The sequence below is a fragment of the Peromyscus leucopus genome, chromosome 19 (genome assembly GCF_004664715.2).
Source record: "Peromyscus leucopus breed LL Stock chromosome 19, UCI_PerLeu_2.1, whole genome shotgun sequence".
Classification (NCBI taxonomy): domain Eukaryota; kingdom Metazoa; phylum Chordata; class Mammalia; order Rodentia; family Cricetidae; genus Peromyscus; species Peromyscus leucopus.
In genome coordinates, this window is record NC_051079.1 from 40,011,840 (window position 1) to 40,300,197 (window position 288,358).

Here is a 288,358-nt window from a genome sequence, read left to right on the forward strand (position 1 = left end):
CTCTATCATTTTCATAAAATTGGTTCTGAGGTCATTCTCTTGAGTTTCAGCTGTATTACAATATCCAGGGTTTGCTGTAGTAGGATAGCTGGGCTCTGGTGGTGCCATATTGCCCTGGCTGTTGTTGATGGAGTTCTTATGCTGTCCTCCAGGCATCTGGGTTTGGGGCAATTATAGGTTTTAGTGCCAATTTCTGAGTTTATCTTTGTCCAATAGGTTTCCATTTTTCTACTCATCTGGCCTGAGTGGCCCATGATCCTGGTGACTGGTAAAGTTCTTGGGTCCAATATGGTATCTCCACTGGGGCTTTGACAGCCTGTGTGACCTCTGGTGTTTTGGATGCTGGCATGACCTCTGGAGTTCCAGGTACCAGCATGGCTTCCAGTAGAGCAATGGGCTTCTGTTGGAGTTGTGGGGCAGGAGATGGAGATGGCGGGGGGCGGGGGGTGCTGTTGGGAAGCTGGAGGGCTCTGAGGAAGCATTGGATATCTGTGGTGGGATCTTCCCTAGAGTTGTGGGTCCTCTCTTTTCTTAGATATATGTTTTTTCTTCTTTTACTAACATATTAGTTAGGTTCATTTATATTTAATTTTTACTTTATTAAAAAGTAATAAAGTCTGGCTTTTTAATCATCTTCTGTGGTTTTGCATTTTCAAGTGAACTGATTACCTTTTCTTATCTTGCTCTCTTTATCTTTCCATTGGGAGTTTTTCAAATTTTAATTGACTGAATTTTAGCTTGAGGATATGACATGGTTTCTGATTTGTAGAATTTGTTATGAGTTTATTTTTAGTTAAATAGTCTATTATTGCCAGTGAATCATATGTTTGAGAAAATTCTTTTTGTTGTTATTGTTGTTGTTGCAGATTCATGCCTACGTTTTCAAGTATTTTACTAGGTCCACATATCCATGCCAGTTTTCTAATCACTTGCATTTCTGAGAGTGTTGTATGAAAATCTCCTAAACTGCAATCCTTTTCTGTTGTTCTGTCTCCTAAGTACATGTCCCAAAGTCTCACCAGGGTACCTCCCATGATTTTTCATATGTAGCTCAGAGATCTAGAGTGTGAGAGCTGGAAGAAACTGAAGATCCTAATTCTATATCTGTTGCATTACATTTTTGTAGATAGAGCCAGATCATCAGATTTGGCTAGACTCTCTGGGGGTAAGTACCTGTAATTAATAAGCAAAGCAGTGTCTTTATATATGACATAATTTTTAAGATGCACTTAATCTGATGAAAGAAATTGTTAATTCCCTAGGGAAAGTCTTTGAATATATTCTGGGCACTTATTTTCTTCCATAAGATACAATTTTGTAAACAATCAAATGAGCAAAAGACTTTGACAACCATACTTCTCTTTTTAGAAAAAAAAATATTTGATTTGTAAAGCCATTGAACCTGCCTTGTTTTGCTCCCTCAGTGCTCTACAGTCTCATTCATTTTCCTGCAAATGGCATAATTTTGTTATTCTTCATAGCTGAGTAAATCTCTGTTGTGCCTTTCTCCTACATTTCTTTACCTTTTTCTCTGATGGTGTACTTCTAAGTTGATTCTATTACTTAACTATTGTGAATGATGCAGCAATAAACGTGAGTGGCAGGCATCTCAGTGTTATGATGACTTGGAATCCTCTAGGTTTGCCAGAAATAGCACAGCTAGATCATTTCATAATACTATTTTTGCTTTTTTGAGAACCTCAATGAATTCTCACTGCTGTCAAACAAGATAAAGAAATACAGTGGTCTGGAGAATTACAAGCTTTAAACCCTTTGTTCTTGGACAGTCACTGTGGGAGCAAAGAAGTCCTGAATGAATGTGTATGGTTGACATAGGCCTGGACATGACAAGGACCCTAGTCTCAGATCCATGGGAAAATTACAAAGGGTCCTCTCCCTCAAGATCCCCTCCCCCGAGTGAGGTTCAGAAAGATAGCTAAGCCAAGACTTCCTCTTGAGTCTGAGCATTGTCTGTGAGTGCAGAAAATGCCCACCATAGCTAGCATCCTCTCTGAATGTTTATGGCCTGAAGACAGCTTCTCTACAGAGCCTGCTCCTAACAAGATTAGCTAAGCCTGCAACCTTGATCCATTGTAGACCATAAAACTCACTTCCTCATTTATGTGTAGTGTAATAACCCTACTCCTGGATCAGCTACATACAATAACCCCCAACTTCCTATTTATATGTGTATAATAAACATGCTGAGCCTCCAGTGTGCTAAAGCTTCTCTATCAGCAAGTCCAGCTCTCCTGATGCCAGCTCTTCTGTACATCTCCTTGTCTATCTCTTCTTCATTGTATAGATATACTCTCTCCATCCCAGCCATGTCAATGTTTTTGTTTTTGTTTGTTTTGTTTGTTTGTTTGTTTGTTTATTTATTTATTTATTTTGGTTTTTCAAGACAGGGTTTCTCTGTGTAGTTTTGGTGCCTGTCCTGGATCTTGCTCTGTAGACCAGACTGGCCAAGAACTCACAGAGATCCACCTGCTTCTGCCTCCCAAGTGCTGGAAATTAAAGGCGTGTGCCACCACCACCCAGCTCATGTCAATGTTTGAGGCAGTGTAAGGACTCACTAATTTTTTCGTGGGTTGTTAGTCCTGTTGGTTATATTTTGAAGGATTCGATTACTCGTATCACTGACTTAAGGGGTGTAACTATGCTACAAAGAAGATTGTGGATCATTCTTACCTGGTCTAAAGTTAGGGAAATGAAAGGAAGTTTTTAGAAACTAAAATTTTAAGTGTTTTGTGAGAAAATAAGCTCAGCATCTCTTCATTTCTCAAATGTAACAGAAATAACAATATTTTAAAATTAAGTTTCCATTAAGAAGTGCAGGTGGACAAGATAGCCAATTAGAAGCTTCTAACGGAGCAACCCCGCCCCCCCATCCCCCACCCCGCGCACAGTAAATAATAATTTCCTTTCAAGCAAAACAAGGAAAGGAAAGCATTGGAAGAAGTAGCAGCGGTAGCTGCTGAAACCCAGGAAGGCCTTGCCTCTTCCTTCCCTCCCCTGAGAGAAGATCAGCTCTGAAGCAGGAGGTATCTGCCGGTGAAAGGTAACAAAAAGATTCCAGCAACCCCCAAGACCCTTGTGGTCATCAGAGGCTCTGAGCCTGGTGGAGGAAACTCTCCAGAGTCCACATGCTGCGCTCCCATGAGAGAAGGAGCCAACACTCCGCCAAGCCTCTTCATAACCCTATAACCTATGCTATACCATCTTGGAACCGTGACGTACCCTCATCTACCCCAGTGGCCGGTCCATGCCCACTGGCAGAGCTGATAATACACCCTGCCCCTTAATACCAAACTGAGGTGATGACACACCCTTAGGAGCCTAAAACCTTAAACTACTGGAGGTGCTACCCACCTGCTAGGAACTGATGCAACATCCTGCTCCCAGTGGTGGTGGTGGCGGAGGTGGGGGTGGAGGGCACATTTCAGTAGTTGTATGTCCAACTCCGCAGGTGATATGGCTCCACTCCATCAGTGATAGGTTAGGATGACCCACACAGTCCAGCAGATGCAACACTTCAAGTCCCAGAAATCAGCCTTGGCTGAGCTTTGCTTTGCTGAGCAATCAGTCGTTCATTGCCTTGTCTGTCAGGAACTGCACTGGCCATTTGCAGTTCCCAATGCTGAGGTACCCCCTCTTTGGCACTGCTATGCTATTCCTCATTCTCCAAGGTCCAGATCAGCACCTTGCCACTCCACAATCTTTCCGACCGACAAATGTCATCTTAAACACCCCAAGTTACTGCCGTGTTCCTTCCTCCATCTTGAGGTCCACAGGCACCGTCCAGTGATGTCCCATCCTTTCGGGGACTTGCGCTGCTGCTGGGCTCTGTTGGTTCCAGTTCCCAGAGTAGCAATGTGCTCTGCTCTCTGGGGTTCCAGCTTCTGGAGCTTGCACACCTTCTTTCCCAGAGCTGTGGTCAAGCTGTTTCCTGACCACCACTATCGGAACCACAGTCACATCCCAACCTCCTAGGTTTAAGCTACTGGGATGTGTCACAGAACAGCAGGTCCCAGCTTCGTGAAAGAATATGTCTACTAATACTTCAAAAACTGAACCCGTGCCTCAAGCCTCACATGGTACAGTAGTTTTGTAAGACCCTGAGTACAGACATCTACCTTTATAGCCAGGTTAAGAATTTGTGCTCTTAGATTTCAATGCCTCTGTGACTGCCCATGGGCCATAGCAGATCCATCACATAAGACTCCCACCTGAAAGAAGCAAAGTAACAGCAGGATCCCTAAAGCCTTTGATCTAGTCATCTATGCAAATACGGTCTATACCAGGAACTCCAACAACTTAGAACACAGAGGTACCTGGAGCCATCGTCACTAATGCTGATCACAGCTGAAGTGACTGCGTGACGCCCACACCAATGTGACCACACAGAAGTACAGCCATTACCCCGCTCAACAGGAGTGTAGGTGGAAGTGTTCCTCTACAGTGGCCACTTTATGAAGTTTGGAAGAGGTGACTGACCTACTAGATGCACTGACATCAACACAGGGACAAAAGAGATGTGAAAAAGCTAGGGGTTATGAATCCACCAAAGGAGCTCAAAACTCCAGTAATTAACCCCAAGACATGCAGGTTACAACCTGCCTGAAAGAGCTCAAAATAGGATCTTAAAGAAACCAAATGAGACACAACAGAATAAAAATAGATATGACCCTGAAATGAGGAAAATAATGATCTACAACAGAAAACAAACAAAAGCATAGTTATAAGAACCAAACAGAAATAATAGTTGATGAATCAATAAATGAATGAAATAAAAAAAATTACAGAACTCCACCAAAAGTCTAGATAAAGCGGAACACATAATTTGTGAATTTGAAGACACATCTCTTGCTATGATTGAGTCAAATGAAAAGGGAATGGAAAAGACAGCCTTGAAGTAATTTAAGTGTTCCTAAGACTTAGGAGAGATGTGAGCTACTAGATCCATAAAGCCCCAAGTAGATTCTGTTCTAAAAGGTCCCTCTCTGAGACATATTGCAATTAAATTCTCAAAGGTCAGACGGCTGGGCAGAGTGACTCATGCCTGTAAACAGGACACACAGAGGCAGGTAGATTGACATGAGCTGGAGATGACCATCCTGGCCTGCATAGTGAGGTCCAAGCCATCCTAGGCTACACTATAAGATCCTGTCTTAAAAACAAAACAAGCAAGCAAAAATTCAAACAAAAGCTATTAAAAAAAACCTCCAAGTCTAATACCAATAATTTAAAAAGCAGCAATTGAAAATTGTCAAATAATAAGCAAAACTCTACCTGCAGATTTCTTAGCAAAAATCTTGAAGATAGAAAGTGACTGAGACACTATTCCCAAAGTGCTGGGGGAAAAAAGGATACCAATTAAAAAATTCTATATCCTGCATAATGGCCTTTCAAAAATGGAAGAGGAATAAAGACTTTTAAAACTTTTCACAGAAAACTTAAAGGAGTTCATTACATCTAGACATGCCTTGTAATAGAAACCTAAGGGAGATTTTAAGGGTGGTAGCTATTGTCGTTAAAATATATGCAATTATAGATAAATATGATAAGTAGAGTTGAGCACATAGTTAAATCCAGAACACACTAATGCAGTGATTACAGCTTGCATTTATGTGTCCACCCACCACACTTGTCTTGAGAAGGCTTGTGGATTATAAGCAGTGTTCAGAACTGAGGCTCCTGAGAACTGTGTGAATCATGAGAGCCCTGTCTTTAACAATTTACTAATCCATCAATGAATGCAAAGATCTGAACAGATGGCTAGCATATGCTCCCACTGTGGAAGGTGAGGACTAATTGAAGGAAGTAGGTTGCCTCAAAGGATACACACACACACACACACACACACACACACACACATATTACTGGCAAGATTTTTCTTATTTTTGTGAGGTTCAGAGGTGAACAGTCCAACCACTATGATAGTTGGCCTCATCTAAGGGCTATAGCAACAAAATCTAACCCATGAGGCACAAATAAACCTTCTCTGCTTTTGTGTTATTTCTTTTGAGTATTTATCAAAGTGGTGGAAGACTACCAAAACTATAATGCTAAAACATAAATCACATGTATCTCTAATATAGAGGTGATAGCTCAAAGAGTCAAAAACAACTAAAACCATACTGACTTGTTAAGAAACATTCAATAGAAATATGTAAGATTGTGTCATCGTCAACACAAATTATGTTGGGGTAATACAATTCTAGAGTTTTTGTGTGAAACAGAGGCAGACTTGTTATCAGCCTAAAATCACAGATTATAAGATGTAAACAACAAGAAAACCACAACACAAAATGTACAACAGATGTACGAACAGTGGAATGGTGGAGAAAAGGAGGAAAACAGAGCTGTGGACAATTGTCAAGTCACGCGGCACACAACACAGCAGAACACGAAAGAAGACACAAGCTACCGAGCAACTGCAAAACAGCAAAGATAGTGTGAAGTTTGTCTTCCTCCATAATCAAGACAGTAGCTGTGTTAAATTCTGAAATTAAGGTATAAAGAGCGCCTTAATGGATTCAAAGCAAATGGAGATCCAACTATAACCTACAAAACATCCACTTATGGCTCATGGATACATGCCAGGTAAAAGTGAAAAGATGGAAAAAGAGTGTCCATGAAGATGGTAACAGAGACTAGGGTGGATAATGGATATACCTGTGCCCTATGAGATAGGCTTAAAATTCTTTAAAAAATTACAAAAATCAAATAAGATTGTTATTTAGGGCCTAGAGAGGTGTCTCAGTGGTTACGAGCATGTAATGCTCTAGCAGGGGCCCTTAGTTCAGTTCCCAACACCCATGCCAGGTGGCTTAAACTACCTGTAACTCCAGATCTAAGCGAGGAAGTCTGATTCCTTTTTTAGCTTCCATGGGCATCTGCATGTGTGGCAAACACACACACACACACACAAATAATAAGTCAAAATATTATTTTTAATGATAACAAGGAAAATTCAAAATAAATACATTGATAGTCAAGTTAGAGCACTTAAATACATAACAGAAACTAACAGATATAAAGGCAGAGATGCATAGTGATACAATAAGCAAGTGATTAAAATATCTAATACCTACCATTCTAATAGCTAGATAATCCAGAGAGAAAATACTAGAGAAATTTCAGTTTATATCAAATGAACCCAACAGGTCTATACAATACTGTCTCCACTGATAGCAGAACGTACATTTTTCTCTAGCACACGTGGAATACCCTGTTCAAAGTCACAAGGCAAGCCTTAACAAATTCACAAGGATTGAAACCATTCATAGCATTATCTCAGACCACGATGATATGAAACTAGACATCAATAACATTAGGAATTTTAGGAAAGCCACAGGTATATATATATAATGTTTAATCATAATTGAGAGACAATAATCATAACTGAGAGACCTAGGCACTAAGAGAAGCATCCTTCCAGTTGTGTGTGTTTCTTGACAGAATTAAGTAAGGAAGACAGACTTGCCCAGAGTGTGATAGGCTGCAAGTTCCAATGGAATAAGAGGGAGGAAGAACAAAACCAGGACTCAGCCATTCCTTCTCTCTCTGCTCCTGGCCACCATAAAGGGCCATAACCTTCTCCTCACAGTGAACTCAAAACCGTGAGCTAAAATAAATCTTTTCTCCTTTAAAGTTGTTTTGTCAAGATGTGGAGTAATTAATATAATGTAGTAATTATAAAACATGCCCCTATATAACCAATGAGTCAGAAGGAAATGCAAGCATGTCTTGTGACAAATGGCTATGACATTCATGCTAGAACTTCTGCACATAACAGAACCAGTTCTAAAACATGTTTACAGTAATAAATGACCACATTAAAGAGAGATTCCAAATAATTAGTCTGATAGTTTCCCTCGAGGAACTAATAAATGTAACAAAGTAAACCCAAGACTGCCAGAAGAAAGAAAGATTAATAATCAAACGAGCAATCACGTGGAGAACAGAAGAATCATAAAAAGAGTGAGGGACTCTTTAAGTAAATGAAAATAATGAGGCCATGGTTACCCTACAAAAACAAGGACACACACAAAAATAAAAAATAAAAAAATGAAAGTGAGCAAATTATGAAATAAAAGGAACAAGGTGGATTACTATGAATGATCCCATGCTGACATTAGATAACCTAAAAGAAATAGTTGCTTTTTAAAAAATGTTTGATTGAGTCAAGAAGAAACAAAGGCCTGAACAGATCACTAACGAACAAAGAGATTGGAGAGTAATTAAAAACAGCTCATCAAAGAAAAACTCCAGGAGCAGATGACATCACAACTGAACTCTACTAACCATTAGAAGAATAAATATCAATATTTCTTAAGGTCTTTCTAAAAAAAAAAAATAGAAGAACAATTCCAAATGCATTCTATAGCACCTTGATGCCTAGACAAAGACTTAACAAAAAGTAAACGTACAGGCTAATTTGTGTGGCAAGTGTTAACAGGAAAATAAAAACTATCGGGCTGGAGAGATGGCTCAGCCGTTAAAGGCTAGGCTCACAACCAAAAATATAAAATAAAAACAATATCAAGTTAAGTCAAATAATACGTTTATTATCCATGTTTCATGAGCAAGTGGGATTTATCCCTGGCATTTTTAATATGCACAAAGCAATATGAAAGACCACACTGACTGAATGGCAAAACACATAGAATAATATCAGTTGGTGTAAAAAAGCATTTTTACAGTTCACTGTCTTTCTTTATAAAACTCTTTATTAGTTTATTTAGTTTAGGCATGAAAGGAAATTTCCTCCACATAATAAAGACATTTGTGAAAAGCTCACATCACAGTCAATGGGAGGAACGCCAAGCTTTCTGTCACGGAGCTGGCATACGGCTGAGGTGACTTCTGCCTTCTTTCACCAGTATAGTACTGGAAACGCTATGAAAAGCAGTTAAAGAAGAAGATGAAGCAAGAGGTGAAAACCTTTAAAAGAAAGAGATAACATCCCTCTGTACAGAGAGCATCATCTCTGATGAACGGAAGTGCAAAAGCTTTGCCAGAGCCAACAGTAGCAGCAGCTATTAGATCTGAAAACGGAGTTCAAGATCACAGGACATGAATCACTGCACAGCCCTTGATAGCAGGTCAGCTCACAAACAAGGACCAAGCTAAACAACGGCACTTACAACAGCATCAAAGTCAGTAACTTGGGGATAAAGTTAATCATGAATGTGAAACACCAGTAAACACTGAAAAATACAAAATATTGAAGAAGACACAAATAAACAGAAAGTCATTCGATGCTCATGGATCAAAAAATTTAGACTGTTAAAATATTCATGGCACATAACAATATATATAGTTATATATTTAACTACATAATATACATTACATAATATATATTAGTCTCAATCCAACTCCTAAATAGCATGCTTTACCAAAATGGGAAGAAAAAAAAAACGCTGAAATTTTATGGAACCAGAGACAACCCTGACTAGCAAAAGTCATTCTCAAGGGAAGAAAAGTTGGAGGCATCACATTATACATACTGTATTAAAATTACATGGCAAAATCATAATAATCAAAACCATTGGGTAGCTGCATAAAAACTTAGAAGCTATTAGGATAGGACAGAGATCCTCCAAATAAGCACAAGTCTACAGGCACAACTCTTTTTGAAAAGGACACAATGATGAAAGGTTAATTTTTTTCAATAAATATTGCTGAGAAAATTGGATATGAAATTGAAAATAATGAAATTGAATCTTTACATACAAACTCAAAAGTGGATTAAAGACCTAAATATAAGATCAGAAAGAATAAAACTCTTTGAAGATAACACTGGGGAAAGCCTTCTAACCGCTGGCCTTGGCAATGACATGTTTGTATATAACACCAGAAATATACTCATTGTAAAAGGAAAAATAAAATTAATGGAACTGACTCCAACCATAAAACTTCTGCATAGCAAAATAAATGATAAACAAAATGAAACTGTAGCCTCAGGCAGGGAAAAATATTTGTAATCCATATGTTTAATAAGCAGTCAATGTCCAAAAGATTTAAGAACTCACATGACTGTGAAGAATTATCCAGTTAAAAATGAGCAAAAGAGAGATTTCTTCAATGAAAAAAATAACAATTGCCAACAGGCATTGAAATTTACTTATCATTAATCCATAGGTAAATGCAAAATGAAGATTGCTGGGAGCTACCACATGTCACCGACTAGAGTGGCTGTTTCCTAAAATCAAATCATCAGTGTTGGCCAGGGAGTAGAGAAAAGACAGCTCATGTCTGCAGTGAGTAGAAAAGCAGACTGGTACAACCATTATAGAGGAAAGTATGAAGGTTTCTTAGGAAATTAAAACTATATGCTTTCTTTTGGGTATCTAACCCAAGAAAATATAAATACCATTATAACTATCTGCAATTCCCAGGCATCCACAGCTGCCAAGATCTGGAAATAAGTGTCCAACTGGACGAATGCTCTCTCTCTCTCTTTCTCTTTCTCTCTCTCTCTCTCTCTCTCTCTCTCTCTCCTCTCTCTCTCTCTCTCTCTCTCTCTCTCTCTCTCTCTCTCTCTTTCTCTCTCTCTCTCTGTGCCTGTGTGTGTGTCTCTGTGTGTGTGTATCTGTGTCTGTGTGTTATACAATTATTATTAGCAATAAAGAAAAACAGTGTCTTCCCATTTGTTGTAACATGAGTGAGACCAGAGGACATTATACTAAGTAAAATAAAACAGACCCACAAAGACAAAAGTCTTTCTGGAGACTTGGGTTGTATGGGCTCTGCCTCATAAATACAGGGACATCAAAATGGCAATGGACTAGCGACATATTGCATCCCATGTAAGATGGGATTGTGAGCCATATGACAGCTGACATATGGTTTTGTTGTGGATGGTAAGATATGCAACAGAGGCTAAGCTGTCTGCTCAGAAAGAACGTGTGTGTGTGTGTGTGTGTGTGTGTGTGTGTGTGTGTGTGTGTGTGTAAGAGAGGAATTTCAATGGGAAAGGAATGTGTGGATGCTGTCCTCTACATTAACCTAATTTTGGCAGGAAATGCAGAAACAAGAGAGAATGAAATGGAGGTATTGGCTCGCCATTTTTACAGCTGGCAAGATGTAAAGAAAAGAGCACGAGTTACATTTGTGCTAAAGATCCGCTTCTCAGATTTCAGGGGAAGAGTTGGACAATGAAAAGGCAGAGGATAAGGTACAAGTAACATTAGATAGCTCTCTAGCCCAACGCTTAAAGCAGAGAAAGGAAAAATCCATGATTCACCAAGTAAATGATGGTCTAGTAAAGAAAACTATGATAATTGGTGACTGCGTTACCTCAGAAATACTTGAATTGAGGAAGACTTTAAAGTGAATGAAATAGCTTCTCACAACTTGGTTCGGGAGGCAGTGAAACTTGGGGATCGATGGGATCAGTCTACATGACAGAGAAGCAGAAAAGCTGGGAAATGTAAGTACCCATCCTTCCTTGAGACAAAGGCTGCAATCATCTGCAGCAATCCAGTAGAAACAAGTCTCTTATAAAGGCCTGCATGGACTTGATTATCACTGGCTGAAGTCCCCATGAACATCGAGGACTGAAAGTCTAAACAGAGAGAAGATGGGCATTGTTGGAAGCAATGAGCATGAGAGAGGTGGTATTTGATGTTCAGTTCACCGGGTCAGGCAGAATTGTGTGCAAGGAAGTTTAAGATAGGAGTTCATTCACACAGGTTTGGGGCTTCAGTAGCTTTCCTGAGCCCATTGGTAGGACACGGTCTTTAACAGGTAGGCAGATCTGAATGATTTAGACTGGCATGTGAGTCAGGTTTATAAAATGTTAAATCAGTCAAAGGGGAACAGATAGGAGGAAAAGAGAAAAAAAAGGAGGAGCCTGTCCCAGTCCCTCAAGCACAAATGTGCCAATATTTTTTTTGTTTGTTTTTGGTTTTTTTTTTTTTTTTTTTTTTTGTTTTTTTCAGACAGGGTTTCTCTTGTGTAGCTTTGCGCCTTTCCTGGAACTCACTTGGTAGCCCAGGCTGGCCTCGAACTCACAGAGATCCGCCTGCCTCTGCCTCCCGAGTGCTGGGATTAAAGGCGTGTGCCACCACTGGCCAGCAAATGTGCCAATATTTATGTAACATTCCTAGGAAAAAAATTAACAGAAAACCAAATGGCAACTGCCTTTAAATCATCCACACTCCAGTAAATAACCCCTATCTCCACCCCTGTAAGTAACTACAGTGCGATCATTGCTTCTGGTCTGCCATCAGTGCCCTATCTAGGGAGAATGTCCATTTGTTCACATTGCCCCAGACAGTCATGCCGCTGAATCAGGCATTGGAATGAACAGAAGCTCTTGTTTATTTCTGATAGGAGTACAAAACGAAACAGACACCCTGAAAGCTGTCTTCCCAATTTCTTTTTCAACGAAAGCAAACATTTCCTCACCATTAAACCAAGAAATCCTACTCCTTCATGTCACCCAAGGGAGCAGAACCCATTTTCACACAAAATCCCGCACTCATCTTCCAGAGTGGATTCACCCATAGCCGTCAAAACTTGAACAGCATCTTCTAGTATATCCTGGCAGGACAGTGTTTCTGTAATACTGTTGTTGGATTTTATTTGGGGATCTTATTCGATAGACTACCATTTCTTCGTAGATAATTTGATAAAATATCACTACACATCATTTTTATATCTAGATAATCTGTTTTTCTATAAACATACAAGAATTTATTTCTCCTTTCCATGCTACTTTTCTTCTGTTTTTTTTCCCCCTTATCTTCCACATTGTCTTTTCTATGAGCCACTCAGCATTGATTCTTTCTGTTATTTTTCTGTAGCCGTTCTCCAGATTTCCAAAATCATAGGTAAAGAACCTGTACAGGATGAGGACCTCTGCTCTCAGTAGTATCACAGATAAAGAAATGTAGGCAGAAAGGGACACAAGATGGTTCCAGAAGGTTTGCTTTTGAAGTTATGTTCACTGTGCAAACAATCCATGCTGTGAAGGAAAGTTTGTATGTGGTTGGTGGAAAAAAAAGGGTGATTTCCATGTTCTAATTTATGTTGACTTTGGTGACTGTGGCCTAGCACATCTTCATGTGCTTGTGAGTCACTAGGGACCTGTTAAAAATGCAGATTCTGATCTGCTCTGTCTTTGTTAAGTCCCGGAGTTTTATCATTTCTCACAAGTTCCTAGGAGATTTTAATGCTGTAATTTGATGGCCTATTCTTTAAAGAAGCATGGATTCAGATAACATATTCCTATCAATCATGGGTATTTTAAATATTCTCAATAAAATAGGAAATATCAAAATATATTTTCAACCCTTCCTGGCTTATCTATATATGCTTTTGTTTTTTTTTTAGGGCTAAGTAAAATGAAATTAACAAAATTTATTTTCATATTACCATTTTTTCAAAAGGTAAATATGTCAAGTTTCTTCTCCACAATGTAATTCAGAATTCAAAATTTGTTTTTACTACCTCAGAAATAGTTTTGACATTTTGAAACCACAAAGTCATCAATTCAACTTTTAATTACACCATCATTGTGTGGTAAACCCTTACTCTTTGAGATTTGATGAGGTACAATCTTGAGCCATAGGCTTTTGCCGGTGGCTAGTTTTTAGTGTTAGCTTGACATGTGCTAGGGTCTTATGAGACAAGGGAACCTCAACTAAGAAAAATACCTTTAACGATTGGCTGGTAGGCGAGCTTGGGGGCATTTTCTTGATTGGTGATTGATGTGGAAGAGTCCAACCCACTGTGGCTGTGGGCTATTCCATCCTTGTGCAGGGTTTCTGAGCTGAATAAGAATTTAGGCAGAGCCGGGCGGTGGTGGCGCACGCCTTTAATCAGGCCAGGCGGGTCTCTGTGAGTTCGAGGCCAGCCTGGTCTACAGAGTGAGTTCCAGGAAAGGCGCAAAGCTACACAGAGAAACCATGTCTCAAAAAACCAAAATAATAATTAATAATAATAATAATAATAATAATAATAAAGGCTGAGCAAACCATAAGAAGCAAACCAGTAGGCAGTGTTTCTCCAGGATTTCTCTGCAGTTCCGACCTCCAGTTTCTTACCATGAGTTCCTGCCTTGTATTTCTGCCCTGACTTACTTCAATTATGGACTGTGAAATGGAAGCATAAAATGAAATAAAGCTTTTCCTCCCCCAAGTTACTTTAGGTCAAAATGTTTTATCACAGCACCAAAAACCTTAAGACACCCTGTTGTCACCAGTATGGTTTGCAGGCAAAGAGTAGCGTGCCGAAAGGTTCTCTTTCAAAGGACACTGGACAGATGACTGGGTTGGTAAAGCTTGGCTCTCAAGCATGATTCTGGGAGGGGAAAAGAGCCAGGCTTAGTAGCACAGACCTATAATCCTAGCACCTAGAAAGCAAAGACATGAGGATCCCCAGGGAAATTGTTTCTTAAAACTTCGATTCCCGCTTATGCAAAAATGGTGTCTCATTTTCCTCTTGGGTCGACGTGAACTGAAGCAGCCGACAGCCTGACCTTGGTTTTCAACACGGATACTATCTGAAGGCCTCTTTTAGTGGCTGAATACTGGATTCACTTTGTGTTACAGATATTTTAAGTGATTTTTTATGTTGTTAAGCTTCATGTGCCCTCAGTAACTGCAGCCCCATTGCCAGATGTATTTGGTTATACTAATCTAAAGCGGAATTTGGAAACCAAGGTTGTGAGCAGGACTTTGCTTTGTTCAAGAGAGAAGAAGTTGGGGAGTTGAAGTGGGAAGAAAGAGTGGGGGCGGGATTCAAGTGAGGGAAGGAAGGAGACAGAGACGAGAGAGAAACATTTCTCTTTCATATTTCCCCTTGTCTTCCCCATTTTTTTTTCAGCAACCCCTCTCTCTTCTTCTGTTAATATCTTTCCATAGCTGTTATTCATACTTTGAATGCTCTTCTTCCAGCTTGTCCTGAGAGCAAACTTTGCTTTAAGGGAGTCTAGCAGGCAATTCCAAAGTATTAGCTCTGATTTCATTTTTACTTAGTACAACTCTCACACTAACCTTGAGTTTCTGCTTTTCTGTGGATGGGACCTTGTCTGCCACCGATGCTGTCTCTCTTGACCTCTGGTTGTTCTCCTGACTACATGCTCAGGTCACTCTTCTATTTGGACAACGTATGATTGGAGTCTCACACTGTACTCAGCTTCTACTAACCACCTGTCCTGACTTTGGCTCCTAATGGGGGTCACTGGCTAGGTATTTTCGCCACCCTCAGTTGCTAGCCTGTTCTTCTGAACATTACTGGCACTCACAAAGAAGACAGTGATGTATCAATAACAGATACTTATCAAAAACAGAAAAGTGGTCAGTTAGTTACTTGTCTCATTTCTGTGACAAATAGCCCAATAAAAGCAAATCAAGGAAAGAGATTTAAGATTTTCTTGGCTCAAAATTTGAAGAGATAGACTCTATCATGGTTAAGAGGCATGGTAGTAGGGCCATGAAGTGTCTGAACACATTTAATTCACACCCCAGAAGTAAACAGAAATGGATGCCGGTGCTCAGCTTGCTAGCTCCTTTTCCCACTTTTTATTCAGCTAAGGATACCAGGTCCTGGGATGGCATTGGCCACAGGTCCTCAGTTAATCCTCTGTGGGGATGCCATCATAGACATCCCACAGGTGAATCTCACTAATGTCCTAGAGATATTTCCTAATGCAACCAAGTTAGCAATCAAAATCAGCACAATTGGTGAAGAGCATCACAACAACCTACAATAAATTACATTTGGCAGATTCATTGAGTTTCAGAAATCAAAATGTCTCCTTTATAAATAAATGTGTGTACACAGTAAACATTTTACCATGAAATACTGACCTAACATGTGTTTGACATTGAACATTGCCTTGACCATTAGTGCTGGCAGCTGCCTGATATATAGGCCTAGCCATTATCCTTTACCGTTCTAGTTTGCTTCTGATGGAGGCAATTCCTCAACTGAGGTGACTCTTCCCAGGTGACTCCCATGGTGCCAAGTTGGCAAAGACTCAACAGCACCTTACCAGATCCTCCTGCGGTGTGTCAATCTTCTTCCCACTTGCTCCTCTTGGTTTCAAACAGCTTCATGACACATTAGTTTCCTGTGAGACTATTGGGGAATCTGCAGGTACTGTAGAGTTCATGCCTGTAGCGTTTTACACATACATACACACACACACACACACACACACACACACACACACACACATTCACACAAGAGGGGGGGAAATCTTAGGTGTTCATGTGATTATTATTTTTTAATTCGTAAGAAGAAAGCAATGATTTTAGGCTCACTGATTTCTAGACATAAAGCTTTAGCTGTGGAAGAAAAGGCAATCAAGTAGGCTTTGAATAAGCATTTATTCTAGAGCATCTGGCCACCATAAACTTGGAAGTAAGGAAGAAACCCCATGTTAACAATGGCCACTTTCCAAAGAACAGTAAGAGACATATATTTAAAAAACAACAGGAGTGCAAACCACAGTCATCTGCCTCGGGACTGAAGACAGCCGAGTCCCCGAGGACGCCGATAAGAAGCCCGAGGTTATGCATTTGAGTGCTGCCCGTAAAATCCAATTTAATTAAGCAAAGGTTCAATTAAGAAAACAAATATGACTTCCACTCTTATTTTTAATTTTATGGATGAAGAGTAAAGCCTTGGAAATATGAAAGAACCAAATAAAGTCATCAAATAATCATAACCTAAACTCGTTTTCTGGTCCTGGTCTGTGGAGTAATAGAGCAGAGTACCATTTGGCAGGCAAGAGATAAATACAAGCAGGCTTCCAGTCCTTGATTTTGCCTTAAGTGGCAAAATGCAGATGCGAATAAGACTCAAAGAGCTTGAGTTGATAAACAGAGATGCAATTGTTTTTCTTATTTATTGGCTTTGTGAGCACATCTTGCTTAGCACAAGGTGCTGTGTTGAAAAACAGAGAGGCCATTACAACCCTCAAGTGGAGACATTTGAGAGAGGAAGCCATGCAGAGTATGCTAAGGTCCTTCAGAAAAGAAAGGATCTGGTTTAGAAGCATGTGCTTGGAAGAGTTTAACTAAATAAGGGAAACAGATCTACCGTGGCGCTATCCCATCTGCCAGGATGCCAATAACATGCTCAACCTGAGCAGAAAATGTTGGCTGAGGCCCTGAAACACAGTAAGATGCTTCAACCAAACCGATGAGCAGTATTATCATTACATTTTAAACTTTTTTTCTGGGTGAAGGACTGTGGAAGCAAAAAAAGAATTTTAAGAGAAATGCCATGACTAAGGCGGGCAGGGAGTGGGGGTGGGTGGGTAGGGGGATGGTTTAAACTGATCCAGAGAAACTCAGTGTGAGGTCTATATCATACTTTTTACATCTTGAAACAAATCCAAAATTGTGTTGGTCTTTCCCCCTCTAAGCTGGGAGTGTTTTGTGGCTATGTTTGTCTGTACATGCTAAATAGGCACGCACCAAAACGCTGACGACGAAACTCTTGTCTGTCTCCAGGACATCTTTAAACTAATTTCTTTTCCTTTCCATCATCATTAAGAAAGATTATTTAAACAGAGGCATAGTATACTTTGTGAATATCCTACCCTGGGACTAAAATTAGCAACTAAACCCTCAAATTTAAGCCTTTCCAGGTTTGAGATCTGATCGCATTAACCTTTCTACCAGGTTTCCTGCTCTGTTGAATCTGATCGTCCCAGGAGATGGGTTGGGAAGGATCGCCAGTGTGGTGGGGGGAAGGAAGTGGTCAGGAAGGAAGAAGCACACATTTGGCCGAGTGTCTCTGTGCGTCCAGTGGCCCTACTCGGAGCTGGAGCACACAGAGCTCCATTGTGATCGCATCTAAAAGTATAATTTCAGAATGGCAAAAGACTTATCAGCTCGGCAGTGCTCCATAACCTTGCAGAAATTCACTTCACAGGGAAAGTATACCAACTGAGCATTTGGAGGGGCATTTGTTTATGGGGTATCGAGTGAATGGAACCTGGTCCCTGACTTTATTAAGAGATCCATCTCCCTTTTGCCAAGTCCCGTCAAGAGTATGAATGAAAGTCCTTATAGTGTATATTTTTTAGTATTTATAAGCTATAGCTTAACTTTTTATTGTCTGGTTGGTTGATATAGGTGTTCTGAGTCAGCGTCCCCCTCGGTAGTCTAGGTTGAACTGAAACTCACTGTGTGCCTTAGGCCAGACTTGAATTCATGGCAATTGTCCTGCCTCGGCCTCCCAAGTGCCATCACTGTAGGCGCGGGCCACTGTACTTGATGTCAATAAGTCAGTCTGTGTGTATGAGTGTACATGTTGGTGCACATATGTTCATGCACATAGGCACATGTATGTGTGCATGCATGGGGAGTCCAGAAGATAACCTGAAGTGCTGTTCCTCAGGAGACATTCACCATTTTTTTAAACAAGTTGTGTTCCTGAACCTGGGGCTCACTGAAGGTAGGCTGGCTGATGAGGCAGATAGGTTGTCCCTCTATCCGGGTCTCTCCAACGCTGAGATTACAAGCTTGTGCTAACATACTGGGCTTTAAAAACAAAACAAACAACCAGGAAATATGAGTTCTGGAGTTGAGTTCAGGCCCTCCGGCTTGCGCAGCAAACACTTTACATACTGAGAGGTCTCCGTAGCCTTACAAATTAATTTTCCTTTGAGATAGAGTTTCTCTGTGTAGCCCTGGCTGTCTTGGAATTCGCTCTGTAGACCAGGCTGCCCTGTAACTCCAGAGATCCTGCTCGCCTCTGCCTCCCAAATGCTGGAATTAAAGTCATGCACCACCACGCCTAGCTTATAAATTAATTTTTAAGAGCAAATTTTATTTAAGTGAAATTGAAGATGTTTAAAATTTGAAAACAATGAAATGTCTTAAAACATAACTTTTTTACATTTCCACCATTAAGTGTTTTTTATTGTCAATGTAAAGAAAGATTAGTAGCACATTCCACGTGTATTATGTCTAGAATTACACATTTTGGATGAACTGTTTAATATTTTAGTGTATGCTTCAACTATTATAGGAAACAGTTGTGACAATAAGATCATTGGAGACACGCGTAGGAACACAAAAGGGGGGGCAAAGAACCGAAAAGGTTTTGTGTATAATAGGAAATTTTCTATTGATATGCAAGATCTTGTGCAGTCCTGCTATAGAAAAAGAAGATTTTATCAAAATTTAAATTTTATCTTCTCTATCCCCATGCTACTTTTAATTGTAAGCTTGACACAAAGTAGAATCACCTGGAAAAAAATAGTCTCAAGAAGAGCCTTCTAGATCAGGTTGGTTTTGATTGTCTTGATTGCCTTTATTTATGTGGGAAGACCAGGGCTAAAGGTGGCAGCACCGTTCCTTGGTTTGGGGGATCGATTGCACAGAATTAGAGAGGTCTAGCTGAGAACTCAGCAGGCCCAAATTCATTTCTCTGTGCTTCTGACTAGGGATGTGATGTGACCAGAACTTTTGAGTTTCTGCTGCTTGGACTTCCCTTACTATGATGGATTGTACACTGGAATTGTGAGCTACAGTGGACCCTTTTCTTTGGCTTGCTTTTCATTTGGGATGTTTGATCACAGCATCAAAAACGAAAGCTAGGTCAATATATCAGCCCAATAGCGCTTCTTCCTACATCGTCTTCTACATCAGCCCAAAGCCCTTCCTTCATTTCAGAGGGGCATTTCCTTCTAAGACGAACAGGAGCTTAGCCAACAAACATTACCCCCTTCCTGCCCCCCCCCAACTGTAGTCATCTTGTTTTGAGGACAGAGGACAAGAAACATGAATAAGGAATATAACGGCTTAGTCACTGACAGGGTGATAAGATATTGTGCGCATATCTGATTAGACTGTCTGGCACCATGGGTTCCTCAATAAATCTAACATTTGCTATTTTGTGATATGCATGATCCATCACTAAAGCCTGCATCCTGTAGGGATGGACCGCTGTTGACCTTAGTCCAATCCAAGGGTGGTACCCACACAGAGCTCGTAATGCTGCAAGGGAAATAGACACATAATAATGAATTGTAGAGGAAGTTCAATGAAAGGGTGCTATTGTTGAAGAACAACAAAAATACCCAGCCATAGGTCCATTGCCTCCTAGGAACCACTCTTACTGGAACTGTATAAAAGCTATTTCATTTACCCTCAAAACTAAGAACAAGTGGGTTACAAAATACAGACTAAAGGCAGAGAAATGTTAAGTAGCTTGCCATGCGTGAATGTCAGTTAGAGACAACATTTTTGGTGTTTTTTTTTTTAATTAAAATATAATTTCATCAGTTCTCACCCCCGTCCATCCCCCACAGCCCCACTCACTCAAATCCATGGCCACTTTTAGTTTAGTTATTATTGTTACATAATATGTGTGTGCGTAAATACATAATCTGCCGAGTCTGTTTAGTGTTGCTTTTATGTATTTGATTTCAGTCAGGGCTGACCTCTCTCGGTATTTGAATAAACAACTAAGCAGGTGGTCATCCCTGGGAAAGATTAATTCTCCCTCTCTCAGCACCCTTTAATTGACGGTAGTTCTTTGTCTAGGGTTGGAGCCCTGTGAGACTCATCCCTCTCACATTAGCGTGTCTACTGGTATGGTCATTGTTTAGGTCTTACTTAGTAATCTGTATTATTAAGTTATTATAAGTATAGCTTCCCCACCATTTTTAGGAGACACAGTCTCACAGCAGCCTTCCTGATCCTCTGGCTCTTACAGACTTTCTGACCCATTTTGCACATTATTCCCTGCCCCTCATTCCCCTGCACCTCTGGTGTGGGGGGGTTGTGTTGATAGATGCTTCAGTTGGAGCTGGGTACCTCATGTTCACTTGTTCCCGGACTTAGAACAGCTGTGGCTTTCTGTGAGGATGTGTGTAGCCATCTCCTTGGAGATTGAAACATTCCTTCCTGTGAGAAAGCTCTTTAAGAAGGGACATAAACAACTAAAAATAGTTTCCGGAAGTCCCTGAAACGGACCAGATTTGCTTGGACCCTCACTCCCAGGATAAGCAATACATCACTGAGAGTCACTTTCAGACAGGCCAAGCCACAAAGATTCTGAGAGGATCCAAGCTGTACAGAAGAACATCTGAAGCCAAAGCTGCCTAGAAGAAGCAGAGACCAGCTGGGCTGTTTAAAAGTGATTTCAAACCAGAATGACTTGGAAAGGACACTCTCTAACCTGTGGAGCTGGCTGCAGGCTGTGTAGTGTGCTGGAGGCTCCCTGCTTTAGTGACCTGTCGTCCAAGCAGAGTGGGTGGGTGTTGGTGATGCAGCCATTTGAGCCATTTCTGCCCCTGTTAGTAACCCCAATAAAAGTCATTGGTTCGTCAAATTGGACTTTGGTGGTGTCCATACTTTAGTCTGTTGTGGGCTCCCTATCTGTGTTGAGTAGACGTGCAGTGTTTCCCCAGGAAAACTTTTTTCACACAACAGAGGGTCTAGGTCCGCTTCAAAGAGAAGTTTCTTCAATGAGGGGTGAGAACTATACTTACCTATGGGTATAAGGTTAACTATTCAGAATGCAGTTAGGAGTTACAGTTTACCATGAGTTTACTAGTTTAGTGAAGCAGCAGCAGTAGGCTTTCCTCTAAGATCCATGATGTCACTAGTTGTGGGAGACCTGCTCCCACTCCCCCCCCCCAGAGTACTCTAGAGGAGAGAGGGATGAGAGATTTAAATAGAAGGATAGAGGGAAGAGAAAAAGACAGAAACACAGGATAGCCTTGGGAGGGTCTGGATCGTTATCCACCGGCCCCTTCTGACTCGCCTAAAGGGCTTTTTATAGGAATGCCATGGGGGTGGAGCAAAAGACACTCCCTAGCACAGCCAAGGTGCAGACCTTTCCAAACACCTGGTAACCATGCACGTGGTCAAGCCATCCTCTAACGCAGCTCTGCTGGGTAAAGCAAGCTCAGATCTCACTAGGAACCTTTGTGGGCCCCCACAACTAGTCTCAGGTAGTTGGTGAAGTTTACTGCTGGTATTTGGCATGATTTCTCTCCTGCTGAGAGGGTCTTAAATACATTTAGACAGCTGTTGGCTACCTCCAAGGTAGGAGTGCCACTGTTGCACAGGAATCTTTCCATACTCGTTACTGTTGTGGCCCATAGGCATCACAGGTGAGTAAGACCATTGGCTGCTTTCTTCCCTTGGTAGATTGCACAGCACCTTCTGGTACTATGAAATCTGGCCTCCAGGGATGAGGTTTTTAAACATAAATCCCATGAGTATAATGAGGACTCAAATACTATTATACATTCTCGACGTGTTCACAGGTGACATCCCGTTTTTATTATCCTAATACTCTTGCCAGGTTTAGAATTTCAAAATAGTCGTGTGTGTGTGTGTGTGTGTGTGTGTGTGTGTGTGTGTGTGTGTGTTCGAAAACAAAGAAGCCGTCTAAAATGTTCATGGAAACATGAAAAGCCAAGAGGAGCCCTGGCGATACTGCAGAAGATCGTGGTTGGGAAATTTATGAGTGGATATCAAGATACATCATAAATCTACAGTTACTAAAACAATATGGTGTTAGAAGAATGGAGAAAGAAACCAAGGCAACATTGCAGAGGAGTTGAAAACAAGCCCACATCCAAATGGACCTTTGATTTATCACAGAAATGGCATTGCTCAGAACTGGAGAGAAAGCACCCATTTTCAATCATGATAACAACCTAGAGTGAGGAAAATGTTATTTTCATCTCATTTCAAATTCAAAGGTGTGTTGCACATCTAAGTATGAATATTTCTAGATTATAGAATAAGGGCATATCTTGAGGAGTAAATATATACTTTTTAAACAGAACATAGAAGTACCAACCATAAAGAAAATCTTTATAAATTGAATTGTATAAAATCAGATTCTACTTATCAAAATATATAATGAGACATTAGACAGAATGTAGCAGACATTTGCAATATGTGTGTCATCTAAGAATACATATTCAGACTATGTAAAGATGCTTTACAAATCAGGGAGAAAGATAACACAAGGAAAATGGGCAAAATACTTGAGCAAGTTCTTCATCAAAGAGAGAGCATCCAAATAGAAGATCGGTATGAAAATAGACTTGAGATTTATTAGTCATTATGACAACGCAAGTCAAAACCATAGTGAGCTGCAGTAACATACCCACTATAGTGGCTTTAACTTCAAATGTCCACTGCTAGGACATATGGGTGTGGGACTCTCACAGCTGGATGAAAGATTGGAATAATTTGACCAATTCGGAACAGTTGTGTGCTGTGCACATTAAATATGAAAATTCTTATTCTATAAGTTAGCAATTGATTCCTAGATATATACCCCAGAGAAATGCATATATACACATAGAGTGTATTGAAACACAGGAATGAAAGTGTTCATTAGCAGGATTACTTGTGATAGTCTTAAATTGGAAACATTACTCATTAATAGTAAGAATATTATATTATAGTATATTTATATGATGAAAGCTGTTGTTGCTGTTGCTCAGCCAAAAAAAAAATGAATAACCCCCATGGAACACCACTGTAATAAATGAAATAAGAAAGTCAGACCCCCAAGGCACACACCACTCCATAGAATTCAAAAACATGCCAACTAGTGTATGGTAGAGATGCCAGGATTGTGGCTGTATCCTCTCTGGAGCCTTTGTGAGTGTCCCTACTTCTGGACCCACTGCACTGGGGTTAATAATGCCATTTGTCAGATGCCTATTGAGACATACAACTTTGCCTTACATACTTTTGTAAACATTAGCACGGTGATTAGAATTTTTAATCAAACACTGGTGGGATAGGGAATTGAGGAAGGAGAGCTAGGAAAATCTCTGTGTGGAGGTGCCACTTGAAATGGGCACTGGAGAGTAAGAGGCACACAGCCAGCAGGGTGGGAGGGGAGAAGGGGCGGGGACCTTATGCTCTTTGTAAAACTGAATACCCTCCCTCATTTTCATACTGACAGGGAGTGGCTTTTTTAATTAATTTCATACTGAACTTGTCAGATGCCAAGGAACAGAACCCTGTGACACAATATTGATGCACCTTCATGGACTGCAGGACTCCAGAGGATTCAGAAGTATGAGATGCCCTGGAATGCCATAGACCTGCCTCTGGTACCCATTGTTCTGCTCTGTTTCTGTGCATTTGACTTTTTTTTTTTTAAATAGTTCACACACGAGATCCTGTAGTAGTTTTCCTTCTGTGTCTGATTCATTTTACTCAGTGTAATGTTTTCCAGAGTCATCCACACGGCCTCAAATGGCAGAATCTCTTTCTCTTTAAGGACTACTTCTATTTCAGTATACATGTATTTTCTTATCCTTTCATCTGCTGATGGATGTTTACATTGTTTCCATATCTTGGTAATGGTGAATAATAGTGAAAGATCATGAAGGAACTCTGCCGGGTAGTGACTGCATGCTCTTTTGGTGTATAACCTGAAGAAGAACACCCGAGCTCTATACTAGTTTTGTTTTAAACTCTATAGACAGTTGCTTTGGAGATTCTAGAAGGTGAGTGCAGCTAGTCTGTCCTCTCCAACAATAGAAACAGCTTCATGAGGGATGCATGGGCAACCAGATCACCCTCACAATAATGTTTCGAACTTTTTAAAAGAACATTCCATTTGTTTGCCACAATGGCTGTGCCATATTGTTTCCAAAGACATTCTCCAAGGGCTCCCTTTTCCTCCGCTCCTCATCATTGGCCTTGTCCTTTCGACAGTAATAACCATGCTAACTGCTGTGAGGTGGGCACTCATTTGGGTTTGCTTTGTGTTTTTCTGGTGAGGGGGAGGTTGTGTAACTTCTCCTGGGTCTTCTAGCCATTTTTATGCCTTACTTGGCAACATTTCTACTCAGATTCTTTGCTGACTTAGATATTATTTTTAGAGGATCATTTTGCTATTGAGTTCTGAGAGTTCCTTACAGATTTTAGAGATTAACTCCTGAGTACACATTTGCTCTGGGTCTGTAGATTTGTTTTATTGTTTCCTTTGCTGTGCAGAAGACTTTCAGCTGAACATTGCTTTTGTTGTTTGCATTTCAGATGTGAACACCAAGGAATCGTTGCTAAGGCCAATGTTAACTAACTGTTCCTCCATGTTTTCTCTTAGTTTTATGTGTTCAGGTCCCCATCTTGGGCTTTGAATCCTTTGGAGATGAGTTCTGTGCACTGTGTGAGCTCAAGAGTCAGTTTCACTCTTTTCCATTTGGATTCCCTATTTTCCCAACAGCGATGTGCCAAGAAACCATCCTTTCCCTATTATGTCTTTTTGGTACCTCTTGTCAAAAATTAGCTGACTATATAGGTTTTGATTTATTTCTGGACTCTCTATTCTACTCCACTGAGAGTCTCATTATTTTCATATGGAAAATAATAAAATATTACAGAGTCATGGAACCTCCAGGCTCCAAGCAGAATAGCTGAAAAGTTTTAAACTATTAAAATAGGATTCATTATATTTTACCTTACAGCTAAGAAAATGGAGTGAGAATTAAAATAGCATCAGTAATTTTTAAGTTCTTCAAGAAGCAAAATAAAACTATTTGATACTAATAAGTGAAGCTTAATTAAATCATATTTTAATAAAGCCTTTTCTTTATACATGCAAAAATTTAAGTAGAAAAATGTAACATTTTGGGACTTACACCCACAGTTCAATGATAATAAAGTCTTATTTAAAGTATATCATAATTACACCATTTGCAAACATTGAGCTCCCAATATGAACACATGAAATTTTCTCTAAAATTAATACATTACAACTTATAAAACAAAGACAAGAAAAACAAATGAGATGCTAAAACATAGCTGTGGAGAGAGATATCCTGGAGGCCCACACAATTAAAAGAAAAAAATGGAAATTATCTAATCCTCATCACATTACATTGCTTGACCACGGGCATCACTTGGCAAAGGACTGGCCAAAGTACTAAGAAGAAAATAGAAAGTGACCACAAAAAAAAATATCTGATTATAGCTAGTTGCAAAATGCCTGGTGATAGTACATGTGTGCCGTACGCGTGTGTATAAACCTGTTTATAAGGTCACATGATCAGATAGCTGTGAAAGAACAGAGTAGACAAGACAAGCAACAGTATAAGGTTTAGAAATTTCTTTCTTTTTAGACATAAGCGATGAAGATAATATTAGAAGTGTACTAGATCTGAGACCTGACTCTAGAAGTCTCACCAAGCCATGCTCTGCCATCCACTGTCACCAGAGTCCAATCTGACAAGTGAGTGGTGGTGATGAGAAAAGGGAGCCTATTTTTTGTTTAGCCAGGAGACAGGTAGAATGGCTCAACTCTCCCAAAGGTCTTCAGCTAGGAGTTGAGCCGTTAAATAGTGTGCTAACATTAACAACAGATATTTAATCTTAAATACCATATATGTTTTTTTTGTTTGTTTGTTTGTTTTTTTTCGAACTTTTCTATGTACTTTGTCTTTCTGAACTCATTGTAGCCCATGCTCAACTCACAAGATCTGCCTGGCTCTGCCTCCCGAGTGCTGGATTAAAGACGTGTGCCACCACCACCCAGCCATCCATATATGTTTTATTTTCTTTCAGATAGGCTAAGCCAATCAGGAGATTGTCTATAGGACTCTTCTTCAGACAGACGGTGCAGCCTCTCTGCTAGTGAGGAGCTGGGCTATCTTTATGGCAGCCTACCAATTTTGAATGCGTCAGGAACACCTGGAGGAAACCAGATCACAGCTGTAGGGAGCAGAGTAACCTTGACTACCTGGCCACAACCGTTGCAGGAGGGCTGGCTGAGTCTCAGTGTTCCAGACGACCTAAATGAGCCGGCAAAACCAGCCTTGCTGAACTCTAGGTGATCTTGCTCACCTGCAGTTATTTTCACTTAGGTCAGGGGAAGGGTTTGATCACCTGAGACTCAAATGAAAACTTGTGGTTGATGAAATATGAGACTTGTTGTAGCTGGAGTTTTCTCTCCGGGTTCCGCCAAGCCCCGGCAGTCCCTTAGCCCACTTATAAAATAAACATACAGACGCTTATATTATTTAAACTGTTTGGCCATTAGCTCAGGCCTATCATTGTCTAGTTCTTACACTTATATTTAGCCCATTTTATTAATCTATACTTTGCCATGTGGCTCATGGCTTATTGGTACCTTACATCTTCCTTGTCCTGGCGGCAGCTCCAGCCATCTCCTCCTCTGCCTTCCTGTTCCCTCAATTCTCCTCTCTGTTAGTCCCGCCTATACTTCCTGTCTGGCTACTGGCAAATTAGTGTTTATTTATACAGAGTGATATCCACAGCACTTCCCCTTTTCTTCTTTTTCAAAAAGGAAGGTTTTAACTTTAACATAGTAAAATTACATATAAAAAAATTATTGAGCAAGAATTACAATTACAATATTAAAGAAGATATCCTATCTATCTTATATTTGTGAGTTTAAGGTTTTATATCTAACTTATCTTTTATCATAACTAAGGGAAATTGTAAGTATCTAGTCTTCAACCACATCAAAGACCTCAGAAGGATATAATACTACCTGAGAAATGGGAGAAGGATGCAAGCAACTTTTGGGAGTCTTGCAGGGTAGACAGAGACAGCTGACAGCCTGGATAGTCATCCAAAGTTCTCTTGTAAATCTGGGGCATCTGCCTTCAGCCCACAGGCCTAGAGTCTCTCAGTCACTTTTCTCTGTGTCCTGTAGAATGTCTGGTAGTTTCCTCTGCAAAGCAGGAACCTGAAGGACCATTTTGTCAAGCAAAGTTCAGTGGTTACCTTCTATGGGTTCTGTATGTCCAGTTGATCAAGCAGTCCAGGCAAGAACAGTTTCTTGCCCAAATGGCTATTTTTGCCAAGGTGAAGATAAACTCTATATGGAGTGTCTTCGATGCCCATCCTCCTCCCTGAAGTAAATCGGTGCTGCTAGGAGCAGACATGTCTCACTGTCCAAATTTTTAAAACATTTTAAATGCCATATTCTGTAGGTCTTTGAAGTGTTTGAAGATTAGCTATCTATCTGAAATATATCTATGTATACCTAGAAGACTTAACTAACATGGCTATAAATATGGTTATCATAGATGACTAATTATTAATCTATTTCTTAATTATTCATTACAATTTTTAAATGAGTTACATAAACATAATACCTCAAACAAGAATAGAAATATACATAGTATAACAAAATTAAGCTTAAACTTGTATCAATAAACTAAAATACATAGCAATATAAAACATTTTAAACAAATTGTTACTCTTTAAAAGTAGGTTCATTAATCTACACTTTCATCCTATTATATCTATATCATATCCCCTTTTGTTTTTTAGAAAGACTTTGTATTATAATCAACCTGTTTTAAATAAAAATATTGTTGTTGTTGTTTTTGTCTCACACCAGAGGGCTCTTTTGATTTGAGACATAAGAATCTTTTAACCTTTTTTTTTTAAGCAATATGTCTGGATTTATAGAGAGAGTGAGCCAATTCCATCTCCAAAGCCAGCTTGGTATATTTGGGAATTTGGGTATAGTTTCTCTTACTACTTCCTGCTAGAAGGGGGAGCTATATCTTATGGGGACACAAACAAAATTTTAGGATTATGGAGTAGTCTATGAGGATGTATCGTCTGAGCCAGTTGCCTTGAAACGGTTTTGGATGTTGGATCATCTGGGCCATGGTATCATCGGAAACCTTTCAGGTGGTCGTGGCTGGTCAAACCTGATGTATCTTAATCTGGAACAAATCCATAGCCTCTGGCTTTCTGTGGAAACAAAAGCAGAGCCTCCTTTCCAAAGCAACATATCCTTATATCCAAATTTTGAAGTCAAGGTACCTTTAAAGTATACATTTTGGCATAACTCAACAGTTTTTACAATCAAATGTTTTTCTTTAGTTACGAATATCAAAGACAACATAATCCAGATTCTCTGTGTGATAGCCATCTTTACATGACTTATTACCTTTACTGTTTCTTTAAAGACTTTATTTTTAAAAACTATCTATTTGTTTATATAACTGTGTATATTCATTTTTTTCTCTCTTTCAAGCCTACATACATTTTACGTACATTGTAAACTATTCCATCTGAATCAGTCTTATTGTAAACCCATTGCTTATAAACTGCAGCATTCTAAGACTGAAATGGCGCTGTGGCTGCTGGCTCCGCCCATTTCAGCTTCCCAACATGGCAGTGGTACATTTTCTGCCAGCTCTGGGAGCCATCAACTCTCAGAAATAGTGGGTCTATGCTTCTACCAAAGCAGCATGTAGCCCAGAAACCTCTTTTTATTTTGTACTAGCAAAGTTAATGTGCCACTTACAAAGGCCTCATTCCTGCCATACTGCAGGTCGAGCACACATGCCAGGAAACCCCCATAGTAGATAGTAGCTCAAACACGCAGGCTGCTGCTAACTTGAAAGAGACAACTAGGAACTGTTTTTAGCTCCATTTTAGAATCTTTTTACTCAGGTTTTAGGTGGAAACTCTAGCCCCATGTTGGGCACCATTTGGAGCTGGAGTTTTCTCTCCAGGTCCCGCCAAGCCCCGGCAGTCCCTTAGCACACTTGTAAAATAAACATACAGACACTTATATTATTTAAACTGTTTAGCCATTAGCTCAGGCCTATCATTGCCTAGCTCTTACTCTTATATTTAGCCCATTTCTATTAATCTATACTTTGCCACATGGCTCATGGCTTATCGGTACCTTACATCTTCCTTGTCCTGGGCGCAGCTCCAACAGTCTCCCCTCTGCCTTCCTGTTCCCTCAATTCTCCTCTCTGTTAGTCCCGACTATACTTCCTGTCTGGCTACTGGCCAGTCAGTGTTTATTTATACAGAGCGATATCCACAGCAATTTGTAATTGATTCTTAGAGTAAAGTTTGTGACTGGTCTACCTGGAAGGTGTGCTGTGATTGGTGCAAACTGCAACTCCAAATTTGCATGCCACACACACATCTCTTTCCCTCTTCTGACTCTATAAATAAGCTGCTGAGCATCTTTCCAGTCACCCTGGGGGGTGGTTTCCTGTGTTGTAAGGTTCAACCAAATACAAGACTTGCCACAAAGGGTCTTTTCTAGCCTGCTTGTGGCTTTTTATCATTAGAAGAGTGAACTGAACTGGAGACATAAGAAGAGGTGTCAGCAGCCACTGTAACTGGCAGTAGCAGGAGGCGTGTAGTGAGAGCAATGGGGGACAGCAGTGTTAAAAGCAAAAGAAGCAGGAGGTGTGCTAGAGAGCTCCAGAGAGGGGAGTAAAGTTAGCTGAGATATGAAGAATAATGGATATATAGGAAAAACAGAGAGCCAAGGCAGAAGAGTGGAAGATACAAAGGGGAGACGGCAGTCCCTCACTTGCGGCAGGAGCTGTGGGAAGTTGTCACATCTAAAGGTCTCTGAAGAGCTGCCCCTCTCCAGCTGGTGCTCACTGCTGCTAAGAGTGGAGGATTCCACTGATGGCCATATGCCTGGCTGATGTAGTCAAGGCCTACCTAGAATAAAAGACATCTTAGTTTGTCAGCCCTGACCTTGTCACTCAAGAGCTGAGGATGCTGACATCAGAAGAGCTACCCCCTGCCTGCTCAGCATCTCCATCCACCTGGAGCCAAAGGAGCCAAGCTCAAAGATCGGAACAGCCAGACACAGGAACTTTTGCTATAGAAATGGTGTCTTTAGGCAGAGACTTCAGGATTTTGTAGAGATAAGACAAAGACAAGAACCAAGAGCTACAGTCCCATATACTGTAGATCTGATTTTGTGGGTCTTGTAACCCTGGACCTCAAGGGGCAGTTTCTGCTCCCAGCATTAGGTGAAGCTGGAAAGGAAAAATAAGGCAAAGCTAATACATTAGAAGGGGAAAATATCCGGTGACAAAGACTTGGTTGCCCCTTAATGATGTGGAAACTAGATATGCAAATTGGTATGACATCATCTGGAAAATTATCTTTTGTGGGTATTTACCCTTAAGGATGATATCATGGGGCTGGGGAATTGGCTCAGTGGGTAAGAGCACTGGCTACTCTTGCAGAAGACCTGGGTTTGATTCCCAGCATCCACATGGCAGCTCACAACTGTCTATAACTCTGGTTCCAGGGGATCCTATGCCCTCTTCTGGCTGTCATGTGCATGAGGCATACAAGCAGATAAAGTACTCACACCTAAGAAAATCTATTTTTAAAAAGGTAATTAGTGATATTATCTTAGAGTCAGTAAAGGAGTAACACAAGAAAAGGAAGCAGGTATATTTTCATTGATAAAATATTTACTCCTTATCACATTAGGCAGCAGATGCTGTATTATATTTTTAAAACTTTCCCTTGGAAAAATAGGAATGAAACACCTTGGGAAAAAAAATTTGATAATACCACAAGACACTCTAATTGCAAACCTCATTGTTTTCAATAAACTTACATGCAGCCCAAACATCATAAGGAGCCTAATAAGTATATGCCCTTACTTTATGAGCAGGTTAAACAGAAGCCAATTAAATTTTATGACATCATAAGTGAAACTAAGGAAATAGTTGGACACTCCTTTTCCAAATTTTCCCAGTAGGCCTACATCTTAAAAGTAAATATTAGAAAAAGACAGTCCCCATATGTCATCTAGAAAGCACAAGGCTAATCATGTTCCTCGTGCTCCATGTATAAGTAAAAATGCCACCATCTTGTGCACTAGGAATACACACTATTGTTATTTGCCAAGTTAATATGTAAAAAGTTTGCTTTTTAAAAAAAAAAAGGGGGGGGATCAGTCAGTTCAGAAAGAAAAACATGAGGGTGTGAACAGGGTTGAAGGGGATCTTCAGGTCACAATGAGGGGAATCCTGATCAGGGGGAATCCTGATGTGAGTGAGCATCCAGTAACAACTGAAAGTGTGCTGTGGAAAGACCAGTGGGAAAGCCATCCCGGGGAAGCGGGGTGTTTTTCTAGCTTAATTGGAATGTAGCAATACTAGAATGCAATTCTCCTGCTGACTGAGGAGTAGCTTCCAAGTACTACAGCAGAGAAATTCCACCTTGAAATTTGTTCTTCTCTAGGAACAACAGTAAGAACAGGGAGACTAGTCCTGCTTCTCAGCTAACTCCACCCATACTGGTGAGGCATTTACATATAGATGGTGCCCTCCACCCTGGGGTGAGGGGTGGGTTGGCCTTGTCTCAGGCTCAGCTATTATAGCCTCATTAGACAATGCTCTAGAGTCAGTTTGCTGAGGACCCTCTCTAAACACCTCCACCACAGCCCCCCTTTCTCCACTTCCTCTTCTCCACCTTCACTTTTTCCTCTTCCTACCTCCGATTCTATTCCTCCCCTGTGGTTACCTCATGTTGCTCACACACTTCTTTCCTGTTTCTCTATTTCTTCTTCCATCTCTCCATTTCTCCTCCTCGATACCTCTTCTATCCTAAGACTTTGCTCTCTAGTCCTCCTGACTCTCCTGTGCTCCGGGCACTCCTTGGGGATTCTTTGGGGGTGGATACTTTGGGATGGGTGCCTCTCAGCCTCTTGACCACAGTCAGCATCAGCAGCTCTCCTTGTCTTCATCCTGGCTGTACCGCAGTCCTCATCCTTGGCCCAAGCTGACTCTCTAATTTAGATACACACCTTTGATGGGGCAGAATGGCAGAGAGACAAACACCTTACAGATAGTAAAAATCCTGCTGACGTGGCTCCTTTAGACGAGGATTTAAAAGTTTTGCTCTTTGGTTTTTTTTTTTTTTTTTGTTTTTTTTTAAATCTCTGTGATTTATGCTCAAAGCCAATAATGTGTTGTCTGGAAAAATAAGAGCGAGAATGCAGTTTGCCTTGGTGGCAATTGTTCTGGTTTGGCTTCTGTTCTGTGGTAAAACACTGACCAAAACCAAGTTAGGGAATAAAGAGTTTATTTCATCTTATAATGCTCAGGCCACAGCTCCTCAGTGAGGGGAGACGAGGCAGGAACACAAGGCAGGAATCTGGACCCAGCCACTGAAGCAGAGGCCAATGAAGAACCCTGCTCTCCGTGGCTTGCTAAGCAGCTACTTTTCTTACACAGCCCATATGTCCAGGGGCGGCACTACTCACAGTTGGACGGGCACCCCTGAATCAACCAGAAATCAAGAAAATGCTCCACAGACATGCCCATTTTGATCAAGGCAATTCCTCCTCCTGAGTGACTCCAGTGTGTGCCAGGTTGACCAAGCTAGCCAGCACAGCAGTGAACACTGTTCCTTCCCAACTCCAGCCCAGAATGTTCGTGGAATTGTTCTGTTTATAAAATAGAGCCCCAAATGAAGAACTTTTGGAGAAAAACAAAGTGTATGTCTGGGCTGAGGCTCCAACCTCAGGGACTACAGGGAGACCATGGAGAGGCAGCAACTGACAGTACTTAGGGCTATCAGTATTTCTATACAGAGATAAAATAGTTAAAAGTAAATTATAGCAAAGCACGTAAATGCATCATCCCCCCTCTGTTATACTTGGAAAGAATCACAGTCAGATTATGGGGAGAAGCCCCCTGGAGCTGTGCTGTGGCTCTTTCTTCACAGAGGGAATGTAAACATGGCCTCACACAGTCACAATTGTGGAATGTCCTTGTTTTCCCCCAACAACATCAACAGTCTGCTGATACATAGAATATTGGATTCTGTACCTACAGTTTCTCCCTTTCAGCCTTCGAACAGATGGACTCTTATCTTGTGAATTGACTTATGATAAAAGTAGGGCTCAAAACAGTGCCTAACTGTGTTATTCTGGACACATTCTCCAAATGAAAGCAAACTCACCCTGCTTGAGCTACACCGTAGATACCACACCCATGTTTTCATACTGAATCTTGTTCACTGTCTCCCAATCCACAATTCAGTGTGTGTTAATGGCATTTCCATTGGTGATACGGCCAAATTAATGTTGATGTTGCTTCTTACAGGTTTCCTATAGGATCAAAGAACCAGTGTCAGTATTCAGTGGGGACTATGGCAGTGAAAACAACCCTAACTGGACACCTAGCACTTAAATACATGTGGCTTGCTAATTACAAAAGGGAGACAGATATTTTGTCACATGGAACTCTTCATCCCTTCGTGGCAGGCTCAGAGGTGCTTTGTCTACAGTCATTTTCAAGTCGCTTCTGCCCTTTGTGTGCAAGAATTTTACTTTTGATACTTGTAAAAAACCAACAGAAAATCGTGTCATAGAAATATTTATATATTTTGTGTTTTGAAATGTAAAATATTTTAAGTAGGTAAGGGTATGACCTGAGAAGGAAAAAGGATGCCAGTTAGCTATTTAAAGTAAGTTCTTGATTTCAGGAGTGCACACACTTACACATATGCATTTGCAATATTGTGAAGATTGATTTTTTTTCCCAAATGAAAACAGACTCTTCATGTTGAGGGGTCTTTAGAGATTGTCTGATGGTTCTCAAATTTACCTCGCATCACATACATATGCAGAGCCTGTTATAATAAACTGAATAGATAAGCATGATGGTGCATGATTGCAATCTTAGTAACTGGGAGACAGAGACCAGAAGATTACAAGTTCAAGGCCAGCCTGGGCTATACAGTCAGACCCTGTTTCAAAAATAAGAGGGGGATCATAGAAGATGGAAGAGGGAGGGTTGATCATGGAAGAAAAGTAGAGGGAGAAGAGAATAAATTTTAAAATACTGCCAATATCATTTCTACAGTTTATAATAACAAAATTCATGGACTCACTCCCAGGGTTTGTTTCTCAATCAAAAAAGTCTTCATTTCCAATATGTCCTTGTTGATGCTGATGTTGCAAGTCCTAGGGGCTGTACCATCAAGACCTCTGAATGTGTCTACCCTTTTATTATATCAATAAAAACCTACTATTCAATACAGTGCCCAATGCTAAAGACCTTGTGATTAGTCAACTTTTTGTTACTGTGACAAGATGCCTGAGAAAGACAACTAGAGCAGTGTGAATGAGAATGTCACCCATAGGCTCGAATATTTGAATGTTTAATCCCCAGTTGGTTGCACTGTTGGGGAAGGTTTATGAAATGTATGGCCTTGTAAGATGAATTGCTAAATGGTCTTATTAGATTAAAAAAAAAAAAAAAAACTGGAGCCAGATATTGGGGTAAAATCTGAGAGATCAGAAGAGTAGAAAGAAGCCAGTCACGTTCTTACTGCTTGGAAATCCTCCGTCAAAGTGTCCTACTTCCAGTATACCCACGTCTACATGCCTTTCTGTTCTGCATCTCACTTCCTTTCTCCACCCAGATACGTCACTTCCTGTTTGTCTGTACAGCCCCCTCAAACCTCTATGTTTAGTGCTGAGATTAAAGGCATGTGTCACCATGCATGGCTCTGTTCCCCATTGTGGCCTTGAATTTACAAAGATCCAGACAGATCTCTACCTCCCGAATGCGGGGCGTTTACCCACCAATCCTACAGCTCCCCAGAGTTTTCTTGAGTGCAAGCAGCAGGAAATATTAGATAGAAGGATTTAGATTGTGGAGATAAACAGATAGAAAATAAAGGATAGCCTCAAGAGGGCCTGGAAGCTATTCCAACAGCCCTGTCTCTGCCCCAGGGTATTTATAGAGACGCCAAGAGGTGGAGCAAATGACCTCCCCCCAGCACAGCCAAGTGTAGACCATCTCAGACACCTGCACTCAGGCCTGTGATCCTAATCATCCTCTCTATGAGGACCTGCTGGGTAAAGCCACAAGGAACCTGAAAACAGGCTCCCACACCCGAATGCTAGGATTAAAGGCATGTGCTACAATTGCCTGACTTCTATGTTTAATATAATGGCTAGCTTTTTCCTCTGATTCACAGATAAGCTTTATTAGGGTGCACAATATATCACCACATGGCCTTGTTGGGGGAAGTGTGTCATTGGTGGCAGTTTTGAGCGTTTGCATATTCACACCCCAGTTCAAGTTCCTCCTCCCTGTTTCATACTCAGATGAGGATGCCAGTCTCTGCATCCTGTCTCCACAGCCACGCAGGACTCTCATCTCTCTGAAACCATAAGCCCAAATACACCGTTTCTTCTGTAAGTTGCCTTTGTCATGGTTTTCCCACAACCACAGAAGAAATCTAGGGTAATAACTTAAAAGAGGGAAGCTTGGTTTGGGGTCATGGTTTCATGGGTTTCAGTGCAAGGTCAGGTGGGTCTGTGGCTTTGGGCTTCAGACAAGGAAGAGTATCTTGGTGGCAGAAGTGTGAGATAAAGGAGATTGCCTGTGGTAGTCAGGGAGGATAGCAAGGTGACAGAGAGATGAAGAGCGAGAAAGAAAGGGAGGAAGAGAGAGAGGGGAGAAATATAATATATCCTTCTTCCAGGATCAACATTCTTTAATTAAGCTATGTCTTCTCATAGACCATTCAGCTTTGTATGAGTTTGTCAGTTCATTAATTTAGAGCTCTCATTACCTAATAACCTCTTAAGACCATACCTTTGCACACTACTGCGTTGAGGATTGTAGATGTAACAGTCTTACTAAATAAGAAACACAGAGCCAAAGAGGTCAGAGCAATAGCTAAGAGCTGATAGTAAAAAAAACCTTTCTTACCCTTTGCTGCCGCTGTCGTCCTTCCCCTCAGAAAGAGACCTACTTCCTGTGTCTCTGTCTTTTTATTGACTTTCTGTTCTGCCTTCTCATTAGTTGTAAACCCAACCACATGACCTCCTTGTCACTGCCTGTCTATACAGACCTCCAGGTCTTCTATGGTTGGTATTGAGATTTAAGGCATGTGTCTCCATGCTGGCTGCATCCTTGAACACAGAGATCTGTCTGTCATGTGATCACGATTAAAGGTGTGCACCACCACCACCCAGCTTCTGCTATGGCTTGCTATGAGCACTGATCCCCAGGCAACTTTACTTATTAACATACAAATAAAATCACATGTCAGTACAAATGAAATATCACCATAGAGGATCAAGCTTCAGTATATGAATCTTCCAGGGATATGTTATAACCCAATGACGCCAATGTGAATGTCATGGAGGTAAGGAAAGCAGCGGGCTATCCTTGGGCATAGCTACATTCCTGGTTTTCCACACCGGAGACTTAAAAAAAAAACCTCACAAGGATTCTTTAAGTGAAGGAATAGACTGAACTATGTTTTCAGCACCTTTTCCTGAATTATTTTGAAGGTCGTCCGATGACATAGCATCAAGAGCAAGACCCTGTGCTGTGCTGTGCCGTGCTGTGCCGTACTGTTGACTTTTAAGTATTCATACTAAAAAAGTATTGTAGGAGAAGTTTTCTTTCTGGAGTAAACCTTTTTAAGAACAGTTTTATGTTTACAGGAAAGTGAGGGTTTTTTTTTCCATATATAATCTGACTCTCACATTCTATTTCCCGTCCCTCCCCACTGTCCACACTCCTCACTAGCATTGTCCTTCATCATAACTGATGAGCCTACACTGACTCATTCTTATCAACCCAAATGCCATGGTTTGCACTAAGATGTATATTCCAAGTCTTTCTACAAATTCATAATGACACAGACCCTCCACTACAGCAACAGCACAGGAAAGAACTGCACTTTCATTTTCCTTAAAAAAGAAAGTTCTTCATCCTTTTTTGTTCTCCCTAGCCTAGCAGTCATCGATCTATCTATTTACCATGCTCATAATTTCATCTTTTGTAAAATGGCACGTCATTAGAATCAAACAGTATGTACTCTTTTCAAATGTGCCTTTAAGGTTCCTCTATGTATTCCAAATCACTCCACAGCTCGTTTCTCTTTGCTGTTGAGTATTCCATTGTTTGGCTATATCACGGTTTATTCATTCATCTCCTGCAGGATATCTTGCTTTTAAGTTTTGGCAGTCATGAACGAAGCTGCTGTAAATATCTGGACACAGCATTTTGTGAGAACATAAGTTTCTAACCCATTTGGATAAATACCAGAGGACACGACTGGTAGATTGTAAGAGGAGAGTATGTTTACTTTTGTGGAGGGAAAAAAATAAAAGAGGGAAGAAATTCTGCCAAACATATTCTAAAATGAGGGTTCCGTTTTTGCATCCCCACTCACAAGGACTGAAAATTCCGTTTGCTTGCTCTCCTTGCCAGCATTCAATGTTGTCGGCATTCTGCATTTTTGCAATTCTAATAACTGTAAACCTGCACTTTCCTGATGACTTACAAAGTGGTATGTCTTGTCATGTGTTTATTTGGTATTTATATGTTTTCTTTGTGAGGTATCTATTCCTATATATGCCCACTTTAAAAAGCAGATGAATTTTTACCATGTTATTAGGTTTGAATTAATCTTTAAGTATTTTGGATAGCAGTACTTGATAGCCTCTATGTGTTCTTTTAAGCAAAGGCCTTACTTTCTTTTTTTAGGATTTTATTCTTTTGTTAAGAAGTTTTCCTGGTAGCTCTGAGTCTATGTCATGAAACATGAATTACTCTGAGTTTAACCTACTTTTTAAAGACAACTTGAACATGTTGAGTAATTTGATGTTATTTTAACCACTTTAATGAAAAGTCATTAAATAACTTTTGCTATTTCCAGATAACATTCTATTCAACATCACTTATTATCAAGCACTTTCTCTGTGCTAGAGGTTAGAAAAGCTGAAATCATGAAAACCTAACTTCTGCCAACAAGTCTACCTAGGAAGGCAAGAGTATCACAATGTAGTGTGATCATGACTAGAAGACTGTTTACACAGCAGTGAGAAGGTCTGGAAGGGAAAACCACCTCTTCAGAGGATGAGACCTGCAAGTACACGCCAGAATTAGACAGGTTTTCAGGGGGCTGAGGAGAGGGAAGTCCTGACATTCTAGACTGGGATAATGAAATTTAAGATTAAAAAAAAAAAGGAAGAGCCTGAAGACAAAATATCCAAGAAGTCTTACATCTGTGGAAATTAAGGAAGAGGAGAAATCAAAATAGAAGTGGACAGGGCATCTTCAGAAACTTTAGCCACGCTAACATCTGGAATTACCTTGAAAACTGGACTATTTATACAATGGCTCACTGGCTGCTTTTGTAATACATGAGAACATGGACAGTGAACATGCACTTCTGACACAATATTTAATCTTTGACATTGTCTAAATTTTGAGGGTTTATATAATTTCAAAAAATGATATTTTTTAAAGTTGCTATCTCTTTTAAGTAAGTAAAACAAAAGTAATAGACAAATATCCACTTTAAATGTAATGTACTTTAAAGTGAACCAACAAACATCATTAACTGGCTAGATTGCAAGCTGCAAGAAGGTAGAACTGAACTAATAAACTCCTAACAAGTACTTAATGAGTTTTTTATTCTCAATATTGTTCTTTACCTCCTTAAAAACACGTATATTTTCATAGGAAGGTCTTCTTTTCTCTCTGCATTGATTTTTGCCATAGTTCTGCTGCAAAGGCCAGCTCTTTTTGGCAGTGTGGTCCTCTTCAGGGAGCAATCCTTCTTGGACTCAAGCTTTTCTGCTTTTCGTCCTCTCTCGTGTATGACCTCTACCCAAATTCTCCAACTGTATTGCAGCTGAAAGATCCCCTCTTTCCTGTGTGGTAATTCATTTCTCCCCAGTTTGCTTTCTGCTCAGAGGGTCTTTGGGTCTCCTTGGAAGAGAGCCTTCTTATAAAATGTTCCTAGCTCTCAACATATTTAAGCGTAGTGATTTACAGGTATGTTTGATTTGTTGTTGTTGTTCGGGGTTGTAACTTTTTTGGTTGAGAATGAATACTTAAAAAAATATCCAGAATGACTTTATGTGGAATTTTAAGTAGGATTTTAGTTTATTATGTGTCAATGAAGTACTTCTCATTCTGTATCTATTTTTTGGCATGACATACAGCTAAAAACAAAATGTTGTTAACCCACACAAGTACTATTCAGTATTTAAAATAGTTTAGACTATGCTGATGAACCACGGCGCCCATTCATAAACAAACACCTCTTAAAAGGCCAATGTAAATGTTAAAAAAATTTACTTTTAACACACTAGAGACAAAGGAAAGAAATCATAAAGATAAGAGCATCAAACCGCGAACCTGGAAACAGGGAAACAACAGAAGAAAATCAATGGAGCGAAAAGCTGGTTCTCTGGAGAAAAAAATCAATAACATTGATAAATCTCTAGTAAGACAAGAAAAAAAAAATAAAAGCAGCGTTCCCTAATATCAAGTCTAAAATAGAGGCCATAACCATACAACCTGAAGACATCAGAGAAACAGGACAAGAATATTACAAACAATTTTTAATGCTCATAAAGTTGACAATTCAGAAGAAATTGGCTTGAAAATCCACCTTCCCAGACTGAGCCAAGATGAGTTATTAGGCCAATGAAATGGCCCTCTGAATGTGGAATTGAATTAATAATTTGAAAGGTCCTGAAAAAAGGGAAACATCTAGGCACAAATGGTTTCATTAGAGAATTCAACCAAATGTTTAAAGGATTAAAACCATTTTATGCAACCTCTACAAGAACCCAGAGGAAAGTAGGCTTCCCGTCTCTTGGTCTGGAGGCAGGGCTGACATGATAATAGGATCAGACAGAGAAAATAAAGCAACACAGTACTGCAGACTAGCACCACTCATGAACTTAGGTGGGAAAAAAAATTAACACAATATTAACATATTAAATCCAGTAGCAAGCCAAACTACATATATACTCCTACGGCTTGGATCTGAAATAACTCCCAAAGGCCCTTATTAAAGGCTTGGTCTCTGATTGGTGGCACTGTTCAGAAGTCATAGGATCTTTAGAAGAAAGAGCACCATGGGGGAACTTAGGTCATTGATAATGAGATATTGGGGCATCGGTTCATCTTTCTTTCCTTTTGGTTCCCAGATGCAGTGAATATTTCTCCACTGCACACTCCTGGCCATGATATTTACCTTTCCACAAATTCAAAATCAATGGAGCCAAACACACCTGGGCTGGAGCCTCGGCAATCAGACGCCGAAAACTCCTTTCTTCCCTTAAGTTGATCTAACTCAGGTATTTTGGCACAATAATGGTTATGGGACTAACACATATAATATGACCACATGGTATTTATTTTAAGTATGCAGTAACAGTTCCACACAGAAGAACCATCATATACGTCATATCATAAATAGATGTAGTAGAGAAAGCAATTGACAAAAGTGAATATCTAGTCATAGTGGAAACCCTGGGTGTATTACTTCTTTCTCATTGATAAGGTCAAATGCCTGACAAGAAGTGAGGTGAGGGGTTATTTTAGCTCACATTTCAAGGGGATATGGCCCATCAACGATAGGGAAGGCATGGCAACAGGATATGAGGCATTTGGCCACGCTGCATCCACAGTCAGCAAGTAGAGGAAAATGAATACTGATGCCTACCTAGTTTGTCCTTTTCATGCTGTCTACAAATATCCTGAGGTGTGTTTCCATGGTGATTGTAGGTCCAGGCAGGCTGATTATAAAGATTAACCATTATGGTTAGTAATCTAGGAATAAAGGGAACTCTTCTTCAACTTGATAAAAAAAAATCTGCCCACAGACCACCTCTAGTCAATATCATGTTTAATGGTAAAATAACCAGGAGGACATTCTTACCACTTTTGATCAGCACATGATCCGAAGTACAGCCATTTCAGTAAAACAAAGAAGAGAAAGAGGAAAATTAAGTACATGCACATTTAGAATGCAATCAACAAAACAATTACTAACACAGAGGACATCTTTGTCTGTGTAGACAATCCTAAAGAACCCACAGAAAGTATTCCTAAAGCTGATGGGTAAGTTCAGCAGTGCCGTAGAAAGCAAGATCAACACAGAGACACCCATCATATTCTGTGTGCAAAGACGGGTTATACAGACACCAAAATTAAAATCTCATTACCACTATCAGTTTTTCCAAACAAGATTAAATAGCCATAAACTTCATGGAGCTGTGCACAGTAGCTATGTGCTGAGAGCTCCAAGATGCTGGTGAAAGACATTAAAGACCTAAACAAACAGGAAAGACTGCATTCATGGATTGGAAGGCCAACATAAGAAAACCACCCATTCTTCCAAGTTCATCCATAAGCTTAGTACCATCTCATGAAAATTCCAGTAAGGTTTTTCCTTTTTATCTCATTTAATTTTGTTTTATTTTATAAGAAGAGACAAGACAAACATATCCTGGCACTTATGGGAAAGGCATCAGTTCTTTTGTTGTTGTTGTTTTTTGTTTTTGTTTTTTTTGAGACAGGGTTTCTCTGTGTAGCTTTGGAGCCTTTCCTGGAACTCACTGTGTAGCCCAGGCTGGCCTCAAACCCACAGAGATCCACCTGCCTCTGCCTCCTGAGTGCTGGGATTAAAGTCATGTACCACCACTGCCCAGCAAGGCATCAGTTCTTAACATAGCTAAAACAATCTTCAAAAAGCAGTAAGGTGGGAAGAATTACTCTATCCAATATTTAGCCTCCTGTGTAGATAAAGTCCAACCAAGACAGAATGAAATTGAGCAGTAGAACTAAGCGTCAATGGAACAACACAGAAAGCCCATCAATAAACATAAAATACGCACAACTGGTATTTGACAGAGACACAAAGTAATTCAATGGAAGGAATCAGCTTTTTAACTTCTGGGGTGGGAGAACTATGGGATAAAAAAAAAATAAGCTTTAGACCATTACACCAAAGACAGAAATTAACTCAAAATGTCTCCCAGACTTATTGCAAACACATGAAACTTTAGGGAAAAAATGAGAATAAACTTTTGAGATCTTGAATCAGGCAAAAGTTCTTAGACTTGACAACAAAATAAAAGTTTATAAAACAGAAAACTAACAAATTGGACTTCATCAAAGCTTTAAAATTTGTCTTTTGAAGAGGATTTGATACAAGATATAGCTTACTAAAGAAGAAAATGGAAAGAAAGAAAGAAAAGAAAAGAAACACTTTCAAACTACTAAAGGATCAGTATGTAGAATATATTAAGAACATTCCAAATTCAACAGTAAATAAATAATACAATTAGAAGAGGATGTGAACAGAATGGTTTTGTTAATTTTTTTGCAGAGCTGAGATCAAACCCAGGAGCTCACATACCAAGTATTATACCACGAAACCATACCCTAAGCTTGGTAAATAAACATTTTACCAGAAGATATAAAGTCAACAAATAAGCATGTGAAAAAAATATATATAGCCATTAGTTAGGTGGAAATTACAGCTATAGTAAGATATCATTACATGCCTATTCAAATGACTAAAGCTTTTTAAAAAATAGCAATACTGTTGAATGTTGGCAAGAATACAGAAAGAAAACCTGAACCACTCATACAGTGCTGATGGGAATGAAAACATGGAAACACCACACTATAGGAAAGAATTTAGTATTTTCTTATAAAATTAAGCATGCAACCACCATATGACACAGTAATTGCATGCTTGGGCAATCCCAGAGAAATGAAAATTGGGTATACAAAGAAACCAATAACATGTTTTATTCATAATAGCCTGAAATTCAAAACAACTGCATGTCCTTTAACAGGTGGATGATAAAACAAATGGGTTCATCCATATCACTGTATACTTCTTAGAAGCAAAAGTACATTCATAACAACTTGAGTGGATCTCTGGGTACCATGCTCAATGAAAAAGTCAGCGTCAAAGGGATGTATGTCACATTACTTCATTTACATAGCATTCTTAAAACATTGCAATTATAGAAACAGAGACTTGGTTAGGTTGTCAGGATGATGGGTTTGGGATAGATGTGTAAAAAAAAAAAAAAAAAAGTCAGCAGAGGTCTAGGGCCATAGCTCAGCAGTATAGGGCTTGCCTTGCATGAGTGAGACCCTGGATTTGATCCACAGCACACACACACAAAATCAAAAAGTATAGAGGGACGGATCCTTGTGATGAGGGAACTACTATGTATCTTGACTGGAACAGTATCAACGTGCAGTTATTATACTATAGCTTTGAAGCTGTGACCATTTAAAGAAACCAGGTGCTCTGCTTAATCTCATTTCTCAACTAGATGGGGTTGAGAAACGTCTAGATTAGTACAGCATGCCTATGGAGGTGTCTGCAGGACATTCCCAGAGAGGATTGATTAAAAGGAGGAAGCCTACTCTGAGTGTGGGTGGAGACATCCCATAGGCTGAGGGCCTGGACAAAATACCAAAGAACAGAAGATAACCATGGCTCCTGGACATTCTTCCTCTCTGCTTCCTGGCCTCCATCAGGTAAGATGCTTTACTCTCCCATACCCTCCCCACCAGGATGGACAGAAACCTCTAAAACCAAAATCTGTCCTCTCCTTTACTTGTATTGCTCAAGTAGTCATAGCAACAGAAGCTGACTAACACAAAGAAAATATATATACAGTTTTTATATGATTTCTTAAAGGAGCATGCAAATCTCTAACTACCCGAAATTAAAATCTTAATTTAAAAATCATTACTTTATTCTTTTTCTGTTTTCTAGTTGATTAAAATTTTGTGGGGACTAAGAAAAGACAAAGAAGTCAAATTAGAAAAGACAATAGAGAATTCTTCATCTATTTTTTACAAAATATTGGGTAATACTTATATATAAATTATCTATATTATAATTTTATAATTGTTGATAGTCACATATGAAATATTGAAAACCAAACAGAAAATGTCATTGTCTACTCAGACTTTATAGGGAATAGGGCAGTGAATGAGAACTCCAAAACACTGATGTGAACACATCTTGGGCTTTCCATTCAAAATATTAATGAAGTATTATTTCTGTCTTAATCCTCTAAAGCATGGACTGATATCATGCTTCTTCTGTTACCAAGACTCACACTTATTAATGAGTTTTATTCTCTGAAGACAGTACTTTAAACTAGTGTATGTGAATTGTTGTTAATTGGATTAATTCTATGATGCAAAGAGAAAAATCTTGTTCCTGTGCAAAGAAATTAATTGTAAAAGTACAGCTTACAACTGGCATTGACAATCAGAAGCTGGGGTCATAGTTCTGGGTCTTTGAGGAGAACTGGGTACAAGAGAGAGGCAAAAAAAAAAAAAAAAAAACACATCAACCTTCAGACAAAGGGTGAGTTAGAGAGACTGACAGAACAGTGGGATGAAAGTAAACCTTGAGAGTCACTCAGGGAGAGCGGAGTGACGCCTTTCAAGGTCCCTTAGTGGCTTGAATAGGAAGTGCCCCCGCCCTGAACTGATCTTCAGTTCAGGGAGGTTATAGATCCTATAGATCCTTTAAGATGAGCTGGAGGAAGTATATTAGTAGGGACAGGCTTTGAGAATTTATAGCCTTGTCCCACTTCCCATATGTTCTCTTGGCTTCCTGTGTGGAGATATGTAACGGTTCAGCTTCTTGCTCCAGCTGCTGTTGCCATGTCTTCCTTGACACTATAAACTCTGGAGTCACAAGCCAAAATAAACACTTCGTTCTATAAGTTGTTTTTGGTCACAGCAACAGAAAAGTAACAATGCACTTGGAGAGAGTAAGGGAAAGAAAGGCACTGGCCCTAAAGAAACAGACCCAAGGTCAGCTGACACCACCAATTAGACTTGGAGACATTATATTTTCTTGCAGTTCTGCCTGAAGCTGATGTTACAAAAGAAGAAGGAAGGAAGGAAGGAAGGAAGGAAGGAAGGAAGGAAGGAAGGAAGGAAGGAAGGAAGGAAGGAAAAAGAAAAAGAAAAAGAAAAAGAAAAAGAAAAAGAAAAAGAAAAAGAAAAAGAAAGAAAGAGAAAAAGAAAAAAGAAAAAAAAAAGTAAAGTCCCAAGGGCTTTGCTGGATAAGGGGACTCTGGGAAACAGTGAGCCTAGTTATCTGGAAATGAGGCAATCCTGTCTACAGCCCTTCTCCACTTTGGGTCTGTTTCCTGGAAATGCTTTGTCTCAGGAAGGGGTGGGGGATGAGGGGAGCTCTTGACTCTTAGAAAAAAAAACTGTAAATGGATTAAGACAGAAGAAGATGTGGCTGGATCTGTGAGGGGCTGGCTTCACTGCAGTGAGAGAGGATCTGTGCCCTCTACAGGATTCTTTATCCTTCCTGTCACCATGTGTGCATCTTGATTCCACAGCTGCTATGCCATGGGTAGAGTCTAATTTGTTTTCATTTATTTATTCAATGAATATTTATTGAGGACATGGTATGCCCATAAAGCAGAAAGATAAATAAGGTTCTGTTCTCAAACAGACTTCAAAGTAACACACCACAAAACCCCTCATACATAGAAAGCTTTAAAGCCTAAAGAACAGTTGATACAAGAAAGGGCAGTCAGCTTTCAGAACAAGTATCTTCTTGACCCAGGAAAAACAGGAAGTCTTTATGGAGAAAACCGTTGCTGGAGTAGGCTGGTCTTCAACAGACTGAGACAGTGAAGGGCTGTGAAAGAACAGAGGCCCCAGATCTCTGAAATTGCAAGGGATGTTGTGCTGGTTAATTTTTGCCAACTTGACATAAGCTAGAGTCATTTGGAAAGAGAGACGATTGAGAAAATACATCAACTGAGAAAATACTTACATCATATTGGCCTATAGAAAAGTCTGTAGAGCACGGTCTTGATAAGTGACTGATGTGGGAGGGCTCAGTGCATTGTGGGTGGCACCACCCCTGGGCCAGAGATCCTGAGTACAGAGAGTCATGGAGAGCAAGCCAATAAGTAACACTTTCCTGGTCTCTGCTTCAACTCCTGCCTCCAGTTTTCTGCTTGGGTTCCTTCCCTGACTTACCTCAGTGATAAATTGTGGTAGGGAAACGGAAGCCAAATAAACCCTTTCCTCCCCAAACTGGCTTCAGTCAGTGTTTTGTCACAGCCATGAAAACAAACAAACTAGGGCAGATGTCTGAGGTCACTCAGGTTGATAGCATCCTTTATCATATTGCTCAGCGTGGCCCATCACAGTTACTTGAATTCAGTGATAAGTCAGTGACTATTTCCCAAAGAAGGCTCTTTAACCTTCAGTAAAATTATCGGTGCCTCGTTCTTTTTTAGCACATAAAGTGGGCTTTATAGGAATTAAGGAGATACATATAATATCTAAAGGGTCTCAGTCAATATTTGTGTCACTTTCATTAACAATGAAGACGCAGTAAGAGAAAGATGAAAAGAAAAGAACAAATAGTCCCAAGGGCTTTGATGGATAAGGGGACTCTGGGAAACAATGAACCTAGTTATCTGGAAATGAGGCAATCCTGTCTACAGCCTTTCTCCACTTTGGGTCTGTTTCCTGGAAATGCTTTGTCTCAGGAAGGGGTGGCGATGAGGGGAGCTCTTGGCTCTTGGGAAAAACTGCAAGAGGATTAAGGCAGAAGAAGATGTGTAGCAATCAGGAAGTCACCAAAGGATAAGAGTCTATGGAACTTGTGTGTAGAGAGGGCAATACTGGAGTAAGGGTAATCTGGGATTCAGAGGTGGTAGCTGAAGAAAAGTGAAAAAAACAAAGTTCTTCATTACAGCGACGTGTCAGAGGGACTGTCTCTCCCACATCACTGTGATATTAGACACAGGGTGGCATCTAAATGCCAGGGAAAATCTGAACTGTCTATCTCCCTACTCCTCCAGAATCTGGACATGAAAGCGGAGGGGTAATTTTTTTTAAAGGACTTTCAAAATAAACTGATATTCAAATAGAAAAGTTCTAGCCTGTAGCTAGAGTCTACACTAGCCATCACTGAAAGCTCTTCAGAGGAGTCACTATTACCATAAGCACTTAAATTATTTCTCAGCTTGAGTCTTACCAGGCACCGCCAACAGAAAGTTGAAGGGAATTCATATCCAGCAAACCCTCACAGACAGTTGGTCGTGTGTGTGTGTGTGTGTGTGTGTGTGTGTGTGTGTGTGTGTGTGTGTGAGTGTTGGAGACAGGAGGACAGAATGAGTTAATAAAGGAAACTGTACACACAATATATGAACTATTGGAAACCTATTCTTAAATTTTCTTGGGACTCTAAACTCACTTCTACTAACTGGATAATGATTTTTATCTTCATAAAAAGTAGCCAGATTATATTTAATGAGCCCTACAATTGTAGTGTGCATGCAATTAGGTTTGTGAATGTTGCCAAAATCACAATCATAGTAGTCATCAATTAGTTCTTGAAACTGCAGGATGGATTTTGAAATTTCTTAGACATTAAAATCATTACCCATTCTCATGTTCCACCTCCAATAGCATTAATTAATGACATAATTAAGCAACATGTACATAAGAACTTAAAACGTAAAGACAAAGAACTGCCATATCCAACCTTAGTCCTCCTACACTCTGATTCCTAAGAGACAGTATGAATTGATATAACAAAGCCTGCTTTCCTCACACATTTAAAAACAGAAAAAAGAAGCTGGACACATTAAGATACACTTGACCCCAGTATTGGGAAAGGGGTGGCAGGAGAACCAGATGTTCAAGACCATTCTGGACTACATAGTTTTAGGCTAGCCTGGGCTACAATGACACACTGCCTTTAAAAGGTGAAAGAAAAAAATGGGAAGGAGAGAGATTCAGATCAACAGTGTTTTTAACTTAGCCTTATGTGCTGTATTTCAAGCCCCCACACAGACAGGAGGCTTAAAAGTCATTTTACACACACACACACACACACACACACACACACACACACACACCACAAAACTTACCCACTGGATGATCACAAAGCAAATTCTTTTAATCATAAGACTGAAGAATTGAACTTCTTGGGAGACATCCCACATCTTCACAGGGAAATTTAATTGCTATGTTGTTCTATGAAACTTGCCCTCTACTCTGTTGTGAAGGCTTTGAATAAACCATACAAACATAATCTCTAAACTTTCTACTAAACACTCTCCCCTCACACACACACACACACACACACACACACACACCGTGGCTCAGAAGTAGATGTGGTAATGTCCAACACCACATACCATTCACAGCCATCCTTCTTGCAAAGGTCTAGTTCTCTCACCTGAATAAACTAGCCTCTGATATACATCACCCCATGAGATCAGAATTTTCCTCTTTGCATAATGCCTAATGTGAAAACATGGGAACCTTGTGTTTCTCTACATAGCCAGAGTTATAATTATTTCAACATATGAGTTGAAACTATTTCAAAATATGAATATTTCAATGTTTGAGTATTATTGAGTAAAACTTAAAGCACTGATTTCAAATTGTGAATTATTCACGTTGGAGAAATCACTCAGGCCAGGGGTCTTGACAATTGTTCTCTGAGATCAGCATGGCAACTCTTTTCGCTGGTGATTAGGTTTTCTCTTACAATCTATACTTCCCTTGATGTACACATAGGGTTGAAAGAAGTTTTAAAAAAAAAACATCGAAGTTACACAGGAGACTAAAGAATTAAAGGAAGCTGGTTGTTCTGAATGTATCTTTGTCTTTTATAAGTGTTAACAGATTGGAACTGTGGATTTGTAGTTTTTGGCAAGCATGTTTATTTTGTACTGACAGAAATATTTGGCTTGGCAAAATGTGTTTTGGTCAGGTAGACCCATGACCCAGGCCATATATCACTGGGGTAATGTCAAGACTGTTCAGCAAGTCTAAGGAAACATGATCCACCAAAATATGCAGTGAAGAGCAGTCTCTAAATGCGCTGGTGGCCAAGTGCAGATGGTGACCGCAAACTCTGTGCAGATCTGAAGTTACAGAGCAGCTCAGGCCTAGTCCTGCTCGCACAGCAAATTCTAGACACAGTCACCTTGAAAGGTGTCAAGAAGTCACTGTGGGTCTATGCTGAGTCCTCATCTGCCAGGCTTGCTCTGCGGCCTTTCTTTGTTCAAGGAAATAGTGCCGTCTAGTAAAGCTGGCTATGTGGCAGTTGTGAGAGAGAGGAAGTCGGAAGACAGATGTGGATGACAGAGCCCTAGTCCTGTTGGAGATGAACACTGGTTTTCTTCCATGAGATTTCACTCAGTCAGTGTAAATAGCAAAGTCCTCACATTGTTCCTTCAATCTGCCTATCACAACTCCCTGAGACTGTCTACGTACATAAAAACAACACACACACACACACACACACACACACACACACACACACACACACCTCTTCCTATAGCACGGACTGGGAGCCAGGCCAGCCAGATGGAACATTTTAGGAGGCCCACATGATGAACTATAGGTGGACACCAGAGCGTCACTACTATGGCACAACACAGTGGCTTTACATAAATCTATTCCTTGCTGGGACTTGAACATCCAACCTTGAGTCCTGTGTTTCCTCGCAGACTCTGACTTCCACACTCCGTGCAGCATGCACAGACAGCTGACAATCATCTGCACACCTGCACTGCACCAGACATTAGCAGGATTAAATATGACGACAGCATTGAAGACATTTCCCCATTTCCTTGGTCCTGCATGTTTTCCTTGTGTGTGAAACATGCTTGGCCCTTCGATTATATGCTGGTACTATTGGAGATAAAACTCCTGACCTAATTTTCCAGATTTCTTGGCTTGTAAAACCCTCTCACCAGATGCGATGCCTGTTTCAAAGGCACCGGTTTCTTAAGCAGTCTAGTGTGTTAGCCAACATCATGGTAGATTTGAGTTTTCAGTTTATGAATCTCTCTATTCCATGCCGATGGCCCTAGATATTAAAACACAAAAAAATAAGGGTTCGCCACCATCCCCACTGAGTCCTGAGCCCCCTTCATGTGTTCAAGGGTTGTGAGGCAGGATGGCACTCCGATGAACAGATGAATTCCAGAGAAAGGTTGTAAGCTGCATGCAAATCCGGTGATGTTTCAGTCCTTGGTTCTGGCGTGTGGGCATGAGGAGGGATGCTGCAGGCCTGACTGCTTATTGTCTCACCGGGAAAACATTCCCACTCTGAAATGTCTGCTCTTTTCAGAGTCACGTGATTCCTGCCGCTGATATAGCCCTTCTGTAACTTGGCTCTTTTACATGCAAAATATTTTAAATCAGATACCCAACAGTTACCTTAATTCCATTCTCAAAGTTAAAATTAACAAAAGACTTGTTTCCTTTATCAGGACGGGAGGGGCTCCCCATGGAGCTAATCGGATGCAAATGTTTAATCTCAGTTTGATACTTAGCTCATTGCCTTTATTGTTCAACAATTTTTCTTTCTGATTAGTTGGTGTTCCCAGAGTCTAGGCAGTTTTATATGTGAGAGACAAAGATGAAAGTGCTCCTAAAATATCATCCTAGAAAGAAAAGCAATACCTATATAAGCTAAAAACTGATTTAGCCATCTAATTCCTCAGTCATTTAGAATGGAGACATTTAACATGCATACAGATTTGAATTACTTCAGTACTGTGCTCATGTCTTGGACTGTGCTCTTGGGTAGAAGGACCAACTCTAGCTTTTCCTGCAGAAATTAAAGAAAGTGGGGAGGAAATTCCAGGAGCTGAGATGCATTAGTGACCGCCAGGGCTGTAGTTTCTTGATTTCCTCCTGCCCAGGGACTCTGAATCCCCTTCATTCTGGGGAGGTTTGTCTCACAACAGGCGCTGTGAGAACAACAGGTCTGATTCATTCTCATGCACGCCCGGAAGATGCGTTTTGCGGAGAAATATGAAATGCAGGCTTGGAGTTACCTTCAAGGAGCCAGGCTTCTGAAGCTGATCCGTTTACTGCATAAATAAGTCACATCGGGCTGGAGACATGGCTCAGAGGTTAAGAGCACTGACTACTCTTCCAGAGGTCCTGAGTTCAATTCCCGGCAACCACGTGGTGGCTCACAACCATCTGTAACAAGATCTGACGCCCTCTTCTGACCTGCAGTCATACATGCTGTATACATAATAAATAAATAAATCTTTAAAAAATAAATAGATAGATAGATAAATAAATAAATAAGTCACATCATAATCCAGTCTCTATGTCCTTCCCCAGAATTTCTGATTTCTTTTTTGCTTGTTTCTTTCCCAGAATTCCTTTGCCAGTTTGGCCTACTGCTGTACCACCCAACTCACCGGGCAGCACTCGGTTACTTCATTATACAATGCTAGGGGTACCCCCACTTTGTGTGTGTAGAACACCTTCTGAGCACATCCAACAGTAAGCAGTGTCCCTGGAGTGGGGGTGGGGGGTGGGAGGTAGGTGGAGGGGGTGGGGGACAACATGGCAGCTCAAAAGCAAACAAACAAACAAACAAACACCTTCTCTTTTTCACTTGCCAAAATTGCTACTAGCTGAAGTTTGGTGTGGGTGCTAGAATTCCCCAGACAGCACAGTGCTGGGAAGTAGTAAATACATCACAGAGTGGGGAACACTTTTTCGGCCAGGGTGAGGAGAGGGAAGGAGCTTTATTTTCATCACCCAAATAACCCCAAACCATAATCGCATTTAAAAAAAAAAAAATTCTTTGCAAGTAATCCAACCTCTTTCCTAATCCTTAGCTTCAGAATGATGAAATGGTGGGTGTTTTTATTGCCTCTACAAACATGGCTTAAGGAGAAGGGAGGGGAGATAAGCTAAGACCCTATGGATGATTTGGGGCTACGGCAAAGCCCCTCACTGAAAACCTGAGAGCCATGGAGTCACCCTAACCCCACCCCCATCCCCAACTCCACCCTGTGACACTTCACATTGCATACTCACCCTCTCAGACTGAGAGCAATGGAGAAATTTGGCTCTCAGACAGTCGTATAGAAACACATTGCTCTTATCTGTCCAGTGTCAGGCGATTGTTTACTCTATTGATTTGAAAATCTTCTTCCCACCCAAGGTCTTGCTTATATTGCCAATTAGCTTGTTCCTAATGTCCCGCCGCCGACATTAAGATCCCTGATTAGGGAATTTATAAGTGCAATCTCGTCTTTCTTGATATGGGAAGTTTCCCAGTGTGGTGTCACTCCTCTTGAAAGTGATTAGTAAACACATCTTTAGTGCATGAAAAATAAGTGCATTTACGCTTTCTAGCTGATTTATGAGAGGTAAAACAATTAATGTCTTCAATTATTCTTTAATCCTTCAAATCACCACTCTGTTGGGTATAAAATCAACTAATGTTGTATCTATAAATTTTGTTTATGTGGTACTAAAGCTATGTAAATTGGATCTTTATTTATGGAAAAATTAGAAATCAGTGCACTTGGAAACATATCCAGAAGAGTTGAGCAGCCAGGGAATCTTCTCCAGGACACTAGTTAGCTGTTCCTAGTCACCATATGAAAGGCAGGAAACGGAACTGGATGGCCTGGCCAGGGACCTAAATACCCATGAACTTAAGGAACATTTCCATTTCTTTTCTTTCACTCTGAAAAGAATTCTGCTTACATTGAGGAAATAGCAGTATGCCGTGTTCTTTATTGGGACCCTAGGCTCATTTCTTTTGTTTGTTATCTTGACTGAAAATGACACCAAGTGCTATAGTCTCAGAGGCTGCTGCTTCAAATACATGACTGAAGACCCACACAGATAGATGCCGTTTAGAGAAGGAAATGAACACACTTTTGAAATGGAGAATTGGAAAGCATTTAAAAACAGGCACTCAAGACAAGGGAAGTGCCACCAGAAAGTCCTTTTTGACCCAGCATGCGTCTGCTTTCAGCCCTCTGGTGGAACTCCACACGTGTTTCTAGGAAGGCCACTGTCACGCTTTGTCTAATTACAGACAAGAGCAGACTAGCCACGGAGGAAGTGAGATACAAGTGTGGGAAAGCCTAACTACCTAAATCTGTACACTTCAAACAAGGTCTCTCACCCCCTGATTCCTGAGCATCTAGGGGCTGTCTCCGGCTAGAGTGCGTTCCTGGCAGAGCTTTCTGCGCCTGCTGAGGGGAGGAGGCCCCGAGCGTTGCTACACCCTGAGGACTGCTGATGTGGAGTCTCCAGCTCAGTCAGGATAGCGCATGAAGTTTCCTGTCAGAATGGCAGAAAGCCAGGCCTAAGTCAGCAAGGCAGGGAAGGGCCTCTCATGTGCTTTGAGAGGTTTTTAAAAACACCCCTGTCACCAAGTACTTCCCGGAGAAGGTGCTTGAAAATTTCACTTTTATTATTTTTTTTTTCCTGCCATAAAGGAAGTCCCAAGCAGACGCAGTAGCTTCTGGCTGCACAGTCTACTCAAGGAATGCATCACTGGTGACTATCACTTGTAGGGACTGAGCAACTGCGTGCCACATCCTACCAGGAGGAGGAGGATTGGAACAAAAGCTAAGAATGTTTTGGTGGCAGATCCTGGATACAGATGAATATTAGATACCCGAGAAATAGTATTCATCCCAGATCTAAGACTAAATATGAAGATTGGGTCCTGGACAGCTCAGCCCAGGGTAAGAGAAAAAATAAATGGGTTTGTTTTCCTGGAGGAAAGAGAAGAGAGGGAGCGTTTTGAGAAGTGCAGGGGACAAGGTGAGGTGGGTGGTATCTAGCACAAACATTGCTTACCCACAATCCCACAGACAATGCCTGGCCTTCAGTTAGAAAGGGATCTGCTGTAGGTGTAACCATCTCTAACTCACTTCTGATAGTCAAAGAAAAGAGCAGTCACAGAAGTCTGGATAGCATGGCTTGCAGGCTCTCTCATTTGGGAAAAGGGACTCTGCCTTGAGTCTATCTTCCTTGTCAACAGAGTTGTGGCTCACTGTTTTGGGTGACTGGTATGTTTCAGCCGATTATCGGCCACAGCTGGAGATTTCATTACGAAAATCATGCCCTTGCTGTCAATAGGACCTAAGAAGGCAATAACGCTGGGATGGAAGTGGTTCCTGCTGTCTCTCTGTGGTCACAGGCAAGCCACTTTACATCCTGCTGCCCTCAGGTCATCTGCACACACAAGGGGAAGGGACAGGGTCTCCACCATGCAGCACATGTGATCCTACTGCTAGAGGGCATAAAAAACACCAAAGTAAAGAAAAGTCAGCCTGATGATGAGACGCCATGGGAAGGAATGGTTTTCCCAAGTCTTCTTGCCCCAGGAAGGTAGAGGAAAATATTACAGGTAATTGGGTCAGGCTTCAGCAACCTTAAGTGTTATATCCAGCCATTAGTACAGTCTATGGGTTTAATGATGATCCCAAAACAAGCATGAAAGAACTGAATGTGTATTGAGTTCTAGAAGTTCCCCTTGGAAAGGGGTCCGCGAAGAAGGTAAAATAAATGATTCCTGTCCACTGGGCTGATTAAAGAACAGCGATTGTATTGTCAGTCTGCCAGGACTCAAACACACCAACAGAATTCAGAATTAGAGATGTTGGTAAGCCTCTTGATCCAGACAAATGGACACAAGACATATGCCTGAAGGTGAAAAACTGTTTTACTAACTGTCTCACGTGGTAATTGACAGCAGCCGACAACGAAAATGACAGAGATGTAGGGTAAGAGGTCAGTCCTCTGCCGAGACCTGTGAGCCCCGGGCGTGACTTAAATGTTGCACACAAACAAGAGGCAAGGCAGCTGAGCGGGTGTGACTGTGAGTGTAAACTCGCTCACCCGGGGTCAGACTCCTCGTGGTGATGCTTTTGCTTGTGTCTCACTTCAAAACCTGCCTCATGGGACCCAGTGTGTGTCAGGACGCACACAACATCCCGCTTTCATTAATTTATAGTTTGTGACTAGGAAACTGTTGCACCAGGAATATAAGCACCAGAATTCTTTTAAAAGGAAGGGTGTAAAGAATAGAATGTAAGGGCTGAAGTGATATAGTTCTTACCCTCTATGTGTAGAGCTCTGACTCTATGGCAAAAGAAGAAGGCAAATAATAATAATAATAATAATAATAATAAAAACCTAGAGGCAAACTAAGTTCCTCATTACATCAAAATATTAATTAGCTGCCAAATAAAAGGGACTGATCTCTTAGCCGGGCGTTGGTGGCACACGCCTTTAATCCCAGCACTCGGGAGGCAGAGGCAGGTGGATCTCTGTGAGTTCGAGGCCAGCCTGGGCTACCAAGTGAGCTCCAGGAAAGGCGCAAAGCTACACAGAGAAACCCTGTCTCGAAAAACCAAAAAAAAAAAAAAAAAAAAAAAAAAAAAAAGGGACTGATCTCAAAAAAAGGGACTGATCTCTAAGTTTTAATGTGAAAAGATGTGCTTTAAATGCCCTAAGGCGTTTTTTTTTTTTTAATTAAGCTGAGAGCATGTATACTTTGATTCCATTTTCGTTATAAAAACAAAAATATGCTTTGTGTATTCAGTGGGTAAGCGAATTTTAAAAACGTACACAAGAATAAGCACGAGGAATAAGTTTATAAACGCAAGGTTTGGTTATTTCATTGTTTACTTAGTGGACTCCTTCACTGTTTAAAATTTTAATGAATATGTATTTGTTAATTTCAGAAAAATAAATGTTCTGGTGAAAAGACTTGGTGAGTAAGAGCACGTACCGCTCTTTCAGAACCCAAGTTCAGCTCCCAGCACCCACTCGGTTGATTGCTCATGACCACCTATAACTCCAGTTCCCAGAGATCCAACGCCTCCTTGTAGCCGTTGTGGACACCATGCATGCCCAGGGTATACATGCCTACATACTCACACAAGCAGATAAAAGTTTAAAAATTAAATAAATATTAAAGACATAAATAAATATTAAATAAACTATTGTTTTTGCTTTAAAAAAAATCACGAAACACCAACAATAAAGGTTGAAAACCAGGAAAGCAAATGGGGAAAGCTGAGAGGCATGGCCTAAAAGTTTGCGTTTTCAAGGGTAGACCATGACTATGGCGAGGAGTAGGGATTTTATTGCTTCTGCTTAGTTGGGAGTATCTGCTTGGTTGTTCATTTGTCTTATGAGATAGGGTCTCGCTGGCTAGGAAACTGCTACGTAGAACAGGCTGGCCTTGAACTGGCTAGGAAACTGCTACGTAGAACAGGCTGGCCTTGAACTGGCAGCCGCCGTTCCGCCTCTGATTTCTGGATGCGGGAATTACAGGCTTCCACCACCATCCTCAGTCCAGCTTCCTCAATGTTACTGCAGTAACCTACTTCTTACCCAATCCTAGTCGATAAATTAAAACAGTAATGATACGTGCCAGGAAGACTGTGTGTTCAAAGTCAGTTCAAGATGCATGGCAAGTCCAAGACCACTCTGGCTACCTTATCAGGCCCAAGCATCTCAAAAAAGGAAATTCTGTATGGGATCTGAGTATAATTTCTGCATTAATAGAAAGGAAAACAATACATTCTACTTTGCTCATTTTTGTTCTCTGCTTCCTCCTCTTCTTCCTCCTCATCTTCCCTCCCCCCCGTATTTTTGAGAATGGGTTCCACACTAGAGTCCACACGGCTTGGAACTTGCTTTGGCATTTAGGCTGGCCTCAAGTTTGTGGTGACTGTCCTTGCCTCCAGAGCATTGGAACTGCAAGCTTGCAAGCACCGTGCCTGGTTTCTTTCCCTTTTGTTACACAGTTTTTCCTTGCAATCAAAGATCGTGTGTTCGTCATGAGTCTTTTGGTTATAAGAGGCAGAAACCCAACTCACACTGGTGTATGCCAAAAAGGGAAGCCGGGTGGAAACTGTGATCATGGAAGTATGAAAACCAGGACTTGAGATTTTTTTTTTCTTAATCAGAATTCTCTTTCTTTTTCCACTTCTCAGCACTATTTTTCTCTCTATTGATTCTGTTCTAAACAAGTCTGTCCCTCAAAGTAGCAAAGATGGAAACCTCGGCTGCCTCCGTCTTTCATCATCACCTTTAGAGCGCGCAAACCTAAGAGAGCGGGGGAATAATGCCCTTCCTACCCAGCATTCCTCCATCCCCAGGAAATCATGATGGTCCCGAGGATGAGACTCTGACTGACAAGTCTTGCTTCTGTGTCCCTCTTTGCGGTGAAAGAAGCACTTGAAGTGATCAAGAAATATAAGGCGAGAGAAGGGAGAACCCAGATGAAAGCCACAGCTGCCGGGTGAAGGACAGCAGCTGGAGCCAGAGCATGGGATTGCGCCGTCTTGTACTGCACTCAAAGACCGGGCGAGTTCTAATTTTTTTTAAAGGTTTTCCTGTCTTATGTTTTTATAATTTCTTTTCAGATTCCTCCCTGGGTTGCGAGCCTCAGCTGCCTGTGTCATTCTTCCGCTGAGTACCGAGCTGTGAACAAAAGCACGCTCTTTCCTTGGGTTCGTCCAATGGACCTGTCGCTTGTTTCTCAGTGATTTATCACTCGAAGAGGAAATTTGGGGGAAATGGGAATCTCTGGCTTTTTAAAATACCATATTTGATTATGCGGAAAGAAAGTGCACTGTTTCAGATAGAGTTTTTTTAAACTCTCGAGCTGGTGAGTTATTTCATAAAAATAACTTATGTTTCTCTTCCTGAGCCAGCAGTCCTTGGAACAGCAGGTGTTCCGGATACTCGAGATGACAACCAGCTTTATAACTAATTCAAGGAAGAGTGGAGGACACTCGGCTTCTCTGCCAAGAGTTGGAGCCAAACAGAAACTTTCCAAGACCGGCTTTTCTGTGACCATCCCAAAACAAGGGAAGCCAGAGGATCAGTCAAACAGTGAGTGCACGGTCTGGTCACTTAGAAGCATGACGTGTGCGTTTGCTAAGAGCAAGCATTTACTCAGATGTTTTCAAGGGAAAAGATTTCCCTTCAGCCAACTATTGGGGATGTAATGGTTTTTTCTGCGTCCAAGTCTCACCAAATTCCATTAGCATACTTTGTCGTCTACCAGAGTGAGGCTATTGTCATGATGTTTGAGCCGCGGAACAGGGTGCTTAGTCTAAGGACACCAAAGACTTCTTTTCTGGTTGTTTGTTTTGGAGGCAGAAGGAGAAAGAGGAAGACAGATTGGTTATAGCTGTAGAATAATATATAAATCCATGCACACCCTTCAATTTGAGAAAGCACAATACATCCGAAGGTCAGTATCTATTCCGCAGCCCTCAGTCACCAGGCACCAGGAAGGAACAGTTCCACTTTGCTCTGCTTTTAAGACTCCCAGTTCCCCTGCTGAAGCACTCAGAGAACACATCACTAATTTGCTGATGACATTTATTGATGCCTTTTCCTACCAGGCATCATTGTGGTTTTTTTTTCAATGTAGGTAGCAGTCACATTCATCTGTTACTCCCCATGTAATCACTCGTTTTCCCCGTGACAACGCTGCTGTCCATTTTGACAGGGTGGTTCGGGATGGATGTTTGGAGAGAGATGGCTTTACATGTTTCCTAGGAACACAGCTGTCCAGCAGGCAAACAAAATATATGACTTCAGGGGTTTTAGTAGCTGTGTGTAAAAACAAATAATAGCTTGAACGTTTTATTTAAACACACACACATATATATACACAAATGTATATGTATGTAAATACATATATATGTGTGAACTAGTGATGATATTGTCTACATTCTTTTCCACACCAGAACTTTGGACTCCAGCACATGTATTATGTTTGTAGCACAGCTCAGTGTAGACTTTCAAGTGCTCCATAGCTATGTAGGCAGGAGGTATGGTAAAGAACACGAGGCCTTTGGAAGCACCCTGTGGGTATACTAAACATTTCCACTGTGGCCCTGCACTGCTTCTACATAATACTTCTGAGTAGTTCTGGGTGCTGAGAACTTATAATTGATTCCATTTTTTAAAATTCTGTTCCCTCCAATCTGTACCATAACTTCAAACTCTTTCCTCCTAGTCTGTAGAGTTGTCAAAGGCCACTTCCAAGGCATGATAGATTTTTAGAAGGTGGGGCAATCTAACAGAAAAGCACTTTAGATTTCTAGGTCATGATTCTAATTTTAGATAATACAAGTTCAAAGTATCTGATTATTGATGCTTCTCAAAGACTTTGTCTTGCCTTCATAATTTTCTGCTACCCAGCTTGCTCCTAGATCTGCATTCTAGTTTCAGTGCTATCTAGTCTAGTAGCACACACTTACAACATTGCTTGCCCTTTCTACGGACTCTTGATAACATAGATTGTCCATTCAGAAGCCTTGCACATCCTTTACTCTGACACATCTCCACTCATGTTTACCAGCTCTCTGATGAGTAGTGGTGTAGACACTGATTGTGCATTTTAGACATATGTATGCCAGCCCAAGACCCTCCTAAATCACTGGGACATTTGAGAGCAACTCTGAATGCTGTTTTGTCTTGTGAGTGGGTGGTAGGTGAATGCTCAGCAACTCAAGCTGCTTCCTCCAAGTGGACTGAGCCTCTTATTCATCATTCACGCTTTTCATTCACACTGTTCATTCACACTGTTCACTTCTCATTCTGAAAAAGCCCAGAAGCATTGCTGAGCATCCAGGTCCTCTCCTCATTTTCCTCAGTTACCTTCTGGTTGCTTTTACAGTGGTTGGGGCCATGGGATATACTTTTTAGTCACTGTGCCTGAGCAACCTATTATTCTGTTTTATTCACCTTCATATTTTCTGAATGATTAGCATGTACTGTGTACCAGGTGCATTGCAGGAGCCCAGAAATATTTGCTGAATAAACGCATAACAAAGTATTTTATATTTTCCCACGAATCACGTTTTTTTTTCCATTTCTATCACATTAATGGAAAACATATCAAAATCGCATTACATTCTGCCCTAGAGTTAAGAATGCTGATGATGCTTCTCTCATTAAAGACACTTCACTGAAAATTTTTCCTTTTCATCTGTTCTTGAATGGCTCAACATTGGAACTCTGAAGAGAATGCTAAATGCTGTTTACAAACCAAAGCTAAATATCAAATGAGAAGGTCTAAATTTTTTAAAGTCTTGATCTGCTAGAGGGCCAACAGCAACATTTAAACACCAGCCAAAAAGGTTTTTGAAACAATATTGCACATAATCGAAGTGGCTGTACTAAAAGTGTTGTGGATGGCTATAGACACGCCACAGATTAGATTACTCCAAGGTGTAGCTGCACAAGGTGGTAGATGGAATCCTGTTTTGTAATCACTACAACCAGGAAGCTGAGGCAAGAACATCAGAGGTTTGAGGCCCAAGCTGGGAGATCTATCGAGATCCTGACTCAAAATAACCAACCAACCAAGAAAAATCCAAGATGAAGTGTAATAGGGTTTAAGAAATAATTCTGAGGCTAGAGAGATGCCTTGGCAGCACACACTGCCCAGGCAGAGGACCTAGGTCAGTGGCCAGCACCCACCCAGGACGGGGTGGCTCACAAGAGACTGTGACTCCAGTCCCTGCTAGGGAATCTGACACCCACTTCTGGACATGGCAGGACCTGAAACGATACACACACACACACACACACACACACACACACACACACACACACACACGGCAGGGGGGGAGTTAAAAATAATAAAAATAAATCTGAAAAAAAAAAACAGAAAAAAACTCATTCTATTTAATAATGCCACAATGCAAACAAGAGAACAGAGGTCTGCAGCCAGCTTGGCTTCTGGAACTGACATCTGTATTGCCAGTAGATTCACCCAGAAGCCAAAGGCTTGATGGTTATTTCCTAAACAAACATTTTAAATTATCTGAATATGGACATTTTTTCAATTATTACAGAATGTTAAGTTATTTAAATCTCATGATCTTTTGAAGTAAAGTCTATGAACATCCTAGTTTGTAGTCAAGGAGACTAAGGTTTGGTCACATTAAATAATATTGAAGAAAATAAAAACCAAGGCCGAGGTTTGACTTCAGAAAATGTGACACTTAGGTTAGTGAGTTTAACCTCTAAACTGTAAGGCTCTCCTAGACTTTGAATTTTATGGCATACTCCTATTTCTCTGTTCCCACAAGTTACCTTTAAAAAAAAAAATCCCTCTTCATGCCTGGCAGTGGTGGTGCACGCCTTTAATCCCAACACTCGGGAGGCAGAGCCAGATAGATCTCTGTGAATTCAAGGTCAGCCTGATCTACAGAGTGAGATCCAGGACAGGCTCCAAAACTACACAGAGAAACCCTGTCTCAAAAAACCAAAAACCAAACAAACAAAAAAAAATTCCTCATCATTTATAAGAAAACCTTTTTTTTAAAAATCTGCCATCACCTGTTTTAATATGGATTTAGCATTCCCTGGCTTTCTTCTAAAGTGTACTATCTGTCCTCAGGCCAGGGACTTGGGTACTAAAAGCTATAAAAGAAAAACATTAGATAGTGATGCCTAAAAGACTGAACGCCTTACTTTGCTTCAGAACCAGCCTTTCTTTCCCAGAACTGTTTGGAAATTGGATTTCTTCTGGTTTAGAGTGGTGAGGATTAAAATTCCACATTCTCTGCACTGATCTCTATCTGCTGCTGCTTAGGAGTAACCAATTCTGGTGCCTTTGCATGGCTCACTCGGGGGAGATTGCTTCTATTAACCCACAAAAGCTGCTTAAGGATAAGACAGAGACCAAAGTCGGTTATAGTTTTAATCCCCTTAAGATCTAAATCCTGCCTCCCTTCATTTCATCGACACCTGCATCATCTGTAAGCCTCCTGATGATGTTCAAATACACCTTTTATCCTGAAGGTATTACAGGTGGGACAAATAACTCATAAAGAAAGCAAATCTTAGCAGGTGGGTGTATATTACAATACTGTGCAAAGTGAAAATTACAAGCTAACATAAAACATTATTATCCAAATGAGAACAAAAAAAAACCCAAAAGACAGAAAACAACCCTGTGTAGTTGCTGATGGCATAGTGCATATGCAGCTGGATACATAGTTACCAGCAGAATGCTTGTCAGAGATTTCAGTTGGCCACCATGATCCACGCAAAAGCGCCACGAACGAACGACTTGTATTCCTTTTCACATGAATCAACCCAATTCAGATGACCTGCATTCCTTTAAAAAGGAGAAAAAAAATCAAATTAATTTCAAGTTCTAAAACTTCCCCTTAGAGGAATCCCTAGTGTCTAAACAAAGGCTTCCCAATAGTACCCGGTTTTTACCGAATAAGAATTTCCTAAGATGTCCCAGGCCCAAGTTTTCCATCTCAAGTGAACTTCCCCACTTTTATTCCCCAACTCACGAAGATGGAAATCCCCAGTCAGGGTCAGATTGCCCCAGATAAGGTTTGCTTTTATATACATTGGCCTGTAATCAGTGGGGACTCATCATCCCCAAAGAAAAAAACCTAGGTGTTTCCTCTAAAGATACATCTATCCCACTTACCATTTTCCCTCCCTCCCTTCCTCTTAGCCCACCTCCTCTCAGTCATCCCTCTCCTTTCTTTACTTCACCTCATCTTCTCTTCCCTTTCTGTGGCTCTTTTGATCTGTGAGGTCTACAAGGATGAAAACTTTGACCCTGGGCCTGCATCTTGAAAAACATTTATCTATCTTATTGGTCCAAGATGTGAAGTAGTGTGACCCTGCTGGGAAAGTACTAATCTGGAAGCTGGTGGAAAATAGTATCAATCAGTCCCATAGTGTATCAAGCATCTGTTTGGTATTTAATAATAATTATGTTATTATATACAAGTCATGTTAGAACAGGTATAGTGTAAGTGGATAGCAGTTAAATCTAAATATTATGATGTAGGAGGGTTATTTGTTTCACCAATAAAAAAAATTGAGAAAACAATAACTAATAAATTTGTATAATTTGAAGAATTTTTAAAATTCATGTTATATTGTTGTAGAATGTTAGCATCACTTGTAAATTTTGCTTAGAATGAATTCTTTTATAGTAAAATGGTATCAGTTCACATCAGTAACTAAAATAGAAAAGGAATCAGTTGACTCAAAGGGGAAAAAGGGTTGTGTCAGAGGTAAAAATCAGACATGTAGAATTAATTTTATTCAGATCTTTGCAATAAGAAGGTCCCTAATCTTGAATATCAGTGTTTCTGTGCAACTTGAATGTTTACATACAGAAAAGATAAGTTATGGGTGGGACAATTTACATTTGGGATAATTCTGTAACAAGAGGAAGCTTAGACTGGTTTAGCTGAAGAGAAAAAGTTTAGCTCTGTCTTGAAAGACCCAGAGAGACAAATCTTTTTTTAATCTCAGCTAATCATTCATGGGATAAGAATGGGAAGCAGAAAGGTCTATGTCTGAACTTGTCAGGACATTCTGGCAAAAATAAAAGTCTGTGTTTCTCCTTTTTTACAGGTAAGTAAAGAGCTATTCATGGCAATAGCAGGAGTCATGAGAGAAGAATGGACTGAGGTTTCCAGCAAAGTTGTGTGGGCAAAGGTGGCCCCCAAAGGTGGGAAAAACAAGGATTTCCCAGCCACTAATATTTCTAGGACACAGATGCTGTAGTTTTTGCCACTGTCAGGATCAATCTTGGAAGGTATCAAACAGATAAATGTGTCCAAGGAGAATCTTTCATTTAGAGCTAAGGGTGAGTTACCCTGAGAATCTTTTATCTTTGTAAAGGAATAAGCAACCTGTTAAAGACAACCAATGATAGTGGGGCCCTTGAAAAAAGAGAGATGTCAACTGGGCCTCATGTAGCTCCAAAATATGACAAATTAATTTCAATCTCGTGTGCCTATCCTCTTTGCCTCCAACTGTCTTTAATCCATCTAATTTAATTTTGCGCAGTTTAATTGCCTCCATCGAAATACATTACTAAAAAAATACCTTATATGATTGGACAAAACAAAGTAATATGACTCATTGTAGTCCTAGGATAATCCAAGGGAATCAGATTAAGACTATAAAACGTCTACATCAAATCTTTTTATTGATGATTCTCTATTGTAATGCAAGCCAGATTTGGGTTTCATCCATCCTTCCTCAGTGTGTGGTTACTGTTAATAGTCAACTTGATGTGGTGATCTAACTCACATTGAAGATGAGCCTCCAGGCACACCTGTGAGGGGTTATGTTGATTAGGTTAATTGAAGTAGGAGGACACTCACTACAAGCAAGTGACACCATTTTCTGGGCTTAGGTTCCCAAATGTCTAAAAAGGAGCTAGCTAACAGAGCATCTTCAGTCGTCACCGTCAGCTTTCTGATCCGTGACACTGTGGTGAGCAGCTGCTTCAAGAGCCTGCTGTCTTGACTTCTTTTTGAATTGTGTGCCACAATAAATCCTCCTTCCTCAAGCTCATTTTCTCAGGGTGTTTTATCACAGAGGCAGGGAAGAAGTGAAGAAAATTGGTAGCGTGGCCATTGATGTCTTCAACTTGACCGTGCGCTTCTTAAGTGTTTGGAGCTGGTTTGTAGGAGGAATGTGGAAGAGTTTGGAGCCCTGGGCTAGAAGAGCCCTTGAATGGTGCAAGCAGAGCCTGATGGGCCATTCTGACAGGAGTGTGGAAGATAAGGGATATACAGATAATGGAGGCCTATCTCTGTGAGATGTCAGAGGTAAAGAACTATGAGAAGTGGGGAGCAGATGAAGTCCTCAGTGAATGTGTGTAGCTGAGATGAGCACAAAACCCTGTCAAAGACCCTGACTCTTCAGACAGATGGAAATGCCAAAGCCTTCCCTGGGTGAGACTCAAAGGGATGCAAAGTCCTCCTCTGGTCCAAGTAGGAGTATTGGCAAGCAATTGAGTATGTAGAAACTATGGACCACAGCTTCGTCTTCCCAGATCTTTACAGCTTGAAACTGGTCCCCACAGAGACATCTCCCCACTGAGGCTAGCTGGGCCCTCCTCCTTGGCTGGACATAATAAGCATGTTGAGTCTCCAAGATGTGTGGTAAGTTCCCTCCACCAGAGGGATGGATGTATCTGTATGTGTATCATTTCTTCAGCATCAGGTCATTTCTTCATCCCTGAGTCGACCCAGACAATTTCCCAAGAACAAGCTGTGTAGCATACAGGAGGGAGGAGGGCCATCTTTAGGATATTTTGGCCAAGAATCTGGTTCCATTCTGCCATATCCTGATAGGTCGAGTTCGGTTGAATTTACATGTAAGGGACTAGTTTGTCTGGCAGAGGAAATTGCTGAGGAAGCATCTGAAATAGTTAAAGAGATTAGCACCACCGAAGAGAAACATTCTGTGCTGGACTTGAACAATAGGCAAACTGTCCTGAAAACAAAATTCAGCCCATTAGAGGCTCCATCTTATGATGATCCAAATGCACTTGAGAGAAGAAATCCTAAACTGTAGGGGTTCCCTGCTTCAAAAAGCAACTGCCCAGGGAAGTATTTTCCCGGGGTCAGCACAGCTGTGGTCCAGTGAGGCCAAGTGACATCTGGCAGCAGAGTCTGGCAGCATTGTCTATGTGACCCTAGCTTTGCAGGCATGGAAGATGCAAGATTAATGGGGTCATGGAGGCCTGCTCCAGAATTTGAGAGAACAGTTGAAGCTAGACCGTGTGCAACAGGGTTGGAATTCCTTACAAAGATGCCCTGGGAACCTATTGTGTAAAACCAAAGGAGAAGTCTAAATTGCAGTGGGGACCCTAGGATATTAGAGATTCCTGGACCGTGGGGCAGCTCTGAGGTTAGCTGCAAGCCTGGGGTGGAGCTTGTCAGAGAGAGGTTATATGTGCTACAGGCTGCAGAGATTGAGAGGCAGGGTTTACCTAAGTTATTGGACAATTTCATCGTGAGTCCCAAATGCCAGACGTGGAGCAGTAGGATTTGGTATTTTCACTGCTGGATTTTTTTGGTCTAGCTTTGGTCTTATCATTCCTCTCTGTGCTCCCATCCTTCTCCTTTAGAATAATGTCGTTTATTCTTTGACATTGTAAATGGAAAGTATGTAGCTTCTTTTTTATTTTACATGAGCTCACAGTTAAGAGGTTTGTCTTGAGTCTCAGAGGAGATATGGGCCTTCAGCTCTTAAACAGTGTTGGAACTGTTAGGGTAGAGGGATATTTGAAATCAGATTGAATACCTTCTTGCATTATGAGATGGACGAGAGACTTTGGGGACAAGGAGTGAAAGGTGATGGTGTGAAGTGATGGATTTCATTGTCAAATTGTCAAGGCATGGCTTTGTAATGGATAGTATTAACTGTCAACTTGATAGGATTGGGAATTACCAAGGAGGAGTCTCCAGACAGTATGAGGAATTATTTAGCCTCTAGGTATCCCTACAGAGGATTTTGTTGACTAGGTTATTGAGGTGAGAAGACCCAACCACAAGTGGGCATCACCATTTGCTGGGCTTGGGTCTTGGGCTGTAAATGGTGACGGGCATTAAGGAGATAGGAAAGGGTTAACATTTGCTGAGAAAGCAAAAGGACCTGATTTCAAATCCCCCCAGCCCTCATATAAAAAGGTAGGCATCAGCATATGTGCCTGTAGACCCAATATTTGGGGGGACAGAGCCAGATAAATTTTGGAGCTTTCTGGTCACCAGCCTAGACAAAACAGTGAGTTTCAATTTCAGTGAAAAGGCCTTGTCTCACAAAATAATGGGAGAGGAAAAGGAGGAATGCATCCAGTGTACTCCTTTGACCTTGGTCATAGCCATACACACAGTGTAAGAGGAGTGGGGTGGGGAGAGCTAACTGAGTACATTCGTTACCACTTTCTGCTTCCTGGTTGTGGATGTTGTCACCCGCTGTCTCATTTCCTCTTCCTTGAATTCCCTGTCATGGTGGACTGTACCCTTGAACTGTGAGCCATGACAAACCCTTTCTCCATTACATTGCTTGCATCAGGATATTTTATCACAGCAACAGGAAAAGAAACTAAGATACCCAGTTAGAATTTTATTCACGGTGCTAAGATGAAGCAAGCAAACAAGCAGCTGAAACTTTAAAGTAAGAAATAGCAAATTGGAAAAAAAAAATTAAAAAGGAATGGAGAGAGAGAGAGAGAGAGAGAGTTAGTTAATCGGCGATAGAGACAAATAAGGTGATGGAATGGATGTCAAATCTCTTTCAGGCTTTGATCAGACACACAAAGACATGGTGGTATACAAAAGTAAAAATAAGGGAAAAGAAGGTGTAAAGAAAAAATGAGCATGTTCTACAGCTTGGCACAAAACTATGTAACACCATTTCTATCTGTAATCATTCCTTTCTCTGAGAAACTTTTTTTTTTTTTAAATACTCAAGCATTGTATTTCTAATAATTTGGTAAAATCATGTTTTCCCCTACTTTTGGTTCGGCAGCTACTTCAGAAATTAACATAACTATAGAATATATTTTTGAAGTCCTTCCTCACGGTTTACATTGACGGCATGAGCAGTGTGTTCAAAATTCCTTGCAGTGTTATTTACCGCATATTGTGGATGTACTGCAGGATTGTATCCCTTTATCCTCTTGGCATTTGGTAGAGCGGGATGCCTAGTGGCGTTCAGTGAGTTGTGAGCAGAAGTGTCTGAGCTTTGCCATATAACTTTTAGTGTGAGATGCTGGAGATGGCTTTCTCCTGTTTGAGTAACCAAAGTCAAATGTGAAACAAAGATACAGCTGATCTGAAATTGCAGTATAATGAGAACAAGAAATACATTCTAATTAATCTATGGAAATTCAGGGTGGTGATTTGTATGGCTGTTTGTTACCATAGCACTACCTAACCTATCTTGACTGATAGGCATACACATTTGCATAAAATGTATCATCAGATTCCTGATGTAAATAATTTAGGATCAAACATGCTGAGGGCCAAACAAATGAACCAAACTTGGCTCCAGAATAAAACAAGTAGCCCAATGCAACCAAATTACAGTTCCCAAGCAGAAATCAGAGAGGACCTCAAATAGGCCTCTTTTCAATGAGCCAGACTCACTCACTCAAAAAGAGGGCTGGGAGGGTTTACTACAAAGCTAAATGTTTTATTAATAAAATCTGCACTTAAAAATAGAAAACACTTTTCTGTTTGATCACTAGCTGGATTGTGGTAGTTTCATCCAATCTTCATAGACCAATAAAGATATATTATGGAAATTGGGCAAAAGGATAGAGGAGGCAGATGTTTAATTGTAATAATTGAACGAGCAGTTACATGGCAGCTCTTTGGCAGATGATCTACAGTGAAACACACTTCTTCACTAATTATTTTCAGTAGCTAACTCTGAGTATAAAAATGTGCTCAGTGCCGGGGGATCCCGATGTGAGAAGTAGGAGCTTGCTGTCATTGAGACGGGAGCTGACAATTACATGGTAGGGACAAGAGACGCACAAGAAGCAAAAACATCTGAGCCCTGAGTGGAGTAGAACCAACGACCTGGCAGGCATAGGTAGAGGGTAAGTTAAGAGGGGTAAATGGTCTGTTGGCTGTGGCTTGCCAAGGCAATCTTGGTTCTACACACAGCAGTCAGTCAGCTTTATTAGGAAACCGGCTATCAGAGACTAGATGTTAATAATAAGCCGTTAGAAAGACGAAGCATCAGCTGGTTAGTTGTTTTTTTTTTTTGGGGGGGGGGAGGGGTCAACATTGTGCTGAGGAAGCCAGCATTCCTGCCATCCAATCTAAAATCTAGCAGCTGTTTGAACCGAACTACTTCATTACTGCCACACTTTGGTGTATCAATTTGTGGTTTGGATTTGGCCAGGGTTTGTATAGGAGAAGCAAAGCAACAAACCGGTCCCAACAAAAGCAAACACACAGTCTATGTGGGAAAGTGTATACAAGCCTAGATTTAAATCACAGCGTAAAAAAATAATCACATGGAAACAATGGTGAGCATGTAATCAAAAACATGTTGGGAACAGAAAAAAAAAAAAGTAACAAAAGAACTTTAAAAAAAAAAGTAGGGGAAATAACTGAAGAAACATCACAAAGGTTTCTGCCTTACACTGTGGCATGCTGGTTGCTGTGGCCAGGAAAACTGCTTCACCCCAGGCAATCCATTTTCTGTACATATAACAAAATCTACTCTCTTCTACTTATTGACCCATGTAAACATCTGGCTCAGTGCTAGGATTTTAGGATGTTTGGGGCCACTGGAAGAGATACCTACCTATAAGTCTAATAATTGATTTCAATAAATAGATTTTTTTTTTCAAGAAAGGGATTCAATGCATTCAGGAGGGCAAGAATCAGCATTTCTAGTCTGTGTACCACCATGTCAGAAAGCACACACACACACACACACACACTACACACACACACTACACACACACACACACACACACACACACACACACACACACACACACACACACACACACGCCACTCCCATCCATATCTACTGGATAGAAGTGAGAGGTGCTTTCCTCAGACTTGACACCAGGAAAAAGAAGTTTTATTTTAAACAGATGTGAGAAAATTAAACCCGATATTTTAAAGTATTTTTAGCGGCATATGATGTCATCTGATTTCATATTTTCTACCCAGGGATAACTTGTATTTTTAAAGTGGTGAAGCCATTTTCCATGCATGTACTTATACGTAAGCTACGATAAACACATGGCAGAACGGCATGCTATGTGCTTGGTTGTTGAGTCAAAACCCGAGCAAGGAATTTAGGGTTTGAATAGGAAATGGAATTAAAGCACGTGAATTGTCTTCCACTACCATTCAAGGCTGCCATTCTCGGGGTGGCCTTCATCTATAGTAGGATTTCCTGGTAGGATTCCGGCTGGGTGCAAGACAAGGATTGCTCTGGCTATCCTTAGTCCTACATATCGCCATATGGATACCATGGGAATGGCTTATACCAGTCACTCTAATTACTCAAGGCAATGTAGTTTTTAAACAATCAGGCCCTTCCTTCTTACTGGCAGTGTATTTTCAGTGATAATCTGGCACATATTCTGTTGCCAGCACCCAGGTAGTGCTGGGTTTCCCTGGACGGACCTCAGAGCCTCTCCCATCCTTTAGAACTGGCTCATAGGGGGACAAGATGGCCCTAAATTGACCAGAACTTAGTACCTCATGCATTCCTCAGGATAAACTCAAGCAAGCAGCTTATATCCTGGAACATGAGTGTAGTCAATAGCTTTGCTCACAGTCTCCAAATCTTGTCCCTCGCCTGCAACAGAGATCTGTCCAAAAACCATTTAAGGTTTCCAAGAAGCAACGAAAGCCAATGTTGCTATCAATGCTTCCACTCTCCCCGGGTTTTGTTTCGGAAATAGGAAAGAGGCATTCACTCATCGCTACAGGCATCACTGATGCCTCATCCAGCCGCGTCCCTGCTACCCCCACCATAAGGGATGTTAGGAGTAAAGTTACTATTATCACAGGGTCTTGGGTACACTGCTGAATTAACCAACTGTCATTTCAGGCCAAAATCTCTAGCACCACCCGCTCAGGAGCACAGAACATTCTAGGTAAAAATCCCCCAGCCCTGCCCCTTTACTCCTTGGTTAAGTTCTCCAGGGTGGGCGAGTCTTGGAGAGGGGAAGGTTGGGGTTTGAAGACGCCCTGCCAAGGCACCACGCTCTGCCAAAACGCTTCTCAGACACAACAGTTTCCCAGGACCGGGTCCACCTTCCTTTTCTCCCAGAGTATCTTTTCCCGGTTTTATGCTGGAACCTTGGAATGGTTTGGGGACCAATGAGGTGGCAGCGGTTGATTCATGGATCGTGGTGAGGGGAGATTTCATTTCCAAGGAAGAAGGGGGGTGGGAGCGGGCGGGGAAGGACAGCGAAGCCAGAGGGGAGGCGGGGGAGAAAGTGGAAAGAGGGGGCCAAAAGTAGGAGGGGAGGAGAGGAGAGAGCCTGCGGGGAAGAGCCGAGGCGGCGGAGGTGAACGCGCGAGGTAAGCAGAGGCAGCAGGTTCGCCGGCCGGGGACACCCGGGAAGGCGGCTGCTGGCGAGGGGCGTGGGCAGGGCCGGGACACCAGGGGGACGGTCCCTGTCGGTCGGGCGGCCCCGCACGGTGGTCGCGTCCCCGGGCTCGGCGCCCCGCCGCCCCGGGGTGTCCCCGCCCGCGCGCGCCCGTTGGGGGGCCCGGGGAGCGGCGCCGGCCGCCCGGCCGCATTGTGACGTAGCGGGGCCGCGGCAGCGCCTCCGCCGCCCGCCGGGTCTCCTGCGCCCGCCGCTCTCGCCGTCTGTCCGTCCATCCCTCCCTCCGTCCTTCTGTGCTCCGGTGAGTCCAGGTCCCTCCCCGGCTCCCCCGGCCTCCAGCCGCGGGCGCTGCGGGGAAGAGAGGGACGCGGGCGGCCGCGGATGAGCCCGTGCAACTTTGCATCCCCGGGCGACACCCTGAGGGTTCCCCGGTCCCGGGGCCCCCTTTGTGCCTCGGGTCCCTTCTGCCCCGGGCCGCGCGGCGCCGCTGCCGAGAGCCACTAGGGTAGATCCGCTGTGGTTAAGCCAGGCAGCTTCACCCCGAGGGACCCAAGTCGCTCCCGCCTCGCGGTCCTCGGCTCCGATGCAGGGGATTGTTCTTTTCATTGGCCCTTGCGCCGGCGTTACGCTTGCAGCTACCTCCGATGGTCCCGGAGGCGGGGATGGGTTGTGCCGAGGCTCCTGGGAGCACTCAAGGAGGAGCGAAGGCTTAGTGATAGCCACACTAGTAACTAGAACAATAACAAACGTGAAGGGGATTCCGGGTGGTGTCGCTGCCCGAGGGGAGACCCCGGCCCATCAGCCCTGCGGCGCCTAAGCTGCCCCGTCCAGCCTCGGCACCTCCTCCCGGCGCTGTCCGGAGTCCCGGGCTTGTCCAAGTCCTAGGGAAGGTTTCTTTCCCGACCCTTTCTGTGGCGGTGACTTTCGTCTGCAGGTGGTAAGTGGGGATGAAACCAATGTTGGCTATTGTCAAATGCCACGTTTTGTTTATTTCATTTCTTTCTTTCTTTTTCTTTTTCTTTTTCTTTTTTTTTACAAAAAGAAAAGGGGGAATATTCTGAGCCAGTTCTGGCAGCCATACAGTTTCCACAGGAAATACTAGCATTCTTTGAGGAACACGCTACTGCTTGCAGCAAAGAAAGTCTTCAGGAGACAAAAAGGCAAAGGCATTGTTGCTCATTTCCAATGGGCGGCTTGGAGGGTGGAAACGTGTTGTTTTTTCCTGTGGGAACATTGCTTTCCTTGGGAAAGTTAATTAAGGAAACATTGCTATCCGCGTCCCCCCCCCCTTTTTTTTCACTTACTGGAGGTGGAGCCCCACTCCTCTTGGTTGTTACTGACAAGTGTCCATCAAAGGGCCCCTAAAGAAGAAAGAACCGCCGCAGGACAGTCTCGCCACACACCACGTGCTGTGGAGCCCTGCCAGGGTACAGTTTGCTAAATGAAATAAGGGCTATCTGGGGAGGCTTATGAGGATTACATTTGTGCAGATGTCAGTTCTCCGAGGTGTCAACTCTAAACACATTATGGTCAGGCATCATCATTTCGGTGCTGAATCTGCAAGCAGGCAAAAACCTATTTCTCATTATGAAGCAGACATCTCCGCTGGGAATAGAGTCAAATCTGTATTTCATTTGTACATATTGAAAAATTTAAAAGTCAAGAGAGCAAGATGTGGGAAGGCAGTATGCTAATGTGTACACACCTGGGAGGCAATGTCTATTGGCTGATTCTGATGTGCCTTGATATTAAATTACTTTCTGCATAGCAAAGTGGAGGGAGACACCTTTAAACTGTCCTTACAATTAGGAGGAAAATGTGTGACATTTGGGGACTGATCACAGAAGTCTCTTTCCAAGAGAGCCTTAGCTGAGGATTGCCCATAATAGAACACACATTCATTCCCAGGTCTAGAATCAGAAAGAAGACAATGGTGCTTCTCCTAAGGGCCATAGAGCATCGTTAATGTCAGTAATACAGGAAAAATGGAGGTTTGTAAGAGAGCTTTTATCAATCTGAACGTAACCTTTATTGTCCCTAAGCGTTTCGTGAAGGGAGTTTACAAGAGCTGAAGTATCTGAAAACGATACTGCATTCATGAAAGTGATTGCGTTCTGTTTGTCCGTGTCCGAAGGGAAGTGACTAAAGAGAGTGGATTTTTGTGTGCCATGTCACAGCTTTGCTGAGTCCAGACAGCTGTTCGGTGCAGGTGTACAGTGGAAAGAGAGAATAGAAGCCAAAAAAATCTGCGAGCACTGTTGTTTTGGAAGGACTTGGAGGAACTTCACTGGGCCTGGGAGAGGGGAACCCACAGAAACATCTAAAACATACAAATGCTCTTTGATATGATCAGAGAAAGCCTGGAGCCATGTTTCTTGCCAGAGTTAAGTTGTTCCTTGTGAAAAGAAGAAATCTCCCAAGTAGCAGGTGCATCATTAGAAACAACACAGGGGACTTTCTCTTTTAAATGCAAAATCTAATTGAAGAGCCACAAGAGGATCATGACACTCTCCAAGCAAAAGCCTAGGTTTTGGCAATCTTTCAGGTTACAGATGCGAGTCCCATAGGAGACATATGTGTCTTCAGAGACAAATAATATATGGTGGAAATCAAATAGTTGCTTCTGTGCAGCATGAACCCAAATATACTTGTTTACTCTTGCTGTTTAGTATGTAAATCCACTTGCAAAGTAAAATTTCCTGAAGTGAATACATCATTTGGATTTCTTAGCTATGTACTATGTATTATTTTCCAATTAGATAATGGACTTCACAGTTTGTGGTTGGAAACTTAATTCTTTTATTAAGCCTTTAAAATTAATGATCATAGCTGGACATAGTGATGTATACTTGTCATTCCAACACTTGAGAGGTAGGGGGCAGGAGGATCACAACAAGGTCGAGGGTCACCGGGATACATAAGATTTCCACGCCAGCTAGGGCTTCACAAGCAGAGCTAGTCTCAAGAAGGAAAAAAAAAAAATCTGAATCAGAAATAAAATGACCAAAAGAGTGATTGTTCATTGATGCCTGAGCCCAGCAAACGTGCTAGTTGACTCTTAAATTGTTATTGCATATTCATTTTGGGTATATGTAGATTATAGAAGTATAAAATGCAGGGGTCAGAGAGGTGGCTCAGGGGTTAAGAGCACCAGGTGCTGTTCTCAGAACCCTTGCCTGGTAGCTGATAATTTAACTCCAGCTCCTGAGTATTTAGTGCCCTCTTCTGGCTTCTGCCAGTATTTGCACACACATGGCACTTACTCACAGTGATATATACACATAAAAAACAATAAAATAAATCACACACACACACACACACACACACACACACATTCTCCTCATAAGGAAATTAAAAGCAGAGAATAGGATACCTAAAAATTTAAATAATGATGCAGAGCATGAAATCAGACATGTTAGAACTGAGTGCCCAGAAACTAAATAATAACTGTGAAGGAATATGAGGAAAGTAAACATATCTGTTTAGCTATCTTATCAGTTACCCATTGGCTGCATAATTTAGTTGCTTAAAACAACTACTAAAGCTCATGGTTCTGTTGGTCAGCAGTTTGGTCTGCGTTCTGCTAATATAGTTTGGGTTCCTGTAGATAAATAATATCATCAGTCAGCTGGGAGGATGGGCCTTGGATCTTGAATAGCCTTTACTACTCGTCTGCCTATTGTCAGGCTATTATCAGAGTCCCTGGGTGAACTGGGACATGAGCCTCCCTTTCTTTAGCAGACTGGTCTGGGTCTCTGTACACAGCACCCACACCATATTCAGAGAGCAGGGAACGGGGCAAATGGGCAGCCACCAGTGCAGAAACAGGTCTGAGTACCTGTTCATGCCATGTTAGCTCTTCTCCCACCAGCTTACCAAGTTCAAAGTTCACCCCAGATTTGAGGTGTTTGGAAAGACAATACCTGAGCTGGGAAGGAATTAAAAAAAAAATCATAGCATTAAAAAAAAAAAAGTCTATGAGACACATGAGTATAGTTGATTCTAGGAGGAGCATTCTGCTGTGAACTAACCCATGAACCAGAAATGTGGAGCTTGCGTGCTTATGGCGCACTGAGCATGTGAGTTGAGAACCGCCCACTGCATCATCGTCTCATAAGAATGGCGCAATGGTGATGAAGGAATACTCCCATCTTTCTGATGGTGGCAGACTTGGGGGGAGGGTGGCAGAATCAGCAGGACATGGCTGGAAGGAGGAGAAGGATGTGAATGAAAAATGAGAAGCAAGGGACCTATCCAGGGGACTCCAGATTTAGGATTGGGTGACGGATAATAGGGCTAGTGAGAGCACAGGGTCAGATCATCCTCAGATTTAAAACAGCTTAAGGAACCGGAAGAAGGACTGTGCTCTCAGGAGACATGGAGAAATCTGTAAGTGATTCATTGGGGGGGGGGGCGAGAATTCAGTCCTACAAAGGTTTGTTAAAGGAGGCAGCGTGAAGGCAGAAGTACTTCATAAGCTAGAGTCTGCTGAGAAGGTTAGCTGTTGCTTAGGTTTGCATTCCATTGTATTACCACGGATAGACAAGTGTCTTTGGGTAAAGCACCAGAAAACCAACGTTCTAGGTTTCCTTACTTTACAATGAAGTCAGGAGGCCCTTGTTCAGGATGGAGACAGCTCTTCTAGGTATGTGGAGAAAGGAGCCAATCTCTGGCCTTGGGCCTGGCATAGCAGACCCCGTTGGCCTAGCCGGGGTGGCATGCATGTTCCTGAGCCAAAGCATTGCTTTTCAGCCTCCCCAAGGTGACATGCCATAGGGAGTCGATAAGTGCATCCTCGGGAACACCGACACTAGCCTCAGGGCTACTCAAGGGTGGCACAATCAACAGATGCCCACTGCGGAAGAATGCTTGACAATTGATTTGGGCCTGGCTACCGGGAAGTAGTCAGGAAGCAACAAGTGAGGCATATTTACAGTGAGCCATGGGTGCACTAATAAAAAGTTAAACCCATGGAGTAGTTGGGTTTTCTCACGGAGAGCAAAGAGAGAAAAGGCAGGCTTGTACAATGCCTCATCTGGATTCCTTCACAAATGTTAGTGGACATTTTACTAGAAAGGAATGGAATTCTAAACACGTTCTGTTCTGTCTTTCTCCTGAAGACGTATTCAAGTTGCTGCTTCATCCGCCTCATTTGTAGATAGCCTAACTGAAATTCAGGTGGTGTCCTTCCCATCAAATGCAGCTGTTGGGCCAGGCAGAACACCTGGCCTCAGTGACTTCACGCAATTAGTCTGAGCAGCACATACAGCTGTGCTTTGTGGACGAGCCATGGATGGACCAGCTTAAATCCCAGCGTACACTTTTATAGTATTTTTCTGTTTTATTGCCCAAGCCTAAGAACCCTGAAGATACTCAATAAATGTTAATTGAATGAGTGAACGCGCCATTATCTGGTGTAGTAACATTTTCTGAAACAGTCTGGTCTGGCTTTTCATTATTCAGGGTAGAGTTGGCTATAAAATCCCTAAGTGCCTTCTGCGGACTGACATGTTTCCAGGCACTCCTGTCACAGTAACATAAGTTATTCTTTTTTTCTAATCCATCACTCATTAAAAATAACTTTTCCTTTTTTTTAAATAGAAATTGTTAGGGAGCAGGTATTTTTGCAAGTGACAGTCTCCACCTAGTCAAGTGGAAAGGGACAGATAGGGCCATGGAGACACACTAGAGATCCAGTCTGAGACTCTGTCTTGCATGGTTCTAAGACTGGCTTAAAAAGAAAATACCCAAAGAAGAGAGAGTGGGTTCTTTCTGTTGAAGTACACATAACAGATATCTATTCCATCTGTCATTTCTGAAAACCATGCCTGCTCACGACATCCCTAAGCCCAAAACCTTGGCTAGATCTAACTCCTTCATTTCCTTCTCCACCTGGCCACTCCCAGAAGCCTCCTGCCCCAGTTTCGGATCTTTATTTCTCCTCTGAGACCATCTGTGTTTCACTTTAGGGGCACCTGAAGATGATGCCTCAGGTATCCCGTTCTGGTCCGTCCTAGTCCACAGCACGGAGTTCTCTTTCTAGAGAAGCAGATGCAGTCAAGCCGTGTAACTAGAACCATTCATAACCTTGTCACCAGCAGACCATGAGTTCCAAAGTCTTGTGCTGTGGACTCTGTCTTTTTCTGAGGATGCAAGAGAGGGGAAGGAACGGTGTGTTCATGTTGGCTGACCTGTATCACTTTAAGGGACTTATTGGCTTCTGTATGAGCTGTTGCCTCAGTGGGATATTATTGCATCCTTCTTGACCCACTGAACATCATTACCTTTTCATACTCAGCCCCAATATTTTTCTCTCAAGAGAAAATGTCTACCGCCTCCTGTATGTCCCCTGAACCACACTTCACCTTTCGATACAGGCTTCGTATGCATGCTAGTCTCCCCTTCTAGACAGATGGCTGAAAAACAAGACTGTGGTGTCTAGTTCTCATGGTCGCTTCTGCTTAACCTAATGCTGTTCACACCACGTACGTCCTGAATCTTTCATCTTTAGAGATTTTTTTTAAAGGTTATTTTCTCTTAGGGTTTATCTAGTTTCCTTTAACTTGATTCTCCCATGTGCAGCTCATAGTATTAGACAAGAAGTCAGATTCTCTTTGAAGTTGCTGTTCAGATAGTTTATCAAAAGTTTTTTTTTTTTTTTTTTTTTTTTTTTTTTTTTTTTTTATGATTGCCTTTTAATTAGTCCTTAATGACTACATTAAGATAGAGCCTGAAAACGAAGCAATCCAAAGTAAATCGCTGGAATAACATCTGTGGCTTGGAGATCAGAAGAATCATTCCTCCTACCACAAAGGAGGATGGCTAGTGGCTCCATTTGTGAGGTCTGGGGTGCTCTGTGCTGGGTGCTTGCTAGATGCTTTATAATTACTTTGTTATTTAATTCTCATAGCAGACCCACGAGTGAAATCTTTTGTTTCTCGTGAGGAAACAAAGACTGAAAGTTGCAGTGGCATGTTTCCCTGTAAATGTCTTCCTAGTGATGGCCAAGTTGCAGGAGAGCTCGCCTGGGTGCCTGACCAGTAAAAGCAAGCTCGGACTTGAACCTCCCATTTCATGACACATAATGCTTTTAGCGCTATTTTCAGGTGAAATGACTGCCTCTGGAGAGACGACCTGGGGTTATAAGAGTTTAGTGATCTTTCAGGGGACTCCAGTTCAGCTCTCAGCACCCATACTGGGGGGCTCACAACTACTGGCTCTTTGCCCCCTACTGGCCTCCACAGGCAACTGCGGTCACACATGCACATACCACACCCTCCCATTCACATGAATAAAAATAAATCTTTTAAAAAGGGTTAAAGCATCCTAATGCATCTACCCCAGCCATTGACAAGTTGGTTAATGGAAAAGATATCCAGAAGGAATGATCCCAGCACTGTATCTCAGATTACAATGATTGGAAATGCCAGGTTTGTTTTTTTTTTTTGGGGGGGGGAGCAGACACGAAAGGCTTGGTTCTGATCAAGTGCCATTCACATTTACTCTCTACATTTTCAAAAGGAACAAGACACTGCAAGCCACAGAGCTCAATGCTTTTTAACCTTTTTTTTTTTTTTTATCTAAGGTTCTCATAAGAGTTACAGAGTCTTTACTTTGAGGGGGAAAAAGATGTGCAAACATATGTGTATACTACTTCCTGTTGATTTTCCCTGACTCCACAGACCCTATCTGTTATTTAGAAAGTTTAAAGCTGACCCAAAAGAAAGATGAGAGTTGCATGTTTCCCAGACATCACATATAATCATTTATTTAGTGTTTGTCATTTCCCAGTGTTTTTGAAAAGTGTTTTATAGCTACCCAACTCTCTAAGACCTGCACCACAAACCGGTTTACGCCATGATAAATGAGGTGAATGGAAGGACCTTAAGTGGTAAAATGAAATTAAAGGCAGAATCATATGTGTGTTGCCAGCCCTTCAGGATGCCTCTACCTGCATGCATCCTACCATAGAGTCAAAGCTGAGCCATGGAAAGTGGAGCCTCCCTCGACCTTTACCATTCCTGTGGGAAGTTGGCTCAGTGGCTGCTTCTACCGCAGAAGCCTCTTCCAATGACCCCAGTGCAGGCTCAGGCTGCACCCTATGTTTCCAAAGATCTCAGTTCACTCTTCTTCCCTTGTCCCTGACTCACACAGTGGGCGTTTGGCATCATTAGAGACAGCTTTCCCGGTTTGATCATCTCAATTCGAACTCCCGCTGTTGCGTGCAATTCACACACTGAAAATTCTAGCCAAGTAGATACTCAACAACAAGAGTGACCATCAGTTCTCCTGGTGACCCCTCTGAAGATATTGAGGCCTGTTGTCAGCCTTTGTCCTCCAAGCTCCGGTCACAGCAGTGGGTAGACAGATACAGAGCCTGAGCTTGTGGTACCTATATCTATCCCAGAGGGGCTCAGATATTTAAATGAGTATTAGGGTTAATGGAGACAGAAGCACAAAGAATTTTCTACTGAAGTCTCTCTTCTTTGCATCTTCAGAACTGTAGTCACAAACTTCCAGAGACTTTGTTTACAGCAATTGGGGGGGGGGGTGAGCGGGGGGGGGGGTAGGGAGGGCAGCATGCAGGTTGAGCAGTTCATTGCAGTCTCCTCTTTGCAGACCTGAAGCCTAGAGTGAGCCCATGAATTAACCTCAGATGGGGTGAAGATGGGGTTAATGGGTTGGTCTGGTCCCCAGTAGAGAACTGCTCCCTTTAAACCACAAGCTGCTCCTAATTTACTGGAGATGTTATTATCGTGGATTTTCTTCTCTGGCTGGCTTTACTGCAAATGAATGCAGCAGACAAACTAACTCAGAAAGCAGTGACATTGCCAGTCTCTCTATGTCTCTTCTTCGTGCCGTGGTTACTTCATGCCATGGTTACCTCATACTGTGGTTACTTCTCCCGGCCTGTTCCTGAGACAGCCTCCCAGAACCTCCCTAGAATTCCCCTTCACAGACAGAGAGGTAAAATCTCATGAATGCAAAACAAATAGGTGGTTTCACGTTTTCTAGCAGGCATACTATAAGTAAAAGCGAACACGTGACACTGATTTTAATCATATGTTTTCCTTAACCCAGTGCATCTAAAGCCGTAACATTTCCACGTGTTCTAAATCATTAACCGGATACCTTGCATTCTTTTTATTTTTGCACACTAAGTCATTGAAAGTTGATGTGCATTTTATACTTATCCCAGACAAGCCACGTTTCCAAGGCTCACCAGCTACTTGTGGCTACTGGCTAGTGGCTTCACCAAGTTTTCTTCATCTGACCCAGTCAGCACTCATCTCTTGCCTGGACAGGAGATGTCCGTGGCTTTGTATGCTCCCCATAGTGGGTGACAGGGTAAGGAATGACAGTTTGTCATCCCTCTTACTCATTCTGTAGGATGTAATGTAATGTAACTATAGCATTCTTGCTGTAGTCTGTACTGAGCACTCAGTAGGAGGCAAATGAATGAACGAGGGTGTTTGCAACCCTAGGAACTGAAGGGTTTGGTATGTGGAGGCTTGCCTTGCCACACTTGGGGCATATACCACATTCACAACCTCTAGTTTCCACCTCCCAGCTCTGCTCAGAGTCACAGAGCCCTATTTGGGTCACACTGAATGACTGGAAGTTTCCATAGTCAGAAAGTGAGAGGTTGCACTACTGTGTACTGAGCCTACACATTTATTGCTTATGTTCTGATTTCATTTTCTGATGTCAAGTAAGAACTCTACTATGATAAACCATGATACTATTTCCAGGATAAGAAAACAAACAGGAGGACAGGCCAAACCCAAAGAGTCATCCACTAGACAGACCTCTTACTGAGATTACCAAAAGCCCATTGACATACACAACATTAATACACAAGGAAAAAGCAAGCTGCAGCAGAGAGCTGGTAGAGTCATCACGAGCTCTGTTTTCTGGCGATCTCCAGTTAGTTTTCCTCTCCCTGAGAAAATGGGAGATTTACATCCTAAGTACAATTGCCTGTGTATATGCAGTATTTAAATGTCTGCAAGTGCTTCTAAATGGTTAAGAGCATGTTTTTGCATCTCTACTTTATCCTCAATGATAAATGTCACTTAAAACAATCCATTCAATCACATCTAAAAAGATTGCTACTCTCATGAGCCGTACTAATCCCACTCGTGAAAAAAAAATCAAAGTTTGGAAACAGGAGATTTCAGTGTTTCATCTAACACTTGAAAGTAGAGGAAAGAATATGATTACCTCAAACCCATTTAAAGAGTCGTTAAGGGGCTAGAGAGATGGCTCAGCTGTTGGAAGTACATACTTCGCTTGCACAGGACCCCAATTCTGTTCCCAGTACCCACAACCTCCTGTCACCCCATTTCCAGGGGGATCCAACACCCTCTGCTGGCCTGTAGAGACACCAGCATTCACACACACACACACACACACACACACACACACACACACACACACACACACACGAATAAGTAAGTGTGGAGGAAAAAGTGCTGAAATCAAAAGTAGAATTAGGCCTAACCTCAGTGTGACCAACATTGGCAGTCTTCACCTGTAGGTGGATTTTTTTTCTTTGGGCCAACAGCTCACAAAAAAATGACACAGAAACTTATTATTAATTATGAAAGCATGGCCTTTAGCTTAGGCTTGTCTCACCTAGCTCTTCTAATTTAAATTAACTCATTTATATTAATCTACGTTCTGCCACGTAGTGTTACCTCTCTTCCATCTTACACGGCTTGTTTCCTCTTGGTCTGGCTGGCGACTCTGCCCTTCTTCTTTCCAAAGTCCTCTCTGTCCCTGGAAGTCCCACCCAACCTCTTCCTGCCTATTTATTGGCCATTCGGCTCTTTATTAAACCAATAAGAAGGCACCTTGGCAAAGACACATCTTTACAGTGTCAACAAATAGTCTGCAACATTCACCCTAGGAACCCCTTGACCTGCTTGAAATTATGTTCCCAAATCCACACAGGAAAAGTAAATCTTGCTGTTCCATGCTGTGTATCAGGAGGATTAATGAATTCAGACAACACTTTGAGCAATTTAAGTAAAGAAAACTCTTAGGGCCACTGGGGCGTGAAGTAACATGCCAATATTTATTTTTGCAAAGCAAATTCCCAAAAGCTAGAAAAATCGTCACATATACCATATGGTAAATAACTGAACATTAGCCACGTTGAAGTTATCCGATGGAAGACATGGACAGTTCAAGATGGACAACGCTTTCCTCCACTGGTTCCAATTTGGGGACTGCTGCTTTCATCCGAGTCTCTGCAAAAAGAATCCACGTCTCTCTGCAACTCACATACGCTTCTTCAAACACCACGGCTCTGGGGTGCTGTGCTGGTGTAATTGAAAACCTATAAAAAGGCTGAGAGCTACTTTTGAATTGGCTCAGTGAACTTGGACTGGATTTGTCAAAGTGGTGAAAGGTTTAAAGGAATTTTCATAAATGAAGTCTCCAAGCTGTGTGTTAACCATAGAATTCCAATGAACTCCGAGGCCCATGAACTCAGGGAAGAGCGCCTCAGAGGAGAGCAGTCATAGCAAGATGGAAATACATGATTCATTCTCATCCCTGGAGTTGTGCTGATGTAAGCACACTTAGCCACTGATAATCATAATTTAGCAGCCCCGCTGTGTACGCTGTGTACTAAAGCTACAGTTGAGAACTCTAATCTTTAATTGAATCGAGTACTCACAGATTAACATGGTGAAAATCTCGGGTACTGGATGTAATACAATGTTTACTAATGTTGCTAAGAAATAGAGCGGAGAGGAGATATTCACAAGTTCCGGATTGATTTGCTGGGAAAGGGGGGTTCTGCCTCTCCCTGTTGGGAGACTCTTCACTGCTTCTCACTTCCACAGTGTCTCTAAGTGTGTTTCATACTCAGAAGCCCTGAGTTTTCAAAGCTGTCATTTGTCATGAGTACATGGGTATGTGTGCGGAAGTACACCCTCAGTGGCTATTTGAAAAAGAGTCCTCCCCAGCCTCCTCTCACTGCCCCGCCCTCCTCCTCTCCAAAAAAAACCTACATGAGTAAACATCATAAAGGTTTAAGAGTTTTTAGTGAAATAAAGTTTTCTATTTTTTGGACTTATCAAGAAAATATAGAGTTTCTTGAAATGTAATTATCACCAGGCTTTGCATTCTGGCCTTAGTGAGAAACTGTCAAATTATTAAAAAAAAAAAAAAAAAAAATTGAGCCAAGTTGACAGTTTTCCAAACCATTAAAACGTGCATGTACAAAACCAGTCTTACTCTGCTTTTTTTTTTTTCCTTTTCTCCCCTATTTGGCACTCACTGCACGATGCATTGTATAATAGTTTTTCTTTTTTTCTTAATGCAAAGCTGACATTTGCACAGCATGAGAGGGAGAAGCTGTGCCAGCTCGCTTGCCTTGTCTCTGAGAACAAGAGATTGCTATGTGCTATTTCAGTCAGGACCAGGCCTTAAAAGAAGTGTCCTCCCCAAGCTCAAAATAAGAGGGGGAAAAAAAAAACCCGCAGGGCCAAATTCCTATTTGATCTATTTGAGGCAGGCTGTTGTACTCAGGGTCTGGTATTTCAAAGCAGGAGGCCTTCCTGAGAGGGAAAGCCAGTGGAACACTTGACTAGCTGTCTCGTGCTTCTAAGAGGACTTGGGCTCGTTATCAGATTCTATACTACATCCAATCTCAGAAGGAGCTGGATGGAGTTAAGGAAGGAGCTGCCACGGGCTGCCAGGGGACAGGAGCATGACTGCACGTCAGCAAATGTCCTTAGCTATCTCTAGGACTGTTATTAGAACACACTTTTACCTTTAGAATAATTACTGACACATTGCTGTAGAGAGCCAGTTGTTAATTGTGCTAAGAACTGATTTCTCAGCCTACAAAAGCATCTAGCCCAGTGTCTGGTGGGTATTGCATGATCAGTGTGTGTTGGCTGGAGAAGTGAATCTTTCAACATGTCTTGAAAAGTGAATGTGTTTATAATCTAAGACCTGAGGCTAGCTCCAATGCAATTAACTGAAGCTAGGGGCTTTAATTTTACAAAAGAGAGTCACTTGTTTATGCCCAGAGAATCTGAACAAAGGCCTTGTGAAATTCGTAAGCAAAAATGTCATGTAGTGGAAGGTGTCACTCTTTGAGAGGTAATGAAACCAGAAGGTCCTAAAACCTGCTTTTCTAGAACTTTTGATGCTTGGTGAGAATTTGGAGCTTTGACAATGAAGAGACAGAGAATTGAGATAATAAAAACTGACATGTGGATTTAAAAACTCCTTTAAAGAGTTAACTCTGATCATTTCCATTATCTCCCCAGACAGAAGAATATGAACGCTGTTGGATAATAATGGTAGACAGGATGGTAGACGTCACATTGGTTCTAAGCATAATGTTGAACATAGAGCACAGGCTAGATTATCTATGTGCTTATAAGGCGTGTGATTTGGGGTGGTTTATTAAACTTTTCAATATTTTGATGCAGTTTCATCCTTTCTCAAGTTCACAAATGTTTCTTAATTATGCCATTTATTCCAGGTGAGTTTTAGTAGTTGGATTTAAATGAAAATAGTGACATCAGATCCATTCCTTTTTCTTCACTCACTGTGTGTGCGAAGGTATTTGTTGGGTTTGCAGGATGAACTGACAGGTCTCTTGCTTCTGACTGGGTTTCCATCAATCAGAAAGACTAGCTGGAGATTTGCAAACAAGTGGAGAGAAGAACTTTAAATGGATTCCCTGAGCTTCCCTTTGCCAAACCACCTCCCTATTGGCTGCAGCTGCAGCCATCTCTCTAGGGCTACTCTCTGGGCTGTAGCATCTGTGCCCCACTCCAGACACTTCAACCTGGTGAGTGCTCCTTGAAGTCTTTTTGTTTGCTTGCTTGCTTTTTTTGTTTTTTGAGACAGGGTTTCTCTGTGTAATTTTGGTGCCTGTCCAGGATCTCACTTTGTAGACCAGGCTGGCCTCGAACTCACAGAGATCTGCCTGGCTCTGCCTCCTGAGTGCTGGGATTAGAGGCGTGCACCACCGCCACCAGGTATTCCTTGAAGTCTTAAAAGGAGCTCAGTGTTCTACACTGCCTCTTAGTTTGTGTTAAACTATCCTCAAATTATATTTGTATCTATGATCTGTTTCCTGTTGGGGACCTGATAGACAGAAGTGACACCCTGTCTCAGAAGTCATTATAAGAATAACATGATTTTAGTAGCTTCAGTACAATGATTGCTTTCTAGTGTGCACCCAACAAAGCTGAGTCCTCCATTATTTAATGGAAATTCCTTCATTTTGGGCAGTTTCACTCTTGTATGAACCTTGTAGAGGGTGCTCACAAAACTAAAACGGCTAGATGGGTGATATAATCTTACCAAGTCACATTCATATTCCTTTACTGAGCAAAATATAGCATGTATAGCTGCATTGTTGACATTACAGCATTATCACCATTGGGCCACATAATTAAATATGAGAAATACTGAGGCTTGAACTCATGGCCTGATACTGCTGGGCTCTACTACTCATCTACACTGCCAAACCAGCTTTCTATTGTTAAGTAATAAACAAGGTATGCAATATTGTTATTGCATTATTTAAATCTTTCAAAGTTTAAAAGGAAAATAATAATTATTTTGCAAATATTAGAAGTGAAAAAAAATAAAAAGGAAAACCATCAAGGGCCAAGGCCATACATTGCTCCCATGGCAGAACTAGAGAGTGAAGAAAAGATTTTAGACTGCTTCCCAGTACAGGGTACATAGTCATAACACGTTTGGAAGAGAAAGCTATGTTTTCAAAGTATTTTGGTAAATTAAAACAGAATCCACATGGGATAATTGGGAATGTCTAAAGTAATAAACCACAGTTGTAACTACTAAATAGCAATAGGATTGAATCATGAACACTTCACCGTCTTTGGGTTAATTACTGTAAGGTCTGGAATTAAAAGCTCTTCACATTTTTACCCTCTGGGTAGTTTCAAAATAGATGATGTTAGGGTGGGATTTCTTCTCAGCTCCTGCTGAACAGAAAACTAGCATCAATATGCTTGGTACATCTTTGGCTTCTGGCTTAAAGGGCTTGTTCTTAAGCTCTATAAAATGAGTTGCTTTGTGATTTTTAGCATTATTTCACACGAACTCATGCTCATTGAACTGTTTATCAAGAACGAAAACTAGAAAATTCTCTGAAGAAACAGCCAGTTGGAAAAACAAATCATAACCCTCTTTCTTTCCATTTCATAATAAATGTCATAGGTTATTAAAATTTCAGACTGTGCGGGGCGGCGGTGGTGGTGCATGCCTTTAATCCCAGCATTCGGGAGGCAGAGCCAGATAGATCTCTGTGAGTTCGAGGCCAGACTGTTCTACAGATTGAGATCCAGGACAGACACCAAAACTACACAGAGAAACTCTGTCCCCAAAACAAAACAAAATTTCAGACTGTACAAATGTAGTTTACAATGTCTTTGGAAAAAAATGCCCACATATCTTCCCTCTAACAATGTAGCAGGGGAAAGGGGAATTTCAGAAATGCACCTTTGTTACAATTAAGTAGAATCAAATTGAAAGTTCTTTTGATGTCACTCCAGATAAGTATTTATATATCCCTCCTCCTGAGGAAGAAGCTAGGAAGGAAAAAGCAAATAATCCATTGCCAAAGGACCTGATGCTTCCAGGATGAAGTATTATCATTCGAAACACTGGGCTCCTGTTTTTCTTTTTTTTTCCCCATTAGTATTTTCTTTAAGGTCTTTTCCAGATAGGATTCCTTCTTTCTATTTTATTTTTTCTTTAAGAGTGTATTTTCATATATTGAAAACTAAGCAAGCATTAGCTTTCTCAGGTATGTATTATCTCTGAATTGCCCTTAATTTTCAGATCTGGTAATCAAACCAGGGTCCTACCTATGATAGGTAATTGCACTATTGAGCTGAACTTCCAAGCCAAATTTCTCTGCCCTGAGATGGTCTACCATAACGCTCTAAAGCAGTGGTTCTCAACCTTCCTGATGCTGCGACCTTTAATACAGTTCCTCATGCTGTGGTGACCCCAACCATAAAATTATTTCATTGCTACTTCATAACAGGAATTTTTCTACTGTTGTGAATCGTAATGCAAATGTTTTTGGAGATGGAGGTTTGCCAAAGGGGTCACAACCCACAGGTTGAGAACCACTGCTCTAATGTCTCCTTATCCAACCTTGTTCTCTGCTACTACCTTCCACTGTGTTTCAATTTCTCCTTTTTATTTTTGGCCTTCAGTGGAATGGTGACATTTTCACTAAGAGGGTAATATATTCCTAGTCACTGCTATAAATAATTATACTGTTTTTAAATCAGCTGTATTAATACCAGTGTTGTAATCTAGGAACACAGTGCAGTTCTTCATGGATTATACTGAAAATATTACCTCATAGCTAAGAGGCCCTCCCTGTTTTCCAAACAGTAGTCAGGGGTTGTTACAGTGGCGTCACTGGTGTTGGTTGCAGAGGGAGCTTCTCTTCTTCATGCCCTCATTCCATGAACAGATGATTTAGTAACCTTTCTGGTATGGATGTAATTGTTCCCTTCTAGGAATATTCTATCCAGTGAAGGAAAGTGTCTGTCCATAGGAAGGACAGGGACCCAGTGCTGTAACCCCAAAGAGGAGTGAACGATGAATCTTACCTACAGTACAGAGATGGTCAGGTTACCAAAGGCTTCCCAGAAAACATGACATTTCGTTCAGAGCTAAGGCTTGAGTTGAGTGAGTATTCTCTAGACAGGAAATTAGGGGGCAACATTAGAGTCTGACAGAGCCTGGAAATCATATTTTGTTGTCATTTCATGCTAAGATAGATGGTGTGGGAGTGGCAGGCGATAAAGGTTCAAAGGATGACTGGAGCCAAATCTTGATCCATTTCCCACTGAGGAGGAAGGCGTTTTAGTACCACGTTCACTGAATGATGTTGATGTATAATCTCATATAGACTGTGCCATCCATTCTCAAGGTTTAGCCTATCACCTCTCCTGGTGATGTCCACAATTTTTTCTAGCCCTGTACTAGCAATCCTTTGTCTCTTCACTATCTGATTTCTCATGTTCTCTTTTTAAAAAGAAAAAGTATTTGGGGGGATGGGTCTCTCACAAAGTTTATGCCCTGAAAGAAAATTAATCTCCCTTCTTTCAAAAATCTTGGCCTTGTCCCAATTTCCAAGCTAGTGAGTGGTCCCAGCTTTCAAGGAAGTTGTCTGTAATGTTGTCTATATTCCAACCACCTCCCATCTCCTAGCCTGTGGAGACTCAACATTTCTTGTTTTTTATAACTTTTTAAGTTACTCTCAATATTTGTCTCTCTTCTGTCCCCATTTATATTGTTATTATTAAGGCTCCCATCATCTTCTCCTCTGATTATTGTAGCAATTTTCTTTCTCTCTTTTTTTAATTGAAAAAAAATTTCAGACTATAATGTTCTGATCATGATTGTCCCCTCCTCTAACTCTTCCCAGATCCTTTCTACATCTCTACCACCAACTTCATACCCTTTCTTTCTCTTCAGAAAACAAATAGGTAGACAAAAAACAAGCTTAAAAAAAGAAAACACACACAAGAATTTCTCTCTGTGTTTCTCTGTCTTTCTCTCTGTCTCTTTCTCTGTCTCTCTGTCTGTCTGTCTCTCTCTGTCTCTGTGTGTCTGTCTGTCTGTCTGTCTCTGCTCTCTCTCTCTGTCTTTCTCTCTGTCTCTCTGTGTCTGTCTGTCTGTCTGTCTGTCTGTCTGTCTCTCTCTCTCTCTCTCTCTCTCTCACACACACACACACACACACACATACACACACACACACACACCAAAACAGAACAACCATTAAGTTGGGATCCATAATATACAAGCAAAAAAACCACTAGTACAAAAAAATGCCCAAACGAAGACATGTGAGACAAAGTCTACAGAAATACCATCGGGTTTGCTTTGTGTTGCCTTGGCCATCCACTGCTAGGAAAGAGACCTGCCCTACTTGTGCTCAATACTGCAGCAACTTCTTCCTTCTACTGTTCTCTGATCTATTCCTAGACTGTTCTTAAAAGTGATTCCTTCAAGATTTTGCTAGCAAACGTGTATTAAGTCTTCACTAGGCTTGGATTAAAAACCAAAATCCTTAGTATGACATATAAATCCTCATGATTTTGGTCTTGTCTATCCATTCAGCTTCATGGAGCCCATGGGCTACCTCTCACTCTTCACCATGATTGCTGAATGACTTCAGTCTCCCTGACATTCCCAGAGACTGTGAATCCCCTGGGTATTTTCTCCTTGTTCATTCTCAGCCTTCTTGCCCTGTCAACTCATTTCCTCTGCCCTCTGCCCTCACCTCTCTGTCTGTGTGGTAGTAGATTATTTATTTTTGTCCACAGACACATCAATGCTAGACATCATGTTTCAGTCACAGCTGCTGTATTCCTCCTGTTTAGTTTCATGTCTGGCATGTAGCTGTGTCGCAAGCAATAGCGTTTTCTAAGCAATTATTATAGACCAGGTGGTGCGCTAATTTATTTACATACATTATCCCTTTTAAGAAATTAAAACAAGATGGCAGTATTTATAGGTAATATGGCAAAGAAAATTTGAAGATTAGGCGTTGAGATTTGTCTGAGGGTGAACTCTCATAATAGTATGTTAGTAAAACAAGTTAGTGTTTAGACCTATAGTGGGGTAAAGGTAATAGAGAAATCAACCAGAGAGACGTTGTTATAGTGTTTCCTAGTGATGGTGGGTGACAGGCACATGCGTGGCTGATGATGCATAGAGAGCCTGGCATATGTTCCTTAGACCTCACCAAGGAACTTACTTTATTGAAATTATAAAGTCACTGATATTTTGATGTAGCAAGCTTATGAGAATTAGAAGGGCAATCAATTGATAACAAAAACGGAAGTGGATTATATGACCACAGCCTGAAAAAAAAAAAGAGCATAGATATTATGAGACAGAGACACCACATGGCTTTTAAGCATAAATTGATAAAATAATGAAGATCCATGAAAATTATTAAATTAGACTCAAAGTTTTTAAGGAAGTATAGTGCTATGTGTACTTTAGAATTATTATTTCTAATATTATTTGAGATTATAATACATAACATCATTTTCTCCTTCCCTTTCTTCCCTCCAAACCCTGCTATATAACCCTCCTTTCTCCCTTTCAAATTCATGTCCTCTTTTTTTGCTAATTGTTCTCACAAACATATACATATATGTCTACACATATATATTTCCTAAATACATACGTACAACCTGCTCAGTCTATGTATGTTTTCAGGGCTGACCATTTCATATTGGATAGGCAATTGGTGTGCTCTTCCTTGGGAAAGACTATCTCTCCAGCTCTCAGCATCCAGTTTCCAGCGCAATAATCGTAAGTGTGATCTTTACCAGTCCATTGCTAGGAAAGAATAATGGTTGAATGTGTGAACCCTGGAACCAGAGTACTTGTATTAGTGTGTTCAAGCTGCTAGAACAAAGTATGAAAAGCTAGATAGCTTTTAAATAACTGAAACATATTCTTATACTCCCAGAGGCTGGGAAGCCCCAAATCAGAGGCCATCAGATTCAGTATCATTGAAGAGCCACATTCTGATTTGTAGATGCTACATTCCCAGTGGATCCTCACAGGATGGAAAGGCCTAAGGGAGCTCTCTGGGTGAGAGTCATCTCTCCTGACCCAATCACCTCTCAAAGATGCTCACCTGGTAATACCATCCCATGCATGTCTGAACTTTAACATATGAATTTAACAGGACACAAAGTTCAGAATGTAGCATGGCCTTGCAAATCATGGAATTCATAATCAATACTTTAATATTAACCCACTAAAGCTGTTCACTCTAAAAAAAAAAAGCTTCTTCACTTTCTTAGATTCAACAAATATGCTGTCTCCTCTCAACACACACACTCACACTTATTCTCAAAACATTCACCTTGCCGGGCAGTGGTGGCACACGCCTTTAATCCCAGCACTTGGGAGGCAGAAACAGGCAGATCTCAAGTTCAAGGCCAGCCTGGGCTACAGAGTAAGTTCCAGGAAAGGCGCAAAGCTACACAGAGAAACCCTGTCTTGAAAAACCAAAAACCAAACCAAAACAAAACAAAAAACCCATTCACCTTGCATTACTTCTCCATCATAACACTTTTCCCAAGTTAAGATCCTAAGTTCTATTGTTTGTCTATTGCATTTCTTACCCAAGACTATCCATTGTTTGATGCTGTCTTTATGAACCTTTGCACAGGCTTTGGCCCACAGTAGAAATTCAGCAAATGTATGTTGAACAAGTAAGCATGCATATAGGTCTTAGCTTCTCTTCTGTTGCTAGGATAAAATACTCCAACAGAAGCAACTTAAGTGAGAAGGATTTGCTTTAGGTACAGCTCATCATGATGGGGAAGCCATGGCAGCAGGAGCTTGAAGGACCACACTGTATCCCCAACCAGAAGAGAAAAACAAAGACGTGTACGTTGATGCTCAGCTCCCTGTCTCATTTACACAGTCTGGAATCCTCAACCCAGGGAATGGTCCTGAACACAATTACTGTGTGCCTTCCCACACTGATTAATGTAATCACGGCACTCCTCCACAGGCATGGTCACAGGCCCATCTCACAGCTGATTGTAGATTCTGACACTGACCATCACAAGGAAATCATTATGTAGAACAGCATCTTAAAGAGATTATGCTGCCATCTGAGTGTTTTTGTAAACTTTGCTGGCTGTTTGTTATAATTGCCATGCTTGTTCGCCAAAAAATCCAAAATAGAAAATGCAAAGATATATCAGTTGAAAAACTATTCTTCAATTTGGAGACAGATATTTACCATCTTGGTGTGTTTTCTCAGTTTGTTTACTTGATAGCATAACAATGTGTAATCTAGATATATCATTTTGTATTCTGCAACTTTGACTCTGTATTCAGTAACCAGCCTTGTTTCACACTCTAAAAAGGATTTTTATAGTGACTTCTATTTTAAAGTGGTGGGGTAAATGTACATTGATCCCCACCTTTTAAAACAACAGAAATAACAAAACACAGAGAAGAAAATCCACATCTGTAATGAAGCAAGTCATTGGCAGCAACCCCAGAGCACAAACCTTACAGTGCATGCCAAGTCTATAACGTGTGGACACAGGTGAGGAAGGATGTAAGGACCTACACTTATCTCATCTCCTTGGACCTTGAGCAAGACATAGGTTTCCCTCAAATTAAATGCACTGCCATAAAGCCATCTCCAAAATTTCCTGATTTATGTGTCGAGACCTAGATCTGCAGCAGGACTTTGGGAGAGGTTAGGAGTGATGCCACAATCATCCACATATCACCACTTGAAGGCAGGCAAGATGAAACCAGAGAGAAACCATCCTATGCCCTTTTCATGTTCTCTCCCTTGATCTTCTGGCTGAGGGAGCCTGCTGAAAGTGAAATAGGGAAAGGGGGGACCAAGCAGCAATTGCCTTTAAGAACAAGCAGGGGCCAGAAAATCCAAAGCTTTCTGAAAGAGCAAACCAGGCATTTAGGGAAAATGCCTTCCTTATTTCTGCCTCAACACACTGAAACACTAAGTAGTGCTTGGTGAACTGAAGGCTGGCTACTTTCTCCCTAATCTATTCGTTAGATAGACACGGCCACTGTGGAGAAAATAACCCATTAAGATTAGAAATAAGAGTGAAATAGCTGAGCTTGGATAAACTTTGTGTAGTTCACAGAATGAGGTTAGCACCTAGATAGGTGTCATAAATCAAAGATTAGGCAACAGAGCACAAAAGGGCACGTGTTCCTGTAATTGTAAAATGGGGTTTTGCAGCAAACGGTGAAGCTGAGCTTTTCAAATTGCTGAAGTGTCACTGTTTATTTATGAGCCAAGATAAAACTCATTTCTAGATAAATGACTAAATTGAAATACTATAATGCATACCATTCAAGTGCTGTTATGGTTAAAATATGTGACCATAAAAATGTCACATTATTACGGAACCTATTTGTTGGTTGGGTATTTTCTGAGTCCTGTCTCTCCATTTATTGACTCCCACTAGGGTTTTACTGCTTGCCTTGCATAGCCAATACACAGTAGCTGTTTTAGAAGTGGGAGACTGCCCTTTCTATCTGATACAGCTTTGAAAAACACTCAGAAACTTAAACCAGAACCAGTGTTCTTGATGGTGACATTGGATGAGGTAGCCACAAAAGCATGCGTTGGCAGCCATCATACCTCATTTACAGAAAAGCATTAAGCTCTTTACTCAAGTTCTTATTTAATTTGAAACTATATTTTTTCTTCCAATTGGTCTTCCATTTCCTACAAGTGCTCAACTAAATTTGCTCAACTGAAAAGATAAATACTTTCTCCCTAATATACTTAGTAGAGAGATATGACCACTAAGGCTGGTATGCCAAATAGAACAAAGTGTAGCTTATATAATCAGCAGAGAACAGGCACCCCATTTCATAGCAAAGTAGTTCCATTTTATGTGTCTTGAAGGTTATAAGTTGCAGTCTACTACCAAAGTTTATAACGTTTTGGATGTTGGTGTGATTAGGCCACAATGGACAGTGTTTGGAGATATAAGACAATAAGTCATTAAAAATTTTGTAGACATGAAATACACACTGTGGTAGACCTGGAGAAAGTAAAAGCCTTAAGCCAGAATAGATCAGTATGGGGCAGGGGCAAGACGGTTCATTGGGTAAAGGTGCTTGTTGCGCAAGGCTGGAGATCCAAGTTCAACACCCAGAAACCATTTAAAGGTAGAAGGAAGAAAACTGACTACACAAAATTGTCCTCTGACATGCACATGTATGCGGTAGCATGACTCTGCTCCCTGCTCCCCACCCTCATCCTCCATCATATAAACACATACACAATAAAAATACTATTTTTTGTCCTTAAAGAGTGGGTAAGTATGGAAGACTGCACTCGCAGAGAGGAGAGTAGTGAATCCAGTGGGTAGTCAAGCAGCATGCCAGAGATAGATCCGGGCAGGCATGAGCTCTCCACTGGGGTCCTAGGAAGACGCACCAAGCAGAAATGAACCTTTACCCAACTCCAGACCAACTGCACTTTGTACAAGTACTTTGCATAAGTTACCTAATTTTGTCTTTACAATTGCTCAGTGAAGTAAGATGATTAGCTCCTCTACAGAGAAGCGGAGGAAGGCGGAGGGAGAGGGAGAAAAGAGAGAAGAAAGAGCATGGTAGAAGTGATGTGCCTCAGTTCCACCACTCACTGAAGCCCAGCTGAGAACTGAGTTCACGCTCATGTTCCCAGTGGCCGCATTCTTCATTACCTCTGTTGGACACAGTTTATAACAACAGAAGACAGTTTTTAAGAGTTTAGTGCTTTATTATATAAAACGAGGTCCTTCTTCAGAGTTTCTACCTGATTAACTCAAGAGATTTCCAAGAGAGAGGAAGAAAGAGGAGGTGCACAGGTCCTGGAGAGTGAACTCAAGGCACTGACATTGTGGGAGGGAATACATTCCATGACTTAGAAAAAGGATTTCAGTAACAAAGCCTAATTTGGAAAATGCAGACTCACATTTGAATGATTACTTCATTTACTTCTATTCTGAAATTTAAAAAAAAAATCTTAAAAGGAAATGTGAAATCTTGAAACTTTTAAATATAGATTAAATATCACATAAAATAGTTGTCACCTCTATATACATGGAGAAACCACTGGTTTTGATGTGTACCCTGATTTGTGGCTCATTCCTTCAATCTTGTTCCCTGGAGCAAAAGTGTTAGTGATCCTATGGGCGTGGGCTTAGTTCCTTGGGGAAGTCTGAATGGAACAGATACCAATAAACCCAAAGAATAAAGCCTCTTCCTAGGCCTACTTGTAGTGTCAAAATTACTACACTGTTTGAATAACCATTCAGTTCTGCAAATCACAAAAATAAAATGACCATTCGTCTGGTTTAAACTATTTTTTTTTCTCATTTTCACCAATAGTACCCCTGTGTGGCTATAGAGCAAGCAAATACTTCAGCACTGGAGGGTACCTAAGTTGTGATGGTGCAGGAAGCCTGACCACACACATTTGGCAAGTGGTCCCTCTGCACCATCACTGATGCACATCAGGATCTCAGGAAACAGACCTCCAGCAGGAAGTATGTTGGGTGGTGCTCTCAAGTCAACACCTCTGGATTAAAGGAAGGAGCTAGAGTAGGCGAGAGAAGCTGGGCTCTGATAAGGGAGGCCTTAGCCAACTCTTAAGCCAAAGGTTAAGAGTCCTTCAGTACTGAACTGTGTTACAGCAACAGGGCCTCGCCTGTACAACTCATACCATCCCATCACTGGCAGGACAACACTAAAAGGTGACTATGTTATCAAGGGACGATTCCTATGGAAAGCTGACAGCCTTGGATATTGGGCAGAATTCTTCCCCAGAGCCAGGGGAAGCTAAATTTGAATAGCATACATCAGTGTCCTGTGTCATAACTATAATCTCTATAGTTTATATTTGGCATTTAATTCCTAGATAGTGTTGTCACGGAACCCATCTTTTCACAGAGAAAGTGAATTTAAGAAAAAATTGTTTTAATAAGCCATTTGCTGTATAGAAAAGAAATAACACATACTGATTAGCAAGAAAATGTGTGCATGTGTGTATGTGAATGTGTTTGTGTGCGTGTGCATATATGACTGAGTGATAAAGTAAATAGGGTGGGCCACTTTTTCATGTGTTATATCCTCTAAAGTTTGTAGCTTCCTTGCAAGGAAGGTATGCTCCTCCTCATTCCACTGATAAGTAAGCAAAATTGGAGAGTTCAAGAGACTGATGAGATCAATCATTTAATGGTGTAGTCATGCTATCAGGCCAACTCTGCCCAAATCAAAGCCCTTGACTCAGTCACATCGTATATTGTTAGTTCTAGACCTTGAAATTTAGCCTTGAGCTTTGTGCTTTGATAGATAACTTTTGCCTCTGTTGTAACAGTGCTTTCTGATCCAGGCATTTGTCATCACAGATCTCAGACATTTGATATTTAAACTAAACGTGTATCTTTGGACCTTGCCACAAACTTCTACTGGGGGAAAAAAAGGAAGTAGTTTATCTTTACTTTAGCAGGACTGAGTGCTGACAGTGGCCTGGCATCTTATAAAAAGATTGTTCTGAATGCCTGGTGTGGCGGTACATGAAGGATGCTGAGGCAAAAGGATGTTGAGTTCAGTGCCAGGGAGTGCTATTCCAGGGAAATGAGCCCCCCCCCCAAAAAAAGAAGAAAGAAGACAGAAGAGAAGGACTGGGAAAAGAAGAGAAAAGGAAGTGAGCTACTGTGGGCTGTTTTCTGCCCTGTCCTCCTTCAGCGGGTTGAGTAGATGAATAGCAGCTAAAGGAATGGAAGATACGTAGTGTAGAAGTCAGAACTCAGTGTACATCTGCAGAGTGCAGTTCCCATACTTGTTGCCACTTGTTAAACACAGAGAAGGGACAAACATGTCCTAGTTAGTTTTTTTGTCAGCTTAACACAAGCTAGAATCATCAATGAAGAACTTCAGCATGTCTGTTGGGTACTTTCTTGATTAGTAATTATATGTGAGAGGTTCAAGCCCACTGGGGGTGATGCCAACCCTGGGCAGTTGATCTCAGATGGTACATTAAAGCAGGCTGAGCAAGCCATGGAGAACAAGCCAATCAGCAGCACTCCTCCATGGCCTCCACATCAGCTCCTACCATGCTTGAGTCCTTGCTTTGACTTCCCACTGGAGTGCATTATAAGCTTCAAACTGAAATAAACCCTTTCATTCCCAAATTACTGAGACCCAAGGTGTTTTTTTATCAGAGCATTAGAAACAAACTAGAACACCTGAACACGTATGTACATGCACATACAAGTACAGAAACAAACCAATCATTATATGTTCCTAATTACCATTCTTTAATTTATGCTGATGACATTCTGGAACCAGTAGAAAGAAATCCTTTGAAGGTCCATTAAGAAAAAAGAAAGCACATACACTTTAACTATGCGACTAAAATGAATTTTGAAGCGAAATTAAACCCCACTTCAATTTAAACAGCTTCCTGAGGGCTTCTCATTTCATAGAATGCCTGAGTCATGTATTTTTTTTTTCTTCTGAGACTATGGTTGACTGATCTCCACAGTTGAATCCTGTTACAAATGATAACAACACTTTCACTGCTCCGTGAGAGTTGGTTTCCTCTGGTTGGTTTTTGACTCCACAATTAAAATAGACAAGGTTCTGTTGTTCCTTTGTTTATTTTAACAGAGTGCTGCTGGAGTCAGGTAGCCCAAGAGACAGGCATTTGTCAGGTATTCACATACACCGTCTTCCATAGTTAAAAAGGGAGTAAAGAGAATAGTCAGCTTTCAGTCACATGTCTCTTGATGTAAAAAAGAAAGCAACATATACTCTCGACCTAAAGTACTTTTCCCTCTTTTTAAGCAGCTGTTACTTTATTCATGACTTTGGTTCAGTTCAATCATAATTTAATGGAGGATTTGGAGAATGGTTGGAAAAGGCAGCAATTTCTGTGTGATTAATGCAGTGTCCCACATAAATCTTATAACCCTGCATTATAAATCATGTGGGAATTTAGTATGAAAAACAGATGATGCTTTGCTTTCTGAAATACAGGAAAAGGCATTTAGGTATCCATAGATAGAGGGATGTCAAGGCATCGTGAACATGTATTTGCATGTGTGTTCATTAACAACCCTAAGTCAGACAACTTAAAAATATGCACAACTTGTCAGCAACAGCCCAAAGGACTCTAAATTCGTACTGGTACTGCAAAGATCGATAATTTATTTTATTGTTTTGGATATGAAAATGATTGTACTACCACAACAATGTTAGTGCATATTTATGCATTCATATGGTACATTGACCATGACAATTTATAAAGCATTATAAATAATAACAAATTTAAGTTGGCCTTTGGGTTCTGTGTGAAATCAGAAGCTTCACACTCATGTGAAGCCTCAAGAATTCATATGTGCACACTAAGTTATATGGACTTTCAGGTTTACAATCCCCGTAGTTTCTGAAGGACGCTTTGTCAGTCTGTTGGCCAGCGTATTGGAAAGAATGCTCATTTCAAGAAACCGGTGTATGATCTGAACATGAAAGCTTATTGCAGAATTCACACTGACCTCTGCTTATAGGGTAGGTGTTCCAAAGCTGGATGTGTACAGAGTCCAGGGATGGATGTGTACCAGATGGGGGGCTTGAGCATTCCACTTGGACAGATTGGTAAAGCAAAGGATGGAGGATGGAGGCAGCTGAGTTTGTGACAGCTTGGAAATTTAGAGCTGCCTTCTCTGTGTCCTCTGGTTTCGGGGGAAGGGGAGAGAGGGAGGAAGGGAGAGAGAGAGAAAAAAAGAAGTTTTGACAAAATTCCTTGACTTTTAGAACACTGAATAGGCAAGGTCACTTCCTTATGTTAGATGTACATTACCCAAAGACCTCACAGCTGCACATCTCATCTAAGTCAATGGGAGACTGGAGCCTTGGCTGTCTTCTGTTTACATACATGGGATGCCAAGATATTTCGAGTAAAAAACTAATCGGCTTAACAGAATCTTCCAAACAAAATCAACACCACTTCAGATAGGCTGTCTTCTGCAAGTGCAAGAGATACAGTGACTGTTCACGTTTCAAGCAATGTTGTGTATTCTGTTCAGTCAGAGCTAGCAAGCAGTTGGAATCTTGTTTTGTTTGGCATATTGGCTTTTGTTATTGATTGGCTCAAAATTGAACGGTGGATTTCCTCCTTCCCATTTATGTCTCAGTATGAGATTTCCTGCCTTGATTCAACCTCTGTGGTAACCTTTTATCTGATCATTTATCTGTCTGATATCTTCGCTATATTCTTATAACATTTTAAACAGAAATGTAAGTGCTGTTTGTGTGAAACGAGGGCTGTGAAGGGTCTCTGGTGATTTCTCAAGTTGTTTTCACATTTAGTTGATACTGAGCTTCTAGAACAGAAGTCTGGAAATTCACAATGAATGAGACCACTGAACACAGGTTTCCTTCCTGGCCAAGCCTGTCTTCAGGAGCCAAGCAAAACTATGAATGAGAATGGAAAATTGATGAGTTTAGCCAAACAGGTTAATTTTATTAATTTCAGACTCAACTCAGCTCAAAGACAATATAATAATCTATAAAAAATGGAACACTGGCTACCATTTCTTTTCTCTTTTTAAGAGCAAAATGTGTTATACTAATCAGGAGCCCAGAGCTTGGCCTTGCAAGCAGTTCAGAAAAAGACACTGTGTGAACTCTGCTTGGAGTTGGAAACTGTAAAGAGATTTTCTTCTCCCTGTTGCTCATGAGGTATTTTTTTCCATGTGTTGAATTTCATTTGGGTTGTTCAGGAAAGAACATGGGAATTTTACTCTGCTTCTGGAACCTGCAATTGAGGAGGAGGGGTCAAGATGCAATCCAACCACTTTAAATACTAAGGAGCCAAATGTAAAGGACATTCTGCTGTATGGTAGTTCTTTGGCTATGTATGTGAGCGCACAGCATCCTCATGGTTTCCCCTCACTTAGGCTAATGTACCTGGCAAGAACTATTGGGTGGTAGGTGGGAATAGGAAAAAAAATGGAAGTGAGTGACAAAATGATCTCCCTCTCTCACCCGACCAGTTCCTGTTTCATCAACAATACTAGGAATTTCTAGGTCAAAAACCATTGAGAACTCTTGACACCTCAGATCAAACAAATGTTTTGTTTTCCAGTGCAGCCATGAAAGTAACTTAAAAAGGCCATTCTGACATCAGTTTCATCAAACTTTGTCAGTATTGAGAGTGACTTTGTCGTCCCCCCCCCAGATGAACAATTATTTCATTGACCCCTTTTGTTAAAATATGTGAACATTTCTTTTGAATTAGTCAAAGGAAGCACACAGCTTTACAGAGATTTCCATGGGAGATGTAAGGGAAAATTTACTACCTCATCACCTGTGTCTAGACAAATTTATTAGGCACTTGCTGATGGCAAGTAGTACCTGTTTATGAAGCTGAATTCTAGACTGCTTATATGGGGACTTTCATAAATTACCTCAAGTGCTTTAGAATTTAAGCTTAAACAGGGATTAGGCATTCATAAATTGAATCAAGTGGTCACAGACTAAAAGGGAAGAAAAATGTCCTTTAGTGCGCCTCTGGTGTTCCCCGCTTCCTCGCCTTCAGCCTTAGGAACGTGCTTGACTCTAAGGAGGGACACAGTTAAAGTCCGGCCCTCTGGTGCCAGAAACTTCTACTTCACATCTTGGCTAACCAGGGAGGATAATCAGCATCTTGTCTCTCTTTAAAATGTCAGGGTGCATTTCTGAAGTGTTGAAAGAGAAGTATACAGAGCTTACAGATTGAGCAGTCTCAATTCCCTGGCCTCGGCAACAGTTTTACAATATAAGTTGTTTTCAGCTGTCAGAGTAAAGCACCATGGTCAGCTGAAATGACTACCTATTTGAGTCATTAGTATTTTCTAGCCACTAAATGAAACTCAGAACTGCATTCTTCGAAATATAAAACATCAACATTACTCACAGTAATATTCATTTTTAATTTTAGAGTTTAATGTTAACTTTTACCAAATGCAGAAATTTGGCTTCCAGTTTGGGTAAGTCTGTCAGTTTTTTTTGTTGCATTAAGAAGAAAAACTCATTTAAAGACTCAGGTTTAATCCTCTGGAAATTAAATCGAGCCTACATTTCAAAAGCAGTCTGCCTATGTTCACACTAAACTCAAAGTGAGCATCCTTACTCCCTTATTTCTCTTACTTGAAAAAAAACAGCAAGATTCTCCATGCTTCTGATCACGTGGCCCCTCTGCTGTTCCTTCCAAGTAGCAGTCAAAAGCTCTCATCTCCCAGCTTCGGCTGGAAGTGCCCTTCCCTTTGGACATGTTCCAGCCTTCGAGATCTAGCCCTGGGAGACTATTCTTGGGGGTGTAGTGGGTACAGCCAGAAATTAAATAATAATAATAATAATAATAATAATAATAATAATAATAATAAAACATCCTGAATGTATCTTCTTCTGCAATCTCTTATCTCCTACAAATCTGCTTCTCGATTACATCATAGAATCTGAAGGAAAGGAATGGAAAACAGCTTAAATGCAGTCTCTGTAGGAAAGTTAAGCCAAATGGGCTTTTTTTGTCTTCAAGCTCCTCCTCTTTAGGAGAGTGGAACTCAATCCTGAGGATAGTGATGCTGGGATGCTGTGGCTTTAGCTGTTTACCAGCTGTGCATTTCTCATGTTGACCAGGCTACCAACTGCCAGTCATCAGTCTGAACAGACCCAGGGTTACAATGTGTCCTCTCCTCCTAGTCTTCTCTTTGCCTCCATGTCCTATCACTGCTCTCTTGCCCTGGCACTTCGGTTGAAAGATCATTCTGAGCAATGGAAAAATGGAACCAGCAGCTGCTCTGCTGATCTTCAGGTGCTTGGGAAGCGTAACCAAGGGTGACATCTGCAGGTTTCCAGGAGCTTCCTACAAGCAGAGATAAATCATCTTCTCCTCTGTGATTCAGGTCAGTGGTTATGAGTTCTTTCACTGAAATTTCATAGGACCATTTCAACCGGCATGCCGCTACTCACAGCTGATCGTAGCTGTCAATCATGACTGAGTCCTCAAGGACCTAGTAAAGTGCAAACCTTCATAGACAATGTTTCGTTCAATGCTCATGGAAGTCCCAGGATTTGACTTTCATGATAATTATCCCTAACTTACAGATGAAGAAATGGCTCCAGAGTCCAAAGAGAGGTTAAGGACCTTGTCTTTGGTTATCGTGTAGATGAGTTGTGGGGAGGAGACCCAACCCCGGCTCCAGTCCCTATCTGTAACACATCTTGGAGTCCTCTCAGCTGACTGCCACACTTATCCAGCATGGATAAGGCATTCTGCAGCACTAGTGTCCTTTTCTTGTCACTTGTTTTCATAGAGACTGTGATAAGTGGGCATTGCTCTTTTCAATGGCGGAATGTTTAAGCCACACTGTTCCTCTCTTAGTGATGAATTCTAAGGGCTATCTGCGAATGCGTATCAACTGCCGTCTCCACATTTGCTATAAGGAAGAAACAAGCTAGAACGTCTTTTTTCCTTCCCTTCCCCTTGAACATATGACTACACTTGTGTTGGAAGACATGCTAGGACAGATGGTATCTTAAAATAGTTTGAGCAAACATGTTCAATGAGTTAAAATCATAGACGTCCTCATGCCAAGCAGATTTTTCCAGAGACGCAATGAAAACAACATCTTAATATTGAGACTTAGGTGCTTAGCTCTCAAACTAAATCGACTAGCTGTTTCGCTGTTTGCTTTCTCTCCTGCCACTTCCTTTTGGGTAAATGCTTGCTTCCGGAACTGAACTTTTGCTCGTGAAGTCATTTGCTCATGCTCACCCTTAGCCTTGCTGTTTCTCCCTCTAAAGATCCTATCTGAAATCTCTTATCCAAAAGGCAACCCATCATTTCTAATTAGAACAATTTTTAAAATTCAATAATTTGGAGATTGTTCAAATCAACCCAAAACTTATGATACTGAATATTTGAGGCAATGGCAATATGACTTTATATATATATATAATAATATATATATTTATTATTATATATATGTTTTTAAACTGAAGTAATGTACTTTTGTAATTATATCTTGCTTTAATGGATCACTAAGAATGTTTCGTACATAAATCATCAGTACTCTGTCCAGATGCTAAACAGATGATGGTCTTTTGCTCGTGTTCTCTGAGGTATCAAGGCTTTAAGAGTGGCCACGCACTCTCCAATCTCTGTGGCAGCATTCACAGCCTTGGTCTTACTGAGTCTGAATAGGTCGCTTGAGGGGGCTTTCCCTCAGTGTTTTATTTAGCAGTTCTAGTTTCCTGTTAGAAATGAGTAGTAATCTCTTTCCAGGTTTAACACTCAAGTGTCCCAGTGTCCCTTACAGGCAAAATCATCCAGTTTAATAACCCTTGTTCTGTAGTTCTTAACCAGATAGATGAGAAGTCATAAATAGATTTAAAAAAAAAAACCAGCTCTGTTGATAGCCAACTAAAGGGGGGATTCTTTATTATATTCTTTCCAGACACTTGGACCCCCCTTTCATTTTTCCAGATCTTCCTGACCACTCTATGCAAAATTGGAACCAGCCCTGCATCCCCATTCAACTCTATTTATCTACTCAGCCCCTATCTGTACCTGAAATTATAGATTTAATTTTATATGTCCTCCCCCTCCTCTACATATTTCAAGAGTGCGAGATGCTTTTATACTATTCAGTGCTTTAACCCCAGAGCATAGATCAATGCCTGGCACGTAATCTGCGAGCTAGGAGTAATTGTTGACTAAATGAGTCAATTATTTACAGACACTTGCTGTGAAAAAGCAAAGAGTGGGGATATTAAAGATCACAAATGTAGCTGCAAATAAATTGTTGAGAGAATTCTAACTGAGGAAGCCTAGCAGCCAGGATGGTCATCCTACCTAACGCTTTTATAATTAATTATTCTATAATTGAGATTTAGCTTTCTCCTCATTTTATGTGATTAGTTTTCCTAGAGCCTATTTTTCATGTCACGTGTACAATGACTTCAGAGGACAGAGAGCACTGAGCTGTAAAGAAGTAAGGAAAGCCCAGATGTTGGAGGGAGGGAAAAGACAGGAAAATCCCAACGTTTCTTATGCAGTTAGCCATTGCAGGCTTATCAAGGAACAGAAAGAAGCCTATCATTAGGTTCTTTCACTGGTATAGACAGTCAAGTGTAGTATTCTTTTGAATGCTGTTTTGAGTATTAGAACCAACAACTGATAGTTTTTAATTTCAAAAAATCCATTCAGAGCTTAAAGTTGTCTTATTTTGTATTTACATTCCTTCAGCTCACTAACTTGCTCAAAAAAAAAATGTAAGTGCCTTCATATTTAATCTTTTAATTGAAATAATTGTCTTTGATAGAAAATCTACCATTCACCATTAAGGTGGTAAACAGAAATCTTTGGCTTAGTTGTTAGGCCTGGAACTGTTTGGGTGAAAATGCTGTAAACTTAGTAAACAAGAAAGATATGCATTCCATCAAATGTATTTGGGTCTCAAGGAATTATGGACGTGTGTGTTGACAAGGTACTGAATGCAGCCACTTCAGGCCACATAATGAAAACCACTAAAATTTGATATGACAGGAGGACCAACGTGGATATGTGGAGATGCCAGAATTCACAGGTGCTATCAATGAAAGGGCTGTGTAATTTCCCACTTCAAAAAGTCAATTATCAGTTTATAATTACTAGTTGATTAAGATGTACTTATGTTTTTAAATTGTCTGTTTAACCCTTAGAGAAACGAGCACTTACATGATGAAAACTTACCTTTCAAAACAAAGAGGGAGAGAAGAGAGGAAGAAAGAGAGGGAAGAAGGAAGAGGGGAGAAGGAAAAGGAACCTAGTATTTCCGACTTGTAAACATAAGAGCAAAATAATTAGAATACTAAAATTTCCTTTGTTTGTTTGTCTGTTTTTCCTTTCCCCTGACTGCTCCTGGAATCTATGGAAAGCCCCAGAGAGTTGGGGTAGCCGTGTAGTGGTAGGACTGGCACCTGCTTATTATGGACTAGTTAAACAAGTATCTTTGACTTCTTCACTACTGCATGTCTTTCCGAACTTCTTACTGTCTGTGTCTTGGAATAGAGTTGGCTCCTTCAGTCCAAGAGTGCACTGATGATGATAGACCGTTTCCTGAAACTCAGCTCCCGCCATCTCTGCTCCCATCTTCATGTAGTATATAGTACAATGTTATCATATATCCTTTCCTAGATTCTAAAATTACTCAGCACTGACAATAAGGATGCATGTGTGTGTTTTCACAATGATAATAGCATGAGTGCACACAGAAGAGAAAAAAGAAAGAGGGTAAAGAGTAGGGGGGTGCTATCCCGCAAAAGTTCAGTGGGTGCCCTGACAATTTATATCATCAGTAGACATGTTAAGCTTTCATTCAGCACAAAGCCTCATAGCAGGTGCTTTGACTGTGAAGACGGACATGTTCTGCTCCTGCTCTCCTTAGAAAAGCATGTTCTCTGATAGCTTTCTCCCTAAAGATTATCCATTGGAGCCCATAGCCACATCATCTTGGAAGAGTAAGACCTTCAAGGATATCTTGGTTCTGTGATGTTTGCATAAAACAGAATGCCTATTTGGAATGATATGGTTAGTAATGTTTTCATTGTTCTTCAGAATTCAACCTCTGAGGGATTTAACTCAAAGACGAATTTCCTCTGTCCCATGATCTGCTGTATGTGGTTTTAAATTTTCTGAGTATATTACCATCATTAAATGAGGTTAAACGTATGATCCAAATGTTAGAGATGAGGGAATAGAGTTTGTCTCAAATAGCTGAAAATGTTTCCACAGCCATAAATAAAACTCCCCCCTTTTTTGCTAATGGAAGTTTGACTGATAAATTCAATTAGTTCATGTCTATTGCAAAGGATAGATTCATAGACTAAGGCTTTGGAGCTGTAAAATTAGAGATGATCTAGACAGCCAAATCAGTAGACGCTGGGAGCATGTCTTCCCTCTAATCACTGAATGATGGGACTCTCACATTCACTTGTAATGACATATTGGAATTCGGGTAAATGAAAGTATGATTGAAATGCTCTATTTGCATGTCTTTTGACATTTCCCATTCACAGCAGTGTAAAGCCAAGAAGTCAATGTTTAAAGCCTTTTAGTAGCCACATAAAAGTAATAATTTTGACTACTGAGATATTTCAACTGTGAGGTTATGAGGCACTAATAATATGAATGTAATTATGGATATAATAGAAGCAGTTGTCGCTGGATTGTGTAAGGCTCCTTTCCGTCACATTAACTATATTACCAAATAATTAAAACAGAGTTTGAGGCAAGCTTCGCAAGAATGATTCCCAGATGTGAGCTAATTTTGGTCATTACATTAGAGATAAGCCAATGCTTTAGTGAGCTGAAGAAAAGCATGCCATTTGGTGGAAACTTCCAGAAGTCAATGTTATTTGCCTTTCTTCATTTTGCCCACAAACTGTTTGAAAGATAGACTATGAATTCTTTGTCATCCATAATATGTTACAGCTTTTTGGACAGTCTGTGTGAGAAATGCTTTTCAAAGCTTGCTGGGATAAAGTAGCTGTCGTAGCGTCTTTACCACGAAGAACATCTGCCTACCAGCTCTACTTTCTTTGACCGTTTGTGAGAGTGCTTGAGGGAGTGATATTTCTTCCCCTGTCTTGACAGACTTCTGTGCTTGAGGCCAGAGTACAAAGATAACAATGTGTGTGTGTGTGTGTGTGTGTGTGTGTGTGTGTGTGTGTGTGTAATAATACTTCAAGCATAGCCACGCAAGAATGTGATGTTCTGGTTCTCCAGGCAATTAGAAAGTTGTGGTATTTCCACGTAGGTGTCCAGATGATTTCCTTCATTTCTTTTCTAATTAAAAAGTTTGATTTCCAGAAATCCTTAACATTTTAAGGGAAGTAATGCATTCGGCATGGTGCATGCAAACAGTGAACACTCCATTCCAATGGTTCTGTTCATATTATTTATAGAATACTCTAAAACAAAGAAATACCTTCTGTGTTTTCGCCTAAAATAGAACTGGAAGCTCCTTAAGGAAGGGAAAGCTGAATTTGAGAAGCATTCCTCTGGACACATGCTCTGATGCTGTTTTGATTACACCAGAAGTAGACGTGTTTTATATTCCCAGTTTCTCCTTGGCATCTGAATATTAAACATTATCAAGCATGTAGTGGGTATGCCATAGTATAGATATTTTATTATCACCTCTTCAACCAGCAGTGGGGTTTAATATCTAAAAAGAAATCCTAGGAATATGTTGAAATTTCGCTCAAATGACTGGGTGTTTTATCTTTCACTCCAAGTATTTTAACAGTTGGGACACAACTTGAAAGTTAGCTCCCTAACACTTTCTATGTTACTTAAAAAGAGAAGCATAGAAACAAGTATTTATTAAATATATACCTTTATATTTGATATGAGGTCTTCGCTTACCCCAGGAAAAAAACCATCTACATGCCAGTGGCATTTTGTGAAACATTGTGTTCTAGGCCTTAGGGTCTTATCAATTGCTAGTATTTGTCACCTAGATTTTTTTTTTTCTTTTGAAACAGAATTTCACTATGTAGCTCTGCCTGGCCTAGAAGACATGATGTAGGCCTTGAACTCACGAGATCCACCTGCCTTTGCCTCCCCAGTGCTGAAATAAAAGGTGTCTTCTGTTTCACCAGGCTGCTGTGATGATGCTGAATACATGATATGGAAATAGGCATCCTCTTCATATCAGCTGAGTCCTACAGCTCACTTATAAAGTGAGCTACCATAAGATGAACGTGAATGTTTACTAATAATGGAAGTGCCCTATCTCGTTACTGATAACAGTAGTGCCCATCCCTTTACTGATAGTAGTAGTACCCCATCCCTTTACTGATAATAGTAGTGCCCATCCCTTTACTGATAATAGCAGTGCCCTGTTCCTTTACTGATAATAGTAGTGCCCCGTTCCTTTACTGATAATAGTAGTGACTCTTATACTAGTGATCAGTCAGTTCCAGGGCTTCACAAAAACTAAGGAAGCACTATACCAATGAACTATAGCATCAGCCATCTTTTAACTTTTATTTTGAAACAAGGTGTCACTAAGCTATGCATGTGGGCCTTGAGCTTGAGATGATCCTGCCTCCCAGGCAATTGGGATTCATAGGCCTGAACCATCAGGTCCTTCAGAGTAGTGGTATTTAGGACAGCAAGATGGCTCTGCAGGTTAAGGCGCTGGCTGCCAAACCTCTCAACTCGAGGGCAACCCCAAGTCCCACCTGGTGCAAGAGGAGAACTGAATCCTGGCTTCCACATGTATGCCCCGACTCACTTCTTATCTGCGATAAGTAAATAAAAGGAAGAGAAAAAAAAAAGTAGTCATATTCTAAACCTCACCAAGCTAATGTTTTCACTCATCAGTTTGGGGATATTATAGGATAGTTGCAACAATTTAATGCCCTGGGAGGTAACGCATGTACAGAGCCCATGTCAGTCTGGAATAAATTTATTACAAGCATTTTAAATTCAAAGAAGTAGAAAAAGCAGCCTGAATCACATTTGAATCTACCAGTCAATGAGGAGTCAGCAGAGTTGGACTGGTTGAACGACAGAAAGTGAGAGGACAGATACGGGCCAGGTCATAAGTAGATGTTTCCTAGAATATTACAGAACCAAAGGATGAGGAAAGCTCTGGGGGAAACTGATGACATTCTGAGTATGTCTGCAATGTGAGCTCCAGATTAGGCTGACCTAGTGTGTAATTTTATCCTGGAAACAGCAGCACTCAATTCAGTCCTTGACTCTAATTCTACACTTAGAGTATTAGCTTTGCTTCTTGTGCTAAAACGCCTAATGAGTTTACTTAAGATAACATCCCAGTGAGACCTTTCTTGGCGTTGTGGTTCAGAGGTCTACTGACCCATTTCTCTTACCAATTATTCTCTGATAAGAAAGCCCCATAGAGCAATGTCACGACTCTGACTTTATCTCAGCATTAATTATGAATAGAATATGCCTCATGTGGCCACTGTACTTTAAACCTCCAGCTCCTTTATTTATTTCCACAAAATTTATTTAGTATAGTGATTCTGGATCCTGGACAGTAATTAATATATGAGGGGCCTTTAGAGATACTGGTATCACTAAAGACTTAGTCTCTGGATGTCTAATCAGAACCTGTGCAAAAGTATTTAAAAGAAACCATCTTTTGGTACCTTCCCAGACAGCTAATGGGTACCACAGACAAAATGTAGATGAATTTCTAAATGGTCTTATTAAGTAAAAGACTTGGAGCCAAATATAGGGGTGAAAGCCTTAGAGAGATCAGGGAAATAGGGAAAGCCACCAGCCAACTTCACCTCACCAACTCTGCAGCTTCCAAACTCGAGTTACTTCCTGTCTACTCAGATTTATATGCCTTTTCTGCTCTGTTCTCTCATTGGCTCTTAGCCTAACTACATCACTTCCTCTTCCTACACAGTTCTGTCACTGTCTGTCTGTCTGTCTGTACAGACCTCCAGGTCTCTATGGTTGGTACTGGGATTGAAGGCATGTGTCACCAGCTTGTCTCTGTTCCCTAGTGTGGCCTTGAACACACAGCGATCCTGCCTGCTAAAGGATTAAGGGCGTGTGCTGCCTGACTTCTTTGTTTACTTAAAGTGGCTTGCTAGTCCCTCTGATCTCCAGGCAAGCTTTATTTATTAAGACACAAATAAAATATCACCACACCAGTACATCTATAGGATGTTTTTTTGCAACAAAAGAAATATGGGTTACACCTTGCCCCACTGTTTTAATATGTTAAACATTTATTATGTTTTCCCCTACATAAATTAACTTTAAAACATACTATGTCTTCATTGATAAGGAAAAGAACTTTCTCCTTTCTTTCTTTCTTTCTTTCTTTCTTTCTTTCTTTCTTTCTTTCTTTCTTTCTTTCTTTCTCTCCTTCTTCCTTCCTTCCTTCCTTCCTTCCTTCTTTCTTTCTTTCTTTCTTTCTTTCTTTCTTTCTTTCTTTCTTTCTTTCTTTCTTTCTTTCTTTCTTTCTTTCTTTTCTAGACAGGGTTTCTCTGTGTAGTTTTGGTGCCTGTCCTGGATCTCGCTCTGTAGACCAGGCTGGCCTCAAACTCACAAAGATCCGCCTGGCTCTGCCTTCCAAGTGCTGGGATTAAAGGCGTGTGCCACCACCGCCAGCTGGAAGAGAACTTAAATGTGATAATACATTTCTGGTATTTGTTTGGTAGTTGTGTGTGTGTGTGTGTGTGTGTGTGTGTGTGTGTGTGTGTGTGTGTTGCTTGCTTGCTTGTTTTGCCACTTGCGTTTGTTATGGATTACTGGGAAAGTGATAAATCGTTTCTCTGATCTTTAGCTCAGACTCTGACCCACAGCTTGTTGCTGAGCATCCTCACTTGCACGGGAGAATTATTGTAGGATTTTTGTGCTCACATGTACAGCAAAAACAGGAGGTCATAGAATAGACCGTTCATAGAGCGAAAACATGAGAGAAGTAGTACTGAATGCCCTGTAGGCCGCTTCACAGCACAGCCTGACAGAAAGGTACAAGGTAGCACTAAGGGCTATCTTTAGAAGGGTGGCAAGAAGCCTGGGCACCAAAGACCAGATAGTTGCTAGATACCCCAGGTGGTCTAGACAGAGTGCTGTTAATTTTATGTAGTTGTGAAGACCATTGTAAGAAGTGTTAGATGTGTCTAGAACATCAAATTTTACTTTGACTGTGTACCTCCAGCACTTTTCTATTTAGTCTGTATTCGTTTGCACATCCATGTGTTACCTCTTCCTGGCTCTTTTTACACTCTCTAAATTCCATTTTGTAATTTTGTCTCTCCTCCTGTTACATCTTCTCTCTCTGCTTACTTGATTGTGGAGAAAAATTGAGGCTAACAATGGATTAAAAACATGTTTTTTTCTTCTGTAGTGGTTGAATACTTAGCACAGCCAGTGAGCAGCTTTTTTTTGTTTTGCTTTTAATGTCATGAGGACCCAGACAGGCCGCAACAAAGAGCAGTAATCAACAGCATGCAACATCTTCAGTCTGTCTGGTTCCAGCTGTAAACCTGGATGTTTGTGCTGACCTCATGGGGGAAGGCTGGCTGCATAGTGAATCTGGCCAACTCTAACCTAAACCAAATGAGTTTGTATACAGTGTGGCAGCCGCACACCAGCACACCAGATGATAGCCTTGCTCAGAAAGAGACGGTCCTGGGCAGTGGTGACCTCTTGTCTTCCAAAGCAGCAGGGTGCTTTGATCACACACACACACACACACACACACACACACACACACACACACACCCTCTTATAGTTCCGTTAGCTTCTCATCTCCTAGCTGTTAGGAAAGCAGTGAGTCTGGGTTACTTGGTCAGCCAAGTCCAGTTTTCTGATTCTTGGACACACAGTGTTTCTAAATGATATTTTCTCATCTGCTTAAATTGGTCAATGTGGTATTTTCAGTGCAAGTCACTTATCTTTCTGTCTCTGCCCCTTTTAACAAATTTCAGCCAGCCCCTCCCACAAAGTCAGTTCCTAATATATCACCTCTGTATTGTCATGCGAGGAAATCCCGCCACTAGTGCATAATTGTCTCTGCTGTGGTCTTCCCAAAGCTCCCAGTGAATTTCAAAACTGTATGTTCTTTCTCATCAAGCCTCCTTTAAGAAGTGGCCACAGATTTCAACAGCTTCATATATGTTGTTGCAGTTTCTATCAGAATCTCATTAATGGGCTTAAAAGTTCATTTCTTTGGCTACGTTTTCTACTATGGCTGCTGAGTTTTCTGCATCTCATGTTGAAAGATAAATAGCAGATACAAGATTAGGAATCCTTAATAGAAATCATTTTTTAAATAATTGTGTTTAAAAATGGCAAGACAGATCCTTACTGCAAAGGTTTTTTTTTTGGGTGGGTGGGGTGTTGCTGACTGTGTTCAGCTTTTGATTTTTCTTCTCTACTTTGAATCTTTTTAATCCTCATCATTACAAATCAAGGAGAAAAATCATTAAGTTGTGTTGGGAAATGACATGACAGGAGAAGACAGCTCTGGGCTCCTTGTATCCCTTCATTCACTCCACAAATACCTATTTTTGTTGTTTTCATATACATGGTACAGAGAGCTTCAAATCACCTTGCTTTACATAGAAACTTTTGGGTTTTTTTTTTTTAAAGTTGATATGCCATACCTCTAAGCAAATGCTTCACTTGAACCAGACACTCTGGGGAGCTTTAGCTAGAATGTTCTGGAATCACCAGCTTTCACTTACCATCCCATGTAGGTTCATAGGAAATCCCATTGTCCACATAAACAAACGGGCTCTTGCCCAGGTCTTTGTCTGTGTTCTATTTATTAGTATGACTGATTCCATGGCCTTGGATGTTTTCAGAACCGTTTCTCTCCCCCTTATTTAGTGAGCTGGGAATTCACATCAGTAGGATTTTAGAGGTAAAAGTAGTCAACAGTGCACACAAGAGTATCAATGAGCCGGGCAGATCTCTGTGAGTTCGAGGCCAGCCTGGGCTACAGAGTGAGTTCCAGGAAAGGTGCAGGGCTACACAGAGAAACCCTGTTTTGAAAAAAAAAAAAAAAAAAGAGAGAGAGAGAGAGAGAGAGAGAGAGAGAGAGAGTATAAATGAGTCTCCTATGTTGAGGAAAAGGGGAATAAGAGGCTCAGAGGACATCCTTCCTGGTTCCATTCATGCAAAGGTAACAAAAGCAAACCCTCCTTCTATACTGTGATTGCAGATGTGGTCACCTTGTCATGTGGGGGAGGGGAGACAGTGGCTGAAAGAGGACAAGAAGGGGGTGGTTTCAGTTTGTAAAAGTTCATTAAGCTGTCCAATGATGACATATACTTTCCACCAAAATGCTTAACCTAACAGTTAAAATTGAGGAGAAAAATAAATGGCTGCTTTGGTAAAACAGGACTTGTGAGAGGGGCCAATATAAGAAGGGCATGGAGGCAAGCCGTCATGAAAACCATAGGTCTGTCTGTGATGAGCACCACATTTCAGAGCTCAGGGAAACAGTGCTTCTCGGAGGCTGTGATTAGCAGAAATTTTCACAGCTTCTTGTTGACCATGCTTACTATGGTATGATGCATGGGCATTCAACACGCCCATGCTCCCGACAGGGCACAAGGTATAGGGATATATGAGGAGCCAGACTCATCCAGCCAGACCCTGAGTATAGGATGCAGGTTTACAAACTGACCCTTTTACATGACCTGTCTGTTGCCTTTCTTAATTGGCATGATTCTTCTTTCAGAAAACCACGAAAATTTCATTCTCCTTAAGGCACAGACTATTCACATCTCTTGTTTCATGTTTCACTGGATTCAGGGAAGAGTGTTCTGAGAATTGAACATCCTCTAAGGTGCTTTACGAGAGCCCCTGGCCTTGCTGAAGGCTTGGATAAGAACACTGGGAACTCTTGCCAGGGTTCTTCTGGACTCGGGGGCTACAGTGCCATCATTTCTGGGTGGGTAGGCTCATTCACTTCCCTTGGCTGCCAGTCCTGTCATTTGATAGAACTCTCATCTGCATGTCAATGAGGCTTGAAGCCCATGGAAAGAATTAAACCGGCCTGAGATGTTTATGAAACTTTTCAGCAAATGCCATTGGAAGGAAAGTCGCCCTGACTGAGCTGATTGTCTTGGAGCAGCTTGACAGTGAAGTAATCACACTAATATTAAGTGACTCGAGTTATATGATATTTTCAATGATCAGCCTGATAGGAGTTTAAACATGAGGGAAAAAAAAAAAACTAATCAAAAACAGTAAATGAAATAACCCCTTTAGAGCACATCAAGCGGCCTTTTATTTATTTTATACTTTTTATTTGCATTAAAGCACAGTGCAGATTCAGGCTTCCTCCCTATAGGAGCCCTGTTTCTGATTGCATTTTTAAACCAACAATATTAATCTCCAGTTATACTTCTGTCCCTTGAGGAGTAATTAAAGAAAACATGTTTGTTTTTCTAGGCCTCGTTCCTAAACCTGCAAGTGCCAAGATATAAATTCTGGCTTTATGTTCCAAAAGAATGTTTAGGCTTTGAGATCATATAATCTTTAAGTAGAAAGCAGTTCATGTGTGAGAGATCGCGTGTGTTCTTTGTTCAAGAGCTTAGCTTCATTTTACAGGCCTTTCTAGAGAGGTAAGCAGATTCCATGAGAAAACTTCCCTTTGTCGTTCACAGGTTATGTAAACAAAGATTTAAAAACCCAAACTGAAATTTAAAACATTGCTTCAAGGATCTAAACAAAAAGTTAAGGCCCCTCAGAAATGTGTTTCCTTTTCTTTGTGTAAATATCTTTCACGTAAAAGATGACTCTCCCACCCAAGAAAAACCGTCTAAGATAGCTTTATATGCAAATTCTTCTAGACTGAAATGTAGTCATAGACAATCCTTTGTTATTTTCCTCTTGAGTTATGCTGAAGCAACTCTCTTAATATTGGTACGCAATGAGACACCAGCTTATGGTGCTATAACATTATAAACTCAGTGTATGAGACAAAGATTATGTCTAGTCAAAATGACCCTTGAAAGCCTGTTAAATTGCCCATAAAATCCACCTTCACAGAAACTCAAAGCTTCCAGGTTTTCCTATAAAATTGGAAAAATCGCTGCCTTTAGTATCTGATGAGGTAGGACTATACTGTAGTGAGAAATACATTTCTTTAAATGCCAAGAAAGCCCCCAGCATGGGAACAACCCCATACCACGAAATAAATAGGAATCAAACAGGGAGATAAACAGTTATCTTGCTGTTTGTCGTCCAGGTTCATTACTAGACTCTGAGGGGGATGATAAATAGACCATCCTGTGTTCCATCACTGGCCTTTCTTTCCTTCCTCGACAAGGTTATTTCAAGTTAAATGCATACACGTGGTGATACCATTGCACGTGTGAAGCCCTGGGGGACGTTCCTACCAGTGAACATCTCAGGGAATACTTTGTTGAATCCAGGGCTTAAAAACAAGGAAACAATGCTTACAATGGAAAAAGTGGCCTGCACCCCAGCTCTCATGCTGCTGCTGCATGCCTTTGGTTATGGTATAGAAGAGGACTTTGAAGGTCAATACCACTGATGCAGGTTAAGATACATGTAGATGGTGCTTCACACTATCCTGAGGTATCCCTCGGCGGCCATGAGTGTTACAAGAATGGGAGGCATTCCTTTGTGCCTTCCCTGAGATGTCCCCCACAGTCCAGGCGTTTGAATACTTGGTCCCCAGTTGGTGGCTGTTTGAGGAAGCTTAGGAGGCATGGCCTTTCTGGAGGAAGTCTATCAGTCAGCGATAGACTCAGAGACAGCAGGCTTTGAGGTTTAGAAGACTCAGGAGTTCACTCTCTCTGCCTCCTGTTTATGGTTGTGAGAGGTGAGTCCTCCGCCCTCAGCTCTCAGCTCCAGTCACCCTGCCTGCCTGCCTGCTGCCACCCATCTCTGCCATGATGCTGATGGGCCCTCATGCCTCTGGAAATATAGGCCAGAAATAAACCTTTCCTCCTGTAAGTTGACACGTTATTGGGTTTTGTCACAGCAATAGAAATGTAACTATGATGTTTTGTAAAGTTGTATGCTGAATGTTAAAGTGATTCTTTTTTTTTTTTTATCAGACTGAGGGAAGTGGGAACACTTTACTTATATTATTCACATGCACACACACACACATGTAAACAAACATTTGCTCATACACACAGACACATAAGCATACTTTCTTTTCTTTTTGGTTCTTTCGAGACAGGGTTTCTCTGTGCAGTTTTGGTGCCTGTCCTGGGGCTCGCTCTGTAGACTAGGCTGGCCTGGAACTCATAGAGATCCACCAGGCTCTGCCTCCTGAGTGCTGGGATTAAAAGGCGTGCACTACCACCGCCTGACCACAAGCATACTTTCTAAGGGCTTTTCTGCTTTGAATGCTTACAGGACTATGGGCACTTTTTTTTTTCTTGATTCTAAGGCCAGTATCTCCCTAACTATCTGGTTGGGGTGATATGCTGTTCAACTGACCTTGAGGTCACCCTCAGATATTTTTTTTCTTCCTCACAAACAAGTACATGCACACCACATGTCCTCGTGACATCTGGAGCTGGACCGTGGTTCCTGCTCTGCAAATTAAGGGGAGCCTCAGGCCTGAGCCGGTGGCATACCCTTCTAACTGCCCATTCTTTCTACCCTTCCTCTCTAGCAGTCTGGTCCTCCACCCCTCTCCAATGCCTGACCTCCCTCACTGTAAACCATCACAGCACTCTTTCACTGGGTTCTTAGACTTCAGAGTAAACCCCAAATCCTCTGTTACATGGGGACCCTGCAGACTCACATATCAGCTTTCCTCTCTGACATTTCCCCAGACCCTCCCTCTGACTTGGGTCCTTCTGGCTCTGCTGAACTCACTCTCACCTCAGGACATTGGCCCTTACAGTGCCCTCTGCCTGGAAACTTGTTCTTGCCCTGTATTTTCACGTAGACTGTTCTTTAGCGTTACTTGGATCTCTTTTAAGAATGCCTCTTTGGACTGACTTTATTTAAAAGGACACTTCTCCCCTTGTCCTCCGATACTTAAAGTTAAAGGTAACAGAGTAAAATGGAACTAGGCGTGAGTTCATTTCCTTGGCTGCACTAGGCTACACTTCTAGTGCTTAGTCGCTACACGTGGCCAGTTGCCACTAAATTGGACAGAACAGGGTATTCCATAAAGCAGGAGCTATGTTAAGCTTCACAGAAATGAGTTCCTGGGGACAAGGACTCCATTTGGCTTGCTCTCCGCTGGGAGCCCAATGGCCACATCCAGCATGCTCAGCTGATGCTGTGTAGTGTGAAGTAGTGGGTAAAAGATTTCAGGAGCTCTTACCCTCATAGCCGCCTTCAATCGTTCCAGGTCATTAAGTAGGCTATAACTTCAGGATTAGAGAAATTAAAATTTGCCTTTCAGTATGTAAGGGAAAACTTGGAGAGTATTTAACTGTTGCACAGGAAATCTCTTCTAATGGCATTTTCACCTGGCCTCCTTAGAGCCTCATTCTAGGGGACTATATCTTCCAGATAAACTCTTAACATCACATCTAGGAGAAAGGTACATTTTTCTCTAAGTCTCTGTTTAGTCTGATACACCATTTTTCTTCCTTATCTCTATAATATATGTATTTTTTGCTGGCGTCCACCAAGGAATACAGGATGCTTTTTCCTGTGAGTTATTAGTGCCATTTTCCTGCATTTGCCTTGAGAAAAAAAATATCATACTTTAAAAAATGGCTTATTAATTCTTTGAGTATTTCACACACTGCATTTTGATTACATCTTCTGATTCCCTCCAGATCTACCCCCAGCTCTGCAGCTCCTCTCAACTTCTTAATCACACTTTTTAAAAGTGCCTTTTCCAGGCCATGAGCTTGCAGCATCTGCACCATGGTGAACTGGTGGGATCTGCTGCTGCTGCGTGGGGACGGTTGCTGCATGGTGATTGGAAACAGTGCTTGCCCTCTGGCATGCTTCAGAGCTAATACCCTTGAACTTTTGAACTCAGAGAAACTTCTGGGTATGTGTTAGAAGAAATAAGTAATCTAAAGTCAAGAACTGGTGCCTTTCCAGAAACAAAATCAAGTGGATTTCAAACAATAAGTTTGATTTTGGGCTTCTTAATAGTTTCTTATAATTTAATGTTTGAAAAATTATTTGAAGCAATTATAACTTCATGGGAGATTTTAAAAGAACAATTCTTCATGTAAAATTTAGATAAAAAAATTAATGAAGGTAGATTTAAAAATTGTTTTCAAATAATAGTTTCAAGGATAATAATTTGCAACTTGGTTTTAAGGAAGAGAAATTATTTAAGTCCTAAATAATGCATTCAATCATGCTGTGAAGAATAAATGCTAGAAATTTATTAGATCTGAATTATCAAAATAATGTTAAGGCACTTAAATTATTGAGCAGGTTTCTTATCCAATACCATATTTCCATGGGAAACATGAGATTTTTAGACCTTGAATAAAATAACTGTAATTTGAAGGTCCATTATGCCTTTCTCCGGAAACCTTGATGGATTGGTGAACACTTCCATTTAATCAGAAATTATAAGGGAAATATAAGTTATCAGTAACTTGGATTAATTTTCTTTTTAATTGGAAGGGGTAAAGTGTAATTGGCCTATAAAAGCTCATTGATGGGGCTGGGGTGATAGTTCATTCCGTAAAGAGCTTGCCATACAAGCCTGAGGACTTGAGTGCAGTCCTCAGCACCTACATAAAATGATGAGTGTGGCTGTGCGATCTGGAATCAAAGCCTCGGGGAGGTGGAGACAGATAGAACTTTGAAGCTCATTGGCTGGCCAGCCTGGACAAATAGATGCACTCTGAGTTTAGTGAGAGACCCTGTCACAACAAAATAAGGTAGAGAGCAATTGAGAAGAATATCTGAGGCATCTAGATACATGCACATATGCCATACACACACACACACACACACAAACACACACACGCAGGCAGGACAGAAAGCTCAATGATAATCAACCTAAGTATCTGCATGATTTAAAAGGAATATTTTATTCCTGAATATGTATTGCTAGCCACAAAGATCACACCTCCAGCTTCTCCAGAGGAGGGCCTCGTGGTGCGAGGATTCCTTTTGTTCTGAACAAGTGGGAGCCCCAAGAAGCTGTTCGGTTTTCAAAACCTTTCAGCAGTCAGGTGTAATATCTGTGCTCGGTGCAGGGTCTTTCCCATGCACAAGTAGGAAAACACTGTCCCACAGAGTACCTGAAACCACTCTCTCCCACGCTTTCCAGTGTTCTCATGTGAGAATTGCACTTGGCTCATTGAAACCAGAATGTTTAGTGACATTTCTGCCGAACATCCCCAGACCAGCAGATGATCTGTAAGATGGCGTGCATGTGCGTTGGATGCCCACAGCAGTCTGAACTGGACAGAGTGCTTGCAGACAGGTGGGGCCTAAGAGGCTATACTATCTGGTTCCAGAACAGCAAGTGGATAGAGATGTGTAAGCTGAAAATGGCTCGTTCCCACCATCTCTAGCATCCAGGACTACATGTATTATCCCACTAGGCGCTTTCCTTGTGGGTTGTAATTTTTTATCCACCAGTTATTGTACCGATAATTAATGAAAGTTGAACTATATCTCCATTTTTATTTTTAAAAAGGGCATAATTGTCTGAAAAATGCAGAACTATGTGGTTTAGAAGCTTGGCGTGTGATAGTGTTCTAACATCTCTTTAGCCTCTGGACATTTGCTAGCTGAAATCAGTAGTTGGAAATGAAGAGAAGGTTTTGTTTTGTTTTTTTTTTGGTGAGGGGAGGCACTATATTCATTTGGCACTTTAGTTTTATTTTGTAATATCTGTAAATATACTCAAGCTAACATGATTATATGTACCACAGATAATCAAGAGAGTAATACAGAAGACCACAGAAAAAATGAAGCCAATGTAACATGGAGCTGTGCTTTTAGAAATAATAGTAAAAATATATAAACAAACAAATAAATAAGCCAAACACCTAACTGGAATTGTCTTGAAAGACCACCTTGCAATTCTAAATGTAAGTCTAAACATAAGTCTTCATGGCCTGAATTTAATAAAATTTATACCTAATCTTTGAAATAAACTTGATGACATTTCTCTATATAAAGACCCTTACTGAGTTTGCCTTTACAGTACATTAATGGCAGAGTCAACTTTGCTTAAAAGACATTTTAACGGGCTTCATCAACTTGACCTGTCTATTCTTTGACAGTCAGATCATTTTCCCATGAAGCTTTATCCCACTATCTTCATTTACATATTTCTGTGAATCCTTAGATATTTTCAAAATGGCCTGCTGTGTTTTTTCAGTTATCCAGAATCGCGTTCTCTGACCTCATGAATTCTGCATCTTTGGCAAGCCTTGCATTTTCACTTCCAACCTACTCTCATTTTATTTGTTTTGTACTAAAGAATGGTTTGAATTCTCCTGCATCAGTGAGATTCCAAAGATGTTGATTTACTCCAGCTGAGAAGGCCTCATTTCCTCGTCACTGCTGACCTGGATACACTATTTGCTTGTCAAACTGAGGTGGAGATTAAAATCAACGGACGATACAAATAAAAATAATGGATACAGAGAGATGCTACTATAAGCAGGGATGGATATTTTCATGTTATGATGCCTTTCATGTCCTATTGTGACCTTGGAACTGTGGGAAGATGAATAACTAAAATTCTCTGGGTAGAGTAATTGTCACCCCCCTCATGAAGAACAGTATCATGTCCTAAAGGTCCCCAGTGTGATTCTTTTTCAGAATATTTGCTCTTCCTGTCCGCTGGGCTTTTCAGAGTAGCTCCTTCATCAGCATCATTTGATCCCCTACCTCTACCTCATTAGTTTCTAGTGACAGCAGAGAGATGTGGGGAGAGAGATCGTTTATGCATGCATTAGCAAAATCAAACTTAACCATGTAGAAAACTGGCTAAATAAATGTAATTAAAGAAAAAAATGAATTTGGAAACCTCAGCTAGTAATAATGGCCATTAACACAATCTTGTTAATGTTCTTCTTTTGAGGATTGGACTTATCTAAGAATAAAAAGGAGAGGGTTGTATCTGGGTATTCTGAATTCCCACTGAAAGTCATGATTTCCTAATCATCACTGATCTGAATGATGGAGTCATTTTGTGTATCTAATTAAGACAGAGCCTATAATCCAATGAGAATAGTAACAACAGTAACTCCATCCACTGGGCCCTTGTCCCAACCAGTACTGTGAAGACTTGCCCTGTGTTATCTCTTTTAATCCTCAGGATGCTCTCAGCACTGTATCCTCACAGTACTCCAAGTTCCTGTTTGTTAGGGGAGGACACTGAGTCTCTGTCACTTAAATGCTTGGGAAGGATGAGTGATAGAGTAGAAATCTCACAAGAATAGGGGATAAATATGGGTGCTGTTGCCGACTGAGGTACAAAGAGACTAACACTACAAGGTTGTCAGTGTGGCTCAGCACACAGGGTACACGGGGGACCTAGGAGTCTTGAGGCTTTTGGTGACAGCAATTAAGTGGGAAGAATGATGACGAAGAGCCACGTTTCCACTCTCTTAAACTCCGAGCATCTTAGAGGAGCTGCAGTACTGACTTCCCGAGCGCCGTGGTGGGATAGAAAAGAAAATTGAAGGCTTATCGGTCTAAATGGAATGCTCAAAGTCAGGGAACTCGAAGGAATGTATAATAGTTACCAAGTTCAGAATCAGATTAACCCAGGGAGGAGAGAGCTGGGAAAATATCTACATTTCACTAGATAACAGGGGTGGAAGGAGCCAAGAACTCAGTTGGGGTTTGACGAAATGAATTGGAGCATCCAGTGAACCTGAACTGCACATGAACCACACCCAGTGGCCTTGGCAATGTCCCCTTCCAAGATGATGCGGTGCTAACAAACCCCCACAAACGGGTTAAAACAGGAAGCAGCGTGTGCTCGAGCTTGCTTCACCTTGGGAGACAGAGTTCTGTAAGGTGTCAATAATTATCGCACTCTGAATACACCTAATCCTGCCTCTGAAAAGACTGAGAAGGCTTTGAGCCCCTGACAACAGATGTAGCCAAGGAAGAAAGATTCTATGGTTTTAAAGCGTCAAACCGAGATGCTAAGTAGCATGGGTGCTCTTATTTCTCTCTCGGACTTGGTTGCATTTAATGCCAATCATGCAGGTAGTCTCATCTGCATATTGTCCTGCCACTCCCACTAGCCGCCATTTCTCCAAGGAAGGGCACTGGGTTTGGAAATGGCAGAGATTCTCTTCCTAAGGCCTGGTGTGGGTGAGTACAACCGACAAGGGATCTGGTTGAGCTGGGCTATCTGCCCCAAACTGTCTTGGGGGGGGGGTGTTACATCCTTAAAGGGAAAATGGTTAATGAACTTGAACCAAACATACATGTTTAATCTGAGAATCCAATAAGATTTACATATCAAGGAGAAAGAGAAAAATACAGTATTCCTGTTGCCAGGCATGCTTAGAGGTGTGTCTCCTAGGTGATTTTAGATCCAGTCAAAATTGACACTCAAAATTAATCATCACAGTCACCAGAAGCACTCAGAGGCTGAGTTTATGCTCAAAGACAATATTTGTAATTACAGTCCTTAGCAAAGAGCCCAAGAGGAACCTACTCATCACAAGCAGAAAGTCCTTCTGCTGTTACGAACATGGTCTTGAGGAGGTAGCACTGTCGAAAAGTAGCAGTTCTCTAGGGCTCTTCTATTGGTGAAATTATTAAGGCCACTCCACGTAGTTAAAAGGAGATTTATTTAATGGCGTAACTTACAAATGAAGGGACAGGTAGGTTGAGGGTTCTGGGAAAGATGCAGCGTAGTCCAGCAGTGTTCTCTGGAGAGCTCTGTCTGTCCCACCTCTGGCATCTGGGTTTCCAGCAGCAAGAGAGCACTGCACCTCCTGATCTCGGGTCTTCAGGGCCCTCCCTTGGCCCTGCCTTGTGGGCATGACAGTTACCGAAGCCTCAGTGGGGGTTGGAACTTCCAGACCAAAGCTGCAATGGCTACCCACTACACTCTTCAACATTTATATTACGTTCTGAGTTTGGATTGACTTCCAGGATCATCTCATATTTTTCTCCGTGGGTGTGTAAGCATGCAGTGTGAGAATACATTCACACATGAATATGAGTTGGGTATGTGAACATCTGCACACACTTGCATCTGTTTATGCTGTAATGTCTCTGAGAAACTCCCATTAGAAATCTAAGAAACAAAGCAGGCAGGAATGAGCAAGTCTTCCAGTCTGCGCACAGTTTTCCCCGGGTCTTCTGTGTTTAGATTCTGAAGGTAGTCCTTTGACAGACTGCCAGTCTGATAGATTGGTTTAGAAAGATTCAGGTGTAAAAACTACTCCACCCAGTCTACTTCCTAGTTCACCAAGGCTTGCAATCTCAGGGGTCCGGAGCCCCCATTGCCACCCCTCAACCTCCTAAACCCCAACCAGTACCAAGTGTTGATGGAAGAAGGTGAGCTCATGAGAGCAATGCCTTCTATGGGAAGCTCCTCCCCTCCAGGCCTCTTGCGTTCCGATGTGTCTGACCCAGATTGTGCCTACGAAGCTCTCCTTTCTTGGACTCTTAACTTCCCACTTCTGGGGTCCTCACAGTTAGAGATGTTTTCGTCATGGTCTAATTCTCAAATTTTCTCATCTTTCCCTGCTACCATGTTTCCATCCACTGGTTATTGAATCCAGTAGATCTAGAAGTCAACAATTTCTATCCCTACTCAAGGCCTTGCCAACCCGCTGCTCTTGGAGCCACACAAATCTGACTCAGTCCTGAACCAAGTGAAACTGATCGCATCACTCAACCTTACTGAAGCTAATACCTCGTAGGGTTATTGTAAGGATTACGGGAGATAATGTATGTGAAGGATCTGTATCGTTGCCAGGCTTAATAAATCTTAGCTCCTTCTCCCACCAGAGTGGCCTGGAGCTCTTATCCACATTTTCCCAGCACTTAGCACAGTAATATAATTAGCAACATTAGTGTATCTAAAAGGCAATTACCATTTAATTGCTCTGGCCCCATCCAGACTGAAGTTATTCTCCATTCACTTCTAATTTGGGGTTAGGCGGTTTAGTCCTGTCCCGGCTCGTCACACAATCACAGTCTTCCAGAGAATTAAAAGTAACTTTAGGCAGCCACTGGTTACAAGGTCAAAGATTCTGAATCAGTCTGGAGTGGCCTCCTCCTTTAGTGAACAATCCTGCAAAGGTAGCCCAGTTTTGCTCAGGAGCACCTTTCTCCTCCGTGTGCCCCATGCCTACTTTCATCAAAATGGATCAGCATCTCCATATGGACTTAGATTTAGAATCCCGTTTCAGGTGCGTCATCCTCAGAAGACGTTTATTTACACCACACACTCAGTTTACAGGAGTGAATGCCCTTCCCTCAGCCTGTGAAGTCTGTCTTAGCACTACTGTGAGGCCACAACGACCACATGAAGGCAGCATGCTGTATTGTACCTCCTCCCAACCCAACGTCACAGAAATGAACAGCAGTCTCCAGTTAAGAGCCGGGATTTTTTTTTTTTTTTTTGAAACTTTCAGACAAAATCTTAAGAATATCACATGTGCCTTTGAGGAAGCCTAGATTGCCCTAAGCCACACGGAAAGCATTTGCATCTGAACCGCTCTCCATGTAATTGTGAGCTGAAGTAAAAATCTAAGTAACTTTTAGCAGTTTGAGATTTGGAACATAGCCTGGGCCATATAAATTCCCCTTTAGTTCTCTTTCTGTTACATCTGATGCCAAAATAAATGGAAGCCATAGAGAACCTTTGAACTCCTTGGTTCTCAAGTGACCTCAGTGAAGTTGGATTGGCAGAACCAGTATTTGGTTTTCAAAGGAATATTTTTTTTCATTCCCCCTTACAGTAACCACAGTTACCTTCCTTGGTAGAGGATGGAGTGTTGCCTCTGGGCACTTTTGCTCCAGGAAGCACACATGCTTTTGAGAAAGGGTTTTCTTCTAAAGAAACCCATTGGTTGTAGTCCTTGGAGATGGTTTGCATGGCATCCAGGTTTCTCAGGACCTGGCATTCCAACTCAGTCAACTCCATGTTGCCCTTTTCCTTTTCCCTGCCCAAACCAGACAAAGCAAGTGGCCTGGAGTTTAATGCCACCTCTTCTGCCAGTTAGGGCAAGTTGGCATAGCTTTTCTAGGCTTCAGATTTCTTGTCTCTGTCTGGGAATTAAAACTAATACCTTCCACGTGGATGTCTCTCTTCTCTAAATACTTTTCATAAATTACATTTGTGTGTGTGTGTGTGTGTGTGTGTGTGTGTGTGTGTTTCATTTTACCTCTTCCCAACCTATATCACCTAATCAGCAGCCTCTAGTTAAGAGGAGCCCCAAGGTTCTTTGAAACTTCCAGTGTGGAGATCTTTTGTGGTGAGCATGGGGAAGTCGAAAGGAGAGCTTGCTGGGCTTGAGTGGTTGAGTTTTTCCTTCCATAGCGTCGGTCCTGGGGCTTGAACTCAGGTCATCAGGCTTAGCAGCACATGCCTTTACCCACTAAACCATCTCCCCTGCCCTTCCCAAGTATTTTGTTCTTATAGAAGCCATTGCAGAGGTTGGAAGAGTTTGAAGAACCTTGCAACACTGCGTGAGAGCATTGGGGTAATTCTTATGGGAACTTACAAGTCAGGGCAAGGAACTAGTCACAGATGCAAATTAGGATTCTAGTGGCAATTGAAACACAGGTCATCCTTGCCACACCATTTAAAGACTTAAGCTACATTCTCTCTGTGACCTGGAGCTTTACTGAAGATTGACCTGAACAGTGATAAGCTAGAATGGAAAATTTGGATGGAAATTTTTGGTTTGATGAATTTATTATGATGGAATTTGATGAAAGTATTTGCTGGAAATCTCTGAATGGTGAAACATTCACACTGGAACGTAGGATAATTTTCTATGGGCATGGAAAGGAAGAAAGCATGCTTGGGAAAATGATCTTCCTAAAGGTTAGTATGGGGAAAAGGAGTCCATAAGCTACTTGGCAAGATCAATATGAGTTTTTTTAGATACCTCAAAATCTTTAAGAGCCTTCTTTCTTTTAAAAAAAAATCTTTTCTTTGCTAATTTCATACATATCTTGATTATATTTACCCTCCCTCTTCCAGGTGTTCCCCTGATCCAACATCCTTCTTTTCTTATTGAACTCCGTATTCCTTTTTCTCTACTTATGATAATTTTTGCTATCCAAAATACTCCTGGATATGAGGCTTTTCACTAGAGTATGGTCGACCTATCATTACATCTATGCTTAAACACTCCCACTGTGGGGGCTCATGATTGTTGGATCTGGCCTTTTTATTCTTAATTTCAAGTAAGGCATCCTAAACTGGTGTACAAAATGCATGGAGTTCCTTATGAGGTTTGGAGGTATAAACATTCATACCTAGTAATATTGAAAGAGAAAGAAAAATACTAACTGCCATTCAAATATCTGTGTTACTTGTATACATCAGACTCTCCCCCAAAGAAGTACATTTATAGGCTCTATCTATTGGATGGAACAATTGCAAATCAATAAAGAGATGCAAATAATAGTCAGCAGAAGATCTCCAGTTTGCCAGTGTTTGTAGAGAAGCCGTGAGAACCAGTCACACCAAGCTGTTAGCTTTTCACTGCTAGACCAAAAGAACTGAGAACACAACTTAAATAGAGGAAATTTTTACTTTACTTCACAGATTTGGAGTCAGAGACTCAACCCCCAATATGTCCATTCAACTATGAACTCATCAATGGGTCATCCCTTGATGATGCCTGTGAATGTAGGTGTGGGTGTGTACGCATGTGTGCATGGGTGCAGGTGCACATACAAATGTGTGTCTATACATGTAGACACCAGAGCCCAACCTCAAGAGACATCCTTGAGGAGCCGTCTACCTTGTCTTTTAGATAGAGTCTGTCACTCGGGTCAGGAGCTTGCTGATTAGGCTAGGCTGGCTGGACAGGGAGCCCCAGGGACCCAGTGTGGGGACTCTGAGCTTGTACCACCATGCCAGGCTTTTTCTGTGGGTACTGGAGAGAAAACTCAGGTCTTCATGCTTGTGTGGCATGCACTTGACCAACTCAACCATCTTCCCAGTCTCTCCTGGTTACCTCTTAACACCAGCGTCTAGGGACAAAGCCTTCAACACAGGGGTCACTGTGGGGAGGGGCTTCATACTCAAACCATAGCACTGGATTTACATCATTTCATTTGGTAGCTCTGAACAATTTGCTCTCTCATCTTATATTTTCTCATATGAGAATGATATTAAGAATCAAATCATATTAAGTTTGCAAAGCAAGAGAGTATACTCTGTTTAAGTTGGTGGTAAGTTAATTTTATACCTTTATAATAATGCATAAGCATCATGGTTGTTATTACTTATATTGCTATTGTTGTTAGAAACAAGGTGGATGCTTATACCTGACAATGACTGAGGTTTCTAAGGAAAGAAAATTGACTGTGAGCACTAAGTTCTCTATTATTTTAGCAATCAATTAAGGAAAATGGAGTTAATAGGAAAGTGTCAACTCTCAGCCTCTTTCCCATTCTCATGGATTGTGGGGCCCAGACACTGTCATAAACTTCTTATCATATACACACTAGGCATTTCCCATACCTTCGAGAAAAAGACTGGGAGATGACAAATACTGGCTTTATCACTGGGTGGATGAGGTATCAGCTAATTCCCTACCTCTGTAATCTGTAATTTCTGTTTGACTAACGCTATACTAAAAAAGTTGAAAGGAGCTTTTCCTTGAAAAAAAAAAAACTAGATTTGTGATATCTTCTAGTTTTATATCATTGTATTAGATTATATTATATTTACATATATATATATGAATATATATACATATGTATATATCCTAGCTAACTATAAGCTCTCATCAAGAAGCCACTGAACACAGAGTTTAGAAGAAATGAAGTCAGGTGCTCAAGCCTGTACCAGCCAGTTGCAATGTACCACTTGATCAGGCAGTGGCACATGTTTTGACAGTACGGGGTGGGATGATTGATGACAGGACCCACAAACAATTTCAGTACAGGAAAAGTACAGCTCTACACCCAGCACGACAGCGTGGCTCAAGGAGGGATCCCATCACATCTGTCTCAGTTTGTGCAATCACGCTGTCATGCACTCACAATGACAAAACCACCTAACAGCATTTCTCAGAACGTATCTCCTCCGGTAAATGATACGTGAACGTAGTCGGTCCCCAGAATGGACCATTGTGACCTAGTTGAGAAACAAGAATTCACCCAACATGTGCATTAATGGCAGGTAGATATGTATGTATGTGTGTCATGTTCTTGCCCTTGCTTAATGCTCTCCCTCCACCTCTAGGGGAGAAATCATTCCACACCTTGTGCTCTAGGAGAGAGAGTTGCACTAATCACTGCCCCATTGTTAACAAATTGGGAGGATTGATTGTGGGCATAAATCCCATGTTTATTTGCCTTTCTTCTTCTCCCTCGATCGCTTCTCCCTGCTTTCTTTCCATCTCCGCTTTCTTCCCCAACACTTCCTCCCATCTTCTCTTGTATCCCCGGAGCTCATCACAACAGGTGACGTTCTGAAAAGATGCACAAATGGTCGAGAAGTTAAACCATGACATGTTCTTATGTAATCTCTCTCTCCCCCATCGTCTTACTCCCATTCGTAATTTGTCACTTTGATATTTTGAAATCTGCCTTGTTCATTCTTTAGACTTTTTGCCATGCATGAAGTGTGATGAGTTCAACCTCTGGCTACCTTTCCTTCACTGTCAACAATTTAGTCTCCTCTTTATGGTTGGTGGACACTGATCACACCTAGAAAGGAATGACATATTTAGGTATGGCAACACTATAAATACATTTCTGGGAATTTTTAATTACACGGTGCTGGCTGTGCCTTTCTCGTCACTGTTAAAAGTCCCTGGAGAGGATAAAACAGACCTCTCTTGGGAAGCAGGTCTGTTTTCAACAGCTGGTCACCGAAGCAAGCAGAATTCTGCCACAGACTAAGCCGAAACAGTGACAGCATACCAAGGAAGGATTTTGTCAACCTAGCGGGGACAGAAAACGCTCAGCTGGTGTCAGTAAAGACCACGTACAGAGTTCTGAAAGCCTGATGAACGAAGTTGCAGAGAAGATATTTGGAGTCACGGTTCAGCATCTGCCATGAAGCCCTCTGCAGACGCGCTTGAGATCATCTCCTGTGCCGTTCTCATCCTCGTGAGCTTCGTCGGAAACGCATGTTTATTTTATTCCACAAGCAAGTGCATCACGGGGGGCCTGCAGACATCCTTTCTTCTCATTATCAGCCTTGTGTTTGTCCACCTTATTAAAAACCTGGTGGTGAACATCCTCAAGATCGTTTACTCTTCTGGTATCTTGCTGGATTCAGTTGGCTGCAAAGTTCTGCACTTCACTTCGGCCCTGACAACTTCCCTGGCCATCTGGTTCATGTTACACTTTGCGCTGCTCTACCTCCGGAAGCTTTACCAAATCGTCTACCCCTTGAGCGGGGCTGCAAGCCTGAGCCAACAGAAGTACTCCTTGAAGGGGATTTCTGCACTTTGGGTGGCTGGTGTGGCGGTGTATATCCCAGTGTTGATATATACTAGAAAACCAGAACACCATAATCCTGGAAATGATACAGGCTCTTTGTCTACTAACAGAATTTACGTGGATTGCTTGACCGGCTTTGGAAACGAGCAGGTAGAGCTTTACTATGGGAAAATATTTTTAGTTTTGATCGATATTCTTCCTTTAGCTGTCTTAGTCTTTGTCTGTTTCTGGATGGCTTTCCTTCTTTTAGAGAAGAAAAAGATGACATATGGTGACATCTGGATTGGAGACGATGATTCAGAAACCGAGGTCCTTCGAGGGGCCAAATTCAGTATCTTGTTAATGTTGCTGATCACTCCGCTCTGGGTTTCTCACTTCATCTTGGTCTATTTCTTGAAGGACTTGGCAGTGTACGCCTTTATTCCAGCTGTTCTCACAGCCCTCTCCTCCGGCTTCTCCGCTCTGAGTCCTTTCCTGCTTATGTTGGTTAATTACAAAGTGAAGTTGGTGTCCTTCTGTGGTGTCAAACAGGAAAAGTCCGCACCACAGCCTGCAGATGTTATTCTCTCCCCGTATGCTTAATGACTGAGTGAACCGACTGAAGTGAAGCTCTGGAGGGGTCCCGTCACCGGAGGGCATGGCTGCAGTTTTCAAAGCCCTCAGCAGCAGCTTCTGAAAAGATGGCTGGAAAGTTGACTGCTCTAGAAATTCATTTCTGAGAGCAACTTTACAAGTAGAAATAAGAACACTAAGTTGTTTATAAACTGAAGAAAAACAGCCATCATGACATTTATTATTTAGGATAGTGGTTCTCAATCTTCCTAATGCTGTGACTCTTTAATATAGTTCCTCAGGTTGTGGTGACCTCCAACCATAAAATTATTTTCCTGCTACTTAGTAACTGTAATTTTGCTACTGTTATGAATCATGATGTAAACATCTTATATGCAGGATATCTGATATGTCACCCTTTTGGGGGTCTTGATCCACAGGTTGAGAACTGTTGATTTAGGATGCCACTGTTTTTTAATGTAGAGTTTCTAAAGAAAGTCAATGATCATCATTCTGTAATGGAACTCAGCATGGGCATCATGTTAAGTATTTACTCTGTGCAATGTGTTGTATTTAAAAAAGCAATGTTGTTGAAACCAAGGTCAACACTTCCTAGGCAAATTCTCAAGATGCTCATGAGAAAGCTGTGTTTTATACTGTCTTTTCCCTGAAAGGCCTCCCAAATGTTGGAAGTACATTAGGTAGGTGTGTGATGCTCAGTGTTCGCCATTTCAACCATAGTATCTAATGTAGGCTGGGAGCAGATTTTATTCATTACCCTGCCCTAGGTCTTTAGTAAAATACAACTAGATAAAAAGTATTGAATTAAAGTATTAATATCTGCTTGGTCATAATCTCTGAGTATGTATGATATACAGATATTTGGTTGCTCTTTACATATAACTCATTCTCCTTGTTTAATCATATAAACATATACAACTACATTTTTTTTCTTCAGAAAAGTAAGGACATTGAGTTTATAGATAATTAATTTCTTTCTACTTTTAGTCATTAAGTGGGTGTCTTCACAAATGACAAGAAATTATTAAAATCCTCATAATTATTTGCTTCCTAGATTTGGATTCAATTTTAAAAGCACATTATAATTCTAACTAAAATTACATGACCAGGTTTTTTTATTTATTTATTTTATTTATTTATTTATTTTTTGTGGTTAGTCACTTGTAGCTGCTTAAACTCTTAGGTCACAGTAAATAATTATTTTAAATATCTATGCATAAATTTGTGTACAAAGCAGTACATTTAAATCTAATTCTTAATAATTCCTTTTTTCACTTTCAGTAGCAATCTATCTAGGGATTATTCTGCTGTTCTAGTGAATGGATCTCTGAAAACTGAGATTCTTGCTCTAAAAAGACTGTCAAAATTATAAATCTGGATATCATTTACAGAAGAGACAATATCTTAGTTGCTAGGAAGTTTTGCAGAGAAAGTAAGTTTTAAGGAAACCAAAGCCACAATTCTGCAATGTCTGTGCACATTGTGTGTCCCTTATTTGACACAGATTTAAAAAAAAAAAAAAAAAAAGACTTAGGACCTTCTGAGACTTCCGGGTGGTCTTCATGGGAAATGCTTAGTTGAGTCCACTGAGGCAGTTTAATCAGAGGGCACCAGGCATGGATCCTGTATAATGAAGTTAACATCTGGAGAGATGGAGGATGTGGGGAAGAGGTCGCCATCTTTTAATTAAAAGCAGATGTAGCCAAAGCTAGGAATCACCATTGATCATAAGTAGTGGTTCTCAAAGGCAGTTCTGGGACCAGGAGAAACAGTCTGACCTGGGAACTTGTTAGAAATGCAGATTCTGGGACCTCACCTCAGACCTGTTGAATCGGAAAGTCTGGGTTGAATACAGCAACGTTTTAATGAACCTTCTGGGTGATTTTCATGTGTGGCACAGCTTGAGAACCACTAGCCTAGGGTTGCTCCAAAGTTTAATCCTCACCAATGATCATAATAAAGCCAAGATAACTGACTCAAGATGCCGTCTTCAATGCTCCTTGTGTGTGTTGCTGCCCCGTCTGCTTCCTTCTAAAACAGCAATCAGGACTGCCATCTGTGTCCCATACGTTGTCAACAAAAAATGCCAAGCAAATAAATCCACCAGAGAAATTGTCATTTTTGCAAAATTAGGGAGAAAGCACAAACCTTCAGGTGTGCAAACAATTGGAAACTTGGATTTGGATCATTTCCTGTTATATCTAAAGATCCAGTTTCCAGATCATTCCACAGTTGTGTCCAGAAACCAGTGCAAAACCTAGCTGGCTTAGTCCCAGCTCAACTCCCCAGTGCTAGCAATGCCTCTTTTTTTTTTTTTTCTTCACAGATATTTTCATCTAGATGTGGCCTCATTAGATCATAGTTCTGTCCTTGTGGAATTGATATGTTTAAGCTATGATGGAGAATCTTGTGCTTACTGGATGAGCCATAGTTCTCTCTTTCAAATTATTTTCATCTTAACACTCTCGTTCCCTCCTTTTCTCCCCTGAAAAGTTATATACTCCCATCAAATTCCTGCTGGAATCTGAACAGCGTGGGTGAGGGTGAGGGAGAGTTAGCAGACACTGTCAAGGTAACATGTACTGGTGGGTAAAAGTGGGTCAGGACTGTTTGATTTGGTATTTGGTATTTCCCGACTTCATCTCTGACTACAGGGCATCTTTTACTGAGGCCAACACAGGATTTTAATCTCTTCTTTCATGGCTCCCACCATACTTCAAGCTGATCAGTTTCTTGCCAGGCTTGCTTTGGTCATATAAAGCACCCTATTCCATTCTAGCCCATTCAGCAAGTCATTAAACACCAAGCCCTTCTGAACCTGGCACCTCAGAAACCCCCTCTAAGACATGCTCTGGAAGTCAAATGTTCCTGACCTACCAGTCATTAAATTATTGAAAGAGAGAAGAAGGTTGTGTTCATTTGGTTTTTCTTATCTGAGTAGATATTCCTTTACTTCTGCTACATAGAAAAGAGTTGCTCAGCCATGAGCTAACTTACCTTCCTCATTCTGTCTTGATTCATCCCAATGTATATGGTATCCTTCATAAGAAATTACACCAGGAACTGAGCACAACATGCTTTTCTTTTGCTGTGAGTCTATATGTATTTTTTTTTTTATTTTTACCTTTTCTGGTGCAGCTGCTGTGAATGTGGATTCTTTTCATCTTTCTAAAGCTATTTCAAATGTAACAGTCATCTTGAATCACATATACGACACAATACATATCTGAAAGAATGTACATATGTATAGTTCCCCTAAGGTTAAAACTAAGGTCTTTCCCATCACTAATGCTGTAGTGTAAGTTAGCTGATTCTTAGTACTTGGTTTCAGAAATCACAAATTAATCCCCAAATCATTAAAAACAATTTTAAACTGATAAATCAGGAGTTAAAACTGTAAAAAAAAAAAAAAAGACAAAGATTTATCACAGAAATCCTAATCTCTAACAAGAATTCTACTACTATAATACTGTCTTAATTGCTTTTCAATAAGATGTAATATGGAAGAGACATGCATTGGAAAACTAATAGATCTTAGTTATGTGATAAAATAACAATTCATTGGTAATGGGAAACAATTATTTCCAGGTCACTTCATTAGCAAATGCACCAGTGTCTTCAATGTGAACTTTTATAACACTTAATGTTAGACCTAAGTTTGAATTTTGTTCTATAGGTTAAGCAATTCATGTCATTAATAAAACACATATTTTTGTGCGCCATGAATTTTCTAATTTCACCCATTGTAAAAAAAATGAGTATCATAAAGCTTACTTTTTTTCTTAAAGATGAAGTAAACTATTAAAGCAGCAAACTGATGATAGAATATGCTATCTTACACACTGGTGTAAGGTGTGCTCATCAGAGATTCCTGTACTTCTCTGTGACCATGATGGTCATGTCTGGCTTCCACTTAGGCTCTATAGGAAAGATGAGTAACTTGCTTAGTTTAGGTTCCTGAACACTCAGAGCAATACAATCCAGGGATGGAACTATGTTATGGGATTCTGACTGGGATGGCTCAAAGCATACCCATGTTTCAGGGCAGCCCAGCGCAATTAAGGACCTGGTAGAATATGATTTGTGTCAGCCGCCCTTCTCTCCTCTTCATGGTGTGTAACCTTGGCCATGATGTTCCTGAGTTTTGCCACCTATAAAATTGGCAGTGCATAAGTGCAAATTATAATTTACGATGTCTCCTTTCCTCACACAACTATCAAAAATAAAGTCACACTAAACATATTGAAGGTGATTTGGAAGCAGAAAGTGTTTGAAGCAGATGTGGGGCTGCTTTACTATTGCAGTCTTGGCAAGAACTTAACAGGGGGTGTACTTGGCTTAAAATCCATATTTTTGGCCGTGTGTCTATGAGACATTACAAGGCCTTTCCAAATCTTTGCTTCTTTATTTCCATAATGGAAATTATGAAGATGTTTGTAGAGCCTTTATAAGACAAAGTGAACAGAGAATATATGTAAAGACACTTCACCCCTATAGGCTCAGGAGACGGCTTATCAGGTAAGAAAGCTTATTTCACAAGTGTGACCCTCAGGACCCACGTAAAATGGTGAGTGTTATGGTGCAAGCCTCTAAACCCAGTGCTATGGAGAATGGAGATAGAAGGCTCCCTGGGTTTTGCTGCTTGCCAGCCTATCTCCCATCTCAGTGAGAGACCATGGCCCGGGGGAGTAAAGTGGCGAGTGATTGATTGATCAGGACACCTAATGTCTTCCTCTAGCCTCTGTATACATGCACAAGTACACAGCTTGCACCCTTAGCGCGCGCGTGTGTGTGTGTGTGTGTGTGTGTGTGTGTGTGTGTGTGTACACATGCGTAACAGACACATGCCACACACACATGCATTCCCACAAACACACACATGACCTAACCCAGTCCGAGATCCCAGTAGGACAGTTTTCTTCCCGTATTTTTCTGAGTAGGGCACAGTATGCTTTCCTCCACAGCACCCTTACTCTCTATTACATAGATGTCTTTTGTTTGCTATCAAAATACTCAACTGTAGTTTCCCAAACATGCCAGAAAATTGATATTCTAGAAATACACTGGATCTGGAAATATCCCATGGCCACTCCTGACTATCACCCAGAGCTGGTCTTCACCCTTCAAATCTCTTTCTAAAAGAAAAAAAAAAAAAAAAAAAAAAAGACAGTGATCAGTGGAAAATTCACCCGCTCTTGGAAACGCTCTTTCCGAGTTCTCATTTGCAAGCTTTGCCCGTACCTGTACCCTATGATTCCAGGGCATTTCATTCTCTCCAGGACTCGCCCTCTTATTCCTGCTAGCTCTCATTTTCCCACTGCCAAGGTCTAGACTCCAGTCTGTGTGTAGGTATTTGTCATAACAAGTACCACATTAGACTGCAATGGCTCGTTCACTTGCTTGCTTCCTCTTGTACTGTGTGTTCCACACCGATAGAGAGCACGTGGTCTTATCCAGCTGTAGATTCAGACTGTTCCGTAAGTGAAGGACTGGAGAGTCCACAGGCTTGTGCTATCCCTCTGTTCCTCATCTGTGCTTCTTGGCACTCCTTGCCCTGTCTCTTCCTAGTAGAAATTTCTTGCCTCTATCATTTATCTGCTTCAAGAGTAAGCATTTAGCAACTGCCATGCTTCTGGCCACTGTTGAATCAAAGAGGGAAAAAAAAGAAACTGAATCCAACATTTGGAATCCGTTGCTTCCTTGCCAGCCAAGCCACAGAGCCAACTGGGGACATTTCCACCCAAGCCTTCCAGGTCTTCGTTTGCAATATTTTTTCAGCTCGTATATTGAACAAAGTAAACACTGTGCCTATAGGCAGGCTTGCAATTTGAAAATGTATCTGTGTATAAATTTGGCGGGGATGTGCGGAGTGTGGGGAGTGGTGATCTTTTCCCAAGTGTTAGTGGATTACAGGCTGAAGAAGTAAGTCTCCGTGCAAATCAACTGAAGTCACCTCACTGCCGAAGCACATTCTGCTCATGGATGTTGACAGGCCCAGCTTATTTTTAATTACCCGGCCTCGTAATATACGTGAGGAAAAGTAGGAATAGAGACTTTGACAGGAGAAAAGAAATGTGTGTAATTCCACCCTTCAGAATGACTCCATGCTAACTCCTTCTAAATGGAGTGAGGCAATACATTTTCAAAAGAATTTTGGTGGGGCAATTTATGTGATGTGTGAGTGTAGTCACAAATCAATGTGCCTTTTATGAGCCAAGCACACCAGAATGTGTATGTTACCACGAGCACAGCTTCTCAAAGAGATCCTGTTGGCCACTCCAAGTTTTTTCCACTGATGCTGCCATTACCCGCCAGATTTTTGCGAGTCTTCATCTGGAATGACGTTTTCAGAGTCTGCCTGCAAGTCACACACATACACAAATGAAAATCCCTCCCCAAATCATAAAATAAGGAGGGGGCACTGTTTCTAATGACTTGCCTACTATGGCATTTGGCTCTTTGCTACTTTGAGTTCTTTCCTAGCTTATGGGAGGAGTGGAGCCATCACTGGGGTGACCTCTGAGAAAGTGACAAAGCACAGACAGACGTTTAGCACCAGAGGAGTTTTCTTTTGCTCAGCTGATGGTACTCTCTAAGAGGCAGCAGAGTCCGGCAGACCTCCGCACAGCCGGCTTTTCATTTTGCTCTGTACTTCGAAAGCCAAGACTCAGTTTCAAGATTGAGTAAAGTGTCTTCTAGTTCCTTGAACTCACTAAAAGGAGATGGGTGTCCATGATGCCCCCAGAGCTTCTAGAGAGCATGCAAGCCTTGGCTACCTGGTCGTATCTTCCATATGTGAATATTTCCCTTCTTCTATCAATTTTTGTACCCAACTGGAAAGCTAAGCCATTCAAAATGATTTCCTTTCTTCCCTCCCTGTCCAGCTTACATCTTCTCTCCTAAACTTTAAAAAGATTTCTTTTCCAATGTGCAACAGACCTGCCTATACAAGTAATAATACTGTGAGACAAATTAAAAGCTCAATGAAGTCTGAAGCAGGATTATTTTGGTCTGTTGGCAATACTCCACTAAAGGAGGCAGATCTTCAGAGATGTATGCTGTGGACAAAAGAAGGGCTTCAATACAAACAGAAGAAGCCCCCCAGAAAAGTTGGTCATGTGACGGTAGCTTGCAGGGTTGGGGATGATGATGCCTGTCACTATACAGACTTTTAAGTGATGGAGCCCTGAGATCTTAAGGCAGTGGTTTTCAACTTTCCTAATACTGCAACCCTTTAATACAGTTCCTCATGTTGTGGTGACCCCCCCCATACAACCATAAAATTATTTTTGTTGCTACTTCATAACTGTAATTTTGCTACTGTTATAAACTGTAATGTAAATATTTTTGGAGGTAGAGTTTTGTCAAAGGGGTCATGACCACAGGTTGAGAACAGCTGGGACCTAAGGGGTCTAACTGTGATTCATAGTAACTGAAATCGCATGTAAAGCATTAACGCTGAACTGCTCTTTCTGAATAGCTGAAACATAGTTTCACTTAGGGAGAAGCCCAGTCTTGTTAGACTGAGTAGGGGGCAATCCAGTTGCACGTAAGTTGCTGCTAAGGGCCAGAGGGAGGAAGGCTTTGGTCTCTTTCCGGGCTAGTACTTGGCATGGCTTCCTGCCTCGCCTTTACTCACACCATGTAAACCCACACCAGTCATAAGAAATCCAGACCCTTCCATCCTCCCGCTGTAAAGGGGAGGAAACATAATCCGGACCTCGTAACATTTTATTGTGTTTGTGAAGGTTTTTCTTTCCTTAATATTGGAGACTGTGAAACAAATATTGTGACATGCCAGTAGTTTACTACTTATTATTTAGTTTGTTAAATTAAAGAAAAAATTCTGTTGCTGTTGTGGTATGACTTTCAAATGATCTGAATACAACAAGTTCAGTCTTAGAAGACAAGTGAAGTCAACAGTCTTGGTGGGAGACACCCGCCACAAAGGGCAGGAGGGTGGTGGTGGCGCTCACAGTTGAAAGCCACATTTCTTTCCACCGCAGTGTGTCTTCTCGTGTCCGAACTTAAACGCATTGCAGGCCAAGCCTGAGCAGAGCAGCCTGGGAGGGATCAGCTGAGCTCGGATGGTAACTTAGTAGGTACTATGAGACTTTGAGCATCTTCCACTGGGCTGCAAACAGCCGTGGTTAATGGGTGGACCCATGTAGCCAAGGGAAGACTTTAGATATTTTTAAAGCAAAGTCCAAAATAAAAAAATGTCATGAGAAATCTCCCAAGGTCTACAAATTGGAAACTCATGTGTTGCTGGGTTTTGTTTGTCCCCCACCTCACCCCTTTTTTTGACACTACTACAATCAAACAAATCCCACCTCTGTGGGATAGACTTGGCCTTGGCTCATGAGTCTTCAGTATGTACTCCATGTTGCTGGACTTTCTGTTAGAGAATGTATTTGTCATCAGTTGGGAAAGGGGACTCTGGGTGGATGGGAAGGGCTGACCAGTAAGAAAGCAAAATCAACCAGAGTCCAGCTCAATTTCTTATCTTGTGTCATCGATTGAAGCAGCTGCCTAGACAGACCTCACCACCCCCCATTCCCATGTCTCAAAAGGTGATGTTGATGCCCAGTGGAAAGACACACAAACAAGGGAAAGACCCAATAATGACCACAGAGACAACTGAAAAGGAACAGCTGGAAATGTGACCAGGACTGATAGACTGTGGGGATTTCCACGCATTAAAAGTGACAACATAAATACACTCTCAGTGACCCCTCAAGAGAGAGAAAAACATTGAAACCACACAAAAAGAACCGGGGTTACAGACAGAACAAACCTTCTTAAAAGAGATGGCTCTGTAGGAAGCAAAGGAATGTTACAGATACCAGGTCTTTTTGTCTTCTGGCCTGCAGAGTCAAAAAAAAAAAAAAATCTCATCCAGCGGGGAGTTGGCAGGCTGACCAACTCAGCTACCACCCAGGCCCAGAACCAGGGCTATGAGTTGGCCCACTCCAACATCTACCATATCTACGATTTGCCAGAGCACATGAAGGGCAGGCCAGGTCCAGCAGATCCAAAGCTGCAGGATCTCCATGACACAAAGCAACAGCAGGATATCCAAGAGGTATCCCAGTGAGTCTAGCAGAAGCCAGAGGCCTTGAACCAGACTAAAAACTCATTGCATGAACACTCACATATAAGGATGTATGAGCTAAGGGGTACACTGTATGGTTGACTCACTGTGTCACACTGCAGCTTCCACAATGAGATGTTTTTACTTTTTCTTTTCCACTTTATTTTATTTCGATTTTTTTTGAAGGGGAGTTGCAGGGGCAGAGGGCAGATCCAAAGGGATGGAGAGATGAATGGGATCAGGAGGCATGATGTGAAATCCACAAAGAATTAATAAAAAGTTAAAGAGAAAAAAAGTCTCATCCCTATGCTCCAAGGGCAAAATACAAAGATCTTATATCTGCTTTGATGTGACGATTCATATTATCTTCTAGTTCCGTTCTGCTAGCATGGCTACATTTACATAAACATTGCCCTTTCTACGGTCAGATCGCCAAAAATGGATTCAGTGACTACTTGTTAATTGGGTTGCCTAAGGCATATTCATTTGCAATTTGTATTTAGTCTTGTATTTCTGTGCGTTTAAAGATCTGCTTAGTTCCCAACTCGAGCATATGACTTTCTTCATTGTTTCTTCATATTTCTGTGTTCTCTGTGATCCTGCTACATTAGAGACATTATGGTCCTATCCGGAACTTTGTCTTCATGTTATAAAATGGTATTTATTATGATAATCATAAAAACAATCCTACTCACACCTAATTTCATTCTTCTTCCCTTGCCACAGGCCTGTATCATTTTGTGTCACTTTAATTACAACAGATACAGTCCATCCAAAAAGGAATTAGGGCACTACTTGCCGCTGGTTGTACCTGGCCGTGACACATAATGTCAATGTTGTGTTTTCCACTGAAGCCGTAGACTGGATCTACAGTTCATCGTAGGGGTGCAGACTGAGGGGAAATAATATAAGCTAGAAGAAGGGGTATTCGCTGATGAGCTGAAACCCAGTCTGGGCGGCTTCTGAACCTATGAGTGTGTGGAAGGAAAAGTCACTATGAGTGATTTGGGAGTACAAGGATGAGTGTTTTCCTCTAAAAAGCTCTGTGAGGATTACAGAGAAGGTGATATGCTTTCACATCTAAGCACTTGCTCTCAGAGTTCTTTTCAGATTTTTTTTTTAATCAAAAATAAAATGTCTGGTTTTAAGTTTTATTTTTACAAATACAGTGTTTCTTTTTCTTTAAAATGGTGATTTCAGAAGAACTGTATCCATATGACATAAATAGATCATTTCATTTGAGTTTGAAACAACACCCTAATCTGTTCTTGCATGGCTCTATATTATAATTAAGTCTGTAAGTGACACATGTGTGTGTAAAGGGGAGAGGAAACATGAAAAATTAAATTAGTTCATAGGTTTGAGGTGTGATTTTTTTCCCTGTGGCATAGCTATACCATTTTCATGACTTAAAAAGGAGGATGGATCAAAATCATTAAAAACAATGTGCTTAAAATAAGTGTCCTTTCAAGAAAATAAATCAGCTATCCAGAAATGATGGCACATGCTTATAATCTTTGGAGGTATGAGCAGGAGAATCCCTTAATTAAAGACCAATTTGGTCTACGTAGTTCCAGGCTAGCCATTCTCAAACACACAAATTTAAGTGCTTGCTTAGACTCTTGGTCTTGTATGAAGAAGCTCATTTTCATCTGCCTAGGCGCACTTTCACTGTTCAGTAACCTTTACATTCAGCAAGACACACCTTCATGACAGACAGAATCCAAAGAGCCAGGCCTGAGCCATTTACGATACTCACAGGTGGATACCTAAGATGATTTGTGTAATAAGAGAGACACACGCCAGGAAACAGAATCCTTTTTCAGCATCTGAGAGCTGACAGAGGATAATTGCACTCCAAGGCACCACCAGGAGATCTCTATTTCTGTTCTTGACATGTGTGGGTACCACTGTCACTGCCGATGGTGATGATGATAAATGATGAGAAAATGAAGTGGGAAGTGATGTCTCTTACCCTGACAGATTTAAAGGATTGCCATAGGCATCCCGGAGGCAAGTGCTGACGGAGGATATTCTGGTGCCTGCGTCAGGTCACTCTGGTACAGTCAGGCAATGCGGCTTGAAGCAGAGGGCATTGCAATAACTCGATTCAAACCTAGACTTAAAGCCCCGCCTCCTTCCTTGTCTCCCTTGCCTCTCTTGTTGAATTTGAGATTCACAGCACATATTCTAAACTAGCCATTACTTTTGATTAGTCTTATACCTGTGTGATTACTATGGAGATGTAGTATTCACTGCTCCATACACAGTATCCAAGGATAAGCTCACACAGAAAATACCTGAACACAGTTTTCCTAACAATACCAGGAGATTGTCTTTCTATAAAGCTCAAATGTTCACCCAGGGTATGATAAGGGCAGGGTATGGGCTTCTTTGAAAGCTAACATTTGTCATAGGAGAAAACTCTGACCCAGGTTGCTGTCCAGGAGAAGATAAGTGCAAATCAAGTAAAGCAAAGGATTATGGGTACTCCCTGGGGAAGTGGAGCTGAGGACCAAAGGAGCTGTACTCAGGGCTTTTGGAAAGCCTTGGCTTTGTTGAGAGGAAATGTGCCCCAGGGCAATGCTATTACCCAATTACCTGTTTCGGTTTTATTTGTTCAAATAAGGATCATACTTTTAGTTATAAATAGCTAACCTTTGGCCTTTCTTTTCTGCTTCTGCCTTATCTAGGAAACTATAAGTATTTGACCTTACTCAAAATGTACAAAGAAGAATAATGGAAGCCCCTGAATACCTTGATTTGGATGAAATTGACTTTAGTGATGACATTTCTGTAAGTATTACTACCTAAAAGCAATGTTTTCACGGTGATCTGACCTCAAGCTTATGAGCTGCTTTCTTTGTATTGTCTGTATTTCCACAACTCTCCCGACTACATTTATGAACTGAAATCAAGCTGTGTAACACAGACACAGTGTGGTTTGGGGGCGGGCCTCTCTGGCCTTAAGACAGAATGATGCCAAATCGTGTTTGAGCTGGGGGTGGGGGTGGGGGTGGGGTGTAAGACATTCAGCCTTGCTTAGCATTCCATTCCTAATGTGTTCCAAGGTTGTTTTAAAAATTACAGATGAGTCTATTTGTAAAGTTTCAGCAGATGTACATAATTTTACCTATGAATGTTCATTCGCAGTTTCCTTATATGTCTATATCACATTCTCTCAAGTTCACAGGAACATAGACTGCCAACTTGACGTTTAATTGATGGAAAATAAAGGGAGGGGATTGGAGAGATGGCTAAGCAGTTAAGAGCAAGTACTACTCTTCCAGAGGATCGGAGTTCAGTACTCAGCACCCACATCAGATGGCTCACAACCACTTGTAACTCCAGCTCCAGGGAATCCAATGCCATCTTCTAGCCTCCATGGGCACAACACTCATGTGCACATGTGTGTGCATACACACACACACACACACACACACACACACACACACACACACACACACACCAAAAATAAATACTAAGATAAAGGGAAATTGTCCAATCATTGAAAACATCAAAACACAGATTGGACACTTGGGAATATTGACAAGTCATGGGCTGATGATGATGAGTCCCTCAGTTCCCCTAACACTCGCCTCCTGCTTCTTCTCCATTCACTAAAGCTTCTGAGCAAATCATCTACATGCAGCATGCCTAGAGCTGCATGTGATGTATTCCATGCCATGCAGTCAGTTCTGATATCCAGCGAAATGCTGACACTATCGCCCCAGAAGCTCACAGCTTCTGACCTCATTTTCTTTGATTTCTCTGGGCCTGGAGCTTTGGGTCACCACTGGATGTTGCTCCCAAACACTGGGATTACTTTGACAGGCATCTGGCTGGATGTGTATACCTGTGTTGTACTTCTCACTGTACATACAGCAACAAGTGGACTGCACATGACAGGTAAATTATGGGCATAGATATCATACATTGCCTCCCCCATACAACTCTAGATCTTTCTGTTTTTGAATGAAAAAAAAAATATGACTTTGTTATTCAGCCTATTTCAGCTTCTAGCTAATTTTTGTTGGTCTTTATTCAGACTAATATGAAGTAAGAGTTCTCTTTTCTATGATGTCTGTGTGTGTGTCCATCCGTTATTGTGCTTGACTTGAGAAAGTGTTCAGAATGTGGTTCTTTTGTGACTCTTCCTCTCAAGATATTTGGACTTGAATGAAAGCCAAGAAAGTGAAAGATAGTATGAAGATTTGTTGGAAAGTTAGAAGATGTAGAAAGAGTGTATAATCATTAATAGTTGGGTGGTAGCCCTTGAGGTTTGATGGCAAAATTGTAGTTTGAAAGTTGATTGTGTGTGTGTGTGTATTTGTTATTTTTGGTTTTGTTTCAAACAGTTGTTTATTTATTCATTTTCCTCTTTGCCGTGCTAAGGAGAGAACCTACTAAATCATACATTCTAGGTGTGTGTTCTACCACTGAATTGTATCCCCAACTCTTGGTTTTGTTAGACAAGAGTGTCACTATGTAGCCCAGACTGACTTTGAGTTTATGATCTCCGGCCTCAGACTCCGAGGCAGGCATTATACAACCTGGCTGGTTGTGTTCTGGAAGAATGGGCTCTGAAGGCAACCAGCCTGGGCTCCTAGTTTCTTCTGCCCTTCATTGGCTGGATGATTTGGAACACATTAATTCTACTTCCCTGAAATACTCACCTCACTTTCAAAATTGTCTTAAGGTTTGGGTGAAATGATAATATATGTGAAACACTTAGCTTGGCACACAGTAAGTTACTCTTCAAAATAGTAGCTTGTGTTATTGTTTCAATGAATAATACAATAATATTTATCTGACCAATCGTGGAGAAAGAACTCGAGGGAAAAGACCAGGCATGGTGTCAAGATTTTCTTTTAAGTACAACAGAGCAGTTGTATTTACAGAAGAATCAGCTGGCAGCAGCCCATAATTTTGATGAATTAGGAAGCTCTGCTTGAAAGATAAAACGTATTAAGCAATGACTGAAGCTGTTTGGCAAATTGGGTTACAGGATTATACAAGGGTTGAGCCTCTCTAACTTGACCACTCTGAACCATAAATTCAGATTTCCATCAGTAAGAGTGTACCTTCCCCAAAAGTCCCCTTTTATGTGGACTCTAAGGTTTGGATCTTTAGCCTGCATTAAAACTTAAACCAGGTTCGAGTTGTATCTCATTGATGAAACAATAACGGCCAACGCTAAGTATCTCCTGTGGGCCAGGCAACCTTTGTCTCATCCTCACACTGATCCTACAGAGAAGGTATTGTAAAGCACCCTCCTTTGACAGATGAGGATACTAAAGCATCGAGACCTTACATCTTGCCAAGGATCGCCCGGTTAATCAGGCGCACGCTGACGAATATAGTTTACTGCGCTAATTCACAGCAACGGCCATTTTTCTGCCCCTCTTTCCCATCCACGAACATTTGGTGAAGCAGAGTTTTCATTGGCATGCTGGGAAGGTGCTACTGGCTCCGGCGGGTAGAGACCAGGAATGTACAACGTACAGCACAGCCTCCTCAACGGAGGACGATGCAGCCCAAAATGTTGACAGTACGGAGGGTGAGGAGTCCAAGTCTATTGCAATCCCCCTTGAAACTGAAGAAGCTCTATTTAGCAACCTCTCCAGCGTTAGATTATTTTATCATAACTCAGTATGATGCAAGTTTAATACCCTAAACATGACAGAGTTTCACTGTTCATATTTAATGATTTTATAGAGAAAAAAGTGAAGACAAATTCATAAATAGTGAAGTAAGTGTTCTCAGCCTGTTTGGGTAAACTCAGAACTTTGGCCATCAAGGTTGCTAAATGAGAATGATTCCAATGCTGAGACTCAGAAAGGAACGTGTTTCCCAGCTATTAACTCACTAGCATAAAGAGAAATGAAGTTTCCCATGAACGTGCTTTTATTTTTTGGATTGCACAGACCTCTATCTCTGCCCACCCTTTTGCCTCTTTCCTGATGAAGAGGCAGGAGGAGGTGGCAGGGAGTCCAGGCAGCATTTGGAAAAGATGTTTACAAAACTCATGCTAGGGTTTAAAACTCCCCTCCTTACTCTCCAACTATAGCCCAATTACGTAGTTTGGGCTTTGTATTTCATGGTTTTTCCCTCTGGTCAGAGGACTGGTTCTTGTTTTAATTAAAACACAAGCTGTATGTTTGTATAGAAAAAAACAACTAGAACTTTCTGTCGTTATCTAATGAGACAGAACACAGAAGGCAACCAACTTATTTTGAAGTTCTCCAGACTTGAAAATAATGGGCTTCCTCTGTAAAATGCAGAGTTTAAACTGCGCATCCCTGTAACCCTGCCATCTGAGGGCAGAGCACTATGGAAGAGCTGTGTTTCTATGAGAGAGGGCACACACAAACCTTCCTCTCACAGCAAACGAGTTTGCAGACTCCTCTTTTATTCATGTGAGAACCGAGTCCCTCCTATCATCAAAACAAAACACAACCCTCCGTGGCTCTTAGGAAGCATGGTATATTTATTTTACGAAGCAAAGCCAATTTTTTTTTTCACAAAGTAGTATCTTATCCAGGACTGAATAAACAAAGCCGAGGCTGAACGAGCAGATAGGAGAAGCATATCACATCCAGCCACCGTCTGTTAGATGTAGACCCTGTCACACACAGAGCTGAAATCTTCCAAGTCAGTTATCTTGCTCAAGCCTCGCAAAGCTCCTCCTGTTTCACAGATGACGAAGTCGAAACTTCCAGAGGTACTGGGACTCTCATAAGGTTACAGCCAGGGTCAGGACTTGACTACAGAACTGTTTGACTCAGAAGGGGACTGTGACCTTCTGAGAAACTTTGTTGAATGGAAGCACCTCTCTACCTCGGAACCAGTCACCTCGTGTCCATTTGGTACTGGAGTGGCCACAAATCACTTCTTGGCGGGAAGGGACTTGGTTCCCATTATAAATAAATAAAATCAGATAAAAGGTAACCAAGCAAAACCCTTACTTTTACTACCCTAAACCTTCCCTAAAAAGTGACCAGGACCTTCATGTGAACTCTGGATGGCCCAGTCCCTGCTTCTCTTGCTCCTATCAGCCATGTCCTACCTAGAAGTCAACCTGTTCTTGTCCATATGGAAACCTTCCTTGGTGCCAGTCAATGCGATGTGGCTTCAGCAGCAATCAGAATACTACTACTTTGTGTGTGTGTGTGTGTGTGTGTGTGTGTGTGTGTTGTTTTATTTGCTGCATCCTATATTTGAGTCCAAATTGCCTCTTATTCCTCGTCTTTAGCCCCATGGAATTAAAAACATATTCCTTGTTTCAGCACCAAATGCCTTACATTACGTTGTTTTCTAACTGCCTCCCAAGAAATAGACGATGAATTGTCTAATCCAGAAACAATGTGTTGTATGTTTGGGACCTCAAGACTAGAACTAAGTGACCCTCCTCCATCTTGGACCAAACACTCCCAGAAGAGAGGAACCTTAGTCAGAGAGTGATTTCCAAGAAGAAAGAACAGCCACCAGACTGATTTTTAATTTGCTTCCTCTGATTCTGAACTTAGCCCATGGAATCCTTCTCTTGCTGGATAGCCATAGTATTTACTAGACTGTCTACACAGCTTATTTATACAAACTACTTGCTCATAGCTAATTATTTTGCCAATCTAGTCAGCAAGTGTTTATTAAACATCAACAGTGTTCCAGGCACAGTTCTAGGTTTGGGGAAATAGTATAAACTTGGTCTGTGCTCTTAGGGAGTTTATAATAACAAGTAAGCTATTATATTTCATAGAATGTAACATATTTATTATAACTGTGAAATGTCAGGTTAACTTCATGTGAAGTCACATTTCAATACCAATCACTGTTCCTGGCAGTCTGTGTATCTTGGTGCTGATTGACTCTTGGCTCACAGTTTAAGTTAGACAAGCACTGCTGGACAAGGTCCATGGCTGGCCAGCTACCCGACTGCAAGATAAATGTTTCTTTTAATTGTTTCATCATTTATAATTTTTCAGTATTTATTATTATTTAGGCTTAACTTTTTAGTGTTTTTTTGATTATCTAAATATAAATAATAATGGTACTTAGCGTTTGTTGAACACTTACTGTGTACATCAGATAGGATCCCCATGTTTTACAGTATTAGCTCAGAGTCATCACATCACTCCAGTTCGGGTATTGTAATTACCCTGTTTTACCAATGAGATGAAAGAACTAAAATTACCCATAAAATATTGAAGTCAGGATATGATGTGGGAGTCCAGCTCCAGAACCCACATCTTCACTGAAGATGACTTCTTCTGGGTTTCATGGTCATTGCTGGACTGACTTCACAGTTCACTTAGGTCATTACCATCCATGTTCAATCCTCACCATAGAAGGAGGTCCTTTAGTATTGTTATCACATCCACTTTGCCAATGTAGACCATCAAATGCTGCCCAACCACACATTGAATCAATTACATTAGTATTACAGTGCAATAATTTCTGCTGTACTCTTAACAATGATCAAAAAGAGCTGCTGAGTTTTCCCACACCAGCCACAAACAATATTTAGCATTAAAGACATAAAACAAGTTTGTTTCTTTTTTCAAGTCTCAACAAATAGAATAAAAACAAGAAACCATTGCAAAAACCATGGGCACATGAGAATAGAATTGATTGCAGTAATTCTTATTAACTGATCCTAATTGGTAAGTATGAAATGTAATTAGAATGAGTGTGGCAGATATAGTAAGATGTGGACCATCTATCTGCATGATTCTGTGGAGGAGCATTGTCAGAAACTAAGATATCAGTTAAGTCTCCTGATGAAATGTAGTATGGAAGAGCAGAATGTCCCTAGAAAGGACTGTACAGAAGTGTATTCTACATGGGAGGAGGAAAAGTGAAGCTTCTATGAAAAAAACTAGAAAGAAGTTTCCAGGCATAAAGAGGGAAAAAAGGTCAAAGACAGGTCAGGAGTTTAGGAATTAAAACAAAACAGCAAAGCCCAAAAGACTGGTCATGGTGAAGTTCAGTATCCGCAGAGTTTTTCACTTAAAACTCTTTGGTGGCCATCCTGAGCACCACGCCCTGCAGCTGGAAGAGTAAATGAAGGGAGCAGGGAACAGAGATGAGAACAAAGGCCAGTCTTGCAAAGGAGATGGCTGATGAGCGCGGGAGCAAGAAGGCTGATGGCCAATGAGGAAGGCAGAGCATCCTGAGGCGGTGGGGATGCTGGTCCACGCTGTATGATCCGTGGAAAGAGCCTGTGCTGAGAGAGTGGTTGAGAAGGAAGGATGAAGGATGCGGGCATATCAAGGGCCCTGAGAAACAGAAGCAGAGGGCTAGTAACACGGGAAAGGACCACCTCAGAGCTATGTGGAGTTATATTCTTCTTCATTGGAAAGCAGGCCTTTGTAGAGAGCAAGATTTTAGAAAAAGAAAAGTCTTAAGCTCGGAAAATCTCTCTTTAGCTATGCATCTGCTTTTACAGGCAGTTTTGCTTGTGCAGAAGGCTGTGGTTCTGCCCTGTGGCTGCCTGAAGCACCTGCATGAATTCTGGGAAGCTCGGAGAAACCATGAATCTCGTGATAGCTGTTTGAACGGACAGCTCATTTTCTTTTTTCCTTTGGAAACATAATAGGACCTCAGTTATTTAAGAGTCTCTAGCTTGCAAAGGTGCTTGGAATGATGTTCTTTCATTTCCTATGGCTCATTACACCTTGAGTAATGTCTGCTTGTTCACCCAACTGGCCCCAACTAGTTTGCAGGACTGAAGGCCAGTATGTGTGAGTCCTGAACATTTTCCAGTCCTGGGTCATCAGAGATTCCCATAGTCCAGTGTAGAACTCATGTTCTGTCATTATGAATCTCATACATGTTCAAACTGTTTTGCGTGGTAAGGGGATAAAACTGACTGCTGTGGACTGGGATATATATAGTTTTCTGACATAAAAAGACTGTAGTTTGGGAAGCAAGCTTTCCATGTCCACCCTCATCTACAAACTCTCTCGAGTAAGGACGTGTTAAGAGGACTCACATAAGGTGCAGAGGTAGACTGGGGCATCTTCCTTTTCATCCAGTCCCAGCTCATTCCTGCTCCTTTCTTGCTTTCCTGAGTTTAAAGTCCAGACAGGAATGAAGATGAGGAAGGAAAGCCTGTGGCACACTCACAGAAAACAGGTTAGAGGGGAGAGACAAACATGTTCTCAAGCACTTATCAGTTTGCAGAATAACTCCTTTGTTATCTTACATAGGTACCTGTGCTCTACAGATAAGGGAGCCAAGCCCCAGAGAAATGAAACAATTGATTTGTCCAGAACCATAGAGATAATAAACGTCAGAGCCATGGCATAAATCCAGATCTTTTGGCTCCAGATCTTTGTCCTTTATACAAAAGGACAACTGCCAGCAGTCATGCTAATGGAGTGAGAATTTTGTTCTTCTGAATGTGCTGTGATTGCACTGCTAGATTTATAATTGTGGGGTTTTTCTAAGATTGCTTTTGTATAAATATAAACTGTTGTTATCATGGCTGCTAAAGTCATGGGCTACTTAAAGGAGCTCATTTAATCTAGTTCAATAAGTGCCTAGTATCTTAGATAGCTAAAATATTTTCTACTACCTAAAGAAGCAATGAAAGCATGTATATTAGTGTGGAGACAGGAGGCCATGTGTATGATTAAGATGAGGCTTCATGAATTCGGCTATGTGTCAGTATCACTTGGACATTGTAGAGATGATACCCAGGCAAGGCTGAAAGAATTAAAGGTGTGATGGGAGGAACGGCATTCTGGGTAGGCAGAATAGCATTCAGTTAATTGGCCGCTATGTACACATAAGTCAAAGATAATATCCTTTCCCTCCTCTGTATATGGGAGCTGATAGTTCAACAGAGGAAAAAAAACAAGCCCAAGAAACTGCAGACTTTTACTGAGAGCATAAAAGAAAAACACTACTAAGAACTGCTCTGGACTTTGTGGAGAAGGCAGAGTCATGCTGATCTTATAGGATAGTGACACTGTGTGATTGGAAGAAAGCATTGCAGACAAGGGTGACCCCAGATTAAAAGGAACAGACAAAACAGACTTTGGCACTGCAGAGGCATTGAAACAGCTGGAGAACTGGTCAACCTCACTAGGAGCTGCTGAAACATAGCGCAGTAGTAAAGATTTGGTCAAAGAGGTTATTTCTGCAGCCAATAACCTCTGGGAGGATTCAAGCAAAAGAAGATGTTAGGACATACAATCAAAGGAAAGACAATATGCCTCTCAAGTAACTGAAAGCCCTCTCTTGGATCACCCAAGGATAACAATCAAGAGAACAGGCTATAAAATATGGGTTGGAGGATAAGTGGAAAGAGGATGCATTCATTGGTCTTGGTTTGGTCAATCCAAAGTGGCAGGAGTTACTACTAGTAATTGTCCTCTGAATGAAGTGGGTTAGCCATCTGACAGTTCCTTATAAAAGGCCATCTGTCCTGTGAATTGGGATAACGGTCTGGGAAGCCTTCCATTCCGGCTCCCAGATGGTAGCACAATGTACTCTTGTAAGAGAGACATCCTAGGTCACGGGCTCACTCTCAAATTTGCAAGTATGGAAGTACATTTGCAGGTTGCTTTTGTGAAACATGTTTCCTGTGCATTTCTTCCAATCACAAAGTGACCATCTTTAGATCACTCTATTGTATTAAATCTTCCCTTGCAGTGTCGGCATTTACAGAAAGAAGTCCTCAAATTGCTCTTTTATTGTGTCTTTTTAAAGAATGATGGATTTGTTAAATGCACAGACAGTGTCACAACTGAATGTGACCTTCCATGCACCCTAAAATTTCCCCCAAACTGTAATTTTCTAGCTGACACTTTTTTTTTTCTTAGTATTTCTATTCCCAGGAGTAGCACATTGTTTTTTCTCTAGGGCCATTATTTCTTAGTGGTTGTGACGTGAAAAATTCAAATATATGCCTTCACGAAAGAAACATCCTTTTTCACCATGGGCAAAGCCACAGCCTGTAGTTACGTGTAGTCATCCTCTCCCCTACTCTGTTTTGTTCTGGGTTGTTTTTTGTTTTTGTTTGTTTGTTTGTTTGTTTGTTTTTTTTTTTTTGGTTTTGGTTTTGATTGTTGATTGGTTGGTTTGGGGTTTTATTGCTGTTTTGTTTTGAGGCAGGGTCTCAGTGTGTCACCCTGGCTTGGAACTTGCTAGATTGACAAGGCTGGCCTTGAACTCAGAGATTGTCTTCCTCTGCCCACCCAAGTGCTAGGATTACAGGTGTGTGCCCCCGTGTCCAGATTCTTCTGGGATACTCTGTCTAAACACCAGCCAAGCATCCTGGGCTGTTGAGTTTGAACCTCAGCAAACTTAACCTCACTGCCTACTGTGAGCCTTTGCAGTCAAACAGGAAAGCTGGACCTGCAACTCATAAAGCTGAGGTCTAGTGAGTCTGGCTCTCAGGTGAGAGTTAGGATACATGTGCCTGGGGTGCAGACAGCAGGTCACCTGTTTTAATCAGGTGTATATCATTTAAGCCCAATGAGAAATCCTTGCTGAATCACTGCTCATATTTATACATAATCAATCCATTTTTTTTCTTTTCTAAAATGCTGTCTTGGGGGACAAGCCTAAAAGGGAGGAAGGGGGAAGGGAGGAGGGAAGAGGGGCAGGGAAGCAGGGCAGGAGAGATGGTGAGATTTTGCCAAAGGGGGTTTCATGGGGTGTAGCTAGTAAAACAAAGGCCGAATTTTAATTGATTTGTGGACTGTGTAATTATGTATAGGTGTGCCAGCTGGTCTCAGAAAGCTACCAGATTCCTTCGAGAGCTCATACTTGATCTGAAGCATGAGGGAACTTGTTACTACCAAGACGAAGCTTCTCTATCTAAATTATCCCTGATTCCCTACCCCCTGCATGCGCACGCGCACACACACACAAAGAGTAATGTAGAGGGAAAAATTGTCTTGAGGCTTCATTCTCATTTAAGAGGCTTCCTCTTCCTCCACCTGAGTGTAGCATGGTGGCTGAAACACCTGTAGTCCCCGATGAATGGCCAATATAAACAGGATGCTATTGCATCAGACAGGTAAGAGTAATTTCTCTAATTAGTCTTCTGAGATTTCACTTTTCATTTGGAAGTACTGGGAATTTAATTTGTTTGTGATGTGCAAACTGACAAGAGCAGCCAGTGCCTGCTCCTTCTGTCTTGCTCTGCCGATAGCCTGTGGGAACCCTGGAGGTCTATCTATCAACAGCCAACTAAAGTACCTTTGCATTGAAAAATGCATTCTAATTATACGGTCCTCACTTGTGATGCTAGAATAATACTAATGGGTTTCCCCTGGTCATTTTTCTTTTCGATGAGATGCGTTTTTCTCAGTTGCCTCAAATTTTGCACTGGAGGAGTAATTCATGATACGTACCTGTTGTTCTTAGAGAGACAGAGCAAACCATTTTGAGAAAATTGGGTTTCATGGATTACGGTGTGAACAGGACTGAAGGTAGTCTTCGACTTAACCTTTGATTAAAGGCTTCGTTCTAGTCTGCTTGTTCTATTTATCTTGTTTGAGCACATCCTTCTCTCCAGGCAAATTGATGGGTATCAAGTATAGAGCCCATAAGTCATAGCTATTGATTTTACATGTGTTTTAGCTCCGCTGATTTTTGTGCCTCCGGTGTCATAGTTTGTTATCTTGATCGCCAGCCCTTGACTTGCTGCTGTGACAAAGATGAAAAAGGTTCTGTCCTTCCTTCCAAACTAATCTATGGGAGTGAGGAGCTTGCACACAGACCCATGCTCATCTTGCCTTTTATGGCATAACCTCCATATGTGCCCTGGAGACAACACATACAGTAAAATCTGCAGCCCAGGGTGACTGTTGGGACTCACAACGAAAAGATACATTTATTTTATGCGTATGCATGGTAGGTATGCATGTGCACGGCTTGAGAGTGCCTGGTAGCTGCATAGGGCATTGGATCCCGCAGAATTGAAGCTGCAGATAGTGCGGCCCGCCATGAGGGTACTGGGAACCGAACCAGTCTTCTCTGCAAAAGCAGTAAGTGCTCTTCACCACCGAGCCATCTCTCCAGGCCCAGCCTTGGGATTTTATGGAGTGTGGTCCACGCCGGCACAGACATGTCTCCTTTACCCTGGATGTTGAGGAAGCCGGATGCTCCTCCACTAGACTTTTCACACTGGTAGCTAGCTAGCTCTTCCGGTTGAGGAAATAAATAGTATCTTCTGGAAACATTCAAGGGTCAAAAATTCTGACTGTGTTTTAGTTCAAAATGATGAGAGACAGACTAGCTGCCGGATATGTCTTACTATGTCCATTAAATAAGAGCCACCAGGCTTCTCTGTAACGTGTGTCTGCTGAAGTGCTCATTGGTAGAGCCTAGGAAGCCATCAGATCACAATGAGGTCGACTTCCTGAATATGTCTGTTATACTCAAGCCTCACTCCTTGTGTTCACCTTTTTTTTTTTTTTTTTCTGGATGATTTGAAGGAATGCCTTTATTTTAAATCTCTATTTTCCACCCTTCTCCCTCTGTCTTCCCATTCAGTATTCAGTCACGTCTCTCAAGACCATCCCAGAACTGTGCAGAAGATGTGACTCACAAAACGAAGACAGATCAGGTAGGTCAGACTCCTTCCCGCTCCTCGTCGACCAGAGGTAACGCTCCAGTTTGCCCGGCCTTGATTGCTCTTGCATTCTGCTCTTTCCTCTCGTGGTCTCTCTGCTCCCACTATACCTCCCTGCCACCTTCAACAAACAGAATGTTTGGTCATCTACAGAACGAGGTGGTCCCAAGCAAGACCCGGCTGTGTACAAATCCACACAGACCCTCCTGATACCTTCGAGCCATAGAATCGACAGAGATTTGCTGAAACCCAGGAAACACTGTGGTGGCAAAACATAATGATGCAGGCGCCAGCGAAAAAATGCTGGATGCATTTACTACCCATATGGCAACGGCCGATGTGAGGGATGGTGCTTTGCCAAAGTCTGAAACCCTATCAGGATGCGACATGCTAGAATCTGCAATAAGGCATACTCTAACAGTTAAGATGAAAGCGAGGCGCTGGAGTTTAATAGTGTAAACTAAACAGAGAATTATGGCAGATAGATGGAAACCAGCTGGCTGGCCTTGTCTCCTTGCCCCATCCCCCGGCTGAAAAAAAGTACATTTAGGGTTGTTTTTCCCCCTGTAAATCAAATTAAATCCCTCTGCTTTTCTCTCCTCAATGGGCAGAAAGGAAAATAAAAAGTATATTGATGGGAATGAGATTAAACTATGAAAAGATGTTCATTACTTTGTTCTAGGTAATTACTCAAAGACATCACCATTAACCTAACCAAACTGAACCTCTTCTCCTAGTAACACCAGGCTTGAGAAACATGCTTGGCAGGAGACTTACGATAATCCTTGAATTATGCACATGATGTTTAAAAATAAATAGAGGTATCTTTCCTATACAGCTACTAGAATTCTGAATTTCTAACTGAAAGGACTTGGAAAACTAATTAACTTCCCCCCACCCCACCCCTGCCTGGACTATTTGTTTTGCTTCTACTTAGAAGTAACAGCAAAAATAATGTGTTTCCAGTTTGTTTATTTGTGTGTGTGTGTGTGTGTGTGTGTGTGTGTGTACACTCAAATATGAATGTGTGCATGTGTGTGTGGATCAGAAACATCACAGAACTTAGCTTTAAATTTAAATGAAAGTTTTCATTTGCTCTAAACTATTAAAAAGAGAGAGAGAGAGGGCATAAAGTTGGGAGGGAGATAAACGGCACAGGAGGCGTTTGGAGGGAGGCAGTGGTAGAGGGAGATGATCAAAATAAATTGTATAAATACATAAAATTTTCAAAGAATGCACAAAGATGCTATTTTTAAAAAGACACAGTTTTTGCTGAGATGGACAGGAGATTTTTGACTCTAAACCTTTGAAGGATTTATCTCCTGAAAGCAACATTTTTTTTTCTAAAAGTGTGAAAATAATCGTGCTCAGTGGCACAAACTACACACTGCGAGAATGAGGAGACAAGCCTCAGAGTCCAAGGATGGGAGTTCAAGTTGGAGTCCAAAGACTTGAGGAGATTGTCAGATGTTCACATCTATCTTTGTGTTAAGACGTCCTTCAACAAATATTCCCATTCGTTCTTGCATTCATTCAGTCAGCGACTTTGTGTTGCGTGTTCTCTGATCCAAGCATGGAGAACAAAACGGAACAAAAAACCAAGACAGACGTCCCTGTGCTCTCGAGGCTTGCACCTGGATGGGGTGACAGTCAGAGGATATGCAAACATAAAAGCAGGCAAGAGCATTGCAGAGCAATAAGGCGGCATGACCCCACGTCGTCGTCGTCTCTCAGCCTGGGGATCGCAACCCCTTTGGCAAATTTCTGTCTCCACAAATATTTACATTACAATTCATAACAGTAGCAAATGACAGCTAGGAAGTAGCAACAGAATAATTTTAAGGCTGGGGTCACCACAACATGAGGAACTTATTAAAGGGTCGCAGCATTTGGAAGGTCGGGAACCTCTGTGCTAGGGCTTGAGGAGGAGGTGTTTTGGACTGCAGGGAGGGTGTCAATTACTTTTCTTATTGCTATGACAAAAGCAACTTTGGGGGCATGGACCGCTTTGGTTCTCAGTTTGAGTATACAGTCCAGATGACCAGGAAGCCATGACAGCAGGAGCGTGAGGCAGCTGATCACGTGGCGTCTATTGTCAGGAAGTAGAGAGGGAGGCATGTGGGTGGGTGTTCAGCTTTCATCCTCATTTCTCTTCATTCCAAGACCTCGGCCCATGGAATGGTGTCCACCCACTGCATCTTCTCACCTCAATTAACCTCACACGGAAACTCCCTCACAGCCATGCCCAGAGATGTTTCCAGATTATTCTGAATCACATCAACTTGACAACTGCGATTAAGCTTCACAGAACCTAAGAATGACACAGCCATGTGGAAGCCAGCAAAGGGGGCTGAAAACAAAAGAATGCCCACTTCCTTGGTCCAGGAACACACTTAGCAACCATGATGAAGGAAAGAAAACCAGTGTGGCTGCCAAATAGTGATCAAACTAAAGAGCATCAGGAGAGGAGGCTGGGAGATGATGTGGCCAGAGCCCTAGCGAGCTTGGTATCCTATGTACCCTAGGCATGCATCACTGCCAGCAGGGTTCTAAGAGCTTTTGTAAAATCCTACCACAGATTGACCATCACTTATCCAAATCGCCTGGGACCAGACGTGTTTCAGAGTTTGGAGTTCTCTATATTTCAGGGGTTTTGTTTGTTTGTTTTTAGCCAACCTGTAGCTCATCACTCTAGTGATGGGAAGTATATAATCTCATGAGACTACCCATCTATAAAGGTTAACTGGCTGGGCACCCCTTGATCCAAATGTCCCAAACTTGAAATGCTCTAAAATCTAAAACGTATTAGATATGTCAGCATCCTAAACGCTTTGGATTTAGGAACAATCTTGTCACTAGATTTCCAGATCAGTCTGTATATGAAAATCCACAGCATGTAGAACTATGACTCTCAGAAAGACTGGGGTCCATAAAAACCATCCAGGAAAAAGCAAATGGAAAGCACAAAACAAAAATAAGTAGTTTAAGAGCTGGGCGGTGGTGGTGCATGCCTTTAATCCCAGCACTTGGGAGGCAGAGGCAGGCGGATCTCTGTGAGTTTGAGGCCAGCCTGGTCTACAAAGTGAGTTCCAGGAAAGGCACAAAACTACACAGAGAAACCCTGTCTCAAAAAACCAAAAAAAAAAAAAAAAGTAGTTTAAACTATCAACACGTGTGAAAATGGATGAAGGAAGTTGGGATATTGCTTTAGTTTCACAAGTGTGATATAAATTTGTTTATAATTTAAACATTTTTAAAATTATTCACAGGTACAAAATTTTTAAGAAGGTAAAAAAAAATTCAGGCAGTCTAAAGCCAATCAGATTTTCGAGAATGATTTTTTTTTTTGTTTTTGGTCCCAACCACAGAGGCAGCCATCCTGTTGATCACCTCAGTAGAAGAATGCACATTCTGACAACATTAATCTTGTTAGTCTGTCAAACTCAGTGTCCCTTCAATTCTCACCTGCTCCTTCCTTGGAGCCTTAGAGGAGCAGGACACATCCCTTCTGGAAAAGAGAACTACTCAGTGTGGGGAATGGGCCGACGTGTGGCCACCCAGGGCTCACATTTCCATCCATGGTGCTAAGCGCCTCCTAGGCATCCATGTTGTTCTACTCAGGATGACAACACTTTCCCAGCAGCCCTCTTGAAATGCAGCACCCACAGCTAAGCCTGAAGTCTCTCCATAGCCTGCTTTGAGACCATCAGCCCCATGCGCATAGGGTCTGTCCTTTCTGCCTGTTTTCTGGGTGTTCTGTGATGATGGGTATAAAGGTAGCCTCGGATGTAGCCTTTAAAGCACTCAGTGGAAACATAGCACAAGGCTCACCTCCCTTCATCCCTGCACCTGGGTCAGCCTGCATTGTGGACTGGGAGAATGGCAACTGCCACAGTGTTGTCAGAGGCTCTGAGCTGGGTTCTAGCACCTTCTACCAGCTCACCACAGCCTGTGAGTTCACCCCCAGGAGTGCCCTTTCCTTAGCTAAAGGACTTGATTCTTACTGAACTCTATTTTTTTTTTCTAACAAGAACAATATTTCAGTGATCATTCATTAACTACACTACACAAGGACTAGGCTTCAAATTTTTGGTGTGTGTGAGAAAGATTTTAAAAAAGAAGGAAGTGTGAAGGAATTTTGGAGATATGCATGAGGTAGGAGGGGGACAAATTAATGAGGAGTGGGAAGCCTGAGAACATAGTCTGTTTGTGGTGTACTGGAGCCGTGCTGGAGCCATGCTGGAGCCGTGCTGGAGCCATGCTGGAGCCATGCAAGGTGCTACTGAGGCTTTGGTTATTCCTTAGGGATTCCACATTCCAGGCATTATGCCAGATCTTCTGTAAACATTTCTCTTATCCCCAAAATGATTCTGAGGGAGGACCATTATTATGCCCATTCTATTGATGAGGAGACAAGCCTGCAGTTAATAATGTGCCCAAAATTCTGAAACCAGATCCTCTGTCTCCAGGGCCCCCATGAATATAAGTCAACTGAGGAATAATTTAATTCAAGAAAATTGTGTATCAAGTAGTGTAGGGTAAGGATTAGCAACAAGGGAAGGTTGTGTGTGAAATGTTCACATCTAATAAAGGAAGTAATCTGTGAAATCTTTGCATGCATTCCCGGCACAAGTATCTGTGTCTCCAAGGCAGTGAGTGTTAACTCTATGACTGTCTTCAAATGAAGGTAGAAAATGTGTTGGGTATTCAAATAAAATATCCAATTTCATTGACTTGGAGTTTTTTAAGTTAATTAGATATTCAAAAACGCATTTGTTTCAAATTCATGGTGCCATAAATGCCTTATGATTCTTGCAAAATATGTATCTGATAATTTCACTGTATGCTTTCTTGTGCAGGAAGACAAATAAATACGAATTCTCCTTTGTATCTGGGAACCGAATGCACTCAGGTTAGAAAACTCAGTTAAAAAACAGTGATAAATATGCCTCTAATAGCCCTGAAAATAAATTCTGAAAGACTTCAATAACATGAGTTGTTGCTTGTATGACATTGAATAAAAGAAACCATTCTTTCCAAAATTTGGTTTCTTATGAAAGTCATTCGTGTGTATTTAAAAGCATTGTAAATTTGCTATATTTTTAGACCTGTTCTTGCAAACTTTGTGACAAATCCTGAAGCTATGAAAACAAACACTTAGATGCTGTTTGAAGATTTACAAGGATTTTAGCCATCACCTAAAATAATAAACTGGCATCAGATGTGGCCTGTAGACACTGCTGTGACATGGTTAATGTTGCTAAATATATAAACCAACTGTTTTCAATTTGTATTAAGGTTTTTAATGCTACAAGCATGAAAGTAAAAGTTAGCTTGGCAGTTTTAGAAAAGTTATAAAAAAAAAAAAGCAGCATGCAGATTAACCCATTTCCCATAATGTAACATAAAATGGACTACCAAAGAATTGGGAAATTTTCTAAGCTCTCAGTCAAAGGGGGGAAAAAATCACTTCAGGGGCTGGAGCAATGGCTCCATGGTTAAGAGCAAGGACTGCTCTTGCAAAGAACCTGAGTTCATGCCCAGCACCCACCCACCTTAGGCTGCTCAGAATGGCCTGCAGCTCCAGCTCTGAGTGATTTGATGCCCTCTTCTGGCTTCTGTAGATAACTGCACTCTTATGCATATACCCTCCCCCACAGACATACAGGCACACACATAAATTTAATAATAAAAATAAATCTAGCCGGGCGGTGGTGGTGCACGCCTTTAATCCCAGCACTAGGGAGGCAGACAGGATCTTTGTGATTCGAGCAGCTGGCTACAAGTGAGTTCAAAAGCGCAAAGCTACAAGAAAACCTTCAAAAAAAAAAAAAAAAAAAAAAAAAAAAAATCTTAAAAATGAACACTTCAATATGATACAGCTAAAATATCTAAGAGATCCCAGTTTATTTAACAGCAGTGAAACTTCATATGCAGATGAGAGTGTCCTTTGTCTCAAACAATTACTTATAATCCCAGGATTTGGGAGGCTGAGGTAGGAGGATCATGAGTTCAAAATCACCCTGGGCTTCACAGTGAGACTCCTATTTTTTTTTTAAAAAAAAAAAAGCCTTATATTTATCTTTCTTTAACAAGAGTATAATTCTAAAAGTGATATGATCTGTTATGTTAAAACATGGAAAATTAAATAAAACTATAATTGCCTTGTCATTGAAACGATTGTATTTTTTTTTTCAAGTTTTTTTTCCCTGAGACTCCTTTTGTGCCTGCAATTGTGATATAAAGACAAGTTCACCTGATGCTTTTTCCATTGCTACAGAGTTTGCATGCATGCCAACATTGTGAGTGGACCACAGAATGTTCCTGTAAAAGTGGACCTGCCCCCACCATCCAAATTACTCGGTTTATTTTTATTGGAGTCTAAGGAACTCATATCCACCACACTGCTCATTAGAAAAAGCTCTTGGTAGGAGTAAGTGCAGGGAAATAAACATCAAGGGAGGATGAGAAAGCCAAAGGGCAGAGGAAATCACCAGGCAGGCAGGGAGGAAAGGAAACAGATGCAGAGCGAGCAGACAAACCACGCATGTACAGAAAGTTTCTTAAAGGACTATGGCCCTGCAAAGAGCAAAGACTTCCTTCTTAGGAAGCACAGTCCCTGCCTGTCACCCCTTCCTAATCCAGTGCAGAACTAACTGTGCATGTGGAGAGATGTTAGCATTTGTAAGCTTCCGCACATCTCTGTCATGCCCCACCCACTTCTTAATGAAGGCTTACTCTTTTGTTTGTTGCTAAATGTGTCTGTCTTTCCACCTCAGTCTCTGTCTCCAAACCCCCTCTGTTCTGATTCTCCCATGTGTGAAGTTCTGGGTTCAAACGTTAGCACCACATAAACCAGGCATGGTAGTGCAAGCTTAGAATGCTAGCACTTGAAAAGTGGAGAATCAAGCAAGCCTGGGGTACATGAAGTTCTGAGAGTTCCCTTCCCGGGAGAGAGAGGTGGGGGAGAGTGGGGAGAGAGATTCAGTCATCTAAGGCATATTCAGGTAATAGAATCCTAGAATCCCACAGTTGAAGGATCTTCTGCAGAGGTATCATTGTCCATAGACCCCTCTGTGTCTATCAGCTAGACTCTCTCATCTCTGTGGTACAGGACCAGCACCAGTGTTTACAGCATCACCCACCCTGAGTCTGTACAGGTGCTCAAGCCTCACCCCAGACCCAGATTCTGAACCTACAGTTTACAAGCTTGGTCCCAGGCTATTTGTTTACGTGCATTCATATTTAAGAAACTTTTACCCAAGTCACTTGGAATCCAACCCATTGTCCTAAATGAAACACAACATTCTCCTCAAATATTCATTACCCGCCGTGTCTCTCCAAGCTTAAAATTCAGGTAATGGTTTCCAAAGATGGTCATGAAGCTGTGCCATGGGAAATTTTTCTGTGGCCGTGGGAGACCCAGAGTGACTTGCTACTGGATGAGCGAGCTTCCCTGGTACCGCTGGCTCCCCCTGCCTGTGCCTTCTAGCCACATCAACCATTCAAAAAATGTGTTAGGCTCCTTTACAGGGACTGCCTTTCCTTTCCCCTTCCCCCTCCAAAGGAGTCCCTTGGGTCCCTTTGGCTGACTCCCTAGACTAGTAATATCCAGTTGAACTATATAGGGAGCTACGTCTATAACTTTATTTTTAATTCTAGTATCCTCATAGAATAAATGCCACTAAACAGATGGGTTAATTTCACAATGCTTTGTTTAGCTCAATATCTTAAAACTATTATCATTTTGACATGTGCCACTAACTACCTTTTAAGTGTTTACAACCAAAGGTTTCTGGAAGAGACAGTGAAGGTCTGGGTTACACCAGCACCTCCCACAACAAATGTTGTCCTCGCTCCCTAAACTTTTTCTCCTCTTGAAATGTCTAAGGAGTCTTTCTTTTCCTCCCTTTCTTTTTGAGGGTGCAAATGTGGAGATAGTGTGTAGCAGTACTGAAGACTGAGTGTAGGGCCTTGCACATGCTTGGTACTTGCTCTACCACTGAGTTTTATCCCCAGCCCTCATCTTCCTTTATATTTTGAGACCAAGTCTAATTAAGTTGTGTAAACCAGCCTCGAACTCATCTGCAGTCCCCACAGCCCTTGAAATCAACCTGCCTTAAAGAGTTATGAAAAACACCTCTGGTTCTCCACTTCCATTTGCCCTAAGCTCTACAGTATGAGTTGCCTTGCTAGAGAACACCACCACTTCCGAATCATTAAATCCATTGACACTTGGATGATCTCATCTTTCTTAGCTTCATGGGAGTATTTGAGCCTATTGGCCACTGCTACCTCCCTCCTGGGTTCCTTCCTAAATCACTGATAGGCCCTTATTCTCTTTTACAAGTTCTTTCTTCACTGGGCTGCTAATAGTCAAGTGGGGCTAAACATTCAATAGGGCTACCCCCCTCTCTTTTCTGCCTCTAGTCTCTCTTATTACTCAGATGGTTCCATAGCCCCTCCACCTGCAACTCTTCACCTTCAGCTTCCTTTTCAACAATCCATTCAGTTGCTACATTAGCTGCCTCATTGAATTTCAAAAGGAATTCTTGAATCCTGCTCTACAGCATGTTTCTCAGAGGATCTCTCTCTCTCTCTCTCTCTCTCTCTCTCTCTCTCTCTCTCTCTCTCTCTCTCTCTCTTTCACACACACACACACACACACACACACACACACACACACACTCACTCTCACTCACACTCTGGGCATGCACCTCATCAAATAGCTCTTGGTTTACCGGACAATCCACGGTGTTGCTGAAGGTGGAATTTTCTTGCTCACTCATGCCCCACTTCATTACATCAATAAGTCCTGGGTCCTCTACACTCAAGAGTGTCGTTGGGCTCCCAGGAGTGTCCAACTGGACTGCATGCAGTGGATGATAGCTACAAATGCAGGTCAACATAAAACCATGAACTTACTTAACACGTGGTTAGGGGGCGTTGTGTGATGTTTTAAAAAGTGAATAAATGGTTCTTGCATGTCAGAGAATTGGACTTGCCTGTAAGTTAGAATGAATATTTGTGCTCCTATAAAAATTTGCATATTAGAAACCTCCAAGATGATATTACTTAGAGGTGGAAACTCAGGGGAGGCTATTAGGTCATGAAGGTGGAGCTCTCATGAACAGGATTAGTGCCCTTATAAAAGGGGCCAGTGTATTGGCCCCAAATAGCCTACCTTGTCTTCATCTCCAGCCCTTCCCTGTGGCTGTCTCTGCTGCCTTGGGTCTTTGCAAATGTGCTATCTTCTCCCCAGACTGCCACAAAGTTACCCCTTCTCTCTTACTCCCCCCAATTCCCATATACTTGGCTTTTTCTCCTTCTCTTTGGGTTTAAGTATTACCTCCTAGATGGGGTTTCTCAGCTGTTCCATGCCCCCCATGTGAAATTATTTCCATAAAAAGCACTTTGACTTGGGTTACATTTTGATTTCTCTGTGCTCTTGCATTATCGTCTAGAAAAGGGCAAATCTATTTCATTCGCCCCCGCGGGGAGAAGAGAATTGTGGGCGCAGAAGACATTCAGCAAATGCTTGCTGAATGAATGGGTCTGGTAAGAAGACCTTAGTGCTCTGCCTGCCACCGACTACTTTGACAGGACTGTACATCCTTTGTCGTGTTCATGTATCTCGATTGTATTCAAAGGAGATCAATAGCTCTAGCCAGGGTTCTCGGTGATGAGATAAATCCAAATTTATGTTGACACTGCCATTATAAACAAGGTGAGGAAAATCTGTTCAACGGTCATTTAGAAAAATTATTCTTAAAAGCTGTCTCCCTAACTTTGTTCCCAAACTATAGTTTGATACGTGAGGAGTGGCCAAATTCAGGAAGAACTCATGTTGGGATTTTTTTTTTTTTTTTTTTGGTTTTTCGAGACAGGGTTTCTCTGTGTAGCTTTGCGCCTTTCCTGGGACTCACTTGGTAGTCCAGGCTGGCCTCGAACTCACAGAGATCCGCCTGGTTCTGCCTCCCAAGTGCTGGGATTAAAGGCGTGCACCACCACCGCCCGGCTCATGTTGGGATTTTAATTAAAGGGAATCTGAAGGGGCCCTGTCCATGTCTTGCCACTGGTTGCTGGGATTCCATGACCGACATGTGACCCAAATAGAGAGGCAGTGAATTGTCTGCTTAGGGAGCAGTTTTAATTTTGACAGAGTGGTCCTCTGGTGCTATGGAAAGTTGGAGTCAGGCAACCTTATTCCTGATTGAGAAATCAGAATGCTGCATGATTTTCCATATAATACTTAAAATTCCCTGAGTTCTAATTTGTTTTCAAGTGAGAATGCATAAAAATTGCCCATCTGTCTTCGAGACCTGTTATGAAAAATCTCTGATGAAATCATGCGCTCTCCTTTGCTCAGATATACAGAAAGCCTGGCGTGGATGTGTTGGCAATTTTAAAGCGTTAAGTGGAGGAAAATCCCAATGAAGGTACCATTTTGTGGGATCCAGGAAGCACATTTTCCTCTCCTTTCACTTGTTACACTAATGTCTATGCACTGACATGGCCAATTCCTCAATGAGGATACACACTCCACACTTAAAAATGAAACAGGCTGGCGTTTGAGGAGATGGTAAGTAGAAAGTATGTATTTTCCGAACACACACACACACACACACACACACACACACACACACACCTTACCCCATTCTCTGCGGGGCCCCCCTCCCCCGTCTGCCCTTGCCTCTTGTACCTCTTGTTTAGGAGCATCCATACTCAGTGCTTTGTCCCTGGCAGTAGATCAGCACTGTAAAACATCGCCACCTTCAGTTAAGAGAGCTTAGTGGTGTGTCTGCACACCCAGAAAGCACGTTCAGGCTACTCACTCCCAAGCTGTCTTTTTACAAGTGTCTCCGCTTGATGAGTTTCCTCATTGGCCTGTCACTGTGTCTCTCTGTACAACTCCACAGAGCGAAAGAGAGAAGGGAGGAGGAGAGAGAAGGAACCTAGTAAACGAGTCTGGAATGAACACAAACTTAATCCACTCGCGAGGTTTTGCTAATGTCCCAGTGAAGCCGGCATACTTTTTGCATGACAGAATAACTCTGAAAGCGTGCATTTTCTTCAGACCTACCAACTGCCGCTCTGTGTAAACTGTACTTCTGAAGCCTGAAGGTTTAAACTTGTCCAAATGCTGAGTCTGACTTCATGATGGAATATGCCTCTTTGGTAGAGATGTATCTTTTTCTATCCAGGTTTAGAGGGCTTGAATATTTCAGTGAGTTTTCACAGAACAAAGAATCAGGCAGAGGTCGGCTGCTGAATTATCTGAGCAAGTCTGCATAGTTATGGGAAGAGCTGGGAGTAATAAAACATGAACCTGACATGTTCAATAACAGCTGCTTGGTATCAGCGGCCTTTTAAAGACAGGAGGTTTAAGACCCAAATCAATGACATTTTCCTCACAGCATGTGACCAGATCAATGAGTAGGATATTTATAAGAATGAAGTCATGTGTACTTCCCCTCCAACCTCAGGATACCCTCAATAAAGGGTCTGTGGTATCAGTGAAAGGGATGAGCCAGCAACCCCATAGGAACATTCCAGAAGCATGTGTTCTGTTTACACACATCACTCTTCCCAGCATAACGGCCTGACACAATTCTCCAAAGCCAGAGTTCACTCAGTCATCCCTTGGATCAGGTTACAGACTAACCTGTAGGGCAGCGCAAAAAATCAACCCTGCCTGTAGTTCCCAGACTCAGGCTCAGACCCTTCTTCCTACTGTCATGGGGGGACAGAAGCCACCTATCATCACTTAGAGATCCCAAGGTTCCATGGGTCCACTGCAGATTTCACTTGACACAATGATACCAAACCTCAGGACTCCAGCATGGACAAGCCCATTCTTCCATAATTTCCCTCCCAGGGAGGAAAATAAAAGGAAATGGAGGGGACTAGAAATGTGCTTGCCTGGTGTGTATCACACCTCGGGTTTGGTCTCCAGTGCTGCATAAACTGAACATTTTTGGTGACTTGTCATTTCAACATTCAAGAAGTGGAGGCAGGAGGATCAGAAATACAAGGTTATCCTTGGCTACACAGCAAGTCCAAGGACAGCCTGGGCTATATGAGTGAGGCCCTAGATTTAAAAAAAAATACATATTAGAATAAAGAATATCCAATGCTGGAGAACACATAAGGTGTATTTCTTAATGTAGGCTGCTGTGGATGGGCAGTGTGTTATGTATGCTTAAAGAAATTAAACTGACCAGTTTGCTTCTCCCAGAAAGTAGAATCCATTTAACTTGACAGAATCCTTTCTTTCTTTTCTCTCTGCCTCAAGCTAATTTTCTACTATGGACACAGATCTCCATATTTAGAAGTAAAGTAAATGGGCATTTTAGGAGCCAACATTGATGTTTAGTCTTAAAAGTTGGGTCGACCATGGCAACAGCAAATGGTCCATTATCTTCTTAAAGAAAACAATTTATCAAGCCTAGGAGCCAGAGAATTGTGTGGCAGCAATCGTCTCAGCCTCATAATTATAAATTTGTGAGGATCTGGTAAAATGCACAAATCCCAAAGAATTATAGTGTTTCATTGTGAGTCAGGCTAAAGAACCCTGTTATTTGTAGACATTCTACATCATCAGAGATATTTAGGGAGGGTCAGATCTTAGCAATGATATTGTCTAACCTTGTTATTTTCCAGATGAGGAAATTTAAATTAAGCATTTCTTTTTTATTTTTCGAGACAGGGTTTCTCTGTGTTACCCTGGCTGTCCTGGAACTCACTCTGTAGACTAAACTGGCCTCAAACACAGGGATCCACCTGCCTCTCCCAAGTGCTGGTATTAAAGGCATGTGCCGCCACCACCTGGCAAGAACTTCTTAAGAGAACGCATTAAAGTACTTCACTATGCAACAGGCCTTCCAACTGTCCAAGCCACTTGAATAACTTACTAACTTTGAAATTCTCACTTCAGTTTAACAAAAAAAAAAAATGGACTCGTTATAACAAAACTTACTTATTATATTTTGCATTTTTTGGTTCAACATATCCCTTCTTTCCTCCTTCCCATCACTCACTCACAGAAAGACTGGGTCATGGAACCCCACTGTCTTTGAGGATCTTTGCTAGACAATGAGCTGGTTACAAGCAAAAGTAGCTTCTTGGGGAACCCGTGTCCTTGAGGCACCCTGAGGTTGGTGCGCCCACCTCCAGACTTGCTGCAGATGTGTTCAGGGATTGCCAGGGAACTGAAATGCAAAGGGCAGATATTCCCTGGGAGAGTCAGAAGAAGCGTCTCAATGGGGCAACACAGGATGCTCGTGTGGGGTGATCATGAGTCACAGGCAGAGACAACAGCAGGGGATTATGGGAAAGGCAGAAGAGGCCCAAAGGCAAGAACAATGCCAGGTGGCCATACGAATCCAGAAAGATTGGATTTAGCAGTAGAGGAGAAGGGAAAGGCAGGGGGTTGGGAATCATGAATGCTGAGAAAAGAAGATAAATTATAAAGCGAACAAAAGAGCCATTGCAGACCATGCTAAAGAATTTTGCTATGAACAAAAAAGCCAGTGTTGTGACATTTTATATCATGTGTTATACCCCCCAAATCCCTTTCTGTTGTTTTTATTTTTAAATATATATAATGTATGCTATTATTTATTTAACATATTTCTTAAGCACTTTACATTTAAGCATATTTGTTTTTTTTTAAAGAGATGGTCATGTTCTAAACAGAAAACCAGTATTTCTTTAAATAAATTCTAGATCATCACTGAAATGAATGTGATGAACAGAAAACCCTCCAGTTTATTCATTGCTTATGAAAGTTTATTCATTGCTTATGAAAGTCGATGACCCTGAAGCCTGCAGTCAGTTTATTAAGGGATATTCTACATTTTGGAGAAGAATTACATTCTAGCACCAAACTAAGACTCCTTAAACAAATGAGGAGGGAGAAGAAGGCTGAACACCAAATCGTTTTCTCACACTGTAAATGAGGTGTGTTTATCATGGGTCTGAGAGTATTTGACACAATGGGGATATTCATCCCATACCTAAGGCAATATCATTTTAGGAAGCATGGGACATCTGAAGTTTGGGTGACAAATTCAATCTTACCCAAAGAGGGATTAACTGGACTAGAAAGAGAGATCGATGGGAGAAAGGAAACCAGTGTGTGATGGTTGTGGAAAAAGATCCCAGTATATCCCAGTTATTGCAGTGAGGGTACAGAAAAGGGTCCAGATTTAAGAGGGATTTGGAATAAAGCCACAGACTTTTTCTGAGCAATGTGGGGCAGGGATCAAGGGAATAGAGGGACAGATGATGTTCTGGGGGTGAATGACTTACGAGACTATATAAATGACACTGTCATTGTTCAAGCCGGCATCAATAGGCTTGTGAGGTAGGCTTGAGAAAGGGGAAGAGTGGACGCAGACGGGTGGAGAGAGTCAGATCCCTGGATTCAGATGCTCTGCCATTCAGAGAACCTTCCATATTCTAGATCCACATTGATGCTTATTGGGAAAATGTCTGAGTTTTGACACTTAAGAGGTAACTGAAATTTTCTTGCTAATGCTCAGAGCATCCCACATGTCAGCTAGGTTATAGGAGACTCTTTTGCCTATAAATGAGCATCATAAACATCTGCCTCACTGATGATGGTTTTAAAATTTTGTGACTCCATCAGGTAGACAAATTGAAGGCACACTAGACATATTTACTGTCCTACGATGTGAAAGGTGAACACATCTAAAAGCAAAACATCATTAAAAACCTTCTTAGGTAAGCAATGTGCTGGGAGTTTTGAAGGATAGAGAGCCAAATTAAGCACAGATATTGTTCTCATAGAACTTGTAAAGACTAAGATAAAATTTCAGGAACTAAAATTATGTTCACGTGTCAAGAATTTATGCATAATTTCTAGAGAATAAATCTATCCTCAAAAATCTTCCTAGTAGCCATAGTTAGTGTGAAATTTGTTTCCGTGGATGACTAGAGCGTTATGATGGCGCTGGAGCAAAACAACAATCAAGTGGATTTGGTGGTACTCTTAAAGAATTGAAAGGGAAAGCCTTGCCTTTAATAATTTGTTTATTATGCTGTGGATTTGTCCAGCTTGGGAGAACTACGTGGGTGTTTGTCTGTTGTTTGCTGCATTTCTGCTCATCCAAATGTGTGACATGGTAACAAGTCTGAGCATTCTCATGAAGCCCGTTAGTTAGTGTTGGTTCTTCATAAGCAGGCTTTTCTTCCTTGGCAAACAAGACGGGCTAGCAGGCACTGGTTTCCTCCTAAACCCACCAAACAGCCATAGACCTGAATGAGGAAAAAGACAACATTCCCAAATGTTGACACTCCTTCTTCAGTTTCTAGGCCTTTCTGTGGAAAGAAGTGTTTTCATAGAACACAGACAGAATTCATTTACATAGAGCGTTCTTAATGGCTCCTGTCAGAACAAACAGCTGGGAAGCATATGGTACCCATTTCCCTGGATCACTTGGGGAAAAAAAAGTGCACGTGTAAATAAAACCAACATAAAAGAGTGGCCCTTTGAACCCATGACCTTATATAATACATAAATATATCAGTACAGGATACTCATTGCATTGACCCACAAAGTCTTGTGGCTTTAAATATTTTTAATACATTCTAAGATTCATAGTTTTTAGGAGCTCCAAAGAAATCAAGATAATTGACAAAATATCAGCAGATGCCATGCCAAACAATAAGCGTGTGTCTCAGAATGTCTATGCATAGGTTTTCCAACAATATTTATAGATTTGGGGAAAGTTAGTGAGTAAAATCAAATGCCTATTTATGCCTTATGAGTTCCATGTTCTCTGTCTCCCTATTGCTTTATGTGAAACAGGCACTGTGTGATCTCATGGCAGAGAAAATGCCTTGGCAAAAATTTCTGGCAAATGATAACTTTGCATAGCTTCGTATTTTTAGAAAGAAAAGAGCTTAGAAAAGATAGGAAATTTTTACATTTACAGGGAACTGATTGGAATAATTGGCCTTTGCCTTTACATATTGACATTTCATAAATGATTTTAAAGAATCTAGCTTTTCCTGGCAATTATCACTCCTTTGGGTTATTAAGAGAGCGTAATTCACCTTGTGAAATTAAGCTGCAAATCCCTCAGAAGGATTCACTTTATGCATGTTAAAAGATTGAATGAATTGTGCAGAGAGAGAGAGACTCAAGTTCACATGCTTGTGTCTGTTGATCATCTGCTCCAGGCCAAGCATTGTGTAGGGCTCAGAACTCTAGATGCAAAGCAGTGTGGGTAAGAGAAGCAGGAGGTCATCTAGACACCTCCCTTCTCCCCTGGGTATCCCTTGCTATATGTTGCTCATTGGGAAGAAACCAACTCTCCCTCCATAGCTTTTAGAATTTGAGAGTCAGAAAAGTCTCCAGGGTGAACTCTGTGGTGGCAACCATCTGAACCCCATGCCGTGTTGTTGACCATTTGGAGAACAGAACTTGGGACTTTATAGTAGGCAGACTCAGGACACTCACTCCTTTCTTTGTTTTATTCCCTAACTTCTTTTAGGACACATCTCAGCACAAACAATGACTAGTAGCACACATGTAGAATGCCCTTTAACTGTAAGAATCCGTCATAACCAGGGGCTATTGTAAGTTACAAACCTGAGCACTCCTCCATGTCTCAGGGTCTTTCACCTTTTGGCTGTGCCCAGGGGCAAAGACAAGCAGGTTTGCTTACTCTGGGATGAAAGCCTTCCCAACTGCACTTGTTTCATAGGAGAGAGGGTGATTGGAAGGAAGCTTTACCTGCCTGACGGAGGATGATAGAAACTAAGGGCAGGAGAATAGAACCCTGTAAAGAAGCCTACGAGCCTGCAAGAATGCTGGGTCATCTGCCTTCTAGTAGAGGAGTGTCTCAGAGAAAGTAGAGCCCTGCTGTAGCCAAGAACACTTCATGGGCTCACTCTGATAGGTGCTACTGGTGTCTGGCTTGTATTGAGGCTTACTAGAAGAGGTTGTGGTTTTTATCTTTACCTCCAACTGTGTCCGGCTGCCTCACAGTCCATCTCAACCAGTTCAATGTAGGCCAGCATGCCATCTTTATTTTAACTGCACAAAAACGAGAGAAATTTTAAAAACAATTCTGAGCACTAGTCTCCTTTCCCTATCCGTCCTCCACGACTTCCCTTTGCTCTTGTGTCTACCTTTCTCAACACGGAGGGCAGTGGTACTCTAAAGAGCATGTTCTGTTGTCAAATGGAAATGCATTGGGTTGTGTCATAGGCCGAGAAGTACCACGAAATGCCCTTGTGTGATGATTGTCTAGGATGCTTAGTAGAGGGTGGATTGACTCAACCATGGCCTGTCTCCCATGCATAGATAAGGACCTGACCACTTCATGCTTTTCTTTGCTATCCCTAACCATCGAATGGAAAACTGTCTAGTCCCACAGTAGGTCACAATTTGAGTTTGTAGAAGATGAGCTATATTTTCTTCACATGGATGCCTTAAACATTTGAGATGTGTGTACGTACAGGCAAGTACATGCTTATGCATGCGTATGTGAATACATATATCACTTGCTCACTGGCTTAGTTTAGAAGCTCATTCCTGTTCCGCTTTGGTTTTGTTTTAGCATGGTGGCAAACATGTAAATCGTGCCAGAGTTGCCCAGCCATAAAACACCTGTCAGGGTTTCTTTATTTTAATTTTCTGCTTATATCACTATTGCTACTTCAAGTAGTTCTGGGTCATTATGCCATGATGTTTTTACCTTTCTCTGCCTTGCAGTGGTAAGTATGAAGCATTAATTTTTTTTTATTTTGTTTTGTTTTTTGAGACAGGGTTCCTCTGTGTAGCTTTGGATCCTGTCCTGGAACTCACTCTGTAGCCCAGGCTGGCCTCGAACTCACAGAGATCCACCTGCCTCTGCCTCCTGAGTGCTGGGATTAAAGGCATGCGCCACCACCACCCCGCTAATTTTGGGGTGCAGAGGTGGCTCAGCCATTAAAAGCTAGGCTCACAACCAAATATAATTTTATGGATATATGTCCTCTCACACTTTAACCCCTTACACAGGAGCCTACGGTGAGCATAACCTAAGTGAGCCATGTCTACCTATGTGGCCAAACTGTGTTCTTATTCCAACTTAATAGTCTCCTCTATTATTTTTTTTTTAAACAGTTTCTGGCTCTAGCTGGAATTGTGGTGTCTCAACTCTCATTACAAACCCACAAAAGCCCACTGGAATCGCTGATGTATACAGTAAGTTCCGCCCGGTGAAGCGCGTTTCTCCACTGAAACATCAGCCAGAGACTCTGGAAAACAATGAAATTGACGACCAAAAGAACGATACGGTGGAATACCAGAAAGCGGGGGAGACTGACCAGGGCCCCCCACCTGAGGAACTCAGCCCTGAAGATGGAGTCAGGGGGTTGCCAGGTAAGGGCTCAGAGCCCAGCCAGGCACTGGGCGAGCTGGAGCATTATGACCTTGACATGGATGAGATTCTGGATGTGCCTTACATTAAATCCAGTCAACAGCTGGCCCCGTTCACCAAGGTGACGTCGGAAAAAAGGATTTTGGGTTTATGCACAACCATCAATGGCCTGTCTGGGAAAGGCTGCCCTATTGGAAGCACTGAGAACGCCACATCCACCATGACTCCGTTCTGTGTTCTTTCTCCTGTGAAAAGCCCTCACTTAAGGAAAGCAAAGACTGTCCTCCGGGACCAGCACAAGCTCTCCACAGAAGAGTCTGAGAACTCACCTGCTCTGGGTAAATGTGTCCCTGCTTATGAGTCAGAAAGCAACAGTCAAGACTTCCTAAACAAGGCCTTTAGTGACCCCCATGGTCGAAAAACGGAGAAGACTGGGCCAGACTGCAAGCTCAGGGCCTTTCACCTGCAGGCCTCAGCGGCAGGGCCCAAACCGGAAGAGCAGGTCAACGGCATGACCTGGACCAACGGCCAAGGCTCAGAAGACAGGAGTGAGCACCTGAAGAAAGTGAGAAGCATACTGAACATTGTGAAAGAAGGACAGATTTCGCTCTTGGTGAGTATTGCCTGTGTATTGGCCTGTCAGTCTGTCCGTCTGTCTCCAGACTCCATCTTCTAACAGGGAGAAGTGTTTGTTTCACATCTTTCCATGAAGTTTTTTTGGTTTTTAATTAGTTCTTTGAGAACTTCCTATCACGTGTTCTGTTCCTCTCCTCTTTGTTCTGTTTCTTGCTGAATCTTTACTTGTTGCTTTGGTGGGGCTGCGTGGAGTTTTTAGCGCTGAGGTCGGAAGGTTAATTCAGGGGACACAAATGGCTCCAGGAGAGAGTTAGCGCAGTTTAACATCGTCTGACCTCAGCTGGAATAAAGACATTTAATCTGAAAGGAAAACAAAACAAAGAGCCCAGCACTGTTTTCCAGTTCAGTTGTAAGGCCTTTTTTTTTTTCTCTTTGCTTTTCAAATGGCTCCCCATGCTCTCCATCCCTTTCTGTGGGGATGTCAGTTTTTAGCTGATGGCGGACCTGCCAGATCTGTGAACAGAGAACTCTCTGTTTCACCCTGATCGTTATTCAGAAGAGTTGGGCTGGGGGGGTGGGGGTTGGAAAGCATTTTGCAGATACAGCTTCCCCTAGAGTTTGATTGTTCTCTGACACACACGGGGTTTTTGCTTTGCTCCAGCCTGCGTGTCTAGGGAACATGAAGAATTGTCTCCAGAGACTCCAGACGCAGAGTTACTTGGTGTAGTAAGAAATATCTGTTGAGAAAGCCCAGCAGAAATAGCATTCCATCTGCTGCACTCTTCTTTTCTAGCTTCCAGGCACCGATCAAACAGTAGCAATCCTGGGCTCATACTCCAGTAATAATTAAAGTCTCATTCTTGGAAACTGACCGCATCGCAGCGTTTCCCCGTAATGTTAAGCACGCACAGATAAACTACAACGTGCTGGGCCTGTTATCACAAACAGGACAATGCAATGGAACGATTTTAACAAAGAAGCCATAACTGTTTTCTCTTGAAAATGGCCTTTCCATTTTTCCTGGCTGTTCCCTCTGATTTTCTTTGGTTCATTCTTTTCCTTTGTCCCAGAAGTCACAAATGCTCACACCATTCAGTTTACCCAAAATATTCTGTCAAACACTTGATGCTCAGAGGACTGAATCTTACCAGAGACAGGGAAAACAAAAAACAAAAAACAAACAAACAAACAAAAAAACAGCCAAAGAACCAAGTTGCCTCCAGATATCCCAGATACCCCTGGGAGTCACTGCTAGGTCTAGAGGTTCCTATAAAGTGCTAGGAGCCACAGCCATTAGGTAACATGCAGAAGGAGCCAGGCTGACAAGTCAGGCCCTCCAAACAAGTTCTTTATTCATTCAACAAACCTACAACAGTCAATAAAGCATAGCCCTGTCCCTCAAGGACTTAGCCACGGTGTGGTGACAGAGACAGAGAAGCTGTCGCTTACCGTCAATTTCAGCTCGGGGACCTAGAAAACCAGCCAGAAACCTTCACAGCTCACTGGTCCTAACTCAGTAGCCCTTTCTCACACACAGCCATCTGTCCCTTGACAGAACATGTTCTCAAGCAGTGAGTCTCAACCTTCCCAACGCTGTGACCCCTTAATTCAATTCTTCATGTTGTGGTGACCCCCCAACTGTTCAATTTGTCGTTACTCCATATTTGCTCCTGTTATGAATTGTAATGCAAATATCTGTTTTCGGATGTTCCTTCTTCCCTGTGCCCAGGAGAACCTCCATAGTGTCCTGTTTTGATTTATTGATTGAAGCCTTCCTCTCTCTCTCTCTCTCTCTCTCTCTCTCTCTCTCTCTCTCTCTCTCTCTCTCCAGCCACACCTAGCTGCAGACAATCTGGACAAAATTCACGACGAGAATGGCAACAATCTGTTACACGTTGCTGCATCGAAGGGCCATGCAGAATGCCTGCAACACCTCACATCTCTGATGGGCGAAGACTGTCTCAGCGAGAGGAACACAGAGCAGCTGACTCCCGCCGGCCTGGCCATCAAGGTGAGCGTTTGGGGGCTGAGCTATCCCAGGCTTTGTCTGTGGATTTGATCTCCATTTTCTAAGATGTCTTGTGAGTTAAGCTCTCAGAAGGGGGAGAGGAGAGAGAGATTTGTTAAACAAACAACACGTGGATGTATTTTATGTAAGAAGTTAATCACTTGAGTCTCTACCACTCTGAGATGTTGATGGCATTTCAGCTTATTATGCAATAAGGACAATTTCTAAATCAGCCCACAAAGAGGGAAGAAGATGACCTCCTGCAGGGCTGAGAAATTTGTTATTCATGGTGATTGCAATTTGGATCCTGACCCACACCTGGATCTCTCAGAGACTGTGTCAATTTTCCCTAATGTGGGAATAAAAGCAAGGAGAATTAGATCAAGGTGTGCTATTAAGAGAGGCTAGCACTTAGGAGTTTCTGACAATAATATGGGCTTTTAATGGATCAAATCTGAGTTTAAATGTCATCAGCATCAAAACTGTTTACAGCATCGCTGAGGATTCTGTATTTAGCTCTCCGAAATAGCACACTGTGCCTATTTGTCAAAGTGTTCACAAATTAATGCCAACTGGGGTGGAGTTAGAACCTGGACCATAACACAAGAAAACAGGGACCTTTGTAACACTGTGGTAAGAGCATCTGAGATAGACCAAGTCACGAGAAGTTTCGCTATTCCACTAAAATGTCTGTTAGGCTCTTTGGCAGCTAAGTGTGGAACTCAGTCATACTTACTAAGAATCCAGAAGTGAAGCTCAGAGAATAGAATACATCTTGTACTTCTGCATACAGTCTGCTTTACATAATAGTTGAATCTCCTAAAAGCCAGATAACATCATTTTTATAAATGGAATTGCATAGGTGTTGAATAGAACTGGCTAGCTAAAGAAACCCACTTGTGAACTTACCAAGGACCACATTTTATTTTTAAAATAATAAGTTTCTATACTATCTTAATATATCTTATATGTAAGGCTGACTTTTTAATGTTAATGCAGTTACTGGTCAGTAAAGTTTATATGTTAAAAAATCTTGTTTTATTTCGTTTTGCTCCCTGGTAAAGTATGACTTCAAAATTTTCATAGTAAATACTTTGTTATAAAGAAATCTATGATGCCAGGGAATGTACTTTTCTCTGATTGTGAATGATGTCATACCAGATAAGAACTGAGTTTATTGCAGCCAATGTGAAGAAAAGAGAAAACAAATTTAAAGAAAAAAAAAAAAAGAAACTCTTCTCAGTAGAGTTGAGTTCAGTTTGTACCGGAGCCAACCAGGTACTGTGTTATTAGGCACTGAAGGTAAAAATTTGAATAAGACATAGTACCTATTCCTAAGGAGCTGATACCCCTAGTGAATAAATCAGGTACCTTGGTTACCAGTTGATAACGGTGTCAGATGGTTAAGTCATCATCTAATCCTGTGACAGAGTCCACGGAGATGAATGGATAGAGTGCGGTCATCCATGGGCAAATGTCAATGATAAATATCCTTATAACGCTGATGAAGGTTAGCATCCGCCATATTTATGGAATGCTTTAGTGTTCATGAAATACAGTTCTCATTTGTTTTCCTAACTAATGGTAGGTGATTGAGTATTCCCTTGTTATATAATTGAACGAAAGCCTATCTTTTAACTTACATGCCTTACTTCTTGTTTGGATAGATTAAAAATTTTAGAGCATGAGGGTTCGTGAGCAACTTAGTCATCATTAAGCCAACCCTTGATGTGAATAGTTTCTATGCCATCTACACATGAGCTGTTGATTTATCCCTAAACTTCAGCCACCACAGTACAGCTATCACCAACAGGTCTGCAGGCTTACACAGCAATTTCCACTTTAGTTTGAAGGAAACACACACACACACACACACACACACACACACACACACATCTAACACCCACAAGGCTAAGTTCTTTCAGATGTAGGGACTTGGGTTTCTGAATGATTTGAGAAAGCATTCTTTCTGTTCCATCCCAATTGTCCTGACAAAAAGCAGTAAGTCCGAGCATTTCATACAAGTACCTCGGCCTTCACAGACATGACCTGCTACCAGCAGTTCATCTGTGTGCTTTGATTGACACTGGTGAAACTGGGAGTCTTAAGAAGCCACCAGTCTCCTGTTTTAGGACCTGGTTTTGAACACATACCACAACTGATGTGTTTCACCGCATTAAACAGTTCTAAGAGGGAGCTGGAGAGATGTTGGGTGGTTATAAGCACTTGCTACTCTTGCAAAGGACCAGAGTTTGGTTCCCATCACCCACTTGGTAGCTCATAGCTCACTGCAACTCCAGCTCCAGGGGATCTATCTGTACCCCCAGTGGATCTGATGCCCTCTTCTGTCCTTAAAAGGGCATCAGCATGCATGTGCACATACAAAACATATACGCAAATAAAGTAAATCTTAAAAAGTAAAATAAAACAGGGCTAAGAGCCCTGCTGCCTGTCATTAAAGACGAACACACTTGGTACAAGTGGCCCACGTTTCTCGAATAGTGTGCCTCAGCTGACAGAAAGCATCCAGAGACAAATTAAAGAACATCATTTCCTGATTCTCAGACTCCTTAAACAGGACATAATAAATAACTATGCTCCTTACATTACATTGCAGACTTTATTGAGTGTTTTCCAGGAGACTCAAGAGTAGCTGTTTTGGGAGTTTGTGCCCTTTGGAAATGGTTAAGCAAAGTCACTGGGAAGAAAGAGATCTAAAAGACCTGATTTCTAAAGCAGCCTGATTTGTAAAAGAATTGGCATAAGGAATTATTTTAGGACTTGAACAAACTCAGAATGAAATAAACCTTATTCCTTTTTTGTTTTGTTAACTTCTGCTTAGGTCATTCTGATTAGACCCAAAGGCAAAGTGTTGATCTGGTGATAACATGATGTCATACATACCCTTACAGACATTCTTTTTTTTTTTTTTATTTTTTGATAACATGACATCAAACACACCCTTACAGACATTCTTTTTTTAAAAAACACTCAAATAACTCTAAGCCCAGAGACTTGGGCAGGCAAAAGTATCCTGCTGGAATTTAAAAATGTTTTTTATTGGTTTGTATTCTTGCTACTTGCATTTAAGGCAAGATATTTTGGTTTCAAACTCAGGGAAGTGAAATAATATTTCCTTCTGTTCTTTGATGATTTTATGGTTTAAATGCTACCCCTTGATTCACCAGACCTAGAATTCATCTGCAAGAACTGTCTCTCACAACACTGGAATAAACCCACTTGTCAAGTGCACAGAAAACATTTTCTAGGACACAGCCTATACCGGATTATGTAACAAAATCCAATCAGTTGTGAAGGATTAAGATACATGCTTACATACTTCATCCTTAATAAAATGCAACTAGAAACTAACACCAGAAGGAAACATGGGATATTCACAAGCATGCAAAATTAGTCCACCCTGAGACAGTCAGTAGGACAAAAAAAAAAAAAAAGTCAAAGAAAATCAGAAACGATTGCAGACAAATGAGAAAGAAAAATCAGCAAACCACTGCCTTCATGGAAGCGTCTACAGCTGTGCTTAGAGGGAGGCCTGTAAAGGAGGTGGGGGGGGGAGATCCAGATAGACACCTGGGGAGCTGGAGCAGTAAGACAAACCAAATCCAAAGCAAACAAAAGAAAGAAAATGGCAGGGCGTAAAGCGGAGATAAGTGCTACGGAGAATATAACAACAGCGGAGCAAATCAATGCAGCTAAATTTGGTTTTATGAAAAGGTAAGGGGGGAAAACCCCTTTCATTTAGTTAGACTAACCCGAAAGAGAGAAAGAGGCAAGGGGGGGGGGTCTCTATGTACTAGAACTAGAGGCATGGCCTCCCATTTCTGCGTTCTGTGTAAATAGTAATTATACAAACTGTCTTGCTCCTGGTATGACTAGTGGAAGGCGTGGGCTGGCCAGTGGCAGCACCACTGCCCAAGAGCCAAGAACAGAAGGAACCTCAAACTATCTCTCTTGTCCTGGGCTCCTGCTGCTAATGTGCATTACCCTAACCCAGCCAGCAGTGGGGATACCAGACCGCCACTCAAAGAGACCAGCACCAGGGCAGCAAGGACCACATTACCTGATCATACCAAGAAAGGCTTAGTGATGAAGACACATTCTGAGATGCATTTTTCCACGATTTTGTCCTTGTACAAACACCACAGAGAATATTTACGTAAACATTGTATATGTCTGCACTGTGGCCTTAATGCAGTTAGGAGGTGGTAAACATGAAACGCATGTGGGTACCACTGGCATAATACAGCATCCTGTTTTACAGTAAACTCTTTGTCATAAGCAGAAGTACAGGCTAAAAGAATGACAAGCAGCCTCGTATAGTAAACAGAGAAACCAGTAGCACAGCTGTATTGTTACTGAGTGTAATTATGATTTTTATGGGACCTTCATACTATGCACTGTCACGTGGCACATCCCTGTACCTCCAAGGATGGAATAGCATGTGTGTTTGTGAGTGTGAGTGTGTATATGTCTGTGTATGCATATGTGTGCAAGAGAGTGTGCATGTGTCTGTCTGTGAGTGCATTGTGTAAGAGTGTGTGTGAGAGTCAGTGTGTTTGTGTGTGTCTGTGAGAGAGTGTGAGTCGGTGTGTGTGTGAGTCAGTATGTATGTGTGAGAGAGTGTGTGAGAGTCAAAGTATGGGAGTGAGTGTGTGTGTGTGTGTGTGTGTGTGTGTGTGTGTGTGTGTGTGTGTGTAGCTGGGAATTCTTGACTTGGAATCCTGTTATTTAAATAGAAATGAAAGAAGAGCTTACCTCTCCTGTCTTCCTCTGGGAATAGACATTTTCTTCTTGACGGGTTGAAATTCTAAAGAGAAAACGATCCTGCTAGATGCTGCTCATCTGCCCCTCCCTGGCTCCACGAGACCCTGTCTGTGCTCACACCCCACAGCCCCACAGTATGCAAACTAGCAAGGCAGTGAGTGGCCTCACTTGTCTTATCAGAGTCTCTAAGAACATCCGAGGGAGGAGCACGCAGTGGCCATTGTGGTGGTCAAGGCTGTGCGGCGCCTCAGTCCGTCTTCACTGCCCTGTCGCAGTCTCTGGGGCACATGGGAGATGGATGCACAGCCCAGAGACAAACAGCTGTGGCTCAGTGGCGGAGCGGGGGCTTCCATCCATCTCAGAGTCTGTCTGGAAGTTAATCACAGGATTCGCCACTTCAGTTTTCTATGAAGGGTAAAGAGAGCTTCCCAAGATGCGTGGACTGCATTTTAACTACGTCCATGCCTTGTTTGTGTTCTGAAACTCTCACAGTGCTGAGAGTGGGAACTCAGTCATGACTACCGATGAGAAAGACTCTTAAATCCAAAGACATGAGAGTCATATTTGACTAAACAAAGGTCTTTAGGAAACCCAGGGTGGTTTGTTTTGTCTCCTCCTACTGCACTGCCCGTCTTCATCCTAACTAGGGAGAATTTTCAGTTCCCTACAAACGTACAACTTGTAGCTGTTTCAGACTTCGTAGCATCATTCTATGACTTATAAATAACAAATGATTCTTTTGTAAGAATGTTGTCACCTTTTGAACTTTTGATTGTTCTGCTAATTAAAATGTTTAACCTGGTTACTTAATGAAAATGTTATTTCAAATATAAATTTGTTAATTTTTCATAAAAACATGGTAGTGTTTTATTTGAAAAAAATCATTGATCTATCTTATAAACTATAAGGGAGGAGGCCTGGAGAGATAGCTCAGAGATTAAGAGCACTGGCTGCTCTTCCAGAGAACCAGGGTTTGATTTCCAGCACCCACATGACATCTCACAACTGTCTATAGCTGTAACTTCTGTTCTAGAGGATCTGATGCCCTCTTCTGGCCTCCTGGAACATCAGCCATGCACGTAGTTCACAGACATGCATGCAGACAAAACACTCATACGTATAAAAATAAATAAATCTCTAAATAAAATAAATTCTAGGTGATAGGTACTGATTGCTGGTAATATTATGTGTTAGCCTGGATATGGAGCAACTGGCATGTTCTCCTGATGTTTGTGGTAATATGAAGTAATTTACCACTTTGGAAACCAGTTTGACAGCTTTCCATAAGATCAAATATACACCAACCATAATCTTAGAAATACAATAATCTTCTAGAGTTGGGCATGGTGATGTGTGCCCTTAACCCCAGAATTTGGGAGGTGGAGGATCTCTGTGAGTTTGAGGCCATTCTGGCCTACATAGTGAAATCCAGGATAACCAGGACTAAATAGAGAGACCTTGTCCAAAAAGAAAGAAAGAAAGAAAGAAAGAAAGAAAGAAAGAAAGAAAGAAAGAAAGAAAGAAAGAAAGAAAGAGAGAAAGAAAGAAAGAAAGAGGAAGGAAGGAAGGAAGGAAGAAAAGAAAGGCGAGAAGAAAGGCAGGAAGAAAGGAAGGAAAAGAAAGGAAGGAAGAGAAGGAAGAAAGGAAGGGAGGAAAGAAGACAGACATTGTAATTCTAGAGAAATAAAAATATATTTCCAAAAAGATATATTTTAATTTCAAAAATTTTTAAATGTTTGTGGTAGCTTGGCTGACTCTGAGTATTGTAGTAAGTGAAAAAAGTCAGATACAAAGAGCAACATGCTCATCTTGTCTGAGCTGATTTTGCTTAGGCAAAATAAGAAGCATGAAAGCCATGGGATGGCAGAAACTTGGGACTGTTGACAGTACTGTTAAGTTGATTGGAGTTGGAGATACAGTATAAAGTTTGATTATTTTCGAGTACATATATATATATATATACATACACACACATATATATTCCAATCAAATTATACATTGAATATATATGTTCATACGTACTTAAAAATAATCAAACTTTATACTATTATATTTTACAGTATATAAATTATGCCATGATAGAGTAATTTCATCCATTCATTTATTTGTTTACGGTGCTTGGAATCAAACTTGCAGACACTAGGTGGATACTCCACCACAAAGCTCAAGAGAATGACTTTAAACTAACTAATTAGGATCACAAAGACATCTGCAAGTGGAAATTCTCCCACTGGTGTAGAGCTATGAATGTAACAGGTCTTATGTTTATATTTCAAGTAAATACAAGCCTAATACAAAAGCCAAATTTCATCTGTCTTCCCATTGTAAATTACAGCCTTTTGTGATATTTGCTAAACCTTAGTAATCTTGAATTTCTTTCTCTTTTTCTTCTTAAAATCTAGAATGGTCAGTTGGAGTGTGTACGCTGGATGGTGAGTGAGACAGAAGCCATTGCGGAATTGAGTTGTTCCAAGGATTTCCCGAGCCTTATTCATTATGCAGGTTGCTATGGGCAGGTATGGAGTCTTTGAATATCTTCTCTTACATGTGTGTACTTATTTTTTCTTATTAGATTATCAAAATCCAAACATGATTTCATAAATAAATCCAAAGATTTTATGAACAATGATATTTATTGTAATGAAGGAATGTTTTAAACAACCTAGATATCTCAAGGCAAGATTTTGGATGACTAGTGAAGCTATATTCATATTGTAGGATTATATGAGGAAGTGTTAATTATGTTAATAAAATATATGATATGAAACTTTCATTGTACTTTAGTACCAACTTTAAATTTTGTGGAGAAAAAAACAGAAAGTAAGACTAAAAATTACAGCCTACCATAGCTCCAGTCATTTTGGAGCAGAATGGAACTACAACTGACCTTTTTTTCTCCCAGTGGCTTTAAGATTTTTTTTTTATTAAGAGATTTTTCTATTCATTTTTACATACCAACCACAGATCCCCCTCTCCTCCCTCTTCCTGTCCCCCATCCTTCCCCCACAACCCACCCCCCATTCCCATCTCCTCTGAGGCAAGGTCTCCCATGGGGAGTTAGTAGAACCTGGTACGTTCAGTTGAGGCAGGTCCAAGCCCCCCTCCCTGCACCAAGGCTGCACAAAGTGTCCCACCACAGGCAATAGGCTCCAAAAAGCCAGCTCATGCACCAGGAATGGGTCCAAATCCCACTGCCTGGGGGCCCCCTAAACAGTTCAAGCTAAACAACTGTCTCGCCTATCCAGAGGGCCTAGTCCAGTACCATGGGGGCTCCTCAGCTATTAGTCCACAGTTCATGCATTTCCACTAGTTTGGCTGGTCGTCTCTGTATGTTTTCCCATCATGATCTCGATGTCCGTTGCTCATAGAATTCTTCCTCTCTCCCATTGATTGGACTCCTGGAGCACGGCCTGGTGCCTGGCTGTGGATCTCTGCATCTGCTTCCATCAGTCACTGGGTGAGGGCTCCATGATGACAGTTAGGGTATTCAGCCATCTGATCACCAGAGTAGGCTAGTTCAGGCACCCTCTCAACTATTGCCAGTAGTCTAAGGTGGGGCCATCCTTGTGGATTCCTGGGAACTTCCCTAGCACTCTGTTTCTCCCTATTCCCACGATGTCTTCATTTATCATGGGGGTGTTTTGTTTGTTTTGTTGGTTGGTAATTTCTATTGACTATTTTTAACATTTATCAAAAAGCAAAATGGTAATAATTTATTGAGCACAAAGCAAAAGCCAAGTCTTTGTAAGACATCAACCAAGGATGCCTCATTGGAACAAAGGTGAGCAGGTGTGTTAACTAGAAGCCCCTTAGAACTAATTTCTCCATGGGACCTGTGAGATGCTCCAGAATAAGCTCACTGCAAATGCCTGATGACCTGGTTCAGTCCCCAGAGCCCATGTATAGGTGAGGAGGGGGCTGACTCCAGAAAGTTATTCTTCTGGCCCACAAGTGCATGCACACAATACTGATAATGAACTCAAAAAATTAATTTCTACATTATAAAAATCTCAGCATTATTAGCTGATCCCACGGATCTTGTCTCTGCCTCCCATTGAGGGTGATGGTTATAAATTATCTTTTAAAAACAAGGAAACCACAAAATACCAGTCTCAAGCTTAAAAAGAATAAGGAAGCCAGTATAGTATCAGAATAGATTTAATCAAATTTGTGGCAGAGAAAATTGCTTCTTATATATCTAACCCTCTAACTCCCCTCCACCCGCCTCCACCACACACACACACACACCCTTTGGCTTCATAGATTTTCCCAGGAGCAGTGAACTGTGGTGTTGCCAGTAAGATACTGGGCTTATTTCTTCAGCATGCCAATCACATCTTTTAAAAGGCTAGAAAATATTGCCATAGTCTTTCTTCCCTTTCTGTGTGTTTGTTTGCTTTTGGAGAGAGGGTCTCTCTGTGCAGTCTAGACTATCCTGGAACTCACTACAGGCCAGACTCGCTGACCTTCCTGCCTCTGCCTCCCAAGAGATGGGATTTGAAGTGTGCGCCGTCATGCCTGGGTTGGCCTTTCTTTAACAGTAATCATGTTAGCTGAAAGTTTATTCTGTGCCAAAGCATCTTCAGTTGATATAATACATATATAAACCAAGATAAATAAAAGAAAGATAAAGCATATGTACTGACACATACACATACACATGTATGCACACATGTTTCCTTGTGTGCCCAGCTCTATGCCACTGGATTTTTGTGTAAACTATCTGTAAGAGCTTTTTTATTCCATAAAGAAACTGAAGAAGGAAAGTTAAGTAAATGGCGTATACATTGTCTTACGGCTATTAAGAGTGAAGACTAGGTTTCCACTCAGGTCCTATGTCTTCAGAGTTTTTTTTGTCCATCTCTGTACAGATGGTTTGTACAGATTATTACAATGTCATTGATAGAGCAGAAGGTGACTTTCTATGATTTTACTGAACAATACCTTGTAATGGTTGGAGTATCTCACACAGGCCATTGAAGTGAGCAACTGTATAAATGCATGGAATTGTAAAAGGAGGGGGAAGTAGAAAGAACATTAAGAGTCTGAGTAAGTCATTGTCTTTAAAATATTAAAATTACATCTCTTTTTTTTTTTTTGCATTGTGCTTCCCAGTCCAATCCTCTGTCATTAATACAACCAATGACAATTATTATGCATTTACTAAGGATGTGTTATTATTGTACTTCTACTGGAAAGGAGAATAGAGGTTTTTAAATTTTTCTCCAGTCTTTGACCACTGCTAGTCTCCATAAGCCACTTTGGGTATCAAGCAAATTTATTAAACTACGGGATCGATGGCTTTACATCTCCAATTTCATTTGCTCATTCAAAGCCTAATTGGGCCTTCAGGGTATTTGTGCCAAGGTTGCAGCTGACTCCAGGAAAGGAGGAAGGGGCTAGCAGGCCTGTTCTGAGGCTCTGGGCAAAACCTGAGCGGCAGCATCCTTCAAGAAAATGTCAGTTGGATGCCAGCTTCTTCATTCACATCTCACAGCATGTTTCTTCGAACTCTTAAGTTGTGTGAACTACCACTTACAGAGCTGGAGTCTTAAGAAAACGTGGAATCTGATGACCTATCTGAAGAGACTTGTCAAACTTAGCTTCACGCTGGTATTCATCCTGAGGTTGTTCTCGGATGAGATGCGGTTTTTGTCGCATAAAATGCAGATTTGGGGGAGGCCATCTAATAGTACCCTCCAGAGAGCAGTCTACCCCCATGGAGAATATAGAAGCCCATTCGATCTACCAATTCTGTCCAGGGTCATCCTTCATTCGCCACAACCACTTATGTAACAGATAACCTGCAGAGCGGCTGAACTTGGAACCATGACAAGGCTAATATTTCCACAAGGAAGATTGTTATTGAGCAGTTTCTAATGGATTCAACACATGCAAGCCTTTCTCTGCCAGGCAGGCACTAGAGTGTATTCTGAGTTTTGTTTCCTCAGTAAATACGTTTGGAACGGATTAGACCAACCAAAGAAAATTACTCTCTGCTTCCTCTACTTGCTCTCTCCCCTCCTATAGATCTGTAAAGAATAGCCTCCAGTTGACTCCCAATTTGTGTCCTTTTTCTTGTAAAAATTACCTTCAAAGACCCCAGTACTGTAGGGTAGCCAGCAGTTTTAGTGGACTCCTGGAGTGAGAGATCTTTGGATGATAGAAATTGATTTTCCTCATCCTGACACTTGAAGTCTCAGAGGATACAATTATTTTACTGCCTGGCTATCCCTAGCAGAACTAGTGAAGGTGAAATCCTTGTGGGGACAGGAGGAGCAGGCCTGGGGTGTCCTTGCATAGGCTAGTCTGCCTCCCCAATTGGAAAGCTGGGGACGAAACAATTGAGACAGAACTGTGTTGATTCAGAGCCATTGTCTGTGTGGCTTGGGCATTTTACTCAAACATGAAGATTCAGGTTGTGTCCAGGTCTTCCCAGCAGAAATTCTGCCTGCAGCTGATGTGGAAGTGTCTCCCTTGATGCTTGGTTAGGGGGCTGTGTGATGTGCAACACTGAATTTGTGATTCCTTTGGTTCTTTTGAGCCTTTCTTGGGACATTTAGTCAAAACATTCTACAGAAACACCTTACCTTCATAAAGCTGGCTACTGCACCTAGTCTTTATTTTAAATTTTGGTAATTTTAAACTTTAAATTTTAAAGTTTGGTATTTTTAAGGACTCTTTTGAAGTAAGAAAAGGCTCATAAATTCCTGTACATGGTCATAGGCAGCGCAGGGCATGATGATGAAGGGCATGCTTTTACATGCTCTGCTGCTGTTCTGTGGTTCATTTTAACCAGAGAAGAGTTCTTTCCTGGACTTTATTGCTTCTTTGACTATTGTTTCACAGTCCTGGGGCAGAAATATGTAATCAATCTGAAGGTGCTATTGTTAGAGAGGAAAGAGAAGTAGAGAAATCTGTGTTTTGTTGATGTTCTGTTTTGCTTTGGTTCTCTGATAGTCTTGGTAGGTAGCATAGGCTCACAGAGGACTTGGGATCCTTACATTTTAGCCTCCCCAAAACCTGAGATTTCAGATGTGCTTTCTACCACCACTGCTGGCAGGAAAACCTGATTAGCACAAACATCAGTCTACACTCCAAGTACTGATCTTGAAAAGGTAACTAAGCCAGAGCTCCCCGGCCTGCAGACTGACAGCTAACCAGGGTTTTCTCTGAGCCCGAGGGCTCTGTAGGAGCAATGCCTGCTGGAACCAGAGCTGTTGGAGAAATGAGCAGTTGTGGGAACTGGAGCCCGAAAGATGGAAAACAGAGTCACAAAGATCACTGAGCCCTAGTGCTCAGTGGGTCTTAATCGTACCAAGTCCTTGCTCGGTGGCTTTGCATGCATGCATGTAGAAAGAAGGGGGGGAAAAGGAATCCAAAACAAGAAAAGAGGAGCGAAGAGAGAGGGTGTCCCGTGCCTTTGTGTTTTGTGTGTATGACATGCCATGAGAACGTCCCTCTTGGTTGTTCTGAGGACTTAATGAGGACCAGCACACTGCCCAGCCCAATGTATGCTCTAGATAAATGCTGGCTACTATGGCAAATCTTCCAATGTGTTGATTTTATTGCTATTGGTGTAGTCTATTTACTCATTTTACTTTAAGTAAAGCATAAGACAAACTTACCAAGGAATTATTTTGGCCTTGATTACTTAATGCTTATATGCATCTTTATTCCCCACATCTTGCCATCTCTGTATCCTACATTTACCTTACAATAAATGATGTACAAGTATTCATGACCACTTCTTTTTACATTTTAATATCTTGATAAATGGGGTGAATCTCTAAATTGATGTTGTATTAGGTGTGATGACCTATTGTTGCAGAGAAAGCTGTCTCCTTCAGGTTGTACCACAAACTGTAGGGATTTTATTGATACCAGCAATAAAACTGTGACATATACTTCAGTTAAACTTTTATTAGACTTTGTTCAGCACATCTTTGAAATTGCATATATTAATTGCCCCCTTAAGGAGCTTGCATTGCCTTTGGGAACACTTAAGTTGCAATGTTAAAACAGGTTATCCAAAGGCCAGAAAATCCTCAGAAGAGGAAATCAGTGTATGAGAGAAGTTCTTGGTCCATAGATGTAAGATGAATTGATACATGGATTGGGTGAGTGGATGGATGGATGGATGGATGGATGGATAGATGGATAGACTTTGTATTGGAGAGTTATTCCTCAAAATAGAAACAGTAGAGACAAACTTCTCTATCCATGTGACTGCTTAGAATGTTCTCTGAAAGCAATATTTACCAAAAATGAAAATCTGACATTGCATTCCTGCAATGAAGAAGAACACACGCACACACACATACACACATGCATGCATGTATGCATGTATGCATTCACACACAGACAAGAAGGAGAATCTGAATGCATTAAAGGCTAGACATCGTTAAATATGTATCTCATACATGTTTACATTCCTCATTTCATTCTAGGACTCTGCATCTGTATGTGCCCCAGAATCAGCCCAATTTTTCTCATAATGAGTGTTAAAGATCTTATGTGAAAACAAGGGAAAACTAGCCATCCATCCTGAAATTCTAAATGCATTTAATCAGAAGACCACTTATGCAGTCCCTCTGAGTAGTAGTACCAATCCAAATGGCATGACAGGAAAGACTTTTATTTCTTTACAAGATATGAGTAAATAGACCAATAGCTTTTTCTTCTTAACATTGTGTATATTTTTTAGTTTTTATTAACTTTTAACAGTTAGGTTTCATTATGGTGCCTTTTTCAAACAATTTACTTTTGTTGCTTCTGTTCCCACCTCTTCTCCCCCACACCCCATCCTTCCCTTAAGTCAACATACCCCAGTACCCTCCTTTCCACTCTCATGTCATGTGATCTTCCTCCACACTTCTTGTTCCATTCTCATGGTCTTTCATCTAGTTTCATATGAAAGAACTGTACTATAGAAAATACGAAACAGAATTTGAGGTGTCAGGCCAAAATGTTGTTCTGAATCAGTAAAAGTGTTTCTGCCTTGTATGAGTCTTAGGTAAGGTCTCCAACAGCCACAAGAAAAGATGGGTGGTTATTGTAACAGTTGTTCATCTGATACTGGCTCAGAGCACTCAGGAGCCAGGACAACTTTCTTTTCTCACAGAGCCCTCATGTGTCTTGTTCTCACAGATTACCTGGCCCCTTGCTGAGGGCCCTAGATTTTTCTCCACATTTCTACATTTCTAGGATAATTCTTAGACTTAAAAAAAAATGTAGTATTCTATTGCTGACAGTCCCATTCCTAAAGGTCAAAACACTGTGATTTTAGTAAAGTGTGTGTCTGGACAGGTGGAATGGACACACCCACAAGAACATTCAGTTGGATCTGAAAAATATGAAAATTTGCATAAGATATTTTCCAAATAGGACATTTCAAATACCTTGAGTTCTCTTGAACTTTACTTGCTAAAGGAGGCTGGTAGAAATCAGACAGCATTCCTCACTGTCCTGGGCTAGTTTTATGTCAACTTGACACAAGCTAAAGTCATCTGAGAGGAGGGAACCTCACTTAAGAAAATGCCTCCATAATATCCAGCTATAGGGCATTTTCTTAATTAGTTATTGATGGAGGGTGGCCCAGCCCATTGTGGATGGGGCCATACCTGGGCTGGTGGTCCTGGGTTCTATAAAAAGCAGACTGAGCAAGCCAGTAAGCAGCACTCCTCCGTGGGCTCTGCATCAGCTACTGTCCTGGGTTCCTACCCTGACTTCCTCAGTAATAACTATGATATGGAAGTGTAGACCAAATAAACCCTTTCCTCCCCAACTTGTGTTTGGTCATGGTGTTTCATCTCAGCAACAGTAGCTCTGACTAAGACAGTTATAATTTTCTGATTTATAAAACAAGGTTGAGTAGGATGATTTCCCCAAAATCTCTTCCAATATGCAGTTTTAAGAGTCCATGGTTTATTATCATGGAACAAATCAAGTCACCCCAAGCTTGAAAAATGACCTATTGAAGAGGTTCTATTCTGTGTTGGGTGGGGCTGTCTTTCTCATCTGTAGAGACACTGCAGCCTTCTCTCCTGGAGCTTCCTCAAGTCTTAGCCATTGACTGCATGCCAATTGGTAATATCTTTAATCCTGATACAACTCATGGAGACTTGGCTTCTGTTTTTGCTGTTGCTTTTGGTTTTTTATTGCTATTTTGATTTTGGAGACAGGGTCTCTCTATGTATCCCTGGCTGTCATGGAATTTACTCTGTAGACCAGGCTGGCCTTAAACTCATAGTGATCCTCTTGCCTCTGCCTCCCAATCCCTGATCCACTGAGAAATTTTAAAGATTTATTTTATGTGTGTTTATTGGAGGTATGAGCATGTGAACTCAGAAGCCCAGGGAAACAAGAAGAGGGTGTCGGATCTCCTGGAGGTAGAGATACGGACCAGTCAGTGTGGGTGTTAGGAATAGAACTTGAGTCTGCCAAAGCTGTAGTCACCCTGAGTCATCTCTCTAGGCCCCTCACTGAAATTAAAAAAGAAAAGAAAAAACTAAGTAGCATAGCATAGTAACCTGTTTCCAAGTAAAAGAAATCCAATATTTTACCCCTAGTTAACTAGGCCAGTTTATTGTCTTGAGTACATGAAAACATTATCCATTCTGGTACCAATATCAGCTCCAATTTTCTGTAAGTTGGTCTTTGAAGAAGAGAGTTAAGCCTATCAGGATTTCCTTCTCCAATTTCTAGTTCTCAACCTGAGTCTCCAGGCTCAGTTCACCTCATTTTCTGGAGAACCTTGAAGACCTCCTTTGACTCTCTGCAAGGTCCATCTCCATCTGCAGCTAGCATTCATCCTGGCCTTCCAGGTCCACTCTTGCTCGGATGTAGGAATCGCTTCTATTTTCCTCATTTTGCTTTGGAGGGGTCTTACTCCAGCTTGCTTGCTTGGACAGAGTATGGCACAAATATTCTGTCTGTCCCCATGTGTCAGATACCTTTATAAACAGTGCCCTATTCACCAGCAGAGAGGAAAACATTAAAGGAGTTAGCTGTTTGGATCCAACATTCCTTCAGCAGATTAGCTGGCATGTTCAGAAGATGAAGGCAACTTTAATCCAAAAAAGTTCATGACCAGTCTGAACAAATAACCAGAGGGGAGAAAATCCTTTAAAAGGTTAAGAAGAAAGAAGTTGAAGGCTATTTCAAACACATGATCATCTTTTTAAATGTCACACTCCCCCCCACTAAGCTTCATGCTGTTGTTTTTACCACTCTCATATTTTTTTTAACTTTATATTTAATTCTTCTATTTTAAAACAGTGAAATCCCATCTCCTTGCTTTCTCCAAAAGCCATGGCATGAAAATACCACAAAACATTCCCTGAGTAAACTGCAAACAGATTACAGTGAAGCATCCTAATGCCTCGCTTTCTGGCTTTGCGTTTGAAAGACTTGGTCTCTGTGCCTTTGGACTCTTCCCTTTAGCATGGGGGCGGGGACCACTTTTAAAATACCACCAGCATTTGGTCAGAGACAAAAACAAGAAGTCCCTGCTTTATCTCAGCAAGGTTATCTTGTACTTGACAGCTTACAGTGTTGATTCATGTTCAGTCTGTGGACGGCAGGATGTTCAGGATTAGGGAGCCGTGGTTTAAGAATATAAATTTAAAGGTAAATCGAGTTGCATCAGTAGTCTAAGGCCTTGGGATAATCAGCTTGAAGCCTACAGGAAGCTTCACAGAACTGAAAGTGTTGCCTTAAGAGACTTGAAATCAAAAGACCTGGATTCAGTTTCCAACTTCAGAGCTGTGTGGCTGTGTGACTATGAGGACAGATACTTTCTGTGAATCTTTTTTGTTCCCTTCTGTGGCATAAGTAACACGAACATTTCCAAGGAAACTCCCTGCCTTTGAAATCCTCTATGTGATCCTCTTTTGCATTCCAGTGCGACCCACAGCTTCTCAGTGCATACTGAATGGGAATCTTCTTTTGATAGGATAAGCAATATTTGATGTTATATACCGCTCGTGAGTTATAATGCTGTTTCTTTATATTCAACTTCTCTGCATGGTAGTCCACTAATATCAAGTGCTCTTGTGTGTATAGGAGAAGATTCTCCTGTGGCTTCTTCAGTTCATGCAAGAACAAGGCATCTCACTGGATGAAGTGGACCAGGAAGGCAACAGCGCTGTTCATGTTGCCTCACAGCATGGCTACCTTGGATGCATACAGGTGCACAGCTTGCTGCTTCCCGTCGGGAAGGGGTATCTTGAGAAATAAAACAGGGAATGGGGGCAGTGGAGGGAAGGAAGGAAGGAATTCTATTCATTAGGAAAATGCCTGTACTAAATCAGCTTTTGTACTATATGATAAGTCTTAGGCCCCCTGAAGGCCTCTCCGCCGATGCAGCAAACCAAATCAGGAAAAACCCAAGTTTAATGGGTAAAGCATTCCCAGGTGATCCCAGGCCCCTCAGAGAGGAGACAGACCAAGAGGCCCGAAGAACCAGGAGTCTGTTTTCTGGGATGTGGGATGCTGCTTATATCCCCTGTGGGAGTCGTCTTGAGCCTCTCTGGGGGAGGAGCTGTGTTTGGCGGCTTTGAAGGGGAGGGTTTAGGGAACGAGATGGGGAGGGGAGTTGAGGTGGATCTTCCACCAGACTCCTTCCAAACATTCCAGACTCTTTGGGTATAGGGATGCCAGGGTGCCAGGGGTTGAGGTGGCGCTCCCACCCAAACACTATACAGTAGGGGCAGCAAGCTGGATAGTAGGAGCCCTGTGGTTTCCTTTCTTTGTGCTAGGACTGAGCTTCACAAATGCATTCCAAAGGCCCAGAGTCAGAGTGGCTAGGTAATTGATCCTCTTGGGCCTTCAGTGAACCAGGCTCAGCCTTGATTGGCCTAGGTTTCACCCAACAGCCCCGAGTAACCTCACCCTTCTAGCCCAACATGTCTTGCAACCAATCTCAGTTTCTCTGTGCACATGATAGGTAAAGATTACTAAGCAGAGTCACGGGAGAAGGGAGAGAACTGCAGCCACTGACCCAAGCCACAAGGTGGGCCCTCGGTGGGCAAAGGTTCCATGAGAAGGGAGGACTACATCTAGACAGAGCACTGAGCAGTGAGCGCTGGCTGCTCAGAAAATCACTCACGAATGTAGGCCAAAACACACGACTGTAAAAGTCAAGAGTATAATAAAAGCAAAAACTCAGGGAATAGCAGAAAGCTCTCTAGAGGACCTGTATTCACACATCTGCTCTTTGGAGAGCTAACTTAAGAGGAGATATTCAGAGATTCTGGATGTCGTCCCATCGGGGTTGGCAATTGTGCATCTCCTCATTTAAGACGCCAACGTGGAGAGGAGTTTAGATAAGAAGGTGTAGCTGGAGAGAAAGCCGAATTTCTTACCCACATATGCAAAATGATTAAAAGAATGGTGTTGTTTTTCTATGGAAGAAAAACAGCTGGATGAAGATTTTTAAAAAGAAAATAGACAGCTCTTTTCATGACATGAAATGATGCTTGATAATCCTGAAACGAACATTTCATAAGCTAGTGAGTGACTGAAGCCTGAAGAAACCCAGGTAATGTCACTATGTCTGTTTACATCCTAGATTATTTTCTTTTAAATATGTGGAGAGAAGCAGTCTGTCCTCCAAGAGCGTCTGTCACTCCACTTCACACAAAGGATGTTTTGGGCACTAGGGCACCGTGGAAACTTGGATAACCCAGACGGGGTCTATCCACTGTGTGTGAGATTAAAAAATAATAATAATAATAATGAGAGACTAGAGCAAGTAAGAGGCCTCATGGGTTGAGAAAGGGGGTGGGGGAGGAGAGCCAACTGCAGGGGTCAGAGTCAAGGGCAGGAATAACAGTGTGTGTTTATACTGAGTCTCTGGGAGCACCTTGCTGACAGGGTCTCTGTGACACCCTGAGAGAGGGGAGGAAGTAGCTTTCTGGAAAGCTGACCTTTCCTGGTGAGCAATCATAAACTAAGAGGAAAATGAAGCTCTTTAATGACGTCTGAGTCTAGCAGTCTATGATAGTAAACACAAGCCCTGTTTGTGGGGAGGAAATCCTTACCACCAAAATAAGCTGAAGTTTTCAATATCATCGTGTCATCAAAGGATATGTCAGGGAGCAGCAAGTTATTAATGTTCATGTGACAGCTTCCTCACTGACACTAACAACAGCACAGTAGTAATATGCAACCATCCTCATGTTTTCAGGTCACTGATTTCAGCCACGCTCTGTCAAGTCCCCCTCTCCTCTATTTATGGTACTTTGGCCAAATGCCATCATGTCTCCACTTGCTTTTGCCTATGAAATTTTACTCCAGAACAGTTTTAAACCTCAACATTAGGTCTGATTCAAACTTTGCCATTCTCCTCCACACCCTGAGAATAGATGAGGGACTCACAATGAGGCAGGATTGGCCCTTAACACACCTTGTGGGATTCTACCCACCCCCACTCCAGCTGCACCATCAAAAACAAAGAGAAGGTATAAAGAAAGAAACTCAAATGTCCTCTCCCTCAGCTTCGAAAGGCTGTGGCCTTCTTGGAAGTCCTTCCTTCAGCTCCTCTTCACCTGGCTCTGCTCAGTGCTGTGTTCTATGGCAACCTCCAGGTACAGAGGCTTTCGGGATCCTCTGGAGTGCCTCCATTGGTACTTGACATGAGAGATCTGGCTCCAACTTTGCCTCTTTTACCCCATACACATCCTTCCAACTATGGTACACCCGCTGCCCACTACTCTAGAGAGCCCTCTCCCTTGGGGAAGGGACAAGTTCACACCAAGCTCCCTGCTACAAAGTCTGTTCAATTCGTGTCTTCGCCATGGCCCAAGTGAGCTACCTCACAGCTTCCCCTGGCCACTGTACCATCTCTTCCCAGTTATTTTGTGCCTGATCAGGAAGGCCTGGCAAGAGCTTAGCCAGTGTTATCCCAAAGCCAGTTCCCCAAGGGAACAAGAACAGGCAGACAGAATTCCACTCTCCACATCCTACAGCACCTCTGACTTTAAGAGTGCTTTCTTTTGAACCCCCAATAATCAAAATGACAAAATGCCCCAAACATTGCATTGCCAGTCTCCTAAAGAGGATGAGGGGTCGGTGGGCCTCCCCCTGTAGTCTACAGGAAGGAATTCGCAATGCCAGTTTGGTCCTGTCGTTGTTGACTGTAAAGGGAAGCCTCTAGCATCAGTTGGGTGGATCACTGGCAATGCTTTTCTCTAAACTGGAGTTTCCCACCCAACACCATGGACTCTGATAACTGGCTTTGAAATGATGAGGAAAAATTCTGCCCTGAATTCTGTTATAGTCTGTTAAAAAAAAAAAAAAAAATGTTTGGAAGGAAGTCCTGGGGCTAGCGAGATGGTTCAGCCATTAAGAGTACTTCATCTTCTTCTAGAGGTCCCAAGTTTGGTTCCCAGTACCCCCACCAAGCAACTCACAACCATCTATAACTCCAGCTCTAAGGAGTTTGATGCCTTCTTCTGGCCTCTGTAGACACACGCAAACACACAATCTGTTTAATAAAAACAAAAAAGTCCTGATATATTCAATGTTTTTTGTATTTTCTGGCAGACCCTGGTGGAGTATGGAGCAAATGTCACCATGCAGAACCACGCTGGGGAGAAGCCCTCCCAGAGTGCTGAACGCCACGGGCACACCCTGTGCTCCCGGTACCTAGTGGTAGTAGAGACCTGCATGTCCCTGGCCTCACAAGTGGTAAAGCTGACAAAGCAGCTAAAGGAGTAAGTGGCCTCTTGATTCCTAGAGAACCAAGTCTGCCTTGTATTTGTTATGCTTAGCTCTCAGCCAAGGGCTTTGCAGAGTTCCCTCCATTCTCGTTGGGAAGGGAACCGGGGCATTCTCATCTTTTCTTCCTGCATCCTAGATGCTCACAGCCTGTGTCCATGCTTCACATGCCAGCTCCAAAGAGGCAAAATGGTATCAAGCTGCGGAGCGCCGGGCAAGCTCACCAACAGGAAATCACGGTCTTTGTAGAGAGGGAGCATCCGTCTGCATGCCTGTCACCTCAGGGACGGGTCATAGCAGGGCTGGAGCAGCACACAGCATCCTCTCTGTCCTTTCCACCTTAGTGTAGGAAATCATGAAGAGTATGAGAGAGGGAAAGGCTGGGAATGGTTCCCCTTTCAGTTCCTCAACAAGGAAAGTGTGTCTTTTGGAAATTACAGATAGAAGTGTCTTAATACCCAGCAGCAGTCAATTTATTAGAGGAAAAATGAAGCCGGGTTTTAATTAGCTTTCAGAATATAAATGTCATTTCCTAAAGTCAGTTCTTTGCTTGATTGATTACTGCACTGGGACACATTGCCTATCAGGTGTCAGAGTAGCATTTTTGTTTGTTTTGTTGTTTTGTTGTTTTTTGTTTTTTTCTGGGAGATGACCACAAAACAAATACTTGAGGAAACTGATACAGGGTGCAAGTACATCATGTAGGATTCTAGAAACAATTGAGAGTTTAGTATGGGGGGCTGGAGAGATGGCTCAGAGGTTAAGAGCACTGGCTGCTCTTCCAAAGGTCCTGAGTTCAATTCCCAGCAACCACATGGTGGCTCACAACCATCTGGAATGAGATCTGGTACCCTCTTCTGGCCTGCAGGCACACATGTGGGCAGAACACTGTATGCATAATAAATAAAAATAAATCTTTTTTAAAAAAGAAAGAGTTTAGTGTGAGGAACCAACCTCAGCCCTTAGAAATCTTAGAGATCATACAACTGCCATATTGAGGGAGTTTTCCTGGTAACTGGGATCAGGATTCCAAGAAGGTTGACAGATTAGAAGAACAAAAACCCTCAAGCTTTGAACTAAATTTTAGAAGAAAAACATAAAATCTTATTTTTGAAATGCTTATGCCTATTCATATACATTTACTAGTGATAGTTATAGATATTTATAATGTAGTACAGTACAGTAAAATTAGCTTGGCTGTAGTGGTGCACACCTTTAATCCCAGCACTCGAGAGGCAGAGGCAGATGGATCTCTGTGAGTTCGAGGCCAGCCTGGGCTACAGAGTGAGTTCCAGGAAAGACACAAAGGTACACAGAGAAACCCTGTCTGGAAAAAATAAAAAATAATAGTAAAATAAAGTATAGTGGGTGATGACTCTACTCTAGTTTTTAAAAAAGTTATGTTTTTATGTTATATTCATGAATGTGTTTGTCTACATGCTTGTCTGTGCCCTATGTGTGCCTGTTGCCCACAGAGACCAGAAAATGTGTCTCAGATCTCCTGGAACTGGAGTTGCAGTTATAAGCCACCTTGTGGGTGCTGGAAATCAAACCAGGATCCTCTGAAAGAGCAGCCAATGCTTTTAACCACTAAGCCGTCTCTCCAGCCCTCTACAAGAGTTTAGTGAGAAAAAAAAAAATGCATCCTATTTACAACTTACTTGGGGGAGAAAAGAGCCAGGATGGATAAGGGACCTTGATTGGTCGTAGATATGGGTCTTGTAACACTGTGATGTGGCCTTGGGCCCCCTGTGCCTTCCTTGAGCTCAGGCAACCTTTTGTCTCCCTAATGCCCTCCTCTGCCTCAGAGATGCAAGCCTCGTGTGCCCCTCATGTTGCCAGTGTCTAAAGTAATCTGAATTCAAAGGCTAAAATATTGAAAGATTTCCTCCAAGTACCCTCTGTCAGCTAAACAAAACTTCTCCATGACAGGTGAGTCTGGGAGGACTACAAGATCTCACTGTAGCTGAAGGAAGGGTGTACATTAGTCGATAACCTAATAACTCATTGAGTTATTTCTCCACAGTGAACAGACTCTTACGTAAATCTTTACGTATTTACACAGCTTTCTGAATAAGGGAGTAGTTAGAATACAAGGAATACATTTTGAAAATTAGAGCAGCTGGGACTATAACTCAGTGGTAGAGCACTTGCCTGACATGCAGAGGCCCTGGGTTCGATCCTAAAGTCTTGGGAATGTAAGGAGATTGTTACTCAGTGCCTTTCTAGAAAACACTGCAGCATCATCCATCCCCTTCAGTGTTGAACAGACATACTCATAAAGAGGAATTTGAAAAACATCCCATAGAATATTTTTCCTAAAATTTCACACCCAGAAAATAGATTTTTTTTAAATCTCAGCTTTTATGCCACAGACTCTGAAAAATGTTTTATGAGCTGCATAGCTACTTTGCTCTTTTATTGGTGAACTCTACAAATTCACTGACCACTCCCTCTGTTAGTTATCCTGGGATAAGCAATTCCTATATACTGATACACGGCAGCCATTCAGTTGTCTTGAAATCTAAATGCTGTGGGCAAATGCTGTTAGCCCAGTGACAAGATAAAATATGTGAGATGCTCTTGTGGGCCCTGATCTTTCATGTATTATGTACTTTCGTGAAGTGAGCAAACCCAGAAGTGTATAGAGAAATTCCATGAAGCGGCCACAGAGCTCTGTGTCCTTAATGCTGTGGGACATTAGTAACAGGCAAAGGGAGGGAAATAATTACCAACGCTTTAAAACACCTGAGTTTTGCCCACCTGAGCTTTGGGGATTGATAGCCTTGAGCACTTCTCCTTCTTCTTAGAATACTGTTCCCACCTCCTTCACAGCCATTGCTACTGCCTAGAAATGGCAAACTTCAAGTCTACTGAAGTCCCTCTTAGTAAGCCTAGGTATTTGGAATGGAATTCTGTCTCACCAGGAAAGTACTAAACCCTAATATATCAGTGTAACCTTACTTGGAAATCAGATATTCACAGAAGATATTGAGTCCAAGTGGGGTCATGGGGTTGAGTCCTAACCAGGTGACTAGAGCCCCTATAAATAATAGAGAGTGGCATATGTCATGTAAACATAAAAGCAGTGTTCATGGGTAAATATCTACAAACCATAAAACCAGAGTTTGCCAGTAATAACTAGAGCAGCAATAGGCGACAGGCATGGGATAAATACCATCATGGCCCTCAGGAGGAACCAACATGGCTGACAACTTCCTCTCAGACTACTTAGACCTCCCAAACTGCGAGCTGATGAATTGCTGTTGTCTAGGGCTGGAGAGATGGTTCAGTTAGTTAAAAGCACATGCTGCTCTTGCAGAGGACCGTTCCCAGCACCTACATCATGTGGTTCACAACCACCGATAACTCTAGTTCCAAGGGATGTGACGCCCACTTTTGACCTCTAGGGGCGCTAAGCACACGTGTGGTTCACAAACATACATGCAAGTACTCACACACACACATCAAATAAAAACAAAAATTCCTTTTAAAGTTTCCTGTTGTTTAAGCCACCAGGTTTGTGACACTCTTAGAGCAATCCCAGCATACTGACACAGTACACAAATACAGTTTCTCTCTGTGATTAAGGCTGACTGAGCCTTTCTGGAAGCTCCCTTCAAATCTGGAGAATCAGAGTGTCCTCTGTTCTTGTGTTCCAACCAACAGTCACACAATTGATGTCAACTGGGAATTTTTTAATTCTGTCCTAGTTCCTAAAAGACACCTAATAAATCTTTTAAACGTTGACTGTATAATCGTCCTCTACCGACTTTTGTGTGTGCACCTTTCTCTAGCCTACTAGGTCACTCGTGTTCTCAGGGTGCTTTATCTTTCTTAATAATGCCTGTGTTTCTGGGGTTTTTTATATATTTTTTGTTTTATTTATTTTCTGTGTATGGGTGTTTTGTCTGCACATATGTCTGAGCACTGTGTCTGTGCCTGATGCCTGAAGAAGAGGCCATTGGATCCCCTGGAACTGGAGTTATGCATAGTTGTGAGCCACTATGTGGGTGCTGATTCAAACCCAGGTCCTCTGGAGGAGCAGTTAATGCTCTTAACTGCTGAGTCGTCACTCCAGCCCCTATTTCTGTCTCTTAAAATACTACACACACACACACACACACACACACACAAAACTTGGTATGTATCCCGACTAGCACAGTGGGGTGTTTTTAGTCCTATATTAAGCTGGTGTCAGCAAATAGTAAAGTGGGCAAAGCCGCTCACCACCTATTTTTGTAAGTAGTTTGGTTGGCACACAGCCGCACATGTTCATCTGTGTGTTATGCAAGGTTAAAGTCAAGCCACAAGGACAGAGCTGGATAATTCTAAAACCTTAGTGACTCCTAAGCCTAAGATGTGGGCTATATGGTCCATTAAGAGTTTGCTAAGTCCTGCTTTGGATACCTTTGTGTTTTTGTTTTTATTGCTGTTGTTTAAGATTTATTTTGGTTCCTATTTTATGTGTATGTGTGTGGGCCTGAGCACCATGTGTGTGCAGGTCATCATGGAGACCAGGAGAAGCACTGAATCTCCTAATTGCAATTACAAGTTGTTCTGAGTGACCCAGGGTGGGTGCTGGGGATCAAACCCAGGTCCCCTACAAAAGTTCCAAGTTCAAGGGGGAAACCCTGTCTCAAAAATGAAGGTGGACAGCAACTGAGGAAGACATTCAACATTACCTTCTGGCCTTCACGTGCACATTCACACACATGTATGCAAACCCACACACAAATGAGACTCTATTACACATAGTATTCTGTAATATTCCTTTTCATTTAAGACTAGTGGAGTATAATATACAATAAGTTTTTTGTATGTCCGTAGGTATTCAGTATTCAGGTAATATTACTTTAATAGTTGCCACTGCAGAAATGATTGAAATTCCTTCACTCTTATTGATGAGCTTTTAGTTTTTTCACAGTTTGTCACTAACATGAACAATAAATGTCCTTTTCAATGCTTTTGATCGCTTCCTTGGCAAACTCTATGAACCATAAGAATGAAGACTAAACGCTTTTTAAGGCTCCTGAATGGATTGCCATTTACGGCCTTTTCATGAGGATTCCTCTCCCTCCAGCTTCAGCAGTGGCCATGCATCAGACATTGTGTTCTTTGGTTGTTTCCTGCAGGCAGACAGTGGAGCGTGTCACACTGCAGAGCCAACTCCAACAACTTCTAGAAGCCCAAAAGTCAGAGGGCAAATCACTCCCGTCTTCACCCAGGTAATACCAGTCATGTTGGTGTTTGAACTGTTGAGTATTTGAAATCATTAAATCTCCTTCTAGTATTCCATTTAATGTTTTTCAAGAAAATGACAACAGAAAACATTTTAATTTAACTTGATTTCAAATAAATTAAAAGGTATCACAATGAAAAGTCTGTGTCTGGGGTCACAGGACCCAAAGTCGTCCCCAGCTTTTCCATTTCTTTGTGCCACAGCTACAAACAAGTCATGTTCTCTTTTGTTGCCTTGTGAAATGAGAATAAGAACATACAGCTTTACTAGACCATTGGAAACAGAAGTGAAGTAATTCACACAAAGTGGTGGGTAAACAATAAAACAGAGAAATGTTGTAGCCATGAAATTTGGGGTTGTTATGCTCTGGCTACAGCTGCTAGAATGGAGTCTTTGCTAATTGTTCTGGAAAAACCATTAAGTAACTCCAATCTTGTTTTCCATAGATTGATAATCATATTAAAGGTCGTGCAAGGACCGATGGCTGCATTTAGTGCAGTAAAAAAAATCATCTCACATGTCCTTCCTCTTCCTTTCAGTTCACCCTCCTCACCAGCTTCTAGAAAGTCCCAGTGGAAAATTCTAGATGCAGATGACGAGGCTACAGGCAAGAGCAAAACAGGAGCCCAGGAAGGAATACAAGTTCTTGGAAGCTTATCAGCATCCAGCAGGGCTAGGACCAAAGGAAAAGATGAAGACTCTGACAAAATCCTACGTCAGTTATTGGGGAAAGAAATCTCAGAGAATGTCTGCACCCAGGAAAAGCTGTCATTGCAATTCCAAGATGCGCAAGTATCCTCTAGGAATTCGAAAAAAATACCTCTAGAGAAGAGGGAGCTGAAGCTAGCCAGGCTGAGGCAGCTGATGCAGAGATCATTGAGTGAGTCTGATACAGACTCAAACAATTCTGAAGACCCCAAAAATACTCCTGTGAGAAAATCAGACAGGCCCAGGCCACAGCCCATTGTGGAAAGTGTGGAGAATATGGACAGCGCAGAAAGCTTACACCTGATGATAAAGAAACACTCTCTGGCATCAGGACGCAGGTTTCCTTTCAGTACAAAGGCCTCCAAATCCCTGGATGGGCACAGCCCATCTCCCACTTCAGAGAGCAGTGAACCAGACTTGGACTCTCATTGTCCAGGCTTGGGGATGACTCCTCCAACCCAGCCTTCTGCAGACCCCACTCAGTCCAGCCCTGACAGCTCCACTGCCCAGAAAGTTGCCACAAGCCCCAAGAGTGCCCTCAAGTCTCCATCATCCAAGCGCCGGACATCCCAAAACTCAAAACTCAGAGTTACCTTTGAGGAGCCTGTCGTGCAGATGGAGCAAACGAGCCTTGAACTAAATGGAGAAAAAGACAAAGATAGGGGCAGGGCCCCCCAGAGGACTAGTGAATCAGGGGAACAAATGAAAAGGCCTTTTGGCACGTTCCGATCCATCATGGAGACTTTAAGTGGGAATCAAAACAACAATAATAACTACCAGCCAGCCAACCAGCTGAAGACCTGCACACTGCCCTTAACATCACTCGGAAGGAAGACAGCAGATACCAAGGGAAATCCTGTGAGCCCTGCTAGCAAAGGAAAGAACAAGGCAGTGAGTGCTACTTAGAGATTGTGCTTGTGTTACTTTTAATTGATAGCGTTAGTGTTAAAGCCCAGGTCACTGACTTGTGCTACCTTGAGAGGGTCACCTCAAAATTCAGAAACCCATATATATAATGAAATGTGCCAGGTTAAAATATATACCTTCACTGGGTGGTGGTGGCACACACCTTTAATCCCAGCACTTGGGAGGCAGAGCCAGGCGGATCTCTGTGAGTTCAAGGCCAGCCTAGTGTACAGCGCAAGATCCAGGACAGGCACCAAAGCTACACAGAGAAACCCTGTCTCGAAAAACCTAAAGAAAATATTTGTGTGTGTGTGTGTGTGTGTGTGTGTGTGTGTGTGTGTGTGTGTGTGTGCCCTTGCACTTCCTTTGGAGAATGCAGAGAGAAGTGGGTAAAGAAATCACAGATTAGGTCTGGACTCTTTGTCTTGTGCTTTGGGCATGAGGGGCATTTATACAAGATGAAACTACCAGTCAGCATAAAATCAGTCCTTTGTTGGCATTGATTCTGCCTTGGGAAGAGTTTGTTCTCATGGACTAGGTACTCTCAAGTCCAACTTAAAGGCACATAAACAGAAACCCCAAACTACTCAACTCGAATGACCTTTGGAATGAATCACACACACTCACACTCACACACACACACACACACACACACACACACACAGGGACTGCCACATGGCCTGATCCTACACAGATCTCTAAGTGTTGATTAGATACTGGAGAGACTGAGTGCTTGCCAGGATGCAGGAGATGCCAGAGTGCACTGTGAAGTCATTTATAACAGCGTTTCTTGGAAACTCCTCCGTAAGTCAACATCCCATGATAGGATGATAGGAACATCTTTCTAGGCAATGATTTCTGCATGTTCTGTGTTTGTCATGCCACCAGAAGCAGTACAGCAGCCAAAAATGCAAAAGTCCCTGTGGAAGGAATGCCTCGGATCATTCACTGTTGCATTAACTAAGCCACTCAGTGGTGTCAGAAGCTCAGAATTTTTCTTCGTTGGGTTGTTAAACTCCCGTTACAACACAGTCTTAAGAACTGTCTGTATTTCTTGCTGTGATACCAAATCAAGTTTTAGTTAATACCTCTTCAATAGCCTCATCACTGACTTTTAAATTGTCTACCAACTACTTTATCATGGATTTGTTTCATCTAGAGAGGGCATTCTCCAGCTAAGGCACCAGACTTTTTGCATTAAAAAAATTAAAGCCTAATTTTTTTCCCCACATAACTTAACAGAGCCTCTGGATCGGCAATAACGCTAAAGTCATTTCCACAGTTTCCCACGATCTTTTCCTCTAATGTATCCTGCATGCCTTGCATTAACCGGGGCCTGTGCATGTGATGAGCTTGTTGCATGCTTTCGGATAATTCTCGATTGCACTTCTCTAGGAGATGTACAGCAGCTGTCTCCATCTTGCCTCTAACGTGCGGGTTGAAGAGCATCTGCGTGACTACGCACGGTATGTGGCGTGGGGTGCACTGTGAGGCCCCGCCATGCCTTTGCTTGGAGTTGCATGAGCTTTGAAATGATGCATCTGCAACACTTTTAAGCCGGGGATAAACACCAAGGGAGAAGAAACTCTTCCCCACAAAGAGACATGGGTTCAGGTGGCAGCTAGGTCCTAAGAAGGCAGCTGGTAGCCATTGGAGGATGGGGCGGGGAGGGGGGGGCTTTATCCCAGTGTCAATCAGGAGAACCTACTCTGTGCACAAACTCCCTGTGTTTCTCAGTTGACTTTGGACCTTCAGTTTGCATTTTTAAGGGAGCATGGTGCCAAGTAAGTATAGAAATTTGGTTCAGTCATGGGTAGAAGGGGTCAGCTGCCTGTCAGAAATCAGAATCTAGAGTGTGAGCCAGGGTTTTGCCTCAGCGCTACTTACAAACTGCAGGTGCCTTTCATCATCACTGTGCTGTCCTCAGGGGAAGCATGCCTCTGCCTCTGCAGAAGCTCTCTCACTTAGCACAGTGACCCACTTCCGGTCCAGAAGCCATTCTGATGAAGGTCTACCAATAAAATAAGGGTCTTCCTCAAACAAAATGTTCACAAGTCCATATGCATGGACTATGTATGTACAAGAAAGAGGAGCCTGTAGCCAGTGAGTGGGACTCCTCCTTGGGCAAAATCCTTCTGAGGTACAGCATGTGTTTCCAGACCTGGCAGCAAGTGAGTGGAGTGACCGGAAAGTAGCCTAAGTTAATGTGGTCAGTGCCTTTTGATTGGTTTATTTGGGAAGGGTTTACCCTCAAACCCCATTTAAAAAGCAATCTGTTGGTTTTAAAACATTTCAGTAATTTGAAAGTCAGGACATGGTATTCAGCTTTTCTCCAAAATCCCCCAAAGAATGTGTTTACTATACATACAGATTTTAGTTCAAAATACTAAATTTCCAGAGAAATCTTTCTTTTTTTCCCCCTGTCTAGATCAAATTTAGTCTGCTTATGTCTATATCTATTCTGGGTGGAAAACAAATATTAATCATGTTAGAGAATATCATCGGGGTCTCGTTAATTCAATGCATTGAAGGAACAGCCTTAGACTCCTCATAGTCACTAGTGACCAGCTGACAGTCTAAATGCAGGGTCAGGACTGCTTCCAGCCAGCCTGGGACAGAGGCTCCCATTCAGTGCCAGTGTTAGAGATGGGAAAGGGACAGGGAAGAGCTCTTCATCCTCTCAAACACTGGTCCTCCCCAGCTTCTGTGCCTCTCAGCCTCATTCCCAATGCTTACACGCTCTCCCGCGCCTGTCTTGGGTTGGATGTGTCTTCTTGGTGCCTGGAAAGTTCTGCCTTTGTCCCTGAGACAAGGAAGCACAAAGACTTGGCAAACTCCCTGGGAGCAGAGAGGAAAATGCCTCTCATTTCTTCCAGGCTCCTACAGCAACTGGGAACAAGATAATTAGTGTTACAACAGATTCTTCCTGCCAGAAATGTTTCACCCGGTCTTTCTCTTTTACAAGGAAAGGAACAAAGCTGAGCATTTTAGTCTAATAGGATTACAAAACTTCAGAGTACAAAATGAGATTATGGGGCCACTCAGATGAGTAGAGCGCTTTTCCTACTGCAATTACAGGATAGTCCTTCTGAAGACTCAGTCACTGAGCTAGTAGATTTAGTGACAAGTTTGAATTCATTGCCAAACATTTAGAAAATCCAAACAATATGTATGTATAGTCAGTGTATTAAATAAGCATCCAGCCCTCTTCCTCTCACTGCCCTATATCCTAATACATACATTACTATGGTTTTAGTTTAACATGGGTTTCCATGAAAAAGAAGTCTAGTTTGTTTGATGTTTGTTTCTCGAATTGGAGAGAATGAATTCTTCCTATTCTCTCTGCATCATATGCACACAGATAACACAAGCCTAGCCTACTCCACAGATGAACCAAGAATGCCCCTCTACTTGAAATAAAGATTCCTCGGAGGAACTGAGGCTAGAATGAAAGGTTTAAATGGACAATATATAACTAACTCTGGTGCCTGCAGCATTTACCTGAGGGCAAGTGTTCATCTGTCTGTCAGTGGTGACTTCAAATCTTGACCAAAGAACTTGCTAGAAGATCAAGTAGTTCCTTGAAATGGTGGTGGGCTGCCCCGACTTTGGGTGGAGATGTTGACAGCCCCCTGCTACTGACCCTCTTGTTAGCAGATATGAGATGGTGGCATCAGCTCCAGGACTCTGGAGTCCCAACCTGGTTTCCAAGCATTTCATTTTGAGTTTGTCAATGAAAAGTAGGGAGTTTAGTAGTGGTGGCACATGCACTCGGGAGGCAAAGGCAGGTGGATCTCTGAGTTTGAGGCCAGCCTGGTCTGCAAAGCAAGTTCTAAGACAGCCAAGTCTATACAGAGAAACCCTGTTTCAAAAAAAAGAAAGAAAAGAAAAGAAAGAGAGAGGAGAGAGAGAAAGGAAGGAAGGAAGGGAGAGAAAGGAAGGAAGGAAGGGAGGGAGGGAGGGAGGGAGGGAGGGAGGAGGAAGGAAGGAAGGAAGGAAGGAAGGAAGGAAGGAAGGAAGGAAGGAAGGAAGGAAAGAGAAAGGAGGGAAGGAAGGAGAAAGGAAGAAAACAAAAAAGAAAAAGAAAGAAGGAAAAGTAGGAACAATAAATACAGCATTTTAAAGACTGTCATTCAGCTCTATATGAGGCTACAGATGACTACTTATTTTTCTAGGTTGATCACAGGGTGAACAGCAAAGAGTCTGAATTTCAGTGGCCTTTAAAATCAGCTTCATCCTCATTGCTTTGAACAGCCTCCTCAGCATGTCAACTCTGGAAGATGACTTGGTTTACAGGAAACAGATTTATCTTTTTGTTTGTTTGTTTGTTTGTTTTGTTTTGTTTTTTTACATAAGTTGACTTGGCGTTTTCACAGCTCTTGGGGAATACTTGCAATCTCTGGTCTTAAGATGCCAATGAAGTATTCATTTGCCAGTTTGAGTCTGCCTGAGAGAGCTTGTTCCAGACCTTGGCTATCTCCAGTCACATCCCCTCTGACCATGTCGCACTGTTTCCTCAAGGGTTGATACCCCAATCCTAGCACCAGCAGTAGAGAAGTCCTTGAAAAATACATGAAGCAGTCAAAACTCTTAGAATGCTTTTTATTACCATGGATTAACCACATTAAGAATTAGACATCCAGAGCCAAGAGCTAATGTCAAATATTTTGCATAGATCTCAAAGTGCCCAATGCTGCTTCAAAGAGAATGATCTTTTTGGCCTAGGGCTGGGACTGATGTCCACTATGCCACTGGTGAGCTGTTGCTCATAGAGAGGAGAAAGGAGAGATCTTCCTTGGAAACCAAAACCACCCCATCAGAATGCATTCTTTGGCATGCTGACCCCGACTTAATGAAAATCAGAAATCCTAAGACAAAAGCTCATTTCTCCATTTCCTTTCTGTTTTTCCTACTCCTGAAGGTTCCAGCTGTGAATTAAGCCCAAAGAAGAGAGGTATCCTCCAGTGTCATATCCACACCATAAGTCAGGACATCTTTGGATATTATGAGAACAGAGCCCACCCATAACCTCTCTGAAGGCTGAATTTTAGAGATATATAGATTGATTGATATAAACCTTGTCTGGGCCATTTCTATGAGTTGACACACCTCTTCCCCACTTCTGTCTCTCTGTCTGGGAACTGGGAAAATAGCTTAATCCTCCTCCTCCTTCTCCTCTTCTTCCTCTTCCTCTTCCTTTTCCTCTTCTTCTTCTTCCTCTCCTTCCTTCTTCCTTCTTCCCTCTCCTTCTCCTTTTTTTCTTTTCAAGACAGTGTTTCTCTGTGTAGCCCTGACTGTCCTGGAACTTGCTTTGTAGATCAGGCTGGCCCAGAACTCAGAGGTCCACCTGCTTCTGACTCCTGAGTGCCAGGTTTAAAGGCGTGTGTCACCACCCCTAGCTGACAAGGCCACACGTTTCTTTTCAACATCTTTATCAATAAGGAACATATTTAGGGGAACTGGGAAAATATCCCAATCAGTAAAGAAGACTTGAACTTAGAACACACATGAAATGTCAGTCATGGTGGTGTGGCCTTGTAGTCAACAGACAGGCAGACTCAGCCTGTTCTATAGCCAACCAGACAACCAAAACCAGTGAACCCCAAACCAACAAGGCACCCCAAACTCAGGAAAGGCGTTAGACACCTCTTGAGGAACAATACTTGAGGGGACCCTCTGGCCTCCACACACGTGTGTACACGTGTGCATGCCTACCTGCACCTACACAGTTGTACTTATGTAAACATATAACCACACCTGCACTCCCATACACAAAAGACACATCTTTCCCAAAGTAAGGCATGGTCTCTGAACTTAGATCATAGTGAAGAGACTCAAAGGTGAATAGAAATAAAAGGCAATACCAGAGCTTCGTGAGCACAGTCACCCTTGAGAGAACCCTTGTACTCCCAGTATCTAGTATGGTATCTGGCATATAGAAGAGGCTTATAGAATATTTGGAAAGAAAAAGAACCAAACAGAGGAAAATGAGGTAAAAGTAGGAAAAGAAAGCAGAGCAAAATCTTGTCTCTGTTATCCTATGGGGGTGGGGTATTATTATGTATGCCCTTTGGATACATTTGAATCCTATATCGCCCTTCTATAGTAAGCTTCCATTTGAGAATTACAATACACATTTAATTTAGAACCACAGTTCCACCTTTCAGTAGATAAACTGTGTAGATAGGCTACAAGAAAAAGTGTAAGAGAGGACACACTTAGCAAGCTCTTCTTTTGGTTAGCAAAGGGAGTATGTAGTGGGCTGCAGGCCGTGGCACACTGATCCTGTAAGTTGCTGTGGGATCGCCACGTGCTGTGGAAATACAGCGTGTGCCTAGATGATTCAGCACCCTGGAGTACATGAAAACCAGTTATTTAAATATGAGTCTCTCCTCCTTTTCAATTTTGGTCACTCAGAATGCAATTTCATATCCAAGAGTGAAATCAAGGCACAACAATTATCTCAATGATTCGTGCCAGAATTACCCATTTTTGTTCTTTTGAATTCTGGCAATTGGAGATTGAATAATTGAAGGATTCGGGGAATACTGAATTATTATCATATTGAATGTCTCAAATTAACAGTTTGCTTGGTTTGGACCTGGCTTTCTCTAAATCAAACTAGGTTTTTCCTGCAGAAGGAGGATTCTCTTGAGGGTGTTCAAATTAACATACCCTATCTTGAAGCAAAGGTGCCCTTTCAAAAAGTATGAACTATAGTGTCTTTAACCTAGAACTAAACTTTTTAACTTATTTAATGGAATTTTCATCAAGGTTATATAAATACACATGAGTAATAATAACCAAAAAAAAAAAAAAACTGGCTGTTCAACGGTCAGGCATCTATGGAGGAAGGGCTGAGGGGACCCCACACCTTACTACTGAACTGTTTGCTGGTAGATTTGAGGAGAAGGGATCGCTGCCTTCAGATGTGTAGTAGTTACTGTTGTAACCGCCTCAGTGGATTGCTCTAATTCAATGCTCACACCAGTGGTCCTGCTTAAATTAAGTGGGTCACAAAACAAAAGCAAAGGGCATGAATCTCAGAGAGGAACTGGCAGAGATGGGGGGAGGCACACTGATACAAAGCGGGGGAGAGAAGAGAGAACTGAGGGAGAGAGTGATCAGAACATATTATATACGTGTATGAAATTGTCCAAGAACAAATTTAATCAATAAGGAAGCTGTCTATGTCTTGCACCACCCCCTCCATCCACTATTCATCTTCTTCTGAATCGACTGTGCCCTTTTCTCTCAAATTGTCTTCAGTATTCTGTATTTCTAAATACAATGTTCATAGAAACTGTCAGTTTCCCTATCATCTACTGGCATCCCTCTATAGATGATAAAAACATGAGTGCACTTAAAATAGCCCAGCAAATATTCCAGACGCTTTGCACATCTCTGCTCTTTTAATCTTCACAATGATATCTATGACACATACTATTATTATCCACATTTTGCAAACTAGAAATAGACATAGATGATTATGCATCTTGCCCAAGATTACACAGTAATGATGGTTATAAATTGTGGAGCCAGGATTTGAATTTGAACAGTCTGGCTCAAGAGTTCATAGCGACAGGAAGTCCTATTTTAGCCTCTCCCTCCCTCCCCTCCCCTCTCCTTTTTTTCTCTGAGGGTTTGGATATTGAACCCAGGGCTTTATGCCTTCTGGCCAAACACTCCACCACTGAACTACATCCCCTGACTGACTCTTCTTATAAACCCACAAGGACTCAATCAGGGGTGGGGGGATCCCAAGATTTCCTTCTCTAAGCTCCATACTCGCTTTTAAGTTCACACACATGAGCCCTTAGGGGACACGCTCCAACCATGTCCAAGCCATGCCAGTAAGCAAGCGTGGTTTGAGGTCACAAAGCCGCACTCTTAGACTTGTCCTTCATCCAAGTGTTAGAACCATTACCAGAAGCATCTGATTGTATCTTGTGTAGCAACAGTAAGAACTTGGTAGTGGACAGGCTTGCCCAGGAGCACAGGTTAGCAGCTCTGTGGAAGCTTTTAAATGGGATGCATCTAATACCTCAGGAAAATGAATGTATCTCATCCAGAGGAAAAATTCACTTATACAAGAACATCTGTCCCTTTGTCCTCTTCTTCCACAGATCTAGCAGAGAGTACGTATTAAGCAGGAAGCAGCACTTTTGTTTCTGAGTTTTCTATTTCCCGTATCTTCACCTATTTGCAGACTTTCAACATGCCACTCAGCCATCATCCCTAAAAGCATTCTTTTCAAACTTTCAAGACTCCGGCTTCCTGTGGAATTCAAAGTGTCACCAATGATTCCTTGTAAGAAAACTATTAAAAAAAAAATAATAAAACTCTTGCTTCTATTCTACCAGCAACACTATCCTTCCTATGATATTTGTCTCTGATAAAATTCCCTTGACTACAGAGTACCTGGACTCCAGTCAGGGTGGCTCAGAAATTGCTCCTGCAGCCAAAGTCAAAAGTATTCAGTGAGTGTGCGTTTTTGTTTTTTTTTTTACATGACGGTTGCTTTCATTACATTTAAACAGTGGTTTGTAGGAAAAGCAAATAATTTGCCTTCTGGAATGAAGTGCCCTTCAGGATGGTTTGGGGATGGATAATTTCCATTTTTGGTGAGCTGTTTAGCAGCATCGTCTTGTAACTTGACCATAGTTTTATCTAATTTTGGCCTGTGGTTTCTCTTCTACTTAGGCATAATGACATCAATAGAAACACGAAGAAAACCTACAACAGAAAGCACATTGCTGAGCCAGAGTCAAAGGAACTCTTCTTATGAGTCACTCTTCTTATTAGTCTTCCACATGCCCTCCAGCCACCATTGGGAGTTACTGGAGACTGTCCACTGTGGCAGTAAGACCACAAGAACAACACCTCACCAGCAGAGCAGAATATCTGGATGCCTTAAATTTATAACCTGAGACTTGTTAGAAGATACATTTTGGACCGTAACTGTATGTAGAACTTGTTTGTTTTTTAAGATGCTATTTGAAAATGTGATTGGACAACATATGCATTGAAACCCTTGATGTTTGGTTGACTCAGCCTTCTCAAAGCACATCCACCAGGCTCTGACACCGTTGGTGCTTTGGCAGTTGCATGAGGATTTTCTAGTGTTGATTGATATTTCGTTCCTCCGTTACAAGGGCAGCTTTGGCTCAGCTCAGTGAGGCTAGGTCACCGGTATTATTTTCTGTCAAGAGGGTTTTTCTGTCATTTCTACTTTTTTAATAAAGAAAATTAAACATTGTTAATAGCCACGTCTGAGCACGGGGCATCTACTTCCTATTAAATCTGTGACGGTCTGATTTTTTTTTTAAAGGGTCTGGAAATATTTTGATTGCTGATACTTGATATTAAGGACAAACTGGGCTGTTAATCTCGTTTCCTGGGGTGGGGGGGGTCAAATAAAACATTCTATACTTCATTAAGCACAGAAAGATCAGACAAGTATGCGGAGCAAGCTGTCCTTCTGCCTTCTCAAAATGCAGCGTTGACATGGGAAAACACTAACGACAACTAAAGATTTAGTCCTTTCTTGGGTCGCTTTTTTCCGCCTGCAACACATCGCGAGGCTTGGCTGATCCCTGTGGGAGACAGCGTGGAGCCGAAGTTCACAACAGCTTTCTTGTTGACGTAGCCCCTTTAATCCCTGTAATCAATGACTTAGAGGAAGGTTCGTCTTATCATGGAAAAATACATTTCTGTTGAAAGTTACAAGAGTTTTATTTTCAAAGTGTTGGCACAGCCTATGAAAGGCTGTCAGGTTGTCACTTAGGAACAGAATGTCTTCTTACCAGCAGGAGGGAGCACGCACACTGCTTTAGCGACTCTTTGAAATGTCCCTGCCATGGAACGTGGGCCCCGGTACACAGAGCAAGCCAAACGTCTGAATCTGAAGGTTAGGATTGCAAATGTGGGCCAACTTCATTTCATGAGCTACAATGACATATAGAAGGAGTTAATATCTGAGTGTCTTTTATGCACCCGCCACTATGTGGCGATATCACCATCCCCGTTTTATAGATTAGAAATGCAACTTTGAGGACACTTAAGTTCTGTGTCCAAAGTTTACACCACTAGATGAGACATTGGTAAAAAGCTCATTCATTATCCTTGCTGCACTACCCTTCAATCTTATGCTACGCTATCTTCCTGGGACAAGGCCATGGACGGCTCTTTGGTCATAGACGAGCAACATTGCCTTCTTGGGAAATCAGGACAATGGTAAGAACAACCTCCACACACAGCTCAAAAGAAGGTTCCTTCCAGTCTACAATGTAACATGCCTGTAAGTTTCAGTGAGTTCAGTATGTCCTCACTTGAGTCCCGCAAGTGGCTGCAACTGCATAGCCTAGGGTCAATTCTCATGGTGCCTTGTATTCAAACGAGATGCCTTGTGTCTGGTTTGGGGAAGTCACCACTTCTGCCCTGTTTGCCTGCTTGCTTCCTCACATCTCACTGCTGTGGACTAGTGCTTGACATTCTAACAGAGGACACTGGGCAAGTCCATATGAAATGGGCCTTCCTGTTTCCTGCCTGATGCAAATGAGGCCACGGGAGCCACATAATGAAGTAACACGTGGTTCTTGGCCCAAAAATGTGGCCTGCAAGAATGGAGAGCCAGATAGGGTTCCGTCTATCCCCAAGAGGCCCCGGTACCATTCTTAAATGTAAAAGGTGAAGGGTCTGAGCACCCTGAAGATTTTTAAAGCAATACAGGTAGAATAACTAAACATAGCAAAGAGGGGCTGAAGCAATGTCCCAACCGTTGAGAATACTGACTGCTCTTACAGAGAACAAGTGTTCAGTTCCCAACAGCCACATAGTGGTTCATAACCATCTATAACTCCAGTCCAAGGGATCTGACACCTTCTTCTGACCTCTGCAGGCACCAGGCACGCACATGGTGCACAGACACATGCAGGCAAAACAGAGCAAAGAAAATGTCAAGAGTTTGAACTAACTTTGACCCAGAAAACTCTGCAATCCGACTGCACAGAATTAACATGTCGATCCCAGGATGGCGAGCACAGGAGGAGTAAACCAGAAAGGTTGAGCAGACAGATCCCTAGAAGCTGGCCTGAAACCTACACACACTCTCGTTAACGGCATTGCCGGTCACTGAAAATACTGGTCCTTGTCATCCGTGGACATGTCTTGACTGCCCAAATTCCTTAGGAAATGGATAGGTTAGAGAGGGCTGAAATTAGTCGAGACTTTTCTTTGCCACAAAGTTTCATGCAACAGATAAACAATGAAGATGACAACTTGTTTTTCTCTAGGAATTGCAACACATTTGCATGCTAAGAATGAGTGGGAGCAAGCGTGGCCCCTTTTAGTAAGCAGACTTTTAGGGCTCCTACCTCAACTTCCCCTTCCCATTGGGCTAGTAAAATGAGCAGAGCTCTAGCAACATGCCTAATGGCATACAGCAGAGTAGGAAACTTGGCTCCCCAGTAAAAACAATCACAGCATCTGTCAGCGTCTTGTAAAGACTGGCTTCTTTTATGTCTCTAAAGGGACCTGTATGGCCAAAGTTCAACACATCAAATTAAGAATGTTTCTCAGAAACAATAACAGGACACTAAACTCTCACCACACTGAACAGATTGAATTCCTGTTGCTTATTCATGTTAAACAGTGTCAAGACCTCACTCCTAATGAGAATGTCCTAGGTGTTTATCAGGGGTTTGGTGGTGGGGATAAGACTCTCAAGGCGGTCTTCAAATAAGGTGTGTGTGTGTGTGTGTGTGTGTGTGTGTGTGTGTGTGTGTGTGTGTTGATAAGGACGGAACTCAGAGACTTATTTGTGCTAGGCAAATGCTCTACCACTGAACTACACCCCACCTTAATATTTTAAGAATTTTTTCCTCTCAAAGTGAAAAGTCAAGCCAGGCTTGGAGACACATGCCTGTAATCCTAGCATTTCTAAGTCAGAAGCCGGACAATCACAAGTTCCAGGCCACATAGTGAGATGCCATTTCAAAAGACAACACAAAAAAAAAAAAATGAGGGACCATCACAAGAGGGTGACTCACAACAGAAAAAGATAATGATGCAAATGTGCTTAAACCCCTCAGAACCCCCTTGATACAAACGGGAGAAATGCTTATCCTTCATGCCTCCCATATCAGAGTCTGTTGCCCTGATAAGGCTAAGTGAGTATAAGGAATTCATCGCAGCAGCCAGTACTGTTTCCCCATAAAATGAAGTTCATCCTGTCTGCTGCTCATGACTCATCTGGAGATAGGTTGGGTTTTGCTTTTATGGCTTCCCCCCCATGAACCATTGTGTAGTTTTGTATGACTTCTCATGGAATTAATTCCTGCCTTCTATTGAACCAGTAAATCTATTAATCTTAGCAAAACTCTGCATCATATTATAGATGTTGGTAAACGGACACTGACAGTTCCTTTCAATATCGTAAATCTCCCTTTCCTTCTTGTTTTTTTCCATCTGGCTCTTCCTTGCCCTCCTTTTCTCTCTTTCCCCAACTCCTTTCCCCTTCTTTCCTCCCTCTCAACTCTCTTTAAGGTCACCTCCCAAACTCTTTTGTTTCGTTCTTCCTTGCCCTTTGTTCATAAGACCTTGAAAGGCTTTGTCTCATTCTTTTCTTGCTGCTGAGGTAGAACACCCTGATGAGGACAACTTAAGGAAGAATGCATTTATTTTGGCTCCCACTCTGAAGCGGGGCTCAATCAGAGCAGGAAAATCAAAGCAGTAAAAGCTTGAAGAAGTTGGTTGTATTGTACCCACAGTCAGGAAGCAAACAGCAGTGAATGTTAGTGTTCCGCTAGCTTCATGTAGTCAGTCCAGGATCACAGCCCAGAGAACTGTCACCCACAGTGGACAAATTGTCCCATATTAATTAACCAAACTCAGATGATCCCTCATAGGTGAGCCCAGAAGGTAGTATTCTAGGTGATTCCATATTCCATCAAGTTGACAAATATGGTTAATCACAATAACCTAACCCATGCCAACTTGTCACTTAAGCACATCACTTTAAATCATGGTCTTCCAGTCCTTGTCCCCAAAGTTTCATGGCCATCTCATAATACAAAAAATAATTGAACTTCAAAATTTCCAACATTATTTAGCAATTCTAACAGTGGCAAGGTCTGAAGCCTATGTCTCATCTGAGACTAAAAGCAATTTCTGAAAAGTGAGAGCTCCCAACAAAAACTAAGAACCAGTTGTATGATTTCAACACAGAACGATAGAGTAAGCATTCCCACCTGAAAATAGAAGAATGGTAGCATAGCAAGAATGATTAGACCAAAGCAAGACCAAAATCCAGTAAGGAAAGCATCCAACCCCACAGCTCTGTGTCTGGCATCTGGGCCCGCTGATGTAACTTTAGGACTCCATCAGGACTTAGTAGCTCAGTTCCTCCGCCTCCTCCACTGCTGTCCCCCCACCACTGCCTGTAACCATGTCACCTTTCTCTTGGGCCAGTTCCATCCTGTGCATGTGGCTTTCATCAGTAGATGTCCCCTAGCCCTACTAGCTGTAATATTCTGATGTTTCCATTGTAACTTAGACTTTACCTTCAGAGATTACCAATGACCTCTCAGACCTCTTTACAGGGGATCTGACCAAGCCACACATTCCCTGGCCTCAGCTCTTTCCTGAAGTTGAGAAGCAGTATTCTTAATCTTGCCCGTTTTTATATCTGTAAAACCAGGACTATAGGGATGGCATTGCCAAATTCTGCTGCCGCTCAAGATGAAGCCTGACTCCCTTGGACCACAGCTCTATCAACTTCTGGATGCTGACCCTCGACAAACACTTCCACTTGACAACCAAGACTAACCATCACACTGTAATTGAAGCCGTCAGCAAAGGAATTCTAGAAAGCAGAAATGTGCAAGTGTGTAGTGAAGAATAAGATGCTCCCTTCTTGTCAAAAATGTCAGATGAGCAGGCACTGCATGATTATGAATTCAACACAGAGATTGAGCCGACATTATGAAGTAGGTCCTCAAACAAAAAAGTCCCAGAAGTTAGCATCAGGGTCTGAGATCACCAGAGTTAGTTTAGACTTCCAGATACTCTTAAAACATGTGGCTCAGTTAGGGGAGCAGGAGATCCCAGCTGGATCAAGAACAGAGAGGGAGAAAAAGAAATAAGAGACCATGATAAATGATGACCACATGAAAATAGGAAGAAACAAAGTGCTAGAGAGGTCCCCAGAAATCCACAAAGATACCTCCACAATAGACTACTGGCAATGGGTGAGAGAAAGCCTGGACTGACCTACTCTGGTGATAGGATGGCCAAACACCCTAATTGTCATGCTAGAAATCTCATCCAATGACTAAGGGAACCGGATGCAGAGATCCACGGCCAGGCCCCAGGTGGAGCTCCAGGAGTCCAATTGGTGAGAAAGAGGAGGGTTTGTATGAGCGAGAATTGTTGAGACCAAGATTGGATAAAGTACAGGGACAAATAGTCAAACGAATGGAAACACATGAACTATGAACCAATAGCTGAGGAGCCCCCAACTGGATCAGGCCCTCTGGATAAGTGAGACAGTTGATTAGCTTGAACTGTTTGGGAGGCATCCAGGCAGTGGAACCAGGACCTGTCCTCAGTGCATGAGCTGGCTGTTTAGAACTTGGGGCTTATGCAGGGACACTTTGCTCAGCCTGGGAGGAGGGGACTGAACCTGCCTGGACTGAATCTACCAGGTTGAACTCAATCCCCAGGGGAGTCTTTGCCCGGAGGAGATGGGAATGGAGAGTGGGCTGGGGGGAAGGCAGGGGGAAGGACAAGGGAATCCGTGGCTGATATGTAAATTTAAGTTATAAAATAAAATTTAAAAAAAAATATGGCTCAATATGGCCAGTGACAGAGAGAAGAGAAGTTCACAGCAAGGGGTTTTAGGAAATTTTTGTTGAGGAAGCAGCTTACCTCACGCTCGTATTTTGCCCCTTTTATATAATTCTTCTTTCTCCTAAACACAGCACTTCCATTTAGCTATGGGGACAAATGTTTCATGCAAAAAAGGAAGGAATGAAGGAGGGAGGGAGGGAGGGAGGGAGGGAGGGAGGGAGGGAGGAAGGGAGGAAGGAAGGAAGGAAGGAAGGAAGGAAGGAAGGAAGGAAGGAAGGAAGTTGGAGAGATGGCTCAGCAGTTAAGATCACTGGCTTCTTAAAATCCAGAATTTAGATCATTCTACCATCATGAAGGTTCAGGGCCAAAATATGCATGCTAGGGCATAACTATTCAGACAATTTTTTAAAGAAATTCAAGGTTATATTCAATTTAACTAATTTAACTCAGAGGTCCTGAGTTCAATTCCCAGCACCCACATGGTGGCTCAAAACCATCTATAATGGGATCTGATGCCCTCTTTTGTCATGCAGGCATGCATGTAAATAGCACTCACATACAAAAGTATAAATCTTTTTTTAAAAAGGAAAGAAGGAAAGGCAGGAGGCAGTCACTTACTTGAATAGCTGCCTAAGCTCTGAATAGTATCCTATGTGATTTGTTGAATAAACTCTATTAAGAAAATACTGGTATCTGGCCTCTGGTAGGACCAATCAAATTCAAATCTCAACTGATGTATTCAGTTAACAGATGTAATAATACACATCAGACCACTAGACTAAAGCAATCTCTCTCTCTCTCTCTCTCTCTCTCTCTCTCTCTCTCTCTCTCTCTCTCTCTCCCCTCTCTCTCCTCCCCCCCCCCTCTCCTCTTTACTCCCAGGTCATGAAAACATGGCTTGTGTTCCAGAATTAAACTTATTTTTGCTGGCTCATTTGGAAAATAGTGCAAGTAAAATCCCATACTGTAATACTGTGATATAAGGACATATTCCCCAGCTGCCAGCCGGCAGTACTGCTGGCCCAGAGCACTTAGGTGTTGTCCTTCTTCAGGGATCACTCTTGGCTGAGGAGGCTCTCCTTCCCCAAAAATATGTATCTCCTTAGGAACCCCGTGATTGCTCGGTGTGTAAGCACACGAGCCCAGTCCTTTACCCAGCTCTAGACAACTCCCAAAGGCCACCTCAGCTCCAGAGCAAATCATGGGTTTGGCCCATCTTCCCAGCCAACTCCTTCTTCCGGCCCCTCTGTGGATAATGATCTTAAGAGCCAACCAAAACAAACTTCCTGCAACCAATCTTGAGATCACGTCTTCTTACCAGGATATACAATCTGTATTAGCATGTCAGCGTGTCCTAGACTTATCCAAAAGAAACTTCGATGCTTAATCCAAATGGTGTATTAGATGGCTTTCAGAACACTTTTCACTTCCCCCCAGAGTAGCTTTTCCCTTAATACTTGTTGCAATCAGTTCTAATATATGGAATTTAGATCATTCTACCATCATGAAGGTTCAGGGCCAAAATATGCATGCTAGGGCATAACTATTCAGACAAATTTTTAAAGAAATTCAAGGTTATATTCAATTTAACTAAAATTTCATTTGCTTGCTAATGATGCCAAATTGATACTTAATATAGTAGCCTGTGGACATGATTATTGAAACACATCATTCCTAGCATCCTTCCATAGGCTATGATCCCAGATGTAATCCATCAACCTCATTTCATTGCTAATGGTTGAATTATAACCTGGGTCTCCAAAAACATATCACCTCCACACTATAGCATTTATCAAAAATCAATATAAGAAATGGCCATGTAGAAAAATGTTTCCATACATATTTTTATAAAACTTATTGAAACCATCATGTGTTTTAAAAAGCCAATAGCTCCTTAAGGGGCCATAAAATGAATTCCTCTTAGAGTTAGTACTAGGGGGGAAATCTGCCTCCATAGAAAAGCTGGCCTGCTGCTTTTTATTAGCTAATAAGAACCTTATATGACTTGCTTTCCCTTTCCTATTACCTGCCAGAAAAAAGTCAGAAGTGAAGTTTACACTCAATCGAAGTAGCAATCCTTAGCCTAGATTTTTCTAGAATATCCATTTCAATACTCCCATCACACTCTTTGTTCTTAATTTCTCATCCTTTCTCGATGATTGAAATGTATCTGTGAATTCTACTGTGGTTCCAAAATTTCTAATATGTGCTGAGTGGCATCAATATAAATGTCCCCACCTTACCTTACCTACCTAAGCCTGCTTCTTTTATTTCTGATGATGAAACCCATACTTTGTTCAAGTCAATGCTCATCCAAGATGTAAGACAATTGTTACCTTCAATTTACTTATTGTCTATAAAGGATGGGAGAAATCACATAAAAGTATGTATTAAGTATAATTCAGGAAATAATATAAGAGGTGGGGATGGAAGGGTCGGTTTTGAAAAGATAGAGAAAGCACCTTGGATTTGGTTGAGGCAGGCACATGGCTTGTTTTTGCTTGTTTGTTTGTTTCCAAGACAGGGTTTCTCTGTATAGCCCTGGCTGTCCTGGAATTTGCTCTGTAGCCCAGGCTGGCCTCAAACTCAAAGATCCACCTGCCTCTGCCTCTCGAGTGCTGGGATGAAAACCATGCACCTCCACACCTGGCTCCAGGCACATGGCTTTTAAGGTTCCCATTTAATAGAGGCAGACAAGTGTATAGAGATCCATGAGATTCCCAGGGCCTCCTGTGCTTGCTATCATCAAGGAGGAATACAGGTACGCACACAGTATTACCTGTACACAGTAAGACACCATTACCAGTAGGCTGTCAAAACTCATATAAGCTTCAAAACCTTCAATCAACCCTTTCTTGATCGATCCATGTTTTCCCACCCACAGACAGGTAGCAAATACTCAGAAGAGAGTTTCTTGTACTATTCAGTTTGTTCCCTAGCTGTGACTCAAATATAGGGACCGAGTCCTAAATCCTGAGCATTTTCATTGTGACCTGTGCATAGGGCATTCATCCTCTGATGACTTTGATTTCCTCATGCATTGTGCTATAAGACCCTACTGAGATCAAAACTTTCACTTCTATCTTTACTCCCAAGACCACTCTTCAGTGGCTGAGCCCAAACAAGCTCTTAGAGCTGGGTAATGTCTTCCCACCTGGGGTAGGGGGCCTGGGGTTCTCCCCACCTCATAGAAACTTTTCTCAGCTGGGGCTCTTCCTCCCCAGCGGTCCTTCTTCCTCTCTTCCATTGCTGAGAGTTCTCTGCCTACTCCGCCTCTCTTTGCCTCCCTTATGTCTCCCAGGAAATCTTATACACTTCCCACTTTACAGCTGCTTCTCAGATGCCCTGAGCTGATTATCCTGGTTCCTATGCCCTTCTTGCTGTCTCACACCTTATTCTCAGGACCAGCCTCGGCTCAAGTTAAGCATCTGGCATAGGCTTTGCTCTTCTCTCTGCTTTCTCTCTTCCTGTATGAGGTGGATAGGAGGCCATGAGGGCTGGTGATTATGGTTCTGTAGATGGAAGAGGTCCGGGCACAGGTCTCATAGCAAAAGTTAATTCAGAGCAACTACATATGAACTGTATAACTTATACAGGAAGACTTTATTTCCTTCCCTAACTTGAGTTATGTTCTATTCCTTAATGCCCCATAAATTCCAAGATTAAGGACCAGATCTTAACTTAGTAGGAGAGTGAGAGATTTAGTTGAGATGGAAGAGGGTGGCATATGGTTTCAGAAACTCACAACAGGGCATAGTGCATTACCTGAGTTCAAAGAGTCAATTATCAATAAGAAGCAGAGGAGATTTACCTCTTCAGTTAACTGCTTTATTCAAAAACCTTGCTATTCATGTGAAAATCTTACCATTCTTCCATTCTTTCCCCTCAGATTTCTCCTTCACATCCTCATTCCCCATATTTATACTAATTTAATGTAAAAAACACACAAGCAAATTACTTACTTTTCATCTCCCGTTGCTTCTAACATTTACTATTAACATTTATCTTTGTCGAAAGAAATATTCTTTAAAAAAATAATCATACTCAAACTGTTAATAAAATTGTTACCAGCAGGGTTGGAAAGTTGGCCCTGTAGTCAAAGGCAGTCACTGCTCTTGCAGAGGACCCAAGTTCGGTTCCCAGCACCCACATCAGAAAACTCACAGTCACTTCTAAGTCCAGCTGTAGGAAATTCAATGCTCTGTCCTGGCCTCCAGGGAGAACTGTATTCACATGAGCATACCTATGCATGCATACCCATAATTAAAAACAAATTTAAATCTTTTTTTTTTAAATATGACAGGCAATGGATAGCAGGAACAGCAAGTAAATGGTACAGTAAGTCTCAGAAGGTTCCAGCTTCTGCTGTTGATGGCATCAGTCTCTACCGCCCCATGAACAGGATTTTCATTTCTGTGATGGCAGTTTCTAATACCCGCACAGGGAACCATGTATCTGAGCCTTGTTTGACTAGAGTCCTGGAATCACAGATGGAAGTGCTGTGTTTGTCAGGGTCTGCACACTCATCTAGGACAAGAATTGCCATGGCGCCGCACTCCCAACAATGACCAGATTGCGAGGAATGCCCCAGCTGAGAGCAGTCATCCCCAACTTCAGTGAGATCCAAAGAGGACAGGAAGTCCATCGTTCCGCTCTGTGTAACAGCAGCCTGCCACGTGAATGCTTGGCCACTGATCATCCCCAGACTGAAACTTGCCACCAGCAGGAAAGATCATGCCTCTAACTTTCAGACTATTTGCTGGAATTTATTTTGGCCCAATGGACATTTAAAAATAGTTACTTTATTTGATATCATTCGGCCTCCTTCCAGAGCCATTTAAAAGGCCAAGCTCCCTCCCCCAAACTTCTTTTGTTTTCCAGACATACCATGGGCCTAAAGAGTACATGGCCTCCACTATGCAAAAATGTTCAGGCACAAGTTTCCCTGATTGGCTACCCAATTAAGTAAGTCCCCTGACCTGGAGGAAACTAAGTTACGGTAACATTGAGGTCTGTCTGCAAGCCCACAAAGGAAAAGAAACTTGCAAAAATCAGGTCTGAAAATTCTGTTGTGCAGTGAGGATGGCAGAGTGTCTGTCAGAGGAAGGTTCACAAACATGTTAGCACTGTCCCAAACTCATATGCAGATCCCGTGATCCATAACATGTTGCCGGCTGGCCCTGTTCGAAACCGTTAGCAGCTCCACGGCATTTGCTTGCTCTCAGACCCTGTTTCAAGGCCAAGGCCGTCCTCTCTTCTGCTTTTCAGTAATAAACACATGGGAAAGTGTGGTGTACTGGGCAGAGGCTTGGAGACCAGCAGCCTCCCAGCACCCTTCAGCAGTTAGGACTTATACACAATCCCAGGCAGAAGCACTCACTAACTCTTTTCAGTTATTGCAACCATGAATGCCAGGCAGATCTTTTTCCATCCCTCATCATTTCCGTGGGCCTGCATTCCCAGAAATGTTCCTGTGTAGACTGACTCACTTGACCCCGGCAAGTCTTCAACCCAGCACAGATGTAGAAGGGTTCAGGGGGAGTCAATTCTAGAAGCCGAAAATAGTAAAAGAAGGATTGAATAACTCTATAAGTGTAAGAATTGGCACTTTGTCTTTTAACCATAAAAAGAACTAAAATGTATTTCTCTCATAAAGCCATGTTTTATTGATATATATATATGGCTCGGTGATGTGAAACCCACTTTAAAGCTAATAAATGGCTCATATTCCCTTTGACCCATGAAGTAGGTAATCATGGAGGACAAACTTTTTAGGGTTATACATCTCTCTTTTGGTGTTTTTATAATAATTTAATCTTTAGAAGAATCTTTTGGAGGCAGTCAGCTGTTAATGATGAATTCATATCCAACATTAGTGTTGTCCACCACTATAGACAGATATTATTGAATGACCTTTACATTGCACATCTAAAATCTAGTTTAGGCTTCCATCTCCTCCCTCTATCTCCCACAAAAATCTATCTTGTGGGATTTACCTGGTTTGTTTCCATGTTAGTGTTTGATATCTAATATGGCTTGTTAACAGGGCTCACTATATTTTCTGGGCAAAAGTGTTTATGGGAAAAACTTTAGATTTATACAAGGGTTGGGACATGTGACTCATATAAACTGTAATAAGAGTATTGTTGCTGAAACCTGGGTTTCCTTTGAAGCCTCGTCATCCTGTTCTTGGGAAACCATTAAGCACAATGCCCTGAAGGGTAGGAGAAATTGCATCGACCAATAAAACGTCAACAAACTACAGGATTTGAAGATCACATACTTTCATCTAAACATGCCCTTCTCTCCTTTCACTTGGCAGGAGTTTGCTTTTTGAGAAGTAATAAACTCTAACACTCTGGTTGACCTGCGATGTGTTTAAGAAATCAAACCCTCAAGCCAGAAGCAGTAGGACCTTTTATATGGATGGGCTCCCCATCTTTAAAAAAGAAAAAAAAAAACAGGATGAGAAATGTAAACAAAATGAGGACAGAAATGTGTGTCTCCATTGTCCAGGTCTTGGATTTTTGTGATGAGGGTGCACACCAAACGCCTAGGACAAGAGAAACAACTTTAAATCTGTTTAAACAGGTGTCCAATAAGTACATACAATCTTGGTGCACAACCAAGATGGACATGGTCAAGTTTCCCTGTCCACAGGCCTCTGGGACCTTTATAAATCTAGGACAGACAGTATTCAGTCTCATATCAAGTCTGTAGTCAAGAAGAGCTTCCCATAGCTAACCAAGATTTTCAAGCAACTCACACCCTTTACTTAGGTTTCTTAGGAATAATAAAAGCAATCCAAATTAAAAACCCATAGCAATATTTATCTAAACCGTTTCATCTTTCACCTCTGGCCCCCATTCACTGCTAATGGGAGCAAGCATTTCAATTCTCATTTCCCATGACTTCTCTCAGCTCATGGTTCCCTGTTCTTTTCTCATCCAGTATCACTTTATGATGTAGATTGGCCCTGTGTCTTTCTAAGCATAAAAGGATCTCTTTCATTTACAGCACATGATCAGAAATTTGATCTGGTAATTAGAGGATTTTTCTTTAGCTGGGGAGAGGGAAGAAGAGATGGTAAGCATCGTGTATTAACAGTTTGATCCCAGCATGTATGTTTAATGATAGAAGACAAACTACTAGCAAAAGTGGGCTTGGGGAGATAGCTCAGAGGTTAAGAGCATCGGTTGCTCTTGCAGAGGATCCAGGCTCAGTTCCCAGCACACACATGATGCCTCACAACCATCTGTAACTTTGGTTCTGAGAAATATGATGCTCTCTTCTAACCTCTCTAGGCACAGTGCACATTCATGCACGCAAAATACTCATGCACATAAAAGGAATAAATCTTTAAAAAATTAAATAGTGAATATTAGGCTGGGATATATAATGTTAGAGTGCTTGCCTAGCATACACCAATTTACCATCAAAACTAAAACATGAAAAATACCTGAGGATGTGTGGATGATGTTATTGCCATAGTCTTAGGATAATAAAGATGTGACTGGAGAAACTCATGTCTATAAAAACAGACCAGGAGATCTCAAAACAGTCAAGTTCTCTTTCAGAACAGTGAATCTGGTAGATTGCCTAGTAGAATCTACAATTACAAGAGAGGAGAAGGAAAGGGGCCATACAAAAAGGCCATTCACAGCCCTGGGATGTTTTGCCTGTATGTCAAAACCATTGTCTCAAGGTTTGGGATGACAAGCTATGGGCTGCAGGCGTTAACCAGCACTGATCATCTAGTAGGTTCTCTCTTCCAAGGATTGGGAATCCAACATCTGGAAGAGTAGGCTGTATTCTCACACAGAGGGAGTGTGTGATTAGAACAACAGCAGAATAGCTAGAGGATGACTTCTCAGAACTCAAGGAGCCACCCCATCCATCTCTGTCACTGTTACTGTACAGGAAAGCCAGCCAACCCAAGGTTGCCAGACTCTGCCATAACAGCATAAGAAAATAAAATGCCATGTTCAATAACCTCCAATTCTTCCCGCCCGTGGGTTAATATTTGTGCTACGTCTGAAGGCCAGATACCCATGCCTATCAGTTTATGTGGTTCACAGGCCAGGCGGTTTGAAGAGGGTAGGAAGAGTAAAAACCTCCAAACAAATATTTGGACTTTCATCTGATTCAGTATGCCTATTCAGCAGAATATACTGCAAAAACCTTCCACCAACAAATAAAATTTATTTCAAAGAAATAAAATGGGAATTTTACCAAGTAAATGAATTTAGTTAACCATGGAAGAAAATATATAAGCTCAGGCCAAAAAAAAAATGTCAGGGTGAAATGGAAAAATACCTTGAGTGAAGACACCTTTACCCAGTCACTTCTCTTACAGAATGTTACACACACACACACACACACACACACACACACACACACACAATCTCCTTGATTATAGCACATTAATATATAAGAATATGTATTACACCAATTTGTACTCAAAACACTGGAAATAACTAAGCCATGTATTTATTGAAACTTGTTTCGTGTCCATTTTACATGGTCTGTACATGTGGTGGGAAGAACTACACACACTAAAAATGATGTTGCCGAAAATTATTTCATAGCAAACGAGAATGCGAAGAATTTCCAAGCGCAAATCAATTATCTTTCCATTTTCTTACATGTTTATACTTTTGTGATTATATCTTTGGATAAAGGCAAAACTAAAGGAAACCAGGAAACAATTTGAAGTGGATGATAATATAAACAAATACACCCAGACTGGTGCGATACGGCAGTGCTGAGTGAGGGAGGGGGCTGCTATCTGATTGCCTCCACTAGATAAGAAGAAATGCTAACACTATAGAAGCTTTCCTATGAGAATGGTATTCTTCAGAGGGGCATTAACCGCAAATAAGGAGAATCAGGCTCTGTTGAGGCTGGCGGAGGGACTGGCTTAGCAACCTGGAATTGCCTTGGGCTATGCACACACCCCTTTTAGTAATGCACCTGGCAGCCTGAGACCTCACCTGCACACACTGCGCACACTTACCTGACTCTGAACAATACATCCAGGAACCTAAGAGCCTTATTTGCACTGAGCTGCATACACACTCTAACAACGGAACAAGTTTCTCTGCATGCGGTGGCCATCAAACTTGGACAGTTGCCGCTCAAACATATTCCCAATATAACTGGGAAGGAGGATCAATCTCTGCCCAATAATACAGACTGTGTCCTCTAAGTGAAGATTTAGGGAGAAACCCCTGTTGTGGAATATTAGTTAAAGATGCGTACATTTTTTTTATCCTGTGGAATATTTGTCTAATGATGCAAAGATGTGTTGCATTCTTTTACGTTGCATTTGTTTAACTCTGTGAAGCTGTGTTTCTTTGCCCGCCTGAAACAGCTGATTGGTTTAATAAAGGGCTGAGTGGCCAATAGCTAGGCAGGAGAGGGATAGGTGGGGCTGTCAGATAGAGAATAAATAGAAGGAGAAAAAGAGAAGAAGGAGGAGTGGGAGGAGAGAAGGACTCCACGGGCCAGCCACCCAGTTACACGGCAAGCCACGGAGTAAGAAGTAAAGAAAGGTATAGAGAAAGGTAAAAGCCAAGAATCAAAAGATAGGATAATTTAAGAAAAGCTGGCAAGAAACAAGACAAGCTAAGGCTGGGCGTTTGTAAGGAAGAATAAGACTTCGTATATTTACTTGGGAGCTGGGTAATAGGCCCCCAAAAGACCAAAGAGCTAAGAATGAAACAGAGCAACTACAAACCCCTATTTACCATGTGTCTTAGTTTGCTTTATACTGCTGCAATAAACAACCATAGCCAAAATCAACTTGGGGAACAGAGTTTATTTCAGCTTACAGTTTATAGTTCATCATTAAAGCAGGTCATAGCAGGAATCTGGAGGCAGGAATGGAAACAGAGACTATGGGGGAACACTTCTCACTGCTTTGCTCCCCCTGGCTTGTTCAGCCTGCTTTCTTATACAGCCCAGGACCACCTGCCCAGGAGGGGCATTACCCACAGTGGCCTGGGCCCTCTAATATCAATCATTAATCAAGAAAATGCCCTAAACACTTGCTTATATTGGTAATATGATGGAGGCATTTTCTCAATTAAGGTTTTTCTTCCAAGATAACTCTAGAGTAACATAAATTGCTAAATGGCCTTATTAAAAAAAAAAAACCAAAGCCAGATATTGGGGTAAAAGCTGAAAGATCAGAGAGACAGAACAAGCTACAGCCAACCTCACCTCACCAACTCCTCAGCTGATCCTGTTTCCATGAATCCTCAGACTGAAAGTCTCTGAGTCTTCACCCCTGAGGGTCTCAGTTGAACTGCCACTAAAAGCCTCTAGTTTCTGGTCCTTATGCCTTATATACTTTCCTGCTTCCTGCCATCACTTCCTGCTGTGGGGTGGTCTTTCTTTATGCTGTGAATATGTGTTGCTGTTGTTGGTTAATAAAGAAACTGCTCTGGCCTATGGCAAGTCAGGTTATAGTCAGGTGGGAAATCCAAGGAGAGAGACAGGAGGAAGAAAGAGATGCCAGCCATCACCCAAGGAGCAGCAAGATGCCAACAGACCAGTAATGCCACAGCCACGTGGCAAAACATAGATTAATAGAAATGGGTTAATTTAAGATGAAAGAGCTAGCTAGTAAGAAGCCTGCCATAGGCCATACCATTTGTGAATAATATCAAGCCTCTGAGTGGTTATTTTATAAGTGGATATGGGTCTGCAGGTAAGAGAGATTTGTCCTGACTGTGGGCTGAATGGGACATAGTAAATCTTCTGACTACAACTTCCTGGGATTAAAGGCTCGTGTGCTTCCCAAACAAAGGCATGAGATCTCAAGTGCTGGGATTAAAGGTTTGTGCAACCACTGCCTGGCTGTGTTTCCAGTGTGACCTTGAACTCACAGAGATCCAGATGAATCTCTGCCTCCCCAGTGATAGGATTAAAGGTGTATGCTACCACTGTCTGGCCTCTGTATCTAATCTAGCGGCTGGCTCTGTCCTCTGATCCTCAGGCAAGGTTATTAGGATACACAACATATTGGGGTATACAATGTATCACCATACTCTAGCTTATGCCAAGTATGAAAAAATTAACCAAGACATCGTCTCCTGCTTATGCATGATTGGAAACACATATGATTAAAATCAAAATGCATTATGGGAAAGGATGTAGCAGAAAAGTTACATAACTTAAAAGCCTGTCAGTCAAAATAGAGAAGAACCCATACTGCATCCCTTAGCAACCAAACTTTTACTTCTCTTGATCCCCATTAAAAAACAATACACACTGGGGAATGAGTGGGTATGTAGACATAATCTGCCACCCCTAACCCTGAAGTTATCCACAATGGAAAACCTCTCACAAAGGAAAAAGTAATGTTCTCCAATGGAGTATCACTAGGAATATAAACGTCAAGGGCAGGCCCTATGCCCAGCAGTAGACAGATGGCCAACACAAACCAAACTCAGCGATGTTTGGGGAGGATTTTTTGTCTCATAATGCTTTATCTGGGCTCTTATTTTTTTCAACCTTACTGGCCTTTTGCTCGTATATTGTGGTTTCTGATTGTGTGTTGTCATGGGTTTTCATTGTGCTGTGTATGAGTTCCTTATGTGCTTTCTGGTGTTGTTATGGGGGTGGTATTTGACTTCATTTTGTCTTTCTCTCTGTTTGTTTTCCTGTTTCTTTTCTAAGGAAAGAGAGAAAGAAGGCTTAGAGTTGGGTGGGTAGAGAGGTGGGGAGGATCTGAGGAGAGACGAGGGAGCCGAAACCATGGTAAGAGTATACTATGTGAAAAACAAAACCATTTTCAATTTTTAAAAAAGAAAGATGGAAACTCACTCTAATGATTGAAGCCCTCTGAGTACCATCACTCTTGTGGCCTGCTGACACCTGTCACTTGTCACAGAGTGCCTGACCTGCTCTATTGCCTCGATTTGAATAAAATCACCCTGCAATTTTTACAAATCTGTGTGAGCCTTTATTTCACTTCCTTGACTAAGAAGCAGAGAACATGGAAACATAGCCCAGGCCCTGGCCCCAGTAACATAATAAAAATAAGATGAAGTCAATGAAACATAGAGAAAGTACAATAAAAACCAAAGCCAGCTATTTGAGATTTAGAAAAATTGTAAACCTAAGACTGAAAAAAAAAAAAAAAAAAAGAAAGCAGAGAGCCAGGGATTAGCTCAGTTGATAGACTGCTTGCCTTGAATACATGAGCCTCCGAGTTCAATCCCAGGCATTAAAAAACAAAATCAGGGAAAAGTATCAGTATCAAAGACAAAATAATCATTTCATCATGTCTTCTTCAGCCACTTAAAAGGACAGTGAAAATATAATGGCCAATTTTTATGAAGACGGCATCTGAAAAGAACAGGACAAATCCTTTGAAAATTGTAAATGACAAATAACAGCAAGAAGTGACTAATGGGATCGCATGGAAATACAACGTTTCTGCCCAGCAAAGCAACCAAGAGTGAAGTGACAGCCTGGGGAGTGAGAGAAAACACTGGCCAGCTATACATCTTGCAGGGGATTATATCTAGAATATAAACAAAGAACCAAGACATTAAACACTAGTTTCCTGGCCGCAGCCCCGATTTCTCCCACCTACATGTACACATTTAACAGTTAGAGGCTAGGACCCGCTTTTGAACAAGAACATACAGCATCCATCTTTATTAGCCTGGGTTATCTCATTTACAATAACATGTTTTCCAGTTCTATAAATTTTCCTACAAATAATTTCATTTTTCTTCACATCAGAAAAAAATTGCATGGTGGCTATTTACCACGCATCATTATTCATTTATCTGTTGATGGGTGTCTATGATGACTCCATTCTTTTGCTGCTGAGAAAAGAACAACAGCATTTCACCCTAGTCAGCACCGCTATAATTAAAGAGATGTTGGCAAGAACAGGGCATGTTAACCAAGGAGCATTGGTAGGCTGCTGGCTAGACTGTTGCTGCTGATCCCAAAGGAATCTAAGTCAGCATGCAACAACCATACCACCACATCCGTGTTTACTGAAACACAATGAACAGTAGCCAAGATCTGGAACTAGCCTGTGTCTATCAACAAAGAAATAGATAAAGAAGATATAGTACTCAAATGCACATGTGCATGCACATGACAAAGAACAAATGGTGACATTTAGTTGTGTCATTTGCAGAAAGGTGGGGACACTGGAGATGATCATACTAAGCAAAATAAATCAGACTCAGATAAGTGCCACATTTTCTCTCATTTACAAGATCTAGATCTAAACATATGTGGTGGAGGAGAAGAAGAAGGGGACTTTTAGGTGAGGGAGATAGACTAGAGGGAAGGAGAGCAAGAGGGGATAATGGAGGGTGAGTAGGAGCAAAGTAAACGGTATTTACATGTCCTAGGTAATGTTTAGTGTCAACTTAATGTACCCTAGAGTCACCTGGGAAGAGAAACCTCAAATGAAAAATTATCTAGGTCAGATCGGTCTGTGGGCATCTCTATGAAGGCATTGTTCTGGTTGCTAATTGATGTGAGAAGGCCAAACCTGCTACAATCTTTTCATACTCTCTTCCTTTGGGTTAACCCTCTGATCCACCCCTTGGTTTTCCAAGCCCATCCCTACTGAAACCTTTCTCACCCCAGCATTCTGCTTTTCTGCTTTTGTTTTGACCTATCTACAATCCCTACTACGTTAAGGTGTCCCCACAAAAGACCTTTGTCTTAGTGTTTCTGTGGCTGTGAAGAGACACCATGACCACAGCAATTCTTGTAAAGGAAAACATTTAATTGGGGTGGCTTACATTATTAAAGGTTCAGTCCATTATCATCATGGTGTGACATGGTGGCATGCAGAAAGACATGGTGCTGGAACAGGATCTGAGAGTCCTACATCTTGATCCAAAGGCAACAGGAAGTGACCTGAGACACTGGGCATGGCTTGAGCATATGTGGGACCTCAAAGCCCACCTCCACAGTGACACACTTCCTCCAACAAGCCACACCCACCCCAACAAAGCCACACCTCCTAATAGAGTCACTCCCAATGGTCTTATGGGAACCAATTACATTCAAACGACCACAACCCCTTTCTAGCTTCCGGCCTTCACTTGTGCTCAACACATAAAACAAAAGATTTGTGCTAGGATCTGCAGATGGGAGAAAACACAGCATTTGTCTTTCGGGCCCTCATTTGCCTGGTTCAGTAAAATAATTTTTTCTAGTTCTTTTTTTTTATAGTATTTTTACTTTATAATTAACTTAATTTCACATATCAGCTACGGATTCCCCCATCCTCCCTCCTCCCACCCCTAGCCCTCCCCCTAATCCCCCCTATTCCCACCTCCTCCAAGGCAAGGTCTCCCCTGGGGTGTCAGCCCAGCCTGGCAGACTCAGCCGAGGCAGGTCCAGTCCCCTCCACCCTACACCAAGGCTGAGCAAAGTGTCTCAGCATAGGCCCTAGATTCCAAAAAGTCAGCCCATGCACCAAGGACAGGTCCTGGCTCCACTGCCTGGGCACTTCCCAAACAGTTCGAGCTAATCAACTGTCTCACTTATCCAGAGGGCTGGTCCAGTTTCCATGGGGGCTCCTCCGCCATTGGTTCACAGTTCATGTGTTTCCACTAGTTTAGCTATTTGTCCCTGTGCTTCCTCCAACCATTGTCTCAACATCTCTCGCTCATACAATCCCTTCTCTCTCTCGCCGATTGGACTTCCGGAGCTCCACCTGGGGCTCAGCCATGGATCTCTGCATCCACTTCCATCAGACACTGGATGAGAGTTCTATCATGACAGTTAAGGTGTTCGGTCATCCGATCACCAGAGCAGGTCAGCTCAGGCACTCTCTCGACCATTGCCAGCAGTCTACAGTGGAGGTATCTTTGTGAATTTCTGGGGACCTCTCGAACACTCTGCGTCTTCCTATTCCCCTGGGGTCTTCATTCATCATGGTATCTCCCTCTCCATTCTCCCACACTGCTCCTGATCCAGCTGGGATCTCCGTCTCCCGAAGCTCTCTTTCCCCTGACCCTTGCCCTCCATTACCCCCCCCCACACACACACACACACAGTTTGCTCCTGTAGATCTCATCATCTATTTCTCTGTCCTTGGGCGATCCCTGTGTCTTTCTCAGGGTCCACTTTACTAGGTAGCCTCCCTGGAGTTGTGAGTTGCAGTCTGGTTATCCTTTGCTTTACATCTAGTATCCACTTATAAGTGAGTACATACCATGTTTGTCTTTCTGAGTCTGGGTTACCTCACTCAGGATGATTTTTTTCTAGTTCCATCCATTTGCCCGCAAACCTCGTGATGTCATTGTTTTTCTCTGCTAAGTAGTACTCCATTGTGTATATGTACCACATTTTGTTTATCCATTCTTCAGTTGAAGGGCATCTAGGTTGTTTCCAGGTTCTAGCTATTACAAATAATGCTGCTATGAACATAGTTGAGCATGTGCTCTTGTGGTATGAGATCAACTTTTTCCAGTTCTATCCATTTACCTGCAAATTTCATGGTTTCCTTCATCTTTATAGCTGAGTAATATCCCATTGTGTGTATATCTGTTGATGAACATCTTTGTGGATTCCTCGTCCTAGGTATTATGAATAGAGCAGCAATGAACAAGGATGTACATGTCTCCGCAGTAAGGTATAGAGCATTTTGGATACATGCCCAGGAGGGGCACAATTGGGTCATATGTCAGTTCCAGTTGGGCATTTGTTTGTTGGAGGGGTTGTTTGTTTTTTCTTTGTTTGCTTTTGATTGGTTGGTTTGGGTTTTTTTTTTTTTTTTTTTTTTTGAGAAACCTCTGAACTGGCTTCCACTCCCACCAATAGTCTCTAAAGAGTTCCCCTTTCACCTCATCCACAATAACATTTTGTCTTCATTTTTATTCTTGATGATGTCCATTCTAACCTGGATGAGAAGGAATCTCAAAGTAGTTTTAATTTGCGTTTCCCTGGTGGCTAAGGTTGTCCAGCACTTTTAAAAATGTTTTCTGTATTTCTTCTCTTGAATTTTTTCTTAGCCTCACAGCAATTTTTAAATTGGGTTGTTTATTTTTTTAACGTGCAATTTTTGAGTTCTAGACACCGATCTTCTGTCTGATGAATAGCTGGCAAAGACTTTCGGCCGTTCTGTGTGTTGTCCGCTCGCTCACAGAACTGTTCCTTCTGCATTGCATAAGCTTTTAAGTTGCATAAGCTCTCACCTTTTGCTTGCTGGACTTGTTTCTGGCACCATCAGAACCTTACTCACAAAGTCCTTACCTCTACCCATAAGTGACGGCATACTCCCGAACCCTTGCCCTCTAGCCATTTTAGGGTGTAAGTTTTATGCTGAGGTCTCTGATCCATTTGCCCTAAAATGGTATCTATCTTCGTGGGTTAAGGTGTGTTTCATGGAGGCAGTGGAGAGATGAAACCTATTTCCAAATCCAATCTGCCAGTCGGTGTTGTGGAACTGAAACCATACATATTTAGATTGTTATTGAAAGATGTGTGTTGACTGCTGTGGGATGCTCTGTACGTCCTGTGGGAGCCCATTCTTGGGTTCCTTGTGGCTTTACCCAGCAGGTCCGCATAGAGGATGATTAGGACCACGGGCCTGAGTGCAGGTGTCTGAGATGGTCCGCACTTGGCTGTGCTCAGGGATGGTCTGTTTGTCAAGTTGCTCTGATTGGTCAATAAATAAAACCTGATTGGCCGTGGCTAGCCAGGAAGTATAGGCGGGACTAACAGAGAGGAGAAATAAAAGAACAGGAAGGCAGAAGGACTCACTGCTAGCCGCCACCCTGACAAGCCATCTCATTGTTTAAACCATTATTTTTTAAAACCCTCTTTCATACTCTCTCCTCCTCTCTGTTCTACACACACACACACACACACACACACACACACACACACACACCCTATTGGCTCTAGTTCTCTGGACAAACCAAGAACACAGGGTAAAAGAACATGAGAAAAAAAAGTAATTGTGACTTTGGATATAAGCAAAGATTTATTTTAGATAGGACACAATAGGACACACAATGCCATAACAATAAAAGATACAATTTGTAATTTAAAGCAAAATTTTTTAAAATACCCTTCAGGAGACATCATTAAGAAACTGAAAGGCAAATCCTGGATAGTATAAGATACCCACAGTATATATTTCTGGTAATGAGTTTATATTCACAATACAAGAAGTATAGCTTACAACAAGACAAACTCTCTCTCCAAAAAAAGACAAAATACTTGAACAAATACTTTACAAATGAAGATATGCTCACTATCATCATTTATTAAGAGTAAAGGCAAATGAAAACAAAATGAGACAATAGTATCTCATCATCACAATCAACACTTAAAAAGGAACTATCAACTCTACTTATGTGCAACATTGTCGTGGGAATATAAAATTGTATGGCCTCTTTGAAAATTTTTTGTTGAACATATACCTACCAAATACACCAACATTTCTACTAAAATACTAATTAACTCAAGAGAAATGAAAACATATACCCACAGAACACAAACAAAAATGTTCATAGCAGCTTTAATAGATGAATGGTTAATCAAAGTTTTGCACATTCACACACTGAACAACAAAAAAACTAAACTACCGATTTATGCAACATAGATTAATTTCAAAAACATTACTCTGATCAAAGAGGACCTCAGACAAGAGAATATATACAATGTGGTTCCTTTGTGTGTATTTCAAGAACAGATACTATACAGTTTTTTTTTTTTTTTTTTAAGTAGTAGTTGCCTAGTATGGGGATCATATTGATAGTGGATTAACCACAAAGTAAGATGCAGGAATTTTTATGTCAGCTAGGAAAAATTTTGTATTATAGAGTAGGTTGTTTATTACACAGATATAAACAGTAGATGATGAAGATAGATGATGATAGATAATAGATGATAGATGATAGATAGATAGATGGTGGATAGATAGATAGATAGATAGATAGATTCATTAAACTACAGCAAAATGCATTTTCTTGCATGTGCGCAGATCTTTTGCATAATGATATAATCAGCAGCGGAAAGCACTCAGACGGCCTTTCCCTCTGCTGAGGAGGAAGGAGCACACTACCCCCCACCTCTTGTCTGCTGCACTAAAAGAGTTCTCATAGGCACAGATCTCAGATCTGGCTGTGCATCGGGACGATGAACCATTTATTTTGAAAATACAGATTCCTGGGTGCTCTCTCTGGGACTTCTGACCTGAATTCTACAGCCCCCGGCAGCACAGGGTCCTGCGTTCATTGCTCACACTCCTCTGCTCCCCATCCGTAGTTACAGCCACAAGGATGGCCATGTGCCGAAGCTCAATGCCCCCTGGTGTCTGAGACTGTCATTGGACCCTGGCCCCACGTCTTTAAAAACAACCGTTTTTTCAAAGTTAAGCAGCTCAAGAGACAAATGATGTCACTCCTATCATTTATTCACAAAATTGTGATGGCTCTGAGACAAATCAACAGAAAGCCCAACCCTGGTCTAGGACCCTCTCCTTTTAGTAATCCTAAGCCTCTCCAGGAGAGATGACGGATGCACAGGAATCAGTCCCACTCTCGGTCAGTGCTCACCAGAGGAGTGGGCGCTCTGACTTGCCCCAGAGACCTGGGATTATGAATGAAATCCTCTAATGGCAAATTAAGGAGGGACTCTACTCTGGTTCTGGGTCAAGATGACTAAGGAATTCTTACTGTTTAACTATTTTGTGAAATCACAGCGTGCATTTTCTGCAGTCTGTGCAGCAAGACCACAAACATCATGGTGGTTAGGAAATCCCTTTGTCTGAAAACCATCATTTGCTACTTGGTCTGATTAGAAAATTGCCAACAGTTGTACCTCCAAAACCACGACTTCGGGATGTACACGAGGCGCTTGTCACGTAGAGGACCATGACTGCTTACATGTGACTGCCACTGAAGCGAGGTTTTGTTTAGCAACCCGTAGCTTACAAAAGGGACTTCATACACACAGGAGGTTCCAAACCTGTCTACATATCACAGGTGCTAGAAGATCAGGTAAGACATTAGACCACTTTTCCAAACTGCAAATATTCCTCAGGTCTTCTTCATCTTTTAATATGTGTTTTAATCAGTCGCAGCAGGTGGGAACTCATGGGACCGCAGCATTCACTCGGTGAAGAAGAGGTGAGACAAATCTCTGTGCATCAGTAGACCAGGCAGGGAAGGGAGAGGGGGGTTAGAAGGTGGATGGCAGCTGGGGAAATTTCAATAGCTGGACAACAATAAATGGGGTGAAAAGTGAACTCAGAAAGAAGAGGGCGCTTTGGAATGCAGAGCACAAGACTGACCTTCTCTGCAGCTTTGCTGGGGCCCTGGCGATGGCTGCTAATTCTCACAAGGTTACTCTGGAAAGCAGAGCACACATCTGCCAAGATTCAGTGCAGTTGCTACTAGTGAAGCATTCTGGTTCATTAGGTCTTCCCGACTCTGTAGCAACAGGAGAAAAGAGTGTCAGGCCTGTTACTACCCTAAACATTCCCTCTTGTCAAGATGATGGTAACAGACTCTTCCTGGCCTAAGAGCTCAGAAGAATTCTAAAGGGGGCAATTTCCCTGTTTTACCACCTGGATGACATTTTTAAGATTTTTTTCATGTTTCAGAGTTTTAGAACTAGTGATGGCAGTGGAAAGAGTCTAGTCCAAACTCTTAATTTCACATATTATACTATGTATGCAGAATACGTTTAATCAAACCCAGACTATGTGCCAGAATCAGAAGGGCCTAGAGACAGACCCTTGAAAGCCAATCTCCCTTCTTCTCCTACTCTGATCTGGTAGCCATGGATTTCTCTCAATGTGGGCTTGAATGGTCTCTGGGCTCCTACTTGCTACATAAGCTATAGTTCTTCATATCATCTCTGAATCTTACTTTTTTGAACTCTAGAGATACAATAGTAACACTATAACAGTGTAAGAACAGATAAAAAAAAAAAACCCAGGTGAGTTTACCCTCTAAGGTAAATAAAGTAATTGACACAAATACATAAGTAAGTATTGTGACATCCAAGGATGCTAAAAGATAGAAACAAAAAGTCCCAGGGAGATCACAAAGACTTAGATGGAGTGATTACAAAAGACTTGTAAAGGAAGAGCGCCATATAGACATGTTAATAAATGGAGAGAAAGAAGAAAATGGAATTCTGGAGGCGATATTTCAACCAAAAACAAAATATGGGTGCTGTGGAATAATGTATTTGTACACTGGTTTAATAAAATGCTAATTGGCCAGTAGCCAGGCAGGAAGCATAGGCAGGATAAGAAGGCAAGGAGAATTCTGGGAAGAGGATGGCTGAGTCAGGAGACACCAGCCTGCCATCCAGGGAGCAGCATGTAATGGCACACAGGTAAAGCCACAGAACATGTGACAACATATAGATTAACAGAAATGGGCTGAGTTTAAGTGTAAGAGCTGGTCAGTGGTAGGCTTGAGCTAATGGCCAAGCAGTTTTAATTAATATAAGCCTCTGTGTGTTTACTGGGTCTGAGAGGCTACAGAATAAGCAGGACACAGGAAAACATTCAGCTACATATGGGGTCTTTAAGGAAGAGCATGGAACCCTCTGGAGTTAATACAGAGTGAGAGAGAATGAGGCAGAGTTCCAGACGGGAATGTCAGGAGCAAACCACCAGGGCAAAGCATGGAGAGATACAGGGCCTTGAAGGTGATGGAGCTAAACTTAACACCCAAATCAGAGAGGTAATCTGTCCCAGCCCACCACACAGGAGACTTCTGAAGATAACTGAGTATGCCCATGTTTCTGAAGTCATAGTATATTCATATCCATTGAGACACAGTCATCATGCATTATCAAACAGGCCATGTAGTAACAGCAAGGTGCAGGAGAGAGGAATAAGTAATCCCTAAAGGAATATGGTTGACTAATGAAGTTATGAAAAGAAAATGGTACATTGGGAGGCTTAACTGGAACATTTAAGCCATCTTAGGATCCAAATGGAATTATCTCTATCCTACTCTTAACTACTTCTACTCATTCTATATTCAAGGTTGTATTTTATATCTCCACAGAGTAGCTTCTAAAAGTTCAGTTGGTGGTTAGTGTCCACTGTCAGCTTGACAGAATCTGTGATTACCTAGGAGATACACCTCCCAACACACCTGTGAGGGATTCTTTGGATTGGGTTAGCCCTGGATAAGCATGGGAAGAATTTTGTTAATTAGATGAGGTGAGAAAATCCACACTAAAGGGCGGCACCATTCCCTACACTTAAGTCCAGAGCTTCACAGAAAAGAGGAAGCTTGCCGAGCACAAGAATTCCTTGCTCGCTTCCTGTCTGTGGATATAATGTGACCAACGCTCCTACTGCCTTGACTACCCCGCTATGACAATTATTCCCTTGAACTACAAGCCAACATGAACCCATCCTTCCTTAAGTTGACTTTGTCAGAGTGCTTTATGCCCTCAACAGGAAAGTTACTCAGACATTCAGTCCCTCAAGGTCAAGCTCCATATAGCAGTCATTAAAGGAGGATGAAAGAAGAGCCCCAGATGGATGTCCCTGGACCCTTCAAAGCCAGTGGCCAGATTTGCCATCCAGGTGGTCCAGTGGCTGCCAGCTATATTAAATAAGTTTGAAGCATGGTGCCTGCTTCCTTCCTTGCTATTCAGAGCACAGAACATAGACCACACTTTTGACAAAGTAGACAACTCAAGGAGAATTATATAAATAATTGTAATCCCAAAGTCGCATACAAATGCTGAAACCAGTGAGCAGTCAGTGACAATTATGGTTTCCTGTGACCAAAGAAAACAGCAAGGCAGAGGATTATTTACTGAGAACAATTGGTTAGTCAATTACTTTATTATCTGCAGATACCTTACCATGGTTCTCAATAAATTAATGTAGAAAAGGAAAATTTATAGACAATTACAAAGATATGAAAAAGAAAAATGTGACTTCATGCTTTACATGTATTTAGTCTTATTTTTTAGCATTAAGAAAGAAATAAACATGTTTTATTAATTTAAAATTTTATTATCTTCTTGCCTTTTATTTTGTTTTTGTTTTTTGGGTTTGTTTGTTTGTTTGTTTGTTTGTTTTGTTCATTTGAGACAGGGTTTCTTTGTATAGCTTTGATGCCTGTCCTGCTTCTCACTCTGTAGCCCAAGCTGGCCTTGAACTCACAGAGATCTGCCTACCTCTGCCTCCTGAGTGCTAGGATTAAAGGCATGTGCCACCACCACCCATCCCTTCTTGCCTTTTAAAACACAGATTAAGCAAATACCAAAGAAATTTCCATCTGAAGGAAGAGCAAGTTATTTACCTTTTTCAAGCCTCATAATCTAGGTCCAGGCCTTCTTTGGTACCATTTCCCCAAAATGAGCCCAAGCTAGACTTTCCTGCCTTAAATAGAAATAAAGAACTGATCAGGTGACCTCAAGACCATATTTGGGCAAGAATCAACAGCACAGCTGACAGATACATGAAAAACATAGTTGAATACGTTCATTCTCCTATGGGAAAGTGTGTGTTTAGGGATTAGAAAATGAATATTCAAGAACTCAGATGCAATTCTGTGAGTGGAAAGCAGGCACCATTAGGAACAATGCATGGACTTACTACACACCTGTCTGGAGAAATCAAACAACATTTGAGAGCCATGGCCAGGCTTAGGGGCTTGAATAGGGTGAGCGTCTTTCCTGTTTCCATGTAGAAGACAGTTGTGTTTATTCCGTAGAGACTCGGAACACCATCACATAAGCACTTTTGTGCTCCCACATTCTAAAAATACATTGGTTAAGACACTAAGCACTGAGTTTCATTTCCTGCGCTATCTTGAAGGCTTAAGGAGCTGAGAAAAATTCTAGCAATTCAAGAAGTTGTGTTTAAGGGAATGCTGTCCCATGAGTGCCTGTCTCTCAGAAGTCCTTAAATGTTGGCTGGATTGAGGTCTCTGGTTCTACTCAAATAGACATTGCACATGTCGCTCGCTCCATGTTTACCTCAGGAGTTTCCTCTGACTCACCCACGCCAGGGATCCTAGATTCCTGAGGAGTCATCTTCCCTTCTTCTCATGTTCTTAATGCCACATTTACTCCCCCATAGCATCCTCCCTCCCACGTCTCTCTCTCCTGAGATATGTTGACCACCTAGTCTATGTGGGCGCTGCTCTAACTAATTTCTACTTTAATCTAACGTCAGTGGTGAATCTTCACAGCTCTCTTCCGTATCCCCTCCTATCCGGATATAGATCCTTCTCTACTCTTTGGATCCTAGGCACTTAACATTTGTTTATTCTGCCCAAAAAGTGAAACGAGCACCCAGCTTTTTACAAAACTGAAGTGCACACTTCTCTTTCCCACGTGGCTCATTCCCACGAGATGGCAAAGTTTACTCTCCCATCCTTTCTCTGCTGCTTCATTTTCCCCATGGACTGTCAGGAACGGCAGATCCTAACCCAAAGGAAAGCCATCAGGAGAAAGAAGGACAGGTGAGAAGGGTGGGGCAGGATGGGGCGGGACATAGGAGGGAGGAGTGGCTTGTCCCTTTATACTCTTTTTAAAAGATCCATTCAATGTGTATGAGTGTTTTGCCTGCACAGATGTATGTGCACAGTGTGCGTGCATTTTACCCTTGCAAGGCAGAAGAAGGCATCTGCTCCCCTGGGACTAGAGTCACAGATGGTGATGAGCCGCTATGTGAATGCTTGGACCCTGGACCCTGAATTAAAATCTATGCAGGAGCAGTGGGAGCTCTTGACCATCAGGCCGTATCTCTTCACCACCTCATACTTCCGGTAAACTTCAAAATGGGCGGCATCTTTTGTGCTCCTTTCTGGTTTCCATTCCCATAGAGCCAAAAAGAGAAGGCTAATTACTTGACGGACACCTTGCAGTGTGATATTTTCAGGATAAGAAGCGGGAGTGTGGATGTGCTAGACAGACACAAAGAATGGACACTCTTTAAACCCTGATCGGCAACTCTAAAAGGCCTTAAAATTTTTTTGTCTTTCCAAAATTACATCTCCTGGATTGAGGGGGTGGGGGCGGGGGTGAGGGGTGGGGGAGGTCAATAGGAGGAGAGGAGGGAGGGGAAATTGAGATAGGAATGTAAAATAAATAAACTAATTTCATTTAAAACAAACAAACAAAATTGCACCTCCTTAAAAAAATGATCCCCCCCTTTCAACCCATTAGAAACTTTTCTGCTGAATCAGTTTGGAACCGCTCTAAGGCCTGACTCAGGAAGTCTGCCGAATTAAAATCTGGGCCTCAGCAACCATGAGCGATCCACTTACTCATAAGAGAGAAGGCTGAAGTTCAAACCTCAGAGCCACAGTGAGAGCACGGAGCCTCTCCCTGCTCCTGCCGGGGGCATCTGATTCCATCCTTCAGGAATGGGGAGAACAGTCGCTTTCCGGGACAGGGGCCCCAAACTACGCCTTAAGGGATGTAACCAAGCTAAGCTCCCTGACAACGGCAAGCTACAGAGCCAAGGAACGTCCTGCCAGTTCCACCATCTCTGTCACCACCATTCTCGAGCCGCTCTGTCACCAGAACGCTGAACTTACAAAAGCAAGGATTATCCAGTATGGCAGCGGTCATAATAATAGCTCCATTTGGGAGGAATGGCAGAAGCAGGCACTAACCAACATTACTTTCCCCAGTTTTTATAACAGCCATAGAAAACATTTACATCCGTGTTTCTCTCTCTCTCTCTCTCTCTCTCTCTCTCTCTCTCTCTCTCTCTCTCTCTCTCTCTCTCTCTCTGTGTGTGTGTGTGTGTGTGTGTGTGTGTGTGATCTAGTGTACATACATGTTCGTGTCCGCATGCGTCCATATGTGTGCCTGTGCATGGACGCCAGACATCAACGTTCTACTATCCTCCACCTTATTCCTTGAGGCAGTCTCTCTCCCTGAACCTGAAGAGCACGAATTTGCTAGGCAAGCCCAGAGATCGCCTTGTCTCCTCCGCCTCTGCGGCGACCAGGATAACCGATGAACACCTCAGTGCCTGGCTTTGAGGTGAGGACTGGGGCTCAAACTCTGGTCTTTTTGCTTATGTATCAGAAACTTCCACCCCCTAGAAAATATTTTAGGGGTAAAGAAACTAGGCCAGAGATAGAGTAATTAACTTAGTAAGTGTCCAAGTTGGGATGAGAGCCCAGGTCTGGGGTCTTGGGATATACGTGGTTCCATGGTAGAGTGGTTATCTAACTAACACTCACAAAGCCTTGGAGTTCAAGTCCACACCAATAAATCAATGAATTAATGAATGAATTAATGAACAAACAAATGAATGGATAGTAGGTACTCACCCACCTATTAAATGGGTAGCTTTGCACTCTAGGGAGCTTTTAGTTAGGTCCACAAGGTCCCTGATGGTTGCATCTACAGGGAACAGTGCTGCCACCTAGTGGGTAGATTAAGGATGCCCTTAAAGACCTTGCAGCGCTCTGGACCACAAAGGCCCTCCGTGCTGGGGGCCCACACAGGCTTTCCAACGCTAAACTGACTGTGCATCCCATCTTCATTTAGAATGCATGGAGAAACAGAAGAGGCTGGGGGTAAAAGAACCAAATACAACCGCCTGGCTAGAGGTGGGGAGTTCCACAATGTGTAACGGGAAGTGAGTGGGTGAGCCACCAAATATCTGCTTGTTTCTATCGACGTCCTCTTCGCTAGCCACGTAGAAACCCAGCACAACCGAGGATACAGAGAGTCTGGCCAGCGGTTCTGGACAAAAGCAGGCGTTCCGGTCCAGGGGTTCTCTTGCTCTGGCTGCCGTCGTCTGCCTTCCTGGAGACAGAGAGGAGACACAGGCAGCCACCCAGCCTGCTTATCTCAATAGCATTGCTGCTGGCTGGGAATGCCTGCCAGTGCCCTGCTTCATCACTGCCCAGCCTCTGGCTGTCAGCACCTGGAGCTGGGCCAGCAGGGCTGGGTGGGGAGGCTGGTACCAGACACCCAGGCCTGTTCTCTGTCCTCCCTTTACTAACAAATGGCCTTCCTGGCGCGGCTGCCACATGGATCAGCGTCGGCAGAGACTCCTTGTCGGCTAGACAGACATTTTTCTATGCCCGATCGGAGCGTGGAAAACAGAAGCTTGGGGGGGGGGGTGGTTGTAGTTGCGTGAGATGTGCTCTCACACATTTCCTCCATCATTAGGCAATCATAAATCAATCTCCACGAAATGGTCTACAACCCCTTCCAGACCCGGGCTAAGCTGGAAGAATTACAGATGGGTTTGAAGAGCCCTGGTTCCTTTCTCAGCCTGACTTCTCCTGCTCTGTGGCTTAAGATACCTGACTGGCATGTGCTCATGTACATGGAGAGAGAGAGAGAGAGAGAGAGAGAGAGAGAGAGAGAGAGAGAGAGAGAGAGAGAGAGAGAGAGAGAGAGAGAGAGTTGGTGCTCCTATATGGCCTCCCGGATCCCTATCCTTCCCTCGCCAAAAATCCACCCTTCTTCTCCATCACCCAGCAGTAGGCTACATTGACGGGTGGATCAGGATCTGATGGTGTTAGTGAAACAAATAAATGGCCGTGCTGTGTGTACGGATGTCCTTTATCACACTTACCATACAGCATCTGCACGTTTAGGTCTCTGACCTCTCTAGTAAACAGCAAGCTCTTTTCGGGCTGCGGCCATGTCTGCTCCTTCGCATTCCCGGTTCCTGGTACGTTGCAGAAGTTGATATGGCTGAGGGTAAAGGCTAACCTGAAGCAATCCGTCAGCCCAGGTTTCAGGCTCATGTTGTATATTTATGACTACTGTCAAAACAAAACCCCAGAGGTTACACAAGGATACACACTCATCAAGGCACAGAACTGTAAAATAAACAGGGTGAATTTTGATGTGTATAAATCCCATGTCTACCATAATCCTCAAAACCCCATCCTGGATGCCACAATCCCAAATGCTGAAATCCAGAAAGATTAAAGTCTAAATTCCTGAAAGATTAAAATGCCTAATTTTGAAATCAGGAAAGCCCAAATCTGAAAAAACTGAAACTTTCATTGGGGGTGTGATAGGTGTACATAAGACAGCAGAAATCTGAGTCTGGGAAGCAGGTCATTAGGGTAATTAGGTGCATTGGTTAGTTACACCACAGTAGGAACAATGGATACCTAGAGTCCGGGAGAACATTATTTTCGATGGATCTGTGAAAGTATTTCCAGAGGAGGTTAATATGGGCTTCTGGTGAGGTAGACAGCACCATCCACTCAGCAGAAACCTGGGAAGAACAAATATGCATGGGAAACATGTTGGCTGTAAGAGCTGGGACCCAATCCTGCTCCCACAGAACAGGACCCAACCTAAGGCTCCTGGGTGCTCTGGCTTTGGGCCCCAGACCGGTTTACACCTGCGGTTTCCCTAGACCTTTGGACTGGACCTTTGATCTTTGGCCTTGGGCTGACCTGAGGTACAGAGAGCTCAGCTCTGGGGCAACTGCATGCTCAGTAGTGAAGCCACTTCAGTTTTTAGCTCTACTGCTCAAATAACAGTATTTTAGATGAATATGGCTAAAAAGATGGGTGTCCAATTGGCGGGCTCACAGGGGCCTGCAATTCCAGACCCTGAGGATCAGATACCCTCTTCTAACCTTCAGGAGCCTCTGTACACACCACACACACACACACACACACACACACACACACACACACACATAAATAAATAAATAAATAAATAAATAAATAAATAAATAAATAAATAAATAAATAAATAAATAAAATCAATCTTTAAAAAGCTGAGTGTAAACAGTTATGAGCCATAAAGATATGGGTTTATAAATTGAGATTCTTGATATATTTTGTTCTTATTAGTTCTGCTTATTGCATATACATGCAGTTGTCATTATTACACACACACATGTACACACACATATATACATACACACATATACACATATACACACATGCAAACATATGCACACACACACATAAAAATATACATGCACAGCAATAATTTGTTCAATAGTTCTAAAAGAAGTATTTTATCATTGGAATGTCGTTGAAATCTTATTTCACATACAAGTTCATGGTAAATGCAGCACTTTCCAATCCTTAGGGCAACATTCAGCTGAAGATACATCTTCAGAGATTAAATGTTCTTTAAGCAGACTATCACTATTAGGTTTTTTAAATGGTAGTGTGTGTTGGAATTCCTTAGTTTTCAAAGATGTTTTGCCTGAGGGATTTGTTTACCCCTCTCATAACATATTACATCATAAAATAACATGCATGAGGAGCCAGGGACAGCTTTCAAGGGACATATGGACTTAATGTGGCCATATATATAAATATATATATAATTTAAATCATTTCAAAATTTCTAAGAAGTCATCAGCTTTTGAATATTTTTTTTTAAGTAATGAAAATGAACCCAGAGATCACACCCTTATTGTGATGCGGGGTTACAATGCCCTGACCCCCTTTGTGGGCCTCTGTCACTCAGGTCATGACAATCATTCATTTCTAAATTTTCTTAGCATCTTCTGTTTATGTCTCTTGAGAATAGGATGAGGAGTCTATAACAGAGTCAGTCTAAGTTGCTTGTAAAATAAATGGAGTGTGAGTGTGTGTGTGTGTGTGTGTGTGTGTGTGTGTGTGTGTGGTGTTTTGTTTGGGTTACAGCTGTTTAAGGTTTTCAAAACTAGCAATTTCCTGCATAATAGCACATTTTGGGTTCTTTCGAACAGATCATGAAGGTCTGGCATGTTACTATGTGTCTAGAAACAATAATGGCTGCTTGTGCAGACACTTTGTTCATCTAATTGGGCAATGTCTTCATGCATCTGTGTTACCACTGTTGCCCATGTAGACACTGACTTGCAAGGAATGAGTGGCTAGATGCAGTTGATACTTACTGGTCCAGTTCTTCTGCTGTGGCTAAGAGGACCTAGTGAATTACTGAGAACTTCCTGGCCAGTGCAGTACAAATGCATCTGTCCTGTGTTGGCCAATGCCACAAGGCCAGAGGGAAGGTTCAGGGGCTCTAAGCATGTCTCTGTGAAGGTTCAGATGGCCATCGAGTGGTCTGGGTGACAGTGGGCAGGTGTTCTTCAAGAGAAGTGATGGCTATTTTACTAACAACAGGCTGGTATGATATGCCAGTGGTGACTTCTGACAGGGTATGCATAGCAATTTCCTACTATAAAGGGACCAGAACCATGTGGATGATGAATTCCACAGGCATGAATACAGGACTTCAATGGCTACAGTATCTTCTGAGGTCAAGGGCTCAGGCTCAGGCTCTGGCTTCAGAGCCTTCACAGGAACTTAACACTAATAACTACCTACATCCTGTACAGTACTGGCTTTCTGTATAAGCTTTGTTTCGTCAATAAATGAGCTACTATCTCGTGGGCACTTGAAATGCCTTAGACCTCACCTTCTGTGGCAAATGAATATGTCTTAGCCATGTAGATATATTCATCCTCTGTTCTAGACTGGGTTAGCAGACTGTAAATATGATAATATAGACAAATCTGAGCAATGATTGTGGAAACTACAGCTGGACCACACAGCTGGAAGCTTGGCCCCTGCCTTACTCACCATGAGATCTACCAAGCTGGGGGTGCCACAAAGGGGAGACCTGCTAAAATTCACCATCTAGCAGCACTCCAACAAAGAGCTGTATTGCGGCAGACGTGCTGCGGAGTCTCACTTGATTATACCTCATACCAAGTGAGCTGTGTGGTTACAATGTGTTCTCATGGATTTGGGGGCTAAAGACCGCAGAGGATACATCTTCTCTCTGAAGGGTGTGGAGTGCCAGCACCTCCCACCACACTGGTACTTCCGCCCACACGAGACTCTAATAGAAATTACCCCAACAACCATGAGGGAGTTTCCTGTTGCTGTAAACACTGCTTTATCAGCCTTGTTAGCGTACGCCCCGCCTTCTAATTATGCCTTCATTTGTACCCTGCAAACATCTAGCAAGTCCTCCACCAACAGCACTTCCAATTAGTGAGAAAATCCATAGCAGATGCGAAATTTGTGGGAGGCTGACTATAAAATGTTAATTGATTTTAAAAGCTTGAAGTCGTTGCAAAAGCTTTTGTGGGGGGAAATTGTGGGTGATGTCTTCATCAACAGAACCCCTCAAATGGATTTATCTTCTCCTTTATTCCATTTTGAATCAGTTTTGGTCTTTTTTTGTTCGTTTTGTTTTTCTCTTTTACCACTTTGGGGTTTTCCTTGGGCTGGAGATAACTGGAGAGTTTATAAACCCTTAGATTTCACAAATCATGATATAGGTGGAACTAAAAAAGGACAACTAACATGCTTGACCATGCATGTGGCTCTCCCATCTGAGTTAGAAATTAGCAGGATCCCTTCCCATTCTGTACAGAGCATGGGACAAAGTCCCTGGATTTGTCACAGCCAGTCATGAGGACCTGGGTCCCTTTAGCTCACATTCCAAAGCTCCCTTGTGGCTGCTCGTGAACACCCATGCGTATATCTAAATGTACAGAATTGCCCCCAAAATATGAAATAGGGGAAGCCTTCTGCTTCTGGAATGGATGGGCCTCTCCCTTCAGAGATGAGCAGTTCATAAACTGGGGTCCATCAGAGTAGGAAAAAGCGTTGCAAGACCTAACCATACAGCTAATTTTAGACATCCATATGATAAGAATGCCACAGGCGAACTCCTGTTCTGGAATGCCTGGGAGCCCAGCATTCCTTGTGTGACTAAGCTCTCGGGGGGGGGGGGGGGGGGGGGGGGGGGGGGGGTCCACAAAAGAGTTGCAGACTGCTGTCTGTGTTTTCTCCTGCAGCATCCCCAGCAGTCTCTGAGAAGGATGCTACTGGCCTTGCATTCTTGACATAGCTGCATCTCAGCTGGTGCTCACTTTCATTGCCCCTTTTAAGGAAGGGGCTTCATTACAGGAGCAGGGGAATCTGCCCAAAGCAAAGTCTCTCCCTCAATTAGCTGAACAGCCCTTCTCACTGTGGTCATTTTTATTTTAATAAAGCCATCAGTTTTTGAAATCTGAATGTGCTTCTTCAGCCTTAGATTAAAAAAAAAACAGTAATATTATTACTGAGTGTGGTCTAGTGTCTCCCAAAAACATCTCGGAGCTCCTGGGGTGGATTGTATTTTCTGTTGCTTTTAAATACGTTGATTGACATTTAAGCTTTTAATAGCTCTGCACTATCTATTTTCCAGGTGTGATAGGAATCCCGGTTCTTGGGATGGGAAGTGGCATGCCAGGCAATCTGTCTCTAGGTGGAAAGTGATACATGGTCCTACAGGGTTTCCTGGCAATGCTCCTGTTTGGTTACTAATCATTGTCCCTAGGTTCCCAAAAGACACCCTACTGCTCCGGGTCCCCTTTTCTCCTTGCTAACAAAAGGACCAGTCAGTTGTTTGCTTAATCTCTCTAATACCACCTCCAATGCTCCCCACTTCTCCAGGAGGTGCACCCTTGAGAAGCATTGGATAGCAGATATAGGGTGTATTAGTCCCAATAGGTCTCTTGTCCTGGAGCAAACGGAACGCCAGTGACTTTCCTCTAAAGTCCCTTACCACAGGTCTAGAGGTAGCCTCTTCCTGCGACCCTCCCTACCTTCCCCAAGAGTTCCTCCATATTTGCTCATGAGGGCCATCTCCCTGTAAGACTCCTCTTAATGTTGGCTGCTGATTAGCTTTGTGTGTGTGCTTGTGTTATGACTCTGGTTTCGGATGGGTAAGGGATGGAACAGGACTTCAAAGGGCATTGGGGCGGGTTGACAGACCAGAAGAACATCACAGCTTTACAGAATTGTCGGATGTTTCCATAGATTCTTGCCCATTATTTATGGTGCTTGAAAAACAGTTAACTGCTCTGATCACACACATATTCTACTCTTATTTTGCTTTTTTGTATTCAACGCCAGGCAGCCACACTCTTGAAACATGCACCATTAATAGTAATTTACTATGGCTTACATTACATCCTCAAATGGCAAGTGGGAACAGGGATCAGTGGAGGCTTCATTTCTCAGAGAAAGCAGGGCTGGACCACGGGAGACCAGAGACGGGAAGAACGGTCACCAGAGGGAGACAGAGCTTGAGACATTGCAGGCAGTCACTGTTCAATGGGACCCTTTGCTCCAGTGTGACTTCCTCTGCTGAGGCTTGTCCTTCTTGTCCTTGGTCCTTCCTCTCCTCGCCACCCCCCTTCTGATTCCCATGCTTCTTTGCAGGGGTGCTGGAAGGAACTGCCTTGCTAGAATGTGCAGCTCAAAGAGAAAAATTTCAAAGCAAATTATAGGCTGAGGCTCAGTTGCTGAGCACTTATTCAGCACGTGGAAGGCCCTGTGTTCAATCTCAGTGGTGTGAGAGAAAAGGAAAACAAAGAGAATCACAAGGCGGATGTCCCCTCTGTCCATGGCCTCACATCTGAAGTCTAGGGAGCAAATGACAAAATGTGCTTAGTTCCCATGTGAAAGTAACACCATATGTGTGGGGGTATATATATAATGTATGTGTGTGTGCATGTGTGTATATACATACATACATACATACATACATACATGCATACATACATACACACACACACACACACACATATATATATATATATCCTCTGAGGCATATATAATCAATTCATATAACTTTTTTGCCTTAGAATGTTTTACATTGCAATTTTAAACATTGAAATGTTCTGTATAATAAATACATAAAGCTATGCTCATAACATCAGATTGTTTTATAGAGAACTGATTATCTAATATCTGGGTGTTAAACTTTCTTAAGGTTTCTCATTATAACATTTGCTGCACAGTGGAAAGAAAACAATATTTTTAAATCGTAAAATTAAAATCCTAATTTGCTCTTGAGCCGTAGATATGATTAAAGGAGATGCTTAGGCGGCTGGCACTGAGCTCCTAGAGAGGGAGAACTTGATTTTATTCACGTAGACAACGCCTGCGATGCTTATGGCAGATTTGTGCTCACACAGAAGCTAGCCAGGGAAAGAATGACCGCTGGCCGCCTAGCCCACCTGAGATGACTAGCCCTCTCAACCAGGTCCCAGTCCTACCTCTCAATAAAGAGCAGCAGCGCTCACTCCCTCTTGGTTTTCTACCTCTCCACTCATCCTAGTCAGAGGTCAGCTGGTTCAAACCAGCAAAAGCCTTCTCACCATGGGCTGGGAAGAAAGAGGCCATTATGCGGGAAAGGCTCAAGGGTCCTTCACAGGGCAGGACAGGAGCATCATCAGCCTTCTAGATGATACAGGTGTAAGAAGAACAGGACGCCGGCAACTTACAGCCTCCTCAGTGCTTGCACATCTACTCACTTGGTAAGTTCTCATCCTCTCCCACCCCTCCGTACATCTGCTCCCCACCCCCACCCCACCGCTCCAACCTCCTGACTTTGTCTTCAGTAAAAAGTACCTTCTCCAGCACAGCTACATGTCCTTTGAACTCAAGGTTGTCACTCCATCCCAAATCCAGGTATCTCCAGCTAAGACTGGCCTAGCCCAGATCAAGTAACTCTGATCTCAACCACTGCGGCCAGGAGAGAGCGATCACATCCTCTTGTTCCCTTTAACTGGGTGCCAACCCCATCTTAGGGACAGGCACCTGTGCAGATGAGTTGACAGGCTTCAGTGTACTCAGCTCACCTTAGTCGGGTCAGTCTTGATCGAATAGCATTCAGCCATTGAGTAATGTGAATTGTGTCTAACAGAGGGACCGGTATTTAAAACTGCAAGGGTGAGCCAGGCGGTGGTGGCACACGCCTTTAATCCCAGCACTCGGGAGGCAGAGGCAGGCGGATCTCTGTGAGTTCGAGGCCAGCCTGGGCTACCAAGTGAGTTCCAGGAAAGGCGCAAAGCTACACAGAGAAACCCTGTCTCGAAAAACAAAAAACAAAAAAAAAACAACAAAAAAAAAAAAAAAAACCTGCAAGGGTGACTCCAGAATTCTTTCCCCTGAATGGATGGTTTGGTTGGTGTCGATTTTGTAGTAGAATGTGCAGTTGCCTATGAACAGCGTTAACAACTGTTTTGAAGCCTGTTCCAAAAGCCTTTGGTGATCAAGTTATCTTTTGTACGTATTTTATTTCTACAGCATTCAGGTAAAGAAAAACTCTCAAGTAAGAAAGGGGTGGTTGGAAAATATCCGAAGACGAAGGAAGAGGTATGGCTGAAAGCAGAAAGAGAGGCCTTCAGAAGGCTTCAGTCAGATGAACAAATCCGAGTTGACAGTACACAGTTAACACTGAAGATGTCTGCAACTTCACCTCTTCTGTGTGGTGGGACCAGAGTTACAAGGACCCTCAAAGAATAATAATACATAGTTATAATACATATTATGTCACCCAATTTGATGGCAGAAATATTTGCAAAGCCAATGCTCATTGAACATATAACACAGGTAAAATTGCAGGAGAAAATAAGAGCCATATCTTTTCTCTGTAGCTCATGGACCTGAACTTTGACCAGTGGCCCATTATCTGTGGCCACAGTTCTATGTGGGTAGCATTTTAAGAGAGGCCTTTGCTAGCCCTTCACTACCAAATTCAAGAATAGAGTACACAAGATTCAAACACCCGCAGAAAGGAAGCTCAGCATCATCAAAGATGGTGAGCAGTAGCTTCCACAAAATCGCACTGCATTGCTGTTTAAATAGTTTTAATTTAGAGTACCTGTCGGGTGCTGCACATGCCGCCATGTACTTGTGGATGTCAGAGGACTCCATCCTCTCCTCCCACCTTTCTGTGGGTGCTGGAGATCGAACTCAGGTCGCTGGGCTTGCATGGCCAACACCTTTACCGACTGAGTCATCTCACTGGCTCTATGGTTATTCTACCACACAATTATCCTGTCTTTTGAGACACTTTATCATTCAAGCTTTATTTAACCAATGTCTCTATTTCTAAACATTTTCATAACCCTAACTTTGTCCTCACAACAGCGCCATTACCCAAGTTATATTATTATCCCCACTGAGCAGATAAGGAAGTCGGAGCTTGGAGATATTAAGTTACATGACCAAGGTTACAAGTCAGTGAGTGGTTTAATAAAAAATGGAATTAGAATATGCTATCAATACCTTTTGAAGTTTCTCCTAGCCGGACAGTCCCCTTTAATATCACATTACAAACTTTAAGATCCTTTGCTGCTGTTCTTTTGATTCTCAACACCCCATGAAGGGGCCCTCATCTCCTGTTTACAGAACCTGGGGTGAAATCCTGGATGGTAAAGGACGGGCTGCAGGAGCTGCATGAAGAAGCAGTTACAACTCCAGCTGTGCTCCCTCACTCCACACAGTTCAATTTCTTGCGGTTAATACACAACTTTAATACGACATCCCGGACATCAATCTCCTAAAACGGTAAGGTCTTGGTAAGTCTGAAAATGCCCTGTTGTAAATAAACGTAGCTTTGGTTGAGCAGAAAACACTTACTGGTCTCTTTGAGCTAATTCCTGCTGAGGTGAAGTGGCCCCTGCCTATCCATGCACAGTCGAATTCAGTGTGTCAACTCACTTGCCTTTCACTGTGGCAAAATCCCTGAGAGATGCAACCTGAGAAAGGAAGAAACATTTGGGGCTCACCGTTCAAAAGGGATCCCCAAATATTACAGCGAAAAATCATGGCAGCACAAATGGCTATGTCCATGTCACCAGGAGAACGAGGCGGCGGGTCACCCCAGGGCCAACTACGAGGAAGAAAAATAAGTGTGAGAGAACAGAATTGGGCATAATATACTACCTATGACCCCCAACTTATATCATCCAGCCAGGCCCAGCCTCCCAAATAATGAGACAAAGAATTCAACCACACGAGCCTATGGGGAACATGATACATTCAAGCCATAACCCTCAGTCTTCCCATGAAACCCACACAGAAGAGCAGGTACCCACATACCCCTCATGGAAAAATGCACTGTGGAGGCCATGAGGCCTTCGGAAAGAAGGGACCCTCAGTCTGTGCTACACAGTGTACGGTGCATCCATCCCAGTCTAAGCCCCCAAATAAAAACAAACATATTTATTGCATGCACTAGTTTTCCAGACTAATTTTATGACTCTGAGAGGAAGTTTTAAAGACGTCCTCGCCAGCACATCTCGTTTAATTCTTGTCTCATTTACTTCCCGACTGTTCCGTTAAGCATCAGGGATACGGAGCTCAATGATAGCCAAGTAAGTAGAATTTGCATTTCTCCAGTTCTCCTCGGGGCGGAAAGTGCTCATGATTGCTCCAGTGCCCCTTATTCTTACTTTATTTATGTGTTTATCCAAGACCCTCCTGCCTCCATAAACACGGCGATTTGCTTTGCTGCCGACTCGGTGATGCAGAGGATATTTTTTGGTTTGCGTCCAGCTGTGTATCAGTAGGCGAGTGTCTACATGGAAGTTAACCATCCCTGTGGTCCTGCGTGATTACTCAGGTCTGTCATCTTCAAGGACATTTATATTCCTCTGTACCTGGTAGAACCTTTCAGATAAATAAGAGGGATAATTTCTCAGGCCTGGTTTGGCCTCAGATCCATTTTCCAGGCCGGATGTGTGGCGTATCATCCTGCTCAAGTGGCTTTTTTAGGAGAATGAACACCAAGACTCTCCCACAGAATGCATTTCATCTGACCTATAGGAACTGTTCCTTGGGGCTGGGGGTGGGGCGGGGTGGGGTGCTTCCTCTTTGGTCAGACCTGTAACGTAGAGGCATGAACACGAGCCGGCCGTGCCAACCGTGAGTGGACTGCAAGCAGCCACTAACGTCTTCTCTAGTGTCTCCATCCCCTGCACCATAGCAGACACCACACACACTGGTGTGAACCGAGTGGAAAACCGACTGGAAATGTACTGTTAGTACGCTTCAGAGCAGTGTGGAATGGCGGCCGGCACTCTGAAGGCGGTGTTTTGTTGTTTCAGCTCAAAACACGTTGAGGGCCGGGGATGTGCCTCAGTTGGCAGGGTGCTTGTTTTTATCATGCACGAAGCCCTCAGAACCACTGAAACCACCCACGGTTTCAATCCCAGCACACCGATAATGAAGAAGCCTCAGGGATCAGGAGTTCGGGCCATCCTCATCTCTAGAGAAAGTTTGAGGCCAGCCTGGGCTACATGAGGCCCCATGTCTATCAAAAGTAAAAATGATAAATGTCCTTACTTAGCAAATGGCTTTCAATGTTTACTTGTTTTTCCAGTTTCTATGCTACAGGAGCCTGGCTCTTTGGGGGTTTGATCAAGCTATTGAAGAGGAGGCAAAATGAAAACACATCATCTATGTCAACTATTAGTTCTCTGTTACTAGGTCATAAACTAGCCCCAAAGCAACTTTGATAGACAAGTTTTGGCCTGGCAAGGTGGCCCAGCCGATGGCAGGGTCTGCCGCCAAGCCTGACCACCTGAGTTCTGCCCCTGTGGTAGGAAGAGAGAACTACCTCCAGCCAGTTGATCTGATGCCCACACGAATGCTGTGACATGCACTACCGCCCCCCCCCCAGAAAGCAATAACATGTAAAAAGAAAAAACAAATATTTCCATGAGTCGGACAGATCAGAAGTCCAGGCCCAGCTTAGCATCCTTCCGAAGAAGCTTTCATCTTTCCGAACATCCTTTCTACCTCTCAGACGGGATGGTCCCGACGCTTCATCCCTCTGTTAAATCACGTGTTCTTGATGTACAGGCTTGTGTTTGCAGGAAGACATTCTGCTTGGTGCTATTTCTCAAGTCTGAAAATAAAGCCTCTGTGTCCAGGAAGGACGGCACCATCACTAGCTGAAAAAGGCAAATGCAGCTTTCATACTTAGCGCGCATGCCAATAATCCAGGTTAATCCACAAAGGCTAATCGGGGATCTTCCCCCCTAATGTACAGATATAATACCTTCTGGATAGTAATGTCTATTGTTAATAAATCCTCTTAAAATAATACCAAAAACCAGAGGCTGCAAAGATGGCTCAGTGGTTAAGAGCACTGACTGCTCTTACAGAGGACCCAGGTTCAGTTCCCAGCACCCACATGGTGGCTCACGACTGTCTGGAAGTCCAGTTCCAGGTGATCTGACACCCTCTTCTGGCTTCTGAGGGTACCAAGCACACACATGTTGCATGGACATACATACAGGCAGAACACCCATATACATAAAATAAAGATGAATTAAAGATTTTTTGAATAACAAAACCCTAATATTAACTATTATATCAACAATACTGAATAGCACTGATAAGAACGGCAGAGTGAGTGAGGGCTGGGGTAAAGTGTAATTTTCGTCTCCAAGCCAGGCACCCCAAACACCAGTTCTCAGCAGACCGTGAAGCCCCTTGGAGCTGAGGACAGATCTAAGGATGCTCACAAAAGAGAATGATCTTCAAGACTGTACTGAATACTCATACTATCTCTGAGTGGGCCAGGTGCCAACATGGGACAATGAAAAGCCAAGGAAGAAGAAAGGCACCTTTGCCCCTGGCTGGTCATCCCCTGGCTTCCCACACGCAGGCGGCAATGTGCTTCTTAAGGTCCTTCTGACACCACCAGAGCAGTTGCCGCTGCCCAGTCCCAACCCCCAAGCCACAGCCTGCTTCCGAGCCTGACACTTGCTCTTCTTTCATAATTCACTCCGGTGTCTTCCCAAATGCTATTCTCACAGAAATGGAAAAGGGTGGGGGGAGATACAGAGACACGGTGAGAGGCAGAGACACAGAGAGATACACCGAGAGACAGAGACCACTCTTTCTCTCTGTGTCAAAGGAAGCATCGCCGTCGACGCCCACCTTCACTCTGCCTCGGTTTCCTTTACAGCCGGGACATCCTTAGTTTATCGTTAGTCTTTCTCAACTAGAATCAGGCTCACTGGGTGCTCCAGGTCTGTGTGTTTAGTTTCTGATGAGTCTCTGGAACGCGGGTCCGCAGTCCCTGGCGTTTCATAGCCAGCCGTTCGATTTATGTCAAACACAGGAGTGAGTTCCCGTCCACTCTCCCAGACACACACACCGGCGGTCTCCACACACTGTCGTCTGTGACTCTCAGGGGTGCTGGGCGGGGAGATCTTCTTATTTCTGTGTCAGACTTGAAGAATGCAAAGAAGGTAGCAAATGACCTCAGATTGCCTCATAGGCAGGAGACTGATGAGGAACTGCAGCCCAGGGCAGTCTTGTTCTGTGCACTTAATCGACTGACCTCTTCAAATGGAATGATTATACAAAACAGTCGGTCTGAAGGGAGGGAGTAGCTGAAACTCCTGTCCAATTGCACACATCACCAGGACTTTGCCACCCGGTCCCTCCTGTGAAAATGCCACCTAAGTAAGATAGAAGGGCACCTCCGGACTGCTATTGACAGATCCTGTCGGCACTGTGATTGAGTCCCTTGCCTCGCCACCCCATAATCCTCTCCTTTGCAGGAAATAAGCTACCAGGGGAAAGTTTGGGTGCATTTTCTCAAATTTGAAAATGAAGGACTGTTTGCTAACTGATGGAGAACTGAGGGGAGGATGATTAAAATGACATGTTTGCCCTCATGTCAGGAGAAGCTGAAATGCCTCCGCATTGTCAGGGGCCAGGGGATACAGGGGATAGACACACCTCAGCATCATCGGGGTCCATCACTGAGACAGGGGATAGACACACCTCAGCATCATCGGGGTCCATCACTGATACAGAGGATAGACACACCTCAGCATCATCAGGGTCCAGTCACTGACATAGAGTATGAAATGCCCATCGAAAAGGTTCCTCATTCCAAACACCTGCCAATGCCAACTCTCTAGACATTTACAGAGCTTATGGTGGTCCTGGGAGCAGTGGCCCCCAGGCAATTCACCTATAAGGACTGTCTCCCTTTAAAAACCATCCATGGGAGCAACCATGTGGTCAGCAGTCTGTTTCTCCTCAGATACATCTGTATTCACTTGGAATCTTAGTAACAGAGTGGCCATGACAGTTCATCCCTGTTATCCCGGCACTTATGAGACCAAGGCAGGAAGGCCAGACTAGGGATGCGATATCACCCTGACTCAAATAGACCTGTGTGTGTGTGTGTGTGTGTGTGTGTGTGTGTGTGTGTGTGTAACCTGGTATATAGGCAGGTCAAACCAACTTGCCTGACTTCTGGAGTTAGATCCCCAAACTTCTAGATGTCTTTATCTTAAGAACTTATTGCTAAACATTTCTCTAGAAGCTATTTTTGACTTGTGGATACATTTAAACCAGTAAGCAAACCACTGCGATGTTTTCTACTGTGTATCTGCAGTCTCTCTATGCTGGAGGGGGAACAGGGAAGGGAGGGGAGAGAGGTGGTGAGTTGTTTTTAAAGCTACAATCAATGTAGTATCCAATTATTCTTTATTGTTTCATGTATGAGGTATGTGTGTGAACACGAGTACCATGGCATGTAAGAGGAGGTCAAAGGGTACCTTCTGGGAGTCCGTTGTTTTCTTCCCATGTGGGTGTCCAGGCTTGCAGTCAGGGGCCCGAGCTTGCCCAGAAAGCTCTTTAACCCAGGGAGCCAATTAACACAGTGCACAGTGTAGCATTTAAGCCATGCAAGAAATGTCGGCATCTGTGCTTCAAGCAGGGGGGGTTTAATTGAGGCTTACGCAGTCAGGTAGCTTTGGACCCTGTAATTCCGAGTTCCGCACAGCAGCGGGATCAGAACCTTTGCCAGGCAGCTTGGTGTGCGTACAGGCACAGCCTGGGGTGGAGTCAGATGCAGTGTCGGATGCTCAGATCGGTTCTCCTCCATCCTCTCAAAAACATCAAGGCAAGCGACTCCCACGGGAAAGGATCGCCATGTGCTCCTTGCTCTCTTACTGGCCAGAAGACAGTTCACCAAGCAAAATGATTTTGAATGACGTTGGGGTGGGGCAGAGGTGGACTGGGGGCACAGCAAGAATGTGCTAGAATCCTCGGGGCAGGGTCCTGGAGAATCAAGAAAAACAAAAAACAAAACAAAAAAAGACTCAGGTTAAACCCCACTACATAGAGTCACAGGTTTCCAAATACTTAGAATGACTTTCTAATAAAATATAAATAAAAGACTTAAAATATAACTATAACTGACGAAAGTGTCCATTTAACAAAAGCAGGTGTTCAGTGGGGTGAGATTAAAGGCTATGTAGGAGTAAACAGCAAAGTGAATTCAGACGGCCCTGTCACTTCTCAAACAGCCAGTAGAGGGCACCCGTGACACGCATATGTGATTCTTCACCGCCTGGAGATCAGAGGAGCTTCCTGGAGAAGGATTTGATTCCAGAAGGTCAAAACCCTAAAAAAGCTCTCCTCAAAGACAGGAGATCTGGTTTAAGTCTAGCTCTGCCCCTTACCAACAAGGTTAGGATCTATCATATTAAGAGACTCAACACTGTTTTAAAAATAACTTGCCATCCACCAGCGCTTCTTGAGTTCAAATCCTGCTTCTGCAGCATTTTTAAGACCTGTGTTGGTTTGGGGAAAATTCTGTGATCTCTTTAGAGGTCAGTTTCTTATTTCTATCTTAGAGGCAATAAATTCTCATGGGAAAATCCTGAGAACTGGAGTCGGTGAATATACTTTACTTTTGTACAGCTGTTTGCACAGCCTCTGTGCCAGTAAATTCGGCCATGGGTCGCTTGTTGTCTTCATCTAATCTTCCTAAAAATTCTGCAGGGTGACTAGTGTATTTTAGGCTACTGTATTCACGAGGAAAATTAACCCATAATTGTTATCTGTGTTTAGCCACATGGCTTGGTACCTTTTCTCAGTTTCGCCTTATCATCTTGCTTACTCTGTGTCTGGCTGGTGACTCCTGACTCTGTCCTTCCTCTTCCCAGCATTCCTTTAGTCTGCTCGCCCTGCCTATACTTCCTGCCTGGCTCCTGGCCAATCAGTGTTTGATTAAACCAGTGTACAAAAGCATTACCCCACAGCAAGCCTCCATGGGTACTTGTACACAAACACGTACACACAGACATAAATAAAATAAGATAAAATAAATCTTTTCTTTCAAAAAGACAAAGGACGCCATGTTTCAATGGTTCTATCTTTTAGATTATAATTTGGCCATGGAAATAGTCCAATAGGAAGGGGAGATAGCCTTCCCAATATGTTTGAAGCCTGTGACTCCTGCAGGCTAAGAGCAAGTTCTGAGGAGGCACAGACTTGGCTTGGAAGCCCTCAGTTCAAATGAGCTTTCCCCTTCTGGGAAGTGGCCCTGTTTCTTTCAGAATTACATGAAAACCAGCTTTCTGCAAAGGGATCTCCATCTTTGACCTAGGATGGGAAAAGAGCAATGCTACATCAAGGACTTGTGAATAAAGTCTGGCAAATGGTATTCTAGAAATGTCTGCCTGACCAGTACTTCTATACTCTTGTTCCTCCTCAGTGATGTGCGCAGTGTCCCCCAGGGAGGCACAGACAGCCCCACTATGGAATGCCTCACTTCTCACTTGCCCCTCCTGTCTTGGTGCTGCCTACCCCCAATACCTTATTTTCAGCTCTCCCTGCACTCCCGCAGGGCCTGGTATCCTTGATTGGCAGTCTAGGAAATGGAATCCTGCAACAGTGGTGCCCGGCGGAAATCCAAGACTGAAGTGGGAATTTGGACTCCAGATTGTCGGACTTCAAAGGCCACTGTCTTCCCACCCCTTGGTTTCATTGCTTGGCTTGACTTCAGAGATGAACCCGTCCACACCTCTTTCACTGGAGAGTCCTGGGCTACATTTTGTTTTAACTTTTGTAACTGGCAGTCACTCTTCTTTCTCCCAAAAGAAGTCTGAGGGAATGCTCCTTACATCTCCTTGCTCCAGAGTTCTTAATAAAATTTGCATCTGGGATGCAATGACAGGCCCCACCTAGATTTGCAGCAGCCTCTCTGTCTCCTGCCTCCACATCTCCACGAAGGGAACCTGGGAGGCAGGAAACAGATTCCTGCACCTCCCTGGGCTCTCTGCAGTAGCGGTTTCTTTGACAATCCTGACAGGACAGTGAGCTGAAGGCTAGAAGTAGCTGGCCCACTGTGCCCATGACTCAAGCATGCCAACCTCCATCTAGTCTACCTTAAGTTACTTCTGTGTTCCTGCCAGAACCCTGGCAGTGTTTTTCACGCCTTCCTTTTCTTCTAGGAGCTCCTTGGGTAAAAGTCCATTCTTGGCCACAGTGTCTCTCTGTGGTCTCAGCTAGCCTCTATACTCGATGACTCCAAATCCCACGTCCCCAACCCAAATGCTCACCTGGAACTCCAGATTTCTTCTGTCACATCTGCTTTGGAGCGTTCTGTGATGTTCCCATTCACATCTATCTGTTCCAGGTACCGCTGCTACATGGCAAACGACTCCACGGCTCAGTGGCACGAGGCTTGCAGACAGCAGGTCTGCACTTCAGAGAGCCCACAACCAAGAGGATGTGTCTGTGAAGGGTTTGGAACCCCAGCAGAATGTTCCAGAGTCGTGTGTTATTGTGACCTGAAACCATCTGTATATTTGTTTGCATATCTGCTGGCCGATACTCCTTTGGGCTGGGATCTCAACTTGTCTACAAGATAGACTTTCATGGGACCTCTCCACTTAATTTCTCTATATGAGTTCATTTGGACTACCTCACAGCCAGGCAGTCTGAAAGCCAGCATCTTGGGTCAGCAGGGCATGGTACATAGAGCCTTATTTGACTTGGAAGACAGAGAAGAAATTCCCTTATAATCTATTGGTCATAATGATGACAAGGGCTGCCGTGGAACAATCTTTGTACACTGTAAATATATAACCAGTTCTCATTGGTCAATAAAGAGCTGACTGACCTATAGCTGGGCAGGAAGAGATTGGGAGGGAGAGTCAAATTAAGAGGATGCTAGGAAAAAGAAGGGCAGGGTCTCAGAAGTTACAAATGAGAGCAGAGGAAGCAGGAGATGTACATGCCATACTGAGATACAGTACTGAGCCACATGGTAGAGCACAGATAAAAAATATGGGTTAATTTAAGTTGTAAGAGCTAATAATAAGCCTAAGCTATTGGTCAAGCATTTATAATTAATATTAAGACTCTGTGTAGTTATTTGGGAGCCTGTTGATGAGACAGAGCTGACCCTCAGTCCCTACAAAAAAAAAATCTGCCTACAAAAGACCTACCCAGGCACAAGGTAGAAGAATTCCCTTAACTCTCCATAGCAAAATGTGTCAAAGTCACAGGGGGAAAAAGAGAATATAGGATACAAGGTAATAGTTGGAACCATCTCTGGAAAATACGATCCACCTGAAACCTGAAACTCAGGATGTTCAAATCAAAACCATGATTATTCCTGTCCCTAAGTCCTCCCTTTCCTTAACCATACCTTAGTGGACAGTGTCATTACCATATGGGCATCATCATCATCGGGGAGTCATAACATTATCTTCCACTGTTTGAGAGGCAACATAGAACCCTGCCCTACACGACTGCACACGGTCATCACCAAGTACACTTCATTTCTTACCCAATTTTGCCTACTTTGTCTTGTAAATAAATACATTTGGCACCTATCCTGTCCTTTTATCCCCATGGCCTCAGCTCTGGCCATAAATTTAGGGGCCTGTCTCTCCACAGATTCTAAGCTGTATCCTGCACCCTACAGCTGCTGGAAGAGCCTTCTGCTCCCCCAACTATATCCTGGACCCTACAGTTGCTGGAAGACCCTTCTGTTCCCCCAACTATGTCCTGGACCCTACAGCTGCTGGAAGAGCCTTCTGCTCCCCCAACTATGTCCTGGACCCTACAGCTGCCACAGGACCCTTCTGCTCCCCTCCACTCACCACTCCCTCCAGCTCTTCAAGGCTCAACTGAGCAGTTCACTGTCCTGAGATGCTTTCTCCGTGCCCTCCCACCACACCACCCTGGATGAGCAAGTGGGTTTCCCTCCGTTTTCCCCACTTTCCCTTCTATTTGGTTATTCATCATCTTGCGTGGTTTTCAGCAACCTCCTAATAATGCTTTATTTGTGGAAATTCTATCACACAGAAGGTGGAAGCTGGCAGGAAGCTCAGCTATCACGTGATCTGACTCTGTTAACCACTTCTTCTCCTCCCAGAGGGACCATTTTGAGCTCTACATTATTAATCCTTTGCTCCTGCCATGTAGCAGTTGCACAGTTACGTTATCAATGGAATAAATGTCCACACCTCTGTAGTAAAACCTGGATGTTGTGTGTTTTCATGCCGAGGCATGGCTGTCACCCTGACTTGAGTAGGGAGCTGGAAGTAGGCAGGTAGAGGAAATTTTTTGTATGCCCCAAGAAGGTGCATTTTTCTGAGAAGAGCACAAGAGACCACCAGCCTTCCTTTTTAAAGGTTTCCTGTTTCCCTCGATGATTTCTCCCAAGACCATCCATGGTGACTCAAGTGTTTTCCTTTTGGCTTCTCCTGACTTTGTTTTATTTTATCTCTTCTCTCTACAAAGAGAAAAAAATCCACAGGATTCGTGGTAACAAGAAAGTCATTCAAAAAGAATCCAAACTAAATAAGATCTTATTTTTTCTCTCTCTTCTCAAGAGTATTTAATTTCTTCTTGTGGTGCTGACCACAGTGCTTTTCATGGATCAGAAAAAGCAGGGCACATCTTCAGGGTGAAAGTATGAATTTTCATCTTTTATGAATTAACCATCTGTGTGCCTACAGAAAAAAAAAAAGAAAAAACTTTTATAAGCTTTTACATTTCACTCCAGCCTTTTTAATCTGAAAGCTCCTGGACAAAGGCAAGGTGTGAAATAGTAAAGCCATGTCTTGGCTCCCCAGAATGAACTCGAGATTATATGCTAAAAATAGCAAGGGAAAGGTAGTCTTGGGGAAGCCACATTTCAACTCTCCTTCACTCCTGCAGCAAAGAAGACCTCCAAGATCAAGGCTGTGGCCATCAACATTTACCAGGTCTTCCTATTGTCACTATGGAAATATAGGGCATCTTAAGGAGAAGAACCCAGGAAACTGCTTAGGTCATTGTTCAGTAGAAAGAGGGAGGAAGCACTATGTTTTTTCCCCAGGGAGGTTCAACTATGTTTTATATGTAATGTATAGACAAGCAGTCTTAAATATTTTACATTATCATAATAAGATGTATAATGAAAATGATACCAATGATAATTACGATAGAATAAAAATCTTGGTTGTGCAAAGGATGAACTTTGGTTGGTAGAGTATTGGCCCAGTGTGAGAGAAGCGTTGGGTTTGACCCCTAGAACCACAGGAACTGAGCAGGGCAGCACTTGCCAGTAATCTTAGCACTTGGGAAGAGGAGGAGGCAGGAGGAGCAGAAATTCAAGGTCATTCTCTGAAACATAGCAAGTTAAAGGCCAGCCTAGGCTACATGAGCCTCATTGTTTACAAAAAGAGGAAGGAAGAAAGGGAGGAAGGGAGGGAGGGAGGAAGGGAGGGAGGGAGGAAGGAAGGAAGGAAGGAAGGAAGGAAGGAAGGAAGGAGGGAGGGAAGGAAGGAAGGAAAAAAGTCTTCATAAGCTTACCGTGTGGAGATATTCCATGTGCCCATCATTTTTTCTCTCCTCCCTCCCTCCACCCCCATTGTGATTACATATGTTCATGGACTCAAATACAAGTGCTTTATTAGATGAGATCATACTCTATGCACTTTCATAAGCTGAGTGTTAATTGATTTTTTTCTAACACGTTTATTGAGAGGCTGAGGATATTGCTCATTGATGTAGTGCTTACCTAACACACACAAGGCCTTGGGTTCAAGCCCCCAAATCCCATATATACCTACATACTCACACATATGTGGGGGCCCATAGAAGCTCCCTAGTAAGACCTTGCTCATGATCAGAGAATCTGGGCTTGCTTTACTCAGCAGGGGTGCATAATGGGATGATTTGTCCATGGACATGGTTACCTTTTGCCTTGCCCCTTGGCATTGTATAAAAAGCCCTTTGGAATAAACCTCAAGGTGGCTGGGTATGGACCCAGGGCCCTCCCGAAGTGATCCTGTGTCTGTCTTTCCTAGTGATCCTGTGTCTGTCTTTCTTATCATCTCTTTCTATCTATCATTCCCTCATTCCTCTCTCCTCCCCGCAAGAACCCTTTGACAAGTGGAGATGGACTCTGACAGACTCCCACACACATAACTTTTGATTGGCACATAGTAATTATACACACATATGGGATAGATACATAATTTATCTGAAATTTAGATTTCATAGAGAACTCTGTGTTGTCAATCTGCTGAATCTTTGTGTTCATGGAAATTGTCTAAGTAAGTAGCTCTTAAGATAATAAGAACTATACCCACCCCACACACCACCCCATCTAACACCACCCACCCTTATACATCACTGTCACCCACCCCCATCCCCCACTTACTCACCCCCACCACCCACCCCCATCTCTCAACCCTGGTGATTTTTATTCTGTTTCTCCAGAGTCTTTACTACAGGGAACAATGATTTCTTCCCTAAGTTTTTGGTACTTATTTGTTTAGGTTCTTTAAGACAGGGTCTCAGCCAGACAGAACTTGGGAGGCAGAGGCAGGTGGGTCTCTGAGTTTAAGGCCAACCTGGTTTACAGAGTGGGTTCCAGGACAACCAGGGATACACAGAGAAACCCTGTCTCAGAGAGAGGAGAGAGAAGAGGAAGAGAGAGAGAGGAGGAGAGAGAAGAGAGAGAGAGAGAGAGAGAAAGAAAGAAAGAAAGAAAGAAAGAAAAGAAAGAAAGAAAGAAAGAAAGAAAGAAAGAAAGAAAGACAGGGTCTCACTTTGAACCCCAGGCAGCATGGGACCATGTAGCCCAGTTTAGCCTTGAAGTCATGGCAATCCTCCTGTTTCAGCCTCCCGAGTGCTGGGATTATAGACATGAGCTAGGACTAACGCCATTAAACTGAAGGATCTCGAACTGTTCTAGCCACAGGCCTCTTCAGAAGGGAAGGCGCTGTAGCAGGAATCTAAAGTTCTTATTGATAAAATCAAACCGAGCAGTTATTGGGTCAATGCTGGTAGATCAGAGAGACAGAACAAGCCACAGCTATCTACTCGCGGATCTCAGCTGGTCTTGTTCTCAGACTAGAGCTTGAGTCTTCATCCGAATGGTTCAGCTGAATTACTGCTCAAAGCTGAATGCTTAACAGCCACATGCTTAACAGCCAAATGCTCTAGTTTCTGGTCTCACGCTTATACATCTTTCTGCTTTCTACACCATCCTGGATTAAAGGCTGGCTTTCTGGATTAAGCGGTGTCACATGCTTGGCTATTTCAATGTGCCTTGAACTCACAGAGATCAGGGGATTTCTATCTCTGGAATGCTAGGATTAAAGGTGTGAGCGCCACCATTTTCTAGCCTTTGTATTTAGTGCTGTCTGTTCTCTGACCCAGATAAATTTATTAGAGTAACAATATTTTGGGGAACACAATACCACCACAAGGCGCCTTTCTGTGTCATAAGGATGAAGATCCATGAGTGTAAAAAACTGTTTATGACTATCCTAGCACTTGTTGGTTCTCACAAAACTATAAAGGATGCTCTCCTTTTGAAAAACCACTTATTCCTATTTTACAGGTTAAAATTAGATAGATGATATACTCAACAATCACACAAAAGGTGAATGATTTTTTTTTATATACTCTGTTCCCAGGCATTGAATCCTACAGTGGCTCCTCTCTTTGGAAAATACAGAATATAATTTTCCCAACTGAAAGATGCCATCCAGTTAGTTTCTGTTGTGTGTGCGTGGGTGTCCTTGGGTCATGCCCAATAGTCTAACCTTATAATATTCGGCACAAACTGTACACACAGAGACACACACACACAAACATACACACACAGAGACACACATACACACACATGCACACACAGAGATACACACAAACATACATACATACATACACACACACACACACAAGATACTATTTAGATTTGGTACTGGCCTGAAAAACACCACAGCACAAAATAGGACTGAGTTTCTGAGTCTCACAGTATTACTTGACTTACAAACTCCGAGATCAAGCATATAGGCAATTAATCATTAATTGTGCTCTTGTGATGGAGCCCCAATAAAACCTGTTGACACTCCTTGTTTGGCAATCCTATTGTGCCACACACCAACTCTGTCACGTGTGGGTGCCAGGAACGTGAAGGCTGTCCAGGACTTGCTGGGACCCTCTGGGTTTGGAACGCTCCCAGGATGCCGCCCTTGTGTTTCCTCCCATGGCTGACTTTAATCCAGATCCTGGTCTGTAGTAATTGCAGCCATGAGCACAGCAGCTTTCTGAGTTCTGTGTCACGAATCATTATCAGCTCCGAGGGTGGTTTTAAACCCATTGAATGTGCAGCTGGTGTCAGCAGTGAGTGCAGCCTGGAGTGGGCACCTCTCCCTCTGCCTAACCTGGCTGGCTGTCAGGATGACTTCCTCCCAAGAGGCCCTCCAGGTCCCTCCAGGCTCCTCTTCAGGACCATGACTTAGTTTCTTTCCCTGTGGCTGTGATAAGATGCTCTGACCAAAGCAACTTAGAAGAGAAAGGGTTTTGCCGGGTGGTGGTGGTGGCGGCGGCGGCTGCGGCTGCAGCGGCGGCGCGCCTTTAATCCCAGCACTCGGGCGGAGGCAGAGCCAGGCGGTTTGAGGCCAGCCTGGGCTACAGAGTGAGTTCCAGGAAAGGTACAAAGCTACACACAGAAACCCTGTCTCGGAAAAAAAAAAAAAAAAAAAAAAGGAAGGGTTCATTTTAAAAGCTCACACTCCCAGGATACAGTGCATCTATCTGTGCAGGGAAACCCAGGGGCAGGAAGTTAAAGCATTGAGTCACAGCTAAAGTCAAGGGCAGAGAGAGAATGACTCCACACACAGTAAACACTCAGCTCATCTTCTCTTTTATCCAACCCAGGACCCAAACCCAGGGTCTGACGACACCTACTTCTAGGCTGGGTTTTCCCATATCAATTACCATAATCGAGACCATCTCCCACAGACATACCCACAGGCCAGCCTTGTTTGAATAATCCCTCATTGAAACTCCCTTTCCAAGTGATTCTAGACTGTGTCAGGTTGCCAATTAAATTGGACCATCAGAGACCCTGGTAGTTCTTCGAGCCATATAATAATACTTAAGATAGTAAGATAGCTGAAATTTGCTACCAAAGCTGCCAAAATAATTACCCAAACTTCCTGGCTTAAAGCAACACACATTCATTGTCGTTCTGGAGGTCAAAAATTCAAAATGGGTTTCACCGGCCTCAGATCAAAGAGGCTATACTCCTTCTAGAAGTTAAGGAAGATATATCCATTCACCATTTGTCCATCATCACCTGAGTTCCTAGCCAGGACCCCTCTCCAGCACATCTGTTTCCCAGTCTCTCTTCCTCTGACACTCTTGTCATTCTTCGATGGGGACCTTTGCAACTGCACCTGCTGAGCAATACAGAATGGCATTCACATCTCAGGCATCCTTGCAAGGTCCCTTTTGCCCTATTGGTGACATATTCACAGTTTGGAAGATCAAGACCAGCAGGCTTTGGGATTGTTGCAAAGCTTGGTTCATTCTAGCTAACATCCATCTCAGAGTTTCAGTCCTGTGGTAACAAGATAATAAGGAGGCCAGGGCTAGAAGATCTGGAACAGCAGGCCAGCCTGAGATGAACAGCAAGTCCCCTATAACAACTAAATCATAATTAGGAAAAACAGAAGAACTAGACAGTTCAGAAAGTCACTGGGAATAGTGTCTGAGTAGAGACTGCTCCGTTGATGTCAAGTCTTTTGCTATCATTAGTACTATGACATACCACTTATAAGTGTGGTTGGGGCAAATATGGTAAGGTCAAAATGTCTTCCTAGCCTTTAATCCAAGCACTCAGGAGGCAGAGCCAGGCGGATCTCTGTGAGTTCGAGGCCAGCCTGGGCTATCAAGTGAGTTCCAGGAAAGGCGCAAAGCTACACAGGGAAACCCTGTCTCGGAAAAAAAAAAAAAAATGTCTTCCTAGACGAGGAAAAGTAATCAAATGTTTCCTACAGGTTTTTAATGGACCCAAGAAGCAATAAGAAGTTATGGAAATGGAAAGATGACAAAAATTTAAAAGCATTTGTTCAGTTGAGAATCTGACCTTGGGGTATTTGTCCTTATCCAGTATATACTGAATCAGGGCAGTCTGTGACTGACATTGAAGGAAGGCCTGAGGTTAGGGATGGAGAACATGCTCCTCTGGTCCTCCTCTGGTCCTCCCTACATCTCCAGATGAGAAAGGAAGGAGCCGATCCTCCTTGGGATGATTCCCAAAGGGCTTCTTAGGTTACCCATTCCTGCCAACATGTTGCCCGTTCACAGTCTGGGGCAGCAGGACTCAGGATAACGACGTGAAAGTAAATACAACATGCTGGTAATTACTCCTGAATTCTGCCCTTTCACAAAAATCTAATAAAATTGGACTTAAAATGTCTATCTTCATAATGCAGCTGTGATATGTTTGTTCTGCTAGTACTTTTTTTGTCTGTCTTGAATTTTTAAAAAGGTGCATTACATCGGAAAACAGTACATTTTTTATTTTAAGTGGAATAGAAAAAAAATTGATTTTTTTCCCTAAGCCCTAATTGCAAACATGTCAAATAACATGTCACATTTAAAGGCTGTCAGGGGAGCCCAACAGCGTAATTGTATATGGACAGTGTTATCTCATTCCACTGCGTTCTATGATTTACTAGGCATCTTGGCTGCTGCTCCCTTTTATTTAGATCTTTGATAATCTCTTTCTTTGTTTTCTGCTAATCTACAGCTGGAGACAGGCCCTTCTTTTGCCTCAGAAGGTCCTTTTGGTCAATCAGATATCTGGATGCTCCCGAAACCAAGCTGGGAAAAGTAGCGGGAGAAGGAAAACCCAGCAGGTTGGAGGCTCACAAAGCAGAGTTGCCATGCTCGCTCAGGGAGAGCATGGTGATCAAGGCCTCCCGCGGCTTTGACCTGTGTAATCACTAGAAACATGTTGACCCAGTTTTAGGTTTAGTTTCTGGTTTCTCCACAAAGACCCTTTTCACTCTTAATATTTCTTAATATATTAACACATGTCAAGCCACTCATTGACCAAATGAAGAGGGGGTTGGGGCGTTTTCGACACAATTTATTCTCAGTAAGAATTAAGAGCCAAGCTTCCACAGGGTCCATTAACTAAGTCTTTAAACGTTAGAACCCGTTAGTGTGAATGTGTCACAGTGTTTATGGCCCTTACTGCCCACATGTTACTAGACACTTCGGGCTTGTAAAATCAAAGTCCCCTCTGCCACAGGGTGCTCAGAAATGCAATTCCACTGAAGGCTGTGGCCAGAAACTCTTCACATCAGGCCGTTCACACCTCTTTCCCCCTCCCCCTCTCAGTCCCAGGCTTATAGCCACATGCCACAAACACATGAGGAGACCTTCAGGATGCACTGTCGAAGGCAACATCAGCATCAGCAGCCGGGTCAAAGGCAACTCCTGCTCTCTGGAACACCCTGAAGAGACAGTTCATGCACAACATCACAACGGTGGTGCAAATATTTTCTTCTCAATGAAGAGTGCATTTTATTTTTGACAGGGTCTCACTATATAGCCCTGATCAGCTTGGAACTTGCTCTGTAGATGAGGCTGGCCTCTAACTCGGAGAACCACCTGCCTCTGCCTCCCAAATGCTGGGGTCACAGGCATGGGCCACCACACCCCACTGATAGTGGACTCTCTCCATGAAAGCTCTTTTCATGAGAGATCTATAACCTGAAAACTACCTGTGATCTGCAACAGCCTAAAAGGATGCTTTTTTTTTTTTTTTGAGAAAAAAGAAAGAGAAAGAAAAGAAGATCTGTGAAAGGCAATCCATAGTAAACAGGATCACACAGATGCTAGCATGAAGGTGCTAGTGTAGCTTTACTAAACACACTTTGGGAAATGCAGCAAAAGCTGTGTTTTATGTCACTCGTGGGTCCCTCAATAGTCTCAGTTATCGTTTGTTGATGACTAGACCAAAAAGAAGAGCAGAATGTTTAGAGCTACAATTTGTGGGGAAGGAGGTTTAGGCACCAGTCAGGTAAATTCATATCTACCTTCCAAAAATATTTCATCTAAGACATGTAGGTGTGTATTCTTCGGTCAATTTCTTCACTCAGTTCCACGCATTTCTGTTAAATGTACACAGACCAGTTGCATGTCTGTGCTTCATTTTCACACAGCAGCCCTTGTGTGCATCCTCTCTGCCTCCTGTGGCTCTCCCACTTTCTGAACAATGCAGCAAGAGCCGAAAGAACCAGTGATGCAATCTTAATACAGGAGCCGGCTACGTTTTTACGAACTGTTTTCCTATCTTAATTATTTTGCCTGCAACATTCTCAAGAAACATTGTTCTTTATTATTATTATTATTATTATTATTATTATTATTATTACTATTATTATTAATTTATTTTTATTTTTGGTTTTTTTAAGACGTGGTTTCTCTGCATGACCCTGGCTATCCTGGAACTCCCTTTTGTAGACCAGGCTGACCTCAAACCAGAAATCCACCTGCCTCTGACTCCAGAGTGAGTGCTGGGATTAAAGGCATGAGCCACCACCTCCTGACCAAGGCATTTTTCTTAACAGGGTGGTGCACCAAGGCTGCAAGACCCTAAATGTTCTCTTCTACAAAATGTTTCTCAGGACCTTTGATGTAGCAGCTTTAAGAGATGTGACAATGTCTCTTACCAGAAAGAAAGGAGGCTTTGCTTACTGCTTGCTATAAAAGAGGTTTCTTAAATTGTGTTCTCCGGACACAGAATACTTCCTACCACCCATCTGGACCCATGGCAAGGTCCTCATGAAACATGAGAGAGAGGGCAGCTGGTGCAAACATGCAGGTGCCCTTGATGCCTTGAGGAATAAAGCCCTTTGTTTCTGAATCAGTGATCTTCTGGCTTTTTCCAGGACCCATGAAATAATAAGCTGATTTATCAGCTTATATGAGCAAATCTCACGCCCAAGAGCCCCTAGTCATTAGACAGTGCAACCCATATCTCTGAAAATACATAAATGTGTTGGGATATAACCTATGTCCCAACTACATGCGTTTGGCATCCCATGAACTTCAGACAGAACACAGGGAAAGAAGACATGTCTGTTCCCATCAAGTTAGAGACATACAAGTAAGCTAAGAGATCACAGGCAAACACCGGGTAATAAAGTAAACAACTTAAAGCTGATTGCATAATATAAATAAAGACCATCTTGAAAAGTGATATCAATCATGTAATTGAGCCTAAAATAAAATTTAGCAAATAGAAAAGAAAATGAGCATGTTCTTCTGTGCTTGGATTAGCTCTCAGGTGTAGTTGGCTTTTTACATTTTCGGGGAAATAAGTCAATGATGCAACGAGACTTTCAGGCTTGTTGGGGATTCACTCACACTACAGCTATCCACTTAGTCATGTTTAGATGTGAGCCCTAATCAGTATACACACAAAGACTTTTTAGGAGACTACACACAGGGGTTGACCTACATTCCTTAACATAAAATCACCCTTTTCTGTTAGATAAAACCAAGTTAAGCTCAGAGGAGAAAAAGAAAAGATCATTTTTTTCCCCTACAGGTATACCTTTCAGATTGTATGAGCATGAGGTGTTCTTCCCACACAGTTTACATGGTTTCTGGATATCATCAACACAGCACTGCACATGATCAGATTACATGCCTTTGATCTAATTTTCATAGCATCGAAATTATTAATTTGCATATATTAGTTGCAGATGTTGCATGCACGTGTGGCAGAAAGTGAAAAGGGCCTGTAACGGTACAAGGAAGGAATTAAACTCATCCATGGCCTCTACCAAGACAGAATAGTCACTATGACTCTTTGGGGTATTTAGACTGTGAACCAATTTTTCTATTATTAAAAAAAAGAAAGTGACCAATTATGATAACAAATGTCTGTACACCCACACCTTGAGAGGCTGAGGCAGAAAGACTGCAAGTTTGAAGACAGCCTGGTCTACATAATAAGTTCAAGTCCAGCCTTGATTCTGTAGCAAGACTCTATCTCAAACATATATGTAAATATGTGGATTGTATGTTAAGGTAAGACTCAGTAGATGGGCGTTATAAATCTCAACAAGTTGGCAGAACAGAACACAACCAGGCTCACAGAAACCCTCAGGGGGCTTTCTTTCAAATGGTGATTTGGGCATTCAAGGTCTACCCTTTCTTATTATGTTCTTGCCATCATGAAACCCAGCTTCCAGGACAACCAGGAAGCAAAATGGGGTAGTCAATTCCCAGTGAGAGCGACACACATCACTGGTCACTCCTGCTCACATTCCACTGATAGAACCCAATCACATGGCCATTGTAGGCTGAGTCCCAAGAAGAGGAACAGCTGTGATGACTTACCAGCATTAGCCATAGATTTACATACTCATTATGGGTCAATCATTCATGGCTACTGCTTTAAATGTCCAGAATGGAGGGAAATTTTATTATTTTATAGGTGTCGAATACATACAAAACATCTACTTTCTCATCTTTTGCTTAAGAAATAATACAGAATATGGTGGGTTTTGTTTCGTAATTCTTTTAAAATCTCGTGGACTGAAGCCCTTGTGACTTTTTATCTTTTCTCTAAAGATAATGCCATTGATGACAAACTGGTCTCTTTAGATAAATGTGTTCATGTGTGCACATACATGTATATGTATGTAACAGATTAGTTAAATATAAAGTTCAAATACATTTCAAAGGTATATTCCTATAGCTATACCACAAAAGATTATTTATAAAAATTTATGTATTGGAGAATAGTGTTATCTTAAGTATGAATTGCTTGTTTAGAACCATCAAAAGATCTTAATCTCTCTGGGGTGCCTGAAACATCAAGATTCTGCATTTTGTTGTGTCTTATTTAAAACTTACTCCCAAGGTTCCTTACTATTCAGTCTTCAGTATCATTCAGACTCAAGAAAAAAAGAACTATGAAATGAGGGAGTCCTAATGAGGGTGAGTGATTCTCTGGAATCCGAGTTAAAAGTTGCGTTCATGCTTAATATAACTCGCATATTTGATAGCCGTGGGACCCGGCCCCTGTGTCCTCTCTATCATCCTCAGTAGCTGCAGCCTTTTGGTGTACTAAAGCATGATATACTGACATTTTCTCCTTCCTGATAAATTATATTCCACCATCTCTTTGAATGACTGCATGCATTCTAAAAGGTATTTTTCAAATAATTTACTGCATTTTTTTTAACTTATCCAAGGTACTAACCATGGCTTTCACTCCCTTGCCCTGCTTCCTCTTTAACGTGACGGTTAACACTCGACAATAAGCCTGAAATAGAAAACATGGTTGAGAGGCTGGAAACAAATGACATATCGATTCAGGCTGGAAAATATTTTGATGTTTTGGTTTTGTTACAGTTCAGTTGTCTGAGAAAATATGTAGGTTTGGATTTAGTTCAGACTGGTTCACTGGGTTTTTTTTGTCTTTAATGGATTTGATTTATTGTTCTGTAAAAAGTTTAATATCAGGTTTAGGTCAGAGAAGACACATTCACCAAATAGTTATTTGTTTCCAATTTTGGGTGGCGGGTCATTACAAGGTCTCAGTGCTGTAATTATTTGCAAAACCACAGTGTGGAGTCGGCGCCTCGCTGTGGAGTCCTCCTGGAGGACAAGAGATGTCAGTCACTCCCAGCAGAACGGCGAGCACTCTGTGTGGATATGACACCATTGTCTGTGCCATGTGTGAGATGCAAAGTTATCGATGTATTGTGAAGGCTTTGCTGGGGTGCCTAGTGATGGCAGGTACTGTGTTGCATACACATATAGTAGTTTTCCATTTCCTTTAAATATATTTTAAGTTTGCACAGCCTCTGACACAAACACATATGTAAGTCTGTTTTGTCTTTTGATGTAGTTAACTGTGGGATCTGGTTTTCAGGTTCTTGGTGGCTTTACCCAGCAGGTCCACATAGAGGATGATTAGGACCATGGGCCTGAGTGCAGGTATCTGAGATGGTCTGCACTTGGCTGTGCTGGGGGGAGGTCTTTTGCTCTACCCCTTGGCATCTCTATTAACACCCTGGTGAAGAGACAGGGCCCGTTGGAAAAGGTTCCAGGCCCTCTCGAAGCTATCCTTTATTTTCTGTTTATCTCCGCAATATAAATCCTTCTATCTAATATTTCCTGCTGCTCGCACTCAAGAAAACTCTGGGGAGCTGGGGGGTTAGTGGGTAAATGCCCCACAGTTAACCATGCCTCTAAGTAGGTTTTTCTTTTTAATATTATTGCCAACATCACAAAACAGTGCTGAGAAACCGGCACCCTGACCATGTCTGCCTTTCATTACTCCTGTAATGGCTCATTGTGGCAAAGGACTATCAAGCTCTTAGCTCCATAGGCACTCTAATATATTTCCACCTGGCTGTGCTTTATGCAAAACTACACTCTAAGATACTACCATGGCTGTTATTGAGGGTAATTATTAAAAGGAAGGAAGAAAGCAAAATCCTCTCACTAGAAAAACTCTTTAAAGGCTGGATAAATAGTAAGGAGTGTGTTTAATGCAACTAATTTATAGATAAATGTGGTGTCAGGATAAAATACATTAACAAGGTAAGGCTTTGGGGTCTCTAGGTAGATAATATATTGCTTTCATTAAAAAGCAATCTGCATGGACGATATCCACCGCCACGGCAAACTCTGCAGCCGTCACCTTTATCAGGGGAACAAGAGCAAGCCACTACATTTTAATCACTGGAGTTTGTCAGGAACGAAAAACAGCCAGCTCCCCACAAATCAACAGACGTGTATCGTGATAAGGGAAGTGCACGGAAAAGGATGGGCTACATACCACATGACATCACCTATTCTGAGCTGATCAAAGCTCTGTAATCGTGGGAGATAAATCTGCGGAACTGGGCCCTAGGATAAAACAGTTGTCTTTGAACAAAGCAGATGCACACTTAGCACTAATCACCTGCAACCTAGTACCTGTGTAGATCTGAGTTACTTTGCGACATAGAGAGGGGCCAGCAGCAGTAATGCAGCATGGGAGGCGTCTTCCTGCTACGTTTGCTCCAGGAATTCGTTGCAGGCTGTATTATGCTTTGATCAAATCGAAAAGCCGTCAGGAAAATGTTGGACTAGGTGTCAGTGAGGAGAAGGCAGCCAAGCAGAAGCCAGACGATGTTCACAACTGAGGCAGGAAGAGACGTATTTGCACTTAAGGAGACAGAGACGAGCCCCTCCCCTTGGCCTGGTGTTGCTCACCGGCATAAACCTCCTTGTCTGAGGTGACTTGAGACAGTCTTTGTACTTTCAACATATGAACTTACCTTTCAAGAAAAGTAGTATATAGGTAAGCAAAAACTGCACATGAGTCAACACTGCAGTGTTTATGGACTGATACACCAGAAGGAAAAGGAAGATTATGGGATGGAAATGGAAAGCAAGCTATACAGAGGCGGTGGTATAGCAGTTAGAGAGCAGTAGATCAGCGACAGGGTAGAGATCACTGGGACGTGGGCAGGGAAACCCTAGTGACCCACATGAGCAAAGGAAACCTCTACTCACAGGAGAAGACGACACATCGAGATCCAGTTTCCAAAACCATCAAAGCTGACAACCAGAGATGCACTGATGATCTCTGACTGAGTCATACTTGGTGAACATTAGCTGCCCAGATAGTGTTAGAACAACATTTCATCACATATGAGGGTAAAAAAATGTATATTGGTTCTACAGATTTCCTAACCATTTCTTCTAAATTGAGAGGGACTTCATGTCCAGGAAGATAAAAAAAAAATTATGGTATATAATTCAGTAGCATTTGATATGTTTGCAATGTTGTGTAGTCATTAACTCCATTTAATCCCAAAGCATTTTATTTTTTACTTTATTTGTCTATTTATTTGTCATTTATTTATTTCGTGTATGAGTGTGTGTGTGTGTGTGTGTGTGTGTGTGTGTGTGTGTGTGTGTGTGTATGTTATGTGTGTAGATGTCAGGGGACAATATGTGGGCTTTGGGTCCCTTCTTCCAACATGTGGGTCACAGCGATGGAACTCAGATCATCAGGCTTGGCAGCAAGCACCTTTATCTACTGATCATCTCATCAGCCATAATTCCAAAGCATTTCCATCACTCCCTGTTGGAGATGGTGGAGTGGTAACACCATGTTAGTTAGTGTAGACAGAAAGCTCTTGGGGGATGAAGGTCTTTGTTTCTACATCATGTCCCAGTCTGCTTTCTGATGCCATGATATACACCACAACCAAAAGCAACTTGGGGATAAGAGGTTTTGCTTCATCTTCCAGCTGACAGTCCATCATTGAGGAGAGTCAGGGCAGAAACTTGAAGTAGAAACCATGGAGGAACACTGCCTACTGGCTTGCTCTTAGGCTCATGTTCAGCAACCTTCCCTTTGAAGCCCATGCCCATCTGCCTGGGGATGGCACAGTCAAATCTAATCAAGGCAGTCCCACAGGTAAGACTCCCTCAGGTAAAACTCTGAGCTGGCTGTGTCCAGTTGGGTGCTGAAGCTAACGAGGAGACACGGGAGATTTATAAGAGGGCACGTGTCCTGGCAATACTGGAGCAGAGTTGCTACGGAACCATTCCGATCACAAAATTCTGCAAAACCAGTATACTATGCTCTATCCATATAGTGCCTGCATTCAACAGTAAAACCATTTGGGGCAAGGCCCGTATCTGTTGGCCCTTTGTCTCAGAGCAGCATAGTATGTCTCTTGGCTCCTGGTCACAGCTTCCTAAAGTATCTTGGAGTAATGGCTGCATGAGACTTACAGTAGTGATGAAGCAAGGCTTCATCTCAAGATACTGTGTGTGTGAAATGTGCACTGACTTCAATATCTGAAATTCGTTGCTTGATATTATCTATGCCTATGCAGTTCAGCCATTGATGGATCTCTAAATGGATATGGGTAAAGTTAGAACAGTTTTGCAAGGTAGGAGCTATAAAGATGAAAAATAATTTGGCATGCAGGCTCAGTATCCAATAGCCAATGCTGCCTGATAACACAGAACATATTTATAATGAGAGTTTCCTGTAATTAAAGAAAAACTAACTGTAAAAGAGCAGAAAGAACAAATATTTCATTGCTGCTGCCTTTGGATCGATCAGAGAGAGTATTACAAAAATAAAGACTTAGCTATTTATTTTCAAATAAAAATAATCAAAGCAGATATTGCACCGCACAAGGGGGAAAGAGTCTGGCTCCATAGAGTGTCTAGTTGTGAAATCTCTGATGCATTCCCTCAGCTGGAAAGGGTACACTCATTTATCTGCTGGTAAATACTGCCAGAGGGGGAAGAAAGCAGAGTTATCCCCAGTTCAACCTTCACAGACAACAGCTACTTTCCTTGAAAAGTAAATAATCACCTTTGCTAAAAATCATAAATATTTCTTTTTTTTTTTTTTTTTTTTTTTTTTCGAGACAGGGTTTCTCTGTGTAGCTTTGCGCCTTTCCTGGCACTCACTTTGGAGACCAGGCTGGCCTTGAACTCACAGAGATCCGCCTACCTCTGCCTCCCAAGTGCTGGGATTAAAGGCGTGCACCACCACCGCCCGGCATAAATATTTCTTAAGAAAGAGTGTTAGTTAAATATTAAAATATGATGAGTATTTGTAATTTTTATTTCATAAATTTTCCTAGTACTATTTTGGAAATTAAAACACGAATTGCATGGAAAATACATCCTTGGTGTTTTAAGAGGGCAGGTCCACAGCATTGCGCATGTTCACATGGTTATGCAGTCACCACCACCCTCCTGCCTCAGAAAACCTTCATCTTCCCTCAGAGAAGCTGTCCCCAAAGAGCACTCACTTCCTGTTTCCTCTTCCACCTGGAATCTTTTCTCTGCCTCTACCTGCAGCATCCTTCTCCTGTGTATAAATTGACCTCTAACATCTCTACATATCTCACCCAAGCCTTCTTATCACTTGTTTACTTCCCTAACACAAAGTCTTCAGGGCAGATTCACTTGACCACACTCATCACCATTCCCTTCCTTTATGTGGATGTCATATTCCACTGTGTGTAGACCATTCTTCTGCCAGTTAACATGTGGATGACCTGAACTTTTCAGCTGTAGTGAATGAAAAAATATCTACCTAAGCTCTACTATGTTGAGTCCTATCCAATCACTGAATCATATGGCAATCCCATGTGCATGTGTTCCAATTATTCCACTTCTCATCAGCACTTGTTATTTTCCTTTATTTTATTATTTTAATAATAGTGTCCTGTGTGGGTGTGGTACCTTGATACTCAGTCTGTGTCATCTTCTGTCCGCATTTCATTTCTCATTTTCTCTCTTATTGACCTTTCCACCTGCCTTTCCTCATTTCTTACACTTGTTTAAGGTGAATACAAAAATCAATTTGTGATACAGGGAGTGCATTTGTTATATAGGAATAAAAGATGTAAAACAGGTGTAGCGGCAGATACCTTTAATTCCAGCACTCAGGAGGCTGAGGCAGACCAATCTCAGCCCAATCTTCATAGGGAGTTCAAGGACAGCCAGGGCTACACAGTGAGACACTGTTTCAGAAGAAGGAGGAGGAGGAGGAGGAGGAGGAGGAGGAGGGAGGGAGGGAGGGAGGGAGGGAGGAGGAAGGAAGGAAGGAAGGAAGGAAGGAAGGAAGGAAGGAAGGAAGGAAGGAAGGAAGGCTAAGAGGAATAGGAATGTCAAGAACCAACACTAACTATTTGGAAGACATTGAGGGAATCACTTTAAGAATTTTAAGCTCACCAGGTGGTGGTGGCACACTCCTTTAATCCCAGCACTTGGGAGGCAGAGCCAGGCAGATCTACAGAGCAAGATCCAGGACATGCACCAAAACTACACAGAGAAACCCTGTCTCGAAAAACAAACAAACAACAACAACAACAACAAAAAAGAACTTTAAGCTCAACCTTGGCTCCCCCCACCCCCACCCCAGTGCTTGGGGATTGGTTGTAGAGCCTGTAGAAAATTGGTAAAGCACTGAGCCATGCCCCAGCCCTGAACCTGATCTTCCTAGGCAATGTTTATTGTACGGCTCCTTTAGGACAGAAAGAAGAATATTCCAGTCTCCAACAGGACTCATATAGGGCTTTGAGGAAAACAATATAATATCCTACTTCTTCTTTCCTCTACTTTTGATGAGGTGAATGGGGTAATTTAGTAGGGGTCTAGACCCAGGGTTCTGTTGTGAGTTACTACAGGCTGACTCAGCAGCCTTGGCCAAGCTATCTCAGTTCCAAAGCTTCCATTCCTAGATTCATAAAATGAGATTAGGGGAACTCTCTTTGAGGTCACTTGGGTAGTTACCTAGAAAAGGTATTTTAGAAGCTGAAGAATTAGGTAGCAATCTTAAAAGTAATAGGAGTAAAGAAAAATAGATCCAAAACAATAATTCCATTTTTTTGTCATTATTGTCACTCATGGTCTATAAGACAACCACATTAACTATTCAAATCAGAACATAATCTAAAACCATACAGCAGTTTGTAATCTTTTGACACTCATAGAAACATCTGCATTCCCCAAATCTAACCCAGCTGTCGGTCATTTCAAACCTTGCCTGCAGAGGTTTGTAGAGATCGGGTGATCTCTGGGTAATCTGGAATTCTTAGTTAATATATTAGGGACCTTGAATAATTCTAGAAAATTAATAGGAATTTTTTCCCTCTATGGTGATGTAATCTTGGGACTCACATATCTTAAGCAAGCACTCTATTGCTGAGCTCCTCCCCAACCCCGAGTTACAGGAATTTAAAGGCAGGGAGGTTGTTCATTTATCAAGTACTTAGACAATGATTTTTTTTTTCTAACACAAGATTGCTCACAGTTAAATAAGAGTCCCTTTGCATAACCAGTGGTTAAAATAGTTCAGAAATATTTATGTTACTAATCAATAAGAGAACTTTCCACTGATTCCCACTTTGGTTTTTAAGTCATAAAATTCACCATCCTTTGATTTGTGCTACTTTCAGGGAACCATGATGTATTATTGTTTACCATTGTGGAATATTAGTTGAAAATGTGTTAGTCATTTATGCTGTAGAATATTTGTGTAATGATGCAAAGATGTGTTGTGTTCTTTCATGTTGTATTTGTTTAACTCCATGAAGCTGTGTTACTTTGCCTGCCTAAAACACCTGATTGGTCTAATAAAGAGCTGAATGGCCAAATAGCTAGATAGGAGAGGGATAGGTGGGGCTGCCAGGCAGAGAGAATAAATAGGAGGAGAAATCTAGAGAAAAAAGAAAGAGGAGCAAGAAAAGAAGAAGGAGAGGAGATGCCAGAGGCCAGCCACACAGCCACACAACCATACAACCACACAGCCACATAACCAGCCACAGAGTAAGAAAAAAAGAAAGATATACAGAATAAAGAAAGTAAAAAGCCCAGAGGCAAAATGTACTTAGAGAGAAATGGGATCATTTAAGTTAGAAAATCTGGCTAGAAACAAGCCAAGCTAAGGCCGGGCATTCATAAGTAACAATAAGTCTCCGTACATTTATTTGGGAGCTGGGTGGTGGGCCCCCAAAGAGTAAAATAAAGAACAACTACGATTTACAGACTAGGATTTAAGAGTGAGTTCAATAGTCCCAGCTCTACCCATTCCGTGCTTTTGTACATGCCATTTACTCTTTCTAACACTTCCTTCTCCAGCCTGGATTTCATAAGCATGAGAACTTAGCCCCGCCTCACCTGCCACAAACAGTAGTTGTGAGGTCACTATTTTGACTTAGCATGTTCTCCTTGTGGTCATTACTGACAATTCTGGGCAGTATTTGTCTTCTTGGGACCATTTTTGCTTTGCAGACACCCCTTGCATAGATACTAATAGCCACCCCCCTTGCCCCTCCCCCCATCGCTGTGTTTTCCATACAGGATACCTTTCTAAACAGTCAGGATAAGATAGTTTAATGTATTCTTAGCACACTGCTAAATAAACTAGTTGCTTTAGGTAACAGACCTGTTTTGCAAACTACTCAACCACATAGAGCTTCGATGGTTAAAAAAGGGGGTGCTGTGACCAGACCCCCTGATGATCATGGCTTCACTTCCCACCCTTTTGCCCTTAAAAAAAAAAATGTGAGTCATTGTGTGGTCCCACTCATTCAATTTAAATCTTTCCGCTGATATCATGAACTGGAGGTATTTTCTAAGATATAGAGAAATAATACTTTTTTTGGTAAAGTCTAGAAAAGTCAATAAAGGAAAATTATGAAGCACAAACCTATATTTACAGGAAGGGTTATACTCTGACATCCCACATAGAACAAGCATTAAATGGTTTTCTCTGGCTGTCAATTTCTCTTGGAATAAAAATCTCTGTAATCCATCATCCCGAAAACTCCTTAAATAACATCACCGATCGTCTGTTAGCCAGTAAAGGAGGCCACGCTGTCTTTTCTGTTTTCTTGTATTTTCAAGAGAGAATCTGAGTATTTCATGTTGATTGCTTGATTGGCTGCAGAGGGACTCTTTAAAAATACTAAAAGAAAAAAAAATCAGGAATCCAGTACAAATCAAACATAAGCTGCTATCCATCATGTGCTCGGGGCATTATGTGAGGTTTTTACTCAGAAAGATGTCATTAAAAGTTGCAGAAATTAATTGGTGCCATTGAATGTAATGGCCTTTCCTGCCATAGCTTCTCAAATGTAAAGAAAAATTATGGATAACGTAAATTCCTCCCGGGATTCTTATAGATGTTGGCTTTGTTCTGTTATTGTTTATTGCAAATGTTATTACCGTGATCTATGGCCCTATCACGCGGTGTCTACACTGCACTGCTACACAGCAGCCCACAACAGCGGAGGGTTTTACTCACCAGCAAAGACAGGGTTTGTTTCTGAATTCTTTGCCTTACATATTCCAGAAGTGTCTCAAGGTGTTCATTGTGTGTGTTTAAATTTTTATACAAAAACAGATTTGTTCTGATTGATTAAATATTGACTCACACCATTTTTAGAATAACTCTGAATCTTATTTAAGTTCAGGGTTTGTGCTCTGCCTTCCCAGAAGGTTTGAATTGGCGTGATAATGGCCATCGCCTTGTGTGAATCAATGCGTCCGGAGCTACCATCTTTCTCAATAACATCTGCTTAATTAGTAGTGGTTTAGAAATTTGACTCTTAATTAAGGAACAACTTTCTGTCAGTCACTTTGAAAAAGTTTAAGGAAAGGGAACTTTTTGTACACTAAATACTGTTTTGTTCCTGAAACCTTCATCTGCGTGCAACATAAGGTTAACCCTTTGTTTCCTGATGCCACCCTCTTCTGATTTTGTGAGTCTAGAAACTGGTGAAAAGGCACAGAATGTTCTCTGGAAACAAATGAATTAATATTAAAATTCTAGTTTCTCTGCCATTTTTTTTTGTTTGTTTGTTTTTTTGTTTTCGTGACATTTAGAGTCTTTCCCTATTCATCGGCTTATAACGCCACTTAAGAACCTTAACTAGTTCTAATCAGGTCAAATGTTGAAAAGTCTGTAAGAAAAAATTCAATTACTTTTAAGTCAAGATGGCTGCTTAGATTCACACACTCCCATGGCTCTCATCAAGACTGGAGAAAACGACTAGTCTCAGATTCTTGGTCACCTGAGCTATGTCAGGCATGGGTTCCATCTCCTACAGTGGACCTTAAATCCGATTATATAGTGGTTGATAACTCCCACAACTTTTGTGCCAGTATTGTACAAGCATATCATGCAGACGTCACCATTGGAAACCAAAGGGTTTGTAGCTGGGTTGGTGTTTAACTTTCTCCTCTGGTAGTGTGCAGAGTACCTCTAAGTACCATGAACACTAGTCAGTAGGGGTAAAGACTCTAGGTAGGCACCAACTCAACTTCTCCATGTTCAATGAGATATGTAGGTGTTGTCTTCTTCAGCAATAAGGCCTTACCATCAGATTGTGGAGAGCAACCAATGGCCTTGGAAAAGCCAAGGCTTTTTTTTTTTTTTTTTTTTTTTTTAGGAGACAGGGTTTCTCTGTGTAACTTTGCGCCTTTCCTGGATCTCACACTGTAGACCAGGCTGGCCTCGAACTCACAGAGATCTGCCTGGCTCTGCCTCCTGAGTGCTGGGATTAAAGGCGTGCGCCACCACCGCCCAGCCAAGCCAAGGCTTTTGTTGTCTTGTATCTGAGGTTGTTTGGTGGAGTTGTGGAGGACAGTTGTTGTTTTCCAAGATGAGAGTCTCATTACTCTGTTCTAGCAAGTGATCCTCCAGCCTCAGCCTGCTAAGTAGCTGGAACCACAGGCTCACGTCTCTACACCTGGTTGTTGATGGTATTTAACTTGCTAAATCTCATGGTATTTAGGAAGAATCTCAAAATCCTGAAAAACTTTATATATGTTGCCCTGAAAATATAAATATGAATATTTTTAAAATAGGGATCAGGAGGGGAAATTAGATGTGGTTTGTTGTTTTCAAGTCAAGAAACAAAAACCAGAGAGGAAAGTGTGAAAATATTAACAATCTGATAAGATGCAGCTTAAGAAGAAAAAACAAATAAAACCAACAACACCAAGTGTGTGTGGGGTGGGGATGGGGAATTTAATCTTAGGCTAATGAGAAATAAATATTCCAAACAATTTCCCTGTCTAATGGGCACCAACAAAATGGCGGCTGCATTCTACTAATTCTACTTGAGATTGCTAAAAAGGCAATAGCATCACACAGGTACGAGATAAAATATGAACCATCCTCAGAGGCCACTAGAAAGATCTTGGTGGAGCAATTGAAATGTGTGAAAACCTGAAACTAAGATTAGGCCTCAATTTTAAAACATAGCTTTCTAGATGGCACATTAGTTTTGCTTGTAAAACAGATAAAACTGATTATACCCTCGTTTATTATACTGAAAATACTGAGTATATTTTTTTCCTTTTTAAATTGCATTTAAGTGCGTGGGTGTAGGTATGGGTGTGTGTACGTGTGTGCGTGTGCGAGCCATAGGTCACGTGGACACAATTTATTACAGTCAGCTTTGTCTTTCTGCCTTGTGGGTCACAGAGAAAGAACTCGGGTACTCAGGCTTGCTGGCTAGCATCTTTACTGGTTGAGTCATTTCATACACCTTTGTGTTGTTTTTATTTTTATTTTTTTTTATTTTTTTTTTTTTTATTTATTTTTTATTTATTTATTTATTTATTTATTTATTATTTATTTTTGGTTCTCTGTATAGCTTTGCGCCTTTCCTGGAACTCACTCTGTAGACCAGGCTGGCCTCGACCTCAGAGATCCGCCTGCCTCTGCCTCCCGAGTGCTGGGATTAAAGGCGTGCGCCACAATAAATAAATAAGTAAATAAATAAATAAATAAATAAATAAATAAATAAATAAATAAATAAACAAAAAGCATCAGACACCAAAATTAACCAGACCCTATGACGATACAACTTAACGAACTTATACATAGTTGGAATTGGCATTTGAGATGGAATATGTGAAGCTTCACATTAAATCTTACACTTCCAACAGCTAATAAAGTTTATGTACTTTATTCCTTTAAATGGATGTGTTGATTATTTCACAACGTTCCACAGCAAGCAGAGACCCTTTGGATTCACCTTCACGCAACGTGACTTAGACGGTTGCTGCTCAGTCTGCATCTTCCTGTGCGTCCTCTCACGTGCGGTCTCCCTACTTCCTGTTTCTTATTCCTCCCACTTCCTGTGCAAGAGGGGCAGGACACAGCCTTGGCTCCTCCAGGAGGCGTTGCAGAGAACGCTTGAGGGTGGGTGAGCTGCGTTCTTGTCAATGCCCAGAGCTGTGTCCAGCATCTCTCTGTAGGAAGGTTCCACCGCAGGTCAGAGTAAAAAGGGAGGACTCTGCAACTCCAGGGGTCCATCTCCACCCACAGCAGCGCTGCAATAAACCTGTGCCCACTGCTGCTACCCAGGAGTTCTTTTGGTATCACGAGCTCAGGGAGGCTGCTGAATTATTCTCTACTCCATGTCCATCTGGGTAGCTCACAGGGAACTTTAGATAAGACACCCCTTCAAAGCCAAGCTTTGTGGTACAGGACACAATTTCAGCTATTTGATTGGCTGACGCGGGAGAATTGTTAAGTTCAAGGCCACCCTGGGCGACTTAGCAAGACCCAGATCTGTATCATGAAAGTATGAAAACAGCAGGGGGTGTGGATCAGTGGCAAAGCGTTTGCCAGCCATGCGTGGGACCTAACAGTCTCCACCACAGAGAAGCAACCTTTCCCATAAATAGTGAGAAACAGCCCTTATTTCTGTAAAATGACTTGACTTGGGACCAACTTGAGGCTTCCAAACCTGATAATGATGTGCGCAGTCATGCCCATGTCCATACCCCACGTCAGCACCTTCGCTGCCAGCCGGTTCCCCTGCTTGTCAATATTCCAGGGTTTTTGAAAGTTAAAATTCCAGCAAGGCGGATAGCCTATGAGACCCTGGCTGATCATGCAAATAAATAATCCTTTAAATTCTCAACAACGTGGTTTTCCCTTTAACTCTTGCTCGTCATAAAAATGACTAGCAAGCAATTCTGTGTCGATTCTGTTGCCGAGAACATCAGGAAAAAAAGTCCGGGGGCTGGGGAAAGACATTTATCTCTTTTTTAAAAGGTAGCTCGTTCTGTTTTCCTGGCAACACAAAGTCTTTAATCTTTAGCCCTTACTCTCCAGCAACGTGCCACTTCGCCACAGCCACTGCTGCTCTGTGAAGCTTTGAAAGGTCATGCCCAAGTCTCTGGTTCCTGCAAGGGCTCAAGATTGCTCCTGCTCTTTGATGTTTTCCCTGGAACAGGTCTGATAAGCACGTAGATGGCCTTGATAGATGAGTACAGGAGAGAGATAAGAATTCAGAGGTGTGGCCTGAGCCATGTCCTCACTCTTGGAGAAGTGAAGACCCTCTTATCTTTACTCTTGAATTACTTAACGGCCACAAATAAAATCTGACCCATCTTCAAAACATTTTCACGACTATTGTCTGAGACCCAAGTGCTTTACTCTGTCATTTTTTTTTTCTTATTTATGTTTTGTTGGGGGCTATTCTGTTCATTTTGTTGTTGAGAGAGTTTTTAATAAAAGATAACATTCCCTATTAAATATTGAAATTGTTTTTCTTTAATAGAAATGCTTTGTTACTGAAATAGCAAACAAACAAAAAATTGTCATCAGTGTGGGCACCAGGAATCTACTTTGCATGTGTAAAGTTCCGGCCTCAATCACACACATTTATCTTTCCCTCTAACTCTTCCCTGCCACAGGATGTTTATAGCTCTGGCCTCCTATTAGCATCCTTCACCTACATAAAAATATAGATCCTAACTTGAACCTGTCCCTTGAGTGTCCAGCATCCTTCTCCACCCTGCAGAAGGGAACATTCAAGCCCATCCTGACTCACCTTTGTGTCTGGCTAATATATTATTCTACCACAGAGCCTCAGGAGGGCATGTAACTAACTCAGAAGGACATGTGACTAAAGACAATGTTAATACGTGTGCCTCTGAATGCCACACCCCATTCCATAGTCCCTCTCTCTTCTAGCTCTTGCAGTACATGCTATTCCCTCTTCTGTGAAAGGTGTTGGCTTTTCTTGACTGTAATGTTAAATCCTTCCACATTCTCTAGAGCAATAGGGAGGAGAGCATCCGTCCTGGGGTCTTCAGATACAGTTCAGATTTGGACTCAATTGTTATCTGTGTGTCTGAGAAGAATATCTAATCTGTCTAAAATCTGATGTTCTCATCTGTTAGTGACGATAGAAACAATTCCCTGTAGACTGTTCTGTAAAACAGCAAAGTCCCTCTAACAGCACCCAGCACATAGTATTCTTTCATCAACAGGAGGTCCCCCATTTCATAAACACTGCATTGCAATGACTCCCGCAAAGGAGTAAAACATCACATGTATAATAAAATATTACATGTACAATAAAACACAATAAAAATGTACATTACATATATAGCAAATTGGACACTTAGAACATTGAAGGAAACAATATGTTTATCTTTTTCTTGTCTGTCATCTCATACCTTTCAAAGGAGTTGGGGAATAGGAAGGAAAGCAGGCAAGCTTCATGTACCTCGTGGATTTATTTTGTTGGGAGCCTGGCCTCTAATGCCTGAGCCATCTTCCCAGCCCAAGCTCCATGTCAGTCTATTGGCTTCTACTGTCTTGTGAGGTGCACTTACTACGGATGTATCAGCCAATGTGTGACCCTGCAAAGTAAAGGTCCACTAAGAAAGACAAATTCTGTGTCAAAAATTTCTCCCTGCCACAAGTATTTCTCAAGCGATAAATGCCTCCTATGTGGAAATGCTCTTGCTTTGCTTGGCTTTGCCTGTGGGTGATCAACACCCCACCCATCCCCTAGACCACACACCTCTGGAAGCTCCGGCCATTATCTGCTCCATTTCCCCCAGAGTTTCAGACGTAGTGATCTGTGTACACAGTGACTTGTTCAGTGCTCATCACTCCTCTAAAAAAGAGGCAAAGAAAGTTAGCCTGTCGCCGCCCAAGTCCAAGCCTGTATCTGTAGGAGTGACTCTTCAAATCAGGAGAGAGTCGAGTTTGGACCTTCTGAAGCTGTGTCTTTCTTCTGAATTATTTCTTGGCTTTGTCCTCTAGGTTTAGGAAGCCCCCAACTCCCACCCTGCTCTTGACCGTATTGTCCATTGTGTCCTTAAGAGTATCTTTTACCCTTTCTATCACCTCAACACCCTGTATCCAAGTCTCTCGTTTGATGGATTATTTCAAATTCCCTTAGTTCTAACATTTCATAACAAATATGAAAATCCATCTTGTGCATTGGAAGGACACTGTTAAGTGTGGCCTGAGCAGGGGCCCTTACCTGCTACCAGAGAATCATATTAGACACTTCTGTAGCAGGCAGTAAGCAAGCACTGGGATTTCTACAGACCACAGGGCTGTGGATATTTTCTCCCTCTTAGGCAAGCAATGGAAATGGAGCCTGCCTTCTGCATCTACTAACTTTTACCCCACACTTGTTGACAAGACCACCCAGCTTGTCTCTGGCATCAGTTAACAGCTCAAATCCAGAATCTTCTCTCTAATAGCTATGGAGAGAATCAGCAAAGTCAGTCTTATTCTGTGTTCAGAGAAAAAAATAGCTAAAATACCATAATCATAATCATCCTGGTTTAATGTATTTTCTAATGTGGAGAAGCATATGATTAAAAGCCAGTCTCCCTGGACTCCCTGATTCCTGCTAAGTAAAAAGTGATATGACCAGAACTCAGCAGGTTTTGGCACATAGCTGCTTTATTATAGCGTTTTTCTTTTGAATCAAAGAACTTAGTCTTTTCTGTGTATGCATTAAATTTTTTTCATTAATTAAATTTGGGAGAACATATTCTCTTATGTCTATAATATTTATTTGTGTGTGTGTGTGTGTGTGTGTGTGTGTGTGTGTGTGTGTGTGTGTTTGTATGCCCATGTAAGTACAGGTGCTAATAGAAGCCAGAAGAAAGCATCTGATCCCTGGAGCTGACCTGAGTACTGGGAATTGAACTTAGGTCCTCTGGAAGGATAGCAAGCATTCTTAACTACTGAGCCACCTCTCCAGCCCTGGGACCACATCCTCACTGTGCCACTCGACATGTTCTGAGGTCTTCTTCAAGTGGCCAGATTTTGTCTCTGTTTTAAACTACCATTCCTGCTCTCCCTATAAAATAACCACTTCTCAGCACGCCTTCTTTGTTTTAATGTAAAACATTGCTGGGTTCTTTACCTTTAAAAAGTCTATATCTCTCCATTTTAAATTGATCAGGCAGTATGGTATGCAAATAAAATATTGTATATAATACCAGGCTCTAATTTGGAAAAAAAAAAAAGGGGCACATCTTGCAAGATAGCAAGAAAATAAGTGCACAGACAGAGCAAAACTGGTATAAAAATGGTATCTTTCGGGATGGAAAAAGAAAGCATTTTGTACCCATAATTATTCAGATTTCTTTAGTCCTTCAAACCAAGATTTGTTTACTAGAGGCACCACAATTTAGTGAGACAAATTAGACTAAACTTTTTATCTCGGGTGGTTTGCACACGCACTGATTGAACTAGTATTTCTTCCAAAGATTGCCTGGGAAGATAAATGAGCAGGAGGAGCAAT

The 288,358-nt window shown here is 42.0% G+C and overlaps 2 protein-coding genes and 1 long non-coding RNA gene across 7 annotated transcripts; 2 read left to right on the top strand and 1 right to left on the bottom strand.

Moving 5' to 3' along the window:
* Positions 1-70,915: 70,915 nt before the first annotated feature.
* On the top strand, positions 70,916-210,848 carry LOC114694774 (synuclein alpha interacting protein). 5 transcript variants are annotated; one of them, XM_028871823.2, is made up of 12 exons: positions 70,916-71,084; positions 141,301-141,403; positions 153,122-153,194; positions 171,343-172,211; positions 174,006-174,185; positions 181,370-181,483; positions 191,034-191,159; positions 194,517-194,686; positions 199,826-199,918; positions 200,472-201,531; positions 202,942-203,012; positions 210,250-210,848. In XM_028871823.2, the coding sequence occupies exons 2-12, from the start codon at positions 141,347-141,349 to the stop codon at positions 210,332-210,334; spliced, it is 2,898 nt and encodes a 965-aa protein (XP_028727656.1). In that variant the 5' UTR covers positions 70,916-71,084; positions 141,301-141,346; the 3' UTR covers positions 210,335-210,848. The 5 variants fall into 5 exon arrangements, with proteins under 5 accessions (XP_028727656.1, XP_028727659.1, XP_037053039.1 ...); XM_037197144.1 differs by lacking the exon at positions 70,916-71,084 and adding an exon at positions 71,200-71,256; XM_037197143.1 differs by lacking the exon at positions 70,916-71,084 and adding an exon at positions 71,486-71,586.
* LOC114694775 lies at positions 127,618-129,802 on the top strand. Its single transcript, XM_028871827.2, has one exon. The coding sequence runs from the start codon at positions 128,551-128,553 to the stop codon at positions 129,520-129,522; it is 972 nt and encodes a 323-aa protein (XP_028727660.1). The 5' UTR covers positions 127,618-128,550; the 3' UTR covers positions 129,523-129,802.
* LOC114694776 lies at positions 174,179-179,404 on the bottom strand. Its single transcript, XR_003734756.2, has 3 exons — positions 179,136-179,404; positions 178,959-179,010; positions 174,179-175,001 (listed from the first exon to the last, which is right to left on the bottom strand). It is a non-coding gene; the product is annotated as an uncharacterized LOC114694776 (long non-coding RNA).
* Positions 210,849-288,358: the final 77,510 nt, after the last annotated feature.

What these genes read in the sequence shown, in the direction of transcription:
- LOC114694774 (XM_028871823.2), top strand. Translation starts at nt 141,347, where the DNA reads ATGGAAGCCCCTGAATACCTTGATTTGGATGAAATTGACTTTAGTGAT. An exon ending in TCACTCCCGTCTTCACCCAG is followed by an intron (nt 199,919 to 200,471) that starts GTAATACCAGTC and finishes TCTTCCTTTCAG; the next exon opens with TTCACCCTCCTCACCAGCTT. An exon ending in CATCTGCGTGACTACGCACG is followed by an intron (nt 203,013 to 210,249) that starts GTATGTGGCGTG and finishes TCTTCTACTTAG; the next exon opens with GCATAATGACATCAATAGAA.
- LOC114694775 (XM_028871827.2), top strand. Translation starts at nt 128,551, where the DNA reads ATGAAGCCCTCTGCAGACGCGCTTGAGATCATCTCCTGTGCCGTTCTC.